At 38.4% G+C, this 288,358-nt stretch overlaps 3 protein-coding genes and 1 pseudogene across 4 annotated transcripts; 3 read left to right on the forward strand and 1 right to left on the reverse strand.

Annotated features, from left to right (window-relative positions):
* ITGAV (integrin subunit alpha V) lies at positions 1,955-107,669 on the forward strand. Of its 2 annotated transcripts, none has more exons than XM_018054400.1 (30): positions 1,955-2,395; positions 13,126-13,253; positions 51,160-51,251; positions 54,099-54,213; positions 58,937-58,998; positions 60,905-60,950; positions 63,847-63,972; positions 64,855-64,899; positions 65,633-65,676; positions 65,762-65,818; positions 68,294-68,346; positions 68,752-68,954; positions 72,475-72,666; positions 75,228-75,273; positions 76,661-76,768; positions 78,367-78,425; positions 79,917-80,071; positions 83,190-83,327; positions 86,937-87,004; positions 87,613-87,760; positions 88,291-88,383; positions 92,668-92,747; positions 93,119-93,199; positions 94,003-94,108; positions 94,675-94,833; positions 95,652-95,765; positions 102,343-102,456; positions 102,558-102,665; positions 103,261-103,383; positions 103,643-107,669. In XM_018054400.1, exons 1-30 carry the CDS (start codon positions 2,211-2,213, stop codon positions 103,736-103,738), a joined length of 3,144 nt encoding a protein of 1,047 aa, XP_017909889.1. In that variant the 5' UTR covers positions 1,955-2,210; the 3' UTR covers positions 103,739-107,669.
* On the forward strand, positions 112,744-195,355 carry FAM171B (family with sequence similarity 171 member B). The gene is made up of 8 exons (XM_018065470.1): positions 112,744-113,109; positions 167,890-168,123; positions 174,926-175,018; positions 178,301-178,459; positions 181,162-181,332; positions 185,774-185,890; positions 190,424-190,547; positions 190,801-195,355. Exons 1-8 carry the CDS (start codon positions 112,902-112,904, stop codon positions 192,146-192,148), a joined length of 2,454 nt encoding a protein of 817 aa, XP_017920959.1. The 5' UTR covers positions 112,744-112,901; the 3' UTR covers positions 192,149-195,355.
* Positions 208,028-210,267, forward strand: LOC106502646 (annotated as a pseudogene).
* On the reverse strand, positions 223,289-243,117 carry ZSWIM2 (zinc finger SWIM-type containing 2). The gene is made up of 9 exons (XM_005675876.2): positions 242,953-243,117; positions 241,397-241,473; positions 239,995-240,035; positions 233,559-233,769; positions 231,814-232,065; positions 228,360-228,444; positions 227,588-227,700; positions 224,902-225,055; positions 223,289-224,098 (listed from the first exon to the last, which is right to left on the reverse strand). The coding sequence occupies exons 1-9, from the start codon at positions 243,115-243,117 to the stop codon at positions 223,289-223,291; spliced, it is 1,908 nt and encodes a 635-aa protein (XP_005675933.1).

Consider the following 288,358-nt stretch of genomic DNA (forward strand, 5'->3'; position numbering starts at 1 on the left):
CATCAGTTCCTCCAATGAACACCAGGACTGATCTCCTTTAGGATGGACTGGTTGGATCTCCTTGAAGTCCACGCACCACCATCAATTCTTCGGCGCTCAGCTTTCTTTATAGTCCCAACTCTCACATCCATACATGACTACTGGAAAAACCACAGCCTTGACTAGACGGACCTTTGTTGGCAAACTAATGTCTCCGCTTTTTAATATGCTGTCTCGGTTGGTGATAATTTGCCTTCCAAGGAGCAAGGGTCTTTTAATTTCATGGCTGCAATCACCATCCGCGGCGATTTTTGGAGCCCAGAAAAATAAAGTCAGCCACTGTTTCCACTGTTTCCCCATCTATTTCCCATGAAGTGATGGGACCAGATGCCATGATCTTCGTTTTCTGAATGTTGAGCTTTAAGCCAACGTTTTCACTCTCCTCTTCACTTTCATCAAAAGGCTCTTTAGTTCTTCACTTACTGCCGTAAGGGTGGTGTCATCTGCATATCTGAGGTTATTGATATTTCTCCCGGCAATCTTGATTCCAGCTTGTGCTTCCTCCAGCCCAGCGTTTCTCATGATGTACTCTGCATATAAATTAAATAAGCAAGGTGACAATATACAGCCTTGCTGTACTCCTTTTCCTATTTGGCACCAGTCTGTTGTTCATGTCCAGTTCTAACTGTTGCTTCCTGACCTGCATACAGGGTTCTCAAGGTGGTCTGGTATTCCCATCTCTTTCAGAATTTTCCACAGTTTATTGTGATCCACACAGTCAAAGGCTTTGACATAGTCAATAAAGCAGAAATAGATGGTTTTTTTTGAACTCTCTTGCTTTTTCGATGATCCAGTGGATGTTGGCAATTTGATCTCTGGTTCCTCTGCCTTTTCTAAAACCAGCTTGAATATCTGGAAGTTCACGGTTCACGTATTGCTGAAGCCTGGCTTGGAGAATTTTAAGCATTACTTTACTAGCCTGTGAGATGAGTGCAACTGTGCGGTAGAGTGAGCATTCTTTGGCATTGCCTTTCTTTGGGATTGGAATGAAAACGGACCTTTTCCAGTCCTGTGGCCACTGCTGGGTTTTCCAAATTTGCTGGCATAATGAGTGCAGCACTTTCACAGCATCATCTTTTAGGATTTGAAACAGCTCAACTGGAATTCCATCACCTCCACTAGCTTTGTTCATAGTGATGCTTCCTAAGGCCCACCTGACTTCACATTCCAGGATGTCTGGCTCTAGGTGAGTGAGAGATCACACCTTCGTACTTCTACACTAATAAACTAGGAATAAGATTTTGACTAATCTGACGTAATTTAAAACGATTACTGCGGTTCTTTGCCCTGCCCATCCTTTCGTGGTCGGCTGAAGATCAGTTTTAATACGACTCGCCTGCAAGAGGCTGTGCTAGCATTCTGAAAGTTTATAATTAAGTTCAGCGTTTGAGTGTGGGCTAGAATTGGGGAGAACGACCATTAATTAGAGTTTCGTCTGTGAGTGCCTGAGGGCTTTAAAGTACCAGAAGCACGAGACACGGACACAGCTTTACTCATTTTTAAGTAAAAGTCGCACAAGAGTTGCCGGGGGAATCCGGCTGCCCTTGGCACTCCGTAGGGCGCGGGCGGGTTGGGACGCTCGAGCATCTCCTCCACCGACCATCGTTCACCCCCCACCCCCACTCCGGCTCTGGGTTTGAGGCCCTAGTCTAGGAGCGCTGCCGGTGACCCGGGCTCTGAGGGTCTGGGGCCTCGATCCTCGAGCCCCGTTCTTGGGACAGGGGGTGATAGCCAGCGCGCACGGAAGTATGCTCGGCTCGTCCCAGTCCGAGGCTGACTCTCCTCCCCCACTTCCTCCTGCGAATTGGCTCAGCCTCTAGGGCGGCTCCTCCTCCTGCTCTGCCTCCTCCCACTGGCCGAGGCAGGACCCGGGTCGGGGGTGCGGCGCCGGTCCCGGCAGTCCCGAGCCCGAGGCGCGACGCTGAGCGGCCGAGCGGGAGAGAGGCGGGGGCCGCCCGCGCTGCTGTCCCCGCCCCGCGCGCCCTGCGCCCCACTTCCCGGGCGGCCGCTCCGCAGCTCGGCCCTCCTTCCTCCCCCAGCGCTGTCCGGGACTCGCGGGGAAGCGAGCAGCTGGCAAGTTTCGGCGCGCGCAGGCGGCGGGCCTCGGGCTCCGTGCGCTCCGGGCGGGGTGGCCGCGGCTCCGGGCTCGGCGCCCCGCGCGCACTTCGACGATGGCTTCTCTGCCGCGGCTGCGACTGCGCCTTCGCCCCCGCCGCCTCCTGCTCCTTCTCCCCGGAATCCTGCTGCCTCTTTGCGGCGCCTTCAATCTAGATGTGGAGAGTCCTGCGGAGTACTCCGGCCCAGAGGGAAGTTACTTCGGCTTCGCGGTGGACTTCTTCGTGCCCAGCGTGTCTTCGTAAGTGGCCACACTTGGAAGGGGAGTTGGTCCCCTCCGCCATCAAGCGCACCCACCCTGTGATTTCCCACAGGGAGCGACCTCTGCAAAAGATCCCGGCGTCTATCCGTTCCTTCTAACCTTCCCTCCCCCTCACTGGGCGAGTTAGATTCTGGGTGGATGAAATACTTGGGGGAGGTGAACCCCCGCACTGCTCATCACCCAGTTCCCCCTGCCCCCTTCTTCATAGGGAGCGCTTTGAAGCAGACCTGTGCTTAAAATTAGGGGAAAGAGGGAAATCAACAAAGGCTAGTCCGGCGGAACACCGCGCAGCCTCTGCGGGCGCCCGGGATGTGGTCAGTTTCATCTCCGAACTTTTTTCTCTCCGATACCAGTTAGAGTTAGCCTTTCCTGTAGTCGTCTTTTTTGCTTCACAGCCTTACTTAAACACCCGTGTTTTTCGCTCTCCCCAAAGCCCTCTCTCATTCTTTACGCCTCTCAGTCTCATTCTGTCCCTCCTCGTCTGCTCCTTTTCCAGACATTCTGATGACTAAAATGACCATTCTGTTGTAGGAGATTCATTGTGTCTTCTCTCTGAGACTGTCAAACCTGTGCACGTTGGAGGCTGAACAGATGAATTGGATGTGTCATCTGTTCTTTTTATAGTGATCCATTATTTGGGTCATTGTTCAGAAAGAACAAGGGTGTTTGCTGAGTTTTCACTCACTACAGGTCGTTTCAGTTATGTTTCAAATTGCCAGCGTTTCGCGTTGCACAGGATTTGGAACAGAGTTATTGTCATTATTGGATTAAAAGTTGTCTCTCACGTCACCAAACGCTGACATCATTCTCACCACCTACCACCTTTTTTAGCGTTAGAAATACTGATTTAATCAGTGTTCACTGGCTGTCTTTTGATGTTTAAATCTTGTTTCCAACAGGGAGAGCTGTTCTTAGCTCTTATAAATCGTAGCAACATATTTTTGTGTTTTTTTTCCTGTATTTTAAAGTATTGCTTTTTGGGAAGGGGAGGGAGGATAATTTTAATGGTCAGTGCTTTTTAGAACCATTTTTTCCTATTCATACATACCTAATTTGAGGATGATTAAGTATTTTTCCTTGACTCTTAATAGTATTCATCAGGATTTATTCTTTCTGGGAGTTGTTGATTATCATTCATTTTAATGACAACCTTTGCAGCAGTAAATCTGTTGGAAGCAGTTGGTGGAAACTAGACCTCGATCTCTGTAGTGAACTCAATTTTGCTTTCTCCAGCGTCATTGCTTTTTATGAGACCTGAGCACAGATTTTCCAAAGTGATAAAAATAATCGTTAACTTCAGGAAGCATTTACTGCCTTCTCATTTGATGTAATCATATTTTCAGCCTTTTTTGTTATTTAAATTTCTTTTTGTCTCCAGATAGTTTTAAGTGTATGCCTTTATATTCCGGAGGATTTTAGTTGCTCTCAGAGTGCTCTTGATAATTCTAATAATTTTGAAAATGCATGTTGTCTTTTGTCAAGAGTTACAGAAACAAGAATTAGCATTTAAATGCTTTCACGTTGATGGAGTGTTTTGCAAATGTTGCTCTTAACTCTGTGGCAACCCTCTGAGCATAGTGGTGTGAAGATATGTGACAACGTGATAAACCTTAAGTGTTTTTACCATGGAAAGTGCAGTAATGTTGACTGTTGGCATGACATATTTCCTATTTTTTGGTTGCGAGGCTGGATGTCTACTTTGTGACTAGCCATTGTAGTTGTTGAATACACTGTGACCTCACGGGTTTACATGATCTCCCACTTGGGCCTTTAATGTAAGGTAAAATTGAAGTTGGTTTGGTTTCATATAACATTTTGAAACTTTCTTCACTAACTTTGTTACTAATAGACTAGTGAGCTCTAGAAATAGCCTAACTTAAAAAAAATATAAAATCATCTTTGAGATTTAAAAAAAACCCAAAATATATATAAACAAAGGTGTCTACTTCTGAGCATTTCAGATTTGAAAAAGATTGATGCAAACTTATGCTTCCCTGGTGGCTCAGTGGTAAAGAATCGGCTGCCAGTGCAGGAGATGGGGGTTCCATCCCTGGCTTGGAAAGATCTCCTGGAGAAGGGAATGGCAACCCGCTCCAGCATTCTTGCCTGGACAATCCCGTGGACAGAGGAACCTGGTGGCTACAGTCCATGGGGTTGCAAAGAGTCAGACAGGACTGAAATGACTAAACAACAACAATGTGCTTAATTTTGTAGAAAGGTACTTTTAAAGTTTAATAAGCATTGGAATCTCAGATGCATGAGAATGCCATTTACAGTATCAACAGCTGCATTTATTGTTGTCATTTGGTGTGATAATAAACATCTAAAGGGAAATAAAATTCATGTTAAAAAAAGTGCTAATTAAAAATTCCTTTCTTCTGAAGGAAGAGTGCCTGGATTAATGAGGAAGCAGTGAGGTCTCCTCCTGCTGCTTCTGGTTTCTGAAGGTGTCTAAATAACTTTGGCAGCTGAAGGACTGTTTTATGTCTCATTTTTCTTGTTACAGAAAATTGTTACCAAATTATATCCATACCCTAATGAAAACTAATGAATCAGTGTTCATAATAAGCAAAAATATTAAAGTGACTTCAGTACAATTTCTCCAGAAATGTCTTAGGTTTAAAGTGAAAAGTCAGAAAAATTGTGATTTGAAAATTATGAAAAATATAGAAAACAAACTTACGATTACCAAAGGGGAAAGATTGTAGGGGAGAAGGATAAACTAGGAGTTTGAGATTAGCAGATGCAAATTACTATATATAAAATAAAGCAACAAGGATTTACTATATAGAACAGGGAACTATAGTCAATGTCTTGTAGTAAGTTGTAATAAGCCATAATGGAAAAGAATAGATTACACACATACATATATAAAACTGAATCACTTTGCTGTACAGCAGAAACTAGCACGACATTGTAAATTAGCTATGATTCAGAAGAAAAGGAAAAGGAATTATGAAAAAATAAAACATTGGCACTCCCTATTTTTTTTCCTGCATGCATTAATTTATGGTGACTGTATTGCCAAACTTACTTTAAGTGTAAATAGTGTACACGGGCCAAGAAGCAAAGGCAGGTTTTTCTTATGGAGAGTAATCGAGGGAGTTAAAAATTACACCCTAGGCTTAGTTATAATAATGGTATTTTACATTGGTTGACCTATTTTATAATTTACAAAGCACTTTTGCTGTGATTTCTCATTTTGCTCTACACCACAGACCCCTAGGGGAAGAAGGGAAGCAGATAAACTCATTCTTACAGATGAGGGAACTGAGGCCAGAAGCATTTGCAGCCTTTAGTTGTTTGAGTGGGATGCTGTAGGGTAAAATGATGGGGACAAAAGGCAAAACAAATGAAATTCAAATTCCATTTAATTTTTGTGTTCAAATTTTAAGAAGAAAATGAACAGTCTTCTTATTCTTAAGGTATGTTATACAGTTCTCATTTTACATATATTTTGAAATAATGCTGTAATGAGCAACGCTAGATTATAAGGCTTGCTTTTCCCCCCATTAAACATGATTGGAGCCTTACAGTTACTTCTTGTCCTGTGACCCCAAAGACAAGGTTTGGGTGAGTGTGCCGTGGTCGCAGACCGTCCTGCAAAATGATTCTCCGTCCTGACTTCCTGTTTGCAACACCTGGAGAGCTTTTAAAACCATACTGCTTCCCTGTCTGCATCTTCTATCTCAAAGCAGAGCTCAAACTTTATATTCAACAGCCTCTGGATCATTTCTCCTTGACTAGACTGTCTTACCTCAATTTGACGAAAAAGAAAAGGCACTTTTTCACTAAGTGATGCCAGTAGCACCTGTTTCTATTATGGTACCTTCCTTCTCTCTGTCGCTCTGGAAATCATTTCATATTCCTCCCTCTCATTTTCTATTTTTCTTTATCTCTCCTACTGCACACCCCTAATATTAGTCAGTGATTAGTCACCAGGCAGAAGGTCCTAGAAGTTTTTCTTGCATCCGTCCCTGCTTTCCACTTGTACTTTGACGAGCTGTCACAAGCATGGTCTGTGGTACTCAGGTCATCACCCTTTTGCTCCTCATTTAGCTCTTAGACCTGCAAAACATCTTACGTGTTTCTAATAGTTTTCTCTTTCTGAAGCATCTTTTGATCCTGGTATTCTGCTGTTTAAATTTCCTCAGCAGTGTTCTCATGACCCGAGATGAAGTCCAGACTGCTTAACCTGGATGAAGGCCCCTTTCAGTCTGGCCCAGTCTGCATCTACATTTAAAAGCTTACATCCTATTTCTCCCTTCATCTTTGTAACCATCTTCACAATCTTTTTGGAGAAGGCGATCGCACCCCACTCCTGTACTATTCCCTGGAAAATCCCATGGACGAAGGAGCCTGGTAGTCCATTGCGTTGCTAGGAATCGGACACGACTGAGTGACTTCACAACCCTTTACCAAATAACACAGGTTATTTTCATGAACTGAATGTAGTGTGGCTCGGCTATATTGGTTCTTTTTTCTTATCATGAATAATATACATGCATAGATTCTGTCATTTTTATTTGGAAAGCAAGTCCTCTGTTGATTTCTCCTGATGAAGGCCCAAGGTTTATAGGATAGATATTATGAAGGAAAAGAGCAAATACATAGAATTTATAGTTAATGCATCTGTTTTACATCATATAAATGTTGACTGTAACTGCTTTTTTTTTTTTAAATGAAAAGCAAATGAGACTGGAATTATAGCTCTGAAATAACATTCAGACACTATTATACACATTTCTTTCTGTATATGTATACGATCATTTTTCGGAAGTTCCTTTTGGTGAAACCTCACTGGTCAGCCAGAGTCAGCCAAAATATATTCAACATGCTTTATCATGGAGAAGTCGATGCCGAAAGCAGCCAAATAACTTAGTTCATTTGGAGAGTTTGAAAAGTGTTCTTGTCATTGTTGGCTGGTTGTCTCTCGTGGGTGGTCAAGGTCCCAGTCCGGGAAGCAACTGCCCCTAAGGGACACTTTGGGTTAGAAGTGCACCCACAGGGCATCTTCCTGCTTGTCTGCTCACATCCTCTTGTCTCTCTCTCACATCCTCTTCCCCTCCCTCCCTCCTTCCCTTCCCTTTTTAAAATTTCCTTTTCCTCCCCCTCTTCTGCGCTCCCTCCTCTCTTCGCCTTCATCCTGTCCCTCCCTTTCTCCCTTCTTTCCTATCTGCTGGCCCTCCCTCTTTCTTCTTCACCTGCTTCCCCCAAACACACATTCTACCCTTTGTATTTTAGAATTTCTTGGCATGATATTAACAGCCTGCTCATATATGTAAACCTTAATTTTAAAGCCATTTAATGAAAATAAGTCATTGAGTGAAAATGGGGATTCTGATACTGTTTTGGGGCAAACTTTCTGGTGGGAGATGGATTCTGCCAGGAAACTGCAAGCACGTGAAACAGTTGCTCAAGTTCACATTTTTGCTGCTTATCAGAGAAATCTCTGTCAGCCTCAACTAACTCTGTGTATCTTCCCCAACTGTCCACCATTGTCAGGAAATGTTGCAAGCCAACTATTTTCTACCTTCTTTTTTACCTCTCTCCTGAGAGCTTGCCTTTGGGTTAATTAATGACCCTTCGAGAAAATTGAGGAAAGAAAAAGCTCTTTTAAAAAGAGATTTTAACTTTTTATTTCTTGTTTTATTAGGGAATAATTTTGTTAATAGTTGTTTTCAGTTCTGATGTCATCATCTTGTATTTTTATGAAGTGGTCACATTTTCTAAGTTTGCTTTTATCTGTACACATTCAGAAAATTGCGCTTTTAAGTAATTGTGCTGGGCATTACTATTTCCATACAATGGAAGTGGAAACTGAGGCTGAGAGATTTACAGTGACTGTCTTGAATGATTTATATGGTGATTAGAACCTTTAGTCCCAAACTGCCCATTAGACGGTGCTGCTTACATCACACTTTTTTTTTTTTTCCTGGTGTGTCACTTCTTTTACTTTAATTAAGCTGTTGTAGACATTCATTAGATATTCCTAGATGAACTTAAGTAAAAATGATTTAATTATTTATAAGGTGTTTTATTAACAGGCTGCTTTTTGTTACTGGGGCAGAAAGACACATGACATAAACTTGTCCTCCCAGCACACTAGCGGGCTTTTCCTCTCTGTGATATGTGTTGCTCTTATAGTCTTAATTTTCTCATATAGTATCTTTTGTCATGCTGTACTCTTTGTTCTCTACAAATGCGTAATTTTTTTCTCTCCCTTTTAGGACTTAACATTTGTCTAAGGCAGTCTTACTGTTTTTATCTCTCCATTTTTCTCTTTTAAAACTTTCTCTAACACTGTTACAAGTAACTTAAATATCATGTTGACACTTTGCACAAAGAACTGTATTTCTCAGCTCTTTTTCCCTCCCAGTCCTCCCGTTAACCTAGCACTTAGAAGCTGAGAATGCTCACGCATTCCTTTCACATTAGTCTACCGTTTCTGTGGCATTTCACCAGTGTGCAAGACTGCACATGAAGGTATGCTTAGGAAAACTTGATGAACACCCTGGTCAGCACATCTAATTACTGTCATTTCATGCCCATAATGTGCAAATGGTCTGATGAAAAGCAGCAGCCTTGTTTCTGGTCTTATCCAAGGAACTCGAGCTCTGTGCTACCAAGAGTGAGTGCAATTTCCATTCAGAACTCTCCTACAGTGCCCTTTTTTCTGTCTTTGCTGAAGCCTGTTTCCCCTACCAACTTCCCAGCCCTCAAGTATCTGAAATCCAAGATTAAGAAGTGATATGTTACAGAGAGAAATTATATGAGGATAACTTAAATAATCAGATGTTTATTGGAGGATGATTTCTGCATTCTGCAGGGGTTGGTGATAGTGGAGGTGGCTTTTTATGTATGGCTGTTAAAACTGAGACTTGTAACTATCAAATTACTTGCCACTCAGTTGTCAATTTAAAAAGCTTTTTAAAGTGCTTATTATGTGGCAGTACAAAGATGAATGAAGGTATCCTTCATTCATGGAAGCAGTTTATTATAAGGTAGGAAGAAGTGCTTTGCCAAAAAATTATTAAAGATACTGTAGTGTGCTGTGTGAGGACAGTTCAGAAATGAGTTTGCTTGTAGGTTTTTAGATAGATTCTGAGAACCGGCTCTTCTGTCCTGATGTCCTGGAACCTGTCCTTTATCCACAACACAAAAATCATAGCACACACCTGTGCTTGTATTACCCTTATTAGGGCTACTGCAGGAATGATCCTATGCTTTTTTAGGTACAGATCTGAAAAGTATACTTCTCAGAAATACTTTTTTTTTTTCCCCTATCTTGTACTCAAGAATCATTTAATTCAGATGAGGAGGGGCAATTTTATAATTTTGTAGCCAAACTTTTGACCTGTTGAAAGGCAGATTTCATATATATGTGTGTGTGTATGGATGTGTGTGTGTGTAATTTAACTGTTAACCAGCTTTGCTGTAGAAAAGGAGGGTAGGATGATAACTGAGCTGCTTTCTTATTCATGGGGATTAAAGGTTCTCTTACTCACCTTTTTTTTTTTTTTTCCTTGCTGAATGAAAACTTAGCTGGCTATGAGGACAAAGAGCCAGCATTGGTGTTCTACTGATGCCAAATATGACTGCATAAAACTTTATTCAGCAGGGTGTGGCTTGGTTGGGAATTTTGTCTTTTGAGTGTGGAGTTTTAAGATGAGTATCTGAAAGCAAGATTCAAGTAATTCATGCAGCCAGCTCTTGACTGGTCTAAATAGGATTTGGCAGATACCATCCAGAAGAAATGAAATTGATAAATAAAAGTTAAAATCAAAGCATTCCAGTTCTTCCACCAAATCAGTTTTATCACTTTTCCTTTGATGCCATGATTACCTTACAACCTTACAATAAAAATCTTTTAGCTTAAAAAAAAAAAAAGAAAGAAATTAGAGCATTCTATATTTAAGATGTAGTTTTGTTCTAATTTCACAAAAAAGTGAAAAGCAATTGTGAGTATTTTCTTTGCTGGAAGAAAGTTTAAATGGCTTAGTGTGTAATAAGGAGATGAAATGATAGCGGTGGTACCATTAATCGAGGGCCTTCTGTGCTTGACTCTGTCCTGCTCAGCCTCTTTTACCCTGTCCTCTTTCTCTGCCTCCTAAATGTTGTTGCTTCCTCTCTTTGGTCCTCCTCTCTGTGTGAAACTCCGCATTCCTAGTTGACATTCTCACCATGTCATCTCTAAGACAGGACTCTGCTTAGAGCCACAGATCACCAAGTAGGTGTCTCACAGGTGTTGCAGGCTAACATGTTGGGAACTGAATTCTTGGTTTTCCTGGAAAATACTCAGTCTGCCTTTTGCTTCCCTACTCTCTCTGCTTTTCCAGCACAGTGTATGGTTCTCCCACTCCTGCACTCCAGAAGGACACTGAGGTATTCTTTCATCTCATCTTCTCTTTCTACCTTAGTCAAGCCATGCGCTCTTCCTGTTCATTCTACTCCAGATATTTTCCAAATCTGCCCATCCGTCTCTTTCTCCATCTACGCTCTCAATCTCAGTTACTGTCACCTCCTCCCTGCACTGCTGAAAGTCTCTCACTTTTCTTGTTCCATTTTTGCCCCCCTCCCTCTTTATTTGTTTCCCCTAAGGCACCAAATTTCATATTCTTTATTAGATTATGTCTTTCTGTTGCTTTAAAAAGAAACATTCAGAAGCTTCACATGGACCTCAGGAGAAAATCCGGAAGTTTTGCTCTGGCTGAAGGACCCTGCGTGATTTAGCTTTGGCCAAGCGCCCTTCGCTTCACGCGCACCCTCGTTTTGTTCTGTGCTGTTCTCAGCTTGCTGTCCTTCAGCCGCTCCTCTTTCTAAGCTCTTTCCTGCCTTGCGTCTTTGTACCTCTGCCTGGGATGTTCCCTTCCACCTCTCCATTGTTGTTGTTCAGTCACAAAGTCGTGTCTCACTCTTGGTGACCTCGTGGACTGCAGCACTCCAGGCTACTCTGTCCTCCACTGTCTCCTAGAGTTTACTCAAATTCATGTCCATTGAGTTGGTCATGCTATCTAACCATCTCTTCTTATGCCGCCCCCTCCTCTTTTTGCCTTCAGTCTTTCCCAGCATCAGGGTCTTTTCTACTGAGTTGGCTGTTCAGCAGAGCCACTCATCAGGTGGCCAAAGTATTGGAGGTTCAGCTTCAGCATCAGTCCGTCCAGTGAATATTCAGGGTTGATTTCTTTTAGGACTGACTGACTTGTTCAACCTCTGCATCTCACTCCCTTATTCCCAATACACAAGACACTGGCAACTTCCTTCTCATCATGTACACTTCAGTGTACTTAGAGGTAAATCCATCTGTGACTTTACCTACAAGAAGTCTTTTCTCCTAGTTCTGTAAAGATAACTTCCTTAGATATCCCTTTATCTGAAGAAAATCTCTCCCCTGCATTCCTTAGAGATAACTTACCTTTATCTAAAAAGGTGTCCTCTCCCCATACCCAAATAATGTCTCTCAGCCAGTTGTTGGTTTCTTTCCTAGCACTTGTAACAGCTACTAATTTTCTTTGCTAGTTTCTTGATTTTCCCCCGAGGGAATGTAAGCTCCACTGAGAGCAGGAATCAGGATGGTTTTATTCACCCTGGTTTCTCTAGTGCCCAGATCTGTGCCTTAGTAGTGGAGACACTCAATCTATCTTTTTCTGAATGAATAGAAAAACAGCTAAAGAAAAGACCTCTTTTACTTAAAAATCTGATTCCTGATTATTTTTATCTTTTGCTAATTTTACCCTTTTAGGAAATTGAATAGTGGTTTTGTTCTTTGACCAGAGGTTGATTAGATTAATCCAGTGAAAAGAGAAATTTGTTAGTCGCTATAAAAAAAAATTGAAGTATGTAGTTTTAAGACAAGATAAGTTTTCCCAGTGGAGAAATGATAATATTTAGATTTACCATACGTTAGAAATCATTTATTTTTTTTGAACATTCAGGATATAGAATGTATAAAGTAAATCATTAAAAAAAACCCCAAAACCCACAAATTAAAACAAAATGTCCCTGTCTTCAGCCAGCATATATTTTTAACAAATTTATTGAGTTATAATTGACATGATAAACTGTACCTATCTAAAGTGACAGTTTGGCTGGCATAAATTTTTAGTTGATATAACTTTGCCGACAAAGGTCCTATAGTCAAAGCTGTGGTTTTTCTAGTAGTCATGTACAGATGTGAGCGCTGGACCATGAAGAAGGCTGAGCGCCAAAGAACTGATGCTGAAGCTGAAGCTCCAGTCCTTTGGCCACCTGAGGCAGGGTCGACTCATTGGAAAAGACCCTGCTGCTGGGAAAGATTGAGGGTAGGAGGGGAAGGGGCAGTAGAGGATGAGATGATTGAATGGCAACACCGACTCAGTGGACATGCGTTTGAGCAAGATCTGGGAGATCGTGAGGGACAGGGAGGCCTGGCATGTTGCAGTCCATGGCATCACAACAGAGTCTGATACGACTTAGTGACTGAACAACAGCGACAACAAGCCTGAAGTTGCCCTATAATGTGTTACTGGATTGAATAAACCATACTCAATAATGTATGTATGTAAAAGAGCACCGAATGAGTAAGGAAGATGGATTATGCTCTCAGTGAGTGGTTTTTTAAAAATATTTATGGATAAAATAAGGAGAATGATTGCTTTTCCTAAATCATAAGAGAGGGGTTATGCTTTGTGTAACTTAAAGTCTTTGTCTTCCCATTTGTATTTTAGCAGGATGTTTCTTCTGGTGGGAGCGCCCAAAGCAAACACTACCCAGCCTGGGATTGTGGAAGGAGGGCAAGTCCTTAAGTGTGACTGGTCTTCTCACCGCAGGTGCCAGCCAATTGAGTTTGATGCCACAGGTAAGCATTTATGTGGTGGCCCCTTTTCTTAATTTCTGTTATTTATATTTCCCTCTATCTTTTCCCCCTCTCCATTTGACATATTTTATTTTATTTTTTTAATTTTCCGTTCACATTTATTATTATTTTTTTATTATATATTTTTTTACTTTATTTTAATTTACAATACTGTATTGGTTTTGCCATACATTGACATGAATCCACCACAGGTGTACATGCGTTCCCAAACATGAACCCCCCTCCCACCTCCCTCCCCGTAACATCTCTCTGGGTCATCACTGTGCACCAGCCCCAAGCATGCTGTATCCTGCATCGGACGTAGACTGGCGATTCGATTCTTACATGATAGTATACATGTTTCAATGCCATTCTCCCAAATCATCCCACCCTCTCCCTCTCCCTCTGAGTCCAAAAGTCCGTTATACACATCTGTGTCTTTTTTGTTGCATTTGACATATTTTAAAACATTTAATTTTTGAAAATACTTGCATTAGCTTAAATGTAACAATTTAATGACGTATATAAGTACTTCAGATCCCCAGAGAGTTAAAGACAAATGACTTATTATATGATTTTTTTTTGTACAGTTTTGTGGCATGTAAAAGCCTTAATACATTATGTTTCTATTGCTTTAGATGTCTCCAACTTTTACTGATAATGTTAACCAGCTGTCTGGGGAAATCTATTAAAATTTTTTGCCAACAGAGAAAGGACAAAAAGCTTCCTCTGAAGAGGTGTAAAAAATTTTTATCAAAAACCAGTTGAGGAATCTTTTGTATTCAAGTAGATTTGGTTGACTTAAATTCTTTTCTAGAATTTATTGGGGAAATAATATGTTATGATTCTGATAACATTAAAGTTTTGTCTACAGGGACAATTGCACTGTGGTGGTAAGGAGAAAAATAGGATAAGATGAGAAATAAATAATTTTAAGTTTTTCACTTACATAGGTAAAATAAAATATGCGTGAAAGTGAAGTCGCTCAGTCGTGTTCGACTCTTTGTGACCCCACGGACTGTAGCCTATCAGGCTTCTCCATCCATGGGATTTTCCAGGCAAGAGTGCTGGTGTGGGGTGCTATTTCCTTCTCCAGGAGATCTTCCCGACCCAGGAATCGAACCCCGGTCTCCCGCATTGCGGGCAGACGCTTTACCGTCTGAGCCACCAGGGAAGCCCAAAATTTGCATAATCCTATATATATTTGTGTTGGTATATTTATCTACATTTTTGAAGGCTTAGAGAAATAGTTTGACATTCTTCAGGTACAATAGTTTGCATACTTTTTTTAACAGTGTTGATTTGTTGGCTTTGACAGAATATTTTAAGATAAGCCTGAAAAAAATTAATATTTTTTTCTATATTGTTATTTACTGCTAGTTCTAAAATATTCATTCTGGGAATTATACTATCAGTGAAACAGAAATCATGATATGGACTGTTCCTTTGATATCATGATCAGTGCCAAAATGAATGTCAGTAAGCCAGTTCTTCATAGGAATCAGGTCACGTTTGCTTTTTTCCATTTGAAACCATCTGCATTAAACCTTGTTTTTTCCCCATATATATGGCATTTGGAAAACTCTAGGAGTATGTAAAAGGTTCAGTGTTACCACAAATAGAGAAATATGTCTGAGATTCAGGGTAGTATTGGTCAGGGCTTCTGTGTCTTCTAACAAAATATGCATGTTAATGAATAAAACTTGAACTGTTCAGATATAGTTCTGTATTCAACACCATAGGTTTTGTGCAGTGCAAGGTAACTTATTAACTGGTCTTTATTGAAATTTGTTTATTGAAAAAATTTCAAACAGTTTAAAAGAGTAGACAGTGAAAAATAGATTTGCTCACATCAGCCTGCTTAGAGGCTACCACTTTAAACAATTTCTTTTATTTTCTTAGAATTTTCTTATTCTTACATATCTATATATCTTTAAAAAAAAAAGGCAACTCTCGAAATAGTCTTCTATATATTACTAAGGTACCTGGGTCAACCCCCTCCGCCTCCCAATATAATCTCTTATAGACATGTATAGATTTACCTCATTCTTTGCCAATCATGGCGATTATTCAGTTTTATGTACATACAGTCCATATTGTTTATCTCGTGCCAGCAGGCAGGGCGGTCCATGCCCCAGTCAGCATCCTAGGCATCCTCGGCACACAGTAGGGTGGGGAACGGTGGAGAGGAGGCCTGGAGGGGCAGATGGAAAAGAGCCAGCACCATCCTCCGCAGCTCTCCGCGCTTCTGCCCCTGGTACCTCCTGCTGTTTGTTCTCTAGAGCAGCCAGAGTGATTCTTTTAAAATAATATTCAGATTGTAACATTCCCATTCAGATTCCACTGAGTGGATAGATTCCACTTCCATCTGTCTCACAGTAGCTGAGAGGACTCTTGAGTATTCCAGCCCACCATTTTTGTCTTTACCTTCATGCTCTTCCAGCCTCATTGGGTCTCTTTGCAGAGGGTTGTAAACAGTAGGCACATTTTCACCTCATCTTTCCCTGGACTATTTCTACTGCCTGAAACATTGATTCCCCACATGTACATTGGGTTCCCCTCCATCACCTCCTCTAGGAATTCCTCAAATGTCATTTTCTCAGTTATGCGCTGACCTTCTTATTTAAAATTCCAATTCCCCCTTTCCCACTTTGTGCTCCCATCATCTTCTCTGCTTTATTTTTTTCCTTAGTACTCACATTGCTGTACAATTTATTTTTAGTTAATTTGTTTTAGTTATCCTTTCTTCAATTAGGATATGTATTCCATGGGGATTGTTTTTATCTGTTTTGTTCACTGCTGCAATCCCAGGGCCTAAATCAGTGCCTGGCACAAGTGGTACCCAATAAATTAAATAGAGAATGAATGAGTCATAAGAGCTTTTCCTATAGTGAGGAAATTGCTAAAGTCCTTCAGTTGTACATTGACATGTATGGACTTTTTCTATTCTTTTTGTCCTTGGTTATGATAGTTCTCTAATCATTTTGTATAGCCTCTTAGACTTCTCTTATGAAAAAAATATACAAATTGAATTTTTTCCATTACAGTTTTTATCCAAATAGTGTTTGAATTTAAGAAAACAGGACAATATGGTTTTCAGTAATCTAGTCATAAACATGTATATCTATCTGGAACTAGCAGAGTGTATCTTGACTACGGAAGAAATGCTTACAACTTACAGCATCCTCCTGAACTTTCCTCACACCTCTGTCCCATCCTAGCCCAAATACAGCACATCTCTGTACCATTGATGTGTTTTATCTTTTTCATTATCTCAAGAGAGATAGTGGCATTTCTGTTTCCCTCATCCTCAGTCTTGAGTCAGGAGAGATAGTAGCTGAGAGGATAAATGTGGTTTCTGGAAGCAAATCGCCTGGGGCTTAACCCAGCCCTGTCATTTACTGCTGTTCCACTTTTCAGAGTTTACTAACAGGTTACCACCCTCTCCCTGACACACTGCAGGAATGTGTTAAAAGGAATGAGTTGATTCCTATGGAGTTAAATGGAATGTTAAAACATGGGACCTGCTTAGTGCAGGGCCAGGCCCACTACAGTCACTCACTTAGTATCTGTTGTTGTTCTGTTGCTCAGCTGTTTCCAGCTCGGCGACTTGGTGGACTGCAGCACGCCAGGCTTCCTTGTCCTTCACCATCTCCTGGAGTTTGCTCAGACTCATGTCAGTTGAGTCGGTGATGCCATCTAACAGTCTTGTCCTCTGTCCTCCCCTTCAAGTTGCTTTATATTGTTAATACTTCTCCCTTCTCAGGGACCCTGCTTACTTTCATTTGTCTCTATGATCCTGCCCTTCCCCCGTACTCCTTTTTAAAAAGAAAACAACTTTCAAACATGCTTTACTTTTTCCTGCCTGAAAAATTAATCGAAACAGCTTTCCCTTGAGCTTGTGTCTTCTGTTAGCCATTTTCCTTTCTCCTTTTCTTCACAAGCAGGATATTGAACACTGTGCCTCCCTTTATCACCTGCCATGCTCAGCTACTTCAATCTGGTGGCTCCCTGAACCTAACCTAGCATTGCCCAAACTGAAATCGCTGGTGGCAGCTCTGCTTCAGTGGACACTTGATCCCTCGTCCACCACTGTCTTATTTAAAGTTTTCACTTTTTGCCTGTCTGAAACTATCTTGTCCTCTTATTCCTCCTGACCTTTAAAAAAAAATTACTGAAGTATAGTCGATTTATAATGTGTTAATTTCTTCTGTACGGCAGAGTGACTCAGTTATATATGTATTCTTTTCATTTCTTTTCTATCATGCTTTGTCATAGGACATTGAATATAGTTCCCTGCCTCCTAACCTTCTTGGTACTCTGGTGGAGTTTGCCCTTTGACTCTTCTTTCTTCACTCTCTCCATCTATATTTGCTGTGCATCGTCATGTCATGAAAAGGAAATAGACCGTGGAGTCACACAGACCTGCGTTCAAATCCAGGCTCTGCCATTTTTTCCCAGTGATGATGTTGTCTGGTTGCTCAGGCACGTCCGACTCTTTGTGACCCCATGTACTGTAGCCAGCCAGGCTCCTCTGTTCATGGGGTTCACCAGGCAAGAATATTGGAGTGGGTTGCCATTCCCTTTTCCAGGAGTTCCCATTGTTACTTTGGGAAGATTGCCTACCTTTCCACAGCTGTACTGTATTCCGGGGCTGATCATGAAACGTTTCAGTTACTTAATTTATTTTCTCTGCTTTATTGTGTTTCTGAGTCCAAAGGAGACTTCAGTGCTTTAAAGGGCTCCATCCTCATTTTTTTTGAATATTTGGGAAATAAAATTTATTGTTGTTCAGTCACTAAGTTGTGTCCAACTCTTTGCGACCCCGTGGACTGTAGTATACCAGGCTTCCCTGTCCTCCACTGTCTCCTGGAGTATGCTCAAATTCATGTCCGTTGAGTTTGTGGTAGTATCTAATCATTTCTTCTGCCGCCTTCTCCTTTTGCCTTCAATCTTTCCTAGCATCAAGGTCTTTCCCACTGAGTTGGCTCGTAGCATCAGGTGGCCAAATAATTGAAACTTCAACTTTAGCTTTAGTCCTTCCAGAGAATACTCAGGGTTGATTTCCTTTAGGATTGACTGACTTGATCTTCTTGCAGTCCAAGGGACTCTCAAGTGTCTTCTCAGTACCATAGTTTGAAAGCATCAGTTCTTTGGCGCTTAGCCTTCTTTATGGTCCAGCTCTCGTAGCTACACATGACTACTGGAAAAACCATAGCTTTGACTATATATACCTTTTTTTTTTTTTGAAGTGAAAAGAAATCATTCTAGTATACACACTTTCACTTCAGTTAACTCAACAATGATTTCTGGTAGGCATGTTTATCATTTAGTTTTGCTTCAAGTTTATTTTTCAACATAGAGCAACCTTCCTAATGAGATAGTTGAGTTGAACTATTTATTTTTAAAGAATACAATGTACCTTGTCTTCAAAGAGTTTTATCAACTTTAACATTTTCAAAGAGCCCTATGAGGCCGCTCATTATGGTGGTTTCCTCTGGAAACTTCCCATTTGGAAGACTGCAAAACAGACTAGGATCTTCCCCAGTCTATTGGTTGCTTATATTCATGGCACATCCCAGGTGGGTAAGAGGTAGAGATTGAATGATATATAGATCGCCTCCAATCCCAGCTGGGTGAGAAAGCTTCATTTTTAGAAAGGAAACCAAATCATGAAAACTTTCCTAATGGTGTGATTTATTCCAGGATTCTTTCGAACTTAAGAAGGGAATTCAATCCTTGTACACAGTACTACTCCTCTTTATGGCTTTCTCGCGTTTTCTTCTCCAGCCATCATTCTCTAGCCAGGTGACTGTTTATACTTGCCGTAGAACTGAAAGCGTGAAGTCTCTTTCTCCTTTCATGATTAAAGGTGGTGATAGTCTTCTCATCTCCCACCAAATGGATCCAACCACGCTTTCAGCCATGGTGGCTTCTTAAACAATACCAGTTCGATTTGTGGCTTGTTGCCTCTGTTACTCCTACAGTTGTGTTAGGATCTGGAAGTAGATGAGGTAGAGGGGGCCACCAATCAGGGAGATGAAGCTCCCGAAAGTGAGAGCAGTGTGCAGGTTCTGGGACACAGCTGTAGCTGGGGGCGGCCTGGATTTCTCTATAGACCTTTGTCAGCAAACAGTTTCTGCTGTTTAGTATGCTGTCTATGTTTATCATAGCTTTCCTTCCAAGGAGTAAGCATCTTTTAGTTTCATGGCTGCAGTCACCATCTGCAGTGATTTTGGAACCCAGGAAAATAAAGTCAGCCACTGCTTCCACTTTTTCCCCTCCTATATGCCATGAAGTGATGGGACTGGATGCCCTTATCTTAATTTTTTGAATGTTGAGTTTTAAGCCAGCTTTTCGCTCTCCTCTTTCACCCTCTTTAGTTCCTCTTCACTTTCTGCCGTTAGAGCGGTATCATCTGCATATCTGAGGTTGTTGATATTTTTCCCAGCTGTCTGGCTTCCAGCTTGTGCTTCATCCAGCCCGGCATTTCACATTATGTACTCTGCATAAAAGTTAGATAAGCAAGGTGACAGTATATAGCCTTGTTGTAGTCCTTTCCCAATTTGGAACCATTTTGCCTTCTTGCATTTCATTTTCTTTGGGATGTTTTGGTCACTGCCTCTTCTACAGTGTAGAACCTCTGTCCATAGTTCTTCAGGCACTCTGTCTACCAGATCTAATCCTTTGAATCTATTCATCACCTCTACTGTATAATCTTAGGGATTTTTTATTTAGGTCATGCCTGAATGGCCTAGTGGTTTTCCCTACTTCCTTCAGTTTAAGCCTGAATTTTGTAATAAGGAGCTCATGATCTGAGCCGCAGTCAGCTCCCGGTCTTTTTTTTGCAGACTGTATAGAGCTTCTTCATCTTTAGCTGCAAAGAATGTGATCAATCTGATTTCTGTATTGACCATCTGGTGATGTCCATGTGTAGAGCCATCTCTTGTGTTATTGGGAAAGGGTGTTTGCTATGACCAGTGTGTTCTCTTGACAAAACTCTGTTCAAGGCTGCTTCATTTTGTCCTTGGAGGCCAAACTTGCCTGTTACTCCAGGTATCTCTTGACTTCTACGTTTGTACTTCAATCCCCTGTGATGAAAAGGACATCTTTTCTTTTTTTCCCTTTGGTATTTAGTTCTAGAAAGTCTTGTAGGACCTTCATAGAACTGGTCAGCTTCAGCTTCTTCAACATCAGTGATTGGGGCATAGGCTTGGATTATTGTTATGTTAAATGGTTGAATTTATAAAATTACTATGATGTGGAATTTATAAAATTATTTTATTACATTAGCTCTTAGATGATATATAGTAGATATTACAACTAGTGATTAGTAACCTATTTCTAAAACTTCTAGGGATGCCCCTGCATTAGGTAAGCCCTTGTGACTTTTGCGAGCCAGTGAAACATGAGCAGCAGTGTAGGTGGAAGGGTTTAGGAGTTGGGACATTGTTCTGCTCCACCTCTTGCCAGATGGCACAGTGAGTGGTGATAGTTTAAATGATAGAGGCTCCCTCAGCGTAGGTTCCTGGGTGAGGATGATGTGAAGCTTAGGCTCTTACTGACCCACAATGTATGTATATAGAGTAATTTTTTGTTATTTTTGACTAATAGATATTGGGGATGCCCGAGTTCCTGTTAAGTTTTCTTGTTCTATTTTATTGGGTCCTGAGTAGCTAAGTAAATAGATGTTGTTGCTTTGCTAAGAATGGCCCCTGGTTGGTAAATTGAATTCAGTTTAGGAGAAACTATAGACTGTTAGTAGCTGATGGGGAAGCCATAGCGTCAGCGTTCCCTGAGTGCATTGACTCTCATAACTCGCATGTCCTTTGTGGGAAGTCTGAAAGTGCTGGCTGTGGGGTTTTTATAGGAGATACCATTCCCATGGGGCCTGAGACCTGACACGCTGGTAGCTGCTTTATCCACCAGATCTCGTTCATGTCTGAGCTGTCTCCTGGTGAGGCAAAGAGAAGGGCTCTGGACAGCTGTGTGTACTGCTGCGCAGGAAAGTTCATGTGAGGACTCTCTTAGGGAGGTATGTCCGGTTCTGTTCTAAAGCCTCGAAATAGACTGGTGCTGAGTGTGGCCTCTGGTGGTTTTGTGAGTCTGACCATTAAACTGAATCCTGAGAATCCCTCCTGATAGTTGTATCAACATTTGAAGTTTTAACTGTATGAAGTACTTACTTTAGGCTCATTTATTTCTTGGGCTGTTTCTCTTTAAAAACAGAATAGTGACTTATCCCTTTTTGTAATAAGAACAAACATCAGCTAGTTCCAGAATCACAATAGTGTTTTTACAGTAAGGTGCTTTTTGGAGATAATACAGATACTTGGTGTTAGTGTATTATCAGTGTCCTTTCCCAGTTCCCTATGTCTGCCTTTTAGATCAGCTTCTGCTATGCAGGCTGTCAGTGCAGTCAGTACAGCTCTTTTTCTTTATTTAGCTAAAATTTACACTTCTTTTCTTTCTGGTTGTCTTACGATGTGTTTGTTTTCCAGACTAGACTGTAAATTCTCCAGACAAATTTGTTTGTGCTCACCATTGCGTGCTAGTGAATAGAGAAGTGCTTGGCATATGGTAGGCTGTGTGTGTGTATTTATTGCCTGCAGGTGTTGGGTTCTTCATGTAAAGCAATAAAAATTGACTTTGGCTAAATTTTGGCAGAATATTGGTAACTCGATAGTTTTCTGAATAATGCGTAAGAGAAGCTAACAAGAACTAGTAGTGTAGGTAGGGTTTTATTGCTATTGGAATTGCTGTTACTGGCTATGGGACAACACCATGAGAATACTTTCTTACCCATCTCTGGCTTTTTGCATCACTTGCTAGAGATTCAAAGCTTTTATGGTAGTATCTGACTGAGTCTAAGACATATGCCTATGCCTATGTCGGAAAATCTGTCTAATCTGGCACAGCTAAGAAATGATAGATTATGAGCTTGTTTAGAGAACTAAAACTTACAGTTCTTCAACCTCAGAAAAAGAATAGCAGTAAGAGAGTACCTTTTTCTCTTTTGGGTTGGAAAACAAGGTCATAGTAAGAAAACATCCTTTACAAATCCAGTGTGTATCTGTGGTTGTTGTTCAGTTGCTAAGTCGTGTCCAACTCTTTGCAGCCCCATTGGCTGGAGCATGCCAGGCTTCCCTGTCCTCCACTATCTCCGGAGTTTGCTCAGGTTGTCGGTTTGTCGGGAAGATCCCCTGGAGAAGGAAATGGCAATCCACTCCAGCATTCTTGCCTGGAAAATCCCATGGACGGAGGAGCCTGATAGGTTACAATCCATGGGGTCGCAAAGAGTCGGACACGACTGAGCGACTTCACTTTCACTTTCACTTACTGATCAATAATTCATGAACCAATTTTATTTTCTGTTTACCAAAGATATACCTAGATATTAAACAGTGTATAACTTTGTAGGCCATTTTAGTGTGACTTGTCACGTGCATTAAGACATGTAGCAGTAGCTAAGAAAGAAAATCTGGAGTTTGGTATTAGAATAGCATAACACTTAGTTTCTTAGCTCTTAAAGAGGAAAGATGAATACTTGTAGTGTGCTTTTTTCTTATCCCAGGGCATGATTTTTGGTAGTGGAAGAGGAAGAAAGATTTTAAAAATTATGGTGGGAAGACCCATCTAAACTTATGTCACTTTATGTCTGAGCAGTAGACACAAGTAGATTTATACTGAAATAAAGGAGGCAGACCCAGAAAGTCTTAACTCTGCTTGAGGCCTTGGAGAAAAGCTTCCCAGATCAGTTTCTGGTATTTTAGGTAGCTAATAAGAGATAAGGTAGAATTCACCAGAGGCAAGAGACAGTTCCAGGGCAGAGGAAACAAAATATGCATAGATTGCTGCTAAGTCACTTCAGTCGTGTCCGACTCTGTGCGACCCCATAGACAGCAGCCCACCAGGCTCCGTCATCCCTGGGATTCTCCAGGCAAGGACACTGGAGTGGGTTGTCATTTCCTTCTCCAACGCATGAAAGTGAAAAGTGAAAGAAGTTGCTCAGTCGTGTCCAACTGTTAGTGACCCCATGGACTGCAGCCTACCAGGCTCCTCCATCCATGGGATTTTCCAGGCAAGAGTACTGGAGTGGGGTGCCATTGCCTTCTCCATGCATAGATTAGTAAAAGTGTATTTCAAGGAAAATCAAATAATTCTATGTGACCTGCATGTGTACATTTTTCTATAAGATTTATATGCATAAGGTGAGAGTGTTGAGGGCATGTTGAGAAATTAAGCTGGAAGTAAATGGAGGGAGGATCTAAATGAACTTTAAAAAGATACTTCAAGCCAGCAGTCTAACCAAATAAATTCACCGTTGAGCCTAACACACATAGAGCATTGTATGAAAAATAAAAGGATCTAGAACCCAGTGGGTAGAGCGCTTGGTTCTTTGCCATGCTAAGTAGATTTGATGTGAACTTTACAGAGAAAGTAATATTTTCAGTACCCATTCTATTAATTTTCTTAGTCATTATTTTTGGTAGAATTATACAGGTTACATGAAATGATGAATATTATATGGATAGCTCCAAAATATTGTAGACGTGTCTTTTAAACAAGGGACATGTAGGGTTCTGTGATGAAAAGTTTAATTTAGTAGAAAATTCAGTCTGAGATGGTAAGCTTATTTACTGCTTTGATTTTTGAATGATATTTGTGCATTACTGATCCTGCAGGAACAAAAAAAACCTCATTCTAAACTTTCTTATTTCATGGATTTGTGAAACTTAGTTCCTAAACATGCTGTCTTAATTTTCTTTTAAGCTTTTGACTTTTGCTTGTCTTCCTTGTTTTCTTTTGTTAACTTCTAAGCAAAACTTTATTATGTTTCTAGTTGTGTCCTTTTGTGTGATTTCTTCTTTTTCTTTTCCGTGCTGATTCCCTTGATGTAATATGTAAATAAAACCACAACTAGTATGTAAAAAGGAAAACCTCGTGTTTTATTTTACACACCTGTTCAGTGATTTCATCTACTTTGAAATGGTAGTTACCCACTTAGATTTTTAAACCCCTTCATCTAGTGACTCAGCAAAATTGGTAGGTTTTAACCAAGGTTTGCATAATGGTTGAAAACTGATTTTTCCCTAAATTGATAGAATAATCTGAACTTTGAGACATGGGTTGAATTACAATTTAAAAGGTCATTTTGGGGTATGATTTGTTTGTTTTCTACTAACATGATTTTTTAAAAAAATTTTGAGATATAATTGATTTACAATATTTTATACATTTCAGGTGTACAACACAGTGATTCACAATTTTTAAAGATTATACTCCATTTATAGTTATTATAAAATAGTGCCTATATTTTCTGGGCTATACAGTATACCCTTGGAGATTGTTTATTTATCCACAGTAGTTTGTTATCTCTTATTCCCCTACTTCTAAAAAAACAAAATGATTGTTATGTAGAAAACACAATTTATCTGAATGTAGTTGGCAACCCGCTTGTATTCTTGCCTGGAGAATCCCATGGACAGAGGAGCCTGGCGGGCTGTATAGTCCATGGGGCCCCAAAGAGTCTGACACGGCAGCACACCGCACACAGATGTGGAAAAGTAGAACTTAAGCAAGTCTGCTTTAGTGTAAGGACTAATGATCTGTGTGTTTTAAGAAGTAAAAATGTTCTAAAATTGTATTATGTTGGTATGCAAAACATTATCAAGAATATTTATGTAGCAGGATAGGGTTAATCTGTTATCTCAGTTTTGTCTTCATGCCTGATTAGTTTCTTATTTTTTTTTCATCACAAGTTACTATAAATACATTTGGAGGCTTAAAAACAGCTCAGATTTGTTATCTTCAGTTTCAAAGGTCTGATGTCTCATTGGGCCCAAATCAAGTGCTGTATTCCGCTTGGGGGCTCCAAGGAAGAAGCCATTTTCAGGCCTTTTCTAACTTGAAGAGGCCACTCATCTTCCCTGGCTTGTAGCCCCCTCCTCTGTTTTAAAAGCCAGGATTGACTGGTTGGGTCTTTCTCAGGCCACGTCACTGATACTGACTCTTCGGCCTCCCTGCTGTGACTACATCAGGCCTACTGAGATAATCCTGAGTAACTTTCCATTGCAAGGCCCTTAACTGAATCACAGCTGCTAGGTTCCTTTTGCTGTGTAATGTCCTATGTCCAGGTGTGACATTTCACCTGGTGTGAAGTTTCCAGGGATTAGGATTTGAATGCCTTTGGTGGTGGGGTGGGGTGGTGGGGATTATTCTGTTGTCATAGTGCCCTTTTAAATATTTTGTGTGATATTGGTTAGGGGCTTCCCTGGTGGCTCAGTGGTAAACAATCTGCCTGGAATGCAGGAGACATAGATTTGATCTCTGAGTCAAAGATCCAGACATGGCAAGACATGGCAACATACTCCAGGATTCTTTTCTGTAGAATCCCATGGGCTGAGGAGCCTGGTGGGCTACAGTCCATAGGGTTGCAACGAGTTGCACACGACTGAAGCAACTGAGCACGCATGCACACCCGTACTATAAGCTACTTTAAGGGCACAACCATGATTGTATAAGTCGGCCTTGTTTTCTCTTTCCTTGTTTTTGCTTTGGCTCTGTTGTTATGGAGAATGCAAACTAGAAGGTGAAAGCTCAAATTCCTGTCCTGACACTCACTAGATGTGACCTTGGGCAAGTGATTCAAGTTTGCCAGCCTCCAATTTTCCCATTTATCAAATAAGCCTAAGACCTACGCCTCAAACTTGTATGTGGATCAAATGAGATAATGTCTGTGAAGAATGTCTTCATCCTTCTTTGTAAATGATGAAGCAGTATACAAATGAAGAAAGAATAGTTGACATCATGCTCATACTGCAGCTGTGGGGAAGTGAGTGGTTATGGAAAAGGAATAAAATAAAGATAACTGGATATCCTTAACTGGATTATATCTTGGTCTGTGTTGTAATCTCTTACGATAACATTTAGGAAAATCTTTTCGCAACATACTTTCCTTTTTCAGGAAGCAGATGTTACTGACAGATTGACCATTGCCCAGTTTTCTTAATAGTAAATCTTTCCTGAGAAGTTAAACAGATGATGATCACTGACAGAGGAGAACATGTAGCACCTGGCACTGTTGAAGTCTCTGTTTAGAAATGTGGACTTGGCTGCATGATTTGTTAAATACATCTCTTATAAAGGAGAAGCACCTACATTTATGTCCCACATTCAGCGAATTGGTGGCACCTCTCACCAACAATGTCTGTCCTAGAGAACATCATAAGGTCATTGCCCTCCACCCAAGTGACTTGCTAAAACACTTACCACCTGTTCCCAGAAGGGCTTGGCTGTGTAGATTGTGGGCAAACCCTGGCTATGCCAATTTTCCAGTCAAGAAAACTGCTGTGGAGTTTTTCTGAAAATTACTATGCTTTGTATTTAATAGCAAATAGAAAACTGAGCTGCTCTCTGGCCTCTGTCATTCAGTTGCCAACTCACTGCAATTAAAACAATCAGGCTGACTCAGAAACGGCCTGAGTTTGCCTTTGTCCTCCTGGTGGATTTTCTGTCTCTCAGAGTGGTGTCTAGATACCTGTCCAGGTGCAAATTAGAAAGTTACAAAACACAGAGAAAATAGTCTCCCTTCTCTTGTTAATACAAAATAAGTTTATACTAAAGAATTACATATATGTGTGTTTTTTCACTTTTTATTTAGCGTGTCTGTGTTTATTCATATATGTTGTTTTTTAATGAAACTGTTTCTCCTAATATACTCTATTGTTCCCCAGTAGAGAATTACACAATTGAAGAACTGGCAGACAACCTAGAAATCAGTTAATCCAATTCTTTTATTACTAGTTAACTACCACTCATGCAGTTAGTTCGTATTTTAACACTTTAAATATTTTACTGAAGCTGAGCACATGTAGTCCTTTAAAGACCATCCTCTTCCCAGCCCGTTTGGACCTGACTCGTCCCCATTATTTTAAGACTTAACGGTGACTTTTTAAATCTTTTTAATCTTTTTTTTTAATCTTTGGTAAAGAGTTTTTGTTTTAAAATGTTAGACGCTTTCAGGATCATTTCCTTCTCATCTCTACGAGGAAACAAACCAGCATTGATAGAGCACTGGGTGTTTTCAAAGGGCCTGTATTCTTTGTGCTGGCTCCGTCAGAAGCATCAGAATTGCCCATGGAAGGAGAGGGAGATTTTGATTCTCTGTTCCCCGTGATGGTAATAAATCAGTCAGTAAATAAATACCAATCCCCAGTGAAATGAGCTTTATCATATTTTCTTCTGGCTCTATTTTTCTGACACTTGTTTGCTTTTGAAAAGCAGCTGTACCTAATATATATAAAAGATATTCTTGGATAACTCTGAGTAAATTAGTAACACTTGCTCATGTTCATAGACTATGATTTATTTTTACATTCATAAGTGATTAGTTTTTCAGTAGTCTGTGGCCAAACACTGGATTTAGAGATCTTTATCTCTTGTCATTTTAAAGTCAGTACAATTACACTTTTAGAGACATTTAAAGACACTTTAAAGTTTATAAAGCAAATCATTCTTTCACTAATACTAAAGTATAACCATTGCATGTTGTCTTCCAGAGTTTTTTATATTAAGAAACTGTGTTTTCTTTACTCAGTCAAAGAAGTTTATTAGCCTCCATTTCGGTCATCAGTAATATCTGGAATTTTGGTTTTTTTCAATGAATTATTTTTCACAGCATTCTACTCCAGTAGTTTGAGTACTAGGAAATATAATGTTTAATGACTATATGAAGAATAATGCTTATATAAAAATTGCTAGGAGAGCATGTACAACTTAAATATTCTTGAATTTCATGAGCTGAAACTCTGTGTGTGGAAGATGAAAATGTAAACCTTAAGTTAATTAAAAGGGGATATATAAGCTCTTAACAGAGCTTTTGTAAATGAAGGTTTTTGAATACATACCCATGCTACTTTTTATTTTCACTTTTTGAAACCTACAAACAATACACATTCATTGATTGAAAAAAATGAGAAAACTCCAAAGGGCAAAAAAGAAAAGAATAATCTCCCAAATCCCACCACTGAGGAAATCAATAGCTATAGGATATGTTTGGTTGTGTGTGTATAACATGTTTGTATATGTACCATGTGGCCTTTGTATATATACTGTGTGTGTGTGTGCGCGTGCGTGCGCAACTGTGTACATATAAATATGTAAAATTATAGTGCCGGGGTCCAGCCCCAGTGGATCCAGGGAATTCGAAGCAGAGATGGCGTTGGCGAGAAAAAACTTATTTATTTAGAAATATAAAGAGAGACTAGGAAAGAATAGTGTAATAGGAAAATCAGTGGAGAAAAGAGGCTGAATAACTTGGTTTCTGTGGAAAACCAATAAAGTTCCAAGACAAGGAACTTGCACTGTCTACGTAGGCCACCGGCACCTGCTTGAATAGCGGAGGGTGCCCCGCCTTGGGCTCCCTCTCATGTGGGTCTTAGAAGCCAGGGCAAATAAGTAGACTCGGTGAGCCTCCATGCTCCAAATGGGAATTCAGTCAGAAAAACGAGAAAAGAACGACATGGGGGAGCCAAGCATCGGTGCCAGACCCAAGACTTTATTTTCAAAAGCAGCTTATATACCCCAAGTTGTACATAAAGAAATAATGGAATATGCAGAGTTATGCAGGGGCAGCAGTCCTGACCCTTATTGAGACCAGGCTTTCTTTTTGCGTACCTTCTCGTATACAAAAGGTCTCAGGTAGCTTACATTATCTTCTGGCCAAGAGGCCTGTTAACATTTTTATGGCTGTCTTCCTAGATAAATGTCTATCAACCAGAAAACTCTTTTTCCCTTGAAGTGTTTTTTCTTTAATCTGCATCACCCTCAAAGTACTAAATAAAGTTACATTCCTGTAGAACAAAGGTACAGTGGGTTATAACAAAGAAAGTACTTAACCCAAAGATCTAATGTTGCTAATGCCAGGGCTACCACCTGTTTTTTCTATATACCAACTATATCAACAAAAGATATGAAAACTTGGCAGCAAGTATTGGCTCAACAAATGAAACCCTTAATCAGTCCCATTCTAATGATTTTGACTCCTCGGAAGCCCCTGCATTCCTAGGATGTTTTAAGCTTCCTGTGCCTCTCGTGGTCGGGAGGCCACAAACAATCATATGCGCAGCTGTAAGAGTCCGGCAGGCAGGCTAGAAAGCCATCAGAGGGGTTTTTGAATTGAAACACTCTTATTATGCCCAGGAGATTTATTATCTAAAAGCTCTAAATTAACTTTTTCCAGAAAAAGGTGGTGGGGGGACAGCCCCCTGTTAATGTCAGAAGAGTAGGTGGAAAGCATAACACAGTAAAGCAGGCAGACTCTGGTTTTTGGGGGTAGATGATCAGGAACCAGGAGGGGGTGGGGTCTCCTGAGGCTCGAACCGCCTTTGCGTATGCCGAGCCTCCTTCCTCATGACCTTTGCCACGGGCAGAGTTCCTCACGCTGGCTCCTGGCATTAGAGCTTACTCAATTTACTCCTATTGTAGATGGATTTTTTAGCTTTTTGTAAACTATTATAACAATGCTTTGAACATGTTTATTATGTTTTTGTTCTTTTAAATTATTTATTTTGGGCTAATTTCTAAAAATGAAATTTGGAAATCAGAGGGATGTGTGTTTTTAACACTTGTTGTTATTTAGTCGCTAAGTCATGTCCAACTCTTTTGTGACCCCATGGACTGTAGCCCGCCAGGCTCCTCTGTCCATGGGATTTCCCAGGCAAGAAAACTGGAGTGGGTGGCCATTTCCTTCTGCAGGAGGACTTTCCCGAACCGGTGATTGAATCCATGTTTCCTGCTTGGCAGACGGGTTCTTTACCAGGGAGCCACCAGGGAAGCTCCCTTTAACACATAACTTGATACATATTTGTGAAGTAGGAAAACATTCATAAAACTTATCTCTAAACCAAATCTTTCTTAGTCTGGCAGATGAAGCAAGTTGTTTTAATTAGCGTTTCTTGTTTCTAGGGAGGTTACATCTTTTCTCATGAAAAGAGGTTAGGTGAGGTTAGCTTCTAGTGAGGGTAAGGCTTTTCTCACTTTTCTAGTGAGATGGCAGCAAACAAAACCATCCCAAAGAGAAAGAAATGAAAGAGGGCAAAGTGGTTGTCTGAGGATGCTTTACAAAGAGCTGAGGAAAGAAGACTGTCTTTTCCCCTTGCTTATAATTTTAATTAGATCCCATTTGTTTATTTTTGCTTTCATTTCCAGTATTCTGGGAGGTGGATCATAGAGGATTCTGCTGTGATTTATGTTGGAGAGTGTTTTGCCTGAGTTCTTCTCTAGGAGTTTTACGGTTTCTGGTCTTACGTTTAGATCTTTAATCCATTTTGAGTTTATTTTTGTGTATGGTGTTAGAAAGTGTTCTAGTTTCATTCTTTTACAAGTGGTTGACCAGTTTTCCCAACACAACTAATCTCAAAAATATACAAGCAACTTATGCACCTCAATTCCAGAAAAATAAATGACCCAATCAAAAAATGGGCCAAAGAACTAAGTAGACATTTCTCCAAAGAAGACATGCAGATGGCTAACAAACACATGAAAAGATGCTCAACATCACTCATTATCAGAGAAATGCAAACCAAGACCACAATGAGATACCATTTCACACTAGTCAGAATGGCTGCAATCCAAAAGTCTACAAGCAATAAATGCTGGAGAGGGTGTGGAGAAGAGGGAACCAACCCTCTTACACTGTTGGTGGGAATGCAAACTAGTACAGCCACTATGGAGAACAGTGTGGAGATTCCTTAAAAAACTGGAAATTGAACTGCCTTATAACCCAGCAATCCCACTGCTGGGCATACACACCGAGGAAACCAGAATTGAAAGAGACACATGTGCCCCAGTGTTCATCACAGCATTGTTTATAATAGCCAGGGCATGGAAGCAACCTAGATGTCCATCAGCAGGTGAATGGATAAGAAAGCTGTGGTACATATACACAATATACTCAGCCATTAAAAAGAATACATTTGAATCCATTCTAATGAGGTGGATAAAACTGGAGCCAATTATACAGAGTGAAATAAGCCAGAAAGAAAAACACCAATACAGTATACTAACACATATATATGGAATTTTGAAAGATGGCAATGATGACCCTGTATGCAAGACAGCAAAGGAGACACAGATGTATAGAACAGATTTTTGGACTCTGTGGGAGAGGGAGAGGGTGGGATGATTTGGGAGAATGGCATTGAAACATGTATACTATCATGTAAGAAATGAATCACCAGTCTAGGTTCGATACAGGATACAGGATGCTTGGGGCTGGTGCACTGGGATGACCCAGAGTTATGATATGGGGAGAGAGGAGGGAGGGGGGGGGTTCAGGATTGGGAACTCAAGTACACCCATCATGGATTCATGTCAATGTATGGCAAAACCAATACAGTGTTGTAAAGTAAAATTAAATAAATAAAAAAAAGAGAGAAGTGCAAAGCAAGGGAGAAAGGGAAAGGCACAGTCAACTTCCCAGGTGGTGACAGTGGTAAAGAACTCACCTGCAGTAAAGGAGACTTACGAGACTCGGATTCAATCCCTGGGTTGGGGAGATCTCCTGGAGATGGGCATTGCAACCCACTCTAGTATTCTTGCCTGGAGAATCTCATGGACAGAGGAGCCTGGCAGGCTGCATATCCATAGGGTCACAGAGCGTTGGACATGACTGAAGCAGCTTAGCACAGCACACACCCAACTAAATGCAGAGTTCCAGAGGATAGCAAGGAGAGATAAGAAGGCCTTCTTCCATGAACAGTGCAAAGAAATAGAGGAAAACAACAGAAAGGCTAAGACTAGAGATCTCTTCAAGTAAATTTGAAATATCAAAGGAATATTTCATTCAAAGATGGGCACAATAAAGGACAGAAATGGTAAAGACCTTATACAAGCAGGCAAGATCAAGAAGAGATGGAAAGAATACACAGAAGGACTATACAAAAAATATCCTTAATGACCCAGATAACCACGATGGTGTAGGTTCTAACTCAGAGCCAGACATTCTGGACTGTGAAGTCAAGTGGGCCTTAGGAAGCACTGCTTCCAGTTAAGCTAGTGGAGGTGATGGAATTCTAGCAGAGCTATTTAAAATCCTGAAAGATGATGCTACTAAAGTGCTGTACTCAATATGTCAGCAAATCTGGAAAACCCAGCAGCGGCCACAGGACTGGAAAAGGCCAGTCATCATCCCAGTTGCCAAGAAGGGCAGTACTAAAGAATGTTCAAACCACCAGACAATGGCGCTCATCTCCCGTGCTAGTAAGGCTTTGCTCAAAACCCTCCAAGCTAGGCTTCAACATTGCATGAACTGAGAATGTCCAGATGTTTAAGCTAGGTTTAGAAAGGCAGGAGAAGCAGAGATCAAATTGCCAACATTCGTTGGTTCATAGACAAAGCAAAGGAATTCCAGGAAAACATCTACCTCTGTTTCATTGACTGTGCTAAAGCCTTTGACTGTGTGGATCATAACAAACTGTGGAAAACTCTTAAAGAGATGGAAATACCAGACCATCTTACGTGTCTCCAGAGAAACCTGTATGTAGATTAAGAGCCAAAAGTTAGAACACTGTATGGAACAACTGATGGGTTCAGGATTGAGAAAGGAGTACAAGACTGTTTATTGTCACCTTGTTTATTTAACTTATACACAGAGCACACCGTGAGAAATGCCAGGCTGGATGAGTTACAAGCTGGAATCAAGATTGCCAGGAGAAATATCAACCACCTCAGATATGCAGATGATACTACTTTAAAGCAGTATGGCAGAAAGCAAAGAGAAATTAAAGAGTCTTGATGAGGGTGAAGGAGGAGAGTGAAAAAGCCAGCTTAAAACTCATTGTTAAAAAAACTATGATCATGGCATCTGGTCCCATCACTTCATGGCAAATAGAAGGGGAAAAGGTGGAAGCAGTGACAGATTTCCTCTTCTTGGGCTCTAAAATCACTGTGGATGGTGACTGCAGCCATGAAATTAGAAGGCAATTGCTTCTTGGCAGGAAAGCTGTGACAAACCTAGACAGTGTGTTAGAAAGCAAAGGCATCACTTGGCTGACAAAGGTCCATATAGTCAAGACTATGATCTTTCCAGTAGTCATGTACGGATGTGAGAGCTAGACAAGAAATAAAGCAGAGTGCTGAAGAATTGATGCTTTCAAATTGTGGTGCTGAAGAAGACTCTTGAGAGTCCCTTGAAAAGCAAGGAGATCAGACCAGTCAGTCTTAAAGGAAATCAACCCTGAATACTCTTTGGAAGGAATGATGCTGAAGCTCCAGTACTTTGGCCACTGATATGAACAGCTGACTCATTGGAAATGACTCTGAAGCTGGTTAAGATTGAAAGCAGGAGGAGAAGAGGGTGACAGAGATTGAGATGGTTGGATGGCATCACTGATTCAATGGACATGAACTTGAGCAAACTCCGGGAGATGGTGAGGGACAGGGACACCTGATAGGCTGCAGTCCATGGGGTGGCAAAGAGTTGGACACGACTTGGCGACTGAACAACACCAACAGTTTGCGTTTCTGATTTCTAGCAAGGTTGTCATATTAGGTGAAGCTAATGTGTTTATTAGCTCTTTCTGTGTTTTTGTTTTGTATTGTCTATTTGTACTCTTGGTCTGTTTCCCTACTGATACATCTGTTTTTTTTTATTGATTTTGAAAAGTCTTTATTACACATACACATTTCTGTTGTATGGCAGCTACTTTTCTGCCTGACAAGTTTGTCATTTTTTAGGAACAATATTGAGATATAATTTTACATATTTATAGTGTTTTGCAGATATTATTAAAATTGAATTCCAGAGAATTTCTATCACCCTTTATAAAGAAATGTCATGTTCATTATCAGTCACTGCCCATTTGCACCCCCTTGATATTAAAATGTGCTCATTAGGTACTATTAAAAAATGCTGCTGATTATGTCACCATTGACTGTAATATGCATTCATATTTCAAAGATGTTGATATCTGAATATTTGCAACTCTGAATCAATAAAATACATTATTTCCCAATAGTATTATCTTACTTATACAATATACAGTCAGTCAGCAGCGGTCTGATTACTTCATTTTCTTTCATATTCTTTTATAGTATTTGTAACTGCCTGAAAATATCTTATGTAATTGGTTATTATTTCTCTCCTTTGAAAGCAGGGATCTTATCTGCTCATTTAACTGTTACACTCCATGCATTTAGATGTAGGAATTGCCCATGATTTATTTATTTAACTGAATGATCAAAGAGATTTCTTTCTCTATCCTGTTGATTTTCACATAAATAAGCAAGCCATATTGGGAGATTTTTCTTTCAGGTAGATTTGTTACAGGAAACATGACTGAACAAAAGTAATATTTGAGGTAAAAAGCTACTTAAGGAAGACTCCAAATTGTCTCATTAAACAGTGAATATGAAGTGGCATTATTGTTTTTAATTGAGGAATAATTGACATATTAGTTTCAGGTGTACAATATAATGATTTGATATTTGTGTATATTGCAAAATGTTGACCATAATGTCTAATTAACATCCATTATCATATACAGTTACAAAATATTTTTTTCTTGCAGTGAGAACTTTTGAGATTTACCCTTTTAGCAACTTTCAAATATGCAGTATGTTACTATTGACTGTAATAAAGTCACTATGCTGTACATTATATTGCTTTAATAGCCACTTTTTAAGGGCAAAATGTAAACTCTGAGGACCCACATCATTTCATTATTTGTAAAGTAATGGAAACTAAATGACTAAATACACAGGTAACTTCTAAATAGGACTTCATTGGTTGGCTTTTCTAATGCTTTGGCATTCTTCTTGCCTTTGGCCTTTTCAGAAAAGGTGACATAATCTTTTTGTTCCCAAGGATATTCTTTAGGCATGAAAAGAAGAAACAAAATGTAGTTTCAGGGTGATAAGGTGACTTTGTCTTAAAAATAATCCTGATTCTCCTGAAAGTTGAACAGTGTCTTTTCAAACACTTCGAGGAAATGAGAAAAAAAAACTGTTGGTTACTATAATCAGCAGGCCAACTCTAAAACTATGATAGTTTGTGGTGTTCAGTATGCTTCTGTGCTGAAGTCCTCAATCATGGAAGTCTGATAAAGTGCAATGGCAAGTTAAAAAGCCAACCAAAATAGACAGTAAATTTTCAAGTCTTAGGGGATGTACTTGCTAATTAACTTCAGGACTCTCTAGCAACATTTTCCTCTATGCATTTTTGAAAGTGACAGTGTAGAGTCTTAATTTACATAATATGGGACAGTTTTTTCTCACTTTTGCCATTGCATGAGATTTTCGTTTTCCTTTTAGTTTACTTGGGAGATCAGAGCTAATATTCCAAGGGGTTTTACAGAACTGTGGACAGAAATCGTTGTTCTTTCTTGACTGTTGCCTGAGGTAGCATTCCCTCCAGCACTGGAATTTCTGCAGTTGGTCTGTATTAGACTTCCCTTTCAAGGTTGGTGGCATGGTCCAAGCAGCCTGGGGAGTTCCGGCATCACTCGAAATGGTGACTCAGGACCATGACTCAAAATATTTACTTCCCTCATGCGCCCTGGATTAGCTGCCAATTTCAGCCAGGTCATGAATGAACTTCTTGTCAGTGAGTTTAGAGAGCAGGCTTTCCTTTTCTTTCTCCCCACCCAATTCTATTCACTCTTCATCTGAGTTAAACTTCTGCCTGAGATTGAATTGGGTATTTTAAGAATTCGTCTCTGAAAAAAAAAAAAAAAGTTCTGATTGGTAAAGACCTACTTCCCATTGAGCAAACTTCTTAAAGAAATGGTAATTTGAGGTTGTGAACCTGTTGAAGCTGGAGGCATTCAAAGCAATGTGTGACATTAATACATATTTTTTGGAAAACTGTTGACTTAAGTTTTAGATGTTAATGCATGCTGATACATTATAGCCAAATATACTTGATTTCCTTTTTTGTGGTAATATGATTGAAAACACAGTTGATAACTTGATGCCTTAAGATGTAATTATTGTCTTGGGGGAATATCTAAGTTTTAAATAAGCTCCAGGCTTTTCAAATGTGCTTTTTAATTTAAAAAATAAAAAGCCATATTGCCTGATGCTTTTTTACCTTTGACTAGTGTTTCTTATTTTTTTTTAAATCCTGTGGGCAAATTGCTTGCCAAATTGTAAAAAAATGTGGATTTTTGTGTAGCATAATATTTGATGATAGAAATAAAATTGAAGTATATGTACTACTTATTTTCTTGGACATTTTTTAGCTTAAGCTTACTTAATCTGGTGTCCACAAAAGCAGATATCCATAATCATAATGGTAGGGGTGCTATAGGAACATTTTTTAAAAAAAAACAGGACACAGAACATGGTAGCAATGAGAAGTACATATTACTTAACAGTGCATTGCAGTGTCCTATGCTACCACTTATAAATTAAGAGAAAAGTCCATTGTTTAGGGAAAAATATATATATGGAGGCAGTTTTTCAAAGTAGTAGGAAAAGAATTGGTATCATTTTACAAAGAAAACTTCTCTTCTATCTTTCAGGAGTATAATTGAAGAAAACTTGCTTAGCACTGAGCGCAAGTGAAAAACGCCGTGCTCATTCTTCGCATTGTGTGAAAGCTCTTGACCACCTAGAGACCCTTTTCTCTAGTCACAGTGAACAACTTATGAGTCTCTAAAAATTCAAGAATACCCATTGCTCTCTTTCTTTGCACAGGGTTTTCTCTTGACCCAGAAAGCATACCCTTCCCCTGTGCGCTGCACCCTTTCCCCAGTGCTCTTTCTACGCCTCTGCCATCCCTCCACCGTAATTACTTGTTCCCATGGCTGGGCCTTGTGTGTCAGATATTTCCTGCAGCAAAGACTACCATTTCATCATATGTTAGAGTCATGGACAGTTTCAGCTGAATTTTCAGTTAGGGTTAGGATCAAGCATGGAAGGAGTAAGGTATTCCAGGTCAGAGGGCCTTGGGTAAAAAGGCCTACGGGTGGGAATGAGTGGAGTTTGTATAAGGGACTAGAGGCTCGGAGTAAGGGAACTCTTACGTATAAGAATAAGTTTATCTGGGAAACTTAATAAAAATTTATCCATTAGAATAATATTCTATATTACATTCCATTTTCCAGAAGGATTCAGTTCAGTTCAGTTCAGTTCAGTTCAGTTCAGTCGCTCATTCGTGTCTGACTCTTTGCGACCCCATGAATCGCAGCACGCCAGGCCTCCCTGTCCATCACCATATCCCGGAGTTCACTCAGACTCACGTCCATCGAGTCGATGATGCCATCCAGCCATCTCATCCTCTGTTGTCCCCTTTTCCTCCTGTCCCCAATCCCACCCAGCATCAGAGTCTTTTCCAATGAGTCAACTCTTTGCATGAGGTGGCCAAAGTGCTGGAGTTTCAGCTTTAGCATCATTCCTTCCAAAGAACACCCAGGGCTGATCTCCTTTAGAATGGACTGGTTGGATCTCCTTGCAGGAACCTTCATTTAGGAATGATCTTCACATAGGAATGAGGTCATGGTCAGTTAGCTTATGCTGAGCTTCTTGAAATTCAAGAGGAAGTGGATGTGACTTTGAGAGAATGTGTAAGTCTCTTAAAATACAAATGTTACTGAACATGAAGCTAAAGGAGATGTAGGGGGTGGATTAAATAAACTGCTGTGCAGCTGTATGATGTATTACACAACAATGAAAATGGTGCTATAGGTCTACTTTTATTGACATGTTGTGACATGGAAAAAAGTATATACATTTATATAGAATAATAGAATGTTTTTTCTTAACCTTTTATTTTTTTAATTGAAGGATAATTGCTTTACAGAGTTTTGCTGTTTTCTGTCAAACCTCAACATGAATCAGCCATCAGTTCAGTTCAGTCACTCAGTCGTGTCCGACTCTTTGCGACCCCATGAATCGCAGCACGCCAGGCCTCCCTGTCCATCACCAACTCCCGGAGTTCACTCAGATTCGTGTCCATCGAGTCAGTGATGCCATCCAGCCATCTCATCCTCTGTCGTTGCCTTTTCCTCCTCCCCCCCAATCCCTCCCAACATCAGAGTCTTTTTCTAATAAGTCAACTCTTCGCATGAGGTAGCCAAAGTACTGGAGTTTCAGCTTAAGCATCATTCCTTCCAAAGAAATTCCAGGGTTGATCTCCTTCAGAATGGACTGGTTGGATCTCCTTGCAGTCCAAAGGACTCTCAAGAGGCTTCTCCAACACCACAGTTCAAAAGCATCAATTCTTCGGCGCTCAGCCTTCTTCACAGTTCAACTCTCACATCCATACATGACTACTGGAAAATCCATAGCCTTGACTAGATGGACCTTAGTTGGCAAAGTAATGTCTCTGCTTTTGAATATGCTATCTAGGTTGGTCATAACTTTTCTTCCAAGGAGTAAGCGTCTTTTAATTTCATGGCTGCAATCACCATCTGCAGTGATTTTGGAGCCCCCAAAAATAAAGTCTGACACTGTTTCCACTGTTTCCCCATCTATTTCCCATATACATATATCCCCTCCCTTTTGAACCTCCCTCCCATCTCCTGCCCCATCCCACCCCTCCAGGTTGATAACAGAATCTTGTTTGAGTTTCCTGAGCCACACAGCAAATTCCCGTTGGCTATCTGTTTTACATATGGTAATGTAAGTTTCCATGTTACTCTTTCCATACGTCTCATTCTCTCCTCCCCTCACCCCATGTCCTAAGTCTGTTCTGTTTCTCTATTGCTGCCCTGTAAATAAATTCTTCAGTACCATTTTTCTAGATTCCGTATATGTGCATTAGAACACGATATTTATCTTTCTCTTTCTGCGTTACTTCACTCTGTATAATAGATTCTAGGTTCATCCACCTCATCAGAACTGACTCAAATGTGTTCCTTTTTATGGCTGAGTAATATTCCATTGTGTATATGTACCACAGCTTCTTTATCCATTCATCTGTCAATGGATACCTAGGTTGCTTTCATGTTCTAGCTATTGTAAATAGTGCTGGCGTGAACAATGGGATACATGTGTCTTTTTCAATTTTTATTTCCTCAGGGTATATGCCTAGGAGTGGGATTGCTGGGTCATATGGTGGTTTTATTCCTAGTTTTTAAAGGAATATCCATACCATCTTTCATAGGGGCTGTACTCTATCAGTTTACATTCCCACCAACAGTGCAAGAGTGTTCCCTTTTTTTCACACCCTCTCCAGCATTTATTGTTTCTAGACTTTTTGATGATGGCTATTCTGACTGGTGTGAGGTGATACCTCATTGTAGTTTTGACTTGCATTTTTCTAATAATGAGCAATGTTGAGCATCTTTTCATGTGTTTGTTAGCCATCTGTATGTCTTCTTTGAAGAAATGTCTGTTTAGGTCTCTTTTCTACTTTTTGATTGGGTTTGTTTTTCTGGTGTTGGGTTGTATGAGTTGCTTGTATATTTTGGAAATTAATCTTTTGTCAGTTGTTTCATTTGCTGTTATTTTCTCCCATTTCGAGGGTTGTCTTTTCACCTTGCTTTATAGTTTTCCTTTGTTGTGCAAAAGCTTTTAAGTTTAATCAGATCCCACTTGTTTAGTTTTGTTTTTATTTCTGTTACTCTAGGACATGGGGCATAGAGGATCTTGCTTTGATTTATGTCATTGAGTATTCTGCCTATGTTTTCCTCCAAGAGTTTTATAGTTTCTGGTCTTATATTTAGGTCTTTAATCCATTTTGAGTTTATCTTTGTGTATGGTGTTAGAAAGTGTTCTAATTTCATTCTTTTACACATAGCCGTCCAGTTTTCCCAGCACCGTTTATTGAAGAGGCTGTCTTTGCCCCATTGTATATTCTTGCCTCCTTTGTCAAAAATAAGGTACCCATAGGTGCATGGGTTTATTTCTGGGCTTTCTGTCTTGTTCCATTGGTCTATATTTCTGTTTTTGTGCTGGTACCATATCGTCTTGATGACTGTAGCTTTGTAGTATAATCTGAAATCCCGAAGGTTGATTCCGCCAGCTCCATTCTTCTTTCTCAAGAGTGCTTTGGCTATTCGGGGTCCTTTGTGTTTCCATATGAATTGTGAATTTTTTTATTCTAGTTCTGTGAAAAATGCTATTGGTAACTTGATAGGGATCACATTGAATTTGTAGATTGCATTTGGTAGTATAGTCATTTTCACAGTATTGATTCTTCCTACCCAGGAACATGGCATATGTCTCCATCAGTTTATGTTGTCTTTGATTTCTTTCATTAGTGTCTTATAATTTTCTGGGTAGAGTTCTTTTGTCTGCTTAGGTAAGTTTATTCCTAGATATTTAATTCTGTTTGTTGCAGTGGTTAATGGGATTGATTCCTTAATTTCTCTTCTGATTTTTCATTATTAGCATATAGAAATGCAAGTGATTTCTGTGTAATGATTTTGTATCCTGCAACTTTGCTAAATTCACTGATTAGCTCTAGTAATTTTCTGATACAGTCTTCAGGGTTTTCTATGTACAGTATCATGTCATCTACAAACAGTGAGAGCTTTACTTCTTTTCCAGTCTGGATTCCTTTTATTTCTTTTTCTTCTCTGATTGGTGTAGTTAGGACTTCCAGAACTATGTTGAATAATAGTGGTGAAAGTGGACACCCTTGCTTTGTTCCTGATCTTAGGGGGAATGCTTTCGGTTTTTCACCATTGAGAATAATGTTTGCTGTAGGCTCATCATATATAGCCTTTACTATGTTGAGGTAGGTTCCTTCTATGCACGTTTTTTGAAGAGTTTTGGTCATAAATGGGTGCTGAATTTTGTCAAAGGCTTTTTCTGCATCTATTGAGATTATCATATGGTTTTTATCTTTCAGTTTGTTAATATGGTATATCACCTTGGTTGATTTGCATATATTGAAGAATCATTGTATCCCAGGAATAAACCCAACTTGATCATGGTGTATGAGCTTTTTGATGTGTTGTTGAATTCTGTTTGCTAAAATTTTGTTGAGGATTTATGCATCTTTGTTCATCAGTGATATTGGCCTGTAGTTTTCTTTTTTTGTGTTGTCTTTGTCTGGTTTTGGTATCACCCTGATAGAATGAGGCCTCGTAGAATGAATTTGGAAGTGTTCCTTCCTCTGCAATGTTTTGAAAGAGTTTTGGAAGGATAAGCATTAGCTCTTCTCTAAATGTTTCGTAGAATACTCCTATGACGCCATCTGGTCCTGGGCTTTTTTTTGGGGGGGAGATTTTTGATCACAGCTTCAATTTCAGTGCTTGTAATTGGGTTGTTCATAATTTCTGTTTCTTCCTGGTTCAGTCATGAAAGATTGAACTTTAAGAATATGTCTCTTTCTTCCAGGTTATCCATTTTATTGGCATATAGTTGTTCATAATAGTCTCTTATAATCCCTTGTATTTCTGCATTGTCTGCTGTAACCTCTCCTTTTTTATTTCTAATTTTGTTGATTTGATTCTCCTCTCTTTTTTTCTTGATGAGTCTGGCTAAATGCTTGTCAATTTTATTTTCTCAAAGAACCAGCTTTTTGTTTTATTAATCTTTACTATTGTTTCTTTCATTTCTTTTTCATTTATTTCTGCTTGGATCTTTGTGATTTCTTCCCTTCTACAAATTTTGGGGTTTTTTTGTTCTTTTTATAGTTGTTTCAAGTGTAAAGTTAGGTTGTCTATTTGATGTTTTTGTTTCTTGAGGTAGGGTTGTATTGCTGTAAACTGTCCACATAGAACCGCTTTTGCTGCATCCCATAGGTTTTGAGTTGTTGTATTTTCATTGTCATTTGTTTCTAGAGATTTTTTGATTTGCCCTTTAATGTCTTCAGTAACCTGTTGGTTATTTAGAAGTGTGTCTTTTAATCTGCATGTGTTTGTGTTTCTTGCAGTTTTTTTCTTATAGTTGATATCTAGTTGTGGTCAGAGAAGATGCTTGATATGATCTCAATTTTCTTATATTTACTGAGATTTGATTTGTGACCCAAGATGTGGCTTATCCTGGAGAATGTTCCATGTGCACTTGAGAAGAAGGTGTTTTCTTCTGCATTTGAATGGAAATGTCCTGAAGATGTCAATGAGATCCATCTCATCTAATGTATCATTTAAGACTTGTGTTTCCTTATTAATTTTCTGTTTTGATGATCTGTCCATTGTGAGAGTGGAGTGTTAAAGTCTCCTACCATTAATGTGTTACTGTCAATTTCTCCTTTTATGTCTTGTGTGTCTTATATGTTTGTCTTATGTATTGAGGTGCTCCAGTGTTGGATGCATAGATATTTACAGTTGTTATGTCTTCCTCTTGGATTGATCCCTTCATCATTATGTAGTGTCCTTCCTTATCTCTTGTAATCTTCTTTATTTTAAGGTCTGTTTTGTCTGATATGAGGATTGCTACTCCAGCTTTTTTTTGCTTCCCATTTGTATGGAATATATTTTTCCATCCTCTCACTTTCAGTCTATATGTGTCTTTAGGTCTGAAGTGAGTTTCTTGTAGACAGCACATATATGGGTCTTGTTTTTTGTATCCAATGAGCCAGTCTGTGTCTGTTGGAACATTTAATCCATTTACATTTAAAGTAAGTATTGATATATATGTTCCTATTGTCATTTTCTTAATTATTTGGGGTTGGATTTGTAGATCTTTTTTCTTCTCTTGTATTTCTTGACTGTATAAGTCCCTTTAACATTTGTTGTAAAGCTGGTTTTGTGGTATTGAACTCTCTTAACTTTTGCTGGTCTGAAAAGCTTTTGATTTCTCCATCAATTTTGAATGAGATCCTTGCCGGGTAGAGTGATCTTGGTTGTAGATTTTTCCCTTTCAGTGCTTTAAGTATATCCTGCCATTCCCTTTTGGCCTGCAGAGTTTCTGCTGAAAGATCAGCCATTAAGCGTATGCAGTTTCCCTTGTATGTTACTTGTCACTTTTCCCTTGCTGCTCTTAATATTCTTTTTCTGTGTTTAGTCTTTGTTAGTTTGATTAGTATGTGTCTTGGCATGTTTCTCCTTGGGTTTAACCTGTATGGGACTATTTGCACCTCTTGGACTTGATTAACTATTTCCTTTTCCATGTTGGGGAAATTTTCACCTCTTCAAAAATTTTCTCATACCTTTTCTTTTTCTCTTCTTCTTCTGGGACCCCTATAATTCGAATGTTGGTGCGTTTGATATTGTCCCAGAGGTCTCTGAGACTATCCTCAGTTATTTTCCTTCTTTTTACTTTATTCTGCTCTTCAGAAGTTATTTCTACCATTTTATCTTCCAGCTCACTTATTAATTCTTCTGCTTCAGATATTCTGATTTTGATTCCTTCTAGAGTATTTTTAATTTCAATAATTGTGTTGTCTCTAAATGTTTATTTTTTTGTTTGTTTTTCCTCTGATGGGCAAGACTGAGTGAGTTGGTAATCCTGTCTGCTGATGATTGGGTTTGTATTTTTGTTCTGTTTGTTTAGATGAGGCGTCCTGCACAGGGTCCTACTGGTGGGTGGGTGATGCCGGGTGTTGTATTCAAGTGGCTTCCTTTGTGTGAGTTCTTAACTATTTGATACTCCCTAGCGTTTGCAGTTCTCTGGTAGTCTAGGGTCTTGGAGTCAGTGCTCCCACTCCAAAAGCTCAAAGCTTGATCTCTGGTCAGGAACAAAGATTCCACAAGTGGTTTGTTACATCATTGAGTGAGATTAAAACAAATACCCCAAATGAGAAACCAAAGATGAACCCAGACAAATGGCAGTTATAAAATCAGGCAAATAATAATTAAAATAATGAGATATACACATATACATATACACCCATGAGCAAAGTCAAAACAGCCCAACAAAAATGAAGTACAGTTGATTGCTCCAGCAAACAAAGGAAATAAGAAATTATGTTTACCAGTTAAGAACAAAACTAGCTAAAGCACAAAGTGGAAAGCAAAATTAAAGTAAGGTGCCAAGTGGGGAATAAAGCAATGAAAAAAACCTAACAAATATGTTGAGAGGAACTTAAAGAGAAGAAAGAATATATATGCAAAGTTAAATAGAGGTATATGAAGAAGATTTATATACATTAAAGATTAACTGCAAGGGGAAGAGAACAGTAGATAGGGAAACAAAGAAATAAATGTAGAAAGAAGAAAATAAGTTAAAAAATTTAAAATTACAAAAAAGAGAAAAAAAAAAAAACTGAAGAAGAAAGGCAAAAAAAAAAAGGAAAACTCCACAGAACTGCAAAAGCCCAACACAGAGGTAGACGTTTATAACAATAATAACAAATGTGACTGAATATATACATATACATATCCACCCATAAGCAAAATCAAAACAGTCCAACAAAAATAAAGTACAGTAGATTGACCTGGTGAACAAAAAGTTTATTTACCAGGACAAAATTAACTGAAAAGCATAAATTGGATAACAAAACTAAAGCAAGGTGCCAACGGGGAAATAAAGCAATGAAAATAAAACTAACAAATATGTCGAGAGGAAAAGAAAAAAAGAAAAGAAAGAAAGAATAGATATGCAAAGTAAAGAAGATTTATTTACATTAAAGATTAAGTGCAAGGGGAAAAGAAGAGTAGGAAAAGCAAACAAGAGAATAAATTTAGAAAAAGTGTACTGGAGTGGGTTGCCATTTCCTTCTCCAGAATAATAGGTTTAAAAAATTAAAAATTAAAATTAAAAAGAAAAGAAAAATTTGACTGACCTGATATCTGATTATCTTGAACTAGCAAGCAGAGCTTTGAGGTTAGTAACATGACTTTTTGCAACACATTTGAGAGCAAACATTGGCATTTATATTGCTGATGTTAGAAAAAAAAAAGAAACTGCATCTTTCAACTACCAACTAGGTCAAGCTTTGGCAATTTAACTTCTGCGAAACAGCATCTTTTATAACAGTGTATTAGTGTTCTAAATTTAAATTCTATTTTTCCTAATGTTTAATTTGTGCATTTATTGAGTTTTATAGCCATAAGAACTATAGTTTTATTGCATAGTTAAATAATGTTATAATGAAAGTAGAGGCTTCCCCAGTGCTCAGTGCTAAAGGATCCTCCTATAATGCAGGAACCACACAGACCTGAGTTCAATCCCTGGGTTGAAAAGATGTCCTGGAGGAGGGCATGGCAACCCACTCCAGTATTCTTGCCTGGAATTAAAATAGGTTTAATTAAAAAAAAAAGAGAGAGAGAGAGAGAAAAGAAAAAAAGGGAAACCCCCCCAGAACCACAAAACCCCAATGCAAAGGCAGAGGCTTATCACAACAATAAAAAATGTGACTGACGGGAAAAAAAGCTCAAAAGCTTAATTTCATAGTGCCAGTAAAGTTGACAAGTACAAAAGAGGGAGGGAAAAAAAGGAAAAAAAAATATTCAAAACAGTCTATAGAACAAGTCAAAACATAAGAATAATAAATGTTTTTCTTGAGTCACTGCTGTCAGAGTCCTTTCCCTCGCTGGGAGTCACAGTCCACCTTACTTCCCTAGGATGCCCTCGAACACTGTGCTGATCTCTGGAGCTGTTGTAGGGGCAGCTCAGATTCTAATCTGGTCCTCATCCTCTGTGTTCTTGCCCCCAGTGTCCACAGCTATCAGAACTAGTGCATTTTCTTTTGTGGGAGCTCTCAAATGACCTTTTATATATTGCATAGACACAGAGCCTGCTTAGTTGATTGAGTCGATTTAATCTGCAACTTGTACAGCTGGTGGGAGGGTTTTGGGTCTTCTTCCTCAGTCACACTGCCCCTGGGTTTCAATTGTGGTTTTATTTCCACCTCTGCATGTGGGTGGTCCATTGGGACTTGCTCCTGCGGCTGCCCTGGAAGGTCTTGGATTTGCCCCTGTGAGGGCCAGGTGTGGAGGTGGTGCAGCTGCTTGGGTGTCGAGTTCTGGCATCACCAAGTACTCAGGGGAGTTGGTGGCGAGGGCAGCTGGAAATATGGTGCTCTAGAAGGGTATGGCAACCAGTTTTGGCCAATATGCTCCAATATTCTTGCCTGGAGGACCCCCCTCCCTGACAGAGAAGCCTGGCACGCTGCAGTCCACAGGGTCACAAAGAGTCGGACAATACCAGAGTGACCCTGTGAGCATAGATGCAAGACTTTTTTCCTGTGGCAGCTCTGCCCCAGTGAGAGTTGAGTGAGAAGGTGGCGTAGCTGCTTGGCTTGCAGGGACCCTGGTGGTACCAAGTGTGCAGGGACAGGGACTGCCTCTACTGCAGGAGTTATGGCCCTGTCAGAGTCTTTTTTTCAAGCCTCTTGTAGCTGGCAATCAGAAGTCCTCTTTGGCCAGTTTTTTCCCTTGCTCTGCCTGTGCAGGCAAGGCTCCCTTGCCTGGGGTCCTCTGTTGTTCTGCACGTCAGGCACGTAGAAGGGCCCCCCCTGACTGGGGTCCTACCCTGTAGATCCATGGGTCAGGCACTTAAAGGGGCACCCCGGGTGGGGTCCTGTGCTGTAGTTCTGTTTATCAGGCGTTTGATGGGCCAGTCTCTGTATTGTTTATTGTTCAGCTGCTCATGCTGGTGTGTGTGAGGGGAGAGAGGCTATGGTGATGGCTCCATTCCCTACATGTGACTCAGCAGTATCACCTTGCTTCCATGGCTGCCTGGCTTTCTTCCACAGGCATTTCCCACCACGATCTCCTCCCTAACATCTCCTCAATCCATCTCTCTGCAGTCAATGACAGCCCTTGCCCTGGGATTGCTCTGCAATCCCTAAACTCCAGCTGCCAGCCACTGCACCTTCGAGGGGATATCTGTCCTTGTCCGGGGTATGTATGGCTGTGGCAAGGACTGTCTGATGCTCATTCCATTTAAGCTGCAGCGGATGAGCTGTTTCACTCTCAGCCGTAAATGTTTCTCCTCTGACTTAGACAATTGCCATGATGTGGGGATCAGAGCCCTGCTTCCTTTCCCCTCCCCGCCGAGGGCAGGTCCAGTCCTACTAACCCTCCTGTTTCCCCCTAGTTCCTTCACCCTCCTGAGTTTTGCCTGGGTCTGTGTATTCTTTTCCACTGGTCAGGCACTCCTGTCCGCTCTCAGCTGATGTTCTGCATACACTTCTGTGTCTGAATGTGTATCCTGATGTATCCATGGAGAGAGGTGTACTCAATGTCCACCTACTCCTCTGCCATCTTGTTCTCTGAGTGTTTCTTTTAATACTGGCTTAAAATATCCATTTTACATAAAAGAATATGCATGTATTCCTAAAACAGATGTTTAGGAAAGATATCAAAATGTGCGCAGAGGCTGTTTTGTTTCTTCATGGTAGGATTGTAGTCTTTAGATTGGTCTTTGCATATGGCTTTATTTCGTATTTATTTTTTTCATGTTTTATGATACTTTTAATGGTATTATTATAGTAAATGTGTGTGTCTGTTTGTGTGTGTGTGTGTATGTGTCTGCTCGGTCATGTCCAATTCTTTGCGAGTTCATGAACTGTAGCCTATCAGGCTCTTCTGTCCATGGAGTTTTCCAGGCAAGAACGCTGGAGTGGGTTGCCATTTCCTCCTGCAGGGGATATTCATTCAGAGATTGAACCTGCATCTCCCATATTGGCATGTGGATTCCTTACCATTAGCACCACCTGGGAAGCCCAGAGTAAATATGATAAAGAGAGGAAATAAAGAGAAATAAAAGATATTGTTGTTGGCCTATAGTACAAACAATTTTGTATTTGCTAACTGCTGTACTTTTATTTTGCAAAATTTTAAACTTACAGAAAATTTGAAACTGTAATGTAATGAACGGTATCCCCTTCACCTAGATTCAAGTATTCTTGCAGACATTGTGAAACTTTATCCCCAGAATACTTCCCATAGCAGCTAGTTCCCCATAACTAGGGCCTTCCCTTATATAACCAAAGCACTGTCATCATCACAGACTAGAAATGTGTCATTATTACAATATGGTTATCTAATAAAGTCCTATGTAACTAGAAAAATTTCTTCACACAAAAGAGTCAGTCAAGGATCATATCTTGCATTGGGTTGCCATGTCTCGTTGTTCTCTTTTAATCTTGAATCTTACTGTTTTTCTTTTGTTTTTTATGATATTGACATTTTTGAGGAAGCTATACCAGATGTCTTTAGGCAGGAATACTTGTATTTGCAAGAATATAGTGATGTTGGGTCTGCATTTTTTTTTAATTGAAGTTTTATTAAGGTGTGAGGAACTATATAGAGCCATAATTTGAATTAATTTGAGTTCTACCTCTCCAATGTGGTACTTTCGTTCATGATAGAACAAAATACAGAAATACAGAAAAGTTGTGCTTCTGCTTGGATATCTTTAGGGTCTTGCTGAAAAGGCTATTTTAAATGAAAGCAGAAGTAGAAGGCAGCAATTGTGATAATGCTGTACCTTCTGTTCAGATACATAAGTTCATAAAGTCAGTTCCCTCAGGCTAAGCTTACCTGAGTTGATCGTGATTCTTTTGGTGTCAAGTGATAGTGACTGGAAGTGTATCCCTCCAAGCACCAGCTGTTTCAGGTTCATACTGTATTTCTCATTAATGTTAGGGAAGGGGCGATACCTTTATTTCCTTCGCAGAAAAGAATAGAAAGCCAGTGAGAGAACTCAGCTTGCAGTGGAATTTTTAAAAATCCTATTATATAGCTTGTAATCATACATTTTATGGCTAAAATCCTAGAAAAAACTATTAATTGAATCCAATTCTTCCAAGGGCAAAGCCTCTTTGCAGTTGTAGGTCAGGCCATTTTTAGCATTTTGTTTTTAAAATATATGTTGCTCGAACTGTGGTAGGCTCTACTGCAGTAACAACATTTTTTTTTTCCCTTAAAACAAATACCCAGATCTTACTCACTTAAAAAAGGATAATTTCTTGCTCATGTCATCAACTTGTATTGATCATTTGGCTGTTTTTAATGGTTTGGAAACTTGAACTACAGCATCTTTTGTTAAGGAATTCCACACCATTTATTCTTTTCAGCTTCATAAATGGGACAGAGAAAACATGGAGAATTTATATGCACTGTTTTTGTTTTGCTTTGTTTTTTAAGATGAAATGACAATTTGAGATTTCACATATAAGTGATACAATGAAGCATTTGTTTTTGTGTGTCTGGCTTATTTCTCTTAAGATAATGCCTTCTAGATCCAACCATATTGGTGGACATGGCAGGATTTTTTTTTCTTAAGGTTGAATAATATTCCATTTTAATTATAGACTGTATTTTCTTTTTTTTTAAATTCATTCAACCATAGACATTTAAGTTGCTTCTGTGTCTTGACTGTTGTTAATGATACTTCAGTGAACAAGGGAGTACAGATATTGCCTTAAGATAGTGATATATTTCCTTCAGGTATATGCCTAGAGTGGAATTGCCAGATCATACAATAATAGTCCTATCTTTAATTTCTTATGTAGCCTCCATACCATTTTCCATAATGGCTGCACCAATTTACATTGCCAGCCAGCAGTGTATCAGGGTTCCCTTTTCTCCACATCTGATAATGACAACCTTCTTAACTGGTGTGAGATGACACCTTATTGTAGTTTTGATTTGCATTTACTTGATAACTACTGAACTCATATCCACTCTTAACTGACTTGAGCTAGAAGGAACACATGCCACTTCTGCACTTAACTTATTGATTAAAATGAGTTGTATGGATTTAACCTAACTGGGAGGATGGGAAATGTAAGGGAGCACATGGACTGTTGGGGGACCTTTAGGTCACTGATGTGTCTTGTTCCCAGTGAGGTCGGCATGTGAACATCGGCATCAAAGGCAAGCCAACCTCTGTTGGGAAACCTTGATTTACTTGGTAAAAGGCATATATTGGTTAGTTCATTCATCCTTCCTCCCTCCCTTTACCAATAAAAAGGTGCTTTGTGATCACTGACAAAAGTGAGTGGTGTTTAGACTACAGATAGAGGACTTTGGAGAGTGGCAATTCAAATTATTTATTGATTTATTTTTTGCAAAAACAACAAAAAAGTTCAAAGAATTATACAGCTAATATGTCCTTCATCTTGCCTATGAAATGTCTGGCATTATTGAAATGATCATTTATTTATAATTCTTCAGTTGATCTTAGAAGTCCTCAGAATGGAATTGAATAACCATAAGCACTGTCTTAGAAGGTTGAGATTTAGAGAATAGATTTAATCAAACCTTTTGATGATATTTACATATTGGCTGGCATTCTTAAAGCTGACACTGGTCTGATATATTGCTCCAGTATAGTTATTTAAATATATGTTTATAAGGAATGATTATTATAAGTAGATTTTAAGAGGAACAAACTGGTCTTTAAGAATAGTCTCTCTTGATACTTTATGCATTTATTTCTGTAATTTTTTTTTCATTGAGCCAATCAAGAACTTTCTTGTAGAAAAGATTTTTATCTTTTTCTTTTAAAATCTATAGTGCTTTACGAGTACTTGGTATACTGGAAATAATTTTTTCAATAATGTAGGCTGAAAAATAAATGTTTGCATATAGTGTGCCAAATCTAATTCCTTTTCCTACCAGCCAAATAATGTCTCCTGGATTCCGACTCGTGGTATAACGTCATTCGCAGGATCTTAGTCTTTTACTTTAGTCTTTAACTGCTGGTGTTCTGTAGAGGAGTTTCATAGCCTTCTATTTTCAGAAATATCTTTATGCTACAGAAAGAACTTTGGGGAATACAGAAAGTATTTAATAGTTAATTATCTTATAATTTAGTAGCTGGAAAATTTCACTGATTGTGACTTTTACACATCTATATTATGATCATTGATAAGGCAAGTAACAAATCTGAGACACTTTCAAGTCATTTTGCATTTTATTTTTCTGATCAGTTGAGAGTATAAAGTATATAATGTTTTAAAGTATATGAAATAAGTAGCCAAATTTGATTAATCAGAGGCATGCTATTTATAAACCTGTGTTGAAATAAACTCTGTTATACAAAGAAAGCATATTTTGATTCTCACCCTCATGCTTTTAAAAAATGTTTTAAATTTTATTTTATTTTATTTTAGGCAACAGAGATTATGCCAAAGATGATCCATTGGAGTTTAAGTCTCATCAGTGGTTTGGAGCATCTGTGAGGTCAAAACAGGATAAAATTTTGGTAAGTTTTGCATATTTACTCACAGGTTAAATTTAGTCAATTTATGTGAAAACACAGGAAGTTTTCTCTTGGAAAGCTGATAGTAAAATTCAGTGTGCTCAGGGGCACAGAGTATTCCGATAACATAGCTCTAATTACTTTGTCCACAAAGGTCCGTCTAGTCAAGGCTATGGTTTTTCCAGTAATGTATGGATGTGAGAGTTGGACTATAAAGAAAGCTGAGCACTGAAGAATTGATGCTTTTGAACTGTGGTGTTGGAGAAGACTCTTGAGAGTCCCTTGGACTGCAAGGAGATCCAGCCAGTCCATCCTAAAGGAGATCAGTCCTGGGTGTTCCTTGGAAGGACTGATGTTGAAGCTAAAACTCCAATACTTTGGCCACCTGATGTGAAGAACTGACTCATTGGAAAAGACCCTGATTCTGGGAAAGATTGAGGGCAAGAGGCAAAGGGGTCAACAGAGGGTGAGATGGCTGGATGGCATCACTGACTTGATGGACATGGGTTTGGGTGGACTTTGAGTGAACTCTGGGAGTTGGTGATGGACAGGGAGGCCTGGCGTGCTGCGGTTCATGTGGTTGCAGAGTCGGACATGACTGAGCGACTGAACTGAACTGAAGCCCTTCTAAGGATTCCTTCTTTTTCGCCCTTCTTAGATTGGGCTTTTGCTACTTTCACTGTCATTCCTACAACTTGGTAGTTCCCCGGGAGTTTATTTCTCTCCAGCAAGGCTTAGGAATAGTGTGGCTTTGATTACTCGAATGCCCTAGTACCTTTTTCCTTAGAATAAAACACCCTCACCTTTGCCTCATCTTCTGCTTTGCTGCAGTCTCCTTCCTTTGCTCATCTTTTCGAAGACTTGTTGAAATGTTTTCTGTAGTAACTGTCTCCACTCTCTCACTTTCCTTCCTCTTCCCAGCCCTTCCTGTCTGGCCCAGGTAGGCATGGGCAAGGTCACTTTTGACTTTCAGGTCAAGAATATTTTTCTTGGCCCCTCAACACTATTCAGCAAGGTCCCTTGAGCCATACTTTTCTGAAATACTTCTTTCCTTGGCTCCTGGGACTGTACTCTTCCAGTTTCCCCTCTCACCGCTTGCTCCTTTGCCATCACCTTTAGTAACTCTACTGCTCATTTTCTAAATGTTGGGGTGTCTGAGCTTTGGTCTGGGCTCCTGTTTTCTTGAACTGTACCTTTTATCTAGCAGTTCGTAACCTATCCTGTGACTATGAATACGATCTGTGTATCATAATCCGCAAATCTACATCTCTAGCTCTTAACTGTTCTTGTATCTTTCAAGTTGTATTTCCAAACTGCCAATTTGGCGTTTTCATTTGGATATCTCATTATTACTCAAAATAAATGTGAACCGAAATAGAACTGTTACCCTCCGTCATAAAGGAAAAACCAGGAAAGTAACTATTTCCATATAAAACATCCTCATCTTAAAAGCATGACTCTACCCCATTCCCCAGCAACCCCAGTCAGTTCTGCCTTCATCTTCCAGGATTCCACTCCTCAATAAATCATCATCTCCACTATTTCTGTCCTGTGCCAAGCCACCATCATTACTCTCCTGGGCCAGTGTAGTAGCACCTCTCACTTCTCTGCTTCGTCTCTTGCCCTAGCTACAACGCATTCTTTATAGAGGGACCAGATGAACCAGAGCATTTCACTTTCCTGATTCAAACAATTAAGCAGCTTTTCATCACTCTCAGAAAAAATATCTCCTGTTCATCCTGGCTTTCATCAGCATCTTCATAGTCCAGTCACTGGCTGCTGTCTCTTTGCTATCATCTCACTCCGTCTTACGTGTGCAGCTACACTAATTTTTTGATGCCTTCCACACCAAGTCATTTCAGTTAGTTCCTTAGTGTTTGTTCCCTCCGCTTATGTGTAACTTACTGCTTTTCGCTTGAGCTGGCTCCTTGTCAGTCTGATTTCAGCTCTACTTTCATTTCCTCAGAGAGCCCTTCCCTGTTTTAATTGGCGGTGTAGTATTTATTGGTTTCTTTCTTTCCCATTGGATTGTGGGGCATCCAGGAAGGGTTTATTTAGGAAGTAATAGTTCAGTGGCACTTAGGAATGTGTCAAATCACAGTTAGAGGTGAGGGGAGGAGTTGAGAGTAGTGGCATTCTAGGCAGAAAGAGGTAGAGGGAAGCAAAAGTACGCAGAAGTGGCAAATACTCCACCCTGGAAATCAGATACATGTAGAGAAGTAGTAGCAGTTGCTTACTTTCAGTTTTTTGGGTAAATATAGCCCAGTATTGTTTGCGGTGTTTGTTTTCAAATGTTTTGCTTCAAAGGATACAGCAAATTTATTGATTTTTTTTTTCCAGCAAATTGAATTGTTATACTTTGGTAGATTACTATGCTATTAAAACATGCATTCTACCACTTTACATAGTGTTGAAATCTATAGCCCTGAAAGCAAAAAGGTTGTAGTTTATTTGAAAAGTAAATAAAATAAGTGCTTCAAATTCTTTTACTCCCTTCTTATTTGATAAATTATTTGTTTCATAGCTTAGAGATATGTTATTTAGTTTAAGTATTGAATTGGTCTGTGACCTTCAGTTTAGTACCTAAAATCAAAAAAATACTGCATGAAATAATGATGTTGCTAACTATATTGGAAAAAAAACCCCACAAAACCTAGACTACATATACGGCCTTTAGAAGCATGTGAGAAGAGTACTTATAAAAATCTTTATCCACTACTTTGATAAGGAATTTAAGAGTATAGGTTTGATTAATTTTTGTTAATGCTTATAAAAGAATGTTATATATTGTCTGAAACACTAATTTTTTTCAGAAAATGTTTATGCATGGACTCCCCTATTTGATTCCAGGCCTGTGCCCCACTGTATCACTGGAGGACTGAAATGAAGCAGGAAAGAGAGCCCGTGGGAACATGCTTCCTTCAGGATGGAACAAAGACTGTTGAGTATGCTCCATGCAGATCAAGTATGTGTTGGAAGTTGTACTAGCTTTTACCGAGAGGATTGGGAAGCCTAGGCTGTTAAAAATGTGTGTGTGTGTATGTGTTAAAATTTGTAGACATACCATGACGTTTGAGAGGGCAAAATGAAAGCAGTTTTATTAATGTAAAGAAATGTCAAATATACAGTCAACAGGCTTATCTTTTCTTCCTAAGAACTGTTGTTTTGCTTTTCTTTGGTCGGTAACAATTAACGTTTGATTTTGGAAACCTGCATTTTTAGTCACTATTAGTGAAAAGGTGCTCCCTTAAACTTCTCTGTCAGAGATGCAGGCCCCACAGCTACCAATTCTGATTCAGCAGGTCTAGATCAGGCCTGGCTACCTGCATTTTTAACAAACTCTACGAGGTAATTCTGATGGAAACCAAAGTTTGAGAACTTACAGCTTTATATTAATAATGATGTTAAAATTGAAAAAAAAAATTATATCTTAAGAAGCCAGATTTTTTATAGGAAGATAGAACATTGGGCTCAAGAGTCAGAGTCTGAATGCCCTTGCTTTAATCAGTCTCTCTGTCAGTCTGTTAACTAGACTCACTCCTCTTGATGATCTAAAAGATCTCACCCTGTTCTCTAATATTATTTGAAATTTCCAGTGAAATTTATATTGTGACTAAAGATGAGTTTGAGCATTTATAATTTTAATGATGCTTTCCAAACACTGTATGTTTTTTCCTTCTTGGAGATTGCAATGCTTTTGGTTCTTCACCATCATTGAGTTGGCCACCACCCCAGATCTTCATATCAGAAACATAAAAATATCTTACTGAAATGCAGTATGGTGTTTATACCTGGAGCACTTTTTAGGCCTTTACTCTTTCTGCTTCACTGGTGGCTAGGTAGTGTAGTAGAGAGAATTAATAACAAAAGCACATGTAAGATTCTTACTGCTAGACTCCTTTTTTCCCTTGTCAGGCGATTTCTGACATCTGGTCAAAGGATCAACTTAGTCTTCAAAATTCTAAGCAGTTGAACCTCTGAGAAGCTGCAAATAATTTTACTAAATGCTTGTTTTCTTGGCCTACTGCCTTGGTCCCACTTTTGTAAGTGGGAGGTAAACATGAGAAGAATGATATGTATCCAGAGCCACGCTGTTTATTATGGGAGGGCAGGAGGCACACAGTGCGTGGGATGGAGGGAATGGGCAGCTTTATCCTCACCTCCTGACACCATCTGCGTCACCACCTTTTGTTGGTGTTTTGGTTACGGTGCTGATTCTCTGGTGGTGTGTGGAAAATGTGAGGACTAAATTTGTGTTTTTAATTTTTGTATTGCAAAAATATTCCTATTATGAAAAGATAATTTTGTTGCTCTCAAAGATGAACTAACCATTGTGTGCCATACTTGTAACTTACTGTTTATGTGGTGAGCGCACCTGTAAAATCATCCTTATTCTCCTCTGATACATGTGGAAACTGAGATCTAGACAATTGAAGTCACAGTTTTTTCCTGCATGTTATGATGCTGAGTGATCTAATGAGGATATAAACCCAGGTCCATCTTATTCCAAAGGAACCTTTTCCCTGTATTATTAGCAATAGGAAATGTTTTCCATTTCAATTGCCTTTGTACGAAGCACAGCTGTTCTATAGAGAGTACATTCTGCTTTCACAAGTGTAAGTTTGGATTAATTCCTGATGTAAGAGGACAAGAAACCTTCTGAAAACAAGCATTCTAATGATGATGGTCCCTTGAGGATATACTGCGATGTTTGGCTAGTATTTTTCGTCATTTTGCCTCTTCGCTAATGACCAGTTCTTTTCTTAACATGTATTTAAAGGATTAAGACTGTTTGCATGATGTAGCTGCTGCATAGTGCCTTCACTTATTTGGTTTAAGCACAGACATTTTAAACTTATTTTCCAAAGCATTTAACATCCAAATCAGCTCGGCAAACTATGACTTGTGAGCCTGTTTTTGTAAATAAAGTTTGACTAGAACATAACCACACCCATTTGTTCACATGCTATTAATATCTACAATGGGAGAGTTGAATTCTTGCCACAGAGGCTGTCTAGCCCCTAAGCTAGACATTTATTACCTGGCCCTTTACCGATAATAATACCTTAAGTATGAGAAAAAGCAGAGAAAAATCTCAAAAAAAAAAAAAAAATCAAACTGAATGCCTTCTTCCTAGTAAGTCTGGCTTTCAGTATCTCTTGATCATTGTATGTACTTTTGGGCTCAACCTTTAAGTATTAAGCTACATGCAGGCCTAAAGTACAAAAGGCAAGCTGCCCAGAGGAACACACTCAAGAGTGGGAATCTGAGAACTTGGGTTGTATTCTTATCTGCTTATCTACAGTCGTGGGTAATTGATCATTGATAAAACACTGATTTAGACAAAAGACTTCAGAGGCAATTTTTGTAGTTTATGGCTTCTTCATACTTCAATAAATTATGTCACCTAGCCCCATGACTGATTTTATATGGGAATGCCAGTTTTGTAAGGCTACACTGCCAACTTCTTGATAACTGCTTGTCTTGGTGTGGTGGTAGTTTGTGGGTTTGTTGTTGTTGTTGGTCATTTGTTTGTTTATTTACTTTCGTTTTTATTGTGACCTATGTGAATTTATGGAACCTTACTCTCTGTAAAAATTTACCTTATTACTGATTATGTTTGCTTTTGGCTTTTCATTATTATGTCTATGACCATTCTTGGGCATTGCACAAAAGGCTGAATGTCTTTCTGATCTAAAAGTGCCTGAACCACAAATCATATGATTTAAATAGTCTTTCAGCTTCATGCTCAGACTGAGTCTTTGTTCTTTCTACTTTCTGATGATAATATTTGCACATAGATTTTTCTCAGGTATCATTTCTAGTTTTCTTTTTCTTCCCCTTGATGGTTGCTCGGGAACACTGCTGGTTCGAGATACTGTAGCCTAATGGTATAGACACTCTTCACCTCAGATCCACTCTCTTTTATTTACTAGCAGGTTTGCCATGGTTGAATTCCTTAATTTCTGTGAGCCTTAGTTTCCTTAGATGTAAGTTGTGAATAATAATAGTATCTCTCATAGAATAGGGCTACTGTTATTCTCATAGAATTTTGCTGTGTAAATTCGAAAAGAATTTAAGTGCTTTAGTACAGTACTGGACTCACACTAAGGGCTTAATAAACATTAGCTGCTCTTACTACCATGATCAGTAACATTAAATATAATATTGTCAGGCTTAACAATTAGGAAAAATATTAACTGTCCATACAAATAAAAACAAAAGCCTTCCCTGAAATAGATTATAGTCAACAGAAAATTCTTTACATTTGCACTATTTAACATGTACCTGTTAAATTTTTAAAGGACAGTAATGTTTTCTAGTTGGATGTTCTGGGAAACCAAATAAAGTAGATAACTGTACAGTAAGATAATCGAAAAAGGATGTCTTTATAAATAGCTTTAAAGAGTTCCCCAGATGCAACTCGAATAAAGGAAATAAAAGGCTGACTTGAGGTCAGAGCAGAATTCCTTACTATGATTCACTAGACGCTGGAAACCCCAGCCCTACATTTTCCCATTCCCTCCTGGTTAGAAAAATTTACATTGGGGGAGCATTATACTCTTGAGGCTATTTTCTGAAAAAATTTCTAAATTTAGATAGTAAGTGTGTAATCTTAGGGCAGTTCCCAGGTTTTAAAAATGGGTTCAAAAATTTTGATGGGAGTATTTGACAAAAATTCTTGCAAGCTGTCCTTATGACTAAAAGTAGATATTTTTGGTTACTGTATTTGGGTGGCAAATACAGGAATATTATATCATAATTATTTAGATATTGTGGCATTGACTACAGTAATTCCTTGATGACTAAAGAGTAGCTGTATTTCATTGCTCTTACTATCCTCAAAATAAAACAAGGAAAAGACTTGCTCACTGTTACCTCTGTTCTAGGTACAGTATTAGTCGTGATTGGAACTAATTTAAATTAATTGGCTAATTGTTCCTTTTTGTGAGAACTATAGGAAAAGGGGTAATTGTAAGAGAGTAAAACAGTTGAGTCTGTCATCATTTGGAAAATACTTGAAAGTGTCATGTTTTTAAAAGTTGGCTTTCTAAATGTGTTTTAAGGGTATATTTTGCTCTTTGCAGAAAATTCAACTAGGTCGTCTCCCACAATTCTGAACTATGTTTTTTTCAGATTTGTTGTTGGCTATAAATGTATTGGAATGCAGGTATCTGCTTATTAGTCTTCATAATAACTTAGCAAAGACCTAGCAACTGTAGGGGAATAATAGTAAGAATTAGAAATTTCAGATTGGAGTTTTTAACTCAAGGATCATGACTCATCATTGTTAAATGAAATCAAAGGATGGGTCATAACCAGTTTTTTAAAAGATGGAATGAAATACAATGTGTGTATGTTGGGTTGTGTGAGCTATGGTATAAACTATAATCTTTCTGTATAAAAATAAAGTTTGAAATCCACTATCTTAGGTGATCTTCCTGCCCCTTGCTGACTGGTCTAGTTACTTTCATCTCTCTGTGTTGCCATTTCTGATGAATGGATGTTGATAAACATGAATACTAACTTTTAAAGAATGTGTTAATAACCCATTAAGAGCCTGAATGAATGAACACTCTCAGAGACTAGTACATTATCTTACAGTGATATCAGATTTTTCTCATGTTTTGTTTTGTGTTATTTGTTTGTTTTTGGGTTTGTGTATATTTCCAATCTTTTTATTTTAGAAAATATTGATGCTGATGGACAGGGATTTTGTCAAGGAGGATTCAGCATTGATTTTACTAAAGTAAGTTCTCATTTAAGACTGAATGAGATTCAGATCTACCCTGTTATCTAAACCATGGTTAAAAATTAATGGATAATACTTCACATTCTTTGTAACTGTTTTATGGAAACATCTAATAAAAATTACCCATGCATTTGATATCCTTTGCTTGATACTGTTCTCTCCCTAGGAGACATTGCTTATTTGAAATATTCATCAAAATGGGAATGGAAAATAATAGAAAATCTCTGTAGCAGAAGACAGCTATTATGACTTAATATTAAAATTTCCAGTTGGATAGATTTACAGACGGTTTTTTTAAAGCTTTATATTTTTGCCTGAAATTGAGTTTTCATAAAAGCTATGAATGGGCACTTTTTACAAATCAGGGTTTAGTTACAAAAAAAGTTGAAAGACATGCATGTTTGTCATCTATTATATGCCTATGGGCTATAAATAAAGATGAAGCAGTTTAATTACTGTAAGAAATCGCATATATAGGGCTTTATGTATTTTTAACTAAGTTGATATGCTCTCTAGAGTTGATAATTTTTCATCATTTTTTTAGAAATAAGAATTCTATGTATATTTTCAAAGGAAATTTTTCTTAAATATTTTATATAATTTACTTTTGTCTTTGTGTGTTTTTTTGTGGGATCTATGAACATTTTGAATAACAAATTGAGAAAATCTAATTACTCCTAGAGAAGTCTCAAAAACTCATTGCTTGATTAAAAGTAGAGCTTTCTTAGAAAACTTAATATGACTTAGAAAATGCAAGCAAAAGTGCCTTAAATTTACTAAAAGCACAGAAACTAAAATCATGATTCAGAGAAACTAATAAAGCATTTTCTTATTTTTGTAAATTTATATTTTTAATCTTAAAATTAGGTACTAATAATTTTAGTTAACTCTCCTTATCAAGCAGTTAATTTTAATTCACTCAATTTGAAATTCATAATTCAAAATTTATTCTTAATTACTCATAATTTAAAATTTAAGGAAGCAGAATAAAGAGAGGTAAAGTATATTAACACATAAAAGGTTTCAGCTTGGATGATGTATTTTTAAATAAATGTATTAAAAACAAGAAGTGTTCATATTTTCTGTACTTAACCGATACAACTATAACCCCAGAAATATTCCCATACCATGAATAGTCATTGCTAAATTAATTGATCTCTTCAACTCATTTCTGAAAAGTGGTGTCATTTTAAAGCAGACAACTTAGAAATATCTTTCACATAGCCAAGGCAGGAGATTGTTGAAAGCTTCAAAGCTGTATGTGTATTTGGAGAGAGAGAGTTTTTCTCTTTTCTCCAGTGAGAAGAAATTTTAAAAATATGCTCAAAACACTAACTACCTTGAATTAGATACTTATAATTTGTTACAGATATAAGAAATGCTAGTCAAGTGTAATTTGTATACATAAGATACCTGAAAAATATACCCTCAAACCTCACTCCTGTTTAGATCTACATGACACTAAAAATTTTGCTTTAGCTTGAAAAGAATTTAATGATTATTAGAAAGGAAATTTGTCAGTGTAGTCACAAATGTAATAAAATTAAGGAGTGACTTTTCTTCTTACTGTAACTAATAATACTTTGCTGACAGTACTTCATACCAAGTGTGTGAAGCAGCCAAGATCTATAGAATCTGTATGTGTGTGTATATATATATATTTTTTTCATATATTAAATGAATATAGGCTTCCTTTTTGATACTTATTGTATTGTGTTTTAGAAAAGGTACAGTTAAAAATATGGAATCAGCTGGGTTTCAGATTTATGATTTTGTTTGCTTTAATGTATACACATGTATGTCATACATACATGAATACGTAGCTTTTACGTTTATTACATTGTTCTCAGTTTTTAAAGCTATCTGTTTTAAAATATATATCTTTTTGTTTGATTTAATCTAGGCTGACAGAGTACTTCTTGGTGGTCCTGGTAGTTTTTATTGGCAAGGTAGGTTAATCTTTTTAAAATTACCCAATAATGACTTCAGACTCATCTGGCTTATCATGTACCTTTGAGACTTTTCAAATTATTTAAAAGAAAGAAATGAAAAAATTAAATTTAAATGTATAACCACGGGACTGTAGCATCATATATAATAAGGTATATGTAAAGTATATAACATAATATATAACATATGCATTTCTAGTAGAAAATAAACTAAATATTTTAAAAGTAAATTATAAAGTAATTTAAAGTAATTAATTTTTATTGCTTAATACTTCATCTCTGTACTTTAGAGGAAATGATATAATTAATCATTAGGAAGTATGAGGAGCTGTAGGTAAATTGTGACCTTCCAAAAGCTCATGGTTTTTTGCACATTAGAATATTGATGTGGTTATTTTCTCATTAATCACTGACATCAAGAATGATTTCTTTGTATTTAGGAAGCTGTAAAAATAGAGGATCTTATTAAGTTTCAAAAGAATATATTAAATTAGCATCAGTGATTGAAGTAAAAATCTGCATTTAGTCATTTCCAGAGGATTAATAAAATTACCATTTGAACAAATGTATAACAGATCATTTTCTTATACTTTGAAAATTGGTAACTATATCTGCTTATTTGATTTACGTTTCATTTATAATTAGAAACATAATTATTTATTTAGTCAATATATTCATATGTTTATCTTCTGCTAGAAAGTACCATTTACCAAATCAAAGCTTTTTTGTTTATTGCTATTCTGTTATTCAAGCATTCAGTATTTGGAAGATCTGGAAAATCTCTGACTATTTTGATTTGCAAGTACTTTCTGATTCTGAATTTTACTTCTGTATTCTGCACTGTGCTTTCTTTACTTGTTTCCTTGTGGGAAAACCTGTGCTTTTGCTTTATAGAAAAGGAACTAAAGAAAGAGATTTGCTGAAGAAAAACAAGGTGGAAGGAAAATAAGGAATGAAAAGTGGGAATAAGTGAGAAATTGGAAGGGATGGCAAAGGAGAAAAAGAAAAATCAGGCAAAGAGGATCAGTATGAGACATATTAACTAAAACTGAAAAATTTGAATTTCTGTGAATTATACCTCTATTGGAAGATGAAATGATGTAGGAAAATTATACTTGAGTTTTGCAGCCTTACAATAAAAATGAAAATAGCAGTTCTAATTATATGTAAGAAAATATATATTAATGCTTTCTAGTTAGCTATAAAACATGGGTTTATTTTCCTCTTTGCTGCTAGGTATATCATTCAGTGGAAGAGAAGGAAGTATCTCGTGGGCATGTGTGGGAACCAAAGATGGATTTTGTGATTCTCAGTCAGGACTCTTTAACTCTGCCTTTTTAAGAGACACAATTGTGAACATATTTAAATTACTTGTTCTTTTAATACTTGGAGTATTGCATAATGTAGGCATTCTTGTTTACTATAAATTAGCACAGATACAGATACTATTGATTTATTATAAATGGTATATAATATGTTACTAAAAACTCAGTGACTGGGCAGAGAATATTTTGTTTTAGTAAGATTAAAATCAACATGTTTCACTGGGGATACATAAGATGTTAGGATGAATTTTCCCATAAATCTCAGAATTGTCTCTGTAAGAATAGAGAAAATGATAATGATGTTTTATTCCAAAGACATGATAAATTTTCCTGTGTTCTTTGATTCAACAAATATTTAAGGAATCCCTCCTATGTGTTAGATACCATTTAGGCAAGTGACTTCCCTGGTGGCTCAGACAGTAAAGCGTCTGTCTCAAGTGCGGGAAACCCGGGTTAGAACCCTGGTTTGGGAAGATCCCCTGGAGAAGGAACTGGCAATCCACTCCAGTACTATTGCCTGAAAAATTCCATGGACAGAGGAGCCTGGCAGGCTGCAGTCTGTGGGGTCTCAAAGAATCGGACACGACTGAGCGACTTCACTTCAGGCAAGACGATAGGATTCCCCAGTTGCTCAAGCAGTAAAGAATCCGCCTGCAATGCAGGAGATGTGGGTTTGATTCCTGGGTTGAGAATATTCCCTGGAGAAGGAAATGGCAACCCACTCGAGTGTTCTTGCCTGGAAAACCCCGTGGATAGAGGAGTCTGGTGGGCTGCAGTCCATGGGGTCACAGAGTCAAGAAGCAACTCAGCACACACTCACGCAGTCAAAGATAATAAATTAGTGATCCAGACAGAAAGTGTTCTGCCCTACAAATTCTGCGTATGTGACGGGAAAAATTGGAACCAGATTGATAATCTTTAGCTATTATGATTTTCTTTCTGAAATAGCAGAAATGAAGAGATTGTTTTCCATATGTTACAGAGATGGCATTTGATAAATCAAACAGCCTTTCTTGGGGACAAGGAGGCAGTCTGATTTTTACGTAGGTATCTGGTTTTCTTGTGTACTTGATAACTTAAGGTCTTGAAGAAAATGCAATCGCTCATTCAGGCTGCTTCATAAAGGTGTCCAAATAGCTCATTAAGAAAAATTAGTTTAACCAATTATTATTAGAGTAAAAATAATTTCAGTAGATTTTTCAAGTTCTAATTTGAAATTTGGTTGGGAAACAATCCTTGGTTTTATGATTCTATTTATTTAATATTGACTTGTTAGTGAATTAAAACAAATTCTGCATTAATAATCTTTGCTTTTTAGCAGAGACTAACTAAGTACTAGCCTTGAATAGAAATAATTGTGACTTAAAAATAATCAAATTTCAGATTTAGGATTATGAAGAGTTATTTAAGGCTAATAAGCAGAAAGATTTATGTCTAATCTATTTTCTTTCATGCAGGTGCTATCCATCATTTGCATCATAAGGTTCTGCTAGAAAATTGTCAATCATTTTATGTATTGTTTTCAAGGCAGCTCATTTTAAATTATAATTTATTTTATGTATTTCTTTCAGGTCAACTCATTTCCGATCAAGTAGCAGAAATTGTATCTAAATATGACCCCAAAGTTTACAGCATCAAGTATAATAACCAGTTAGCAACTCGGACTGCACAAGCTATTTTTGATGACAGTTATTTGGGTAGGTAAAATCAAAATATGGATTCACTTTCTGGTATTGCGGTAGATTTGTCCTATATTTGCATATGCTGCTTTTAGTAGAAAAATCTTTTATGTGAAACAGATTAAGATTTTCTTAAAATATAAGGAACATATAATTTCAGATTGTTATTGAGTACCTAGATTATGTTGTATTTCAGTAGCTGAAATGTAAGAGCATGATTATTTACACAGTGATATTAATAATGGAAAGTCTTTTAAGATGTACTTGCTGCATTCTGGATGTTGTTCTTAGAGCTTTATCTGTAATAACTCATTTAATCCTCACAAGTCTCTGACAGTGTACTGTTATTACTCCCATTTTATAGATAAAGATACTGAGGCACAGAGAGGCAAAATAAAGTCTGAAGTCTTTGCCTAAAGTCCTTCACTTACAACTTTGCTTTTCTCAGATTCCATCCCAAGCAGTCTGGTTACTGAACTTCTGTTCACTATGTTAAACTACAGTTTTGGTTTAGGATTTATTAACTTTTGTTCTAAGTTTCTCTTATTCATTAAACCAAGTATACATGACAGAAATAGTATTTTGCTGATTGACAAAATCTGTTGTTTGTTACTCCTTTACGACAAATTGCAAATTTGCCCTGTTTTTAACTGACTCCTTTGTAAAGTCGATAAAACTGTCTTATATTTCTAACAGAGATATACTATTTGAGTGTTTAGCGCCATTATTTTCTTCAAGTTTCATGTATCATACACATGTGAACCCATTTCTCCTAGAGGACAAAATATTACATAATTAAAGGAATTAGTTGAAGGTATTTTCCAGGAAAGCTTAGTCTGCAAATAAGTTGAAGATAATCAGTTCTGCCCTGATGGCATTTTACCTTTGGTTCCTCTTTAGGTTACTCAGTGGCCGTCGGAGATTTCAACGGTGATGGCATAGATGGTACGATGTGCTTGAACTAGATTTAATCCTCTTTAAAAGATTTAGACTAAGCATTTGAAACAAGTGGTACGGAAAAATTTCAGCAATTAAAGAGTTTTGAAACTGAACTTGGTCCATGGTAAACTTCTTTTAGCCAGCCGAGGGAGCTGAGAGCCTCAGCGACCTCTGTCTGCTCTCACTTCCAGCTGTTTCTTCACCTCTTTCCTTCTTATGTGCAGTGGGTTCAGTTCTCTTGGGGAGGCACAGTTTAATAGTTTCTGCTTTCTTTGGACACATCATCTGCAACTTTCTGAGCTCTGTCTATAGCCCATCTTTTCCTTGTCTGTCTTCAGAGCTCAGTCTTGGGAGCCTAGACTAGGCCTGATTTGATCATGTTTCTGAATCATTGCAGCCTCAGCCCTGTTTCACTTGGCTCTGGATTTTTTTTATTACAGTATATACAGCTTTTCTTCATCCTTAAGCCGTTTTCTCTTGCCTGCTCTCTTTTACAAGATTATAAATACCTTGAGGGCACACATGCATTTATTTGAAGTCTTCAAGAATCTTTCCATATTTTGTAAAGATTTGATTTTGTGGTTAAAATCAGTGCTTGGGTCATTTATTATGGAATCCCAAGTTTTTAAGATCTCATACTGTCTACTGAAATAACAAAACTTAAAGCTGTTTGACATAGCCACTTACTGTTGGAGTTGCCAGTATTGGTCTTAAAAATAAGTAATTTTTTTCTTTTCAGACTTTGTTTCAGGAGTTCCAAGAGCAGCGAGGACTTTGGGAATGGTAGGAAACTTAAAAGGTGTTTTCTAAAAAATCTCCGGGTTATTTCATATTTTACTCTATTTCATATGCTTTTTTTCTTGCACAGGTTTACATTTATGATGGGAAAAACATGTCCTCCTTACACAATTTTACTGGTGAACAGGTATGCTTTGAAGTGTTGTGGGTTTTTTTTTTCTTCCACTTAACATTTTGACACCAACACTTCCCACTATCTTTAACAACTTTTCTTGGTAATATTCTGATGGTTTAATATTCAATATACAGTAACTATTGGTTTAATAGTGGATATTATAAATATATGAAATAGGCTTTAAATATTTCACCTTTGTTTTAACCGGAGTAATTTATTTAAGCAAAGCCTTTTGTAATTGTTATAATAGTTTTTTAAAAAAGGAAATACAAAATCAAATTGAACACATACAGAACTAAAAAATTTCCTTTTTATTTGCTAATAACATTAAATTCTCTTTTAAAGAATGATCTATGCTTCTTTTTTAAAGAATGATCCCTCTAAAGAATGACCTTTTAATTTTATTAGATGTAAAACAAAGCATGGCCAAGATGTGTTTACTATAGAAATTACAAGTAAACTTCATTTGTACTACGTGAACTACATTTTTCAATTACTAATTAGTACTTTTAAGTACTAGACATTCTCTATAATTATGAGCATTTTACAATATTCTGTATTATTGTACATCTCAAAGAATGAAATGGTAAGTTAGTATAGGTATACCATGTTTTACTGCATTTCGTTATTAATACATTTCATAGTTTCTGCTTGTTTTTTTACACACTGAAAGTTTGTGACAACCCTGAGTTGTCAGGTGATGGTTAGTATTTTTTAGTGATAGAGTATTTTAAAATGAAGATATATACATTGTTTTTTTTAGACATAATGATATTGCACACTTACAGACTATAGTAAGGTATAAATGTTATATGTACGGGAAACCAAAAAATTTGTGTGACTCACTTTATTGTGCTCTTCAATCTGCTGCAGTGATCTGGTCTGGAACTGAACTTGCAGCATCTCCGAGGTGTACCTGTAATGATAAAGGAAAACCTAATCAGTAGTAGAAAAAAGCATCTCCTAGTTTGCACATCTAGGATTCAAGCTCACTTGTTGTTCAGTTGAGACTGTTTGGCTTTGCGAGAGGATTGATAGGCTGGGAAACTAGACTCGAGGTCCCCAGGAACGTTCCGTTTGTGTGGCCGTCAGGGTTGACATGTGCGGTTGTCAGCTGTTAGGGCTGTGGCAGGGGCACCCCTCTGTGCTATCGTGGCTTCTTGTCCTCAAGCAGCTTCTGCTGTTGGGTGCCCGTGTGTGTCTCTGGGTCTTGTACTTGGTCCTTGATGCTTTCTCTTTGTCCTCAGCTCTTTTGTGGAGAAAAGCAGGGTTTGCATTAGGACTGACCTGGGCTCTCACTGCTCAGTCTTATTGCATTGGATCTGGTGTTTACCATTGTCAATCTGACGGCTTATGTATAAAAATAAGGATCCTGGTAGCTTCCTTATGGGGACGTGGTGAAAATCCAAGGGAAACACTTCAGTGATAATAACGTAGGACAAGACTTTTCTCAGTCAGTGACATCCTTTCTTTGCAGTTTCAGGCCCAGTAACCTGAGAGACCACAATCCAAGAGTAGTATTCTGTTAAATTCCAGCCAGCACTTTGTCACGGTACCCCTAATACAGTGCACTTTATTACACATGTTCTGACCTTGTGATTCAACACAGACTTTGTCTTTCATTTTCTCAGTTACACTGTATAAATTCGAAATAGATTAACCTGGGAATCTCCCATACTGTTCCCTCCTGATAGCTTAGCTAATCGAATTTTGGAAGATTTACTAACTTTACGGTTTTTGGTTTGTTGACTCATCTTTCACTTTGGTTCATCTTTAGTCTGTCACCACTCCTAGTTTTGTTTTGTATGTTGGACTCTCTTTAGAACTTCTTTTTTCACATGTATTTCCAGCCAGACTGCTCTGTCTGTGATGGCCAGCAGTCTCCTGTGGTGAGGAGAAGCCATTCCTTCTCTGCAAAACAAGCCCATGATAAACCCAAGCACATTTGTACTATGTGCAATTTAAAAGCAAAACCACTGGCACATAATTGATTGAGATGTGAAACAAAAAGGAACTCCATTCTGTGTCTTTCTTTCGAGTTGTAGTGGTTTCACATAGGAAGAACCATGTATGACCTATTAAAAAGTAGTATTTATTATTTCTACTGCGTCGGCATCATTTATAACTTCTTGTGGACAGTTGAAATGTCTTGCCTGTCTTTCTGGTAGTGTGTCTGGTGTCTTTGGGTAAGTAGAGAGGGCAGGAGATAGGAGGTGGAGCCTCAGGAGGAGCCTTGATTGTACTTGTGAATGGCATGTGCTGAAGACACTGAAATGTCTTGCAAGACACATTGCTGTCTTGCCAGTAAATCTAGAAAAGGACTGACGGTTATTGTTTTGGTAGAATAAACAAAAGAAGAAACTTAGGTTGAAGCACTATATGCAGAGAAAAAAGTAATCCTTTCTATTTGGTAAATACACAACAACTATTAATTTTCTAAATTAGTTGGATGAAATGTAAACATTTCATTTTCATCTCATTATCCAGATGGCTGCATATTTTGGATTTTCTGTCGCTGCCACTGACATTAATGGGGATGAGTAAGTTTTAAAAAATGTTTCCAGAAACAGTTTTCCTCTCGTGTTTATGAATGCTTTACTAAAAGTAAACGTTTTTCCTTCTGTTTCTCTGTCTCCTTCCCGCTAATCTTCCTATTTAAGGAACCAATTTGATGCAACCTTAATCACGAATACTAGAAAACGTTTATGTTGTTAATAATTCCTTTCAATAGCTTTTATGGTATGAAGAAATAAAATAATCTTATGAATTACTCATAGTTTCTTAAAAGAACTGAAGGAAGGTTTGAATTAGAAATGGTCATTTCAAATGTGGCCTTAAGAGAGGCAGAAAGAGGAAAACTTGAGTTTCGACTAATAAAGAAAACGAGTATTAATAGCCACATGCTGTTTGATCTTGCTCTTCGTGAGAACGATTCTGCTCTTTAGTTATGCAGATGTCTTTATCGGCGCGCCTCTCTTCATGGATCGCGGTTCTGATGGCAAACTCCAGGAGGTGGGGCAGGTCTCGGTGGCTCTGCAGAAAGCTTCGGGAGACTTCCAGACCATCAAGCTGAATGGTTTTGAGGTCTTTGCAAGGTTCGGCAGCGCCATAGCCCCTTTGGGAGATCTAGACCAGGATGGCTTCAATGGTAAGGAGTGTGAGGAGCCGAAGGTCCCTGATTTTCTGTGGCCACCTGAAAAAGTCCTATACCCTATTTATAGAAGCTCACACGAGCAAACCTCCTTCCTGGAAGGAAAGATTTGAGTGACACACTAGGTTCAGCGACAGGTTATTCATTTCCCTTAAAAATCAGAGGGGAATTTTCAAAAACTGACTCTCATGAGTTATTACACATGCAGCTCAAATTAGAGCATCAGAGTGGTTAATTTTTGAAAGGCACTTGCATTCCCAGGGAGCCCAGTGTGAGCTGGTGATCTTTTGCATCTATGTCCTGCTTAGCGGCAGTGCCCTCTGCTGTCCATTTGGATACAAGTGTAAAAAATGCTCCCAGACCTATTGTCAAGGCAGTGCTGACTCTAATGCCTCCTTCAAAGGTATGATTTGATACTAATATTTTTAAAGCCATAATTTTGTTATAGCTATCCAGAATATTCTGAGGGAGGTTGTATCTCCCTTCACAGGGACAGATAAAAAGATATACATTCACTTTTATAACAGTCCTACTTAATAATTTAATTAATAGCTAGCTGTAGATATCTTTAAAAATCAAAGTTGGCTTCTGCTATAGAGTGAAATGTAGATTACAGATTACCAAGAATTTTTTAAAAATGGAATGATACTAACAATCTTCCTAGAGGTCACAAAATGGAGAGTTGAACTATGGGTTTGTTGGTATAATCAGCAGCATAGAGGGATATCCCCCTGAAAATGACAAGAAAGTTATAAATTAAGATGAAAACCTCAAAAAAGACAGATGACTCTCAAATCTCCCAGTTAGTAGTGGAAAAGGAAAATGTTTGGCCTCAAGACTCCATTCCTGCCACGTGCGTAGTGTTATGTCATGTGCTGACAGTGTCATCTCTCACCCTAGAAGTTTTCATTGTTAGTGGAAAAACTACTCAAGGGCACATTTTGCCTCCTAAAATAGTCTTAAAGGTTATTTTTTACTACCAGGAGAACATAAGTAGAATTCTAGTATAAAATTCAATATAGAACTTGAGAAGAATACTATAGAACAGATCAAATCACTACTTTTTGATAACAGAAACTACCTAGAAAACAGGGCCAGATTCGAAGTTCTGCCCTGAGTGAATTTAACAGGTTCTTTGCTGTGGATGGGCCTGTCTCCAGGCATTTTGGGAAAACCTGGACAGGTTTGTCTTCACCTTGTTTTGAGAATATTCCAGCCACTTTAAAGAACGTTTCCTTAATATCATAATCCAGATAGCGTCTCATCCTGCTTTTCCTATTCCTATTAAAATATACTTACTGTGAACACAAAAATTATAAGCAGTGATACCTAAAAAATATCAAAGTTTTATAACAGTTTTATAAGGAGATTTTACTTTTAGAGCTAGATACCATTGAGGATGATTTTTTTTTTTTTTTTTTGCTCCCAAAGTATCTCCTGAGGTCTTATTGTCCCATATAGTCTGTATGTGTATGTGTGTATTAGTTATAAGCTAGATCTTCTCCTTATTCAGACCTGATGACACTGACTCTTTTTTTATGTCTTTGCTCCTATTTTCCTCCCTTTCCACTTAACACCCACTGGGAAAACCCTAGGTATGATCAAGAGGGATACTGAAAACAAAATAGTAAAATTATGTTCCACAATTACGTGGAGTTTTTGTCAATACTTCCCCAGAAAGGCAGAGAGGGAAAGGCACAGAAAAAGAAACTAGAATGATCAAAGGAGTAGATTGATTGCATGAAAAAGGAGGGCTCTCCAGACTAGACAGATACCAGCTAAGAGAAGATGTGATTAGAATATATAAAATAACAAAGGTTTAGGAAGGGTAAGGAGAATTTTTTTAAAACCATCTTTCATCTTCTGTTGGAAAATTGTATTTTAATAAAACTTCCTTAGTGCATATGTCAATTTAGAAGTTATATTTATCCATTAAAACTTAAAGAAGGATTAAGAAGAACTTTTACCTAATTTAAAAACTACTTTTCATTTAAGGATAACAAATTCTTAGTTGGTGCTTACTGCAGGCTAAGCACTGTTGTAAGTGCTGAAAATGAGAGGATGAATTAGAGCCCATCCATGTCCTTAAGGAATTTAGCATCAATAGGAGCAAGTTTAATGTGAACAAGTAAACCCTAGAAAGTAGTCATCACAGTGTTTGAGATATTCCTGGGTATAACCATCTTAAAAAATGAGTGACGAGGTGTCTTTGATGTCTCGGGAGGTTACGTTGAGGGGGGTGAAACCACTTTAGGTATATTAAGAAAATTGAGGCAGTTTGAAATGGCTAGTATTTAAGGCTGTTATAAGCAAGATGAACACATCTTTGTTCTTAGGAAATTTATGTTTTGTAGAGGAGCAATAGAGTAAACACATAAAGGGGAATTCAGGCAGTGAGAAAGGCTGTGGGTTTAGACAAACAAAAGGCAAGGTGATTTGATAGAAAGTTCCTAGATAGGGGAAGGAGAGGGTATTACTCCACAGAAGGGCTAGGGAAGAACGCTCTGACAGTTTGGACAGTCAGAAAAGCTCTGGAGCAAGAGCCTATAAAGCAGAGGGCACAGCAAGTGTAAATCCAGAGATGGGGGCTAACCTGGTGAGTTTAAGAAACAGAAAAGGCCAGGATTGGTAGGAAGATTTGGGGTTGGGTTAGAGGTGGAGTGATGCATGGACAAACTAGGTGGCATTTGAATACTTTGGGAAATAATTGAAGGATTTTTAGGAAGGAAGGTGACATGATACTAACATTTGGCAGTCTTGAGGAGAATGGATTATAGGGACAAGAGTAGAAGTGGGAGGCACTTAGACTCCTTTAGGGGTCCAGGCAAAGGATGAGAATGGCTTGTCCAGCGTGGGGCCAGCAAAGATAGAGGGAAGTGGACATAGTATTCATAATATATTCTGGAGTTAAGAAAGGTTATAGTGACCATTTGGTTGTTTTTTGTTGTTGTTGTTGTTGTTGTTCTATTTTAAGAATTTCAAAGTTTCAAAAAATTTCGGTATAAATTAAGATAGAGATGAAATCGTAGCGTTCATGTCTCTGAACCAGATTGACTTCTCAAAAAAACAAAACAAAAAGCAACCTCCAAACCATGCCCAATTAAATTAACAAGAATTTTGAGAGCTAGAATGAACCTTAGATGAATATTTGGACATGTCCCCTCCTCTCTGTTTTAAGGATGAGTCATTTGAGGTCAAGAAAGGTTAAATGATCTGTCCAAGGTCAGACCAAGAATATATGGCTCCAAGTTAATGTCACTTCCATACTGTTTGCTTGAATCTCCTTGAATTTGGTTTTTGTTTTTGAGTTAAGAGTACCCTACTGAAGTTTGATATTTATCGTGGTATTAATACATGGATTCTAAAGATGTTAGGATTTTCTCCACAGAAATAATGATGAGTACTATGACTTATTTTCTCCATCTGTTTCCGCCTCCCTCCCACTCTCATTTTCTCTTCACCTTCCCCACACCCCTTTCCCGCCTCCTTACTCTCCCATCTTCCTTTTCCCCCTCAGATATTGCAATTGCTGCTCCATATGGGGGTGAAGATAAAAAAGGAATTGTTTATATTTTCAATGGAAGACCCACAGGCTTGAATGCAGTACCGTCTCAGATCCTTGAAGGGAAGTGGGCGGCTCGGAGCATGCCACCAAGCTTCGGCTATTCCATGAAAGGAGCCACGGATATAGACAAGAATGGATATCCAGGTGCTTCCTAGAAATAAATAGTGCATCTTAGATTTTTCAGTCCTAACAGCCAGTAGTAGTATGTTGGTGCAAATGTAATTGCAGTTTCAAACCGTGGACTTTAAATCATTATAACTAGGCTCAAACACATCTTTGTTAATCAAAATCGGAACCATTACAATAAACACATTTTTGCCAGTGAGAAATAAGTTTGTTTAATCCTGTAGTGTAAAAATCTGTGCTTCAGGATTTGATGAAGCTCTCGGAAAGCATTTTCTGCCTCCTGCTGGTTGTGGAAGCATTTCGCTGCATTAAGTAGTCAAGATGCTTGAAGAAGTGGTAGTCAGTTGCTCAGGTGAATGTGGAAGATGAGGGAAAACTTGAAGCCCAATTTGTTCAACTTTAGAAGCGTTGATTGTGTAACATACAGTCAGGGGTTGTTGTGAAGAAGAGTGGGGCCCTTTCTGTTGAGCAGTGCCTGCTGCAGGCGATGTAGTTCTCCATGCATCTCATTGATTTGCTGAGCATGCTTCTCAGATATAATGGTTTCACTGGGATTTAGAAAGCTATAGTGGATCAGACCAGCAGCAGACCACCAAATAGTGACCGTAATCTTTTTTGGTGCAAATTTGGCTTTGGAAAGTGATTTGACGTTTCTTCTTAGTCTAACCACGGAGCTGGTCGTCACCAGTTTTGTATAAAATCCACTTTCTATCACAGGTCACAATATGATTAAGCAATGGTTCATTGTTGTTGCATAGAATAAGAGAAGATGATGCTTCAAAAGGACTATTATTTTGATTTTTGGTCAGTTCATGAGGCACGTACTTACCTAGCTTTTTCACCTTTCCAGTTTGCTTCAAATGCCAGACAGGTATAGAATGGTCAGCGTTGAGTTCTTCAACTTCTTGTGTGGTTGTAAGAGGATCCACTTTGATGATCCTTTCAGTTGGTGGTTGTCAACTTCTGATGGCCGGCCACTACGCTCCTCATCTTTAAGGCTCTCATCTCATTTTCAAAACTTCTTGAATTACCAACGGCCTGTATGTTCATCAACAGTTCCTTGGCCAAATGCTTTGTTGATGCTGTGAATTGTCTCTGCTGCTGTCTGTGACCTACTTTGAACTTGAATAAGAAAGTCACTCAGTTTTGCTTTTTGTCTAACATGATTTCCATAGTCTAAAATAAATATAAAATACACAGCAAGTATTAAGTCATTAGCAAAAAAAACGTAAAGCGAGAAATGCACGTTGAAATGATGTATAACATAACTCCATTTATTTAAGGATGTATTCCAATATCAAATGGCACCACCCTAATATTAATTACTTTTATACCAACCTAATATTAATTACTGCTCTATTGATTTTATGTTATAAGTCAGTTTAATTCAGTATTTCAGCTGCTGTTCAAGCCCTGCCATTGTTCAAGGCAGGTGGTCATCACTGAGGGGATACAAAGCACAGACAGCCCTGTTCCCTGTCATGTTTTCTTTGAGGGCATAAAAAAGTTCCTAATTCTTTTGTGATCCATTGTACCTGTCTGTATCGTTTCTCATGTAATTTTCTGCTTAGAAAGAGCTTTGTCAAATTAAGCCTGGGTAAGCCTATTGGGCTACAGTCCATGGGATCACAAAGTCAGACACAACTGAAGTGACTTAGCACAAACGCACGCATATAATATGAGATAGAGTTCTGATTTCATTTTTCCTGATTGTGAACCAGTGGTACCAGCTACCTGTGAAGACTAATGCATTCTGTTCTTGTTGATTTGGATGCTATCTGCTGTCATTCTAAGAATTCTAGGTACAGTTGATCCTTGGACAGTATATTAAGAGTGCTGACCCTCTGCACACTCAAAAGTTCATCTGTAACTAATTACGCTTGACCTCTGTATCAACAGTTGTGGTTGTGAACCAACCTCAGGTTGTGTAGTGCTGTAGTACTTTCTGTGGGGAAAAAAAAATCCATGTATAAGTAGATTTGCACGGTTCAAACCCATGTTGTTCAAGAGTCAACTGTGTTTGTATTTTGGTTTTGTTTCAAAAACAGAAAAAAGTTTTTTTTTTTGTTTCAGAGCACAAAATTCAAAAATTTTTTTGTTTCAGAAAAAGAGAAATTTAAAGGTCCACAGGCAACTGTATCCCTATGGCTGATTCATGTTGATATATGGCAGAAACCAACACAGTATTATAGTTATCCTTCAATGAAAAATAAATAAATTTTAGAAAACTAAATAAAATCCATAGGCATCTATAAAGCTTTTACCTTTGGGAATGTGTGTTTGGGTGGTATAGCCTTCTTCATTGGGGCTGATTTTTACTCAGTATTCATTCAGAAGATTCTTATCTACCTGGATGGATGAAAAAATTAGTGTTATGAAAGTGTTTGTCATTGATAATAGGGTAAAGTTTTCATATAAATTTTAGCCTTTTAGATGTTGTCTTAAAATCACTGATGAAGAAGAACTTTGAGTCTATGTCTAAATCTAATCCTTATTGTGTACATGGAGAGCTTTATAGAACGGTATTTGAATTTTAAAAAACTATTACTATTAACATAGTTTTTCTATTCTCTTTTAAGACTTAATTGTAGGAGCTTTTGGTGTCGATAGAGCTGTATTATACAGGTAAGACTTTCCATATCTGTTAATACAGGAGTGTTATGAATTATATGAAAGTTTTATAGTTAAGTACCAGTGCTTAAATTTCATTTTAATTTTCTTGAAGTAATGATAAAATTTGTTCTTTCTATTCAAGATTCACTTCAGGCAAGGAGTAGTGATACAAGGAGATCCCCAGAATAGAGAAAGCAGTAGATTTTTTTTTTTATTAGAAAAGCATTAAGAATTTTCCATCTTTGTTCTTTAAATTTGTTCAAAGATGTTCTCCTATGTTTTCGATTTTATGAATTTAAAAGTATACGAGTTACATTTAAAAGTATAAAAGTTACATTTTCCCCTAAGGGACAAGAAATTAACTTGGTATTTGTGCCACAGTATTCTGAGACCACCGGGGAAGGATGTAATGACTCCCAAAATAAACGTTTTTATCAGAGTAATGTGTGTAAATCTACATATCTCTAGTTCCCAGCTTCATACGTATTTCCAATAATTCTCTGTGTTTCATCAGTTCCCCATGCCTTACGGTATCATCTGGCATCACAAGTAGATTAAGATGTTTACACTTCTATGGACTGTGTTTATACATGGTAGGAAAACTAATGCTCTTGCAAAGTATAGGTCAACTTGATTGTGCCTCTCAGAGCAGCTTGGGACCATACAGATTCTAGGATTTGTCATGATTAGAAAAGCACACTGACCTGAGCCTGCTATATATTTTTACAGAGCATAAACATGTACATCTGAACTTTGGAACACTATATTTATTTTAATTTATTGTTTAGTTTTAAAAATTGCTATTATAGTAATAGCAGTAATACAGGCATATGGTAAAATGTCAAGCAATATAAAAAGGGCATACAATAAAAAATACATACTTCCTCTCACACCAGTTACTAGTTCATTAGTATATCCTACCAGAAACATTCTGTGCATTACAAAATTGTGTGTGTGTGTATGTGTGCATGCATCCTTTCACGTTTTTTTTTTTTTTTTCTATCATACTAAAATTCTCTCCTGGCTCATATCATCCCATATTAGTGCAGATGGCTTTACAGCACTCATCTCCCTCTTGTATTGCAGCTGCATTAGGTAGCTATCCCCCAACTTGTATAACCATCCTGCTTTAATGGGCTGTGTTTAGACAGGTTGTGACCAGTGGTCCTGCTTTGCTTGGAATTGAGGGGGCTTTACCAGGTCATGGAACTTTCACTGATAAAATCAAGACAGTCCGGGGATATTTGGTCTTTCTAAGTTTGATCGTTTCTGTTCTTTTTTCTGTTACAAACACTGCTTTAGTGAACATTGCACTGTGTACACCATGAATGTGAACCTAAAGTACTTAGATCAGTGTAACATTGTAAATAACGTTTTTCTTTTTTTTTTTGAAAACCAGGGCCAGACCAGTTATCACTGTAAATGCTGGCCTTGAAGTGTACCCTAGCATTTTAAATCAAGAAAATAAAACCTGCCCTCTGCCTGGGACAGATCTCAAAGTTTCCTGGTAAGGGTTTTTGTTTAATAATAGTTATAATTATTGGTTCAATCATCATAAAAATAATTGAAAATGGGGGAGTGGGCTGAAATATTGCTAAAACAGTTTCTATGGATATACTCTATTTTCTTGTCATAGATTGAATTTACAAATATTGTTCCAAAGAGGGTACATATAAGCCTCTAGAAATATTCTGTGAACTAGTATAAAACTAATTTTTGAAAAATGAATATATCAAAAGTAAAAAAGCCAGTGAACATTTTGATTTTGATTTTTAAAAGCTAATGATGTTTTTCAGATTTAGTATCTGTGACTAATTGTATGAAAATAATTATTTTGCTTGAAGGTATTGGTCTTCTGTTCTTTTACTAATTTCTGAAGAAAAATGTAACTTTTTTGGTAAGCTTAATGTCTGAAATTTTTCTCTATTTCTCAAGTTTCCATTTTTTATTACTTTTCACTATATTGTGATTTTTTTTTGCTATTTTTTATTCTATTTGTATTTATAATTTTCTTAAGATTTTTTCCTTTAAACTGACTGATATTTTACTTTAAAACATATTAAAATAAAATGGAGAAACCAGTCTTTCTCATACATGTCAACATAAATATAAAATTAATAATGAAAAGTCCTGATCCATATAAACTGACTGTAAGTACCAAACTTTGGGAAACAATGCTCATGTTTCTTACTTACACAGAAAAATCAAAGAGAACTTATATATGAAGGGTAGAATGATTGGAAGCTGGGAAGATTTTACTTCAGATGATCTAATGGAAAGATATTTTTCCTGATTTTGTTTTTGAAGTATTTATTGTTGTTATTAAAATCATTTTTCAAAATTTTGTTTATAATATATATATTAAACAAACATGTAGATAATAAAAATTTTATTTCTTTCATCAGAGTGCATTAAAATTTCAATAATATTTGGTCTTCATTTTCATTGATTGGCAGTGACATTTTCAAGGTTTTTGCTTATTCTGGTAACAATGTGAAGGCTTTGAATATGTTAACTAGAGCAGTAGCTTTCATGTGTTTTTGATTATAGGATGAAATACATTTTACATCATAATCCAGTAAACATACATTTTTAAAACTTAAGTTTCATGAAATCTTACCCTTGAAACTTACGTCAATTTTACACATATATTATTTTAAAGATGCTGGCCACAACCCAGTAAACTGATGTCATGACCTAGTAATAAGCTGTGAAAAATGCTGTTCTAGAGGAGCTCACTAATTAAAGGGAGCTTTGCGGGGCTTTTAAATAAGTGAGATATTTATTTTAAATTTGGACTGTCATTTTCCTCATTTAGATTTATCAAAGAGATTCTATAAACTTGAGAGGTGGTTAGGGATTTTTTTTTCTTTTTTGTCTCATTAAAGTATCATGAGTGCCTAAACTACTTAAGAATAAGTTAGAATATTCTGTTTAGTTTCATATATAATAGTAATATTGATATAAAGAAAAATATAAGGCTTCATAATATAAGCCAAGTATTAGAAATGTAAGATTTAAAAAAGAAGAAATGTGAGATTTAGGTTATATTAAAAAATATTAAAATGATTATAGGATTTGTATGTATTTTTTATTTTTTTACAGTTTTAATGTCAGGTTTTGCTTAAAGGCTGATGGCAAAGGAGCACTTCCTACGAAGCTTGGTAAGTATTCTATGGATAAATTATATATAATGGTGCTGCATATGCAGCTCTTAATTAACGTTTTAGGATGTTTGAATAACTATTCAGATGTTATTTTTTTTTTATTTGAATGTTTATGTTAAAGACATTTAAAATTACAACAAAATTATTTTGTTTGGCAGCTGTTAAGCCAGTTCAGAGATAATACATTTACTTATTGGCATTCTGAAAAATCAGTGATAAGGCCTTGAGAAAGTTAAAGTTACCCATGTGAGAAAAATGAACTTCAGGAAAAATTAATCTCATTGTTTATAAAGTCAGTTACCTACTGAGAAGTTTATATTTTATGTGTTGGAGAAACCCTGGTAATTTCAGGAGTAGAGGTGATTTAGAAAGAGAGAAGGAGAAAAAGTTTTGACCACTAAATTTAACCCACAGAGAAAATACTAACTTCACTCTTTTTTTCCAAAAAATTGTGTATGTGATTCTGAAAGCAAGGTAGGAGAATTCAGTAACTGTTGGGAGATTTGTCGGTGTAAATGCCAAGAAAGAACAGTGAAGCTTTTACTAGAGGACTGAGTCTGTTGGGAGGTGTGTTTGTGTCTGAAGTTCACACAGGGTAGCAAGGAAGGTAATTTTTCAGTTAAGACCTGAAGGAAATGAAGGAGCTACGGGATACCTGGACAAGAATTTTGCAGAGGAAATGGCAGTTTCAAGAGGCTAGAGGCAGGCGCTTGCTGTCTCTCAAAGAGTGGATGGAACAGAACTAGAAGCAAAATAATCCTGGGTTTTCACTCAGATTTGTTATGAAGTTCAGCATTTAGGGGAACTTGAAAGGAGACTTGTGGTTTTAAAGATCTGCATTCTTGTCTCCTTTGAAGAAACTATTTAAGAAGAACTGAATCTTAAAAGCTAGTAATCTAGCAACTGTGCTTGATTCTTGGCTGCGCATTCTTTTTAAGACGATTCCTGACCTAGTCAGCTTTGTTTAGGCATTTGCTTCATGAGAGATATATTTACCTGATAGTTTGATATGGGAGCTTCATTAGAAATAGGAGTTGCAATTGATACAAACTGCTCATTCATCACAGTAGTGAATGTATGGGTGCAGATTAGTAAACATTTCTTACTCACAATCAGCAGGAGTGCTGCTACCTGCATTAGTGGTGGAAGTCTTAATTATTCACATATCTCATTTCTGAACTTCCTCCTCTCAGCTTAAGTTAAAAGAAAAAAAATTTCCTTCTGTCTGCTAGTTGTTTTATCATTATCTAGTGTCTGAATTATTAGATGATATTAAGTTGGGAATGGTTGGATTAATTAATTATTAAATATTCAGAATTAATATGTTGTGGTCTCACTATACCGTATAGACTTTTTCAGAATGAATTAGAAGCAAGTTACTTCTTAAGAAATGTCTGTGTATCTGTCTTTACATGAAAACTTGAGATATTTAGGACAGGTAGGTGTCCATAAAGATTATGTTGGTTATAAATCCTTTGGTTTGTATAGACTTCCAGGTGGAGCTTCTTTTGGATAAACTCAAGCAGAAAGGAGCAATTCGACGAGCACTCTTTCTCCATAACAGGTCCCCGGGTCACTCCAAGAACATGACCATCTCAAGGGGGGGACAGATGCAGTGTGAGGAGCTGATCGCATATCTGCGGGTAAGACATACTTTTATGTTCCTTATCTTTCTATGTATTATTTTTTCATCTGAATGATTTTTCCTTTCTGTAAAATGTTTTTGGTGGTGAATAAACAAGAAAACAGAAAAATGCAGTTGAGGAAACTGGGCTTTTTAAAGAGTCAGACTTGAGTAATGGACAGCGACTCTTGTCAGACTGGATATCACACGTGGCCTTATTAAATTATGACATACGTATTACTGGACTCTCAAGACCATAAAAGAAATCCACCCCTACCCAATTAATCAATTAAAAACTCCATTGGCTAAACCTGACTTGTGAGTTGTAAGCAAGTGTGTGAGTCAGGGTAGCTAGGTGGGGAGGGATGGAACCTGGGCAGAGTGGGAGCAGTACTTGCAGACACCAGTATGGGGTTTCAGACTCACCCGGGGCCTGCTGCAAGCTAGGGGTCTGACCTGAACCTCCTATTAGGTCTAGATTTTCCCACAGGGCTAAAGTGTCCCCAAAACAAAGATGACCCTGACTCTTGCAAGAGTAAGTGCAAGTTTTCACCAGAACAATCTAGTACAGGTCGCACAGATTAAGTTCAAATCAAATAGGAATTTATTTCTAAAGTACTAAAGAAACAGAAAGTAAGCCATTAGAAGAAACAGCAAACAAATCTTAGTCCTAGAAAAGTGAAGTCAAAGTCGCTCATTTGTGTCTGCCGCTTTGCCACCCCATGGAAAGACTTGAGATTTAGAATTATCAGTTACAAAGTATAAATGTATATAAAATATTGAAAGAAATAAAGGGTGAAATTTGATTTAAAAGATAAAGGTATCACTAAATATATAGAAGACTCAACATAATTAATAAACTCTATATAGAACTTGGCATCCAACATTTAGAGAATATAAAAGTTCCCAATATACATATAGGAAGTCTGAACAAATTTGAGAAAATTGAAATCATAGAATATATTCTATTTGATTATAGTGCAATTTTAAGAAATCAGTAACAAATTTAAATTGAGAATTAGGAATTGTGATTTTTAAGCAACTTATAGAAAAAAAATCATACTAGAAATTTACTTAGAAGTGAATTATAATGAAAATATCAATATATGTAGGATATCCCAAAAGCATAATGTAGAGGTAAATGTATGTAGCCTTAAATACTATTTTAATTTAAATGAAAGCTTGAGGGAAAAAGTGAAGGGGAAAATAAACCCAAAAAACCTCCACAAAATTAAAAATTTAAAAAGGACATTCCTGGTGACTCAGCAGTAAAGAATCTACCTAGAGTGTGGGAGACCCCAGGTTCAATCCCTGGGTTGGGAAGATGCTCAGGAGAAGAGAATGGCTACCCACTCTGGTATTCTTGCCTGGGAAATCCCATGAACAGAGGAATCTGGAGAGGTAGCAAATGCGGTAGCAAAGAGTTGGACATGACTGAAGCAACTTCGCTCGCAGGCACATAGATAATGGAGGAATTAAAATAATAGAATATTATGAATAACCTTGTACCAAGAAAACAAAAACATTCTTAGAAAAATATAACACAGTTGTTACTTGAAGAAATAGAAAACCCAAACAATCCACTTAACTATATAAACCATTCTGAAAATTGAACTGGCAGTTTAAAACTCTTTACAACAAACAGATCACAAGACCTAAATAATTTTATAGGCAATATTGTCTAAGCTGTCAGGAATGAGACGTTGCAATATTAAGCTCTTTAGAAAAACAAGATGCATTTCCAGTTTATCCTCTGAAGCTAGTGTAATTGATACCTAGACTGGCCAAGGATAGTATAAACAAGAAGAATTCATGAGTCTTACACAAAGACATTGATATAGAATTACTAACCAAATATAAGCAAACTCAATCCAAGCTGTTTATAAAGAAGATTAAAAAACAGACCAACTTGCATGTATCCTAGAGTGGGTTAACATTAAAAGTATAGTGTAACTTCACACATAAGTAGACTGAAAACATGGCCATCTTACTTGAAGTGCAAGACAGGTTTTTGATTAGATAACTGTTCATGATATTTGCAAACAAGACAAATACCTCAAGCTTCAACTATGAAGAAATACCATTTTATACTCAAAGTCTACCAGTACCTCTTGCTTGGGCCAGATGTGAATTAATGAGAATTCTTATGTGTTGCTGAGGGCAGTGTAAATGCTGTAAAGATTTTGGAAGATAATACAGTATTATCTTAGCTGACAAATCTCCTTTCCACTGTGTAGAATGATACATTTTTTTTTTTGTAATAGCAAAAATAAACCAAAACCCCAAAGAAATCCAAAAAAGAATTGATAAACTGTGGATTTATTATAAATATTACTCAACATGGGCTTCCCTAATAGCTCAGTTGGTAAAGAATCTGCCTGCAACGTAGGAGACCCTAGTTCAGTTCCTGGGTTGGGAAGATCCCCTGAGGAAGGGATGGGCCACCCCACTCCAGTATTCTTGGGCTTCCCTTGTGGCTCAGCTGGTAAAGAACCCTGCTGCAATGTGGGAGATCTGGGTTTGATCCCTGGGTTGGGAAAATCCCTTTGAGAAGGGAAGGGCTACCCACTCCAGTTACTCAGCAGTAAAAATTAACCTTGCTACATGCAATAATGCGAATGAATCTTCTAAAAAAGTGTTGAAGCAAATAACAGAAGAATACATATGATCTCATTTTAAAATAAACAGGGAAAGCAATCTGAAGAACATGCTGTTGTAGAGACATATACACTAGCGTAAAACCACTGTGAGCAAGCTAATGGAATGATTACCTCTGGAAGACAAAGGGATGAAAAGAGCATGTAGCTAGCTTAAGCAATATAGGTAATGTCCTGGTTATTATTTATATTGGGTGTATGTTGGAGTCCTCATTTTATTAACAGGTCTCATATATTTTTGTGTGAATCAAATATTACATTGCAAAACAAAGTTGGTTAAGGATTCTGAGTGGATAATGATAGTCTTCTTTATGGATATCCTACTCTTATGTAAGTGTAGTTTTACAGAGAGTTTTGGTAGAATTGGATCAAGGGGTGAGTACAGCTGGCTTTGTATTGTGTGCTTACGGATTTCTATAGATAGCTTGATGTCTTACTTAGGTTGATGTCATAATTAATTCAAAGCTTTTCCATTTTTAGGATGAATCTGAATTTAGAGATAAACTCACTCCAATTACTATTTTTATGGAGTATTGGTTGGATTATCGAACAGCTGCTGATGCAACAGGGTTGCAACCTATTCTTAACCAATTTACCCCTGCCAATGTTAGTCGACAGGTACTGTACTTTATTTTGTTCTGTTATCTTTTTTTTTTTTTTTTACTTTACAATACTGTATTGGTTTTGCCATACATCAACATGAATCAGCCACGGGTGTACGTAAGTTCCCACTCCTGAATCCTCCTCCCACCTCCCTCTCCATACCATCCCTCTGGGTTATCCCAGTGCACCAACCCCAAGCATCCTGTATCCTGCATCAAACCTAGACTGGCGATTCGTTTCTTATATGATATTATACATGTTTCAATGCCATTCTCCCAAATCATCCTGCCCTCTCCCTCTCACACAGAGTCAAAAAGTCTGTTCTGTAATTCATCTTTTAATTAGCATAAAGGATTGCTTTTATTTTATATTTTTAATCTTTTCTACATTGGAGTATAGCAGATTAACAATATTGAGATAGTTTCAGGTGCACAGCAAAGGGACTCAGCCGTACAAGGATTGCTTCTATAATGTTGCATTTTTAGTCAGAGAAGTCAGAGGGGAAGAGACATTCAAAGCCACTCAACTTATACGCAGAGGAAGACAGGTCGCATTTTGAATACATAAAACAACAAAGTAATTCAAGGAAAACAACAAAATGCCAAGTAATATATAGTATTTTAGTATTTTGCTAAACAAGTTTATGTTATCTTTGATTTATATTTTAAAAACTAGTGTATATACACACATATGCATATATAGTATATAAATCATTCTTTAGATAAAATCAAATACAGCAACACAGAATTTTATAAGGAATATATTTTATATGTTAGCTATATTTTACAGTTTTAATTTTATAATTTATAACTATCTTATATTTATTTTGCATGTAAATAGTATAGATGGTGCTTTCCACTACCCATTCGTATAGAACTTACAAACATTGTTCTTAGTTCATATTTTTTATAATTTATATTTTTAGGGGATGCACAGTCTTACTTTGATTAATAATGAACATATGAGCCTCTTATAGTCTGTTGTTCAGTTTTACAGTTTTTTAAAAAGTTAATTGTTACTTTTACATTACACATTTTGATATAGGACTTATGATTATTTTCTGTTTATAATTCTGGAATTTTTTGGAGACCATTTATTAGTGTTAACATTAGTTTACTGGGATGACCAATCTCTTCAAAACCAATATAATTTAAAGGCAGCTTATCAAATTGGCTAACTTTGGAAACTGATTTGAGGGGAATAATAACTTTAACATTTGGCTTTCTTCCCTTTCTCCACCTACCCTTCTTCATTATTTGAATCTTTGTTTCCTTTGTGTCCTACTTTTGTTTCAACAAGGACATTGTCTGCTCTTAGGCATCTTTCTTTCTGTATTCTTAGTTTTATTATGAACTCTCATTTCTGTGTTAATTATCTACCCTAACATGCTTATTTACTTGTCTCTAAAATGGCACTTTATTTCCCTGGTCATATTACTCACTTTTTTTTACTGTACACTCTTTAAAGTATTGCTTTCTAATAGAAATATAATGTGAGACACATTCATAATTTAAATTTACTGATCAGTAACATTAAAAAAAATAGAAAACTGGTGACTGTAACTTTAATAATATATCTGTATTAGTTTGCTAGGACTGCTATTACAAAGTGCCGCAGAATGGGTGGTGAAATAATAGAAATTTATTTTCTCACAATTCTGGAGGCTTAAAGTCGGAGATCAAAGTGTGGGCAGTATTGGTTTTCTCTGAAGCTTTTCCCGCTGGCTTGTAGTGGTCACTTTCTCCCTGTGTCTTTATGTGATCTCCCCTCTGCGTCTGTGTTCTAATCTCCTTATAAAGCACCAGTCATATTGGATTAGGGCTTCCCTCATAGCTCAGTCGGTAAAGAATCTGCTTGCAATGCAGGAGACCTGGGTTCGATCCTGGATTGGGAAGATCCCATGGAGAAGGCAATGGCACCCCACTCCAGTACTCTTGCCTGGAAAATCCCATGGATGGAGGAGCCTAGTAGGCTGCAGTCCATGGGGTCACAAAGAGTCGGACACGACTGAGCGACTTCACTTTCACTTTCATGCATTGGAGAAGGAAATGGCAACCCACTCCAGTGTTCTTGCCTGCAGAATCCCAGGGATGGGGGAGCCTGGTGGGCTGCCGTCTACGGGGTCGCACAGAGTCGGACACGACCGAAGTGACTTAGCAGCAGCAGCAGCCTGCCCCACCCCCGCCTCCTGGTTGTTCATTGAAATGTGTATTAAGTTCTTACTCTGCGTAAGATACTAAGTATATAACTGTAGAGATTTAGTTCTCTGTGAATGAAAGATAGTGCTATTTGTCCATTTCTGAAGCTGTTCTTTCCTGAGAGTGTATTTTAATGCTGTAGTTGCACCAATGCCAGCTTAATCCTTTTTCTTCAGTGTAGAGTGGTAGTTAGTCAAATATCCCTTTATTGTAGTTTATTAATCTTCATAATACTTCTCATTTCAAACTTCAGATACTCATCATTCTAGCTGGGACTTTTAATACACACCATATCACATATCATTAAATCCACTCTTAGTTCATGAACTAAGTTGGTAGTTGATTGTCTTTGGTATGACTTGTATAGTTACGTCAAAGTTCTTCTAATAATCCTGACCTTTTCCCCCCAACTTCTTGAAGCACATAGCAGCTGTTTACATCTAGGTCAGTGAATTAGTTAACGTGTATTGTTGGGTTTCATCCCAATTACATTGTCAGTTCAGATCTCTATCATATAATTTTATTCTGGGAAGCCATATATCCCTGTAACTTGAAAGTACACAGTTTTGTTATTATTGTTTTCAAGAAAGCCTGTCACTATTTTTCCCCTTTGAATCTTTTTCTTTTCTGTTTGCCTTAGGACCTGAATCCCTTTGGATGTTAACAATAGACAAACGAATAATGGCTTAATCATTTTTTTCTTTCCTCTTTTATTAATTTTTAGGTTTCTTATTTCATATCCTGCCCAACTTCTGCTTCCTCCACTATGTCTTTCTGTTGGATTTTCCACAGTGTTCCGGCTGACACATCATATGGTTATATCTAGAGGGAGAAAGTGTTGAGGTCTTGCTTATTGTATCTGTCTTGGATCTGCTGACCTAATGCTTCTGGTTCCTTTTTCTTTCTCTCTTTCCAGATGGCCATGCCAATGCGGAACTCCTTTCATCCAATTTCTGTTCCGTTTGGTCTGTCTGTCTGAATTGCTGCTATGTATCCACAGGTCCTTATTCTGTGCTTCAGAGGCATAGTCTGTAATGAGAAATTCTGTAAAGGAGCTTCTTTGGCCCAAGATCACACAACTTAGCAGTAGCAGATTAAAGCCGAACTCTAATTTCAATTTTATTTTCTATTCTACACTTCATTCCAAAGTGGTAACAGCTTAATTCGAGATAGACCTAAAAGGTTCCATCTAATTGTATTATATCCTATGAATCTTTTCCTTCCTTTTCATTCTTACTAGCTAACACTGACCTGTTTAAAAATAGGCGGCCATGATCCCTTTTGCATTCAGGTATATATATAAGTTGAGTGTACATAAATATATACATGTATATTCATATACATCCATATATATATTAATATACACTGTATGTGTGACCTGTATTGGTATCTATTCATGTAGAAAAAAATAAAAACTTTTTTCTAGGCTCATATTCTACTTGACTGTGGTGAAGACAATGTCTGTAAACCCAAATTGGAGGTTTCTGTAGATAGGTAAGTTTTGCTCCAAATAATAGACTGTATAATAAGAAATTGAAATGAAAGAGCACATTTTTCTATTAAAGTAATAGCAATGAGAATTAGTTAAGTTGGAGGATAATGCATGATTTTCAGTAAAGGAGTGAATATTGAGCTTTAGAAAAATAGGCTGTATGTTTCACCAGCTGCCTAGGTTAACAGATCTGTTTTCATCAGTATGGAGTAGTGTCACAAAGTAGCATTGTATTCTCTTAAAGATTGTCTCTTAACTAAAGGACGTATTACCATTTTGTATGATGTATAAATTATAGCAAATATTGGAAGTATCATGACCAGGGGATTAGTTCAACTTTTAGAAAAAATCAGGAAATTAATAAGTACAAAGGGATATAAAATTATTTCCATAATAGATTTGAGTGATAGTGATATGAGAAAGGCATCGGTATTTTCTTTTATTGGGAGAAATGTTGAGTTTGCACCCAGTGTGCTATTTCCAGTTCGGTGTTGATCTGTGCAGTGATCTCAAAATATCCTGAGACGCTGTTGAACATGTCAGTGCTTTGAACAGTCATGCTCTTGCTGTGCAGTCTTTCTTCATTGACTAGATTTGTATTAACTTGTAGTGATCAAAAGAAGATCTATATTGGGGACGACAACCCTCTGACCTTGATTGTTAAAGCTCAGAATCAGGGAGAAGGTGCCTATGAAGCCGAGCTCATCGTTTCCATCCCGCTGCAGGCTGATTTCATCGGTGTTGTCCGTAACAGTGAAGTAAGCAAGCTGCCTCTTTAAAAATCGAAATGCGCTCGTGGTTCACATTAACATTAATGAGCAGCTACCCTATTTATTATACTACAGCTTAGCTGTTCTACCTAAGGCTAAATTGCTAGACAATAGAGTGCCTGTCTTACATAATTCTTTTCAAGCCTAGTACTTTGCATAATGCATTGATATGACGTTTTAAAAATTGCTAGCTAAGTGCCTGACACAAGGTCAGATGGATAAAGTGTCTAAGCCTGGCCATCCAGTAATTTGTCAGAAATAATATGGTTATGTTTCTAAGTCCTCTAGGGATCATTCAGAAACAATTTTGCATTTATTTGTGGCAACTGAACACAGTTCTGGTTCCCCCATATCCCTCATTACTCAAATAGATCTGTTTGCTTTGTAAAGCAAGAAACCCAAACATCCAACTGTATGATATTGTCTAGAAACTTTACAGTTTTAGTATGGCTTCTGCTTTTTTGTGTGTGTGTGATTAATTTATTTTCACTTCAATCCTCTTTCTTCATTTATCAAAGGCCTTAGCAAGACTTTCGTGTGCGTTTAAGACAGAAAACCAAACCCGCCAGGTGGTTTGTGACCTTGGAAACCCAATGAAGGCTGGAACTCAAGTAAGACATTTTAATTAAATGGGTCTCTTTTGTTCTTTCATAGAGATTAGCATATTTTTCTGTGGGTTTGTCCACAGTCATTTGTTTGATTATTTTTAATTTATGTTTTGATTATGGTGGGTCTCTATTGCTGCACGTGGGCCCTCTCCAGTTGTGAACAGAGGCCACTCCTTTCTGTGGTGCTCGGACCTCTGGCTGTGGTGGCTTCTCCTGTCATGGACACGGGCTCCAGTAGTTGCAGTACGTGGGAGAAATAGTTGTGGCTCGTGGGCTCTGGAGCATGGGCTCAGCAGGTGGTGCATAGGTCTAGCTTTGTAGCATATGGGATCTTTGGGGCCTGGGATTGAACCGGTATCCCCTGCATTGCAAGGCAGATTCTCAACCACTGGACCACCAGGGAAGTCCCATAGTAATTTTTTTTTTTAATAAAAACTTCAAAATAGTTTTCCAGTTGCTTTTGATTTAGAATGTAACGATTATTAGAGCTTAGTTTTGATTAAGATACCAAAGTAGTGAGTTTTGCTATTACCTGTATTCAGTAAGCTGCTCTTTGTCTTCAGTTTGGTGAATGAGGACTGAGATCGTAACTTTGATATTTTAAACTGATGCTTTAAAGCTCAAAGCTACTCTGACAAATACCGAGACTGTTGTTATTAGGTGAGTTAGAGTGATCTCATTAATTGGGGTTCCCTGGTGGCTCAGACTATAAAGAATCTGCCTGCAATGCATGTAGGCCCAAGTCCTATCCCTGGGTTGGGAAGATCCCTTGGAGAAGGGAATGGCTACCCACTCTAATATTCTTGCTTGCAGAATTCCATGGACAGAGGAGCCTGGTGAGCTACAGTACGTAGGGTTGCAAAGAGTCAGACACGACTGAATGACTAACACTTTCACTTCACACTTTATTAATGTGAAACCTGTAAGGTCATCCCATTAGGATCAAACTGCACATTGGTTGGATCAGACTCTTGTTTAGGTGGTGGAGAAGGGAGCTCAGAAGCTTGAGAAGAAGCACTCAGTGGATTGCTTCCCAAGTCTTCTAAAAACGGAGACAAAATATATCTTTTTGAATTGCTAGTATCAAGGGGGAAAAAAGCAGCAGTATATTTCTTGTTACCTTTTCAATAGAATTTAATTTATTAATAATGACACATCAGTTCAGTTCAGTTGCTTAGTCGTGTCCGACTCTTTGCGACCCCATGAATCACAGCACGCCAGGCCTCCCTGTCCATCACCAACTCACGGAGTTCACCCAAACTCATGTGTATCGAGTTGGTGATGCCATCCAGCCATCTCATCCTCTGTCATCCCCTTCTCTCCCTGCCCCCAATTCCTCCCAGGATCAGAGTCTTTTCCAATGAGTCAACTCTTCGCATGAGGTGGCCAAAGTATTGGAGTTTCAGCCTCAGCATCAGTCCTTCCAATGAACACCCAGGACTGATGTCCTTTAGGATGGACTGATTGGACCTCCTTGCAGTTCAAGGGACTCTGAAGAGTCTTCTCCAACACCACAGTTCAAAAGAATCAATTCTTTGGTGCTCAGCTTTCTTCACAGTCCAACTCTCACATCCATACATGACCACTGCAAAAACCATAGCCTTAACTAGACAGACCTCTGTTGGCAAAGTAATATCTCTGCTTTTTAATATGCAATCTAGGTTCATCATAACTTTCCTTCCAAGGAGCAAGAGTCTTTTAATTTCGTGGCTGCAGTCATCATCTGCAGTGATTTTGGAGCCCAAAAAAATAAAGTCTGACACTGTTTCCACTGTTTCCCCATCTATTTCCCATGAAGTGATGGGACCAGATGCCATGACCTTAGTTTTCTGGATGTTTCATCAAGAGCCTTTTGAGTTCCTCTTCACTTACTGCCCTAAGGGTGGTGTCATCTGCATATCTGAGGTTATTGATGTTTCTCCCGGCAATCTTGATTCCAGCTTGTGCTTCATCCAGCCCAGCGTTTCTCATAATGTACTCTGCATATAAGTTAAATAAGCAGGGTGACAATATACAGCCTTGACGTACTCCTTTTCCTATTTGAACCAGTCTGTTGTTCCATGTCCAGTTCTAACTGTTGCTTCCTGACCTGCATATAGGTTTCTCAAGAGGCAGGTCAGGTGGTCTGGTATGCCCATCTCTTTCGTAATTTTCTACAGTTTATTGTGATCCACACAGTCAAAGGCTTTGGCATAGTCAATAAAGCAGAAATAGATGTTTTTCTGGAACTCTCTTAGAAGATCTGTGATAATTGTTACTCAGTCACTCAGTCGTATCTGACTCTCTGCTCCCCCATGGACTGCAGCATGCCGGGCTTCCCTGTCCTTTGCTATCTCGTGGAGTTTACTCAAACTCATGTCCATTGAGTCACTGATGCCATCCAACCATCTTGTCCTCTGTCATCCCCTTTTTCTCCTGCCTTAAGCCTTTCCCAGCATCATGGTCTTTTCCAGTGAGTTGGCCCTTCACATCAGGTGGCCAAAGTATTAGAGCTTTAGCTTCAGCATCAGTCCTTCCAATGAATATTCAGGGTTGATTTCCTTTAGGATTAACTGGTTTGGTCTCCTTGCTGTCCAGGGGACTCTCGAATCTTCTCCAGCACCACAGTTCAAAAGTAGCAATTCTTAGGTGCTCAGCCGCCTTCATGGCCCAACTCTCGCATCCGTACACGACTCCTGGAAAAACTATAGCTTTGACAATAGGGACCTTTGTCGGCAAAGTGATGTCTCTGCTTTTTTAACATGCTTTCTAGGTTTGTCATAGATTTTTTTCCAAGAAGCAAGTGTCTTAATTTCATGGTTACAGTCATTGTCTGAGTTGATTTGGGCACCCAAGGAAATAAAGTCTGTTACTGTTTCCATTTTTTTCTCATCTGTTTGCCGTGAAGTGGTAGGACTGGATGCGATCTTGATTCCTATTTGAGCTTCATCCAGCCTGGCATTATCTGTGAAAATATGGGCCTATAAATTCCATATCTACCCTTATAGATAGTGTCCTATTAGATGTTATTTAAGGGTACAGACTTTCAATGACTAGTGAATAAGTCCTAGAGATCTAATGTGCAGTGTAATGATTACAGACAACAGTATGTGACATCGTTGCCGTTATTGCTGCAGTGGTAATCACGTAATGTATGAAATCAACATGTTGTAATACCTTAACTTTACACAGTGTTGTGTGTGAAATATTAATATATTTCAATAAAAAATAAATATTCCATATTTCTTTAAATATATCTCCCCTTAAAAGTCATAATTATTTCTAGATATATGGTCTCTTGGGGAAGATGGCTTGAACAGAGTCCTCAGAGTTACATTTGTCACTTGTATTTAATGCAGTGTTTTATTAAGGAGTGAACGTGCCTTTTATTTTCTCACACACTCATTCTGTCTAACTTTCTTACTCACTGTGTATTCAGGACAGATAATTCCAGGTTAATTCTTACGGCTGGCTCCAGGCTTTGTAAAGTTAGAGGTGGTTTGATGAAGTCCCCTGGAAGGGCCATTTTTAGATGTCTTTTATATGACTTCCAAGAAGCCTGCTTTCTCTAACTTTGTAGCTCATTTGTTTTCTTTAAAATAATTTTCTGCCTGCAGAAGTTAAGCTGTTTGTTATTGATGGACTTGTGGGTGGCGCAGAGAAATTCTGCTTCTGGCCCTTCGTCTGTTTCTTCCTGCTCTATTAACACAGGTTCAGGTGTTAGCTTCCTGTCAGTAAATCTTGTGCATAACTACTGTACTTTCATTGGATCAGTGGTTTCTCTTGCATTTTTCAGAAAGTTAATATTAGTTGACATTATAAGGAGATAATAAGTTAATTTTATAAGTAGATATGATAATCACTGTTGTTAAACAGGCTCCATTATGGATTGGCCTGAGTATCTTAATTAATAGGGATTTGATAGAAGATCAGACTTAGGGCCTCCCTGGTGGCTCACTGGTAAAGAATCTGCCTGCAATGCAGGAGACACAGACGCGGGTTCGATTCCTGGGTCAAGAAGATCCTATGGAGAAGGGCATGGCAACTCACTCCAGTATTCTTGCCTGGAGAATTCCACGGACATAGGACCCTGGCATGCTACAGTCCATGGGGTCGCAAAGGGTCGGACATGACTGACGTGACTGAATAGCAGCAGCAGCAGCAGGCTTTGTTATTTTTGCTAGAGTACTTTCAGTTTTAAGTTCAGAAATACCCTGTTTTAGATCATTCTTTTTTCTTTGGAGATTGCATTTGAAATTTCACTTGTTTGACATGTTTCTAACTAACATTAACCTTTTTCTCCTTTAGCTCTTAGCTGGTCTCCGTTTCAGTGTGCACCAGCAATCAGAGATGGATACATCTGTGAAATTTGATTTACAAATTCAAAGGTGTGAAGACAACTTTTTTTCTGTCTATAATAACTTTCGAGGAAATAGGGTTTGTTATAAATATATTTTGCAGTATACTTAAGTATTATGGAATAGGATAGACTAAAATTTTAGTACTTAGTTATCAAATTTTAAGACCAATATTTACATGATAAGAATAATTTTATTTTTGAATTTTAAGACAAAAATAAAAGTTAAGTAAAAATCATCTTAGAATTAAATGCTAATGAAATAATTATTTTGTGCAGTTTGTCATTTCTTTATTGCTTTTCATTTGTTCACTTTTAGTTTCACTGCATTTGCTTCTGTATGATTTTGATGATAATTGTGCTCATCAAATTCAGTCCTAAATTTATTTTTTTCTTTTTCAGCTCCAATCTTTTTGATAAAGTAAGCCCGGTTGTGTCTTACAAAGTTGACCTTGCTGTTTTAGCTGCTGTTGAGATAAGAGGGTCAGTATGATTACCCAGTTGAGTATCTTATTTTCATGATTTAAACTACTTTAAAAAGTAGTTACTTTTCTTTTTACATTAAAAAAAGTTTATTTATTTTTTAATTGAAGGATAATTACTTTACAGAATTTTGTGGTTTTCTGCCAAATATCAATATGAATCAGCCATAGGCATAGATATGTCCAGGGCTTCCCTGGTGGCTCAGACAGTAAAGAATCCGTCTGCAATACGGGAGACCTGGGTTCAATCCCTGGGTTGGGAAGGATTCCCAGGAGGAGGACATGGCAACCCACTCTAGTATTCTTGCCTGGAGAATCCCCATGGACAGAGGAGCCTGGCAGGTTACAGTGGGTCAGACATGACTGAGCGACTAAGCACAGCACATAACATATGTCTAAGTCTTAGGCCCCTAACTTCTTTTGGATAGTATATGTTTCATGGTGATTTTACCAGAACTATAGCTTCTGTAGGAATAAGAAGGCTCTGGGTGTATTCCAAAGCCCCAAATATTTATTTGCTAATTCTCTGGTAATAAACCAGACATGGCAAAAGCAGCATAAAATAAATTTATTGAACTCTTAGCAGAAATGTTTGCCTATTACCAATTCATCTGTTACACTGGATTCAGTAAAGAAGAGTTTGTATGTCCAGCTATGCGTGTACACATACAAGTATAATTTTTTTTGTCTTTGGTGCTTTTTTAAAAATTCTGATTTTATTCATTTGGATACTAGATACTTTTGAAAAGGAACTGACCATATCATTTTGATATTCATGGTAGGTTTTCTTTGCTCATTGTTTAGAGTCTCAAGTCCTGATCATATCTTTCTTCCGATTCCAAATTGGAAGTACAAAGAGAACCCTGAGACTGAAGAAGATGTTGGGCCAGTTGTTCAGCACATCTATGAGGTTTGCAGTTGGATTTAATTGATACCTGGTAGAGAGACAACAGAGGGAGGAACAGATAGGCTGCTTTTAAAAAACAAGTCCAAAAAACAAAAAGAAAACAAATCTATGTAACCTGTATGTAAACTTTGCATAGTTTAATTTTGTACCAGAGATTTCTTAGAATTTTTTCCCCATTCTTAAGCTCATTTCCATTAGACGACTAACTTCAAGTGGTAAAAGAAAGCTGTTTATGCAAACTGTTGTTTAAGACCAATTAGTTATACTTGGATAAAAGGAATAGGTCATTGAGTAAAATTTTGGTTCTGTAGGAAGAAAATTTTCTATGCCACTTATCAGTAACTGTTGCATATTTTCCTCTTTTGTTTATATTTTCACCCTGACACACACTGCCCTATTCGGAGGCATATGTTGAGTTTGATTCTTTTGCATACTAATGATCATGATTAGAGTCACTATGGAAACTCCACTGTTATTCAAATGCTGTTGCTTCAGGATTCCTAAAGATGATGTAGGGGACGGATTATAGATTTTTGCCCAAAGTATTTACATTTTCTTTTCCTCGTTAGCTGAGAAACAATGGTCCGAGTTCATTCAGCAAGGCAATGCTACATCTTCAGTGGCCTTACAAATATAACAATAACACCTTGTTGTACATCCTTCAATATGATATTGATGGACCAATGAACTGCACTTCAGATATGGAGATTAACCCTTTGAGAATTAAGGTAATATGCTTCATAGCAGCTGTTTATTATGCTGATGTTTTATTGCTTTTCTTTCTAAATCTATAAAAGAAATGCATAAAATAAAGCAATTGTTTTAGTAATAAATCCATTCTGCAAAAATATTTTAGTTCATAACCAGTATGCAATGGATTAGATTCTTTATTTGTGTAATGAGTAAGGATGAATTCTATGACGTTCTGCTGAACCATTTATTTATGTAGCATTTAGTAAGCCTCTGGAGATATTCTTAAGTGATCCAGTTTGACTTTGGTTTCATCGCATAGTGGTTTTATCCACGTGTGATATTATATCAAGAGTGTTTGGATGTCCAAATTTTTGTCTTTGGGGTAAGATGTAACATTTTACTCTTGACTTTTTTGACTTGACCTAGAAAATATCACTTTATGGAATTCTATTTACTTTTAGATATAGTCCTCTCCATCCTAGCCTGTATCTGTGGATAAGAAGCTGTTGCAGTTTAGAAAAAAGGACGGTTAAGAAAACAAAAAATGTATACTCATGACACACATCACAAATGTACACTATGAAATTTCAGACTGTTTTGTATATTTTATCAATTTCTCCTCTCACTATGCAAGGGGAGAAAATGATGGCTAGGCAGAGGTAATTTTTTCCCATATATCAAGGACTCATCTTTATTTTCTGTGCTTAGTTTTAGCCATAGAGTAAGTGGTGAATTTTCTATCATACCACATTTTTAGTGGCTGTATTTTAATTACGTATAACAGATTATGCCAAAATGTTTATGCAAAATGTTTTCCATTGTTATTTACCATCAGTTATTAATGTAATCCTAGATCTCAAATTCACAAACAAGTGAAAAGAATGATACAATTGGTGGTCAAGGTGACCGGAACCATCTCATCACGAAGCGGGATCTCACCCTCAGTGAAGGAGATGTTCACACTTTGGTAAGTGCCATTCCAACAACAAGCACTTTAAATGTTTTAAAATATGTGATTATAGAACTGATGCCAAAGAACATTTCAAAAATAACAACAGCTGTGCTGGAAAGAGCTATATATTTTAATATCATTCACTCCTCTTACTTTCCTCTTCCTAACTGGATTAATACCACGTTTTATTCAAAGGATCTATCTTTATAGATTGCTAATAAAAATGTTTTATATTCTAACTTGTTTTTCTGACTGTGCTTATTTAACTGACCTCTTTCTTGGTCTCACTCTAATCTTTGCAACTTATGTGCAGTACTATAGAAAAAACCCGGAAGGCCTCAACAAAAAATGTGAGAATAATTAACATTATGATCATCTTTTGTTGAGTCAGCCTGTCTAATGACTATAATATTATTAGAGAGGTTTGTCACTCCAGTTCTTAAAATTTAACATGTTAAAAGATGTTAAAATGTAACATCTGCAAACCACAGCTAGCAGAGTACCTGGTGTAGTGTTTCTGTTCACTAGCAGTCACCAGTTCCCTTCATATCTCCTTCCGTGGTTCTTCTTAGCTCTCTTTCAGTTTAAGTGCTCAGTGACTTTGGGCACATTAAGCACTTCTCCGTAATGAAACATTCCCGTCTTACTTCTAGAACACTGCTCACTTGGTTGTCCTCGTACCACAACTCTCGACTGCTTACTCTCCATTTCTAGGCTTTTAAGCTCCAGAGAGGATTTTCAGGGCTCAGATTTCTTGCTGCTCCACTTCCAGTCATTCATTAGATCTGTGTGGTCCAGTTTTGTAAATAGCAGCCGCATTTCAGGTATTCATTAGCCACGTGTGGCTCGTGGCTACCACTTAGAGAGTGCAGGTATATCCACACTGATGATTTCTGTCACTGTAGAGGTTATATCCCACAGTTCCGTGTGAGATGACCTTAATCATTATCAGGGCTGGTAAGTACTGTTTCTGTGTAGATGACTTTGATTTATATTTCTAACCCAATCCTCTGCATTGAACTCCAGACTCTTATTATCCAGCTATCTACTGGAACTCCTCTTAAATAGGAATCTTACACTTAATGCTAAGAACATACCCTTGAGTTTTCCTGATGCTAATCTTTCTGTGGTGTCCCATATTGTAGTAAATACCAACCCGTTTTTCTGTCCAAAACATGGGTGTTGTGCTTGACTCTTCTCAAACTTCATATCCAACATATCAGCAGATTCTGTCATTATCTACTTTCACAACACACAGAAAGTGACCCCTTGTTGCCATCTGTATCACTGCCACAATCTAACCCGGGCCACCTTCCTCTTGCACTTGAACTATTGCCAAACCTCCAGTTAGACTCCATGGTTCTGCCCTTGTCCCCATGACAGTGTATTTCCCACATAGAAGCCATAGTGACTCTTTTTAAAAAGCGGTCAAGTCATATCACTCCTATAGCTCAAGACAGTAAAAAAATCTCCCTGCAGTGCAGGAGACCCAGGTTTGATCCCTGGGAATCCACTCCAGTGTCCTTGCCTGGAGAATGCCATGGACAGAGGAGCCTGGTGGGCTACAGGCTGTGGGATCGCAAAGAGACACGACTGAGCAATGAACACTGCTACTGTGTCACTCCCGTGTCTTCCCATCTAACTCAGGAGAAAACCAGAGCCTAAAAAGCCTTCGAGGCAAACAGGATCTGGGCCCTTCTGCCTTGCTGTCTGCGTTTCCTCTCCTTACTCTGCTCGTCCCATTTTGGTCACCTTGCTTTTCATTGAACAGACAGCCCTAAGCCTGTTTCTATCTCCTAATTTTGAAAATTGCTCTCCCCCTAAAATGCTCTTTGCCCAACTATCCCTGTGGCTTACCCCCCCATCTCCTTCTGCTGTTCTTAAGTGGCAGATTGGACTTCCCTGACCAACCCATGTGAATACGAAGTTACTGTCTACCTTCATCCCGGTTTTGATCCTGTTCTTTCTGGCCTCATACAGAATCACATTTTTAAAATATTTGAGATAAAAGTTACATAAAATTTGCCATTTTACCCATTTTAAAATACACGATTTAGTAATCTCTAGTATATTCACAACATTGTACATTATCTAACTCCGAAACGTTTTCATCACTTCAAAAAGCAGCACTGCATTAAGCAGCCACTGCCTTCTGCCTACCACCTGTCTCTGGAGACCACTAATCTGCTTTCTGGCTCTAAGGATTCATCTGTTTTGAACATTTCCTATCAACGAAATCATATAAAATGTGGCCTTTTGTGTTTGGCTTCTTTGACTCAGCATAGTGTTTTTGAGGTTCATCATGAAGCATGCATTAGTACCTCATTTTGTGGCTGGATAATATTCCATTCTGTGGATAATACCACATTTTGTTTATGCATTCATCAGTTAGTGAGTGTTTGTGTTGTTTCTGCTTTTTGCCTATTTTGAATAGTGCCACTGTAAACGTGTGTGGGAACATATATTTTAATTTTTTTGAGAATAAATCTAGGGGTCCAATTGCTGTGTCATATGGTCATACGGCCAAACTTGATTTAACTTTTGAAGAACTGCAAAATTGTTTTCCAAAGTGATTGTACCATTTTACATTCCCAACCAGCAGTATAAGAGGGTCCCAATTTTTCCGCAGTCTTGCTTTCACTTGCTATTTGCCATCAAAGAAATTTTTTTTTGTAGTCATCCTTATTGGAGTGAAGTAGTACCTCATTGTGGTTTTATTTGGATTTCCCTAATGCCTAATGGTCTGGTGGTTTTCTCTACTTTTTTCAATTTAAGTCTGAATTTGGCAATAAGGAGTTCATGATCTGAGCCACAGTCAGCTCCTGGTCTTGTTTTTGCTGACTGTATAGAGCTTTTCCATCTTTGGCTGCAAAGAATATAATCAGTCTGATTTCAGTATTGACCATCTGGTGATATCCATGTGTAGAGTCTTCTCTTGTGTTATTGGAGAAGGGTGTTTGCTATGACCAGTGCATTTTCTTGGCAAAACTCTATTAGTCTTTGCCCTGCTTTATTCCATATTCCAAGGCCAAATTTGCCTGTTACTCCAGGTGTTTCTTGACTTCCTACTTTTGCATTCCAGTCCCCTATAATGAAAAGGACATCTTTTGTGGATATTAGTTCTAAAAGGTCTTGTAGGTCTTCATAGAACCATTCAACTTCAGCTTCTTCAGTGTTACTGGTTGGGGCATAGACTTGGATTACCGTGATATTGAATGGTTTGCCTTCAGTTGAATCAGATGTTCAAGCTGATTTTAGAAAAGGCAGAGGAACCAGAGATCAAATTGCCAACATCTGCTGGATCATGGAAAAAGCAAGAGAGTTCCAGAAAAACATCTATTTCTGCTTTATTGATTATGCCAAAGCCTTTGACGGTGTGGATCACAATAAACTGTGGAAAATTCTGAAAGAGATGGGAATACCAGACCACCTGACCTACCTCTTGAGAAACCTATATGCAGGTCAGGAAGCAACAGTTAGAACTGGACATGGAACAACAGACTGGTTCCAAATAGGAAAAGGAGTACGTCAAGGCTGTATATTGTCACCCTGTTTATTTAACTTATATGCAGAGTACATCATGAGAAACGCTGGGCTGGAAGAAGCACAAGCTGGAATCAAGATAGCTGGGAAAAATATCAATAACCTCAGATATGCAGATGACACCACCCTTATGGCAGAAAGTGAAGAGGAGAGTGAAAAAGTTGGCTTAAAGCTCAACATTCAGAAAACGAAGATCATGGCATCTGGTCCCATCACTTCATGGGAAATAGATGGGGAAACAGTGGAAGCAGTGTCAGACTTTATTTTGGGGGGCTCCAAAATCACTGTAGATGGTGCCTGCAGCCATGAAATTAAAAGATGCTTTCTCCTTGGAAGAAAAGTTGTGACCAACCTAGATAGCATATTGAAAAGCAGAGACATTACTTTGCCAACAAAGGCCTGTCTAGTCAAGGCTATGGTTTTCCTAGTGGTCATGTATGGATGTGAGAGTTGGACTGTGAAGAAGGCTGAGCACCGAAGAATTGATGCTTTAAAACTGTGGTTTGGAGAAGACTCTTGAGAGTCCCTTGGACTGCAAGGAGATCCAACCAGTCCATTCTGAAGGAGATCAGCCCTGGGATTTCTTTGGAGGGAATGATCCTAAAGCTGAAGCTCCAGTACTTTGGTCACCTCATGCGAAGAGTTGACTCATTGGAAAAGACTCTGATACTGGGAGGGATTAGGGACAGGAGGAGAAGGGGACGACAGAGGATGAGATGGCTGGATGGCATCACTGACTCGATAGACGTGAATTAGAGTGAACTCCGGGAGTTGGTGATGGACAGGGAGGCCTGGCGTGCTGTGATTCATGGGGTCGCAAAGAGTCAGACACGACTGAGCGACTGAACTGAATGCCTAATGGTGCTGAGCATTTTTTCATTTCTGTATCTTCTTTCAAGGAATCTCTATTCAAACCGCTTGCCCATATTTAAATTGGTTTGTTTGCTTTTTGTTGTTGAGTCGTGAAGTGTTCTAGATGCTACCCTGCACATGTTTTCTCTCATTCTGTAAGTTGTCTTTTTACTTTCTTGATAGTATCCTTTAATGCAAAAAAGCTTTTAAATTTGAAGAAGTCCAAATTTCTCAAGTATATATTTTTTTGTGTTGCTTATATTTTTACTGTCATATTTTAAAAACCATTGTCTACCCCAGAGTCCTGGAGATTTACACCTAATTTTTCTGAGTTTTATAATCTTAGCTCTTACTTTCATATCTCTGATCCATACAGAGTTAATTTTTGTATATGGTGTGAAATAGAAGCCCAGGTTCATTCTTTTGCATGTGGTTTTCCGGTTCTTGCAACATCATTTGTTGGAAAGACCTAGCTCTTCCCTTTAAATGGGCCTGACTCCCTTGTTGAAAATGAATTGACTGTGAATATATGGGTTTACTTCTTGACTCTTAATTTTGTCCCATTGATCTATGCATGTATCCTAATTCCAGTATCAAAATTTATTGATTATTGTTTTTCTGCAGTAAGTTTTGAAGTTGAGGGGTGTGAGCACCCCCTGCCCAGTGTTTCTTCTTTTTCAAGAGTGTTGTGGCTGGTTGTTGGTGGTTGGTGGTGGTGGTGTAGTCGCTAAATCATGTCCGACTCTTGCGACCCCATGGACTATAGCCTGCCAGGCTTCTCTGTCCATGGGATTCTCCAGGCAAGAATACTAGAGTGGGTTGCCATTTCTTCCTCCAGGGATTCTTCTCAACCCAGGAATTGAGCTCAGGTCTCCTGCATTGCAGGCAGATTCTTTACTGACTGAGCTACAAGGAAAGCCCTGGCTAGCTGAGGTTCCTGGCAATTCCATGTGAATTCTAGGACCAGCTTGTCCATTTCTACAAAAATTCTTGTTGATATTTTGATAGCAGTTTTATTAGCTCTATCACTTTGAGAGCATTGCTATTTTGATGTTAAGTCTTTCAGTTCTTGAATATGAGCTGTTTTCTTTATTTAAGTCTTCTTTATTCCAAAAATATTTTGTAGTTTTCAGTGTACAAGTCTTACACTTCCTTGGCTAAGTAACTTCTATATATTTTATTCTTTTTGAATTCTGTTTAAAATAGAATTAAAAAAAATTTTCATTTTCTTGTTTTTCATTTACAGTTTATATAAAAATAATTCACATTTGTATACTGATCTGTGTGTATACTGTACCTTTTCTATACTTGTTTATTAGCTTTAGTAGTTTTATTTTGGATTCTTTAAAGTTTTCTGTAAGTATTCTATCCTCTGAATAGAGATAGTTTTACTTTTTTCTTTCTGATCTGGATACCTTTTATTTCCTTTTTTTTTTCTTGCTTAATTGCACTGGCGAGAACCTTCTGAACAGTGTAGAGTAGAAGTATCATGAATGGACATTGTCATACAGTTCCTAGTCTTATGGGAAAAGCATCCATTGTTTCACCAGTAAGTATGGTATTGGCTGTGCGCTCTCCATAGATGCCTTTTGTCAGGTCAGAGGGGTTTGCTTCTATTTCTAGTCATCAACTGGAGGTGTCAGTTACTGGGTAGCCCTGTTGTGAGGGTTATGCATATGACGTTGCAGTTTATGTCTAATGCAGGTTGACCAGCATATAAAAGGTGGTGGATGTTTGTTACTTCTGTCTGCCTTCAAGTTACCATTAAAAACACTGAATGTGGCAAAGACCTTCAGCATGCCACTTGATTCCGACAGGTCTGACATGGAATAACTATTAAAGACTCACTTCGTTTCTCTTTCTTTTCCACAGGCATATTGTGATCTGATTTTCATGTCTTACTAAAATCACCATGCTCTGGGTTTGCCTCAAGAATGTTAAATTCTAGCTATAAAAGTAAATGTTTTAATATTATAAAGTTTATCCTTCTGTAACAAATCACAGTAAAACCAATCCCTTCATAACAAGAAACATTCATAGGTTCAGCTGTTAGCCTACTCATTTTAAATGTTATTGCTGTAAGGCAAAAAATATAGAGCTCTTTAGCTTTCATATAAAACAAGTCAAATGTCTCACTTTCATATGTTGAAGAGATGATAGAGTGATCTTTTCTTTTAAGTAAGTAATTTTTTGGCAGGGTTGTGGAATTGCTGAATGCTTGAAGATTGTCTGCCAGGTGGGGCGACTAGACAGAGGAAAGAGTGCAATCCTGTATGTAAGGTCTCTCCTATGGACCGAGACCTTTATGAATGTAAGTGGGGAGAGGCGGCATTCAGCAAATTTATCCGCTTTTTCAAAGAAATAACAAAGGCCTGACATCTGGAAAATCATCTTCTTGTTATTCCCATATAGAAGGAAAACCAGAATCATTCATATTCTTTGAAGTCGTCTGCTTCATTTAATGTCATAGAGTTTCCTTATAAAAACCTTCCAATTGAGGACATCTTCAACTCCACATTGGTAAGTCACTGACTTTGGGAAATGAAATAAGTGCATTCAGTTAAATACTGTAGTTGTTCTTATTTTAAATATTAGCAGTTAACTATTTTCATAATTTAAAGTAATTTAGTTACTTGAATGGATTATAACCTAGTTTAATACTATTTTACTCCCCCATCTCAGAATTATTAAAGGTAGACCTTTTACTTTAGCATCTTATTTGTGGGTAATATACTTAGCATATACTGAATTTCATGTGGGAAAATTTGGGGAATCTCTCCCCACAAAGTTAGAAAGTTGGAAATTAACTGCAGTAAGTGAGGGCATTTTATAAACCTTTAATTTGAGGATTAAAATGAAACCAATGAAACCTGAAACCAATAAAGTGGGTGGTCAGATTATTTAAAAAATCATTTCAGAGACCGTCAGAAGTTAACCTGAAGTTGAGAGTTTCGTGTGTGTATATGCTATTGATGCCAGGTGTGTAATGATAACTTGTCATATACTAGAAAATAATGTCAGTAACATTAACTTGAAATACAGTATATATTCAGATATTTGTTGAATAACTCAGTGAACTATTTTTAAGACTCAAGAACTTTTTTCTCCCCAACAGGTTACCACAAATGTCACCTGGGGCATTCAGCCAGCACCCATGCCTGTCCCTGTGTGGGTGATCATTTTAGCAGTTCTAGCAGGATTGTTGTTACTGGCTGTTTTAGTTTTCGTAATGTACAGGGTAAGTGATGGACTTAGGAAGAGAGGGAGGAAGGGGAAGCAGAAGAAAAGAAGAGGGAGAGAAGAAAAAAGGGAGGGACAGAGGAGTTGGACCTTTAATGATGATATATGATGAGCACTGCTTATCATTCGAAGGAAGAAAAGTTGAACTTGGTACCATTTTGAATTTTCTTGGCCTTATTATGGTCACTCAGAATACTTTCTGTATTCTTCATTGATGTAGCAGTGATGTTAGTTTTATTTTTTTTTTCAACTGACAGATGGGCTTTTTTAAGCGTGTACGGCCACCTCAAGAAGAACAAGAAAGGGAACAGCTTCAGCCTCATGAAAATGGTGAAGGAAACTCAGAAACTTAACTGTAATTTTTAGGTTACGCTACATCCTGATCCATTAGAAGTTCCAACTTTAGTTGAGATTTTAATTTCCTTCCTGAGGAATAAAATTCCAAGACTGTACTGCTGATGGTGCCCATTGGTGTTAACCACAAAGTGAGAGCAATATTTGTCATCCTTTTCATCCTGATTAAGTTCAGACATACATTTAATACACCTACTGACTTGTGTTTTTAGGTATTTAAATAATAACATTTCAAGTGATAGGTCTTCTTCAGTGTACATAAGATAGTGCCTGAGTTACCACTTTATCTAAAATAGTACCTCCTACAATTACTGTTTCTGATTTTGTATGTTGGATTTTGTTTGTCGTTGTTTTTGTTGTCTTAAAGCAATCCAAATTTGGACCTTAGGATCCACATCTTTTGTGCAGATACATAATGTTAATACACGTTACACTACACTTGAGTTTTCAAGCTTACTTCATAGCTGTATAAACTTGGATTTTAATATTACCTATGTGGTAGGACTTTAAAAAAAGAAAGAAAGCATGATCCCATCAAAACTCTTTCTTGTAACTGCAAAGGTACAGATTTTTGTTTTAATGTGAAAATTGAGTACATGCTATTAAACTTCTATTTATATTTTTATCCACAGTCCTTTTGATTACATTTTATTTTGTGTAAGTTTAAATTCTATTTCAAATCCTTTAAGTCAACTTATACTAAAAAATTAGTTTTTCCTGGTAGCTCAGCAGTAAAGAATCTACCTGCAATGCAGGAGATGTGGGTTCCAACCCTGGGTCAAGATTCCCTGGAGAAGGGCATGGCAACCCACTCCAGTATTGGAGTTCTCTTGCCTGAAAAATTCCATGGATAGAGGAGTCTGGCAGGCTACAGTCCATGGCGTCACATAGAGTTGGACTTAACTGAGCGACTAATAAACACACAAGTTATATTTCAAATCCTTTAAGTCAACTTATACTAAAAATTAGTTTTATAATAAAAATTGCCTCTTTTGTGTGATTGTTTAATTTCTGCTAAACATCATGATGCTTGAAGCTATATGGAATTGGAAATTGTTTCCAAAGTATATTCTATTGCATTAGTCTGGCTGTAGACAATACCAGAAAAAAAAAGCATTTAAATTAAAAAACTATGTAGTTCTTTGACAGAGTTGCTTATTGAATAGTTTGTTCTTAGATTAGGGCAAGAGTTTTTAGTTGGGATTAATTTATTTTCCTCCTATATATGTATTTTTCCTTATATTTTCAAAACTGTTATTGAGAATGTGTCAAGATCAATGAGAAAACTTTACAATTTATAAGAATGTGCGCTCAACCTCCGAATCCCCTGAGAGATGCATGGAATTGAAATTCTTAAGGTAGCTCACTGGTTTACTTCTAGCAATAGCATGATGCTACTCACATGGATATTACCTCAGTTGAAACCAGGTATAACATGTAAAACCAGTCTCAGCTATCATAATAACTTCTTAGAGGTTATTTTATAGGCAATTCAAGTTATTGGAAACCTTTTAAAATTTTTTTAGTTTTATTAATATAAACTACTTTTCTAGGATTTTTAAATAAAAGCTGTACAGGTGGCAAGTTGTAGTTTTTTAAGTCTGTAGGGTGATGAATCTTCTATAAGATTATGTGAATTATTCACAGTTCCTCTAGGCCTGGGGATAACTGTTAATTATACCTATTTTTGTGTAATTACATCATGTTGTGCATTAGAAATTGAGAGTTCAATAGCTTTTTAACTACTGCCTTCATTAGGCGATGATAAATATTTCCCTTAGATAATTGAATATTTTTCCATGTTTTAAAAATAATTGAAATTTTCTTACCATGGCTTGTGTTATAACTCCCTACACAAGTGGCTAAACTAGAATACATTCATAAAATAGAGGCATATGTAGGTGAGTTGTACAAGTTAGAACATTGACAAGACCCTATATTTAGCTTTAGTGATTTTGAAAATTAATCGGTGTTGTAATATAGATTTTACTAGTAGCTTAAAACATCGTAGGTAGTCATACACAATAAGTATTTTTGTTACCAATAAATTTGAAGTTTTTTAAGTAAAACATTTTTTATCCTAGTACCTGCCCCAAGACAGTTGCTAAGTTGGTCTAGAACAGCATTTCCCTCCCCTTTTTCCCATCTAATAGCGGTGATTCCTGAAAATACCTGTTGGATAGAAAGTCAGTCTTGCGAAAAGTTAAATGTTCCTGTTTGCTTTTGCACAATCTGTTCCTTTTATGGCCTCTTCTCTCAAGATAGAATCTTTTATGAGATTGAAGGAGGAGCCAAGAGAGCTCAGTTGGGAGAGCATTAGACTGGAGGAGACTGAAGGGTCTTGTCATGAAAATTAACATGTTGTTTTAAATTGTTCTTGTGAACTGTAGTTTAAAGCAATAGTGTTTTCTTTTAAAAAAATTATCTCTACAAAAATATGGTAGTCTAGTCTTTGAAGACTAAAAACCTAGCCTTTGAAGAAAATATTTGGCAAAATGTTGGGATTAAAGTAACGTAAATGTTTTGGTTAAAATGTCAAGAAATAATCACTGCTGTATTTGTGATTTATTGAGAACTGAAAGCTACTTTGACTGTAAAATTCTTATAATCTGATTCAGTTTAAGAAATCACATATCGTTGGAGTTGGGAATATCATAAAACATTTGATATTGGTAAGAAATTGATTATGTTGTTGATTTCTTATGTAGGCATTTATTTCAGACTTAATATTTTGAGAAACATTTGTGTGAGGGGTGCTCTTCCCTTTTCTTCCCTTTACCCTTCTGTTGTAATTAGTGATTATTGTAATTCTGATTAAGTTCTTAATACTGAGTTGTAAAACAGTTAATCAAAATATTACTGCCACAATTCTACCTGTTTTGAAACTAATTATTCATAGTAAATTTTCATTAATACTTTATATAAAGAGAAAATTCAAGTGTTAGAGGCTATACTGACTTCTTTAAGAGGATGTGAAAGATTTCTGATAGTAAATCATAACCCTAAGAGAGATTTATGTGGCAAAAGTATAGCGTATAATAAGATCAGCAGGTTTTTTATAAAGGATACAGTCTGTAAATTGATAGATGTTCCTGTGTTACAGAATGTAGTGTTGAGCTTGCAAAGAATAAGCCATTCTTGGAATATTTGTGTACAACTGTTGCTTATCTCAGTATCACTGTGTTACTGCTCTTGGATAGCTTATATATGTGATAGTTGGATTAATAAGAAAAATGCAAAATTTGAAAATTGAATATAAGATCAAAAATAGAGAATGAAATGATGTATTGCTTAGTGTTGTAGAGAATATTTCTTTTAACTTGTTGGTAGGCTAGTTTGGACAGTGAACGTATCATGTAGCATGCATGTATGCTTGTATTTCATTGTAATTTCTCATACATAATGAACTTCTTGGCAGAGGTACTGAATCTTTGATTTTTTTGCTGTCGTTCTTCTCAAGTGCAATATAACAATGTAACCAAACCTAGATATTTCAAAGTCTAATTTAGTAAACCTAATCTAAAAGAATTTATTAGTATTTTTGTTAGCAGGAAGGAGGGATTCTGAGATGGATATATGAATGAAGTTATTTGCCCCTAAAAGGTCCTTCTACCCTTTATTCATTTTACAATTTATTTCAGGCTGGACATGAACTGTTCCCTGGTAGTTTTGAAACACTTTGCAGTATCTTAAAGTTACTTGGAAGTTGTGTATATCAATTAATTTCCTACCTAGGTAACATAGAAAGTCATTTTCTTTCTTTAGCTCTCTTGTGATCACCCACATTGGGTGAGGCATAAAATGAGTGTGTTCTAAAATTTGTGATTTGCTAACTTGATTTGAGTTAGTGAAAACTGGTACAGTGTTCTTCTTATTAGTTTCCAAGTGTGTAACTTGTGTCTGTTCAATAAACTTGAGCATGTGGTGCCACTTTTGTGCGTGGATGTTATATTTTCCTTCTGTGATGTTGTTTTTTTAATCACGGGAGCCAGCAACAATGCACTAAACGGATGACCTCAAAGAGGTGGCGCATCCTTTAAAAGTCCCAGTTCTTAGGAGTGTTAGTTGGGAGGTGGAGGTTGACATATACACACTATTGACACTATGTATAAAATAGATCACTAATGAGAACCTACTGTATAGCTTAGAGAACTCTAACTCAGTGCCCTGTGGTGACGTAAATGGGAAGGAAATCCAAAAAAAGAGGGGTATATGTAACAGGTTTCTGTACCATAGAAACTAACACAACATTGTAAAGTAACTATATTCCAATAAAAATTCATAAAAAATTGAAATCTATCTATGTGCCTATCAACTTTCTGTAATAAACATAGATGCTCAAGTAAGAAAAATTTTGATTTATTGATTTAATCAACCAAGTTATCAAACAATCGGTGTTGGGCCTTGTGGCAGGAGCTGGAGATAAAGCTGTAAACATGATGGCCCTGGTCTTTGTGGAACCTACACTAGTGAGGATACAGGCAAGAAAATATCCATTTTATGTAATAAGAGTCCTAAGGGGAAAGAAGAGGTGTTGTGAAAGTTCATAGCAGGGGTTCCTAATCAAAGCTAAGGATATTAGGCAAAGTAGCCTCAGGAAGGTAATATATAAGCTAACCTTCAGTGTCTGTGGGGGCTTGTCATTTAAAGACATGAGGGAGTAGAGGTCCAGGCAGAGGAAATAAGTATCTGCAACCCAAATAATTCAGTTCTAGCTCAAGGGAATAAAATACACCCTTCCCTTCCCTTCTCTCTTCTCAAGAACCCCCATCTCTGTATTTATATAGGAAATAATCAAAAGATGAGCCTGCATAGTCAAAGGATATATTGTAAAGGGCTTTGTCAGTTTGTTGGGGATTTTGGATGTTTTGCTAAGAGCAATAGTGAAGTACCAGGAGATCTTAAGCAGGGAAGAATTATTATATAGATACATATGGTATTATACTCTGCTTTCTGACGGCTCCTGCAGTATATTAATAAAAACAAAGTTCTAACATTAGTGATTACATTATATGTGAGAGTTGGACCATAAAGAAGGCTGAGCACTGGAGAAGTGATGCTTTTGAATTGTACTGGAGAAGACTCCTGAGAGTCTCTTGGACTGCAGGGAGATCAAACCAGTCAATCCTAAAGGAAATCAGTCCTGAATATTCATTGAAGGACTGTTGCTGAAGCTCCAATACTTTGGCCACCTGATGCAAAGAGCCAACTCTGGAAAAGACCCTGATGCTGGGAAAGATTGAAGGCAAAGGAAGAAGGGGGTGGCAGAGGATGAGCTGGTTAGATAGCATCACTGACTCAACAGACATGAATTTGAGCAAACTCTGAGAGAAAGGAAGACACAGGAGCCTGGTGTGCTGTGGTCTATGGGGTCGCAGAGTCGGACATGACTTAGCAACTGAATAACACCATAAACTTGAATGGTATTATGGATTAAGAACTGAAAATAATTTCCTAGATTAACTAGCATCTTCCATTCCTTTGTAAAACACACTGGCTGACAGGTAAAGTACATGCAGTTGGCAGGACACCCCTTCGTCAACATCCACTTGGTTTTGTCTCCATCAGTTGGCCTGTATCTATGATGAAGGTCAGTTATGTTTGTTTACACAATTGTTTTTTTGGCAGTTCTATGTGTTAGAAGGAATGGATGAAATATAAATTTAAATAAAATATATTTTTCTATAAAAAAAAGTGGGTGAGGAAATTGTAAAATTGGAGAGAAATTACAAATAGAAGAAGTTGCCATTCAAATTGCTTGACAAGAGTTTTTAAGAACCTCCACTTTACCGAAAACTTCAAGTAATAGCCATGCATTGTAATTGTGGTTTACTACTTCAAACCCTTGGGGTTTGGTTAAAAAACAATTATTAACCCTACATCAAAAGGTTGATAAGTGAATATATATCTGCTTCTTTTAAAATATGTTTATATTGATTTTGTCCCTTGACCTACTTTTTTGATTCACCAACTACTAGCCCTGATTGCATCAAATAATATGGCTTTTGTATATTGCACAAAAATAAAGCATAAGCTATGCATAATGGAGCATTTAAAAGTCATTTAAAAACCATCTTGATTAATCTTATTTCTTCAAATAGTCTGTATTATTGAAGGGTTTCACACCCATCCTCCTCCATTGGTAGCTGTGAAATCAGCAACTTTGCCTCTGCAAGGTCAGTCTCTAATATATTAAAGATGACTTGGCCACCATAAGGCAGGATGACAGAAAATTCTGGCAATATTCCTTTCCTTCTGATGTGCTAGTCAGGATTCTGGAGCCATTTCCATTTTCTCCCTTTTTTCTCTCCAAGAGCAGAGGTAAGTTGGGAAGAAAATGCAACACAAACAGCTTGATTAATTAAAGACTGCATTCAAGCCGCACCTCACCCCCCCAACAGCTCCTGCTTTTACAGGTGAGGCAAAGCCATGATGAAATAGTGGTATTTAGTGTGAGGGCCCTCATTTTGGCATTTTTCTTCCAAAAATTGTAGGCCATCGAGTTTATTTTTGTCTAAAAATCACTAAGAAACAATGTAAGCTCATTTGAAGTTTCAATCATTGTGGAAAGGTAAAGGCACATATTAGTATAGCCTTGGGCAAGACAGTTGCTGCTCTGATCTTCAGTGTTTCCATTTACTAAACAGGATGCTGTTCATCACTAAGTTATGTCCGACTTTTTGCAACCTCATGGACTGCAGCATGCCAGGCTCCTCTGACCTCCACCGTTTCCTGGAGTTTGCTCAAACGAGTCCATTGAGTCGCTGATACCATCCAACTGTCTAATCTTCGGTCACCCCCTTCTCTCCTTGCCCTCCATCCTTCCCAGCATCAGTCTTTTCCAAAAGAAAAGGAAAACGAGAGCTAATTTGTAGAATACGATAACGTGTGTACAATGCCTATTATTTTTTATGGAACCAGTTTCATATCTTTGACCAAATAATTTTCCACTAGTGAGAAATTTGTTCTTTTCCAGCATGTTGGGAAAATTGGGAGGAACACAAAAGAGTGGTGAGTGTGGAAAGGGACTGTCCAGTCAGCCAGATCAGCTGAATCTAGTATGAAGGTAAAGGAAGTGATGTCATAGATCACATTCACATTATATGATGAGATGTCCCAGAGGTACTCCAAATAGAGACTACAGCTGACCAAGCCATGGTTTACCACGATTCTGTAGTCAGTAGTACCAGCTAATCTTGAAAATGTCTTAAGCAGCCAAAATCTGTTTGGCCATTTGAATCATACTGCACATACCTCACTTCTGCATACCAATAAACCATGTCTGCTGATTCTAGCCCTACGTACTGAATCTCCCACTCTTTTCTACGCCTTTCCTCTCCTTTCCAATCTCGCTAGCCTGGTATTTTCTCACTGGCTTTCACAAACACCACTATACCAGCCTCCTCTCCGCCAATCTACCCCTCTAAAATCCATCTTCCATACTGATAGCATAGTGATCCTTTGAAAGAGACTGGCAGCAAGTCTCTTCCCTGATTAATTTCTTTCACTATTTCATAATCACTTGCAGTGTAAATTTTAGTTTCCTTAAGTAACATTCAAGGTTAATGTTGTTCAGTCACTAAGTCATGTCTGACTCTGTGACCCCATGAACTGCACACACCAGGCTTCACTACCTCTGAGTTTGCTCAAACTCACGTCCTTTGAGTTAGTGATGGCCATTCAGCCATCTCATCTTCTGTAGCCCCCTTCTCCACTTGCCCTCAATTTTCCCCAGCATCACAGTCTTTGCAGAGTTGACTTTGCATCAGGTGGCCAAGGTATTGGAGCTTCAACTTCAGCATCAGTCCTTCCAGTGAATCCATGGTTGATTTCCTTTGGGATTGACTAGTTTGACTTCCTTGCTGTGCAAAGGACTCAAGAGTCTTCACCAGTACCGCAGTTCAAAAGCATCAATTCATCGTGTTCAGCCTTCTTTAAGGTTAATGTAAAGAGTTAATGTGTATAAGGTGCCTGAACAGTGCCTCCACACTATGTATTATACAAGTTTGCTTTTTTTTTAGTGACCTGATCTCCACTGTCCTTTTTCAATCTAAAACACTGTCACTCTATGACAATCATTGTTTACAATTTTCCAAGCACACTGCACTGTTACCTCTAGGTGTATGTGCACACTCTCGCACACACACACACACACATCTCCACCTTTAGGATGACCTGGTTGCCCCCACCTATGTGTGGAACTCGTAATCTTTAAACCCCACCTCTCCTATTGTTTCATAGCCCCCTTCCATATACCACATTGTTAATTTCTTCCAATTTGATGTAATTTCTGCGTGTTGTATGTAGTGTTTCTTCATCACCTTGGGTTATAATTTGCTTTTATATTCCTCTGCCCTAACAGCTAGTGAGCTCATAGAACGCAGGGATTCTATCTTGCTTATTCAAATCCTGATCAAAATACTGGAACGCACGCAGTAAGCACCTCGTAAGCATTTAGAAAAACATAGAGCAAATGAAAACTGTAGACTATAACCAGACAAAATGTAATTAAGGACATTTTATGATACGGAAAGAAAATTCAACTTGGGAAGAAAAAGTAAGTTTAATCAAAATCTGGAGAACTGTAGTTTAATTTCGAGCTAACCAATGATGGCCGCGGTGCCCCAAAGCCCATATGGTTAAGAGACCTGGCTTTTGGATTCGTTGGTGCAGCCTTGCGTGTTGTAGGAGGGTAATCAGTATGTTAATATCACCTGCTCTTCTTTGCGGTCAGGTGAAGGGAATTTTATTCCACTTTCTGCAAAATTTCTGTGTCTCGGCAGGGGCTGGAGGACCTGGTCTGCCAGTCCCCTGAAAGGCTCTCCTTTTCCGTTTACCCTCGGAGGCCACCAGTCGCACGGAGCCCCAGCACCCCGCCGCGTGCGCGCCCTCGGAGCAGCCCAGCCCCGGGTTGACCGCGGAGACGCGGTCCCTGGCGCCGGGTTCGTCCCGCCTCCCGCATCACGTGCGCGAGGATGCTAACTTCCCCCTCCTCCTCCCGCGGCGTCCCCTCCGCCTCTGCGGCCTCCTTCTGCTGAGCGTGTGCGAGGCAGACTGCGCGAGGGGGCGCGAGCGGGCGGGCGCAGCCGGAGCCCGCAGCCCTGGCGCCCGCTGCCGCCCGCAGCTCCGCAATATGCCGCCGCGGCCCTCTGGCTCTCGGCCATGGCGAGGCTCAGCCGGCGCGTCCCCTGCACCCTGCTCCTCGGCCTGGCCGCGGTGCTGCTGAAGGCGAGGCTGGTCCCCGCGGCCGCCAGAGCCGAGCTCAGCCGCTCCGACCTCAGCCTCATCCAGCAGCAGCAACGGCAGCGGGAGGAAGCTGAGGAAGAGAGGCCGGAGGTGCCCGGGGCATCCTCTACAGCCGCTGCTCCAGGTAGGTCCCGGGAGCCCGGCCTTGCCTTTCCATCTCCGCCGGCGACTCTTCTGATTTCGCTGGCCGCCTCGCGCAATCCCTAGCCAGATGGTTTTCCATCGCCTGTCTCTACCCACCCCCCATCTCCCCAGCCTGCCTGCCCCAGGACTGAGGCTTTGCTTTGGTTTCGGGAATCTGCCCTTTGGGTGATGAGCTTTTTGGTAAGCGCAGAGCACTGCAGTGGGGTGGGGAGGGGTCGGGAGGGATGGGATTGAGAGACTGCCTCGATTGATCCTTTTCTTCTCCCTTCCTGAATTTTCCCTCTGCCCTGGGGATGATTGTGTGTACACACACACACACACACACACACATGGTTCTCAAATCCTTTTAGCCTGGGAATGAGTTACACACACACACACACACACACACACACACGGTTCTCAAATCCTTTTAGCCTGGGAATGAGTTACACACACACACACACACACACACACACACACACACACACGGTTCTCACATCCCTTTAGCCTTCTGTTCTGTAACGTTTTCTCTCCTGGAGACTGAAAAATTTTGCGATAGACACCCACACACCCCTTTTCATCATCTGGCTCTGCCTGTATATTTAAATTTGGCTCTAGAGAAAAATCTTGATTTAGTTTATTATTTATTTCTATCTCTTCTTATGCTGGGAATGGTTTTAAGGCAGTTTGCAAGAACGTCTTCTGTTTAATAAAAATGAAACAAACCAAAAATGAAATAGGAGTTTGTGATTGAAGGTAAGGGAAAAGGAGAGAGGGGGTGGTTGAGATCAAGTCTGTAGTGGATGTTGGTATAGCAAAGCCTGCCCCCAGAGAGGGGAATCTCCTTCCTTGTTAGTAGGAGGTAATGAGGCAGATTCTCCGCACTATTCAGTGAGGGTGAGGAAGTCCCTTTCAGTATCTGTAGCTGTAACAGTCCCTCCGTTCCTGCCTGGTTCCCCTCCATTAAGTCTCCACCGGTAAGCAAAAAGCGGGATTGTCCGTTTTAATAGCTTCTCCCCACCCCCCAACCCCAGTTCCCTTTCCTACTGTAGAAGCTGCCTGCTATTTGGAAAGAAAAAAGGCCATCAGTTTTTTTGGCAAGTGGACTTAGGTTTCTGCAAAACCAAAGTGAATTGTAACATTTAATTTTGCTTTAAAATCCTGACTAGTAACATCATACAAGATGCTGAAAATGAGATTTTTGAAGAGTAGGATTCAGTATCTTATTTTTTACTGCTTGTTCATCCTCAAAGAGCAGTACTCTGGCAACACCAGCTGCGCTTCCTGATACAGCCAGGATGATTTAATTTAACAGAGTGCTCTGAGCAAAGGATGAAATCACCACAGTGTGGAGGAAAGCATGTATTCCTGACACCCTTTTAAACCAATTAATAACACTTGAGCATGGCTGAGAGTCCTGAAAGGTGTGCGGAGGGTGGTGGTTTTCCTTCCTGGCTTTTTATAACTGACATTGCTAACCACAGGGCTTCAGTGAGGCAGCTGTTAGACACAATGTTTGCTGAATTTAAGGAAATGAGAGATAGGAGAGTGACTGAGAGCCTGTCTTCATGATTGCATAAATTACGGAACAGAAGTCTGAGAGTAGAGATGAACTATGGTTTACAGTATATTTTTATTTGGATTTATCTTTCAGAAATATTTGTAACATGGGTTTTGACTACTGCCGTTGTGAAATAATATGAGAAACTTCTGTATTCTGCATGCATGTGAAAATATTTGCTTTCTGATATTTGGGATAGAATATTTTTGAAAAGGATTATTTGGGGGGAAATGCAGTTTAGGAGCATATTTACCTATTAGACTAATGGAGATAAAGGAACCACTAGCCAACAGATCAGACTAGAGCCTGAAAAGTAATATGACTCTTGCATTTCCCTCAAAAACTCTACCTCTCTAAGGCAGTGCCAACTAGGAGAGCAATTCAGTTGATTGCTGTTTTAGTTAGAGATATTGGGTTGCATCTCTGGAGAAGGGAACGGCAATCCACGCCAGTATTCTTGCCTGGAGAATCTCAGGGACAGAGAAGCCTGGCGGGCTACAGTCCGTGGGGTCGCAGGGAGTCGGACAGAACTGAGTGACTAACACACACATTGGGCTGCCGAATGAAATACAACTTGTACACAAAGAAGGTAAAATATTCCTCTGAGCACATTGTGATCTAGATTGAACTGGTCTTCCTGCTTCAACCTTTGTTCCTCTGCTCTCTGTTCTCCTCACACAGTAATCTTTTAAAAAATATTAAATAGGACCATTTCAGCTCACAGTCCCACAGTGGCTTCCCATGGCTCTCAGACTAGATGCCCAGACCCTGAACATGGCCTTCAAAGGCCTGCATCCTCTATGTCCGCCTCCTTCCTGTGTCCCTTGGCTGTCTCCCTAACTGAGTGCTGGGGCCACACTCTCTCTCTGCTTCTTCCTTTGGCGAGTGGGCTCTGGTGTGGGACCTTTGTGCTTTTCATTTTCTCTGCCTGGAATTCTGGACCTTCACATCATCAGATTTGCTCAGATATCACTAGAACAGAGGAGCTTTTCTGACCGTTATATTAAATAGCAATCTGCATGGTCTTTTCCGAATGATTCTCCTCCACAGCATTTAATATCCTCAGCCCTTCTTGTAAACCTGTCTCCTCTTACTAGAATGTAAGCTCTCTGAGGGCATGAACTTTGCTTTGTTCATTATTACATAGAATTATTACATATCTTTCTAGCACCTAGAAGAGCATATGTGACTCATAAGCACACATTAAGTTTTTTGAATGAATAAACTAATGTTGGCATTGGGCATCTCTTTTACTTTGAGTTTATGTTATTTAACATCTTGTGAAATTCTTCACTGAAATTTAGCAGGGGCATATAAAAATAAATGGTAGGTAGAAATATTTATAGGAGGAGGTTATAAAGTACATTTATCTTGGACTTTTAATTTTAGCTAATTTCACTGTTTATCTTGACTGCAGACAACTTCTAGAACAATACTTAAGTCCACTTTTTAGGTTCTGTCAAGATTCTTTACCCCAGTGCACTTATAATTCTCTTATGACCTAGGAGGGTATTATATACCTTTAAATAGCTCTGACTGAGCCTGGCAGTTTTTTCTTTGACTCTGTATGGCGCTTCTGATTTTTCAGACATTTGTCCTTCTCAGGCAAAATGTAGAAAACTAATAAGACGTGTTTAGTGACTCGTATATGATTGAGCTTCATAAGTCCATACAGAAAAACTGACTGTTGACTTTTACTTCAGATTTTATTATTTTCAAAAGTTTTGTCTCTTTATATAGCTGAGAAATAAGAAAGTGACGTTAAAGAAGTTGAATATGAGATTTATAAAATCAAGGTATAAAAACAAATCTGTTATCTCATTAACTTCTAAAACATCATCCTCAGAGTAGCAAGAAAAAAGACAAAAGTTGAGATCTATTTTCTCTAGTGTCTACAGAAGCTCTGATTTCTCCATCTCCACCAGTAATTGTTAGAAATAAATATTTGAGGGATGAGGGAAGAATTAATTTGAGGGTTGGTAGTAACTGAAACAATAATATCATATCCAGTCTGGTGGCCTATTAGATGGGAGGCATACTGGAGGTTGGGGTGAGCAGAGCTGGAGAAAATGGGGAGCTCCATTTCAGATTCTCCACGTGAAGTGCGACCACAGGGAACCTCCACGGATTTTTATAAAAGTCTTCTACATACAATGAAAGCTTGTTGAGGGGTATGTTGTCACAGTATAAATGTGTCTTTATACTAATATACTGTTTATATCAGTGATTGTGTGTTTCACTGATTCAGTTCATTCGCGCAGTCATGTCCGACTCTTTGCAACCCCATGGACTGCAGCACACTAGGCCTCCCTGTCCATCACCATCTCCCAGAGCTTGCTCAAACTCATGTCCCTTGAGTCAGTGATGCCATCCAACCATCTTATCCTCTGTCATCCCCTTCTCTTCTCACCTTCACCCTCTCCCAGCATCAGAGTCTTTTCTAATGAGTTGACTCTTTGCATCAGGTGGCCAAAGTATTGGAGCTTCAGCATCAGTCCTTCAATGAATATTCAGGACTGATTTCCTTTAGGATTGACTGGTTTGATTTCCTTGCAGTCCAAGGGACTCTCAAGAGTCTCCTCCAATGTCGCGGTTCAAAAATATCAATTTGTTGGTGCTCACCTTTCTTTATGGTCCTACTCTCATATCCGTACATGATTACTAGAAAAACCATAGCTTTGACTATATGGTTCTTTGTTGGCAAAGTAATGTCTCTGCTTTTGAATATGCTGTCTAGGTTGGTCATAGCTTTTCTTCCAAGGAGCAAGTGTCTTTTAATTTCATGGCTGCAGTCAGCATCTGCAGTGGTTTTGGACCCCAAGAAAATAAAGTCTGTCACTGTTTCCATTGTTTCCCCATCTGTTTGCCATCATATGATTGGACTGGAGGCCATGATCTTTGTTTTTTCAATGTTGAGTTTTAAGTTAACTTTTTCACTCTTCTCTTTAACTTCCATCAAGAGGCTGTTTAGTTCCTCTTCATTTTCTGCCATAAGGGTGGTGTCATCTGCATATCTGAGGTTATTGATATTTCTCCTCGCAATCTTGGTTCCAGCTTGTGCTTCCTCCAGCCCAGCATTTCTCATGATGTACTCTGCATAGAAGTTAAATAAGCAGGGTGACAATATATAGTCTTGACGTACTCCTTTCCCGATTTGGAACCAGTCTAGTTTTATGTCCAGTTCTAACTATTGCTTCTTGATGTGCATACAGATTTCTCAGGAGGCAGGTCAGGTGGTCTGGTATTCGCATCTCTTGAAGAATTTTCCAAAGTTTGTTGTGATCCACACAGTCAAAGGCTTTAGCATAGTCAGTGAAGCAGATGTTTTTCTGGAACTCTCTAGCTTTTTCCATGATCCACCAGATGTTGGCAGTTTGCTCTTTGGTTCCTCTGCCTTTTCTAAATCCAGCTTGAACATCTGAAGTTCTCAATTCATGCACTGTTGAAGCCTTGCTTGGAGAATTTTGAGCATTGCTTTGCTAGTGTGTGAGATGAGTGCAGTTGTGCAGTAGTTTCAACATTCTTTGGCATTGCCTTTCTTTGAGATTGGAATGAAAACTGATCTTTTCCAGTCCTGTGGCCACTGCTGAGATTTCCAAATTTGCTGGCCTTTTGAGCATAGCACTTTAACAGCATCATCTTTTAGGACTTGAAATAGCTCAGCTGGAATTCCATCACCTCCATTAGCTTTGTTCATAGTGATGCTTCCTAAGGCCCACTTCACTTTGCACTCCAGGATATCTGGCTGTAGGTCAGTGATCACACCATCATGGTTCTCTATGTCATTAAGATCTTTATTGTATAGTTCGTCTGTGTATTCTTGCCACCTCTTCTTAGTATCTTCTGCTTCTCTTAAATCCATACCATTTCACTGATAAGTAGTTTTAAACCTTTTAGCTTGGAAAATGTCAAATGCATAGAAAGTAAACAGGATAGTATTCATAAAGCCATACCCGTCACCCAGCTTTAACAGTGATCAAATTCTGCTGTCCCTGTTTCCTTCACAGTTCCTTTCATTTCTACTATGTGGGATTTGGGGGAAGTAGAGAGGTAAAATGTATTTATGTTAAAATGGACATATCTAAACTGTACACTTTTTAAACAATAAGCTAGTTTATTAGGTGGGGAAAGTGGTGCTTGATTTAGAGTTGCAACATTTTATATATATGTATATATATAACGCTGGGCTGGAAGAAACACAAGCTGGAATCAAGATTGCCGGGAGAAATATCAATAACCTCAGATATATACCATCCTTATGGCAGAAAGTGAAGAGGAGCTAAAAAGCCTCTTGATGAAAGTGAAAGAGGAGAGTGAAAAAGTTGGCTTGAAGCTCAACATTCAGAAAACGAAGATCATGGCATCTGGTCCCATCACTTCATGGGAAATAGATGGGGAAACAGTGGAAACAGTGTCAGACTTTATGTTTTTGGGCTCCAAAATCACTGTAGATGGTGACTGCAGCCATGAAATTAAAAGACGCTTACTCCTTGGAAGAAAAGTTAGGACCAACCTAGATAGCATATTCAAAAGCAGAGACATTACTTTGCCGACTAAGGTCCGTCTAGTCAAGGCTATGGTTTTTCCTGTGGTCATGTATGGATGTGAGAGTTGAACTGTGAAGAAGGCTGAGCGCTGAAGAATTGATGCTTTTGAACTGTGGTGTTGGAGAAGACTCTTGAGAGTTCCTTGGACTGCAAGGGGATCCAACCAGTCCATTCTGAAAGAGATCAGCCCTGGGATTTCTTTGGAAGGAATAATGCTAAAGATGAAACTCCAGTACTTTGGCCACCTCATGTGAATAGTTGACTCATTGGAAAAGACTCTGATGCTGGGAGGGATTGGGGGCAGGAGGAGAAGGGGATGACCAAGGATGAGATGGCTGGATGGCATCACTGACTCGATGGACATGAGTCTGAGTGAATTCCCGGAGATGGTGATGGACAGGGAGGCCTGGCGTGCTGCGATTCATGGGGTCGCAAAGAGTCGGACACGACTGACCGACTGAACTGAACTGAAACTGACATTAAAATTTTATTATCACTCTAGTTTTGTCTTGCAAAAAATTCAGAAGTCATTTTCACGTTAGCTTATGATTATATATTTTGTAAATATTAGTTTAAAAATATCAAAAGTCATAAAATGACTTAAAAAATGACATGAAAAAGAAAAGAACTATAGGAGCTACTTAATGGACCTCCATACTTCAGATTCAGGTAGTTGCATAAACTGTAGTCTCTTGACAAATGGATACATCCCTGTATTACCCCTATTAAGACAGAAAATATTTATATCGCCTTAGAAAGTTCCCTCATGCCCCCTTCTCAGGCAGTCTTTGACCGTGACCCGTTGACAACTGTTTTGATTGTTTTTGTCATTTTGTGTTTTCTAGACCATAAAATAGAAGCAGATATCGTGTACTTCTTTGTCTAGCTTCTTTAGCTAAGTCTAATTTCCAACGGTTTCATCCATGTTGTTGCTTGTTCAGTAGTTTATTCCTTTATACTGCTGAGTAGTATTCCATGGTATGAATTATTGCAGTTTGATATATCACTTCTATTGAAGGAGGTTTGGGTTATTTCAGTTTTAGCCGTTGTAAATGAAGCTGCTACATTCTTGTACTTTTGAAGTTAAAACCTTTTTTATATTCTGTATAGATGAGACCTATTTAACTTAATAAAATTTGAAAATAGTGAAATTCAGTATAGAATATTACTGTATACTTTTTATTACGTTCAAAAAACTTGATTAAACTTCTTGATTTAAGCAAACCTGTTTGAAATCTCCCATCCATGAAGGCATTGGCTTAGTTTTTGTTTTTTTTTTCTGTTCAAGGAATTTGAAAATCAGTAGAAGTAGGACTAGACATTGACTGTTTTAGCTAAAGTACTCATGCTTTGAAGGCCATAATCCCAGATGGAGTAATTATGATTTCTTTCCAGGATTTTAATCACCAAAGGGAGCTGTTTCTTGGTGTTGATTACAGGTTGAAAAACTCATGCCATTGTGTTGAATTTCAGTCCAGTTTGTTTCAGTGGTGGTTTTTCATTGTTCTTAATGTGCCTGAACAGAAACTATGAAATATTTTTTGGAAACAAAACTCTTCCACCTAACTATATAAATGTTGAACTTGAGTCTCGTGCCTCGGTCTGTTTGACTAGGTTAGTGGCAGTATTGTCATTCATTGACTTGGTTTAATGTAATGTGTCCTAATTTTTTTTTCCTAGCCAAGTTGCCTTCGCTAGGAAATCAATACAAGATTTTCCATCTGCTGCTGGTAAAAAAAAAAAGTATGCTTTGGAGTAGTTACCTGGAAAATTTTAAAACTATGAAAGCTGTGCGCATTTTAGTGAAATATATAATAATCTTAAGAAAACAGCTTCTGTTTGCTTTGAAGATTCTGTTTGGAGATGTCTCTGTAATTGCCCTTTTGTGTAAGCACAACGTGTCCAAGACATACCAGATTCTCTGCCTCTTACTTTTTTGTGGCTGGGTTATAAGGACTAGGCAGCATTCTCAACTACTTGTTGATGTCTGTGAGTGTAAAGGCCAGTTCCTTTGGACCTGAAATGAGAAGTGATTTTTGGGTGCCGTTTCATGTACAGTAGAGGGTGTCAGTGAAGTGAAGCGAAAGTGGCTCAGTCCTGTCCTGACTCTTTGTGCCAGGCTCCTCTGTCCATGGAATACTCTAGGCAAGGATACTGGAGAGGGTAGCCGTTCCCTTCTCCAGGGCATCTTCCTGACCCAGGGATTGAACCCAGGTCTCCCTCACTGCAGGCAGATTCTTTTCCAGCTGAGCCACCGAGGAAGCCCAGAGGGTGTCAAAGAAATAGCAATGCTTGTTTCAGATCTGCCTCAGTAACCTCATGCATCGCGACTGCAGAGTGTCTCGGCAGTGCCTTGGGCTTCTCTGAAGCCTTGAGTTGATAATACCTGTTAATCTCTCCATGTTAAGCTTCTCTGTCTTGCTTGGAAACTAAGATTTTAAATTAATTTTATTTATATGTGACCGAGATTTCAATTGCTATTTACTGTGCTTTTTTTTTTTTTTTCCTCAACTAGGTTTCTATATCATAATGCTTGAGGGGCTAATTTAAAATTAAACATTTGCCAGTTATCATCAGTTATTGTACCTAACAAAAGTTTACTTTTGTTTCTGTTCAGTAGAGAAATAGCATTTATAAATTATAGCTTTTAATTCACTCGTTAGCTGTGCTGAAATTTAGAACACTCATATAGCTAAGCCAATGGCAGTTCTTATTTGTGGACTAGTTGGGCTTTCATTGACCACTTGACTAGTTGGAAGCTGGTTGAAATATCCAGCTTCAACCCAAGGCTTGTACCGTGAGGCCTTTGGGTTACCTTGGTGGTAAGTGCCCCAGGGATGTTGTAGAATTTCATATCCATTCTCTTAATGCCAGTGTCCTTGGTTTTATTCATACCTACCTATTCCAGTTCTTTTTTGTAACAGAAATATGATACAACAGAAACAGAATGGGAGATGGATGATTTGTTTTTTCTGATGGGTTAACTATAACCAGGAATTGAAGCTACAGGGGTCCTGGATTTTGTGACCCACTCCACCCTTGCCTGTCTCCCCACCCTGCCCCCCACCAGCAGTATTTTTAGAAATGATAGAAATTAATCTGCCTGCAGTATGGGAGACCCAGGTTTATCCATGGATCAGGAAGATCCCCTGGAGAAGGGAATGGCTACCCATTCCAGTATTCTTTCCTAAAAAATTCCATGGCGGGCTACAATCCATGGGATCGCAGAGAGTCAGACATGACTGAGTGACTAACCCTAGGTTAAAGCTGTCAAAATATGGCTGTATATAGTTAAAACTTAAGTCTTGGAATTGTTGGCTCTTAAAACTGAGATGAGGTAGAAATGGCCTTCTCTTAAGTGCTTTGCTTTAGCTGTGTTTGAAAAGTATATGACATAAGCTGGAACACTTTAAAAGAAAAATCTGGTAATCTGTAAATCTTTTTTTAAAAAAGACAGTTATTTTTTAATTGAAATATCATTGATTTACAATATTATATGTTTCAGGTGTACAACTATAGTGATTCACAATTCTTAAAGGTTAATACTCCATTTATAGTTATTATATTCTCTGTGCTGTATAATACATCCTTCTAGCTTATTTATCTAATACACAGTAGTTTTTGCCTCTTAAATCCCTACCCCTCTCTTCCCTCTGCTCCTGTAACGATTAGTTTCTTCTCTGTATCTGAAATACTGTTTGTTTTTATTTATTCTTATTTTTAAATTTTTATTGACGTATAGCTGCTTTATAACATTGTTAGTTTTTGGTGTACAGCAAAGTGATTCAGTTTTATATATACATATATCTGTACACACACATGGGGCTCAGACAGTAAAGAATCTGCAATGTGGGGGACCCAGGTTCAATTCCTAGGTCAGGAAGATCCCCCAGAAAATGGTGTGGCTACTCACGCCAGTATTCTTGCCTGGAGAATTCCATGGATAGAGAGGAGTCTGGCCGACTACAGTCCATGGGGTTGCAAATAGTCGGACACGACTGAGCACCTAACTCTTTCACATACATACAAATATCCATATCCATATATATATATACATATATATATAGTTACGTGTGTGTGTGCTAAGTCACTCCAGTAGTGTCTGACTCTTTGCGACCCTGTGGACTGTAGTCTGCCAGTCTCCTCTGTCCATGGGATTCTCCAGGCAAGAATACTAGAGTAGGTTGCCATTTCCTCCTCCAGGGGATCTTCCTGACCCAGGGATCAAACCGCATGACCTGCGGCTTCTTCATTGCAGGTGGATTCTATACCATCTGAGCCACCAGGGAAGGCTGTATATACACACACACATATATTATATGTTCTTTTTCAGATTTTTTTACATTATAGGTCATTAGCAAGATATTGAATATGGTTCTTGTGCTATGCAGTAGGTCCTTATGTTTATCTGTTTTATATATAATAGTGTGTATATGTTACTCCCAAATTCTTATTTTATCCCTTCTCACTGTCTTTCCCCTTTTTAACTATGTTTTTTTTTCCTATATCTGTTTCTGTTTTATAAATAGGTTCATTTGTATCATTCTTTTCAGAGTCCACATATAAGTGATCCCATGATATTTCTCTTTCTCTGATTTACTTCACTTCATATGATAATCTCCAGGTCCCACATCCACATCTTAAAAGAAATTGTAGTACCACCTAGCAGATACAAAACCTGATAAAACTGATACCTAAGGATAATTTGATTTTCTTTACAGCAAATATGACTAAGATAAGTGAGCTCTTTCCCTACCAATGAATTCAGTTTTGTGAATCAAGAGTCAAAAAAATGTATTTTTAAATTGCTTCTATGCCATGGTATTTCAAATAGGAAAAAGTTGTGTGAATCAGTAAAGCTTGGTGAATCATCTTCTCCCCTGGTCTGTGTAGAGGGACTCACTGTCCCTTGTACTTATATGGCAGAGGTTCTAGGGAACCAGTGCAGCGTCTAATGAGCACCCTGCAATTAATTACACAGTCAGCAGTTACCTAGTGTTGAGATCAGCTGTAAGATTTTCAAAGGAATCCTTGACCCCCAAAAGGTTAAGAAAACCTGCCTTGGTTAATTACGCCTTTGCAAGTGGACTCAATAAGAACAAAGGTAACATTCAGACTCAGCTAACATTTTTCTGTTTCTTTTTGAATATGTAAAGTTCCTGTTATTGTGTGTCTGTAATGGGTAAAACTAGCGTTTCAGTGACATAACCAATCCTGCCAGAAGGCCTTAACCCTTAAAGGAACTGACTGCTTGGGATGCATGTACCTTGGCTGATTCTTTCAACCTTTGGCTTTTCCTTTCTGTTTATAGAATGGCTACCAAAATGCAGCAGTTATCTTTTTAAAAAATTTTAATTTATTTTTGGTTACACTGAGTCTTCACCCCTCTGCTCAGGCTTTGTCTCACTGCAGTGAGTGGGAGCTCCTCGCTAGTTGTGGCGCACAGGCTTATCAGACAGCGGCTTCCTTTGTTGCACAGCACAGGTTCTAGGCAGGGGGGCTTCAGAAGTCGTGGTGCATGGGCTCAGTTGCTCCGCAGCGTGTGGAGTCTTCCCGGACCAGGGATCGAACCCATGTCTCCTACACTGGCAGGCAGATGTACCGATACAGTGGCAGTATCCACTGTACCACCAGGGAAATCCCAGGTTTATCTTTTGATAAAGCATGTGACTTTGAATTGTTTTGCATCCAGGTTTCATTATATAATAACCTGGTGGGATATCTTATACCTGAAAAAAAGCCCTCTGTTCAGAATTTTTTGGCAGTCAACCCAGAAACTCTGCATTTTGGCTCTTGGCTCTTGCACTGAAGGATAGAGTCACAAAGGTTAAGTTAATAGTCTTAACAAGGGCTCTGATGACTTTGTGATTCATCCAATCCCTCAGGCCTGATTAAAACTTCAATCAGTTTTAGCAGATGAGGGCCTGCCCTGGTTGTTATTAGTTTACAGAGAAGGCGTTTATAAAAACGTAAACTCTTTCCCACCTGCTGAAATAAGTATTAATCTTTGGTTTTAAAACAGTTTCTGGGTCAAAATAGTAATTTCAGCCTAGTGTGATTTACGTTTGTGGTTTGAACTTGCTCTTTTTATCATCAGTGCTGTTCTAGGCTTTCAGAATTAATATCATCTCTAAACTTATTGAGACTCATTTTTTTTTACTGTTTTTGATTTACACCTCTCCTAGTTTCAGTAATAACTGACTGCATTGGAAAAGCTAGATGCTACAAAGAGTGATTCCTTGTTTTGAGAAGTGGCTTAATATTGCAGATTTTTTCTTTCATTTGAAAGTCCAAATGGAAAAATTTATGTTACAACACATTCTGCTGTTCCAAAGATAAATAATAGCATGTGTTGCGACTTGGAAAGCTGAAGCTTCAGAAAACAGTATGAGTGCACAGGCAGGGAGGTAAAAACAATGTAAGCTCCCCTGACAAATCTGGGATTTTCTGTGGCCATTGTGTATCCTGTATGTAAGGACTGGCTCACAGACTAGAGCTCCATGCAGGGTCTACGTGTGGGACCCTTTATGGATCCAGCAGCTTAGAGCTCTGACAAAGAAAGAGGAAAATATGGTGACCCGAATTTACCCCCCTTTCTTTGTATCAGTATTCTTTGCAGTGAAGTCTGAAGTTTGTAACTTTTGAATAATTTGCTATGTAGTAGTTACAGGATATTTTAGAGTTATACTTAAGTATCATTGCTGCTGCTGCTGCTGCTAAGTCGCTTCAGTCGTGTCCGCCTCTGTGTGACCTCATAGATGGCAGCCCACCAGGCTCCCCCATCCCTGGGATTCTCCAGGCAAGAAGACTGGAGTGGGTTGCCATTTCCTTCTTCAATGCATGAAAGTGAGACGTGAAGTCGCTCAGTCGTGTCCGACTTCTCCTGCACCCCCTCCAGTGGACGGAGGATCCTGGTGGGCTGCAGTCCATGGGGTCACTGAGGGTTGGACACGACTGAGCGACTTCACTTTCACTTTTCTCTTTCATGCATTGGAGAAGGAAATGGCAACCCACTCCAGTGTTCTTGCCTGGAGAATCCCAGGGACGGGGGAGCCTGGTGGGCTGCCGTCTATGGGGTTGCACAGAGTCGGACACGACTGAAGTGACTTAGCCATAAAATATTTGATACTGTAACATGTAGATAATTAAAATGTCTTTATGTTCTAAAACGTAAAAGTAGAAAAAGATTTTTTCCATTTAACATTCTCTCTTCTCACTCTCCCTTCTCACAAGGTGCTTTAAATACCATCTATAGGGTAAGACTCCCCAGAGTGTACTTCTGAATATATCCACCAATTATTTTGACATCTTTATCTGGATAGATTTCAAGATTTTCTGTTAAACCGTGCCTAAGTCTGGATTCTTCATTTCTTACACCGTCCAGAATAAAAAAAAATCCTCTCCTGGCTTTTTTTTTTTTTTTTAAACTGCAGTCCTCATGCTATACAGTACCTTCCAGAACTTACATTGTTAACTAGCAGTTTTCACCTTTCAACTATCTTCATCAGTTGTCCTTGTTGTTAACTAAAAACTCCACTGTTACTAAAGTGCCCCTGTGACCAATAAGGAGAATTGAGGATGCTGTCCTTGCCACTTCCTTCTTCTCCTGGCCCATCACCAACCCATCAAGGCTGTTTCCTAAGTATTTCTCATCTGTTAACTTCTCTCATCTTCACTGCCCCTCCGCCAGCCCAAGTTACTCATAAGGCTCTAGTTGGGCTCGCATATTGACTGGCCTCCCTCTGTCCATTCTTGGTGCTGTGAAATCCATGCCCCAGAGCAACGATGGAGACCATCCACCCACACCCTGACAATAGCGGTTATTTTAAGTACAGACCTGATTGGGCTTCCAAGACATTGAGAACCAATGATCTGTGCGTATGAGTCTGCGTGCTTTCTTACCCAGTCTCAGCTCCAGCTTCTCTCCCGCTTCATCACTACACTCCTGCTCTCTGTGCCTTGAGTGTGACAGGTTTTGTTCCTCGGCACCTTTGCAGGTTGTTTCTCTGCTTGCAGTACTTCCCTGCTTCAGCGTGCACACACATTCTCCCCCCGCCCCTCCCTCCCCCGGCTAATTTCATCCAAACTTCCAGTATTAGCTTAAGTGCTACTTCGTTGGATTTTCTTTGGCTTTCCAGTCTGAACTAGGTTCCTCTGCTATTCTGTCCTCTCATAAGCATTTTGTAATTGCTCAGGGTCTGTAGTTGAGCTGTAACTAGGCACCTTAATTCCTAGCTAGGCATCTTGTTCCATAATTCCATATTTGTCTTCACCTCTATATTGGAAGCCAGGTGAGGCCAGCTGTAATAATTGTTTTGGTTGGGGCCATATCTTGTATAAATAGTCATTGAGTGAAAAAAATAATAACTCCATGTGGATAAATATGTGCAGTTGAGTATCTTCTTTCATTCCCTAGCTTGAGTGGGCTTCTCTAGAGAGTATAAATATATATGAAAAGAACATTATATAGAGAAAAGGCTGTAGTCTTGCAGAATGAAGTGGCCAAAGTATGCAGGTTTTGGATCAAGAGCAATGTTGGCTTTGAAAAAAAATATTGAAAGAGGAACTGATACTTATTTGGATTTAAGTCAGCATATGTTAGTTTATATATGGTGCTACAGATCACATAGGAGAAGGCAGTGGCACCCCACTCCAGTACTCTTGCCTGGAAAATCCCATGGATGGAGGAGCCTGGTAGGCTGCAGTCCGTGGGGTTGCTGAGAGTTGGACACGACTGAGTGACTTCACTTCCACTTTTCACTTTCATGCATTGGAGAAGGAAATGGCAACCCACTCCAGTGTTCTTGCCTGGAGAATCCCAGGGATGGCGGAGCCTAGTGGGCTGCCGTCTATGGGGTCGCACAGAGTCAGACACGACTGAAGCAACTTAGCAGCAGTAGCACAGATAACATACAAGATTCCTACAGGAACTGATTTCATTCATTTTTTTGTTTTCCTTTCTTAAACAAAACTCTCATTGCAGAAAACACTTGGTGGGGACATAGAAAGACCGCAAACGCTAAGAGTATGATTAGTGCTGTATTAGAGGGATATATAGGAGACTGTGGGAACGCAGGTTTGGGGGAAATGATTTGGCCTGTTTCCTGGAAGAAAGAACACTTAAGTGAATCCAAAGTGATAAAAGCAGAAAGAAATATTTTTTAAGTCATTTTATTGATTTATTTTCAGCTATCCTGGCTCTTTGTTGCTACACGGGCTTTTCTCTAGTTGCGGCGAGCACAGGCTCCTCTCGAGATGCGGTGCAAAAGGCTTCTCACTGCTGTAGCTTCTCTTGCTGCAGAGCACGGGCTCTAGGGCACGCAGGCTTCAGTATCTGCAGCACGCGGGCTCAGGAGTTGTGGTTCCTCGGCTCAGGAGCACAGACTCAATAGTTGTGGTGCACGGGCTTAGTTGTTCCACATATATGGGATCCTCCCATGTCAGGGATCAATACTCGTGCCTCCTGCATTGACAGGCAGGTTCTTTACCACTGAGCCACTAGGGAAACCCAGAAATAATTTATTTTTGATTTATGTCTATTTTTTCATTTCTTTGTGAGTAACAGTATGATAATTCTGTTTCCTTTAATATCTTATAGTCTCTTGAATTCTTTTTCTTTCCTTTAATTCCTCTTTATTTCGTATTCCCAATGGGCTCACCATTCCATAGTGTTACGACGAAAAAGACCATAGTTCTTCCACTGTGCACACATTTCTTGAAGGCCAGACTGATGTGCACACTTCTTTGTAAATAAAGGAATTGAATTCAGGATTCAAACATAAGCCCCATTTCTATCAGTTTCGGTCTGCTGTAACCTAGCAGAGACTTCATCTTGCCTCTGCACTGATATATAGCCGAAATGCCTTCCCCTGCAGTTAGCAGTGAGCTATCGCCTCCTTTCTCCACATGAGCACACCACCGAGAGCTGTGTCTTGACGTCTCTTGTAACTTCCCTCTCCCATCTGGGCCCAAACTGTTGGCTGTTTCCCCAGTGTGTCTCGGAAACAGCCTGGCTTCTCTTCTTTTCTCTTCGGTGACCCCAAATTTCATTTCCACCCCGCACCACAAGGCAGTGAAAGTGAAGTCGCTCAGTTGTGTCCGACTCTGCGACCCCGTGGACTGTGGCTCTCCAGGCTCCTCCGTCCATGGGATTCTCCAGGCAAGAATACTGGAGTGGGTTTCCATTTCCTTCTCCAGGGGATCTTCCCGACCCAGGGATCGAACCCAGGTCTCCCGCATTACAGGCAGACGCTTTAACCTCTGAGCCACCAGGGAAGCGGTTTTGAGTGATTCAAAATTTGTTAATGATTGTGGTTGTACCATCTGAACTGTACTTGCAGTTGCCTGGTTTTTTCCTAATGAGAACGTTTAAGAAAAACTAGTAGATAGGAGTTTTATGTATTCATGAACTTTTTCTCCATTAAGATACTCTAGAGGTGTCTTCATAGCAAGAGGCCATTTAACTGACATTATCTAAGGATGAGAAAAGTTCTCACACTTGTGTGTAAGTCACTTCACTTGTGTCCAACTCTTTGCAACCCTATGGACTGTAGCCCACTCATGGGGTTCCTCTGTCCCTAGGATTCTCCAGACAAGATTACTGGAGTGGGTTGCCATGCCTTCCTCCAGGGGGTCTTCCCCACCCAGCGATTGAACCCATGTCTCTTCCATCTCCTGCATTAGCTGGCAGGTTCCTAGGAAGCCCTCTCACATTTACGTGAAGCTATATGCTTCGATGTATTTTTGTGGATCAAGTTCAGGTTTGTTCTTACGCTTTAAAGCACCCTATCATGCAGTTTTTGCATTTTTAAAAACCCCTTAAATTTTGTACATCTTCCCGGCTAGGGGAGCTGAGACACTGAGACAGGTGGCTTGCCGGGGGGAGCATATGGGCTGACGCACGCTGTTCCCCCTCGGGCTCCAGCCCACTGTGTCTGCTGCTCTTGCTCTGAGGGTGATGGTGTGCTGTGCTGTCTTTTGGGCTTTCAGAGACTGAGGAGGAGATAATATCACATACACCACCATTCAGCATGGTGCTTACATGATTCACGTGGAAGAGGCAATATATTAATTGTGCTTATATGATTCTCATGGAAGAGGCAATATATTAACCTATTTAATGAAAGACATTGTCTTAGCCCAACTGATCTGCTCCCTGCTTTAGATCTGTTTCTCTCCCCTCTCTATTTATTTGACCTTGGGAAGCAGGATTCATCGATTCTGTCCTCTCCCCCACACTCACCTAGCACTCACTGGTTTCTGTTAAGTATTCATCACAGTGTCCTTCCGGTTCATTCCTTCTGTGTCATTCTCTCGGCCACTCGCTCATCTAGCCCATCCCCCTCTCCATCTGCTTGGACGCTGACAGTAATCTCTTAGGTCTCCCTATTTTTTTCTTGCTTCTCACTCAAACCATACCCTTACTCCATGCGTCTTCCTGAAACACCATTTTCATTTTTAAGCTTTCATTGTGTTTTCATTTAAAATGTGAAGCTGTCTGTCAAGCTTCTACTTCTCTTCAAATTTTTATAATGAATACTTTAAGGTACTGTATACCAAAAAATTGAATTATTGTAACAGGTATCCATATATCCTCCAAGATGCAACAGTTACTATAAATTTTGGCATTTTTATTTTGTCTCTTTTATTATCTACATGCACACACACACACACACGCACGCACACGCACGCACGGTATAGCAGAACCAGTTGAAACTTAGATTTATATATCCTGACTTCTCATGTCTAAAACCTTTAGCATGCCTCTTTTAAGATCTGGGGAAACATTCAGTGGGTAGGTAATACATTTTTTTGAAATGATAATTTTTTGAAATGGTAAAACAATTATTAAAAAATTTTAATTGAACTGTATAAAAATGATCGAAGGAAAGGTATAGAGCTTCAAGTAAAGGATGAATGAATAAATGAATCTTACAGATGGTGCAATATAGGTTTCACTTTGATTGGTTTGTCAATATTTGTACAAATAACATGTTACAAATCCACTTTCAGTTCAGTTCAGTCGCTCAGTCGTGTCCGACTCCTTGTGACCCCATGAACCGCAGTGCAGCAGGCCTCCCTGTCCATCACCAACTCCCGGAGAAAAGATCCACTAGGTTGTGATAAGACCAAGTTTTGTATTGTTGTTCTTACTAAGTCATGTCCGACTCTCTGCTATACCATGGACTGCATAAAGGTAGCATTTTAGCTTCATTATGCTCCAAAATGGGAGGTTCTGCCAGGCTTTCAATTTATTTTGTCTTTTGGTCATTTCCTCCCAGTCTTAAGATCAATTCCCATTAATCAGCTTTTTAAGTGTATCTCTGATGGTGGACATATATAGAACCATGTCTGTCTGGTACCTCTCTTCTCCTTTCTTCTGCTGACGCTGCCCTCATCCATCCACATTTGATGGTCAAAATGGTAAGATGTAAAACCTGAGAGTTGTCATCAGGCATGTTCCCCACCATGTGGAGAAAGCGAGTCAGCCTGTGGATGGAAAGGATGAAGCCGATATACAGAGATGGAGCTCCTGGTTACAGTCATTCTTCAGATTAACCGGATAATTGCCATCCCTGTGGTTTGCTTGTAATTTTTCTTGCATCCATCAATTGATAAGTTTCCCTTTTGCCTCAGGAAATTCTGGTTGATTTCTGTAACTTTAATCCAAAACGTTATAACTAGATTAATATGTTATTTCCAGGCGTAAGTCCTAACTCCAAGCAGATTTTAAATTCAGTGATTGTTCCCTCCTTCCCTATTGTATGTGCTCCGTCATGCCTGACTCTTCGTGACCCTATAGACTGTAGCCCACCAAGCTGCTCTGTCCATGGATTTCCCAGGCAAGAATACTGGAGTGGGTTGCCATTCCCTTCTTCAGGGGATCTTCCTGACCCGGGGATCAAACCCACGTCTCATATGTCTCCTGCGCTGGCAGGAGGGTTCTTTACTATTAGTACCACCTGGGAAGCCCCTCTCCGTTGGCATTGCCCTAACTCTGTTTTATCCCTGACTCCATCAGAAACCAACTTAACTCTAAACTTTTCATGAAGGTTTTTCAGTTCTCAATTATTTTTCTCTTGCTGCATCACTTGGCGATCTCTCTTTGGTGATTCAGTACTTGATAACATGCTATTTTGAATTAGTCCCTAATTGCTTCTGGTGTGTGTGTCTCTTCTGAATTCCTTTAGAGCATAGATATACTTTTTAGTCCATTTTTACCTTCCAGAATGCCTGACACTCAGTAAGTGCTTAATAAAAGCATGGCATGGTGATTGCTAACATGCTGTGATACTGTATATTAAGACAGATAGCTAAGGTCTTTTGTTAGGCACGTTATTCATTTACTCTTCATGCCTCCTACAGTGCTAGAAAAATGGTAGGTGTGCCTAAATTCATGTTAATTATAATATTCTTATATTTATGAGTTTGTAGTAAATACTGATATTAAATGAATTTGAAGATGATGAATATTGTATGATGCTCTAAGGTTGAGAGCTGTCCGTTGTGTGCAGTTCTTACACCTGGACTATTTTGTCAGAGAGACAGTTTTTTCCCTTTTCTATAGTTTTGTTCCCTTTTATTTCTACTTTTATTTTTTTTTTCTCTCATTAGCACTCAGTTTTATCACTTTTTGGTCCGTGATGAAAGCCTCATGCCTCTCACTCCCTCTCCCTCTTTTTTCTCACTCACTTTCCCCCCACTTCACTTCACAGGACCAATTTAGATGTCCTCAGGATTCCAGACTGAAATCTTTTTTTCTCCTCCAAATACTGCTAGAGCCTCTGACTTACATAAACAGATCTCAAAATCTACATTGCAAACAAGTGCATTTAGTTAATCGGTTCTCAATTATCAAATAAAAGTTCTTTTTCACAAAACTCATAACAAATGAGGGCAGTCATAAAAGACTTCATGGCACTTTTAAAAACTGCCTGACTAGCTGTTTATGGTTCTTGATTGTAATGCTGAAGCCACAGAAGAAGGCCCATGTGGCGTGGCTGCCCTGAGGGGAGTGAGGTGAGAAGGTGGTGGGATGGGTGGTGAAGGCAAGCAGGACTCGGGTGTGGTTATGGCAGCTCATTGGGTTCTGTGCGCTCACTTGCTCCCGTGTCTTTGTCAGAAGAGGAAGTATTCTTGGCCTCTGCAGTTTGGTGGCTGTTCCATGGGCTTTGGAACTTGGACAGCTAGAATTCAAAATCTGCTCTGCTCCTTCTTAGGCCTGCTTTTGGACCAACTAAACTTCCTCTGAGATAAAGACTTAATGTTGAAGCATGGTCAAGTATTGGAGTTGTTGTGAAACACCTAGAACTAATAACTGCTGTTATGAGAGATGAGTTTTAGTAAATTAAGTATTTCAGAACTATGAGTGTTCTGTCTTGATGTCTGATGGTAAGGATTGAATAAGTAGACAGAAATGATAATGTGTCGATTTTTACCACTTTCTAGTAAATGAGGCTGGATTTCTTTTCATTGCTGTAATGCGTTTCCTATAAGTTGGTTCTAAAGAGAATGTTTCGTTAATAAGAAGTTTTAAAGCATATTGTGGAATAAAGTTTCTGTTTCTCTTTTCAGACAACCTAGAAATGACATTGTCTTTGGAACCTTACCTCAAGCAAGCATGCAAAATATATTTGAAAGCCAAAAATTCATCTGTGAGCTTCATGCTTTCACTATTATAGTGATTCCTTTTGTTTTGCTGAAAAGAACAACTTGGTTCTTAAGAAAGGCTGAATTCAAACAATAGTTTTTATTATTCTTTTTTTTTCTGTCCAGAAAATCTTAAAACAATCTAGAATATTCTCAGCATACAAATAAGCCGATGAATACTGGCTGTGGTCCTTGGAAAACTATGTATTGAAAAGATAATGTTGCTTTGTGGAACAAACAGGAATATTTTGCAATTCAACTCCTGTCTTTTTGCTAGCCTTGGATTGTGCTGGGGAGAAGGATCTGTCCATGAAAATGATGTGTCTGGAAGCATTCTTGTTAGAAAAGAATTCTGCAAAGCAGATGAAATCTTATTTTATTTTTGAATACAACATATCTCAGAGGAGTAGTAAATTATGTTTCTCTCTAGTATTGTGGTTCCTACCACAGCAGAGAAGGACATTAACATCCTAATGGAGGCAGCTGATTGATTAACATATTGATTAGATCTAGAAGGTTGTGTTCTGTGAATTTGGCAGGGCAGTTGCATCTGACTAATTTAAAATTTTCTAATGTGAACAATATTCACAAGTAAAAAAAATTCTAACGTGTTTTCATTAAAAGATGAGATGGAAGAATGAAATAGAATTATTATAAACTACACATGAAGTAGGAAGCCAGAGGAAGTCATGAATTGTAAAGGCCAAATAAGATTCATCAGGAGTTAACTGAAAATTCCTAGTCATGATGATATAGTTGTGTTCAAATTAAAATAATAAACAAGATGAAGGTTTATAAAGCTAGTAGGACAGAAATAAATGAGAGCTCATAGTTTAGGAGTTATTTTTAGTCCACTTTGAATGTACACAGAAACAAAGGATTCAGTGTTAGTGATTTGTTTTTTTTTTTTTTTTTTTTGCTCTGTACTTACAGAGCCTGGCAGTTGGCAGGAAGGAAATTATCAACCCTGAACTTGTGTTGGGTTCACAGTAACAACTTCCTGGGTGGTTGGTTCAGTGGATATATGTTTGCTTCTTGATTGGTTAGGTGGAATTGATTGACAGGTTGGCAGAGGCTAATAAGTCCGCTGTGTCTAAATTGATGGCTGGCTAAATATAAGATTTGATCTTGTTCAATTCTTAGCATAAAGCAGCTTATGCTGTCCTCTCAGGTTTTGTCTTAAGAGAACGAACTAGAAACACTTAGTTAAAAGGTGGTAGCTTCCTATGGCTGATTCATGTTGATGTTTGGCAGAAACCAACACGAGACTGTAAAGCCATTATCCTTTAATTAAAAATAAATAAATTTTAAAAATTTATCTCTATTTTTAAAAAGGTGATAGTTTCTTAGTCTGTTAAACCCAACAATTAAAAATTAAATGTGATACACTGATATTCTAAGATGGAAAATAATCCAGTGAAATAGAGAGATGGACATAGACAGTAACACTCAAATTCAGTATAGCAACATTTACAACATTTACAAACTCTGACTTTTTGAAGGAGCAAGTTTTTTGCTCTCACGATACTTAACATTAAATTGATTGAGAGGGCTTAAACAGATGTAAATATAATTTAATGTGAGATGCCATAATATGCCCCCTTAGAGTTTAAAAGTGCTGTGGGAACCTGAGGGAAGGAGAAACAGACTTTCAGTTTTTAAGGGATTAATTTCCCAACTGCTATGGCTTAATTACCTGCTTTATTGTTACCACAGTTTTAGAGCCTACATTAAAGGGAGTGGCTGGAAATGAGTAAGGAGAATTTTTTTTTTAAATTGTCTCTCATTAGAAGGTTAGCTGTTAGAAGGAGAGAATAGAAACTAAGATTTTGGTTTGTGTTTTTATATTCACTCACCTATTCACTGTAGGAATTCATTTTCCCACTTCTGTTTTTATTTCAAAAATTTCATGTTATTATGAAAGATTCCAAACAATTAGAAATGTAGTGTGTATGTCTACATAGTTTCATCAGTGAAATTAGTCAAATATTAGCTTTTTGCTATTTGCTTGAGATTTCTTCAAGAAGCAAAAATTAAACTTAGACTCAAGCTCCACTCTCCACTCTGAATTAATCACTGTCCTGAAATTGGTGTTAATCTTTCTGTTTAAAAAACTGTAATATATATATATATATATAGGTGTGTGTTGGTGGTGGTCTGCCGCAGGGACAGGGGCTTGGGGTGCAGCAGACTTGGGTGTGGCATAAGCCCTCTTGGAGAACAGACTGAGTTCTGACAAAATGTGGTCCACTGGAGAAGGAAATGGCAAACCACTCCAGTATTCTTGCCTTGAGAACCCCATGAACAGTATGAAAAGGCAAAATGATAGGATACTGAAACATGAACTCCCCAGGTCGGTAGGTGCCCAATATGCTAGTGGAGAAATAACTCCAGAAAGAATGAGGAGATGGAGCCAAAGCAAAAACAATACCCAGTTGTGGATATGACTGGTGATGGAAGCAAGGTCTGATGCTGTAAAGAGCGATATTGCATAGGAACCTGGAATGCTAGGTCCATGAATCAAGGCAAAGTGGAAGTAGTCAAACAGGAGATGGCAAGAGTGAGCGTTGACATTTTAGGAATCAGCAAACTAAAATGGACTGGAATGGGTGAATTTAACTCAGATGACCATTATATCTACTACTGTGGGCAAGAATCCTCTAGAAGAAATGGAGTAGCCATCATAGTCAACAAAAGAGCCCAAAATGCAGTACTTGGATGCAATCTCAAAAACGGAAAAGAATGATCTCTCTTTGTTTCCAAGGCAAACCATTCAATATCAGGGTAATCCAAGTCTATTCCCTGACGAGTAATGCTGAAGAAGCTGAAGTTCAAAGGTTCTGTGAAGACCTACAAGACCTTCTGGAGAAGGCAATGGCAAGACAGTCCAGTAATCTTGCCTGGAAAATCCCATGGACGGAGGAGCCTGGTAGGCTGCAGTCCATGGGGTCGCTAAGAGTCAGATACGAATGAGTGTCTTCACTTTCATTTTTCACTTTCATGCATTGGAGGAGGAAATGGCAATACACTCCATTGTCCTTGCCTGGAGAATATCAGGGATGGGAGAGCCTGGTTGGCTGCCATCTATGGGGTCGCACAGAGTCAGACACGACTGAAGCAACTTAGCAGCAGCAGCAAGACCTTCTAGAACTAACACCCCAAAAAGATGCCCTTTCATTATAGGGGACTCAAATGCAAAAGTAGGAAGTCAAGAAACACCTGGAGTAATAGGCAAATTTGGCCTTGGAGTATAGAATGAAGCAGGGCAAAAGCTAATTAGGTTTTGCCAAGAGAATGCACTGGTCATAGCAAACACTCTCTTCCAGCAACACAAGAGAAGACTCTACACATGGACATTACCAGATGGTCAACACCAAAATCAAATTGATTATATTCTTTGCAGCCAAAGATGGAGAAGTTCTATAGAGTCAGCAAAAACAAGACAGGGAGCTGACTGTGGCTCAGATCATGAACTCCTTATTGCCAAATTCAGACTTAAATTGAAGAAAAGCAGCGAAAATCACTAGACTATTCAGGCATGACTGAAATCAAATCCTTAACAATTGTACAGTGGAAGTGAGAAATAGATTTAAGGGACTAGATCTGATAGACAGAGTGCCTGATGAACTATGGACAGAGGTTTGTGACACTGTACAGGAGACAGGGATTAAGACATGTCAATGTATGGCAGAAACCACTACAATATTGTAATAAGCCTCCAATTAAAATAAATTTAAAAAAGAAATGCAAAAAAGCAAAATGGCTGTTTGAAGAGGCCTTACAAATAACTGTGAAAAGAAGAGAAGTGAAAAGCAAAGGAGAAAAGGAAAGATATACCCATTAGAATGCAGAGTTCCAAAGAACAGCAAGGAGAGATAAGAAAGCCTTCCTCGGTGGTCAGTGCAAAGAAATAGAGGAAAACAGTAGAATGGGAAAGACTAGAGATCTCTTCAAGAAAATTAGAGATACCAAGGGAACATTTCATGCAAAGATGGGGTCAATAAAGGAGAGAAATGATATGGACCTAACAAAAGCAGAAGATATTAAGAAGAAGTGGCAAGAATAGACAGAAGAACTATACAAAAAAGATCTTTACAACCAAGATAATCACGATGGTGGGATCACTCACCTAGAGCCAGACATCCTGGAATGTGAAGTCAGGTGGGCCTTAGGAAGCATCACTATGAATAAAGCTAGTGCTGCTGCTGCTAAGTTGCTTCAGTCGAGTCTGAGCCCTAGACAGCAGCCCACCAGCCTTGCGCGTCCCTGGGATTCTCCAGGCAAGAAGACTGGAATGGGTTGCAATTTCCTTCTCCAATGCGTGAAAGTGAAAAATGAAAGTGAAGTCACTCAGTCGTGTCTGATTTGTAGCAACCCCATGGACTGCAGCCCACCAGGCTCCTCCATCCATGGGATTTTTCAGGCAAGAGTATGGGAGTTGGTTGCCATTTACTTCTCCGAAAGCTAGTGGAAGTGATGGAATTCCAGTTCAGTTCAGTTCAGTCGCTCAGTCGTGTCCGACTATTTGCGACCGCATGAATTGCAGCACGCCAGGCCTCCCTGTCCATCACCAACTCCCGGAGTTCACTCAGACTCACGTCCATCGAGTCCGTGATGCCATCCAGCCATCTCATCCTCTGTCGTCCTCTTCTCCTCCTGCCCCCAATCCCTCCCAGCATCAGAGTCTTTTCCAATGAGTCAACTCTTTGCATGAGTTGGCCAAAGTACTGGAGCTTCAGCTTTAGCATCATTCCTTCCAAAGAAATCCCAGGGCTGATGATCTCCTTTAGAATGGACTGGTTGGATCTCCTTGCAATCCAAGGGACCCTCAAGAGTCTTCTCCAACACCACAGTTCAAAAGCATCAATTCTTCAGCGCTCAGCCTTCTTCACAGTCCAACTCTCACATCCATACATGACCACTGCAAAAACCATAGCCTTGACTAGACGGACCTTAGTCGGCAAAGTAATGTCTCTGCTTTTTAATATGCTATCTAGGTTGGTCCTAACTTTGCTTCCAAGGAGTAAGCGTCTTTTAATTTCATGGCTTCAGTCACCATCTGCAGTGATTTTGGAGCCCCCAAAAATAAAGTCTGACACTGTTTCCACTGTTTCCCCATCTATTTCCCATGAAGTGATGGGACCGGATGTCATGATCTTCGTTTTCTGAATGTTGAGCTTTGAGCCAACTTTTTCACTCTCCACTTTCACTTTCATCAAGAGGCTTTTTAGTTCCTCTTCACTTTCTGCCATAAGGGTGGTGACATCTGCATATCTGAGGTTATTGATATTTCTTCCGGCAATCTTGATATCAGCTTGTTACTTCCAGTCCAGTGTTTCTCATGATGTACTCTGCATATAAGTTAAATAAGCAGGGTGACAATATACAGCCTTGACGTACTCCTTTTCCTATTTGAACCAGTCTGTTTTTCCAAATCCAGTTCTAAATGTTGATTTCTGACTGCATACAGATTTCTCAAGAGGCAAGTCAGGTGGTCTGGGATTCCCATCTCTCTCAGAATCTTCCACAGTTTACTGTGATCCACACAGTCAAAGGCTTTGGCATAGTCAATAAAGCAGAACTAGATGATTTTCTGGAACTCTCTTGCTTTTTCCATGATCCAGCAGATGTTGGCAATTTGATTTCTGGTTCCTCTGCCTTTTCTAAAACCAACTTGAACATCAGGGAGTTCACGGTTCATGTACTGCTGAAGCCTGGCTTGGAGAATTTTGAGCATTCCTTTACTAGCGTGTGAGATGAGTGCAATTGTGCGGTAGTTTGAGCATTCTTTGGCATTACCTTTCTTTGGAATTGGAATGAAAACTGACCTTTTCCAGTCTTATTGCCACTGCTGAGTTTTCCAAATTTGCTGGCATATTGAGTGCAGCACTTTCACAGCATCATCTTTCAGGATTTGAAACAGCTCCACTGGAATTCCATCACCTCCACTAGCTTTGTGAGTAGTGATGCTTTCCAAGGCCCACTTGACTTCACATTCCAGGATGTCAGGCTCTAGATGAGTGATCACACCATCATGATTATCTGGGTCGTCAAGATCTTTTTTGTACAGTTCTTCTGTGTATTCTTGCCACCTTTTTAAAAATATCTTCTGCTTCTGTTAGGTCCATACCATTTCTGTCCTTTATCGAGCCCATCTTTGCATGAAATGTTCCCTTGGTATCTCTGATTTTCTTAAAGAGCTCTCTAGTCTTTCCCATTCTGTTCTTTTCCTCTATTTCTTTGCGTTGATCACTGAAGGCTTTCTTATCTCTTCTTGCTATTCTCTGGAACTCTTCATTCAGATGCTTATATCTTTCCTTTTCTCCTTTGCTTTTTGCCTCTCTTCTTTTCACAGCTATTTATAAGGCCTCCCCAGACAGCCATTTTGCTTTTTTGCATTTCTTTTCCATGGGGATGGTCTTGATCCCTGTCTCCTGTACAATGTCACGAACCTCATTCCATAGTTCATCAGGCACTCTATCTATCAGATCTACGCCCTTAAATCTATTTCTCACTTCCACTGTATAATCATAAGGGATTTGATTTAGGTCACACCTGAATGGTCTAGAGGTTTTCCCTACTTTCTTCAATTTGAGTCTGAATTTGGCAATAAAGAGTTCATGATCTGAGCCACAGTCAGCTCCTGGTCTTGTTTTTGTTGACTGTATAGAGCTTCTCCATCTTTGGCTGCAAAGAATATAATCAATCTGATTTTGGTGTTGACCATCTGGTGACGTCCATGTGTAGAGTCTTCTCTTGTGTTGTTGGAAGAGGGTATTTGCTATGACCAGTGCATTTTCTTGGCATAACTCTATTAGTCTTTGCCCTGCTTCATTCCACGTCCAAGGCCAAATTTGCCTATTACTCCAGGTATTTCTTGACTTCCTACTTTCGCATTCTAGTCCCCTATAACGAAAAGGACATCTTTTTTGTGACTGTTGATAGCAGCATGGTCCGATGTTGTAAAGAGCAGTATTGTGTACTAACCTGGAATGTCAGGTCCATGAATCAAGGCAAATTGGAAGTGGTCAAACAAGAGATGGCAAGAGTGAACGTCGACATTCTAGGAATCAGCGAACTAAAATGGACTGCAATGGGTGAATTTAACTCAGATGACCATTATATCTACTACTGCGGGCAGGAATACCTCAGAAGAAATGGAGTAGCCATCATGGTCAACAAAAGAGTCTGAAATGCAGTACTTGGATGCAATCTCAAAAACGACAGAATGAACCTTTTGAGCTATTTCAAATCCTAAAATATGATGCTTTGAAAGTGCTGCACTCAATATGCCAGCAAATTTGGAAAACCCAGCAGTGGCCATAGGACTGGAAAAGATCGGTTTTCATTCTAACCCCTAATAAGGCAGTTCCAAAGAATGCTCCAACTACCACGCAATTGCACTCCTATCACATGCTAGTAAAGTAATGCTCAGAATTCTCCAAGCCAGCCTTCAACAATACGTGAACTGTGAAATTCCAGATGTTCAAGCTGCATTCAGGAAAGGCAGAGGAACTAGAGATCAAATTGCCAACATTCTCTGGATCATGGAAAAAGCAAAAGAGTTCCAGAGAAACATCTATTTCTGCTTTATTGACTATGCCAAAGCCTTTTACTGTGTGGATCACAGTAAACTTTGGAAAATTGTAAAGAGATGTGAATACCAGACCATCTGACCTGCCTCTTGAGAAATCTGTGTGCAGGTCAGGAAGCAACAGTCAGAACTGGAAATGGAACAACAGATTGGTTCCAAACAGGAAAAGGAGTACGTCAAGGCTGTATATTGTCACCCTCCTTATTTAACTTATATGCAGAGTACATCAAGAGCCTCTTGATGAAAGTGAAAGAGGAGAATGAAAAAGTTGACTTAAAGCTCAACATTCACAAAAGAAAGATCATGGCATCTGGTCCCATCACTTCATGGCAAATAGATGGGGAAACTGTGGAAACAGTGTCAGACTTTATTTTTTTGGGCTCCAAAATCACTGCAGATGGTGACTGCAGCCATGAAATTAAAAGATGCATGCTCCTTGAAAGAAAAGTTATGACCAACCTAGACAGTTTATTCAAAGGCAGAGACATTACTTTGCCAATAGAGATCCATCTAGTCAAGGCTATGGTTTTTCCAGTAGTCATGTATGGATGTGAGAGTTGCACTATAAAGAAAACTGAATGCTGAAGAACTCTTGAGAGTCCCTTGGACTGCAAGGAGATCCAACTAGTCCATCCTAAAGGAAATCAGTCCTGAATATTCATCGGAAGGACTGATGTTGAAGCTGAAAGTCTAATACTTTGGCCACCTGATGCGAACAGCTGACTCATTGGAAAAGACCCTGATGCTGGGAAGGATTGAAGACGGGAGGAGAAGAGGATGACAGAGGATGCGATGATTGGATGGCATCACCAACTCAATGGACATGCTGCAGCTAAGTCACTTCCGTCATGTCCGAGTCTGTGCGACCCTATAGTTGGCAGACCACCAGACTCCTCTGTCCCTGGATTCTCAGTGAAGATTATGAAGTGGGTTGCCATTTCCTTCTCCATCAATGGACATGAGTTTGGGTAATCTCAGGGACTTGGTGATGAACAGGGAGGCCTGGTGTGCTTCAGTCCATGGAGTCGCAAAGGGTCAGACACGACTGAGTGACTGAACTAAATATATATATACATATTATACATATCTTTTAGCATTTTATTTTTCACTCAGTATCCTGTTTGGGGAACTTTCATTCTTGATAGCTTAACATGTCATTACTTCAGTTTAATTGCTACATAGTAGCCCATCGTATAAAAAAACCTCACTGGGCAGTTAGATTTTATCTAGTGCTTTTTCAGTTCAGAAGCTTTGAGAAATATGAGAATTTTAAAAGAAGCTATACGTTATATTCCGGAGAAGGCAATGGCAACCCACTTCAGTGCTCTTGCCTGGAAAATCCCATTGATGGTGGAGCCTGGTGAGCTGCAGTCCATGGGGTCCCGAAGAGTCGGAGACGACCGAGTGCCTTCAGTTTTACTTTTCACTTTCAAACGTTGGAGAAGGAAACAGCAACCCACTCCAGTGTTCTTGCTGGAGAATCCCAGGGATGGGGAAACCTGGTGGGCTGCCGTCTATGGGGTTGCACAGAGTGGGATATGACTGAAGTGACTTAGCAGCAGCAGCAGCAGCATACGTTATATTCAGTATATATAGTTATTTGTATTTGTATCATATTTATTTAATATAAATAAAGAGAATTCTTTAGGAAATAATAATTCTCTTTATTTATGAAGTAATACTGCTTTCAAAGCACTCAAAATGAAAGCAGTTCATAAGAAATGATTCATGTTGGACCCAGTGCTGTTGTGAAGAATGTGATACTAGGCTTTGAAGGGTGTTAGCAAAATTATTTTTTAATGTGAAAAGTATTGTTTTCAGTGTCTGTTTAGGCCTGAAATAGCATGCTTTATGTCAAAGGACGAAACTACCAGTTGATACCTGAAGCAAAAGCAAAATGCTGAATTTGTTGCATACTTGATGGAGAGAGCGATATGGTCAGGCAGTTTTTCTCAGCAGAGCAGGAAACTGGCCTTACGTGAAGGTGTTTGAGTAGTGTTGAGTTCTGGGATTGGCGGACTTCCAGGAGTGCTAGTGGGAAGACAGTGGCAGTGGAAACTGGCTTCTCAGGTGAAGCTTTTGCTGTCTGGATGGCAGGACAGAGGCACCGTCCATGAGTATTTCTGCTCGCGATTGGCTGATGCTCAGGACTGTTGGTCACTGATTGGTTGCCTTATAGAGGCGCCTTCCCTGTAGCAACTTGTCAATCATTGGCTAAAGGAGTTTCAAACCAATTCTCTGGTTTAAAGGCGGTATAGAGCTGTGATATAAGCATTAAAGTATGTTTAAAGCCTGTTCTTGTGCCTACCTATTGCCATGGTTACAGAAGAGTCTTTTTTAGGAGTGTGGAACTTTTATTCTTGCATGAATAATTTATTTTCAGAGTTGACTGCTTCAGAAATTGGATTATTATATAACTTCTTCGGAGAAACTTCTATTCAGATTTGAAGGTAGAAAAAAGCAACTTATCTCGTTTTGTAGTAAATTTGCCTTTGCACCAATTTTGGTATTGCTTGAGATTGGGAAAGGAATTGTGTACAAGTCCAGCTGATGCTGTGGAATCTTCCATATAATGGCTGATGTCACACTACTGGATGCTTCAGTTTTCTTCTTGGGGAAGAATAATGTCTGTAATTGAGCAGTATACTGTCTTCAGTCTTCCTTGAGTACTTCACTACTCAAGCAATGAGACCCTGAGCAGTTCTTTTTTGAATCCTGTTTCCTAACTTTTAAAGTGTGAAGGGTAATGCTTAAAATGGGTTAGTGAGACTTGAGATGAGTTCATGTATACAAGATACTAAGAACACTGTAACTCAGAAGGCAAAACTGTTGTTATCCATCCTGGTCTCACTGTTTTTTGCTTAGTAAATGTTTGTTGAATACATGAAGTTTCTTATTTGAACTAGACTTCCTTTTCTATACAGTTTATTCCAGATCAGTTAAATGAAAGCTACAATGTACGATTAATATCTTTGCCTAACAGAAATAATAAAAACAATATTTTCTAATTGGTAACTCATCTATGTGGATCATTTGTCAAGATTTGCCCCAAGACTTTTTAGTAATTTAAGTATCCATATATATATATATATATACATATATATATATATAAATTGTTTCATAAAAGAATATTTTATTGAAGTTAATAATTTTCAAAGAAATAAACAGCCCCCCCTTTTTTAGCAGCCTTTTTTTCTTTTCTTTTCTTAACCACACTGCTCAGCATGCAAGATCTTAGTTCCCTGACTGGGGATGAAACTTGTGCCCCTGCGCTGGAATCGCTGAGACACCAGGGAAGTCCCAACAGCCTTCTTATACAAATATTAAAGTGAAGAAAAAAGTTCCAGAAAGGCCAAATTATACAAACTGAAATGTGTATTAAATCTGTGCTGGTTTTTCTGAGGAAGATCTTGGTAAAGTGAGAGTGATTCTTCAAAAATAACAGAGGAGACTTATGTTCAGAAGCTAAGGAAATATTTACAAATATGAAATAATAGTGCCAAATGCTAGGAATACTCAGGGCCAGGAGCTGTTCTGAGCATTGTTTAATGTTTCATTTAATCCCCCATTAACTTTATGATATATAGCTATTACCTGGGTCCTGTTAGTCTCATTTTATAGATGAAATTCAGGCACAGGTTAGCTATGTAACTTGCCACAGTCACATAAATAGTAAGAGATAGAGCTGGAATTGAACTGTGGCTGTTTGGCTCTTAAAATAGACTGTATCAGCCTCTTGGAAAATGACCCATGTTTATCTATAAAATGGCACATTTTTGAAATTAAGATAATGGTAGTTAAAATAATCTTGATTTTAAAAAATGTGAAGCAGGGAATATGCTGATATCCTCAGCAATTTAGAAACCCTAGTTTATGGGAATGTCTGAGCCCAGTGAAATTACATGCAAAATTGTTGAGCACTTTCTTGTGGGGTGGAGATGGAGAGAGACCATGGACCTTCTCAGATTCTTGAAGGGATTGAAGTATCTCTGGCATGAAGGGGGCAGACCTTTTCCATGGAGTTATACCATAGAGTCACTAGGCTGGGCAACCTATGAAAGTTCATTCACATTTCTTTCCAGAAGGACAGTAGCTGAATCTACTATAATGGGTGCTTCTGTTCAGATGCCTCTTGCTCGTCAGTCTTCTCCCTGACATTCTGGGCTCTAGGCAGGCTTTCCTATCTCCTGCCTTATACTGCCTCAGCATTTTGCTTCACTCTTCTGTCTAGATCACTGTCTGGAGAGCGTCTTCTCATTAAGGTGGAAGAGCTTCCTAGTGTCAGCTTACCTGTCACCTTATTAGGGGCTATTCTGGCTCCTCCAGGTCTGGCTTGGTGTCCCTGCTTGGGGTTCCATGTCATTTGACATCTTGAAGCACTCTTGGTTCTCCGTTGAAATGGCCTTTGATTTGTCTGTGTCTTCCCATTAGACGTTTCTGTCCACAGAGTATGGAGTATCTTGTTCTGTTCGGCTGACCATCAGTTCAGGTCAGTTCAGTCACTCAGCCATGTCCGACTGTTTGCGACCCCATGAATCGCAGCACGCCAGGCCTCCCTGTCGATCACCAACTCCCAGAGTTTACTCAAACTCATGTCCATTGAGTCGATGATGCCATCCAGCCGTCTCATCCTCTGTCGTCCCCTTCTCCTCCTGCCCTCAATCCCTCCCAGCATCAGTCTTTTCCAATGAGTCAACTTTTCGCTTGAGGTAGCCAAAGCATTGGAATTTCAGCTTCAGCATCAGTCCTTCCAATGAACACCCAGGACTGATCTCCTTTAGGATAGACTGGTTGGATCTCCTTGCAGTCCAAGGAACTCTCAAGAGTATTCTCCAACGCCACAGTTCAAAAGCATCAATTCTTCTGTCCTCAGCTTTCTTCACAGTCCAACTCTCACATCCATACATGACCACTGGAAAAACCATAGCCTTGACTAGACAGACCTTTATTGGCAAAGTATGTCTCAAAAAGCTACTCTTAAGCATGTATCTGGCAAGTTCTAAATAAGTTCTATTTTTTTTTTTTAATTGAAACATACTTCGCATGTAGAAAGAACAAGGAGAGAACAAAAAGAGAGCCTTTGGAAAATGGGAAAATAGATGTTTTAAATTTGGAAAACTCAGCAGTGGCCACAGGACTGGAAATGGTCAGGTTTCATTCCAATCCCAAAGAAAGGCAATGCCAAAGAATGCTCAAACTACCGCACAATTGCACTCATCTCACATGCTAGTAAAGGAATGCTCAAAATTCTCCAAGCCAGGCTTCAGCAGTACGTGAACCGTGAACTTCCTGATGTTCAAGCTGGTTTTAGAAAAGGCAGAGGAACCAGAGATCAAATTGCCAACATCCGCTGGATCATGGAAAAAGCAAGAGCGTTCCAGAAAAACATTTAGTTCTGCTTTATTGACTATGCCAAAGCCTTTGACTGTGTGGATCACAGTAAACTGTGGAAAATTCTGAAAGAGATGGGAATACCAGACCACCTGACCTGCCTCTTGAGAAATCTGTATGCAGGCCAGGAAGCAATAGTTAGAACTGGACATGGAACAACAGACTGGTTCCAAATAGGAAAAGGAGTATGTCAAGGTTGTATATTGTCACCCTGCTTATTTAACTTCTATGCAGAGGACATCATGAGAAACGCTGGGCTGGAGGAGGCACAAGCTGGAATCAAGATTGCCAGGAGAAATATCAATAACCTCAGATATGCAGATGACACCACCCTTATGGCAGAAAGTGAAGAGGAACTAAAAAGCCTCTTGATGAAAGTAAAAGAGGAGAGTGAAAAAGTTGGCTCAAAGCTCAACATTCAGAAAATGAAGATCATGACATCCGGTCCCATCACTCCATGGGAAATAGATGGGGAAACAGTGGAAACAGTGTCAGATTTTAATTTTTTGGGCTCCAAAATCACTGCAGATGGTGATTGCAGCCATGAAATTATTATTATTTTTTCTTTTTTAAATTTTATTTTTTTTATTTTTTAAATTTTAAAATCTTTAAGACGCTTACTCCTTGGAAGAAAAGTTATGACCAACCTAGATAGTATATTCAAAAGCAGAGGCATTATTTTGCCGACTAAGGTCCGTCTAGTCAAGGCTATGGTTTTTCCAGTAGTCGTGTATAGATGTGAGAGTTTGACTGTGAAGAAGGCTGAGCGCCGAAGAATTGATGCTTTTGAACTGTGTTGTTGGAGAAGACTCTTGAAGGTCCCTTGGACTGCAAGGAGATCCAACCAGTACATTCTGAAGGAGATCAGCCCTGGGATTTCTTTGGAAGGAATGATGCTGAAGCTGAAACTCCAATACTTTGGCCACCTCATGCGAAGAGTTGACTCATTGGAAAAGACTCTGATGCTGAGAGGGATTGGGGGCAGGAGGAGAAGGGGCCGACCGAGGATGAGATGGCTGGATGGCATCACGGACTCGATGGACGTGAATCTGAGTGAACTCCAGGAGTTGGTGATGGACAGGGTGGCCTGGCGTGCTTCGATTCATGGGGTCGCAAAGAGTCGGACACGACTGAGCGACTGAACTGAACTGAAGTCCTTTCCATCTCGTTTTACTGTGAATTAAGTCTATAAGTTCAACAGTGCCATCCCCAAACAACAACATAGGCAGCACATGTTGGCTCTTTGTCAGGCTATTTCTTATTTAATTTTGTTTATAAGAAGGCTGCTCTCAGCCTCTCAGGAGGGTATGAAAAGAAAAATAACAATAAACATAAAATGAATAAAAGGTAAAGTAAAAGGAAATTAGAAAAAAAGTAGAATAAATAATTTCAAAACTTTAGTATTTTTCATGGTAAATCCCTGGAGAGACAGAAGCAGGCACATTGATATACTGACTACAACAAAATAAAGTATGAATACTCTTCTGTTCCAAATTCGTATCACATTCTGGAAAGCAATTGAATAATTGCATATCAAGACTCTTTTTTTAAAAAACAGGAACCTTTAAAACTTTATACCTTTGGGCCTATTATTTTTACTCCCCGCAAAATAGTTAAGATTCAGATGAAGATATTTGTACATGGATTTTAATTAAAGCATTGTTTGCAAATGTAAAAAGTTAGAAATTACTAAACATAGACTAATGAGAGAAGTATTAGGTGTATAAACAACCCATAGAATATTCTTCACTGATGAAATATGATAATTTTGAAAAATACTTAATAGCATAGATACGCGTTCACAGTATAATCTTAACAAAAAACACAACGTATAATATCCTTTATTTTTTATTTTTATTCTTCCCACCTCTAATGCATTCTCACTGTAGTAAGTCACATCACATGATAGCAAGTCAAATGGTATCTTCTCGTGGCCCAAATAATATAGTCAATATTAACAGTTTGGTCAGTTTTTTTACACCTTATCTCATGTTTACATAAACATATACACAATTATATATATGTATGCAATATGCTTTTAATTTTGTTAGTCTGTTTTTTTAGTATGCTTTAAAAAGTACTGGATGGAAGCCAAATTATTTCTGAGAAATTGGATTAGGAAATTTTATTTTTCCATATTCCAAATTATCTATATAGAACATTTATAAGACATTGTGTGGAGCCGTATCTGAGTTAACCAGGTGTTTTTAATGTGAGAAGGACACAGAAATAAATGATTAGAAAATAGGAAATATCAGATTAAAAAGAAAGAACACAGCTAACAATAACTATTAGCAGACAGCCACCAAGGTTAGCTTTCTTTCGTGTCAGCATCCTACATCGCTGATTCTCTGAGGCACTTGTGCAAGCCTTGGAATAAATAAATCTCATTTCAAAGATAAGTTTGTATTTTTTTATAGTAAAAGAAACCAAACAATTGAAGAGGCTGACTTTAGGTCATGTCCCTATCCCCTAGGAATATCCTATTTTTCATGTCAGTCATTCTCAACCGTGGCTGTACTTTTGAAAGCTTGGTTCCCTGGACCCCATCTGCAGTGATGCTGACTTAACTGGAGTGAGATTGGGCCTGGGAATATAGTAAAGGCTTCCAGGCAATTTTGATGTCTACACAGGGTTGAGAACTGCTGTCCTAGGCCAAGAGAGTTGTACATACTAGAAAAGGTAACAGTAGTAAACACATCATTTACAAGTTGATAATTTTGAGATTTTGTAAGACTTTCATTTAATATATCATGTACTTTTTATTCAGTCAATCACACATTCAGAAAATAATTGAGTAAATACATGTGTTTATAATTCTAAATGTGTTTTTTCCCCCAAAGAACAGTTGTTTCCTGAAATGTTCTTACTAACACAAAGTGAACTGGCACTTTTAAAAAGATAGATGCTATGAGTTCACATGTTACTCATTTCTTGTTTTAGTACTGCTAACCAGAATAATTTAATCATACAATTCTCTTAACTCTTAAATATCTTGTGTGTGCTTTTTTGGGACTATTACTCTTTTTATTTGACTCTGTCATGTGCATATTTGAAGGCAGCTGACTCAGTGATGAAGAATCGCCTGTGATGCAGCAGCCTCAGGAGACATAGCTTCGACCCCTGGGTCAGGATCATCCCCTGGAGAAGGAGATGGTTACCCACTCCAGTATTCTTGCCTGGAAAATCCCATGGACAGAGGAGTCTGGTGGGCTACAGTCATGGAGTCCAATGAGTAGGACACGACTGAAATGACATAGCACACAATTTCTTTGTGTCTCTCACAGTGACTAGTACAGATCATGCATATAGTAGGTGCTTAATAAAAGTGTGTAGCATAAAATGACTGCTCAGACCCAGACTCTGAAACTTTCTTGGTTCACGCTCGCTTTAGTAGCTCAGTAATTTTTCTTGTGGCCACACAGCAACTTCTAACAAAGTAGAAGTCATTTGAAGATAATAATACATATTTGCTATTTACTTAGTGGAATGTATTTGTCTGTTAGACACTGTACAACTTCTCAGACCTTGGAGTGAAACTAAATACTGCCGTACTTATTTCCTGTTCAGCATTGGTTTTCATGCAGTGTTTACTTTTTAACAGAATAATCACTGAAGATTCAGCTACACAAAGATCTCATGTCATTCCTTTGAGTATAGAATGTTGAATTATGAACTCTCTGGAGTTGGTTTGCTTTCATGAAAGTTTAAAATATCTTCTGGCACCCCTGTGAGATTGTTGTATAACCTTTGGTGGCTTCAAGCATAGTTTAGGAACTGTGGCCCCAGATCTCTGGCTTTGGTGTTTTTCTGTTTGGGGCACGACAGAGGATTTGTCTGTTAAGGGTTTGTTGATTGTTTTGTTAGCTTTTGATATCCAGTTGCTAAGCCTAACTAATTTATTTGTATCATTGAGATGTGGGACCACTAAAAATGATTACTTTAAAAAAAAAAGCACTTCACTGAATTCAAGGCACTGTACTAATAACTACTTTATAGTACCGTATTCTTTGATGTTTTTGAAATTGGAACACATCTCACAAACAGTGGTAAAGAAAACCATCCTGCTTCACAAGAAAGAGTAGGAGATTGTTTTGTAGCATGGGGCTTGGAGGTGGCAGTCACTAGGCAAGCGAGTGGTGGAAGCTGCTGGCCATTCCAGTTGGTATGGACTGTGACCCTAGCTCATTATGGAGAAACGTGCTAATGTGGGCTCCAGGGATGAGTTCTGTCTTGTACTAGGTCCCCTGGCTGAGAGTTGCACAGCTCAAAATAGTGATTGCACTTTATAGTTAATTTACTCTTTGAGTGTTACATCCTTAGTGGAGGCTTGGTGGGGAATATTTTGGGGAGATCATTTAGGGAAGAAAGTTTAGTAAACTAAATCCTTTTCAGGATATTAATTGTATAAATAGCAGTCGCTTAATTCTTTTGGCCTGGATGACATAGTCCTTTCCAAACTTCATCCATCAATTATACTAAATTAGGAATGCTTAGTCAAAGCTATGGTTTTTCCCATAGTCATGTATGGATGTGAGAGTTGGACTATAAAGAAAGGTGAGAGCCAAAAAATTAATGCTTTTGAACTGTGGTGTTGGAGTAGACTCTTGAGAGTCCCTTGGATTGCAAGGAGAGCCAACCAGTCAATCCTAAAGGAAATCAGTCCTGAATAATTGAAAGGACTGATGCTGAAACTGAAATTCCAGTCCTTTGGCCAACTGATGCAAAAAGCTGACTCATTGGAAAAGACCCTGATGCTGGGAATGATTGAAGGCAGGAGAAGGGGACGACAGGATGAAATAATTGGATGCATCACTGACTTCATGCACATGAGTTTGAGGAAACTCTGGGAGTTGGTAATGGACAGGGAAGCCTGGCGTGCTGCAGTCCACGGGGTCGCAAAGAGTCAGACACAACTGAGCAACTGAACTGAAGAACATTGACTCGTTAAGTTTCAAAGGAGGCTAGAGTACCCTGTGTTCAAGTAGTTCATACTTAATTCTTCCCCAAGCAGATATTGTACCTCAGCCAACACATCTAACCTGATTTCCATTGTTACATTCATGGGAGGGAGCAGTCAGTGATTGTTGGTTCTCTAAAGGTCTTCTCTCCTCTATACCATCATTAATACATCTGAAATACCTAGGGGAAAAACATTTACTACTCAACCGATTTCTAATGGATTGTTCCTATTAAGTAGCAGTTTACTAAGAAACCTAAATCTATGTGAAATAGATTTTGTAACAACTTTTTATTTTAAAATTCTTTAATTATTTTCCCAGATGAGGGTTCCCCACCCCTTATAGCAGTCTCTTGTTTTCACTCATATTACTTGTTTCCATTTTTATTGCCAACTTCAATTTTGGTTCCTTGATGATATCCTAAAGAGATTTTTTTCCAATTAATTATTCAGAATTGGGTAATAATCGGTAGAACTTAATCTTCATTTAATTGCTTTTCTAAGGAAAAGCCACAATGGTTGCCCTAATCTTGTTTTTAAAAGTTCTTTCTCAACATCACAAGAATGAACATAACTGTTGAAGAAATTATTAAAGGAAGAACTGGTAAGGAATCAGAGAATCTGTACTTTGCTTAAAGTATATAACTTAACGAATATTCTATGCACAGAAGTGGTTGCTTACACATTATCTCCTTGTCCCAGATGCCACCGCAAGGCTTATTTACCTCATTTCACATGTTTGCATCCTCCCTCGTAGTTACTGCTTCCCTGGCGGCTCAGATGGTCAAGAATCTGCCTGCAATGCAGGAGACCTGGGTTCAGTCCCTGGGTTGGGAAGATCCCGTGGAGGAGGGCATGGTAACCCACTCCAGTATTCTTAGCTGGAGAATCCCCATGGACGGAGGAGCCTGGCGGGCTATAGTCAACGGGATTGTAGAGTTGTACGCAACTGAGTGACTAAGCACAGCACACTTGCAGAAGTGGTTCGGAGCCCGTAGTCTCACTTCGTGATTTCAGAGTAAGGAAATCATTCATTAATTTGATCATTTATTTGATCATTAATTCAAAAATAAGGATTGATAGTTTAGGATACAGCAATAAATAAAATGAAAAATCTCAACATCTCATAGAGCTAATAGGGAAAACAGAAAATGAACCTTGTGAGTAAATTAAACAGTATGTAAAGATGGTAGTATGGAAAAAATAGGGTGTAAGAAAAGTGATAACACAGCAGGTGTAGTTGCTCAACCCTTGCATGTCTCCAGCAGAGCCTGGAACCATGGCTGTTTCTTGGCCAGTTCCTGAGCCTAGGCTCTTGGAATGTTCTTTCTGTTACTAACGGATGATGATGTTTTATGTGCACAGAGCAATGGGGTGTACTATTCCAGCTTGTCAAGACTTCTCAGGATTATTTAGTAGGTTAACCATATACACCTGGTATCTTTGCTCGGGTTCTGTGTTTCAGCATCCATAAATGTGGCTACATGACCCGTGTCCCCATGGCAGGCTCTGACCCTAAGATTCCACGCAGGGAAGCCCACTGCAGACACATTGCATGTGTGCCTGCAGTCCACAGCTAGAGAAGAATTGTGTCTTGTGTAAACTGAGCAGGAGAAGGACTTGAAAGCCCATGCCTGACCTCTCTGGGCGTGGCTGATGTGTTTACTTTTCCTGTTGTTTTTACTTTTTATCCTTGACTGTTAGAAGTCTTAATTTTGAGTATGACCTCCTGTTAAGTGGTGTGAGTCCTTCTGATAAGTCACTGAACTGGAAGTGGTCTTGGGACTCCTGAAACGTAGAGTAAGAAGGACTGGGAGAGTATGGAGTCATGAGAAGTGTAATTTTGACAAAGACCTTAAGGAGGTGAGAGTAAGCTGTTCATTTATGGGGGTAGGGTGGGAGGTAGGGAGAGAATTCTAGGCGGAAGGGACAGCCTGTGCAAAGACCCAGAGGTGGGAACTAGCCTGGTTCAAGAAAGTGCTAGAGCCCAGGTGGATCAGAGGAGTGAGGATGGAGCAGGGAGGATTAAGCTCAGAGACTCAGGGGCACATGTTTAGGCAAGGACCTTCTTGAGGGAAGAGGGTGATGTCTCTCAGTGCATGTTTGTGGGGTAGGTCACTAAATTCCCATCTTTCCGCTGAGGAAGAATATCTGCTTCTCACATTTTCTTAGCTCAGTCGTTTCTGCTTTTGGCAGTTCAATACAGTTCAGTTAAGTTCAGTCTCTCAGTCGTGTCCGACTCTTCGCGACCCCATGAATCGCAGCACGCCAGGCCTCCCTGTCCATCACCAACTCCCAGAGTTCACTCAGACTCACAGCCATCGAGTCCATGATGCCATCCAGCCATCTCATCCTCAGTCGTCCCCTTCTCCTCCTGCCACCAATCCCTCCCAGCATCAGAGTCTTTTCCAATGAGTCAACTCTTCACATGAGGTGGCCAAAGTACTGGAGCTTCAGCTTTAGCATCATTCCTTCCAAAGAAATCCCAGGGCTGATCTCCTTTAGAATGGACTGGTTGGATCTCCTTGCAGTCCAAGGGACCCTCAAGAGTCTTCTCCAACACCACAGTTCAAAAGCATCAATTCTTCGGCACTGAGCCTTCTTTCAGTCAATCTCTCACATCCATACATGACCACAGGAAAAACCATATCCTTGACTAGATGGACCTTAGTCGGCAAAGTAATGTCTCTGCTTTTGAATATACTATCTAGGTTGATCATAACTTTCTTCCAAGGAGTAAGCGTCTTTTAATTTCATGGCTGCAGTCACCATCTACAGTGATTTTGGAGCCCAAAAACATAAAGTCTGACGCTGTTTCCACTGTTTCCCCATCTATTTCCCATGAAGTGATGGGACCGGATGCCATGATCTTTGTTTTCTGAATGTTGAGCTTTAAGCCAACTTTTTCACTCTCCCCTTTCACTTTCATCAAGAGGCCTTTTAGCGCCTCTTCACTTTCTGCCATAAGGGTGGTGTCATCTGCATATCTGAGGTTATTGATATTTCTCCCGGCAATCTTGATTCCAGCTTGTGTTTCTTCTAGTCCAGCGTTCCTCATAATGTATTCTGCATAGAAGTTAAATAAGCAGGGTGACAATATACAGCCTTGACGTACTCCTTTTCCTATTTGGAACCAGTCTGTTATTCCATGTCCAATTCTAACTGTTGCTTCCTGACCTGCATACAGATTTCTCAACAGGCAGGTCAGGTGGTCTGGTATTCCCATCTCTTTCAGAATTTTCCACAGTTTATTGTGATCCACAAAGTCAAAGGCTTTGGCATAGTCAATAAAGCAGAACTAGGTGTTTTTCTGGAACGCTCTTGCTTTTTCCATGATGCAGCGGATGTTGGTAATTTGATCTCTGGTTCCTCTGCCTTTTCTAAAACCAGCTTGAACATCAGGGAGTTCACGGTTCACGTATTGCTGAAGCCTGGCTTGGAGAATTTTAAGCGTTACTTTACCAGCATGTGAGATGAGTGCAATTGTGTGGTAGTTTGAGCATTCTTTGGCGTTGCCTTTCTTTGGGATTGGAAAGAAAACTGACCATTTCCAGTCCTGTGGCCACTGCTGAGTTTTCCAAATTTGCTGGCATATTGAGTGCAGCACTTTCACAGCATCATCTTTCCAGACTTGAAATAGCTCAACTGGAATTCCATCACCTCCACTAGCTTTGTTCGTAGTGATGCTTTGTAAGGCTCCCTTGACTTCACATTCCAGGATGTCTGGCTCTAGATTAGTGATCACATCATCATGATTATCTGGGTTGTGAAGATCTTTTTTGTACAGTTCTTCCAGGTATTCTTGCCACCTCTTCTCAATATCTTCTGCTTCTGTTAGGTCCATACCATTTCTGTCCTTTGTCGAGCCCATCTTTGCAGGAAATGTTCCCTTGGTATCTCTAATTTTCTTGAAGAGCTCTCTAGTCTCTCCCATTCTGTTGTTTTCCTCTCTTTCTTTGCATTGATCACTGAAGAAGGCTTTCTTATCTCTTCTTGCTATTCTTTGGAACTCTGCATTCAGATGCTTATATCTTTCCTTTTCTCCTTTGCTTTTTGCCTCTCTTCTTTTCACAGCTATTTGTAAGGCCTCCCAGACAGCCATTTTGCTTTTCTGCATTTCTTTTCCATGGGGATGGTCTTGATCCCTGTCTCCTGTACAGTGTCACGAACCTCAGTCCATAGTTCATCAGGCACTCTATCTATCAGATCTAGGCCCTTAAAATCTATTTCTCACTTCCGCTGTATAATCATAAGGGATTTGATTTAGGTCATACCTGAATGGTCTAGTGGTTTTCCCTACTTCCTTCAATTGGAGTCTGAATTTGGTAATAAGGAGTTCATGATCTGAGCCACAGTCAGCTCCTGGTCTTGTTTTTGTTGACTGTATAGAGCTTCTCCATCTTTGGCTGCAAAGAATATAATCAATCTGATTTTGGTGTTGACCATCTGGTGATGTCCATGTGTAGAGTCTTCTCTTGTGTTGTTGGAAGAGGGTGTTTGCTATGACCAGTGCATTTTCTTGGCAAAACTCTATTAGTCTTTGCCCTGCTTCATTCCGCATTCCAAGGCCAAATTTGCCTGTTACTTCAGGTGTTTCTTGACTTCCTACTTTTGCATTCCAGTCCCCTATAATGAAAAGGACATCTTTTTTAGGTGTTAGTTCTAAAAGGTCTTGTAGGTCTTCATAAAACCATTCAACTTCAGTTTCTTCAGTGTTACTGGTTGAGGCATAGACTTGGATAACTGTGATATTGAATGGTTTGCCTTGGAGACGAACAGAGACCCTTCTGTCGTTTTTGAGATTGCATCCAAGTACTGCATTTTGGACTCTTTTTGTTGACCATGATGGCTACTCCATTTCTTCTGAGGGATTCCTGCCCGCAGTAGTAGATATAATGGTCATCTGAGTTAAATTCACCCATTCCAGTCCATTTTAGTTCGCTGAGTCCTAGAATGTCGACGTTCAGCCTTGCCATCTCTTGTTTTACCTCTTCCAATTTGCCTTGATTCATGGACCTGACATTCCAGGTTCCTGTGCAATAGTGCTCTTTACAGCATCGGATCTTGCTTCTATCACCAGTCACATCCACAGCTGGGTAAGTATTTGCTTTGGCTTCATCCCTTCATTCTTTCTGGAGTTGATTTCTCCACTGATCTCCAGTAGCATATTGGGCATCTAATGACCTGGGGAGTTCCTCTTTCAGTATCCTATCATTTTGCCTTTTCATACTGTTCATGGGGTTCTCAAGGCAAGAATACTGAAGTGGTTTGCCATTCCCTTCTCCAGTGGACCACATTCTGTCAGTACTCTCCACCATGACCCACTCGTCTTGGGTGGCCCCATGGACATGGCTTGGTTTCATTGAGTTAGACAAGGCGGTGGTCCTAGTGTGATTAGATTGACTAGTTTTCTGTGATTATGGTTTCAGTATGTCTGCCCTCTGATGCCCTCTTGCAACACCTACCATCTTACTTAGGTTTCTCTTACCTTGGGCGTGCGGTATCTCTTCATGCCTGCTCCAGCAAAGCACAGCCGCTGCTCCTTACCTTGGACAAGGGGTATCCCCTTACTGCTGCCGTTCCTGACCTTCAGCGTGGGATTGCTCCTCTAGGCTCTCCTGTGCCTGCTCAGCCACCGCTCCTCGGGTTGCTCCTCCTGGCCACCGGCCCTGTCCTCGGTTTTGGCAGAGACTTAACATATTCTTTTTAACCTCATTTTTTCTTTCCTCGGTCCTTAACTTTTTTTTTTCCCTGATTTTTAACAGGAAAATAAGTCTCACCTGTTTTTTTCTTTCAGCCTTTTCATCTGTGATGCCACTGGGCTATTGGTTCTTCCATCACTCCATACTTGGTGCCGCCATATATAGTGAACCCAATTCATGTGTGTTGGGTGAATGTGTGAGTGAGTGAATGATTGTGATCCTGAGGCAGGATGAAAAATTACCAAGAAAAAAAGAGAAATGCCTGTGGAGTTTGATTTATTTATCAGACTGAATTATTTCCACTGAGGGAAAGGGCCCTTTGGGTAGGCAAGAATGAACTGAGTCCCACTGCAAATGGCTCACTTTCTTGCTGATTCCCTGTTGAGTCCTCTGCAATGTGCTTGTTCTTAAGTTATAAGGACTCTTTTATGTTACTCATCTCATTAATTTTGGCAAATCACACTCAAGTTTCTGGTCCTAATGAAGACAACGTGCATTTTACTTGCTTCATACCATTTTTCACTTTTGGAGATCGTGTCCTCATTCCAGCTCCATAATTTCTTCTGCAATTTAACATTTTCTCTGTAATAAATATTAGTGCAGTAAATTTGTTTTTGCTTCAAACAGGTACAGATTTTTTTTTTCCCTTTAACTCTAAAGCCTGTAAGAATTTTGGATCCAATATGGTGTTTAAGCAATGAAGAGAAGGCTTTTCTGATTTGTTGAACTCTTTCTTTAATTCAGCTCCCTTTTGTTCCTTTAAAAGAAGGAGGCTGTGTGTCCATGTTTGAAATGCTGTAAAGCTTAGACTGTTGAAATCCTTTCCATTCTGCTTTATAGAATGTGGAATAATATGGTCCTTTCTCTCATAAACTCCTTCATTGTCCTTGTTCTTTCCTAAACTTTCAGTCCTCCTTCCAATTAAGTAAGGAAATTGGGCTGGGACCCCGGGAGAAAGAATTGTAAACCTACTTTGTTGGTGTTATTTTGTAATAGTGAAAGTAACTTAGATTTAATCTAGTTGCATTATATTTACTTAGCAAATTTTGCTACTTATGGGTTTTTTTTTAGTAAAAATTTCCAAGTTAAATTTTCTTATAAGAAGGAAACATTAATTTCCAAAAAGAATGGACTCTTAATATTTGTTTTTGTAATTATTGTTCAGTTCAGTTGTTCAGTCGTGTCCGACTCTTTGCGACCCCATGAATCGAAGCACGCCAGGCCTCCCTGTCCATCACCATCTCCCGGAGTTCACTCAGACTCACGTCCATCGAGTCCGTGATGCCATCCAGCCATCTCATCCTCGGTCGTCCCCTTCTCCTCCTGCCCCCAATCTCTCCCAGCATCAGAGTCTTTTCCAATGAGTCAACTCTTCGCATGAGGTGGCCAAAGTACTAGAGCTTCAGCTTTAGCATCATTCCTTCCAAAGAAATCCCAGGGTTGATCTCCTTCAGGATGGACTGGTTGGATCTCCTTGCAGTCCAAGGGACCCTCAAGAGTCTTCTCCAACACCACAGTTCAAATACATCAATTCTTTGGCGCTCAGCTTTCTTCACAGTCCAACTCTCACATCCATACATGACCACTGCAAAAACCATAGCCTTGACTAGATGGACCTTAGTCGGCAAAGTAATGTCTCTGCTTTTGAATATACTATCTAGGTTGGCCCTAACTTTTCTTCCAAGGAGTAAGCGTCTTTTAATTTCATGGCTGCAGTCACCATCTACAGTGATTTTGGAGCCCCCCAAAATAAAGTCTGACACTGTTTCCACTGTTTCCCCATTTATTTCCCATGAAGTGATGGGACCAGATGTCATGATCTTCGTTTTCTGAATGTTGAGCTTTAAGCCAACTTTTTCACTCTCCTCTTTCACTTTCATCAAGAAGCTTTTTAGCTCCTCTTCACTTTCTGCCATAAGGGTGGTGTCATCTGCATATCTGAGGTTATTGATATTTCTCCCGGCAATCTTGATTCCAGCTTGTGTTTCTTCCAGTCCAGCATTTCTCATGATGTACTCTGCATATAAGTTATAATAATGTGAAATATTTGCCACCAGCAACTATGGGATCAAGCTCAAAACTTCACCAATCCTAGGACTGGAAAGCTGGCTATAATTTCAAGTGACTTCTGTGGATATCCAACAATCATCATTCTTTACCCTGGTGCTTGGTCACTTCTGATTGTCTCTATCTTCCTTCCTTTTCGTCTTCATTTCTTTCCTTTGTCCTACTTTTCTCATCTTTCGGCTCTTCCTTCCTCTCCCTGTTCCATTCATCTAGAAGCTACGTGCTAACTACCCTTAGTAAACCCTGGCAAAACACTAGGCTGAGTTTGAAACAGCACTGACTGTCAAGAAGCTTGTTCTCACAGAGGTCAATTCACAGAGAATAAAAACATGCACCACAATATATCATGTGCCATCAGATGAGTCAGTACAGGAGAGGTGGGCCCATCTAACTGGGATAAGTACAAATTTATCCCAGCACAAATTTATGAAGAGGGTTGTTTGTCCTAAACATTGAAGGACAGGTTAGGGGTTTTGATGGGTAGAGATTAAGATTTTTTTCAGATAGAAGAAAGGAAGGATGTAGCGGTAGAGGGGGTTGGTCTGGGATAGTGACTAGTGACCCATTTATGTCATGGTCATTGGAAAAGACCCTGATGCTGGGAAAGATTGACAGCAGGAGGAGGAGGGGACGACAGAGGATGAGATGGTTGGATGACATCACCGCCTCAAGGGACATGAGTTTGAGTAAACTCTGGGAGTTGGTGATGGACAGGGAGGCCTGGTGTGCTGTAGTCCATGGGGTCACAGAGTCGGACACAACTGAGCAACTGAACTGAACTGATAGAGCAGACTTCTGCAGACGTTTTCTGTAAAGTGCCAGAGAGTAAATAATTTCTTTGCAGACCATGTGGCCTTTGCTGTTGAAGGAGAAGCAACCATAGGCAATCCATAAATGAATACACTGGCAGTGTTCCAGTAAAACTTTATTTACAAAATGGGCTGCAGGTCTGAGTTTGCCCGGGGGCTATTGTCTGCTAATCCCTGATAAAACAGTGGTTAGTGGGAAATAAATATGCTGTGCTTAGTAGTCAGTTGTGTGCAACTCATTGCAGACCTTTGTACTGTAGCCCACCAGGCTCCCCATCCATGGGGATTTTCCAGGCAAGAATACTGGAGTGGATTGCCATTTCCTTCTCCAGTGGGAAATAAGGCTAGAATGGGAGGTGATGGCCAGATGTCAGCTTTTGAATGCTAAGCTAAAGATGTGGAAATTAATTGTACTCTCTTTAGTAAAACCATGACCATGTCTCTACTAAAGACTTTAAATACCTTGACATTTAAATATGGAACCAGATGTTTTCTATTTACATCCTTTAGATATCTGTATAGCTAGCTCGATACTAAGATTTTTCTGACTAATATTTAGTATAAAAATAGTGGGTGGAGAACAAACTAGGCCTTTGAATGCCCCCCAGTAAAGTTTGAGTCATAGCATCTTTGGGCTTCTCACCATAAAGTCTCCACTGAAATGGACCAAAAAAATCAGAGCTCAGAAAGTGGGAGAGAATGAATGGGTGGGCCCTTTGGAGATCTGAACTCAAAATGTCCACATTCTTCCCTGTTCAAAAACTGATAGTGTGAACTTGATTCCAAAGTAGATGTAAGATCCACATTTTTTGATACTTACTCTTTAAAAGCCATTTTTTGGGCAAGATTGACATGTAAAGGCTATAGATATGTCACATATATAACTTAATGAGTTCGGGGATAAATGTACACCTGTGAAACCATCACTACCATCAAAGCCATAGACATACGCATCACCTCCCAAAGTTTCTTCCTGCTCCTATTATTATTATCTTACGGTAAGAACACTGAAAGTAAGATCAGCCCTCTTAGGAAGTATGGAATATGCAGTGTTGTTGGCAGTAGGCACTGTTGTACGCTAAATCTCTAGTACTTATTTATCTTGTGTAACTGAAACTTCACACCCTTTTACCACGTCTCCTCCTTCTTTGCCCCATTAGAATGGAAACTCCATTCTTTTCTTTGATTGTTTTGTGTTATTGTTCAGTCACTAAGTCATGTCCAACTCTTTGCAACCCCATGGACTGCACCCTGCCAGGCTTCCCCATCCTTCTCTGTCTCCCAGAGTTTGCTCAAATTCATGTCAATTGAGTTAATTCTTTTAGATTCCACGTATAAATGAGAGCATACATTATTATCTTTGTGCATCTGGCTTATTTGACTTAACATAATCTTCTAGCTCTATCCATCTTGTTGCAAATGGCAAATTTCTTTTTTTTTTTATTTTTTAAGACTGAATCATATTCCATTGTACGTATATACCAGTTTCCTTTATTCATCTGGTGATGGACATTTCATTTTATCCGTGTCTTGGCTGTTGGGAATAATGTTGCACTGAACATGGGAGTACAAGCCTCTCTCTTCGAGACTGATACTTACACGAATAGTTACACGTGTTGATTCTAAAATTCTACATAATTTCGTAGAAGATTGTATTAGGTACTATAGACAGTTCTTCTCTTGTCTCTGGTTCATTTCCTTTTTAAAACTTCCTCTACGGTAATATCAGATAATTCTGTAGTACTATTTCTCATGTCTTTCCTCAGAATCTTCCTCAAGGTAAGGATGTATACCTTATTAATGTTTTCAGCCCTATTATCTCCTGGTGCAGATCTGGCCAAAGCAGACTATCAGTAAACATTTGTTAACTGAATGAATGTAGGTAAACATTTCTAATTGTTCCCAACAAGTTATTTCACTATATTTGGTGTTTTTCATTTTTTAGTAGTTCTTATTTAGAATGCATAAACCTCAAAGTTTAAAAGTCTTCATTGTTAAAATACTAAATTTCATCTGTGATCTGTTTACAGAAACTTTGTATATTTAGTGTATTTTTAGCATTATATTCCGAGAGAGAAAAAAAATTGTATATTAAATGAAATTATTGTAGATGCTTTATACATAGTTGAAAAGAAGTAGCTAGTTTTTGTACCATAGAAATCTGAAAATAAAGTTTCTCCATAGGTACATTTGTAACCTACATAATAGTAACAACATAATAAGATGTCAGATTCTCTTGGAAAGAAGTGGGGTTGTAATTTCTCAGCCCACCCTACTCCAGATGTTGCCAGATAAATGGCTAGCAGTACCTTTTGTTTTAGTCCTTTCTGGATTTTGAGTTTTACCTGTCTATACCCTATAGTCGGAGAAGGCAATGGCACCCCACTCCAGTACTCTTGCCTGGAAAATCCCATGGACAGAGGAGCCTGGTGGGCTGCAGTCCATGGGGTCACTAAGAGTCGGACATGATTGAGCGACTTCACTTTCACTTTTCACTTTCATGCATTGGAGAAGGAAAAGGCAACCCACCCCAGTGTTCTTACCTGGAGAATCCCAGGGATGGGGAAGCCTGGTGGGCTGCCGTCTATGGGGTCACACAGAGTCAGACACGACTAAAGCGACTTAGCAGCATACCCTCTAGCAAAACCATAATACAGTGTTGATTCTAATAAGCTTTTTCAAGACCGTTTCTTTATACCTACTTAGCAGTCTTTTGAATTTTAGTGTTTCTCATTACTTAATGCTTCTAATCACGTGCTAAATGGTTAAATCTTTGCCAGCAAGCTTAGGGTCTTGCTCATGCGTGTATATTTTTATTTTTACTTGTTTCTTTCAGTGTTTAGATTATATGTTTTCTAAGGGTGCAGTTGAAATCATTTGATATTGAAGCATTTTTAAACCAATGCTGACATATTGAAAAGAAGATTGTGTGGGCAAGACATAATGGTTATAATTAAGTGACAGAGAAAATAATATGGGCATGGAGAGCTGAAAAATACAATGGAGAACAGTAGGTAGATTATCGGAGAAGCTCTGGTGGAAAATCATATATTTAACCACACAATCTGCCCAGTCTAAATGCCAAAGTGTTTTTGTTGGAGGAGAAAGCTAGTGAGGGGGATTATTATGGCTATATATATATTACTTCTGGCGGCCAGTGCCATTTGCCTGATCAAACTGTTGACATCACAGAAGTCAGAAGCATCCTGTTTTTTAAGTCATGGCAGACAATTCTTTGTAATTTTTTATTTGAAGGAAAAAGAGTTGTTTGTGCCTCTTTAGCTTCTAGAACTAGGCTTTCAGCCAATATTTTGTTTTAGGTTTTTTTTTGTTTTTGTTTTTTTTTTAATGCTGTTTTTTGCCACTGCTTATGCTGGGGCCAGAAAAACCAAGCTGAAGGAGGCGGTGGGCGGCTCAGAGGGTCAGCAGATGAGGACTTCCTTCTCTGGTTGGGAGGAAATAAGCTAGTGAATATTCTGTTGTTGTTCAGTTGCCAAGTCATGGCTGACTCTTTGCAACCCCATGCACTACAGCACTCCAGGCCTCCTGGTCTTTGCCCAAGTTTGCCCAAGTTCATGTCTATTGAATTGGTGATGCCATCCAACCATCTCATCCTCTGTCACCCTCTTCTCCTTCTGCCTTCACTCTTTCTCAGAGAGCATCAAAGGGTTTTCCAGTGAGTCGGCTCTTCCCATCAGGTAGCCAAAATGCTGAAGCTTTAGTTTGTGCATCAGTCCTTCCAGTGAGTATTCAGGGTTGATTTCCTTTAGGATTGACTGGTTTGATCTCTTTGACGTCCAAGGGACTCTGAAAGCAGGAACTAGTAAATATGGTGGAAACCAAATTCCTAAGGCTTTTTGGTGAGAGAGAAAGGACAGTCAAACACGTGGAACTTGGAGGAAAATGAACCTGTTAATCCGGCCTGTGCTATGTTAGCTCCTCAGTGTTTGCCTCAGTTTTCTTGACGTGAAATGGGGGAGTCTTGAGATGAAATTGGATGACGTATATAAAGTTTCTAGTACCGGGCCTGGGGGAAGAGGGTGTGTGTGTGTGTGTGTGTCTGTGTGTGTGTGTGTCTGTGTGTCTGTGTGTGTGTGTTACGCAAATGTGTGTGTCTGTGTGTGTGTGTTACGCAAATGTGTGTCTGTGTGTGTGTGTGTTACGCAAATGTGTGTGTCTGTGTGTCTGTGTCTGTGTCTGTGTGTGTGTGTGTGTGTGTGTGTCTGTGTCTGTGTGTGTGTGTGTCTGTGTGTGTGTGTGTGTTACGCAAATCTGTGTGTCTGTGTGTCTGTGTGTGTGTGTGTGTGTGTTACGCAAATACTAATTTTTTCCCATTTGAGCTAGAAAGACACTTTTGGTCAGGCCTACATTATATCCTAAGTCTGTCAGGCAAACTAAGCTATAGATGTAGGAGATTTCCTCAGAGAGGGAGGCTGTGATTTTGATAGCAAAGATTTGACCTTTGCAAGTTGTTTTTTTTTTTTTTAATTTGATACTCATTTCTCATCAGATTTATTAACATTATTAGTACGTGTGAAAAAAATAAAATCATCCATTCTGGATTGGAAGACATTTTGTGAATCAAACCCAGTTTCAGAACGCCAGGAGGTTTTTGGATGTCTTATTTTGGCAACTGTACTTTTACAAAGATGGAACAGATGGAATATGCAGAGTTTTTAATTAATTTAGTTTAGAATCTTACTACACTTGGACTTTGCCTGTAAATCCAAAGGCTCTGAGAATTTCTGAAACTAATCTTTGGAGCAAACAAATTAATAAAAATTACCTATTTAGTCCCATTCCTGAAAACGCTGTTGAAGGAACCATTGTAGTACATTTGGTTTGACTAAGGCCCATCACCAAATTTTAAAAGCTTTTAAAATTATTAGTTTCCTTATCTTCTAGTTCAGTTCAGTTGCTCAGTCGTGTCCAACTCTTTGCAACCCCATGAACCGCAGCATGCCAGGCCTCTCTGTCCATCACTAACTCCCAGAGTCCACCCAAACCCATGTCCATTGAGTCAGTGAGGCCATCCAGCCATCTCATCCTCTGCTGTCCCCTTCTTCTGCCCTCAATGTTTCCCAGAATCACGGTCTTTTCAATGAGTTAGTTCTTCACATCAGGTGGCCAAAGTATTGGAGTTTCAGCTTCAGCATCAGTCCCTCCAATGAACACCCAGGACTGATTTCCTTTAGGATGGACTGGTTGGATCTCCTTGCAGTCCAAGGGACTCTCAAGAGTCTTCTCCAACACCACAGCATCAATTCTTTGGCGCTTAGCTTTCTTTCCAGTCCGACTCTCACATCCATACATGACCACTGGAAAAACCATAGTAATGTGCAGTATTCTTCTTATATGGTTTATCTGATTTTGGTACATTATCCTTCCCTCCTTCTCTTTCTCTTATGGAAGATAGGGTGAAAAGTGAAAAAAGTGAAAGGGTTAGTTGCTCAGTCATGTCTGACTCTTTGTGACCCCATGGACTGTAGTCTGCCATGCTCCTCTGTCCATGGAATTCTCCAGGTAAGAATATTTGAGCAGGTAGCCATTCCCTTTTCCTAGGGATCTTCCCGACCCAGGGATTGAACCCAGGTCTCTTGCATTACAGTCAGATTCTTTACCATCTGAGGAATAAAATATTCTGTACTTACAGTTGTGCCCTATGTCATTTAAGCTACTTGCTTTGGAAACAAGTAATAAAACCCAACTCGTGCTATAAGATTTGGGGGAGTTTGATACAGCTCACAGATCATCAGGAGGGGCTGTACAACCCATCTTCTTGAAGGAGAGGGAAGCACAGAGTGGGGGAGCTTATAGACTCCCAGAGCTGATTCAGCTTCAGCAACTGTTAGCCTCTGTGTATCTTCAATCAACATTTCAAGGGCCTGACAGACTGTCTGGCCTGCGGTTTTGTTGTTGTTCGGTCACTAAGTTGTGTTTGACTCTTTGTGAGCCCATAGACTGCAGCCTACCAGGCTCCTCTGTCCTCCTCTGTCTCCTGGAGTTTGCATTAGTTCGATGCTTTATGCCAGCTGCTCAGTCAATTTTGTCTCAGGGTTTAGGGGCAGGTGGCTGGGGTATTTACTTTAGATTGCGCAGCAGCTACTTGTCCTTTATGCCTAGTTTATGGTACTAGGTGCACCTATACAAAGACATCTGGTTCAGAAGCTCGTCGTGCCATTTTTATTGCAGCCTTTTATTATTTTGCCAAGAGTTGTATTTCCCACTTGAATTTGCAGCATTGGTCTGGCACCAGCATGTGTTTGTGATTACCTTTTTATTTTTAATTAACGTTATATAAGAATTTAATGATTCTATTTTTAACGATTCTATTTAGATCTAAATGCCTTAGTTATGGTCCAAAAGCAATTTAAAGTCTCGATTATTTTAACAAAGAATAAATAAGTAAAATTTTTTGTAACTTAAGGTGGAGCTAGGGGTAAGTGCCCCTGCTAGTGCAGGAGAATTCAGAGATATGGGTTAGATCCTTGGGTCAGGAATACCTCCTGGAGGAGGGCACGACAGCTCACTCCGGTATTCTTGCCTGGGGAATCCTGTGGACAGAGGAGCCTGATGGGCTACAGTCCGTAGGGTCGCAAAGAGTTGGCCATGACTGAAGCAACTTAGCACACCCACATAGTTGATCTACAGTATTAGTTTCAGCAATATAGCCTAGTGATTCAGTATTTTTGTAGATTTTATTCCATTATAGGTTATTACAAGATAATGGCTGTAATTCCTTGTGCAATACAACACATTCTGGTTGCTTATCTATTTTATGAACAGTAGTTTGTTAACCCCATACCTCTAATTTGTACCCTCAGCTTCCCTCTCACCGTTGGTTACCTTATTTTCTGTGTCTGTGAGTTTGCATGTTTGGGGTATATGTTCATTTGTATTATTTTTTAGATTTTATGTATAAGTAATATGATAATATTTATCTTTCACTGACTTATTTCACTAAACATAATATTCTCTAGGTCCATTTGAGATTTTGTTTTGATATTTTGTAATTTGGAACTAAAACACATCCTCTGCTTTCCAGACAACAGAGCAAAATAAAAGAGCTATCCATGCACTAAAGGGTTTGGTGAATAGCATTTTATTCTAAGACTTTTGACTGTATTTTATTAGTACTAAATCTGTGTAACTTGATAATATTAGAAATTAGTCATAAAAAGTAAAAATTTTCCTAAAGCCAGAAGCTGTCTTTGCATTATTTACTATTCTCACTTTCCATTATTCACTATTGTCCCTTCTTTTCCTTTTAACTGGCAGAGAAAATAGTGATAATACTATACCGTATTAATAATATTCAGTTTAATCAGTTTTAGGAAGAATGAATTTGGTGGAATGTTTAACACCTTTCTATCCATCCATATGTATGTATCTTCTAAGTTTTTCAGCAGTTTTGTATTGGTCAGCTGTTTTAAATGACATTTTACAGTATAGTGACATGCTTTCTAGGATTTAATGTGCTGTGATTTTCTGTCTTTTCTAGTGTCTGTATTTATGCTGAAAGTCCAGGTGAATGACATCATCAGTCGTCAGTACCTGAGTCAAGCAGTTGTAGAAGTGTTTGTAAACTACACAAAGACAAATTCCACAGTAACGAGAAACAATGGAGCAGTGTTGATAAGAGTACCCTACAAGTTAGGACTCAGCTTAACCATTATTGCTTACAAAGATGGCTACGTGTTGACGCCTCTACCTTGGAAGACCAGAAGAATGCCAAGTAAGCACTTAAATAGTGTTTTGCCTTCACTAAATGTAAATGATTTTTTACTCTTTGAAAATTGCTTGTTCTGGTAAACTGAAAATATGACTGTCTATGTGAAGCCAGTATAAGGAGATTAGAAAGGCGTGCCAGTTTGAAGAAAATACGAAGGCCTTTTTCCTTCTGCAGAGGCCTGAAGGAATCCTGAGAAACAGCTCTGCTCTGGTACAAAACTTGTCTGCAGGTGTGTGTGGGGGTAGAGGGTGTGGCATGCCTACAGGATTAGGAAGGGCCAAAGTATTGATGAAGGGACCTTCTCAAAAGGTAGATGAACAGTTTAGATTTACATGATGACTAATAAAGCCATTCGTATAGATTCTTGAACACATTAAGTTGTTTAGAAACTGAGTTTACAGTGTATAGGGAATAGGTCAACAGCAGGGCTAAAATAGATTCAGGGTTATCTGGCTATGAAACTGGCTGTGCTGGGGGACTGTAAGGGTAGCCTGATGTAAGAAAGGAGATGAAAGGAGAGGTAAGCGTATAAGAGGCATACTAGAGAAAGAATCAGTATTTATTATGGTAATCACTTTATAATATATACACATACCATATCATTGTATACCTTAAGGTTCTATGATGTTAGGTGTCAGTTATGTCTCAATAAAGCTGGAAAAAATTGGTAGGACTTAGTATCACTAATTTGGAGAAGGAAATGGCAGCCCACTCCAGTATTCTTGCTTGGAGAATCCCATGGACAGAGGAGCCTGGTGGGCTACAGTCCATGGGTCGCAAAGAGTCGGACACTACTGAGTGACTACCACAGTATAACTAACTGCATATTGGGGGGGAAATGGTCAACCAGTTTCCAGAATACAAGTCTGATTGGAAGGATGATCCATTAGGCAATCAGTCTTTTCAAAAATTTTATATTTTAATGTTCTTGTTAAATTTTAGATATGATAGTTTCGTATTGGAAACATTTGAATTATTGAACTGTTTAAAATTAGATTGAGAAAGAGATGAAAAATTAGATAATTTAATAAGATTCACATGAGTAAAATTCTAGAAAATGACTAGAAAATCTGCATAGGGATATGGTTGAGATAAATTCATGGTCTCAAATGATTTAATTTTTTTTAAGCACAACTATTCATTCAGCAAAAGTGAGGAAAACAATGAAAGGAGAAACCAACTATTGGGAAAAGGAAATAATAAAGATAGAAGTATATTGGCATATGATAGAAAAATATAAAGAGTTGACAAAAATACATAAAAGCTTTAAAAATCATAAAAGTTATCAATAACAAGTTTAATGGCAAATATCTTAAAAATCCAATAAAATGAACAATTTTGTTATAATGTAAATGATTATTGCTTTTAGATGAGGTAAATTAATCATGTGTAAAATGTCCCAGATGAAAATAACTTCTAAGGCTATAAGGAAAAGTACCGCAGGTCATTCTACCATATCAATCAGTACAGCCTTGATCAGTACAGCCTTTGTTAGGATCCTTGATCCTAACAAAGGTAATGCAAAATTAAATGCCCTCTTGTGAGCATACTCTTTCTCATTTACACACCCCTCTATAGATCAATCTTACCTGTAGCTTGAAATGCAAAAATCCTGAGCAGAATAGTGAAAAAGAATTTCACCATTATTTAAATATAGCATACTGTCCAGACCAAGTAGAATTTTTCTTCTTTGCAGGACTATACAGATGTCAGACTTTATTAACTTTATATATCATACTATTAGAACAAGCTGGAATCAAGATTGCCAGGAGAACTATCAATAACCTCAGATGTGCAGATGACACCACTGTTACGGCAGAAAGTGAAGAGGAACTAAAGAGCCTCTTGATGAAGGTGAAAGAGGAGAGTAAAAGTCAAGTGTTAGTTGCTCAGTTGTGTCCAACTCTTTGTGACCCCATGGACTTAGCCCCGGAGAAGGCAATGGCACCCCACTCCAGTACTCTTGCCTGGAAAATCCCATGGGTGGAGAAGCCTGGTAGGCTGCAGTCAATGGGGTCGCTAAGAGTTGGACATGACTGAGCAACTTCACTTTCACTTTTCACTTTCATGCATTGGAGAAGGAAATGGCAACCCACTCCAGTGTTCTTGCCTGGAGAATCCCAGGAACGGGGGAGCCTGGTGGGCTGCCATCTATGGGGTCACACAGAGTCGGACACGACTGAAGTGACTTAGCAGCAGCAGCAGGACTTAGCCCACCAGGCTCCTCTGTCCATGGAATTCTCCAGGCAAGAATACTGGATTGGATTACCGTTCCTTTCTCCAGGGGATCTTCCCAACCCAGGGATCAAATGTATATCTTCTGCATTACAGACAGATTCTTTTATTGTATGAACCACCAGGGAACATTAAAAAAACATAAAGATCATGGCATCTAGTCCCATCACTTCATGGCAAATAGATGGGGAAACAATGGAAACAGACAGATTTTATTTTCTTGGGCTCCAAAATCACTGTGGATGGTGACTACAGCCATGAAATTAAAAGACGCTTGCTCCTTGGAAGAAAAGCTATGAAAAACCTAGAGAGCATGTTAAAAAGCAGAGTCAGCAATGGTTTTTCTAGTAGTTGTGTATGGATGTGAGAGTTGGACCATGAAGAAGGCTGAGTGCTGAAGAATTCATACTTTTGAACTGTGGTGTTGGAGAAGACTCTTGAGAGTCCCTTGGACAACAAGGAGATCATGCCAGTCCATCCTAAAGGAAATCAATCCTGAATTTTCACTGGAGGGACTGATGCTGAAACTGAAGCTCCAGTATTTTGGCCACCTGATGCAAAGAGCCGACTCATTAGGAAAGACGCTGATGCTGGGAAAGATTGAGGGCAGGAGGAGAAGGGGACAACAGAGAGTGAGATGGTTGGATGGCATCACTGGCTTAATGGACACGAGTCTGAGCAAGCTCTGGGAGATGATGAAGGACAGGAGAGCCTGGTGTGCTGCAGTCCATTGGGTCTCAAAGAGTCAGACATGACTGAGCGACTGAACAACAACAATTAGAAGAAATTAGAACACGTATGTGATAATATCAACAAATGCCTGAAATGTATTTTGTAAGTTCACCATTCATGCGTAACCAAGAATAAACTCTTTAAAAACTAGGACCACAAAGATATACTTAGATATCTTAAAGTCATACTAAGCATAAAATATTAGAGGTGATCCTACTAAAGTAAGAAACTAAATACAGATATCTATATTATTTTACATTGTAGTAGAAGTTCTGATCAGAACAAAAAGATATTAACAGATAAAAAAGAGGAGAGCTATTAGGAAGAATCAAAGCCATTATTTGTGGTTATGATCATATCCTTGGAAAACTGAAAGTTAGCACTGGTAAAGATCGATAGATGTTCTGGTATGTTTAACATACTAGAGGTGATAACCAATTAGGAAAAAGGAAAATAAATGCTTCTCAGAACAATATGAGAAGGGAAACCTACAAAAAAAGTGAAGTAACTGTGGGGAGGAAAATTACCAAATGTTACTGATAGAACTAGAAAAAAAAAAATCAACTAAAACACCAGATAACTGGAAAAATATTTTTCTTACCCTGGATATTGTGAAGATTTTAATTCTTCCCATATTAATTTACAGATTTAATGCATTAGCAAAATACTTGGCAAAATAATTCTTGAAGAATAAATGTGTAAAAATACCTGAAGTTTTAAGAGATTTACTAGAGGCAGTTTGAAATTCCAGATAACTAAAATATCTAGCTACAGATTTACTGTGATATTTTACTATGATTTGTACTATAATACAAATCAGATACTAGTAGGTATAAAAAATATAATCTACGGTAGTTCAGTTCAGTTGCTCAGTTGTGTCCGACTCTTTGCGACCCCATGAATCGCAGCACGCCAGGCCTCCCTGTCCATCACCATCTCCCGGAGTTCACTCAGACTCACGTCCATCGCGTTCGTGATGCCATCCAGCCATCTCATCCTCGGTCATCCGCTTCTCCTCCCGCCCCTAATCCCTCCCAGCATCAGAGTCTTTTCCAATGAGGCAACTATTCACATGAGGTGGCCAAAGTACTGGAGCTTCAGCTTTAGCATCATTCCTTCCAAAGAAATCCCAGGGTTGATCTCCTTCAGGATGGACTGGTTGGATCTCCTTGCAGTCCAAGGGACTCTCAAGAGTCTTCCCCAACACCACAGTTCAAAAGCATCAATTCTTCAGCACTCAGCCTTCTTCACAGTCCAACTCTCACATCCATACATGACCACAGGAAAAACCATAGCCTTGACTAGACGGACCTTAGTCGGCAAAGTAATGTCTCTGCTTTTGAATATATAATCTATGGTAAGGAACCATTATAAATCATTGAGGAAAAAGCTGCATATTCAATAAGTAATACTGGAATATTTTGCTAACCATTTGCAGTAAATTAATTTGAATCCATATTCCAAAATATATTGTTCAAAGAGTTCAAATGTGGAAAATTATATTTAATATAATAAACTAAACTTCTTTTAGGATGGTCTTTTTAAACTGAAAAGCAATGAATGATGTCGTAAAAGATAAATTTCACCATAATTTTTAAAAGTAGGAAAAATATGTAAAGTAATAAGGAATGATACCTTTTATGTGCTAAGAATTCATTCATGTCAGTAAAAGACACCAGGGCTTTTACTGAAAAAGCTGTCAGGGTAGCCCCTTTCAACACCTGGGACTAAGAAAGCATCCATGTCTGGGATCCAGTCATCTCAAGGTCCAAGCTATTATCCTACCACCTCCTCTCCAATCTTGGAACTCCAACAATCTGTCTAAATATTAATAATTTCTGAATTAAAATTACTTTCATTGGTAGTCTTCCTTTTCTATTTAAGAAAAAAAATTTGCTTTATATCCACCCATAATTTTTGTATATAAAATATAAATGGACAGAATCATCACTTAGCAGTTTTCAAACAGGAAATACAAGTTGGAGAATGCGATAAAATATTTACCTTTCTAATAATCTAAGTACACCCCCCAAAACATGCATTTGTTAGATTTTTCACCGCAGGAGAGTTTTTATAGAGTGAACATCCTCAGTACTGACAGGATGGGCCTCCTCAAACACTGCTGGTGGGAGAAGGCAGTATTATCTGGATGACAGTTTTGAAATATATCTGTCAGAGTCTTTAAAATCTTTGTCTTTGCTGGGAATCTTTTCTAAAAATGAACATACAAATAAAGTGGACAGATATTTGTGCACAAGGATAATGAGGCGAATATCCTGTAATCGTGAAAATGGAAACAGTCTACAGTATTATACAGTTTAAGTGAATCTTGATACTTTAAGAAGTGTGACCTTGAAAATGTTATGAAAAGTTTCTACCGAGGGACAGAAATGCTTACAACGTCTTAAGTGAAAATGCAGGGTGAAAGTACTCTGTGTACGATATCATACTCCCTCTTTTTTAAACCACAGGAAAAATCCAGGAAGAGCTGCAGTGAAATACTAATAGTGGTGGTCTCTGTGGTGGTACTGTGATGACCATCATTTTCTTCCTTTTCTGTATTTCTCAGCTTTTCCAGAGAAGATACACATCCCTTTTAAAATCAGAAACTTTTTTGTAAATCGAAGGGAAGTCTGAATGCACATTTTAATGAGATTCAGAAAGATTCTCCTCAGGCTTAATAGAAAAAGCTGTCACGGTAGCCCCTTTCAACACCTGGGAGTAAGAAAGCATCCATGTGTGGGATCCAGTCATCTCAAGGTCCAAGCTATTATCCTACCACCTCCTCTCCAATCTTGGAACTCCAACAATCTGTCTAAATATTAATAATTTCTGAATTAAAATTGCTTTCATTGGTAGTCTTCCTTTTCTATTTAAGAAAAAAAAAATTTGCTTTACATCCACCCATAATTTTTGTATAGTTTTATATTTTATCCTCTTTTTCATATTTCCTTTAGGAGTAAGCTGTAATTAAAAGTATTCCCAGGCAAGTGTATTTTATCTTTTCTTAAGTGATTTAGGGGTATTGTATAGTTTCTGTTGATATTTAAATACATTGCTTGGAGGAGAGAGATCAATGAGAACTTGTACTTTAGGTAATGCCTCAAAACATTTTTCTTTTGCAGGATTGGTAAGCTTATCTGACTTGTTCTTGCTTATAAAATGATGGTCTTTTATCCCTGCCTCTTGCTCCTCATCTGGAAAGAATTGTTACCTTTCAGGGATCTGCACTTACTCATCCCACCAATCATTTCAGATAGCTACTCTTGTAGACAGGTTCGGCCTCATCCTGCCTGCTACCAAAGGTTGCCTGTGGATCACGTGTATGTTAAACTGTTTCATCCTTTGCCAACTCAGTCTGTTTGGTGAACCACACGGTGAAGAAGAACATTGAACCTTTGTGTGGGAAGTTAAAAAAGAATGGATGTACTCCCCTTAAAGAACCTAAAATCATGGAGGCAGGAAAAAAGGTTTTAAAAGTTATAAGAAGGAATAAGTAATGATTGTATAGAGAAAAGAGCAGAGGGCTGGTTAAGCATTTAGCTTGACCACACACATATATACATATATATGGGGTTAGAGAACATCATTAGTCATCTTGGTACAAAGTATTGTATGAAATTTAAAAAAAATTAGTAGTGATGCCCAATCGTCTCACTTTATTATGTTCCTTTTTCCCCTCTATATTTTACATTCATTCTTCCTTTGTTTTGAATTGCTTTTCCCATCACACAGTTTGTTTTTCCTACATTTTTAGGGCCTGCTGGAGCAGAACTATCTTTGTCCCTGTTTTACCTCCATGTCTAATAAAATATTCTAATTGTGCTATATTTCACAGTATATTCATCAGTTACACTTTCATTGTTCCCACAAAACCAAGCAAATATATGGCTATTTGAAGACACTATTTTAATTACTGGAAAATTAGCTGGTAAGTACTCGACTTCTTCTTAACTAGTAAGGAAACAATTGAAAGTGACTGTATTGTATAACTGTACTACTTCACCAATGGATCAGTGTTGATTATAAGGTGGGGAAAATTTAAATTGAACTGGGATGACTGGTATTGACTCTAAGTTGATCTGAACTGATTCTTATTTCACTATCAAGCTATAGCAGGCGTATTTTTTTGTGTGTAGTCGGAATCATTCTCTTTTATCATTTTAGCCACCCTCAATAGAACATTTGACTTTCGGAAATACTGGAAAGAGTCTCTGAACTTCTTCCCAAATCACGGCTCTTGCTGGGCTTTGGTGGTTGGTAAAATTGGGGAAAGGACTCAGGCCTTTGGGGCATTCTTGTCGGCAGGTCCCTTTCATTCTTGCCTCTGACGTTAATCTTGCTGCCTGCAAGGGAAAGGGCTGAGGCTGGGAAATCCAGTATCTACTGAGCAGACATGATTTGCCCCACTCACATGTCCCAAGGGCAGGAATACAAGAAGCCTGATTTGGGGTGTGATTCAAACTGTGTTTTCCAACTCTGCTTAGCAACCTCGAAGATGCTAGCTTTCATCCTCACCTGCCTCCTCCCCTCCCTTAACTAGTCCTTAGGGGAAATCCCAGCATTTTGCAACTCTTACTGCATATTATGTAAAACCTCTGTAAATGACAATAATCCACTTATTTCTTTTGGGAAATCAATGTTTAGAACCAAAGCATAATAGGAATGACTGGTAAAGGCAGAAAACCTTAGAGTCCAAGACAAGAGTCATGGTAAAAAAAACCAGTTTTTGAAATTCTTCATTTTTAGAAGCTATCTTATTTAGTCCTAATGTATTAAAGAAAACCTAATACTATCATTTGGAAAAAACTGGGGCTTGATTAATCTTGGAGAAATTTACTGAACAAGGTAGTAGAATCTCTCTCTCTTGACTGATTTTGCTGGTGCACAGCAGGATGGATGCAGAGCTGTGTATGAAGGGTAAAAAGTAAATGGGACCTGCATGTGTGCAGAGAAAGGCCGTTATCTTGACATAGTCCTGCTCCTTACTGGCCTCTTCAAACTCTTTCCATTTTTCAGCTTTCCGCCCCTTATTGTCTATTTTCAAATGAGTTCTCATTTCTGGTCACAAAATGGCTTTTGCGACTCCTGGACATACCTGCTCACATTAAATCCAGTAGGGAAGAGCATGTCTTTGCCCCTAGAAGTCCAAGCAAAACTCACATTGTCTGTGCTCAGACGCTTAGTTGTGTCCTACTCTTTGTGATCCCATAGACTGTAGCCCACCAGGCTCCTCTGTCCATGGGAATCTCCTGGCAAGATTACTGGAGTGGGTTGCCATTTCCTACTCCAGGGGATCTTCCCAACCCAAGGATCGAACCCATTCTCTTGCATCTTCTGCATTGGCAGGTGGATTCTTTATACTGTTGCTGCCTGGGAAGCCCAAAATCCACGTTGCATCTCATTAACTGTGGTTGGCACAGGTTCCGTCACTCAGCAAGTCACTGTGGTCAAGAGGACAATGAGATGCTGTTGATTGCTTTCAGCCCACTCCAGCATGCTCCAGTACCTCTACTCTTGTTGCAGAAATGAAACCCCAGATGTGCCACATGGGTCAGCGTGTGGTTCCCCAGAGTGAAACTCAGAGGTGAATAAATTCTGGGCAGAAGAATCAAGCTCAAGCAGGCTCTAGGCTAAAGGTGCCTTGTGTGATCTAAGTTCAGTTGCTCAGTCGTGTCCGACTCTTTGCTCATGGACTGCAGCACTCCAGGCTTCCCTGTCTATCACCAACTCCCGGAGCTTACTTAAACTCATGTCTATCGAGTCGGTGATGCCATCCAACCATCTCATCCTCTGTCATCCCCTTCTCCTCCCACCTTCAATATTTCCCAACATCAGAGTCTTTTCAGTGAGTCAGTTCTTCACATCAGGTGGACAAAGTATTGGAGTTGCAGCTTCAGGATCAGTCCTTCCAATGAATTTTCAGGACTGATTTCCTTTAGGATTGACTGGTTTGATCTCCTTGCAGCCCAAGGGACTCTCAAGAGTCTTCTCCAACACCACAGTTTCAAAGCATCAATTCTTCAGCGCTCAGCTTTCTTTATAGTCCAACTCTCACATCCATACATGACTACTGGAAAAACCATAGCTTTGACTAGAAGGACGTTTGTTGGCAGAGTTATGTCTCTGCTTTTTAATATGCTGTCTAGGTGGTCATAACTTTTCTTCCAGGGAGCAAAGGTATTAATTTCATGGCTTCAGTAACCATCTGCAGTGATTTTGGAGGCCCCCAAAATAAAGTCAGCCACCATTTCCACTGTTTCCCCATCTATTTGCCATGAAGTGATGAGACCAGATGCTGTGATCTTGGTTTTCTGAATGTTGAGTGTTAAGCCAACTTTTTCACTCTCCCCTTTCACATCAAGAGGCTCTTTAGTTCTTCTTCACTTTCTGCCATAAGGGTGGTGCCATCTGCATATCTGAGATTATTGATATTTGTCCCAGCAATCTTGATTCCAGCTTGTGCTTCTTCCAGCCCAGCATTTCTCATGATGTACTCTGCATAGAAGTTAAATAAGCAGGGTGACAATATACAGCCTTGACGTTCTCCTTTCCCGATTTGCAACCAGTCTGTTGTTCCATGTCCTGTTCTAACTGTTGCTTCCTGACCTGCATACAGATTTCTCAGAAGGCAGGTCAGGTGGTCTGGTATCCCATCTATTGAAGAATTTTCCACAGTTTGTGATCCACATGGTCAAAGGCTTTGGCATAGTCAGTAAAGCAGAAATAGATGTTTTTCTGTAACTCTCTTGCTTTTCTGATGATCCAGCGGATGTAGGCAATTTGATCTCTGGTTCCTCTGCCTTTTCTAAACTAGCTTGAACATCTGGAAGTTCACAGTTCATGTACTGTTGAAGCCTGGCCTGGAGAGTTTTGAGCATTACTTTGCTATCGTGTGAGTGTAATGCAATTGTGCGGTACTTTGAACATCTTTGGCATTGCCTTTCTTTGGGATTGGAATGAAAGCTGACCTTTTCCAGTCCTGTGGCCACTGCTGAGTTTTCCAAATGTGCTGGCATATTGAGTGCAGGACTTTGAGTTAAAGAAAAGGGCATTTCTTGTTTATTCAGATCTGAATATAAAATAATCATTATAATAAGATGTTAGTAATGTTTTAGAAATAGCTGGTTCACTTAGAGTAACATGTCCTGACCAGCAGTGCTGTGCTTACTGTGCATTTGTTTTATTTGCTAATAAGGTTTTCTTTTTCCAGATGCCAAATCTCAACCAAGTGTTCAGTTTTCAAAAGCCTTAATTAAACTACCCAACAACCATCAGATTAGCAATGTTACAGGCTACCTTACAGTTCTACAACAGTTTTTGAAAGTGGATAATTTTCTCTATACAACCGGCATTACTCTCAATAAGTCAGGTATTTCCTAATTTTTATATAATCTCTTTATAAAAACAGTACATATTCAAATTCTATTTATTTAGATGTTTGATATTAATTTACACTTTGGAGGAGATATCACTTGAAACATAAACATAGTTATTAAAGTGTTTATAGGCAGTCCTTTTATTCTAGTACATTATGAAAGAGATTATATCAGAACCTTATGCATAAATTACAAGTTAATGGGGAATGTAATTTACAGGGTATTTTTATTCAAAGGAGGTAAACAAGCTATAGAAAATAATAATGTTTACTGTAAAATTTTGCAACTTAAAAAAATGCATTTAAAAGTGGAAATTTGATTAAGAAGTTTAGACATATGATTTGACCAATCATTCTCAAACTGATCAGAAGTGTCAATAATTGTTGGAAACAAAAAAAGTTTGTAGATTGGAGTGAGCAATTGGAAATTTTGAAATATTTGAAAAACTTTGAGTAAAAGAGTAAATATTGAAAAAATATATTTTTCAGATTCAACAGTAGTAATATATAAGGCTGTCATGACCTAAGTTAAGGAGGTGATAGGATTTTACATTTTATTTAATAATTTACTTATGAATGACCCCTGTAAAAGCTGTATCTTTCCTCTGTACATCCACGCTTGTTCCACCATTTCTACCACTTGTTGCCAGTACGAAACGCCACAGTTTTTAAAATCACCTCAGACAATCTGTAATTTTTATGGTTTCATGTGAGTCAAATTTTTTGGTCCATATCATTTGGGGACTAGTCAGAAATTAGAGTAGTCAGCAAATAGGTGTTATGGTTAGATAGGCATTTTTTCTACCTGCTGTAGCTGATGTTATTGATACCCCAGGCAGATGACCCTCTCTTCTGTTACAAGCCTAAATATTTCCTACTGCATGTATCTGTGACTCTGCATAAGGGCATTCCCTGGCCCAGGAAGCAGACGTGGCCCTCACAAGAGGCAGGCTCTCAACCAGTGACAGAAAAGAGTACGTAAAGTGTACGCACCTCTTCATGAACACATCCTGTGTTGGCTTCCTTCCTTCTTCTGTGTCCTCCTCCATTCCCTCAGTGGAGGGTGCTTCCTTCCTTCCAAAGTGTTATTTCAGGGTCTGCTTCTTGAGGAAGCCAAGCTCAGACACCTGCCAAATTTTTCCAGGTATAAATTATAGGATGCTCAAAGTATTACAAGCGTGGTAACCAATATACACTATCACAAATGAAGCTCATATTGCCCTGGAGGGTTTTTATGAACAAGACTCATTAGATTCAGTGGGAAGAAGTTATGTTCTGCCCGTCATCATTTCTCTACCACCTCCTTTTGAGATTGTTCATTAGATGTTTCAATTGTCCTGACGCTGCTAACATTTTAAAAGTCCTAGAGCCATGGTGTCAGATGAGAATGTTCTGTCCTGCCCAGTATGGTAGCAGTTAGCCACAGGTGGCAGTTGAACTCTTGAAATATACCCAGTGCACTGAGGAACTAAATTGATAATTTCATTTTAAACTGAAATTGCCACATGTTGCTCATGGCTAATATACTGATTACACAGTTCTAGAGTTCTGTGAATATGAAAATGCTTTTTAAAAGTCTCCTCATTGTCTTTCAGACTCTTTTTTCCTTTTCTTCTAGTTGGCCTCATCCCAAATGATGGGGTGTTGACCTCATCAGTTTCAGATGCATTCAGTAGGTGAAGCCACTTACTTCACAGAACCGAGGGGTGGAGTTAAAGCCAGCTGGTTTTACAGTTTGATATGAGATATTATAATTACTTACATAGTACTTTTTATAGTACATTACTTACCAGTGCAACTAGTCTACAGAATATATATGGCACTATTTTGCTTATCTTATGATAGAATTTTAGGATGTTTACAAAGGTTAAATCTCTTGTATTTAACAGAAGATCTCCGATAAGCCAGTGGTTGCCCTGTCTGATAACTGGAGATATATTACCAGGTTCGGTGGTAGCGATAATTAGAATTCGTTTCCATGGCCTGATGCTGTTTCCATCTCGCTCTGCGCTCTCATCTTCCTTCTTACACATGCCAAGATCACTTCTGATGTGGGGTTTGTCCTGGTTTCTTCTGCCTGGAAGGCTCTTCTCTGAGGTCCCTGCATGGATGGCACCTGTCATTTGGCCACTGCTCAAATGTCTCCTTCTCAGAGAAGCAGCCTTCCTGATGGTTTTGTAGGTTTTTAAAAACATCAAATTATTGAAATGGATAACCAACAAAGGCCCTACTGGATAGCACAGGGATCCTGCTCAATATTAGATAACAACCTAAATGGGAAAAGAATTAGAAAATTAATAGATACATGTATATGTATAACTGAATCACTTTGCTGTACACCTGAAACTATCAGCATTTTTAACCAACTATACTCCAGTGTAAAATAGAAAGTTAAAAACAACAACAAAAATTGCCTTTTAGATTCCAGTGACATTAAATCAGAGGAGTCTGAGAGAATTAGATCATTAGGCTCATAACATGATGTCTCAGTATTACTTAAGTATAGCATTTACTTATGATATATTTTGTAGTTTAAAAATCTTTAAATAGAACCTAGTATCTATTTGGTATTACACTGGATAACTCTGGTTGAAATACAGGAACTAGATATTTTAGGCCAATATTAGTTTGTTGTTAATATATAACTAGAGTCTGTGCTTTACATATGATTTTAATGAACTGTCTTCTGTTTTTAGGTTTTGAAAGCATTGAGTTAACTCCTCTTGCTGCAATATGTGTGAAAATATATTCTGGAGGAAAAGAAGTAAAGGTGGATGGCTCTATTCAAATTTCTCTTCCTCTTCTACATACAAATGATGTAAGTGCAGGGGATCACATACCTGCCTGGACATTTGATATGAACACAGGTATGTGAACTATGGGAAAAGGTTCTGAATACTTTGACATTTTTGAATATTTGAATGTTTATCTTATACAGTATTGTAAAGTAAAATAAAGTAAAAATAAAAATTAAAAAAATAAAAATAAAATTAAAAAAAAGAAATAGGTTGCTATTGTTATTAAAAAATTTCAGCTTTATTAAGGTATAATTGACAAATTTCTATTTTGCATAGAATATTAAATTTTAATATACCTTATTATTTAAACATTAATATTTATATATGAATGTTTTATCTTTAGTAGAGCACTAAATCAGTAATATTATGATTTTAAGCACTTTATCAGTGACCAAAAGTGGCCCCACTTTGATTAATATAATAAAATTGTAGGGAAAATGATATCACTATTATTTTAAAATAGCATTATTTACTCACATTCCCATGTTTTATATTTTGAGGCTCTTATGGGTTTTTGTTATGATAGTGCTAATGCTTAGTGGCTTAGTTGTGTGCAATTCTTTGTGACCCCATGGACTGTAGCATGCCAGGCTCCTCTGTCCATGGGGATTCTCCTGGCAAGAATATTGGAGTGGGTTGCTGTGCTTTCCACCAGGGGATGGTCCCCACACCAGTGATCATACCCAGGCCTCCCCATATTGCAGGTGGATTCTTTACCATCTGAGCCACCAGCGAAGCCCAAGAATACTGAGCTTATCCCTTTTCCAGGGGATCTTCCTGACCCATGAAGCAAATTGGGGTCTCCTGCATTGCAGGTGGATTCATAGGCAATATAAACTTATATCTAAAAGCTTGGCTAAAGCAATTAATAAACTATGCAAATTTCATGAAAATAAATAACATGGTATTCTCTGTATGTGTCTCTCTATATATATATATAAATGTAGAAAGAGTGATTGATTATTTTCCAAAAAAAATATTTTGGTACCAATTTTGTTTCTTGAGATTAGCCTCCTAAATAGCAACTGGATGCATTTTTCTCTTCTGCTTCTCTTGGTTTTGTTTTTCCATGTAAATAAAGTGAGAGTCCTTATCAAAAAACAAAAAAAGATGATCAGTCCCCGACAACTGAAAAGCCCAGGGGTAGAACTGTGTTGGATTAAGTCACAATGCACAGACTAGACTGGTTTGTAGGACTTGATTTCTCTCTCATCTGTTTCCTGTGTTAATAACCTTTCTGAAATAGGATTTCCCTTTGGAGTGGCAGGAAGGCTGTAGGTGCTTTCACTTTATACTAGCCAGGTTAAAGTCCAAAAGGTAGAGAAATTCTTTTCCTAGTAGCTAGTACACAAGCCCTTAACTGCATTTCTAGGAGGAGGTTTGCATGCCTATCTCAGAACAAATGTCTGTGGCCTGCAAATAGATTTCATAGATTTATTTAGGCTTCGTCATGTGTTGGCGCTGGGACTGGAGCCCTAAACTAATCACGCAGACTAAGAAGAGGGAGCAGTGTATTCTCAAAGAGGCTTTTAATTGAAGTTTCATTGTAACTGAAAAGGTAGGTAGTGAGGCACAAACACGTTCACTACAGAAGATAAAAACAGATATATTATTTAAAAAAGACTGGAAATTATGTACATAACAAAGGTAGTTGTAAGGGACAAACTCTTCTTTCAACTCTATTCTGCACTCAAAAGTTTCATTTCTGGTCACCAAATGTGAGGGTATTTTTCTCGTACCCTCCAACATGAGCTAAGTGTCCGAAAATTGCCTTCAGTGGTCCGTCTAGTCAAAGCTGTGGTTTTTCCAGTAGTCATGTATGGATGTGAGAGTTGGACCATAAAGAACGCTGAGTGCCAAAGAATTGATGCTTCTGAACTATGGTGTTGGAGAAGATTCTTGAGAGTCCCTTGGACTGCAAGGAGATCCAACCAGTCCATCCTAAAGGAGATCAGTCCTGGGTGTTCATTGGAAGGACTGATGCTGAAGCTGAAACACCAGTACTTTGGCCACCCAATGTGAAGAACTGACTCATTTAAAAAGACCCTGATGCTGGGAAAGATTGAAGGTGGGAGGAGAAGGGGATGTCAGAGGACGAGATGGTTGGATGGCATCACCGACTCAATGGACATGAGTTTGAGTAAATTTGGGGAGCTGGTCATGGACAGGGAGGCCTGGTGTGCTGCAGTTCATGGGGTCACAAAGAGTTGGACTGCAGATGGTGATTGCAGCCATGAAATTAAAAGACATTTACTCCTTGGAAGGAAAGTTATGACCAACCTAGATAGCATATTGAAAAGCAGAGATATTACTTTCCCAACAAAGATCCGTCTAGTCAAGGCTATGGTTTTTCCAGTGGTCATGTATGGATGTGAGAGTTGGACTGTGAAGAAGGCTGAGTGCCTAAGAATTGATGCTTCTGAACTGTGGTGTTGGAGAAGACTCTTGAGAGTCCCTTGGACTGCAAGGAGATCCAACCAGTCCATCCTAAAGGATCAGTCCTGGGTGTTCATTGGAAGGATTGATGCTGAGGCTGAAACTCCAATACTTTGGCCACCTCATGCGAAGAGTTGACTCATTGGAAAAGACTCTGATGCTGGGAAGGATTGGGGGCAGGAGGAGAAGGGGATGGCAGAGGATGAGATGGCTGGATGGCATCACCAACTCGATGGACATGAGTTTGAGTAAACTCCAGGAGTTGGTGATGGACAGGGAGGCCTGGAGTACTATGATTCATGGGGTCGCAAAGAGTCAGACACGACTGAGTGACTCTGACCTGACTGAGTGACTGAAGTGAACTGAGTGAGACCCTATCTACCTGGAGTTAGTGTCAGATCCCACAGGTTAAAGGCTTGGTCCCACAGCCTGCAACTCAAGAGGCCAACTGCAAGTCCAGCTTATCAGCCATGCTCCTGCTGTGATTGGCTATAAAGTGGAGGCTTCCGTGACCCTCTCTTCATTTGGTAACTTGCTAGAACAGCTCACAGGAAGACAGTTTACTAGCTAGGTTATCGGTTTCCTATAGAAGGATACACTTTGGTAACAGCCAGATGAAAGAGATACACAGCGTAAGGGGTTTGGAGCTTCAGTGCTCTCTCCTTGGGTGAATCACCTTCCTAGCACCTCCACGTGTTCACCAGCTCTGCTCTTTGAACGCTGCAGTTTAGGGGCTTTTGTGGAGGCCACAGTATGTAGCCACGCTTGATTAAATCTTTGAACACTGACGATTGAATTCAAGCTCCAGCACCTCTCCCTTCTCCAGAGGGGTATGTGGGGGTGGGGATGAAAGGTACATGCAGTTGGATCCCCTGGCAACTAGCCCCCATCCACTGGGACTTTCCAAAATTCACCTCATTTACATAAACTCAGACATGGTTGAAATTGGCTTGTTGTCAACAAGAAAAGACACTCTTTCCACCTTTATGGATCTTATCACATAGGGAATTACAAGGTTTTTAGGAGCTCTATGCCAGGACTGGGGATTTAAGACCATATATTTAAATTTCTTATTGTAAGTCACAGTGTTGCAGTGGTATAGTTCTGTAAAACATTGGATTAAAAGCTGTAAGACCTGGATTCTGGTCCATTTACCAGCAATATGATGTTGAACAAGTCACTTGACTTATTCTGGCCTCAATCCCCTGACTTGTTGAATGAGAGAATTGTTTCAAGACACTTTAAAGAAGAATATCTGCTTTGAGTTCTGCTTTCTGTTTCTCCTGAAAAAAGCCTGTGTTTCTCATGTACCTTCCAGTGGCAAAATTTTTGAATTGATTCATCACATGTACTGCTTAAGTATAACATGACTATTCAAAAAGCAGGTTGACTCACTCCCATAATTTCAAGTTTGTCTATATACATCATTACAATGAATCAGTAAACCAAATACATAGACCAAACTTATAAACAAGCTTTGTAATGCTGGGCTTCATAAAAGATATTGGTTTTACTGAATTCTTTCTTCTGTGGTTGATATTTAAATGAATCAGAATAGTACTTTTTTAAATTTTAAGACATTTAGTTCTAAAAGAACCATGCCAGCAGTACTAGAACAAAACAGCATTTAATAAAAATATTAATAAGGTCATAAAACACATACTGTAAGCATTTAATCAGAACCCCAGAGTAGTTAACAACCATCTGTTGATAAATTTGGATTTAATTACATTCTTACTAAGACATATCTCAATATACACAATTTAGACATTATTTGGAAAGTATGATTTCCCTAAGTAGATACCCTTTTTATATTTATATAAAATTTATATTGATTTTATATATGATATAAAGTTTATTTATATTGATTTTATATCCTTTGGTCATAACAAATCAAATTATTTAATATAATATATATTATGATATATATTATCCCATGAAAATATGTTGTCACAGTTTTCATCTTTGAAAATATCCTACAAAGTATTCTGTACATGACTATCAACAAACTCCTGTTAGCATTCAAGATATATAAGATAACTGATTATTACTTTTTATTTGCCTTGCTTTTTAGGTGCGTGGGTAAATCATGGCCAGGGAATGGTCAAGGAATATAACAGTCATTTAATATGGACATATGATGCACCACATTTGGGCTACTGGATAGCAGCTCCGCTTCCAGGAACTAGAGGTATGGTAAAAATGAAACAAAATATAAACTTTAAAAAATCCAAATAGTCATGCTAAAACTGATATTAGTTTCCCATTTTATTCTAAGCATTGCTACTTACTGTATTATACTGGAAAAAGCTTCTAGTCTCTTAATCTCAGCTTTATTTTACTTTTTCCAGATATATAGGGAAAGATTAAGTTCCATGAACTCTAGGGTCATTTACAACTGTTATACCTGATGAATCTGAAGTGCAAAGTTTATTCAAATCAAGAATTTTCTTAGTTTGCTTTTTATGAATGAATTCTACCCAGATCAGTTAAGAGCTTTTGACTGCGAACACCACGAGCAGATTTTGGATAATTAGAAACACATAGTAGGATCTCAGGAGTTTGCAGGATCCTAGGGAAAGCTGAAAGAGCAGACTATAAAAGGCAGGAATCCTAGAGGACCCAGTTAGCAGACCTGCTCCACTGTCTTTGGAAGATTGCTGCTTCAAGACAGCTGATCCTAACCCTTTGCAGTCTTTTCCTCACACTGTTCCTGATCTTTCTAGGGATGAAAAATTTTCAGACTTAGGTCATCATTGGTGGGGGTGTGGTGGGGATGAGGGACTGTTGAATAATAGTGTTTGTCCCCAGTGTTCGTAGGATAAGACAGGCCCAAATGAAGATTGGCTTGACATGTGAACAGAAGGTGGGCAAAAACCAAGAGCTGTGTGCTAGGAATGGTCTTATTCATATTTTAGGAGAAATAAGTGTTTCATTTTTCCTGATTTAACTGGTATCAAATTAACATGGTATCAATCTAGCTATATACTTTGTACTTAGAAATCCTACATCTTGAGTTGTGTAAGTATCTCAAAATTCTCAAACATTGCATATCTCATCCATTAAGTCATCTTAAAAAAAGAAATACTCTTAACCAGCTATCATGTAGACTGGCTGCACCGTGGGCCGGCAACCACTCATTAGGCCTCCTGGGTGTTCGCTGGTATAAGTTGAGTTGCTTCTTGGTTTTCCCTGCTGCGCGCTCTGAGTCAGCTTTCCACCTATCAGCATCTTGTTGCTCCGGTCTTTGATCTCATTCTCCTTTAACCTGTGGACATGTGTATTTATAAAAACAAGATAGAGCAAAACTTTCAGTGTCATTTTTGTAAAGTTTAGGGAAAGTGTAAAAGCTGAATGCATATATCCCTCCTTCATCTTTAATCATGTCAGAAGTAATTCTTTTGGTTTAGCTAGTGTCTTGGCTTCCAGCTGAAAGGCAGCTGCAACCTGGCTATTTCATGCTGTTCAGGAATAGTCCTGGTGCATCCCCTGATCCAGGATACGGATAACATTTTACATTCATTTCTCAGTAGCAGTGTATCAGCTAACCTTGTTATGGCTGCCTAGTTTTTTCGAAACTATTTATATAGTTTATTTTCATTTTGCATTTGACAGCCTTCCATTTTTAAACCATGCAAGGTAATAAGACTTTGTTTCAAAAATGAAGCTAAGAGTATTTCAGTAGAAGAAATATGAGCTATTAACCATTATAATCGTGAGGAATGTTCTGTTTTTGTTTCAATGTAGTGCTTATGAGTTCATTTATCCAGAAACCAGAGGGTGATTGCTTTTGTTGTTTATGGTGCAAAATATCTTGCAGTCTTGCCAGCTGTCTGATCTTGTCCTATTCTAAATTTGCAACTATAAAATATTGATGAAAAAGAATAATGAATATTTAATACTTCAACTCAACTAAATCCAAGTTATTTCATTTCTGATAAAAATGACCACAGGAGCACTTGAGTTTTACAGAGAAATGTGGTTTCCACTAAAAATATACCATTTATGCAAGATGACTGAATTATAAAAGCTGAAATAATTTTCTAAAATAGAAGTTTTGTTTTGGCTTTTATGTTGGGAACAATTTTGTGTGAATCAGAGTACTAACAGAAATGTAGGATTATTAGATAATTTCTAGTTATGCTTTTGAAAGGTCCATATGAGAAATATGGATAACTTTAATTTGATTATAGTTCTGGCTCTGACAGTAATTAACAGGGTGAGCTTGAAATAGGTACTTACCCATCTGAGTATTAGTTTTCCTTTTTCTAAATTGCAGGAGTTGAATATGAGGATCACTCATGTCCCTAAACAGTTTAGGATGAAAATGTTACTGTACAATCAAACTGGTTTTGTGATGGGCTAGTATCTGGTGTGCTGAAGCTATAATTTGGTTAATAATATTACTAAATATGTTTTTTAAATAAATCTTAAGCCAATTTCTAGAAAAAATATTAAGTGCAAAAAATTAAAATCAATTAGTTTTTCATATATTATTATAGGTAAGTACGTAGCTGAGTATAGAATTAAAGAAGTACCATTTATTTTCAAATGTCACAATGAAAATTTATTGTAATTTTCTAACTTTCTAACCTCTCTTGGGCATGTGCATACACACTAACACACACACACATGCAGTTGTATGCTTTTCTGCTGTTGTCATACACTTAAGATTTGGGACAGATGTAACAATGTCAGCCTCTTAATTCCAAAGGTGAGTTCTGTTGGAATTCTGTGGAGTGAAAATTGCTTACCTTACTCAATTGTGAAAACATATATTCAGATATTCTTTGGAGAAGAATTTGAATTTCACCCAATTATAGTCTAACTATTTCCTCTGTTGCAGCTCTGGATCATAAATAGTTATCTACAGATAGAGTTGTTACTCTTATCTTTTTTCTTTGAAGAAATTTCATATTGTGTAATGCTGTGCTTGGTTGCCTACTCAATATGATCAACATTTTATTATCAGTTATCAGTTAAAAGAGTATTCAGTACTGGAATGCCCATTCTTCTATAATCTTGACATTTCATTTAACAACAGTGGTATAATATAGCCAGCACTTACTGAGTGCTTATCATGTGCTAAACACTGTTCTCAATGTTTTATTTAATCATTGTAACAGGTATGACAGCTGTGCAGTGAGACATAAGTGAATGAAGCTTGCCCAACACCACACAGAAAGGGTGAAGCCAGGATTCCAGTTCAGGCACTCTGGCTTCGAAGTCTGAATGCATCAACAAAACACTGCTTCTCCAAATCCTTTAATGTCACTCTACCTTGGTCAACTTAGATGATGTAGAAGTTAAAGGGTCTGAGTCTTTATGTGTCCTTAGTCTTTCCAGCGTCCTTGGTGAAGTTGAAAGCCTCATGCTGGACTTTTTCTTATGGTTGAGATGAGTGGGAAATCAGGCGTCTCATCACCCCCAATACACATTAGAATCCAGTTGATACTGATCACTAGACTTGTACACATTTCTGAGCAAAATTAAGTCCTAGTGATGCTGAAACATCACCTCAAGGTGAGTCGCGTCTGCTTTCATGCAGGATACTCAGAACCTCCACTGATCACCCCACGCTTAGTCTGCTTTTCCTGCAGTTAAGCTGATTCCAGGGGCTTCCTTGGCGGCTCCACGGTAAACAGTCTGCTTGGCAGTGGAGGAGATGCAGCTGTGATCCCGGGGTCAGGAAGATCCTCTGGAGAAGGAAATGGCAACTGGCTCAAGTATTCTTGCCTGGAGTATCCCATGGACAGAGGAGCCTGGCGGGCTACAGTCCATGGGGTTGCAAAAGAGTCAGGCATGGCTTAGCAACTGTACAAAAACAACAAAGCAATTACCACAGCATTGTATATATGTGTTCTCATAAAGAGTAATGGGTCACTGTCTTCTGCTGGGCTTAGCTTATGGGGATCATGGCGCCATGTTATTCTAGAGTCCTGTCTGAAGGAGTTACAACTTTTGATTCTTCAGGCCCCCCAATTTTTGCATTGTCATTGGTCTTTTCATCCCTGTTTACTGTAGCAAATTCTTTTTAAAGAATTTTAAAGACTTCTATCTTTGCATTTTCTTTTTAAATTGAATGCAGCTAATATCAACGCTCACTATATTCTATCTCAAAACCTCTTTGCACAAAGCTCTCATTAGAAATACTTTTTGTTCCAGCAAACAATTTGCTACCGCATAACTTCGGTCACTATTTTTACTACCTCCTGCAACAATTTCCTTACTGCTTGACTTGGAAGCCAGTGTCACATATTTTAAGTTTTGTAACAGCAGGACTTTAGCATCTTGGTCCATTTTCTGTAACATTCAGCCATCAGTAACAAATAAGCCTGCTCTCTATTTGTTGCTTTCATTTTGTGACTGTTGGGCTTGACTTGGTTCAGTTTTAAGATTTTTTTCCTCATTCCAGAACCTAGATTAAAAGAATAGCAAAACTTTAGGATATACTTTTCACTTAGTAGAAGACCTTAGCAGAGGACAGGCAATTTATACAGCCTCATTTAAGGTGCTCATATTTCACTGGGCACAGCAAATCAACTGATTAAGCCTAACGGGGGTAGGGAAAATATTTTCCATCCCCAGAGAAGCCTGCCATGGGAGGGGAACAAATTAATAGACCTGTGTACACATCTTTAATCTGCCTCACCCAGGATAGGACACAGTTGAAAGTCTGACCTAAAGTAATATATTTTCTCTTTGTTTATTTTGAACTATTTAGGGTCAGGTATGAATGGAGATTCCAAGGACATAACTGCCTACCACACAGTATTTCTTACCGCCATATTAGGAGGAACAATAGTCATTGTCATTGGGTTTTTTGCTGTACTTCTTTGTTATTGCAGGTAAGAACAATAGTAATGTGTGTGAACACAAACTGTCTAATTTTAGTGTCATGTAAATTCTATGTATTACAAAGTTTGTAGAAAGTAATGGTTTGATGTTTAAAATATAGATTAAAATAAAAACGGATATATTCTAACAGTAGCATTTTATATATACATATATTTATAAAATAAACATGAGATTTTTTTGGTTAATGAAACCTTCTAGATAAGTTCAAAACATTTTTTTTTTTTGCCTTCTCTTCTACTCTAGGGATAAGTGTGGTACTCCACAGAAAAGAGAAAGAAATACCACTAAACTTGAGGTCCTCAAGAGAGACCAGACAACTTCAACAACTCACATAAATCACATCAGTTCAGTCAAAGTTGCATTAAAAACCGAGGACAAATCACAGTTATTCAATGCCAAAAGCTCCTCATACAGCCCTCAGAAAAAGGAATCATCCAAGGTGGAAGTAGAAGAAAGAGTTTCCATGGTAAAAACTCGGGACAATTTGAAAATCTACAATGAAGAAGTTTCGTTTCTGTCAGTCAATCAAAATAATTACTCCAGAAACCCAGCACAGTCTTTGGAGCCCAATGTAGGGTCCAAACAACTTAAACATGTTAACAACAATATGTCTTCATCTCTAGGTGATACGCAAGAGGAAAAGAGGTATCTCACAGGTAAGGAAGAGGCATATGGCCATTCCCACATTCCAGAACAGATCATGCACATATACAGCCAGCCCATAGCCATCCTTCAGACATCTGACCTCTTCCCCACTCCAGAGCAGTTGCATCCTGCTAAGTCGGCTACTCTGCCAAGAAAGGGACAGTTAGTCTATGGCCAACTGATGGAGCCAGTAAATAGAGAGAACTTTACACAGACATTACCGAAAATGCCAATGCATTCTCATGCCCAGCCCCCAGATGCCAGGGAAGAGAACATCCCCCTGGAAGGTCAACAGAGTTTACCCTCCCAAACTTCAGATTGGAGCCGGTATTCAAATAGCCTCCTGGAATCTGTTTCTGTTCCTGGAACACTAAATGAAGCTGTTGTAATGACTCCCTTTTCATCGGAGCTTCAAGGAATTTCAGAACAGACCCTCCTAGAACTGTCCAAAGGAAAGCCATCCCCCCACCCCAGAGCCTGGTTTGTGTCTCTTGATGGGAAGCCGGTTGCACAGGTGAGGCACTCCTTCATAGACCTGAAAAAGGGCAAGAGAGCCCAGAGCAATGACACGAGTCTGGACTCTGGGGTGGACATGAATGAGCACCACTCAAGTAGAAAACTGGAGAGGGAGAAAACGTTCATCAAAAGCATGCATCAGCCTAAGATGCTTTACTTAGAAGACTTAGACCTGAGCAGCAGTGAGAGCGGAACCACTGTCTGCTCTCCAGAGGACCCAGCTTTAAGGCACATCCTAGATGGAGGCAGTGGGGCCATCATGGAGCACCCTGGGGAAGAGTCACCAGGAAGAAGAAGCACCGCTGAAGATTTTGAAGCCAATATATCCCCCACTAAGAAAAGGGGCAGAGCACCACCACTAGCCAAGAGAGACAGCAAAACTAACATCTGGAAGAAGCGAGAGGAACGCCCACTGATTCCCATAAACTAATACCAAGAGTGGTTGTGTCTCTGTCGTCTCGTGCTCTTTATTCTTGCTTTGTATTGTAAATTGCTGTGTGAACTTCTGAAGAAGCTGAGACTGAGCAATCTCATGGTCCCTGGACATGTCTCAAGCAGAGTAAATAGTCAAATGGTAATTCAGTAGTGAGAAAGCGACCAAGAAATGCTTTTTTCTGGCCTATGCTTTTTATTTATTTTTGGGTGATGAATTTGAAGTATCTGAGGGTGCAGAATGTAAAATAGTATCTGAAATTGTTGCTCAGTCATCAAGTTGAGCCCTGACTCTGAAGAATAACAGTGAAAAGTATACTCCTAAAGTTGCTTTCAAAAATATTGCTTCTGCTTTGATGACCCCTGTAAAACATTTAGAAACGAAACTGTATTACTCTTGTGAAATGTTACTATTATATTCTCCACTGCATATACTTGAAAATAACTGGATAAATGTTCTGGCTTGATGTTATTCTAGAGTTCAAAGGCCAAACCACATTTTCTTTCATTTTTAAACAGCATGTATATTGTATCAACCCAAAATAAATTCCATACTCACCTAAGATGGGCAAGAAGCTACTTGGTTGTTAGGGAAATGCCAGCTCTTTGGTTGTTTTTGAATAAAACTTCACAGAATAAACAGGTGTTAGTTTATCTAGAAATCTGAGAAATGAATGTTCTGATACTGAATTTTTATTTAAAAATTTCTTGCCCCCTTCCCCATCACCAAAAGGGGAAGTGAGCTTAGCTGTCAAGAAAATTTTTTACTAGTCTTTAAAAAAAAAGTCATTCCTCCCACTCCCCAATCTTTAAGGCTCACTGATACATAGAGACTGAAATCAGTTTTAAGATATTTCTTCTATTCAAAAAAGTCACTTAAACTATTAAACTTGATTTTTAAAAATCAATGAATTGAAAGTTTCTTATAAACATCCAAACTTAAAATATGTGGAGCTAAAGGAAATAAACATTTCAATTCTTTTCTGAAATGTCAACCAGAAAAAACGTGCCATTTCTCTTGAGATTCAAGAATACCTTTAGGATCCCAGGTATACATCCAGATTTTTTTGTTGCTGACATTCTAAAAAATGTTTGGGAACAACAGTTTCAATTTCACAGGAAAAGTAAAAGATTTTTATTAAATCACGTAAATGCTTTTAAGTTACATAACACTTTTTTCCAGGTTTGGAAGTAATATATTCTTTTCATCATAGCAGAGAATTAGTGTGAACACATTCAACACCCGTTTTTAATTTTAAGTGCTTTCAACTCTGAATTATCATTCATGTCCTAAAAATGAAGCTTTAATTAAAATCAACTCATCTCATTTTTCTTAAAATTTCCATAAAGGCAAATGTCTGAAGCAGCTTACCCTTTTCCTTGGGGCGGGGAGTGGGGAGGAATGAAACTAATTGCTTTATTTCTCATGCACTGCTAATTCAGATGGGAGCAACACAGAGACCCAAGGCACATAAACAAGTTGTAAGAACTAAAATTAACCACTTTAGCTTCAAACTGTAGATAGATATACAACAAAAGAAAACAGCTTTTCCCCCCAAGACAGTAGACTTCAGCCAGGTTTTTCCTGTAACCATTTCTGAAGCATATAACCTGTCAGATAACATTCCTTTCTGTATTAACCCAAAGAATTTAAAGATCTAGGTAAAAGTTTGCTATATTCTACCCCAATCCATAGAAGAGAGAAATGTTTTGGTTAATACCTGCATTTACTTTTTTGAGGGAGGGGTGATAAGGTCCAAAATTAGAGGCAGTTTCTTACTGGTTTTACACAGAAAGATGTATTTAAGGTGACATAAATGAAAATGATTTGGAAAAGGTTAAGGAGTTAGTGCTCTGCTGAAGTGCCTTTGATATAGACTTGCTTTATTAGAAGGATATGGTAACATCTTTCTTAAATGTGCATTTTCTTTCTGTTAGCCAAATTAAACAGATGTGCAGTTTTTATTAAAAATATAGACCTAGTGTTTCACGTTGGAACAATGAATTTTGCATGCCAGTAACATCTCTCTGTGTATTTAATTCTTTTTTCAGTCTAGTTTATATTGATAACATTATGTTGGAATGAAGTTAGAAACTATATAGTAATATACTGACTTTGACATTTTAAGTGTATATTTTTCCCACCCTTAAAAAATGTTCAATCTATCATCTTGGTAATGGAATACACACTTTGATATAAGGGTATGCCATTAAGGTATGCCACTCACTCATTCTTGTGTAAAGGAAATGAGAAGATGTATCCCCAAGGGCTTTTCTAGAAATACTTTTGTTGGTTTCAGAATAAAATCTTATTTTTTTATACACTGCACATTCTGTTCTCAATTGGGAAGTATAGGTAATTTATCTTTTTCTAATGATCCAAAATGTGTAACTTCTCATTTGTGAGTAGTTCACAAATTTCCTGTTAAAGAGCTGAAGCCATCTACTTTTTCTTAACCCAAGTGATAATAAACTGGGAATATTCACAACTTTCTTAAAATTTTTAAATTGAAAACCACCACAGTTTTTTGCAAATGAAAACCTTGAGAATTTTAGTCACAAATTGTTAACATTTGTGGATCCTTTGTATATACTTTGGATATAACTTAAAAGCAAAATTATCCCTCAAGGAACTGATGGATTCATTTACTAAAGCACAGCTATATGTATTTTTGAATACATATGATATTGAATTTGTAAAATCCATTTGTATGACATTTATGCAATTGTATAGGGATTACGCCCTTTTATAATACACAGTATACCACGAAGGTCACAAATGTTGAGGAATAAAAACACTGCTTTGCTTTGGCAGTCATTTTCAGATTACTTTCTGTATGTTTAAATCCTCTGGCATCAATACATAGTATAAAGTTTTGGGGATCTTTGGATCAAATGATGTCCCTCAAAACTTCCAGGAAGGTGAAGCTCAAAGTTACGTATTCATTTATAGGGAATGAGTTACTCATTTCTCCGTGTACTAGAATTGTAAAGAATTTAACTATGTTAATTTCCGTGTCAGAACTAGAGTTGACATTTTGCCCTCTGTTTCCAGGTGTTTCTATCTTTTGTATTCTCTCAGAGGGATCTCACATTTCAGTGTATTTATGCCATCACTACTATATTTACTGCTGGAAACTTAAAAATCTGATGATTTGTAAAAATGTTAAACAGTTCATTAAAGATAATAAAATCTAAAAATGTATCTGATGCATTGTTTTATTTTGGGTAAACTATGAAACATTACTTCCTAAATTGTTATTTAATCTGGTAGATGAATATTCAATTATTTTCTTGATTACACTCCCTATACTAAAATAAATATTTGAATACCCTATGTTTATATAACGAACTTGATTTCTCTTTGTATTTCATGTTCTCCAAAGTTCACATTTTGACTGTTAAAGCTGAATATAGGCAAATCATTTTCCGTTCAATGAGAAGACTTTACAAGACAATGAAAATGAAACTGTTAGTCTCTCAGTCATATCCAACTCTGTAATCCCATGAATTGCAGCCTACCACACCCCACTCCAGTACTCTGGCCTGGAAAATCCCATGGATGGAGGAGCCTGGTGGGCTGCAGTCCATGGGGTCTCGAAGAGTCGGACACGACTGAGCGACTTCCCTTTCAGTTTTCACTTTCATACATTGGAGAAGGAAATGGCAACCCACTCCAGTGTTCTTGCCTGGAGAATCCCAGGGACAGGGAGCCTGGTGGGCTGCCGTCTATGGGCAGAGTCGGACACGACTGAAGTGACTTAGCAGCAGCAGCAGCAGGAGCAGACTCCTCTTTCCATGGGATTCTCCAGACAAGAATACCGGAGTGGGCAGCCATTCCTTTCTCCAGGGGATCTTCCTGAATTACAGATTGAACCCTGGTCTCCTGTACTGCAGGCAGATTCTTTACCATCTGAGCCACCAGGGAAGCCCAGAAAATATGACAAATATTTTGGGAGTCACAGTTTTTATATTCTGAGTAAGAAACAATAGAGTACACCCTCCCATATCCCCTGTTTAAAAAAAAAAATTCTTTTAGCTTTAAACCTAAGACTAATGATAACACTAAGGCTGTTTGCTCAGTTAATTGAACAGTGCTTAGGTTCATGTATTGGGTTGGCCAAAAAGTTCATTTGGGTCTTTCCAGATCATAGAAAAAAACAAGAGGATTCCAGAAGAACATCTACATTAGCTTCATTGACTAGGCTAAAACCTTTGACTATGTGGATCACAACAAACTATAGAAAATTCTTAAAGAGATGAGAGTATCAGACCACCTTACCTGCCTCCTGAGAAATCTATATGCAGGACAAAAAGCACCAGTTAGAACTGGACATGGAACAATGGACTGGTTCAGCATTGGGGAAAGTGTACATCAAGGCTGTATATCATCATCCTCTTATTTAATTTAAATGCAGAGTTCAGTCGCTCAGTCATCTCCGACTCTTTGTGACCCCATGAATCGCACCACGCCAGGCCAGGCCAGGCCTCCCTGTCCATCACCAACTCCTGGAGTTCAGTCAGACTCCCATCCATCAAGTCAGTGATGCTATCCAGCCATCTCATCCTCTGTCATCCCCTTCTCCTCCTGCCCCCAATCCCTCCCGGCATCAGAGTCTTTTCCAATGAGTCAACTCTTCGCATGAGGTGGCCAAAGTACTGGAGTTTCAGCTTCAGCATCATTCCCTCCAAAGAAATCCCAGGGCTGATCTTCAGAATGGATTGGTTGGATCTCCTTTCAGTCCAAGGAACTCTCAAGAGGCTTCTCCAACATCACAGTTTAAAAGCATCAATTCTTCGGCGCTCAGCCTTCTTCACAGTCCAACACTCACATCCATACATGACCACTGGAAAAACCATAGCCTTGACTAGATGGACCTTTGTTGGCAAAGTAGTATCTCTGCTTTTCACTATCCTATCTAGGTTGGTCATAACTTTTCTTCCAAGGAGTAAGCATCTTTTAATTTCATGGCTGCAGTCACCATCTACAGTGATTTTGGAGCCCCCAAAAATAAAGTCTGACACTGTTTCCACTGTTTCCCCATCTATTTCCCATGAAGTGATGGGACCAGATGCCATGATCTTAGTTTTCTGAATGTTGAGCTTTAAGCCAACTTATTCACTCTCCACTTTCACTTTCATCAAGAGGCTTTTTAGTTCCTTTTCACTTTTTGGCATAAGGGTGGTGTCATCTGCATGTCTGAGGTTACTGATATTTCTCCTGGCAGTCTTGATTCCAGCTTGTGCTTCCTCCAGCCCAGCGTTTCTCATGATGTATTCTGCATAGAAGTTAAATAAGCAGGGTGACAATATACAGCCTTGACGTACTCCTTTTCCTATTTGGAACCAGTCTGTTGTTCCACGTCCAGTTCTAACTGTTGCTTCCTGACCTGCATTTAGGTTTCTCAAGAGGCAGGTCAGGTGGTCTGATATTCCCATCTCTTTCAGAATTTTCCACAGTTTATTGTGATCCACACAGTCAAAGGCTTTGGCATAGTCACAATAAAGCAGAAATAGATGTTTTTCTGAAACTCTCTTGCTTTTTCCATGCAAAGTACATCATGTGAAATGCTGGGCTGGATGAAGCTCAAGCTGGAATCGAGATTACAAGGAGAAATATCAACAACCTCACATGTGGCAGAAAGTAAAGAGGAACTAAAGAGCCTCTTGGTGAGGGTAAAAGAGTGAAAAATCTGGCTTGAAAGTCAACATTCAGAAAACTAAAATCATGGCATCCAGTTCCATCACTTCGTGGCAAATAGATGGGGAGAAAAGTGGAAGCAGTCACAGATTTTTTTCTTCGGGCTCCAAAATCACTGCAGATGGTGACTGAAGCCATGAAATTAAAAGAGACTTGCACCTTAGAAGAAAAGCTATGACTAACCTAGACAGCATATTAAAAAGCAGAGACATTACTTTGTCGAAAAAGTCCCTCTAGTCAAAGCTATGTTTTTTCCAATAGTCATGTATGGATGTGAGAGTTGGACCATAAGGCTGCGTGCTGAAGAATTGACACTTTTGAATTGTGGTGTTGGAGAAGACTCTTGAGAGTCCCTTGGACAGCAAAGAGATCAAACCTAAAGGAAGTCAGTTAAGGAGTCAATCCTAAAGGAAATCAACCCTGAATATTCATTGGAAGGACTTGATGCTTAAATACCATTGACCACCCGATACGAAGAGCTGACTCATTAGAAAAGACCCTGATGCTGGGAAAGATTGAGGGCAGGAGGAGAAGGGGACAACAGAGGATGAGATCATTAGATGGCATCATCGACTCAATGAGTCTGAGCAAACTCCGGGAGACGGTGAAGGACAGGGAAACCTGGCGTGCTGCAGTCCATGGGGTCGCAAAAAGTTGGACACGACTGAGCAACCGAATAACAACAAAACCTGACTTCCATGATTTTAGGCATTTTGTACAACTTATATAAATAAATATGGTACCAGAAATAACTTTGGTCAATTCTAATGGGAATTGTACTCTGAACCCTCTCACAAATGCAATGGCTATTATAACCCTCAACACTGGAGTTGAAATAGACACTTCAGTTTGGACCCCTCCCAAGGGCAAGCCAGGCCATAGCCACCTTTGTCAGGGCCTGGTCCCCATCTAGGAGAGTATGGAGTCTTAACAGAAATGATGCAGCCCCTGGAAGAGTCATGCAAAACTCAAACTCACATGGAATTGGTTGTAATAGAAAATAAGATTTCATAAATCATAATGAGAAATTTAGCTGCCAAAGAGATTGACGTTCACATTCTCAAGGGAAATTAATGTGTAGGCACTATAGGAAAGGAAAGGGATGGAGTTAGGAGGTATTTGACAGCTCATCAGGGATCCTTCTGGAGAAGGCAATGACACCCCACTCCAGTACTCTTGCCTGGAGGATCCCATGGGTGGAGGAGCCTGGTGGGCTGCAGTCCATGGGGTCGCTGGGAGTTGGGCATGACTGAGTGACTTCACTTTCACTTTTCACTTTCATGCATTGGAGAAGGAAACGGCAACCCACTCCTGTATTCTTGCCTGGAGAGTCCCAGGGACAGAGGAGCCTGGTGGGCTGCCGTCTATGGGGTCACACAGAGTCGGACACGCCTGAAGTGACTTAGCAGCAGAAGCAGCAGCAGGGATCCTTCAACTACATGCTGGAAAAATGTTAAACTATATGGCAGTGCTTCTTTATCTACACTTCATAAAATCACCCTTTAGCTTTCTTTTTATAGATGGATTTCTTTATCCTAATATATATGCAGTGAAACAGCTTAATTCCAACAGTAAGCTCTCTAAACCAATTGTGGGGTTAATTTCTTTTGTCTTTGGTTTTGATGTTATCTCTATCAAAATAAATATTTTTCCTTTGACTTGTTTTCTTTTTCCCTTTATTTTGAGCCTCTGTTTAATTTGGAACTGTGGACCTGGAACTGGACTCTGTCCAGTGAGTTTACTTTTTTTTGATAAAAGCATTCTCAGTTTGACTAGAGAAAAACTGATTTCTAGACAATCACAATTTATAATGTTAAGTACCAAAAAGTTAGTATTAATAAAACCAATTATAAATGATGGAGAAACTATCATTAGATACACATGGAAAGTTTCTTAGGGGAAAAGTAACTATTCTCTTTCTAAGATAGCTAAGCTTAAAGATCACATTTTAAAATTATCTGCGGTGTTTATCAAAACATTGTAATACAATTTTTCTCCACATTGCTATAGTAGATGACTATCTGTCTATTTCTGTTGGGAAAGTTTACATGTTGAGAAGTAAATGGTATTTTTTAAACCTTTGGTGGCAAAATCTTTCTTGATTGCACCCTATATTTCCTGTTTTTCAAACCTACATTTGCTATGGTTGTAAATATTCTACAGTCCTGTAGGGATATTCAAATTTCCCACATGATTTAGTCTTTATTTTTCCTTCTTATGTTCTTCTGGTTGACTAGAAGTTTCATAATTCATATATTTACTAGTTCTAACCCCTGTGGACCTTATTAAAATACTAGACTAACTCCAGACAGTTTGATTCAAAACAAACCAGATAATTACATTCCCAGGAGTCTCTGGGCTTATTATATTTGAACATCTTAGTTACGAACATTTCCTAAATACTGTAATGAAAGGTAGAATTGTAGCTATTAAACAATGTACATTGCATATCAAAATAATTTTTATTTATATATCCCAGTCTGAAAATATATATATTTATATATTTTTTATTTATATATCCCAGTCTGAAAATATATATATATATATTTTTTTTTCATATATATATATATAGTTTTTTTTCAGTCTGGAAAATAAAGATTTGTTTTATGTAGAAAATATTTTAAAGTGAATTTATTCAGTTTAAATTTATCTCTAATATCCAGCATTTTGAAATAAATACTACCTTGAAACCCTGATGTCTAACTTCAGTCAGTTCAGTTGCTCAGTTGTGTCTGACTCTTTGTGACCCCATGAACTGCAGCACACCAGGCCTCCCTGTCCATCACCAACTCCCAGAGTTCACTCATACTCATGTCCATTGAGTCTGTGATGCCATCCAATCATCTCATTTTCTGTCACCCTCCTCTCCTCCTGCCCTCAATCTTTCCCAACATCAGGTTCTTTTCCAATGAAACAGCCCTTTGCATCAGGTGGGCAAAGTATTGGAGTTTCAGCTTCAGCATCAATCCTTCCAATGAACACTCAGGACCAATGACCTTTAAGATGGACTGGTTGGATCTCCTTGCAGTCCAAGGGACTCTCAAGAGTCTTCTCCAACACCGCAGTTCAAAAGCATCAATTCTTTAGTGCTCAGCTTTCTTTATAGTCCAACTCTTACATCCATACATGGCTACTGGAAAAACCATAGCCTTGACTACACTGACCTTTGTTGACAAAGTAATGTCTCTGCTTTTCAATATGCTGTCTAGGTTGGTCATAACTTTCCTTCCAAGGAGTAAGCATCTTTTAATTTCATGGCTTCAGCCACCATCCACAGTGATTTTGTAGCCCCCCCAAATAAAGTCAACCACTGTTTCCACTGTTTCCTCATCTGTTTGCCATGAAGTGATGGGACTGGATGCTGTGATCTTAGTTTTCTGGATGTTGAGTGTTAAGCCAACTTTTTCACTCTCCTCTTTCCCTTTCGTCAAGAGGCTATTTAGTTCTTCTTCACTTCCTACCATAAGGGTGGGAGATGGAAATGGCAACCTACTCCAGTATTCTTGCCTGGAGAACCCCATGGACAGACGAGCCTGGTAGGCTGCTTGCTGTCCATGGAGTCGCACAGAGTCGGACAAAACTGAAGCAACTTAGCAGCAGCATCTGCATATTTGAAGTTATTGATATTTCTCCCGGCAATCTTCATTCCAGCTTGTGCTTCATCCAGCTCAGCATTTCTGATGATATACTCTGCATCTAACTTAAATAAGCAGGGTGACAATATACAGCCTTGATGTACTCCTTTCCTGATTTGGAACAAGTCTTGTTCCATGTCTGGTTCTAACTGTTGCTTCTTGAACTGCATACTGATTTCTCAGGAGGCAGGCCAGATGGTCTGGTATTCCCATCTCTTGGAGAATTTTCCAGTTTGTGTGATCCACACAGTCAAAGGCTTTGGCATAGTAAATAAAGCAGAAATATATGTTTTTCTGGAACTCTCTTGCTTTTTGATGATCCAGTGGATGTTGGCAATTTGATCTCTGGTTCCTCTCCCTTTTCTAAAACCAGCTTGAACATCTGGGAGTTCACAGTTCACACATTGCTGAAGCCTGGCTTGGAGAATTTTGAGCACTGTTTTACTAGCATGTGAGTGCAACTGTGCAGTAGTTTGAGCATTCTTTGGCATTGCCTTTCTTAGGGATTGGAATGAAAACTGATCTTTTCCAGTCCTGTGGCGACTACTGAGTTTCCCAAATTTTCTGGCATATTGAGTGCAGCCCTTTCACAGCATCATCTTTTAGGATTCGAAATAGCTCAACTGAAATTCCATCACCTCCACTAGCTTTGTTCATAGTGACGCTTCCTTAGGCCCATTTGACTTCATATTCCAGAATGTCTGGCTCTAGGTGAGTGATCACACCATCGTGATTATCTGGGTCATGAAGATCTTTTTTGTATAGTTCTGTGTACTCTTGCCACCTCTTCTTAATATCTTCTGTTTCTGTTAGGTCTATACCATTTCTGTCCTTTATTGACCCCTTCTTTGCATGAAATGTTCCCTTGGTTACTCTAATTTTCTTGAAGAGATCTCTAGTCTTTCCCATTCTATTGTTTACCTCTATTTCTTGGCACTGATCACTGAGGAAGGCTTTCTTATCTCTCCTTGCTATTCTTTAGAAATCTGCATTCAAATGGGTATCAGTTCAGTTCAGTCGCTCAGTCGTGTCCGACTCTTTGTGACCCCATGAATCGCACCACGCCAGGCCTCCCTGTCCATCACCAACTCCCGGAGTTCACTCAGACTCACGTCCATCGAGTCAGTGATGCCATCCAGCAATCATCCTCGGTTGTCCCCTTCTCCTCCTGCCCCCAATCTCTCCCAGCATCAAAGTCTTTTCCAATCACTCAACGCTTCGCATGAGGTGGCCAAAGTACTGGAGCTTCAGCTTTAGCATCATTCCTTCCAAAGAAATCCCAGGGCTGATCTCCTTCAGAATGGACAGGTTGGATCTCCTTGCAGTCCAAGGGACCCTCAAGAGTCTTCTCCAACACCACAGTTCAAAAGCATCAATTCTTCGGTGCTCAGCCTCCTTCACAGTCCAACTCTCACATCCATACATGACCACAGGAAAAACCACAGCCTTGACTAGACGGACCTTAGTTGGCAAAGTAATGTCTCTGCTTTTGAATATACTATCTTGGTTGGTCATAACTTTTCTTCCAAGGAGTAAGCGTCTTTTAATTTCATGGCTGCAGTTACCATCTCAGTGATTTTGGAGCCCCAAAAAATAAAGTCTGACACTGTTTGCACTGTTTCCCCATCTATTTCCCATGAAGTGATGGGACCGGATGTCATGATCTTCATTTTCTGAATGTTGAGCTTTAAGCCAACTTTTTCACTCTCCTCTTTCACTTTCATCAAGAGGCTTTTTAGTTCCTCTTCACTTTCTGCCATAAGGGTGGTGACATCTGCATATCTGAGGTTATTGATATTTCTCCTGTCAATCTTGATTTCAGCTTGTGTTTCTTCCAGCCCAGCGTTTCTCATGATGTACTCTGCATATGGGTTAAATAAGCAGGGTGACAATATACAGCCTTGACGTACTCCTTTTCCTATTTGGAACCAGTCTGTTATTCCATGTCCAGTTCTAACTGTTGCTCCCTGACCTGCAAGCAGATTTCTCAAGAGGCAGGTTAGGTTTTCTGGTATTCCCATCTCTTTCAGAATTTTCCACAGTGTATTGTGATCCACACAGTCAAAGGCTTTGGCATAGTCCATAAAGCAGAAATAGATGTTTTTCTGGAATTCTCTTGCTTTTTCCATGATCCAGCAGATGTTGGCAATTTGATCACTGGTTCCTCTGCCTTTTCTAAAACCAGCTTTCCAGAAGGGAAAGGGAAAAATATTAATGACACAAAAATTGACCAATGATAAAAAGGAAATTCTACAGGATTTGGATGGGGATGACCTGACCCCTCCTCCATACTGGATAATGATGCGCCTGCCTCCCAGTGCCCGACCAAGACCGGAGACCCCCTTACTGCCCAATCCAGGGCTGGATGAAGTCCTTCAGTAGCCGCTGCTTCTCTGCCAGCTCTCGCCAAGGTTGTAGAGCTGCCACCTCGGCAGGCTCTGATCCCGGTGACAGAGGCCTCTGGCCAGCACTTCCAGGATCTGGCTCCAGCCGAACCTCCCAAGGTATACCTACCTCTCCCAGTGAGTACTGACAAGAAGGGGAGGGAGATATAGGGGACTGGAATGCAAAAGTAGGAAGTCAAGAAACACTTGGAGTAACAGGCAAATTTGGCCTTGGAGTGCGGAATGAAGCAGGGCAAAGACTAATAGAGTTTTGCCAAGAAAATGCACTGGTCATAGCAAACACCCTCTTCCAACAACACAAGAGAAGACTCTACACATGGACATCACCAGATGGTCAACATCAAAATCAGATTGATTATATTCTTTGCAGCTAAAGATGGAGAAGCTCTATACAGTCAACAAAAACAAGACCAGGAGCTGACTGTGGCTCAGATCATGAACTCCTTATTACCAAATTCAGACTCCAATTGAAAAAAGTAGGGAAAACCACTAGACCATTCAGGTATGACCTAAATCAAATCCCGTATGATTATACAGTGGAAGTGAGAAATAGATTTTAAGGGCCTAGATCTGATAGACAGAGTGCCTGATGAACTATGGACTGAGGTTTGTGACATTGTACAGGAGACAGGGATCAAGACCATCCCCATGGAAAAGAAATGCAAAAAACAAAATGGCTGTCTGGGGAGGCCTTACAAATAGCTGTGAAAAGAAGAGAGGTGAAAAGCAAAGGAGAAAAGGAAAGATAGAAGCATCTGAATGCAGAGTTCCAAAGAATAGCTAGAAGAGATAAGAAAGCCTTCTTCAGCGATCAATGCAAGGAAATAGTGGAAAACAACAGAATGGGAAAAACTAGAGATCTCTTCAAGAAAATTAGAGATACCAAGGGAACATTTCATGCAAAGATGGGCTCGATAAAGGACAGAAATGGTATGGACCTAACAGAAGCAGAAGATATTAAGAAGAGGTGGCAAGAATACACAGAAGAACTGTACAAAAAAGATCTTCATGACCCAGATAATCACGATGGTGTGATCACTCACCTAGAGCCAGACATCCTGGAATATGAAGTCAAGTAGGCCTTAGAAAGCATCACTACGAGCAAAGCTAGTGGAGGTGATGGAATTCCAGTTGAGCTATTTCAAATCCTGAAAGATGATGCTGTGAAAGTACTGCACTCAATATGCCAGCAAATTTGGAAAACTCCGCAGTGGCCCCAGGACTGGAAATGGTCAGTTTTCATTCCAATTCCAAAGAAAGGCAATGCCAAAGAATGCTCAAACTACCGCACAATTGCACTCATCTCACATGCTAGTAAAGCAATGCTCAAAATTCTCCAAGCCAGGCTTCAGCAATACGTGAACCGGGAACTTCCTGATGTCCAAGCTGGTTTTAGAAAAGGCAGAGGAACCAGAGATCAAATTGTCAACTTCTGCTGGATCATGGAAAAAGCAAGAGAGTTCCAGAAAAACATATATATCTGCTTTATTGATTATGCCAAAGCCTTTAACTGTGTGGATTGCAATAAACTGTGGAAGATTCTGAAAGAGATGGGAATATCAGACCACCTGACCTGCCTCTTGAGAAATCTGTATGCAGGTCAGGAAGCAGCAGTTAGAATTGGACATGGAATAACAGACTGGTTCCAAATAGGAAAAGGAGTACATCAAGGCTGTATATTGTCACCCTGCTTATTTAACCTATATGCAGAGTACATCATGAGAAATGCTGGACTGGAAGAAACACAAGCTGGAATCAAGATTGTCTGGAGAAATATCAATAACCTCAGATATGCAGATGTCACCACCCTTATGGCAGAAAGTGAAGAGGAACTAAAACGCCTCTTGATGAAAGTGAAAGAGGAGAGTGAAAAAGTTGGCTTAAAGCTCAACATTCAGAAAATGAAGATCATGACATCCGGTCCCATCACTTCATGGGAAATAGATGGGGAAACAGTGGAAACAGTGTCAGACTTTATTTTGGGGGGCTCCAAAATCACTGCAGATGGTGACTGCAGCCATGAAATTAAAAGACGCTTACTCCTTGGAAGAAAGGTTATGACCAACCTAGATAGCATATTCAAAAGCAGAGACATTACTTTGCCAACTAAGTTCCGTCTAGTCAAGGGTATGGTTTTTCCTGTGGTCATGTATGGATGTGAGAGTTGGACTGTGAAGGAGGCTGAGCACCGAAGAATTGATGCTTTTGAACTGTGGTGTTGGAGAAGACTCTTGAGGGTCCCTTGGACTGCAAGGAGATCCAACCTGTCCATTCTGAAGGAGATCAGCCCTGGGATTTCTTTGGAAGGAATGATGCTAAAGGTGCAACTCCAGTACTTTGGCCCCCTCGTGTGAAGCGTTGAGTCATTGGAAAAGACTCTGATGCTGGGAGGGATTGGGGGCAGGAGGAGGAGAGGATGACAGAGGATGAGATTGTTGGATGGCATCACTGACTCAATGGACGTGAGTCTGAGTGAACTCCGGGAATTGGTGATGGACAGGGAGGCCTGGCGTGGTGCGATTCATGGGGTCACAAAGAGTCGGACATGACTGAGCGATTGAACTGAACTGTACTCTGCCAGAGAGCCTGAGGGAATGAAAGAGATCAGAGAAGAGATTTGCAGTGCTAGCTACTACTCTGGGAAAGTCTATCTCGGGCTCTCCGGAAAACCTCCTCTGCCCCAGGGACAGGACAGTCCTTCAACCAGTCCCAACGGAGGCCCCGGGCCCCGTTACAGCCAAACCAGTGTGCCTGGTGCCAAGCTTTTTTTTCTTTTTTCTTTTTTTTTCCTTTATTTTAATTTACAATACTGTAATGGTTTTGCCATACATTGACATGAATCCACCACGGGTGTATATGCGTTCCCAAACATGAACCCCCCACCCACCTCCCTCCCCATAACGTCTCTCTGGGTCATCACCATTGGTGCCAAGCTTTTGGCCACTGGAAGAATGAATGCCCTAAGGCAAGGAAGGAAGAGTAAGCTCCCGCAGTTGTGGGTTTGCTGACTTGGAAATTAAATAGGGCTGTGAGGAGCCTGGTGGGCTGCCATCTATGGGGTTGCACAGAGTGGGACACAACTGAAGTGACTTAGCAGCAGCAGCAGCCTGGGCTCAGAGATATCAGATCCCAGAGAACCCATGTTAACCTTAAAAGTGGGGGACCAAAACATTGACCTCATGGTGGATACAGGAGCAGAACTGTTGGCAGTAACAAATCCTATGGCACCACTGTCCAAAAAGACTACCGCTGTAACTGAGGTATCGGGAGAGGAGATGATTAAATCGTTTTGCCAGCCCAGAAAATGTCGGATGGGAGGGTACCAAGAGATTCATGAATTCCTCTACATTCCTGAGTACCTAGTACCCCTGTTGGGAAGAGACTTGCTCTCCAAACTAGGAGCACAAGTGACTTTCCCCCCTGGGGAGAGGCCCACCTTCCGGATGGACACTATGACTTATTTGCTCTCTCTCTCAAGACCCCCCCAAGATCAGTGGAGATTGCATGAGCCTCTGAAGGCAGAACCGGGTGGGCTGGAAGAGTTAACTCAATTATTCCCTGAGGTCTGGGCGGAAGACAACCCTCCCTTCCCCCAGGCTGGCTAAACATCAAGCCCCAGTGATAATAGAACTCAAACCAGGCACCATCCCGGTTAGAAAGCCTCACATCAATAGATTGAAACAAGCGGGCATTCTAGTAGAGTGCCAGTCGGCTTGGAATACGCCAATCCTGCCAGTCAAAAAGGAAGGAAGACAGGACTAAAGGCCTGTACAGGATCTCAGGCTAGTCAACCAGGCTATTGTGACTTTACACCCCACTTTTCCAAACCCCTATACCTTACTTAGCCTCCTCCTGCCCAGGACCAAAGTTTATACTCGCCTAGATATCAAAGATGCCTTCTTCTGCGTACGCCTCGCCCCAGCGTCACAGCCCATGTTTGCCTTTGAATGGGAAGATCCAGTCGGGGGCACCAAGCAACAGCTCATCTGGACTCCCCCACAAGGGTTTAAGAACTCCCCAGCCATCTCTGGGGAAGCCTTGGCTTCTGACCTGAACTCACTCCATCTGGAAGAGTACGGATGTTGGCTCCTACAATATGTGGATGACCTGCTGCTGGCCGCTGAGACCAAAGAAAAATGCTGGAAAGGGACAAAAGCACTCCTCTAGCTGCTGATGGAAGCAGGTTACCGGGTGTTGAAGAAGAAGGCACAGATCTGCAAGGAGGCGGTAAGGTATCTGGGGTTTGTTTTAAAGAAGGACACAAGGTTCCAAACCCTAGTTGGGTCCTATATACTGATGGCACCAGCCTGATAAAACAAGGACAACGGCTGTCAGGTTAGCCAAAGCGGAAGGGGCCATCAAGACTGAAAAGGATGGTGGGAATTGCCAAGTGGCAAATGATTGGTACCAGAGGAGCTGGCACACGATCTGGTAAGCCAAACACACCAAACGACACACCTAGGCCATGCTGCCTGCTCACAGGTTAATGCTGCCTCTAGGTATTCAGACAAAAACCTCTGGGTATTCAGCTGAAAGGCACGCTGCCCTTTGAACACCTGGGAGTGGACTTCACTGAAATGAAACCTCACCGACACCACCCTTACCTGCTGATTATGGTATGTACGTTCTCGGGATGGGTAGAAGCTTTTCCTGCCTGAACTGAAAGAGCATCAGAAGTAGCCCGGTGCTTGCTTAGGAAATAGTTCCCAGATTTGGACTTCCTACCAGCATTGGTTCAGACAATGACCCGGCTTTTGTAGCTGATTTAGTACAACAAGTAAGCAAAACTTTAAACATCAAAAGAAAACTGCAAACTGCATATAGGCCCAGAGTTCTGAGATGGTGGAATGAACCAACCGGACATTAAAGAGACTCTCCAAGCGCTCCTCAGTGGACTTGCTTCCGATGGTTCTGCTCAGACTCAGGATGACCCCACAGTCCCAAGGCTATTCTCCATACGAAATTGTGTATGGGAGGCCCCTTCCCATAATAAACCAGGTGTCAACAAATTTGCCTCAGGTCAGGGGGAATAGGATTTCACAGCAGATGGAACTGGGTAAGGTAACAAATTGGGTAACTAAGTTTGTACAAGAAAGGGTGCCATTCCCCCTTGGGGAACAGATTCATGATTTTATGCTTGGTGACCAAGTATGGGTCAAAGATTGGACACATGATTTGATAGCCCCTTGGTGAAAGGGCCCTTTTGTTATTCTAACTACCCCTACTGCAGTTAAAGTGGCAGGTATTGTCCCTTGGATCCATCATACGAGGGTGAAGAGAACATATCATGCAGACCCAAAAAACGCTGAGTGGACTGCACAGAGGGATGCCGCTGACCCTCGAGAGACTAAGACCACCCTTAAGAAGAAGGAAAAGAAGATCCTGGACGAGCCCCTTCAGGATGAAGCTGCACAATCAACTCCTGCTGCTTGGCCTCATCAATGTGATTTTGAATTTAACTTCTGTTTCAACTCAGGACAATGTTTTCATCTCATGGGCACATTCCTATGCAGACTTCCACAACACTTCCAGCTGCTGGGTGTGTAGGGCTGTGCCTCTGTCAGTGACGGACGGACTTCCTTGGTGGGTGTCATCACTCTGCCAAGGAGAGTTTAAACCACTCTGCTCTTTTCTGGGATGAAAAAAAGAGACTTTCCTCTCTCTTGCCAATCATAACCTCTCCTTGCTCTCTTGGTGTAAGACCTACAGTCAATAGACTCAGGTCATGGGTTTACATTTGATAAAAATGCCAGTGTAACAAAAGCCTAACCTTTACCTAAGCCCCAGTAAATCTACCTTATTTACATGCGAGGTGGACAAGATCTGTGTGTCAATGGTATGCGTATATTGCTGCCTTATTCGTACCCTTTATAGGGACAACAGATATCATGATTAAAGTAGAGGCCTTGACTAATTTCACAAAACAGGCCCTCCTAGATAGAACAAAAGCCATCCAAGCCTTAAATGAAGAGCAAATCCAAATGAGAAAAGCGGGAATTCACAACAAAATGGCTTTGGACATACAGCTGCTCAAGGAGGGACCTGTGCTATAATTAAGGTTGAATGTTGTGTATACATTCCTGACTTATCTGGCAATCTATCGACTGCTTTAGATGACACGAAAAGCCAGGTAAAAGCAATGTCAAATGAAAACATTCCTTTCTGGACTTCAGTCCTATCTTGGGTGAAGGGTGATTGGTGGAAAACTATATTTATCACTGTTATAGTTGCCTTGATAGTTCTGCTTTGTGGAACCTGAATTTTACAATGTATTATGAACTTTGTAACCCGAAGGTTGTTGTCATTCTCCCAAATTGGTGGTCGGAGAGCCATGGTGCAATATATCCCTATGAGTGATGCTCATAATATGAGTTAAAAGCATTAAGTGGGGGGAATGAAGAAGAAATTCATAGGGCGTGGACTCCATCTTAGGCCTGTTCGTGCTGATCATGCTCAGCCACCTTTCCAATGGACTCTGAACTCTGTGTTTAGTGCCTATGAAAACAACAACAGAAGGATATGACCCCCTCCAGACAGCAGAACTTGAAGATCATATCTAGGTTACTCATCGCCTAAGAGAAAACATACACTAATCACCCCTTCCTCCAGACAGGCCATAAATTTTTCTGTATCTATCGGAGTATAACCTTGGGTTTATTGATTATTGGCTAATTGTTTGACTGAGCACATGAGCACACAGTACATGAATGATGGGGTTATTGGGATTGTATTTTCCTAGGTTTCTGTAAGTCTCAACGAATTTAGAGTGGTGGGCTCAGACATGTACACATGGGGTATAAAAGATTTTCACAAATGCTGGTCGGGGTCCTTGGCTAAGAGGAGACTCTGCCTTGGGCCCACCGGTGTAATAAACTGCGCTCCACTATCTGCATTGTCCTTCTGAGTGAGTTTGTTTCCTGGAATGCATGGCTACAATACTAACCAAGGCTACCTACAAATTCAATGCAATCTCTATCAAATTACCAAGATTATTTTTCACAGGATTAGAACAAAAAGTTTACAATTTGTATGGAAACCAAAAGACCACAAATAGCCAAAGCAATCTTGAAAAGAAAAATGGAGCTGGAGGAACCAGGCTCCCTGACTTCAGACTATACTATGAAGCTACAGTTGTCAAAACAGTATGAAACACCATGTTACTTGCACAAAACCAGACATTTTGATTAATGGAACAGGATAGGAAGTCCAGAGATAAACCCACACATTTATGGTCACCTCAGTCAGTCAATTCAGTTGCTCAGTCATGTCTGCCTCTTTGTGACCCCATGGACTGCAGCACGCCAGGCCTCCCTGTCCATCACCAATTCCAGGAGCTTACTCAAACTCATGTCCATTGAGTCAGTGATGCCATCCAACTATCTCATCCTTTGTCGTCCCCTTCTCCTCCTGCCTTCAATCTTTCCCAGCATCAGGGTCTTTTGAAATGAGTCAGTTCTTCCCATCAGGTGGCCAAAGTATTGGAGTTTCAGCTTCAGCATCAGTCCTTCCAATGATTATTCAGGACTGATTTCCTTTAGGATGGACTGATTGGATTTCCTTGCTGTCCAAGGGACTCCCAAGAGTCTTTTCCAACACCATAGTTCAAAAGCATCAATTCTTCAGCGCTCAGTTTTCTTTATAGTCCAACTCTCACATCCATACATGGTCACCTAATCTATGATAAAAGAGGCAAGAATGGACAATGGAGAAAAGGCAGCATCTTCAACAAGTGGTGCTGGGAAAACTTGACAGCCACATGTAAATGGATGAAATTACAACACACCTTAACACCATACACAAAAGTAAACTCAAAATGGATTAAAAACCTAAATATAAGGTTGATAGAATAAAAATTATTAGAGGAAAACATAGAACACTCTAAGATAAACTGCAGCAAGAATTTTTTCAATCTACCCCTAATGAAAATAAAAACAAAAATAAACATATGGGACCTAATTAAATTTAAGAGCTTTTGCATACTAAAGGAAACCATAAACAAAAGAAAAGACAACTCACAGAATGGGAGAAAATATTCACAAATGAAGGGACTGACAAAGGAGTAATCTCCAAAATTTACAAACAACTTATGCAGCTCTATATAAAAAACAACCCAATCAAGAAATGGGCAGAACATCTAAACAGACATTTCTCCAAAGACATACAAATGGCCAAAAACACATGAAGAGATGCTCAATGCTCAACATCACTAATTCTTAGAGAAATACAAACCAAAACTAAAATGAGTATCACCTCACTGTTCTGAATAGCCATCATCAAAATGTCTACAAACCATAAGTGCTGGGCAGGGTATGGAGAAAAGGGAAGCTTCCTATTGGAAGATGAAGTAAAAGAAGTATATATATTTACATACATTTGTATAACTTTACATCTGAAACACATTGTAAATCAACTGTATTTCAATAAAAATTAAGAGCTTGCATGGCACCGGAAATCACTGACAAAAGGAAGAGACAAACTTTTGAATGGGAGAAAAGATTTGAAAATTATATGATGATAAAGGGTTAATATCCATGATATATTAACAGCGTACCCAACTCAATACCAAAAGAATGAAAAAAAATAGGCAGAAGACCCAACTAGACATTCTTCCAAAGAAGACATGTAGATGGCTAACCAGCACACGAAAAGATGCTCAACACTGCTGATCAGAGAAACGCAAATCAAACCCCAGTGAGATATCACTTCACACTTGTTAGAATGACTATCATTAAGAAGAATGCAAATAACGAATGTTGGCAAGGATGTGGAGCAAAGGGAAATCTAGTACTTTGTTGGTGGGAATGCAAATTGGTGTGGCCACTGTGGAAAATGTTACGGAGATTCCTCAAAATACGTAAACAGAGAACCACAATATAACCCATAAATTTTTCTCCTGGTGTATAAAAATATAAACATGAAAACACTAGTTTGAAAAGATACATCCCAATGTTCATAGCAGCATTATTTATAATAGCCAAGCTAAAACAATGGAAACAACCTCAGTGTCCATCAATAGACACATGGATATAGATAAAAACGCATGTGCACACGTGCACACACACATACTTGTACATACACATGCATACAATGGAATACAACTCAGCCATAAAAAAAAAATAAAATTTTGCCGTCTGCAACATGATTGGACCTGGAGATTATCGTGCTTAGTGAAATAAGTCAGACAGAGAAAGACAAAAAAAAAAAAATGCTGTGTGTTATCACTTACATGCGGAATCTAAAAGACAAAACAAATGAATGAAAATAATGAAACAGGAACAAACAGACAGAATAAGCTAGTAGCTACCAGTAGGGAGGGGAAGGGGTGGACAGGCATGATAAAGGCAGGGGATTAAGAAATACAAATTACTATGTATAAAATAAACAAGATACAAGGATATCACAGGGAATATAGTCAATATTTTATAGTAAGTTTAAAAGGTTTATAATCTGTAAAAATATTGAGTCACTCTGTTGTACACATGAAACTAATATATTGGTAATATTGTACTAAATCAATCAACTATACTCAAAAAAAGTAATACATTTTAAAACTTCTTGCTGCCAAAATAATCAATTGAAGTTTAAAAATAATACATTTGAGAATTATCAAGATCATAGTCCTTTTTTAAATGCAATATTCCTTAGTGCATATACAGTATATAGAAAAATTAGGAACTGAGATTCTTTAAATTGTACTTTTGGAAAGTTTTCTCATAAAAAGTGTACAAATTAGTGCTGTTGCTATATTTTATTTTCAAAATCCATGTTACTTGTATAATGGTTTTATTATTTTATTTAAAGTAACTATATAGTTAGTACTACAAAGAGAAATAGTCAGAATCTAATTATTAAAAATCCTTCAAGCTAGGCTTCAGCAGAACGTGAACCGAGAACTTCCAGATGTACCAGCTGGATTTAGAAACGACAGAGGAACCAGAGATCAAATACCCAAATTCTGCTGGATCATAGAAAAAGCAAGGGAATTAAAATCTACTCTGCTTCATTGACTACGCTACAGCCTATTACAGTGTGGATCACAACAAACTATGGAAACCTCTTAAAGAGATGGGAATACCAGACCATGTTACCTGTCTCTTGAGAAACTTGTATGCAGGTCAAGAAGCAATAGTTAGAACCAGACATGGGACAACAGACTGATTCAAAATTGGGAAAAGAGTACGTCAAGGATGCATTGTTACCCTGCTTAATTAACTTACATGCAGAGTACATCATGGGAAATGCCAGGCTGGATGACTCACAAGCTGGAATTTAGATTGCTGGGAGAAATAAACAATCTCAGATATGCAGATGATACCACTTGAGAAAGTGAAGAGGAATTGAAGAGCCTCTTAAATGAAAGGTGAAGTCGCTCAGTTGTGTCCGACTCTTTGCGACCCCATGGACTGTAGCCTATCAGGCTTCTCCGTCCATTGGATTTTCCAGGCAAGAGTGCTGGAATGGATTGCCATTTCCTTCTCCAGGGGATCTTCCGATCCAGGGGATTGAACCCGGGTCTTCCGCATTGCAGGCAGACGCTTTACAGTCTGAGCCACAAGGGAAGCCAGAAGGGTAAAAGACAAGAGTGAAAAAGCTTGCTTAAAATTCAACATTAAAAAAAACTAAGATCATGGCATCCAGTCCCATCACTTCATGCAATTAGATGAGGAAAAAGTAGAAACAGTGACATATTTTATTTTGGGGGGCTCCAAAACCACTGTGGATGGTGACTATGGCCACCAAATTAAAAGATGCTTGCTCCTTGGGAAAAAAGCCATTACAAACCTAGAGAGTGTATTAAAAAGCAGAGACTTTGCCAACAAAGGTCCCTATGGTCAAAGCTATGGTTTTTCCAGTAATCATGTATGGATGTGAAAATTGGACCCTAAAGAATGCTGAGCACTGAAGAACTGATGCGTTTGAATTGTGACGCTGAAGAAGACTCTTGAGAGTCCCATGGGCAGTAAGGAGATCAAATCAGTCAATCTTATAGGAAATCAAGCCTGAATATTCATTGGAAGGACTGATGCTGAAGCTCCAATCCTTTGGCCACCTGATTCGAAGAGCCGACTCATTGGAAAAAACCCTGGTGCTAGAAAGATTGAGGGCAAAAGGAGAAGGGGGTAACAGAGGATGAGAGATGGTTGGACAGCATCACCAACTCAGTGGACATGAGTGTGAGCAAACTCCAGGAGATAGTGAAGGACAGGGAAGCATGGTGTGCTGCAGTTCATGGGGTCACAGAGTCAGATACGAGTTAGTGTCGGAACAGTGAAAAATCATTTTAATAATTTTCATCTGATCAAAAGTGATTTTTATGAAATTTTGCATTTGAAAGCTTATTAGATTCTTACTCTATTTTTCTTCTGCAAGGTATAGTTAGAATTTTAGTACTTAACAGTTATTAATTTTTCATGAGAAAAATTAGTAAACAATTGTTTTTATTTTAATTAATCAATGACAGGCATGTGGATTTTTGGAAAATTAACATTATATTCTAGTGGTTTTTTAAAATATAAAAGGATATTATTTCTAGCTTGAACATGTTTCTTTTAAATTTATAACTCACCTGGTGGTTTTTTTTGGTGAGAGGAATTTTTGTTAGTATACCTTAATTGTTTTATTCAGATATTATTGACGTATCATTGAAACATACCTCTAGTTTGTGGTTGGCATTTTTTCAAATGATAGCAACTACTTACAAATATTTGTATTTTCTTTCTTACCTTGCTTCTTTATACTATAATATTAATATACTAGTATATTACTTCATTAAAGATGCATTTGAAGCACAGTTTGCTCTTTAGTATTATGTCTTCTATTTCTCATTCTCAGGATTTTCATGTTTGAACATACTTCTCAAAAATGTATTTTAATTGTGAAACAGATGGCTGTGAAACAGTACAATTTACTTAGAAACTGAAATCCAACTTTTAAACACTAGAGCCTTTCCAGTGATTTAAACCTCTGTGGTATGCCAAATTGTTTTTTTGTATGAATCAATGTTTTCTATTCCAGCTTGAAAGATGCTTCCTCTACTTAAGAGAGATCAGTCACTCACCCAGTAATAATGACATTTTACCTTGAAAGAAACTGGTCATTCTCTTCAAAGAGCACATTAAAAGTAGAATTTGTTTCATAGGGAGTCATCACTTTGAAAAAAGCAGTTCCATCAGTTTTGAATTCTCTAATTGCTTTTGGAAATGTTCCTGCAATCATGTGTCACTAAATATTTCATTATAACGGCTAATCTGAATAAAATATTTATTACCATATGCACAAGCAACATGGTTTACATATGCAGTTATTAATCATGATAATACTCATGAAGGTATTTATTCAGTATAATATTGACTCTATATGAGTTAACTACATCCCACTGTTAAAATTTTGCCTTTACAAGCTTCAAAAAACATTTTCTACCCATGATAAGAAAGATTAGTTTAAAATGGGATAATACCACATTCCCTCAATTAAATGCTGAGAGGGACTGAAAGAGGAAGAAGGAAGGAGACATAGAAAGAGAGAAAATCAAACTAAGAGCGAAAAAAAAAATGTGGATTTTTTTTAACATAGCTTTGACTCCTTATCTTGGGTGAAACATGAAAGTCCATTAAACATCATTTTCTTCATAAAGAAAGTAGGATCCCCCAAAATTCTTTCAGGTCCTAAGCTCTGCATGAAAGGCTGAGAGAAATTAGGAGACCACAGAAAAGGGTTTGAGCCAGTCGCTGGCCTCGAGTCTGCTTTCACCCGCGTCCACCACTGTGATCCTCTCTCAGGCCTGGCTCATTTTGTTACCCTTGAACAGCCCTGCTGACCACCAGCCCCCTGTTGACTTTAGCTCCTTCTGCCTCACTATATGCTTTTCTGCCACAACCCTTGGCAACATGACTGGGCCTCAGATTTGCTGCCAACAGATTGACCCAGTTATTGCTGTTGCTGCTGAGTTTCCTTGTGTTTTCACCCTTGCAGCCCTCTCTCCACCATCTCCGCCAGGGCACGGCCACACCTGGGACCTCACTCAAACCTGCCCCACCTCTGAAATCTCTTCTTCAGGCATGATCTCGGATTCAAACTTCCTGTTTTTGCAGTTTGCCTGCGTAAGCACTTTTTTTGACCACTCTTTGTCTTTTGATTCATTTACTCATTTATTTTACCTACAGGAGAGCCTTCTCCTCTCTTCTCTTCTAATCCAGTTTAGATTTTGAGTCTCTCTCTTCAATAAGGCCCCAAATCTGTTCATTTTCTTGTAATTCTTACTGCCTACCAAAACTGCAACCATGAATGAATCCAGCTCTTCAGCTTTAGCTTGCCCATAGACTGCTTTGTGCAGCTAAAAATCATCCAGACAAGTCAGATTGGTAACAGTCTATAAATTCATAGCCAACAAACTTAAAAGGACCTTAAAATTGCCTGAATTTCTGTCATGTGTCAGAAGTCAGCTCCATTTCTTTCTCTCTCAGAAAAATAAAAGGTTCTTTAATCTTCAATGACTGCAAACCTTTTGATTCTTTATTCACTCTCTGTTGATCTATCAATAATTGTTGATAGACAATTTCACTATCTCCTGCCAGCAAGTATTCACATCTGCCTACATCTCTAATACCCCCCACCCCTTTTCGTCCCTCTGTTATAGTGGCTATGTGCCTGCATCCTGCCATAGGCTCTTCCATCGTCTGTGCTCTCGATCCTTGTTACTCTATTACCACCAGCTATATCTCAATGAGACTTAAACATGTTTGAGTCTTAGCTTTAAAAAAATCCCTGAAACAAACACCTTTTTCCAGCTACTTTAATATTTTTCATAAACTTCTCATAATGAGAGTTATGTATACAGCCTGTTTCTATATCTTCACTCATCATTCTTTCTACACCCCAACACCATCTGGACTTTGCTCCCATAACTCCACTAAATGATTCCTAGCCATCGTCAGGATTGCCCTCCTCATGGCTAATGCAAAATTGCCTCCCTCAATCCTGTTCTTACTTGACCAGTCCCTGCTAGTTGACTACACTTTCTTTCTTTGGTTTCCTAATAACATATTTTTTTTCTTTCCCTTCCACTCCCTAGCTGGTCATTTTCCTTTATAGTTCAATAAATTCAACAAATATTACAGAATATCCGTGTATGTCAAGGACTGTATGCTGAGCATGTTAACAGTGAACAAACAACAAGATCCTTGCTCCTAAGTACTTTACATTTTAAGGGAGGAGGGATTAAGTAATTTCACATAATTCTCAAAAGTGCTATGAAAATAGTAGAATAGTTATATTAGAACCCAATTTAAAGTGCTTCTCACTCGTCCTCAACCTCTTTTGTCAGAGTCTTCTGAGATTTAAATGGTAGAGCTTTCCAGAGCTCCGTCCAAAGCTCTCTTATTTACTCTGTATTCACTCTTTACTCAAACAATTTTCGTCTATGTGCCTATAACCCCTACATTTAAAATCTCACTCCTCACTTTAAGTGCTTACCTCAAGGCCACAGGCTGCTGGAGGACCCACGGTGTCGCTGTGCCACCTGGAGTAAGTGGCTTCCCAAATACTGTAGCTGGGGAAGTCAGGCTTGGTGGTGAGGGAGCTTTCAACTGTCTCTGTCTGGCAGTGATAAAATTTAATTTTTCCCACATTCCGTTCACCCTGAGCTAGCCACAGAGCTTTACTACAAGGGTGCAGGGGCTTCCCTGGTGGCTCAGATGGCAAAGCCTCTGCCTGCAATGCAGGAGACCTGGTTTCGATCCCTGGGTTGGGAAGATCCCCTGGAGAAGGAAATGGCAACCCATTCCAGTACTCTTGCTTGGAAAATTCCATGGATGCCTGGTGGGCTACAGTCCACGGGATTGCGAAGAGTCGGACACGACTGAGGAACTTCACTGGTTCACTGGGGAATGCAGTTTCCCAGATGCTGATTAGCTTGAGCAATATCTACCACAAAAAGATTTATTTTAGACTTCTTTTTCTCCTTCCCCTTACCAAATACGCACTTTGCTTATGGCAAACAAAGGATGCATCACCTATGAATGGGCCTTTACAGAAAGACGTGTTGCTGGGGTTGCTGGGATCGCACTTAGAAGGCATCCTGCAGTTGTCAGCTTCTCTGGAGCCTGCCTTAGCTGGCGATCGCTACCTAGGCCAAGATCACGCCCTTCCTGCGATGGCAACACCCCCGAATTGACTGTAACTGGAGGAGGACCAAGGCTTTATAGTTCCATTTTTCTCTCTGACAAACTTGGTTTTCTTTCTCCAGGAAAGGGACTAGAGTGAGGAAAGATGAACAAAACATAAGTATTTTAAATGAAAACAGAATCGGGCACCTTCTTTCCATAGGTGTTTATACATCAAATTCTATTTGTGTGCTCAGGTGCATCTGACTCTTTGAAACCCCATGGAGCATGCCAGGCTCCTCTGTCCATGGAATTTTCCATGTAAGAATACTGGAGTGGGTTGCCATTCCCTACTTCAGGGGATTTTCCCGACCCAGGGATGGATCATGCGTCTATTGCATTGGCAGACAGATTCTTTACCACTAGCACCACCTGGGAAGCCCCCAAATTCTATGTAAGCATTGTTTTTGGAATAAATAACTTATGCCAGTTGGTAGTGAGAGGCATCTGAAAACTGAGATAAGATGTTACTTGGGACTAGGATCACTTTCAGTCCAACTGGTAAGGGGAACACAGATGTGCCTGGACATAAAGTGGGCGTCCAATTATTAAACCTTACTCCACTGGTGAATGATGAAGGATACCACTGCAGGAGCTATGCTTAAGCTAGTGGAAAGTATCAGACCTCTGAGAAGAACTGGGAAACAAATTTTAAAAATAATGGGAATGAATGGCTATTGTTAAGCCCATTACGCCCCAGAAAAAGATCATGGAAAGGTGTGGGCAATTGATCACCACGCATGAAAATCTACAGACCTTCTGAGAGCTTACAAAAACAGTCTCAGGCAACAGGAAGACAGAAGAAACTGATGACTAGTAGTTAATGGAGTGTAGAGCTCCAGATAAGATTAAATGCCCAATCAAGGGAGGTTAGATAAGACAAGATCAGGGCCTAGTTGGGATAAAATGGGATCTTGACATTTGCAAAGAGAATATCTGGGTGAATGACCCTGGACATTTTGAACCTCTAGGCTCTTCTGACATCTGTGATACCCTGGTGTTAATGATGCCTAGCATTCTAAAGAGAAAACGAGACTAGCCATTGTGTATTGACAGGTGCTGGAGGAGAACCTGTGGGTCTGAATTCTAAGAGTGCTTAATTAAGGGGACTAGAAAATAAGATTGGGCAGGAGAGCTTATTTATTGGGTTGGCTAAAAAGTTCATTTGGGGTATTAATGGATTCAATGGGCCTGAGTTTGAGCAAACTCAGGGAGATAGCGATGGAGAGAGAAGCCTGACATGCTGCAGTTCATGGGGTCGGAAAGAGTTGGACATGACTTAGCAACAGAACAAGGAGAAGAAATGAACAAATTTCTAGGAAAAGACAGCCTTCCAAGACTGAGTCTAGAAGAAACAGACAAGTTGAACAGACCAATCACTAGAAGTGGAATTTAATTTCTAATAAAAACTCCCAGAAAACAAAAGTCTAGGTCTGGACAGCTTCACAGTGGATATTGCCAAGCATATAAAGAACAACTCTTATCTATCTTCTCAAACTATTTCAAAAAAACTGTAGGGGGAGAACACTCCCAGATTCATTCTATGAGGCCACCATTACCCTGTTAACACACAAAGACACTACAAAAAAGAAAACTACAGACCAATAGCTCAGATGAATACGGATGAAAAAATCTTCAACAAAATTAAACCTAATTCAACAATGGGATTATACACCACGATCAAGTTGGATTTATTCCAGTGTCACAAGGGATGATTCAATAAACTCAAATCAAATATATATATATATATATGACTATAATCTATTATATATATGAAGCTCAAGCTTGTATATATATAAGCTCATCTATATATCTATAGATGAAGCCCAAGCTGGAATGAAGATTGCTAGGAGAAATATAATAACCTCAGATATGCAGATGTCACCACCCTTATGGCAGAAATGGAAAAAGAACTAAAGAACTTCTTGATGAAAGTGAAAGAGGAGAGTGAAAAAGTTGGCTTAACACTCAACATTTAAAAAACTAAGATAATGGCATCTGGTCCCATCACTTCATGGCAAATAGATGGAGAAACAATGAAAATAATGAGAAACTTCATTTTCTTGGGCTCCCAAATCGCTGCAGATGGTGACTACAGCCATGAAATTAAAATGCACTTGCTCCTTTGAAGGAAAGTTATGCCCAACCTAGACAGCATATTAAAAAGCAGAGACATTACTTTGCCAACAAAGGTCCATCTCGTCAAAGCTATGGTTTTTCCAGTAGTCATGTATGGATGTGAGAGGTGGACTATAAAGAAAGCTGAGCACCGAAGAATTGATGCTTATGAACTGTGGTATTGGAGAAGACTCTTGAGAGCTCCTTGGACTGCAAGGAGATCCACCTGGTCCATCCTAAAGGAAATCAGTCCTGAATCATTGGAGTGACTGACACTGAAGCTAAAACTCCAATACTTTGGCCACCTGATGTGAAGAAACTGACTCTTTGGAAAAGACCCTGATGCTGAGACAGATTGAAGGCAGGAGGAGAAGGGGATGACAGAGGATAAGATGGTTGGATGGTATCACAGACTCAATGGACATGAGTTTGAACAAGCTTCAGGAGTTGGTGATGGACAGGGAAGCCTGGTGTGCTGGAGTCCATGGGATTACAAAGAGTTGGACACTACTGAGTTACTGAATCGAGCTGTTTCTACAATAAAAGACGGAATTTGGTAGTACTTATATATTCCTTGATGAAAAAAAAAAAACCCAGTAAACTCACTGTAAATGTGGCATAGTTTATAGCATTATAAGAATATAATTATATAATAATTATTTTATTTCATTTTCTGTACATGAAAACTCCTTTAAGGACATAAAGTAGAAAATAAAACCACCATCTGGAAAATAATAGCAATGAAACAACTGACAAAGGATTAATTTCCAAAAGATACAAGCAGCTCATTCAACTTAATACCAGAAAAATAAACAACTCAATCAAAAAGTGGGCAAAAGACCTAAACAAACATTTCTCCAAAGAAGACACACAGATGGCTAATACACGAAAACATGCCAGAACTGTTCATTATTAGAGAACTGCAAATCAAAACTAGAGTGGGATCTCACTCATACCAGTTAGAATGGCAATCATCAAAAACCTTTTGAATAATAGATGCAGGAGAGGATGTGGAGTAAAGGAACCCTCTGCACTGATGCTGAAGCTGAAACTCCAGTACTTTGGCCACCTGATGTGAAGAACTGACTCATTGAAAAAGACCCTCATGCTGGCAAAGACTGAAGGCAGGAGGAGAAGGGGACAACAGAGAATGAGATGGTTGGATCCATCACTGATCTGATGGACATGAGTTTAAGCAGACTCTGGGAGTTGGTGGTGAACAGGGAGGCCAGGCGTGCTGCAGTCCATGGGGTCACAAAGGGTCAGACACGACTGAGTGACTGAATTGAACTGAACTGAACTGAGAAAGATGGTACTGATGAACCAATTTTTAGGGCAGATGTAGAGAACAGACTTATGGACAGAAGGTGGGGAGGAGAGGATGGGATGAGCAAAGAGAGTAGCATGGAAACATTTACATTACCATATGTAAAACAGATAGCCAGTGGGATTTGCCACATGACTCAGGGACCTCAACCTGGGCTCTGTGACAACAGAGGGGTGGGATGGATTGGGAAGTTGAGGGAGGTTCAAGAGGGAGGCTGATTCATATATACCTATGGCTGATTCATGTTGATGTTTGGCAGAAACCAACAGAATATTGTAAAGCAATTATCCTTTAATTAAAAATAAAGAAAAAAAGAAAACCACCATCTGGATTTTCCTAAAAGGTTGTGGTGATCATTAGTTCGCAAAATGTAAAAAATAACTAGAAAGAATCCCTGTATGTTACATGTCATCAAATGAAATGTTTGAAAACAGTAACTCAATGCAAGGAAAATCTATTTCCTTAATTAAAAATAATTAATTTAATCAATGTAAAGTCATAGGTAAAATTTCTAAAAATTATTTATAATTCAAAAGACCTTGAAACATACTTATCAATACTTTAAGTCTTATAAGAAATGAGGTCATTTCCTTAGGTTGTTATTCATAGACAATAGGCAAAATAAAAACAGAGAATTTTGTATATATATATATATATAGGTCATTATTCATAGACAAGTAGGCAAAATAATAGCAGAGAATTTTATATATTTTTTTATATAGCATTTATTATGTTTTATAAAAATTTTACATTTGATATTCAAATATTTTCTGATTTTAATAAATTAATTTTTATAAATGAACACCTTTCAATATTAAAGATAACTCAGGACTTTTTGTATTTAAAGGGTGAGATATAGGCCTTCTGGATAAATGACTACATTTTGGTCTAATCTTCCCCATACAATTATTATACCTGTTAGACAAACTAAGTTTTGTTGTACCCCAATTGACAATAAGATTTAAATCTGGAAGCAAAGTATTCGATCTCGTGTTGTCCTCTCTTACTTTATTACCAAGAATCTTCTTTGAATTGTGGTTAGTTCCTTTACAACTTTTGTTCATCTTCTGGCTTTGACGAGTATGGTGTTTTTTATTTATACATGGGTTTTTCATTTCAGTTGGATGTATTATGTTCTTGTGATCAATAGAAGGAAAAAGTGTTTGAGATGATGTTTTTCCAAAGGATCCAGTGGGTAAATCTTGGCAATAGCTGGAAAAATGTTGGTTAATTTTACATTCATAGATAGATTTTCTTGAATTTGAATTATCTAGTTTGATAGAATATAGATTGTCTATTGTTATATTCTGATAAGTATCATTTGGACTCTGAGGTGTATTCAATTTTTCAGAATTACGTTGAGGTAAGATAGGTAAAATTCCAGGTTTGTTTTGTTTTAAGACTAATCCAGTACCAGGAATAAAAAGTTCTGGTTCTTCCCTTTTTGGCAGATGAGTGATGTCTGTGTTTGAAACAGAATGATGTACATGTCCATTCACCGCTCTATCTTTCCAGATTAAAGGGTTATATATGACTTGTCCATCAATAGGGCATGAATTGCACTTGTGGAGTAACCAACTGTCAATACATTTCCTATGAAACTTAAAAAAAAGTTATGCTAATGAGAGATGCAATATCTTATTTATAATATATAGTATTCATATGAATTTTCCCATATCATTACTGTTACTTTTAAAACTTTCATAAAATTGGAAGGTAATACAATTTATCATGTTTTATGGAAATATTTTGAAGAAGTTCTCTTAAAAATGTAGTTGGTTATAGACTGATTGCTATTTTCCACATTAAAATGAAAAGCCCTCTATGGATACCATTTCACTGTTACTTTCTAATGAATATTATTAAATAACAAAAATGTCATAGCCAACTTGTGTTGAAAACTTATATGATGATGGTAAGACATAATATCATAAATCCTAAAAGTTAATTTATTAAAACAACTTTATCTCAGAAAAAACCTGGTTACCACCACATAGTGATTCAGCAGTATTAAGAGTTTGATTCCAGTGAGTCCATTTGAAATAATAGTAAACTATGTCAAATGAAGCATTTCTGTTTCATCTGAAGAATCATAAGTTAGTATAGGCTATAAGCTTTTTCTTTTTATCAGTAAACAAAGAGACAAAAGTATTTAACTTGAAGTGTCATTTTATGTTTCCTCAGTAATATATACAGAAATGAATCTTAATTCATAAGAATCCATTCTTGGGTGGCAGAGCCACCTTCTCAATAGTCTCTGCTCTAGCTTTTTACGCACACTGCTCAATCTGAACATCTCTGCTCATATCCAACTAAAAAAGTAAAAGAAGAGACTTTAATTGCCATTCCATTTGTGAAAACTGGCCCTACAGGGAAAGTCAGACTAAAATGCTGTGACTTCTACCTTGTGAGTGCACGGTAGCAGTCTCGTATGTTGGCCACGACGAAATGCCTTCAAACAAAGTCGACACTGGTATCCCGGAGCAAGCAGTTTACTCTTCTTTGTGATCAGAAAGAGAGGCAGTGACTTTACCACGTGTTTTGGTGTATAAATGTGGCTAAGTGAAAATAAGCAGAGAGATATGAATGGTCATATGTGATTATAGATCAGGAAGCAATCAATAGTACAGGTAATAACCTCCATATAAATAATGCAACTGAACCCAATACTTTTTAGAACTGAAGATAATAAGTCTCATGCATTATAAAGCTTAAAAATCTATCGTCTTGATCTTGAACAAGATGGATCCAATTTCAACATCAACTTCATAAAGAACAAAATGTAGTCATTTCAAACAAAAATACTAACTTGAAACTTTTTGAGTTGAGCTTTTTCACATCAATGAAACCAGAACAGAATTTTGATGAAAACTATATACTTTCATATATATGAGCTGAGCTAACACAAAGGCTGGTGTTTAGAAAAATACAACCCAATTCACTTTGTCATCTGGTAGGAAGTAAGGTGGATGGTAGGCCATAATAAATATTTCAGGCTACTATGATAAATTGGCAGGTCATAGACTATGAAGAAACTTATTTCACATGGGGCATATGCTTACTACTTCAGTATTGTGAGACTATGCAAATGTATTGTAAATATACCAATCCCATTTTTGTACCCAAAGTACCAGCAAACATAACTTAGATTATGCAATGTAAATTTGATGCCACTAGCAGCTGATAAAACAGATGAATATTTAAAAACAAAAGCTTGGTTTAAAGGTTAGATGCATTCTTGTTATTCAAAGGCTATTCAGTATAAAGTTAAAATATATTCTTAGAAAACTATACTTTTCATTACTCTATAGATACACTTCTCATTAACTCTGCAGATAAACTACAAAAATTGCCTTTACCAAGGTTACTTAATTATCAACTAAAAAAAAAATTGTGTGTTTCTATTATTTCAGGTTTTTAATCAGTTTTTTCATTTTGAAACTCTTTTATTTATTCCATTTTCTCTGCCTAGAATGTCCTTCTATCCCTGATGTTCTCTTGCCTACCTCCACAATATTTCTTAAACCATTAGTTATACAATTTATCATTCTAATAGGTTGAGGTGTGATATCCAGACAGGGCCAAGGAAAATGAAGATGGAGAGCCTTTGTATAGGCTCATTTCACACCCACAAAGCATTTTATAGTCCACAAGAGCTATGGTCTCTGAAGTGTGCGGAGCACCCACAGGGCACGGGCTAGGTATCTACTGTCTACTGGGTTGGACAGAATTCTATCAATTATCTGTCTATCTATATACATTATATATATATATGTAGGATAGAAATTGGAGAAGGTGATGGCACCCCACTCTAGTACTCTTGCCTGGAAAATCCCATGGACGAAGGAACCTGGTAGGCTGCAGTCCATAGGGTCGCGAAGAGTCGGACACGACTGAGCGACTTCACTTTCACTTTTCACTTTCATGCATTGGAGAAGGAAATGGCAACCCACTTCAGTGTTCCTGCCTGGAGAATCCCAAGGACGGGGAGCCTGGTGGGCTGCCGTCTATGGGGTCACACAGAGTCAGACACGACTGAAGCAACTTAGCAGCAGTAGCAGCAGGATAGAAATATATATACATAGGATAAAATTTTAAATATATATTATAATGAACAAGCACAAGTTTTGTTTGGTTAATTCATTGAAATTGTCTTTTAAAAAATATTTCAATTTTATCCCATTCTTTTAAAACGAACTTTGTTAATGTTTTATAGTGTACCTAATATAGTAATTATACACAGTAGGCTTAACTTTCTTTCATTAATAAGAAGTATGACAAAAAGTGTTCTCTAGTAAAGAGGCTGAGTCAGGGTTTTGAAATACAACCAATCCCTTCAACACTCTTCCATGGGGGTGGAGTAGAGGGGCAATGAGAAAAGAAAGACTTGCTAAGGATGACTTTGCAACCCCATGGACTGTAGCCGGCCAGGCTCCTCTGTTTATTGGATTTCTCAGTAAGAATACTGGAGTGGGTTGCCTTTTCCTTCTCCAGGGGATCTCCGCGACCCAGGGATTGAACCCATGTCTCCTGTATTGACAGGTGAATGCTTTACCACTGAGCCATCTGGGAAATTCCAGTGGCTGATTACTTCAAAGCAAATCTCATAGCTAACTGTATTTTTTCTTTATATTAACTCCTATCCATTTTAATTTTATATTTATTTTAATGATCATTACTAAGGAAACTACTGTAACTAATATATCCCTAATATAACCTTTGGTAGAATTAATATTAATAATATAATAGTAGACAGCAATTTTGAATATTTACTATATTAATTTCACATGCACAAAATTTCTATAAGACTGGTTTCTATAACTGTCCCCATTTTAAAGATAAAGAAAAATGTTGCAGGGAGCAGTGAAATAACTAGCCCAAAAGTTGTATAGCCAACCTGCGGCTGTATTAGGACTGGATTTAAGCATTCTGACTCCAGAGCTTTGCTCTTCACTTGAATACTATATCATCTAGTCCATAATAGTATTTCATAAATACATATTTATTGAATAGAGAAATGAATAAAACTTATCCAAACTGAAAAATTATTTAAATATACCCCCAAATACAAATTTCACTGAGAATCTTACTCTTGCTTTTCTTGAAAATGTGGCATCTTTTCCTCTATCTCATTTTTAATATCGACATATTTTACAGTTTCATCTGACCTTTTCCTCAGCGATCTCCATTTTTGATTTCTCTTCTGTAATACATAAAAAGTGAATGTTACTTGGTAATTTGTGGAAACTTTTTACCTTGTGCATTAAAATCAGTAGGATGCATATCAGTAAAATAATAATGTAACGACTCATCATTTTAAAATATAGCTTTTTAACACATTAAAGAAATTGCAAATTATTAGTCATTCTTATATACTGTTGGACAGCTACTCTAACATTACTTTTAAAGGTAAAATTTTAACCTATTAATCAATAATGGTAATTGTGGATGTTTTATCTTGTGTAGTAAGTTCAGCACCAGGAGACACTTACTTACTTGTTCAATTCAAGTGATGTAAGAAATTTTAAAACCATAAATCATCGTTAGTAATAAGTCATTTGGTGTGTTGAGATCTTTTATTTCAAAATGAATTTTCAAGCTTGATGGCCATTAATTTCTGTCCTTAAGATTTATATATGATATCATCACATATTTGTTATTGTGTTGAATTTTATAAATTACTGCTGTAAGAACCAATTGCCTAGAAAACCTTATGAAAAAGTTATCCAAAATATCATGGTCTTTGGTTTTTATTCAGACATAGTCAGCTCTGTTCCAGAGTGTTATCTATTCTTAGATTTTACTTAGGTTTACAATGGGACAAATACAAACACTATATGAAATTCAAGAAGGATACTGTACCTCACGAAACATAAATGAGTGAGAAAGATGGCAGCAGCTATCAAAACAATCCTGGCATAAGTGATATTCTATACATGTGGTACACCTAAAAACGCAAAACACCAAAACATACAGGAAAAAAAAATCCAGTTATTTTGATGGTTTTTGGTGAAAAACTCTGGTCAACATTTCCTGGGAACTATGCAGATAATGACAAGGCCCATCTTAAGTCTCACCTGTATTAGTTTCCTGTTGCTACTGTAACAACTTACAAATTTAGCAGCTTAAACAACACTTTATTATCTTACAGTTTTGTAGGTTGGAAGTTGGACATGGGTCTCAATGGGTTTCAAATTAAGGGCTCCACAAAAATTGCATTCCTTTTTGGAGGCTATAGGGGAGATCTGCTTTTCTGTCCTTTCTTTTAGAGGCTGCCCTCCTTCCTTAGCTTAGTGTGTCCCTTTCCTCCTCAAAGCAAGCAATGCAGCATCTCTCCGTGCTTTCCTTCCATAGTCACGTGTCCCTTTTGATTGTCTTCTTTGCCACCCTCTTCCACTTTTAAGAACCCCTGCGATTATACACTGAGCCCAGGCAGTGCAGGATCATCTCCTTGTTTCAAGATCAGATGATTAGCAGTCTGAATTTCACCAGACCTTAATTCTCCTACAACATGTAACCCAACATACAGGTTCTGCGCATGAAGATGTGGATATATTGGGGAGGGTATTATTTTGCCTAACACACACCCACCATGATGTCTTCCTGGAATCTTATCCTGAGTCTTTCTCTGAGTTCCTTAGGTCCAACAGCCTATTAGATATTCTATCATTTGATTACTCAGTGTTTTCCTACGATTTCATGAATGCTAGAGTTATACTTAGTAGAAAGTTTCTTGAAAATAGAAGTGTACTATTTTCCCTCTCTTCCCTCACAAATTGGAAAAACCTATATGTATAAAAAAATTTGCAATAAAAACTATGGATATGATAAAAATTTTCATTTTCTGTCAAATTCAATCTAAACATATGTTACTTACATAAAATTTTGGCACAAGCAGAGAATTCTAATTTACTTGCAGCAATATTCACCAAAAATAACATTTCAAGCAATATAATAATGTTATTTTCTTACTCAAGTTATCAAAGAATGAGAAGGTTATTTCCAAGAGAAATGTGGGAAAATATATCCTTCAGACATCTTAGAAACAGCAAGTATTAATTTATTCATTATTATTATTTATATACACAAGAAAGATTCTTAATAACATCTGAGCAATTTGCCTGGAAAATCCCATGGACGGAGGAGCCTGGAAGGCTGCAGTCCATGGGGTCGCTGAGGCTCGGCACAACTGAGGACTTCACTTTCACTTTTCACTTGCATGCATTGGAGAAGGAAATGGCAACCCACTCCAGTGTTCTTGCCTGGAAAATCCCAGGGACGGGGGAGCCTGGAGAATCCCAGGGACGGGGGAGCCTGGTGGGCTGCCGTCTATGGGGTCGCACAGCGTTGGACACAACTGAAGTGACTTACCATCAATGGTGTAATTTATTCAATACATCAGATTATGCTGGGCTAGAAAAAGCCAAGCATCTCTGTATTGATATATATATGATATTTTGGAAATTAAAAGATAATAAATATTAATAGCTATATTATGAACTTTAATGAAGAAAGAACTTAAAAGGTTTCTAGTTTATCTTATCTCTTATTCAAACCATTACTAAACTACTGGAAATAGTTCTTTCAGGCTAAGGGATTAAATCTTAGTATTTGAGGGAGTGGAATAGTGCATTCTTTAATTTGTAAAAGAAAATTGATATGGATATGAATAATTGTGAATCAAATGCACACAGAAGTTATTCTGAGAGTGTGGAACAGCAGGCAGGGAGCAGAACAGTGGAGAATGCCTGAATTGAGGGGTAGTAGGAAGAATCACCCATGGGGACAGAAAGTGCAGTCAGAGGGACAGAGAGAACAGTCATTAACAAAAACAAGATAATTTACCAAACCCATTCACACATTAACCATTTGAGGAACACATCACTATAAAGACTGAAATTTTTACAGTGACGTTCACCTGTCCTTATTCCCCACCCGAGCTATTTCTCCCAACTTACTTTTCCACGCGTTATCTTAGTCCCTTATTTTTCTTACTCACCCCTCCTGAAAAAATTCAGATTGCCCAAACAATGGGTGCTAGTGCCAAATATCAAGTCTTTCTTTTTTCTAGAATTTCTTTAACCAACATTCCAGAGACTGTCCGAACACTTCCTGCTAAACCTTATAAAAATTCTGCCCTTCTTCCTCAAGTGAAAAGGCTCCTTTGGAGCTTTCTCAGGCTAGCTATTTTCCAATAAAGACTTTTGCGAACAGTGCTCTAGCTGATTTGTTTTTCTGTGACACATTGAGAGAACAAAGTATTAGAACAGTTCCAAGAGGGAGGTATCATTCACTGTTGGGGTGATAAAAACAGGTCTATAGTTTTATGAGAGAGTTTTAAAAATTTATTAATTGGACTCATCATAATGTAACTCCAGGAAGACTGACTGCATTTTAGAAAATTTTTAACAAAGGTTGAAACAAGATATTTTCTTCTTCATACAGTTAACTTTTAAGATTTTAACTATTAAAGAACAATTTTCCAAGCATGGCAATTATTGTGGGACTTGTGGGAAAGTTTGAGGATTACTTAAAAAGTAATGACAATTTCTTTCTCTCCTAAGTATCTTGTTGTGGTGGTTTAAGATATAAAAGAAAACAAAACATGCATCATTGCAGTTTGGAGTTGAGGGGAAATTAACTTCAGTTGATCTAGTCAATATCCCTCTGGCTCAGTTCTAGAAGTTTTCGGCAATGACTTCATAGGCGGTTCAAAGAAAATACAGGGGATGAGAGGTCTCTCTAGCAGGGCTCTGAGCTTGCAAACTGATTTAAGCCAAATTATAAAGTGTCTGCCTGCAATGCGGGAGACCTGGGTTCGATCCCTGGGTTGGGAAGATCTCTTGGAGAAGGAAATGGCAACCCACTCCAGTATTCTTGCCTGGAGAATCTCATGGGCAGAGGAGCCTGGTGGGCTACAGTCCATGGGGTCGCAAAGAGTTGGACACGACTGAGCGACTTCACTTTCACTTTCATAAATCCTGTGTTCAGAGCTTCCAAGAAAGAATGCTAGTTCAGACTCACAATCTAGACCAGAATGCAAAGTTAATACTCTGCGTGAGTAAAGGAAATAAAACAACTGAAATTCCTGAGGTACAGGGCTGACATAGATTACTAGTCTGAAAATCCTGAATAAGCAGCCTAATCTTATATAAGGCAAACACAAAAACAAAACAAAACAAAACCCAACCCCCCAAACAAAACAAAAACAAAAAATAAAGGAAGAAAAGAAGTTTAAACGACCAATAGTCTAATGTTCAAAGTTTTCTAAATTAAAAAAAAAAGAGCACAAACTTATAATTTTACTGATACTTACTTATAACACTTCCCCTCAAGTGGAAATTGTTGACAGTTATTACAAGGAATTCCAAGATGCTTGTCTAATCGTTCTTTCTCAGATGCAGTCACAAGTTTGTTAGAGTTTTTGAATTCCTCTAAAATAAGATTTAATGGTCCAAAGTCTTTCCTACACAGAGGACATTTCAACATGGAAGAGTTCAATGCTACATCCTGATAATTAGCTAAGATCTTCATACATTTTATATGAACACTATTGCCACAGCCAAACCTGTTAGAAATAAAATCCATGTTTACCATTTGTATGCAGCAAAGTTTATTTACATAAATAAGTTTTCTGTGCTACCATTTTTATTTCCCATAAAAATAGATTCGGAACTGATCATTTATAGCTTGATTACAGACATAAACGGGGCTTCCCTGATGGCTCAGTGGTAAAGAATTCACCAGCAATTCAGGAGGCATGAGACACAAGTTTGATCTCTGGGTAAGGAAGATCCCCTGGAGGAGGAAATAGCAACCCTCTCCATCATTCTTGCCTAAAAAATCCCATGGACAGAGGAGTCTGGTGAGCTATAGTCCAGAGTCACGAGGGACTGGACACAACTGAGGAACTGAGCACACACACACACGTAAATACTATCTTATCTATCTAATCTAATCCATCATATTTAATTTAGTATATCAGAATTCCAGACAAAATGTTCCCCATTTCAATGAAATTGGCAGTAAAAGATTTTGCATCATTATGTTTTTCATTTTTAAATTGAGAATGAATACAGTCTTAGCAGAGGAAAATTACAATAATAATTATTATTTTTAAATAAAAATTGTTACTGAGAGCAGAGGTGTCACCTTATTTTCTAGAAATTACACTAACACGAATGTGGTAGCACCCAGTTAATATCTGCTGAGAGAAATATTATTTGGGGAAATAGTTAATAATTTCAAAATATGCAAAGGAAGCAGCTATGTGAAAAAATACAACGTGGATGAAAATTTTAGTAAATAACCAAGGAAAAAAAAGAGTTAAAAAGTTAAATACCAAGTGGTTGCTCAAATTTTCCAAGTCCAACTTTATAGTGCCTTTAAGAATAGTTGAGTACAAAACTCTTAATAAACATTTATGTATAAGTGGAATTTTGAATTATTTAGGTTTAAAGATAAAATTTAGAAAAGCTTAAGAAAATTTTTTATCATTTTAAACTAAAATAATCATTACTTTCAGAAAACTCTTTGTAACCACTCTAAGCAATGGCATTTGTTCATGCTAAGCCATTTCAGTCGTGTCCGAATCTTTGCGACCCCATGGACTTGTAGCCCACCAGGCTCTTCTGTCCATGGGATTCTCCAGGCAAGAATAATGGAGTGGGCTGCCACGTGTTCCTCCAGGGCATCTTTGGGGCCCAGGGATCAAACCTGCATCTCACATCTCCTGCATTAACAGGCGGCTTATAAGCCATGGCATTTGTTCATGTGTATAATACAAAAACATGAAAATTATCTACTGTAATAATTTAAAGTGAAAAGGGAAATAAAGTAGAATTTATTTTTTAATTTTCACCCTTTAAATGTAGCCGGAAATATTTAGAATAAGAACAGGACATCTTTAAACATATATGTTAGGAAATAAAAGGCCAATTAAATATGATTGCTTAAATATGTATTATTTTTCTATCAACATGTTTCATAACAATATATTATAAACACATTAAATTAGGATTTTTTCATAAGTTTGTAGAATCTAAGGAAAACTCACATCACCTGCAAAAGGTGACAGGAAGCTTTTTCTCTAAAAGTACTTCTTGACAAATAGAGCAGATATCATCTGAACTGATCTCTTTCTGTTTAATGTAACCATCTTCTTCAGTCTGTGGATTTTCATTGTTCATTTCTCGTTGGGGAGTTTGAACTCGATGTATTCCCTGAAGCAAATCGTTGATTTCTCTTTCCACAAGACCTAACTGCAAAGCAGCTAGTGATAAATTCCAAAGTATTAAAATTTGATGGCAAATTGAAGATACAGAAACAGCTTAAGCTGAAAGTTAGCATTTTTTATTCCAAATATCAGAAAGACAGACTTGGTTGAATTATTACACTGACATTTACTATTTTTTGTATTCCTTTCAGAGCCAAAAGGTCAGAAGAGGGTTATTTATAAAAAGAATGGAAGTTATCTCTTATTTTATTATTACTGTAAAAAGTTGGTACAAGCAGTACCTTATAAACATTTCAGATTAATTATATGACAGTGTTCATCCTTGGACTGGTACTGTAATCAACTCTTACATTTTTATCTCTTATTCAAAAACAAATACTTTATCAACATACAAGAGTATTAAAAGAATGGGTGCAAATTCAGAAAGGGGAAGAGATATTTGAGTAGTTAGTATAATTAATATTTGCTAGATGACTAAATTAGTAAGTAGATTATGAGAGAGCAAGACTCCATGGTGCCTATTTTCCTTTCTCAGTTTTACGCCCCTACAAGAGCATCTGGGTAGCCACATCCTTCACAGCTTTGGTCAGTATTCCTCGGGACAACCTATGAGGAACTGTATTATCTACACCCTGGGATGTGCAGTTTCTGAATTCTGTCCGACCTGGCGCTCTCAGGGCGTGTAGTTTTTGATCAAGGCATCCTAGCTTCCTTTTTCCTCTGGCCCATTCCCATGTTCTTTTCTCTTCCTCTCTCCTTAACACGCCATAATTAAAATGCCAGCTGTTATTGGCCCCCCCTGAGTTCTAGTCATTTTATACATTCTTTAATACATACAGATTAAAAATCACTTGCAAGATAACGAAAAACTTCATTTTCCCCTAAAAAAATTACTACTTACACACTAAAAATACTGAAAACATCACGGTTACATTTGACTATAGAGATCTCTGTTCCTTGTCTAAGGTGGGGTGGCAGGTGGAATGTGGGAGGTTATTATACTTTAATTAACCATTACTTTGGAGGATGAGGGCTATTTGTCACAGAGACAGAGCAACATCTGCTCCTTAAAAAAATGAGGAGGAAAATGAAGAACAAAAGATTTCTCCCCAGTAGCAGAAATATTGAATAATAAAATTTCGTAAGATGAGCTGGCTACAAAATATTCTCTGTGGTATAACACGAATCAGAGAATAAAAGGGAGAAACAAACTCTTCTGAAATTAATTTGGAAACATTAATGTAAGAGACTATGAAAGAATCCTCTTTAATAGAGAAGAGAAAGACAGTTAACCTTATCAGATATCACAATTTATTATAAATACAATAAAGTATATACAAAACTCATTAAAGAATAAAAATTATGAAACAAGGCTGAAAAGAAGCACTATTTATTAGCTGTTACTGAGATAACTATGTAAAAATATGGAGAAAATTAAATTAAGTAAAAAAAATACCAATCTCCAATTTATACCAACACAACTACACATGGATGCCATAAGGAAAAATAAAAATAAAACGAAAAAGTTAGCAGAAAAAAATCTCTAAAATACTATGGAAGGACAACTTTCAAAGTATCAAAACAATATACACAAAAAATAAAAATAAGATTAGTAACACACAAAAGCCCACATATATATAACAAAACAATAAAACCATATAAAAAAGAATTATGTCATTAGGAAAACATTTGCAAAGAGGGGTAAACCTTGTATTTAGGAAGAGCTTATAGTTTTACTCCAATAAATATAGCCAAAGTACTATTTACACATGTAGTACAAATAAGTCAATAGAAGATGTTCAATTTCATTAATATCAAAGAACAGTGGGTTAAAATCAAAATGAGTCGCAGATATAGAATGAAACCTAAATAAAAGGTAATAAATAAATAAGGCTATGTTTCATTTGCCCTATATTATATCAGGGCATTTTGGATTCTAAAGGTATGTCAGATGTATGAAATAATGAAAACTATTTTCTTAATTTACTGGGAATGAATAGATTACTATGAACTTTGTATCTTTTCTTACTTTGTGTGACTTAGTCTTTTTTTTTTCTAGTATTATAGAAATATCTCAGTTTTTCAAAATTTTCCATATATCTTTATTTACTTTGGAGACTTAAAATATGCTGTTAAATATATGTAGTATATTAAATATGACTAAAACATGAATCCAGTGTATCAGTTTCCAGCAGAAAACTGATATACTGCTGAAATCATAAATCAGCAAAAGCATTGCTATAAAGCTATACTTATGGGTGACAGACATAAAATATTAATACTTAAAAAAGGAAAAAACCCTCAAACTCACGGATATGGAGAACAGATTGGTGGTTGCCTGAAGGTGTGTAGGAGGGTGGCTAGGAGGTAAGAGAAATGGCTGAAGGTGGTCACAATGTGCAAACTTCCATTTGTAAAATAAATTAGTCATGGGAGCATAAAGCACAGCATGGTGACTGCAGTTAATAATACAGTTAATAGTACTGTGTTGCGTATTTGAAAGTTGCTAAGAGAAAAATCTTAAAAATATTCATCACAAGAAAAAAGTTATAATTGTGTGGTTTTGTGATCATTTTGCAATATACATATACAATGAATCATTATGTCATACACCTGAAATTTATATGTTTTATGTCAATTATATCTACATAACAGCAATAGTACTTTTACTCCAAGATCCAATTAATGAGACGTTAGGCTAAAGAAATAACTGAGAGAAGAAAAAGTTTCATATACAAGGAATATAACAGGAACAACTATACTCCAATAAAATTAATTAAAAAATCAATAGAAATGAGTCATGATAAAAAAGACTATAACAGGTATTTAGAAATAAACGCCAAACAGGAGAATGTTAAATAAATTATGACATATAATACTCTGAGTATATCATAATTCATTAAACATTCACTGACAACTTAGAGAGACTATATAGCATTGAAAGTGTTTATAAAATAACAGTGTGTGATAAAAGCAGAACACAGAATTCCCACATTTACATTTATTATCTGTATAAATACAAATTCAAAAAAGAAAATAGAAAATAAATATTCATTATATCTTTGTGGTTGGAATTAAAAATTTTTTCATTAAGCGTGGTTTTCATTTTATCCATAAATATTTAACTGAAAAAAGGAATAGATGGGATTTACTAGACATTGCATTTAGAAAAAACTCATTAGGCAATAAAGTTAGGTTTTGCTGGGAAATATTTGTGGGGTGATGGGAAAAATATTCAGTGTTCAAAAACTGGTATTTTTATGAAAAATTCCTATGTGACCATCTTTGTGCTCAGTTCACAAGTCGTGTCTGACTCTTTGTGACCAACCAGGCTCCTTTGTCCATGGGATTTTTTAGTCAAAGATACTGGAGTGGGTTGTCATTTCCTTCTTCAACCATCTTTGTAGGTCTTCAAAAATAAAAGCAAGTCTCAGGTTTCTGGAATGCAACACTAAGGCACAAATAATTGTTTCCAGATTTGTTTTAGGAAAGAATCTATGAATAATGTTCAAAATGTTTCTGCTTCATTATTAGTAACCTTCTTCTCTACATTTATATACTTTACATAATATTAATGAATAGCTGTTTCTAGCTTTCTTTGGATTACTTTAATTTTCATGCATGTTTGTTCTAGCTTTCATTTAAATGATACATTTCAACATTATTGAGACATACTTTCTTTGAATATTTATACACAAAGGATTTTCTCAATGTTGAATAGCTAAAACATATTTTAAATATTATATGAAATATTTTTAGTAGGACATATAATTTTTCAAAATTCATATATAGGATCAAATTTAAGCATTTACAAACTTTCCTACTACAGGGATACTTAATAATAAAAAGAATAAGACACGATTTCTGCCTTCAAGAATACAAAGGATAATATGATACAAAATATTAAAGTTATCCATATGAAATTACTATTTTCATAGATAAAAAATATTGGCAATTCATGTGATTCAATTTATTAAAAAATAACCTAGCAGAGCTCTCAACTAAAATGCAGTACAATAAATATTTGTTGAATATAATTGGGTAGAGTTGTACTGTGCAATTCAATAGCCATTGGTTACTGAGCACTTGAAATGTGGATAGTGTGACTGAAAAATTGAATTTTAAATGTTGTTTTATTTAAATTTAAATGGAAGGCTAATAATCTACAATTTTTGGAAATTTAGAAGTATGTTTACAACAATTTATGTGTTATCTGAATCTATTTTTCAACTTAATATTTTATGATATCTAAACGCAGATCAAGCTTTTCTAATGAAAATACACTCAACTCAGTGTCTGAGTTGAGATGTGTCTGAGTTGAGATGTACTGTAAGTGTAAAAGACATACTAGATTTTGAAGACAAAGGGAAAAACATCACACTATCTCATAATTTTTATATTGATCACATGCTGACATATTTTTATGTATTGGGTTAAAATAAAATATATTATTAAGACTAATTTTCCTATTTCTTTTTACTTTTTATAATATGGTTACTAGAAAATTATACATGTGCTTCACATTATATTTCTAATGGGCAGTGTAGTATAGAAGACGCTTGTGACATGATATGGAAAACAGTGTAGAGGATGTGAACATTTAACTGTAAGTAGCTAGAACAGAGAAATAGAGAAGAAAACAATATGCCTGTGTATGAAGGACTGGGAGAGGATGAAGTGAAGAGTAAGTGACATTTCAGAACCTTTTGTCTACAATGTGAAGGAGTCAGCAGCAAAGTGCAGGTGCTGGAAACAAGGAGGCTACTGAGAATAGTACTAAAGGCTGAAGAAGTTTGACCGAAAGTGAGAATGAGGAGAGGTGAGAGCACAGTTGAGAAGTAGGGACGATGTAACATAGACAGGATTTGTACCAGAGAAGAGGATGAGAAATGAAAAACCAAGGATGCCGCAGCGTCTAGCTTTGAGACTACAGAAAAGGGAAAGTCAGTCTGTGAGCTGGGGAATGCGACAGGGGAACACATATGGGGGAACGGAGTACTCGAAATGCCCGTGCGACCTCCAGAACTGCGCTGCTCAGAAGGCAGGTGGAAGCGCCGGCCTCCTGATGAGATGGAGAAATCACTGTTGCAGGGCTAACAAGGGGAGACAGGCAACGTGAGACATTTTAAAGAAAATATGTGGTGGCGGTGGTTTGGTTGCCAAGTGTGTCCAGCTCTTTTGCGGCTCCATGCACTGTAGTTCGCCAGGCTCCTCTGTCCATGCGATTTTTCCAGGCAAGAATACTGGAGTGGGTTGCCACTTCCTTCTCCAGGAAATGCAATTTCTGGGCCCATGGATCAAATCTATGTCTCCTGCTTGGCAGGTGGTCTCCTAAATTGCTGGCAGTTTCTTTTACTGCTGAGCCACCAGGGAATGTATATGTGGAGAGAAGAATATGAAGGAAAAATGACTGTGAAACACTAATATTAATTTATTGTCTATTAGAAAATATAAATGTCTACTGTTATTGTACTTATAAAATACTTTGAGGGGAATGAACTTGCCTAAATAGAATCTATACCCTGAATTGGAAAAAAAACTAATTATTACTTTAATTGTTATGAATATTATAGACATTAATAAATTTTAAAATGCTTTTGTAGTTCTTGGATGAATCTAGTATAGATTAAATAAATCTTTGCAGGAAACACTTTGATAATGATAGCATCTTTATTATAAAGTGTACAAATCTAATTAACTTGTAATGGAATTATTTTTCTTTCTCTTTTATTTTTGAGGATTCTAGAATTTATTTTTAAGTTGAAAATTATAAAAATTTTCATATGCCTGACTTTAAACTCGATTTACTGAGTTTACTGTCATTAGAGTTATTTTACTCTAAAAAATATACATTTTTGCATAAAAACTTGTCAGTAAATAATTTTAAAAGAAATTATGTATCATGTCAACTGTCTATTTCTGGGATCTGAACAATTTTTTATTTTTCTCACAATTGAAATAAAATTAGATAGAGACTACTGTGAATTCTTCCTTAGAATACATAAGGAAAGTCTACTGAAAATCTGGCAATTATTTCATCTCATTTATTATTAAGTGCTTTTAAATTTGAAATGTCATATAAAGTTACATTTTTTTGTTATACAGAAAAATGTTCCAATTGTCTTAAATGTAACAAACTGCATTACAGACAGCTGTCAGATCACCTAGAAAAATAACTGCCTAAATTTAGATATGTCTAAATAAAAAATTCTTAAATTTGTTAAATTTAAATTAGTAAACACACACACAAACACAACTTACATTCATGATTCCTTGGGAGCCTGAATTTTTTCAACAAGACCCTAATATCCAAAAGTAGAAAACCAAAATGAAACATTTATTTTTGACATAAGCTCAAAAGGTATTATTAATTTTAGAACAGGAATGGCATTACAGAATTTACATTGCTGAACACATTAGGTATAAATCTAAAATTCTCATCATTTTCTGTTACAAGACATTAAATTTATGTTTTAAAATAAGTGAAAAACATATTAAAAACATATGATCCATGGAAACAAAAGGCATATGCAATAAAGAGATTTGTCAGAGAGAATCCATATATTTCTTTATGACATAGAGTAGTTCACAAAGAAAGGTTAGTGAGGGAATCTAAGTATTCATAGCCCTCCTTTTAAACTGCCCTGGAAGCTTCCTTCAAGTAGGAAATGGCAGTCTACTCCAGTATTCTTGACTGGAGAATCTAATGGACAGAGGAGCCTGGTGGGCTACAGTGCATGGGGTCACAAATCGGATACAACTGAGCAACTTACACAAAAGCTTCCTACTTCTGGAAATGGAGGAATTTTCTAGATAATTCCTGTTTTCCTGTACATATCACTTTTAATGTATGACAGAAAAATACTTTCAAATATTATCAACTAAAATGGAATATGACTTAAAAAGTGGGAAGCATATTTTATATTATTACTTAAATATCTTAAATATACATTAGTATATTAAACACTTGGATTATATTTCCACTAAATTTATGGTTAATATACTTCAAAAAATGTTACATTACATAAAAATCAGAACAGAACACCCTTGTCCTAAGGAAACTGGCATAAAATAAAAACAGAAAAAATCTATTTTATGTAAAATAATAAAACCAAATTGCAAGCTTTGAAAGGTCCATAGGTGAAGGGAATGTTTTTTGTTTTTCATTTCTGGGATCCCCTACAAACAGGTTCTGACTCTAGCGGAAAAATTCTAGATTTGACATAGGTAATCTAAGAGTCCTACTTCAGTTTTGAAAATTCATAGTCAAATGCTTACTGAAAAGGATGTAATAAAATTTTTAAAAATCATAATGAACTATGTAATTATCATCACTGATGTGAATCAGGAGATTGTTTTATTGTTAGATTTCACCTTTGTACATAATAAAAATCTAAACATTGATTTTTTTCTTATTAAAAACAATAAAATTACAAACATGTAGAGGTGGTAGTATGTTTCTCAATTTAAATCTTACTTAATTTTTGGGTTGAAATAAAATACCTCGAACTATATTGACTATATTGACAAGTTATGATCATTTTACCTTTACATTTTCTCAACACCAAATTTCTTTACTCTTACGGAACTCAAACCATGAAAAAGGCAAAATATGTTATAAACCATGATTTTTTTTGTGGAAGATCATTACAACATCACTTACCAGCATATGTGCTTACAAAGTTCCCCTCCTTTCAGAAATGTGGAACAATTACAAACATGAGGATTTCCTAGAGAAACCTTCAAAAGAAAAACGCATACTTATAAAAAAAAAACCCGTCAATTTTTATAGAGTAAAATTAAGTTAATAACGGGATTAACAGAGATTTCAGCTCATAGTTTAGTTGACTCCAAAAGGCTAAGTACAGTCTACTTGCTGCTGCTAAAACGCTTCAGTCGTGTCCGATCTGAGCCACCCCGAGCGACCCCATAGACCGCAGCCCACGAGGCTTCCCAGTCCCTGGGATTCTCCAGGCAAGAACAATGGAGTGGGTTACCATTTCCTTCTCCAGTGCATGAAAGTGAAAAGTGAAAGTGAAGTCACTCAGTCCAGTCCGACTCTCACCGACCGCATGGACTGCAGCCCACCAGGCTCCTCCGTCCATGGGATTGTCCAGGCAAAAGTACTGGAGTGGGGTGCCATTGCCTTCTCCCACAGTCTACTTGGGACATCTTAATTCTTGACACCAGTCTAATTTTCCACTTCCATATTCTTTGCCTTGCTCAACAAATTGTATTGTCAGCTAAGACTTTTTAAAAGTCCTATGTTTAGGCAAGTGAAAAGAAATCTGATTTTAAAAGCTTGAAAGAAAAATCTATCAAATTTTAACTGGAAGGAATTTCTACTTTGCAGTGTAGCTAAAGACTGTTAGTAATTGAGTACTTCCCGGGTTTTTGTTTTGTGCATATATTTCAATTAGTGAGTGTATTTAATTTTACTTACTAAGTCTATACTGGCTTAAACTATTAAACGCCCTAAGTGTTGTAAGTGGGAAAAGGACGTCTGAGATAAGCATAGATTAGTAATCTGTACTCAGTACTTAAAATGCATGACAACTTAATAATTAAATTTATTATTAAAATTAATTTAAAATTAATTTAATTTAATTTAATAACATAAAATTAAAAGATTCCAGGTCAACTTCTGGGAGGTAGAGCTCGTGGCTGATTTTTGACTGATGAGAGCAGGATATGTGAAAATTAAATATCTGTAGTTTTCAGCAAAATTAAAAAGAATTTTTATTCATCAAGACCTTTCCAAGGAATCGCCATTTAAGCCACACTTTCAAAGTGTCTCGTTATAGCCTTCGAGAGACAAAAAAGTAAAGAAAATCCAATTTTATTTATCCAGCAAATATATACGGCTTGTATACAGATTGGTCGGTTTTCATTTCATCTGCGTTACAGGGCTAATGACTGCTAATGGATCCGAGAATTTACATAAAAGCAAACCATATACTCAAAGAAAACCTGCTGTGTTTCCAAGCCCGAAGATCAAGGGCCATCATCTTAGAAGAGCTGGATACGATTTCGAGCCTTAACCTCCAATAACGGAACTTTTCTAACAAATACTATTTTGCTCGGCAATGCGCACGTCTTTAAAGTCTGGAACACTCGCGGGTGAGGGTCCGCAGCGAGTAGCTACACACAAGGTGGGTCTGGGGGGAATGGGCGGGTCCGCCTGGCTAGAAGCCGAGACGAGTTGGGGGCGGTAGTTACTCGGAAATCCCTGTTTTCCGGTTCCTCCTCTCTCAGCAGAAAGGCGGTGGGGCCCATCTCTCGCAGAAGGTAGATGGTGCTGCTCAGCGCTTGGTCTTGTTGCCAGCTGAGGCGGTCGATCAAGTGTTTTCGCCTCTCAGAGGCTTTACAGCCCCCGCGAAGCATCTTGCCCCGGTTAGGGCGAAGGCAGCAGCAGTTCAGCCAGGCTGTAGGAGTCGCCAGCCGGTCTCCATGACAACCGCGTGCCGGTCGGTTGCATGGTGACGGTATTTAGGCTCCCCGGTATCCCGGCGTGCCTTGCGCTGAGGTGTCGCTTTGCGAGATTACACCCGCCTCCACTCCTTGGAGAAGAAAAGATTTTAACCGCGGAGTGTTTCTAATCTCCAACGCTGGCGGTCGAAGACATCACTGTCTAATCTCTCGCGTTCCTTCTGCTGGTTCCTCACAGGCGGGGCTCGTGAATTCTGTTAGGACAGCCGCACAACCCGGTTGCAGTTAGGTTTCTGGATGCTAACATTATCTTGTAATGATTCATTGTTTTTATCCGAAAGACGATCCACAAACATTTCCCGATTGCTCACTAGGTGCATAATCAGAATTAATCGCTGGAGGAAGATCAATGATGTGGAACACAGCATTCTAACCTGGAAGCTAGACCCTTTAAATAGGGATGTATGTGTTGGTGTGCTCAGCATGTTTATATTGAATGTTTGGGTAGGGATGGATGTTAGAGGGAGGGGTGGGTGCAGAATCCATTGCCTCCATGCCCTCTAAATTTACAAATACCTCTTTAAGGAATAAGGTATGTAGTGTTCATCGGATAGTTCAAATAGACTATGAGCTCTGTTACTACGTTCAGGAGGACAGCAATAATAAAGTGTGAGTCAAGTGAAGAAGCCATATTACTGGAATCTGTCTTTAAAAGTGAAATCAGGAAATGGCCAGTTTTGACCCAGTAACATAAAGTTGAGGGATATTTGTCCTATTTTATCATGGAAGTGAGTGAAGTCGCTCAGTTGTGTCCAACTCTTTGCAACCCCATGGACACCAGGCTCCTCCATCCATGGGATTTTCTAGGCAAGAGTACTGGAGTGGGTTGCCATTTCCTTCTCCAGGGAACTTCCCAACCCAGGGATCGAACCCAGGTCTCCCACATTGTAGACAGACGCTTTCCGTCTGAGCCACCAGGGAAGTTTATTATTTTATCATGGAAGGAACTCACAACTCGGTATGTGAAGAGCAGGAGGAGAAAATGGTCAAAGGCCCTGATATGAAAGAAGATGATAGAAATGGCAGCTTTCACATGTGAGACAACTGAATAAACAGCATCCAATCCTAGGTCTAAGATTTTAACTTAATTTTATCTCTACTCTCCTATTCTGACTAACAACAACTAGCATACATGCTACCATACTCCCAACTTTACCATCAATTTAATGGTGCTAGATGTTAAAGTATTATATTAATACATTAAGAAAAAAATCTCATATCCAAACCAAAAGAAATTATAAAGTGAATTCATAATTTATTTATTAATACTTATAATTAAAAGGACTCAAAAGACAATCTGAACTTTATGATGAGTAAGTTTTCAGAGTGAAGGCACTTTATTCAATCACCATTTTTTTCCTCTCTCCATATAGGTTACATATATATTATGTATATAGCTATTTAAGAATTACTCTGAAGAAACTTAAAAAATAGCAAATAATTGTTAAAGTTATTTTGTAAATAAGTAAAATTGTTTATTATCATAATTAGGTAATAATACTTGTTACATGTGTAAGTGAAACACACCATTCTCAAAAGATCGTGTCCTTAAGACACAACTGTCATGTCAACTGAATATAGGTTCATAAATTCTATTGGGGGAGATGACAGTAACAGTATTCACACTTTTATTGAAATTAAAAAGGGAAAGCACAGATTGCTAAACAGAACTTTAGTCTAGCTGTAAGACATTTGTTTTTGTATCTGTCAGTTAAGACGTCAAAAACATTTTTATAGCCAGGTTACTATCCCATATGTTTGCTTCATCTCTTAAGAGTATTTTACAGGGGTAATATTTTGCAAATACTAAATAAGGGAATTGTTCCCCTCCAAATTACATTTTGAAGCATATTTCCCAGGAAAGAGGGAAGTGGTTAGTGCTAGAAAGTCACTGATAAGTCATTTGAATAACATGAGCTAAGTTTTAGGCTCTTTAGCAATACAATTTGATTATAAAAGATAGGAATTAAAAATTATTATAACTTCAGATTAAGATATAAAAAACTGGGCCTAGAATATTAGGCCTGGGGACTGTATGAAAGAGAATGCCCTGAGTGGGTAGGAAGAAGAATAACAGAAGTCAGTGGAAAGTCAGCTACCAGTCTCAACAGAGTGGGTGTGTACCTTGGGGTAAGTATGTGGAGTGGGTGGAGGGATGGATTCAAACAATGAGCTGGGTTTATGAACTAAGAACACCTGGTTGTGTGTGTGTGTGTGTGTGTGTGTGTGTGTGTGTGTGTGTGTAGTATGCTTGCTTCTGGAATAATGTTAGGGAGGTACAGGCTAGTAGGAAACTTAGGCTTCTGGCTTAGGGCCCTAACACATGATAAGCAATATGCAGAGGTGCCGGTGGAAGACAGGTAAATAACTGGATTAATGCCCTGATTCTCAAGGGGGTAAAGGTATACAATGAACATAGGAATCTGTGTTTACCTCTAGAGAATGGGCACAAAATAAAGATAATATTAATGAATGCAGGAATCAATGACCTCAAGAATGGAAGGAAACAGAACCAAGAACTCTTGTGGGAAGCACAACATGATACCTTCTATTAAAATAAATCAATAGGTCCAGCACACCTCAGTGGTTCTCAACAGGTGATCAGCAGTGGCCACACTGCAGAAATGACCAGCAAGAGTCCAGGAGACACTGTATGGATTCAAGGTCTCTATCTTTTGTCATCAGACACAAGGTCATATAAGCTTCACTTTCCTCAACACTCATATAATTTGTGGAGAGAGATAGGAGATGGGTAGAAAACTGAATTGCTAAGCATTTTACCCTTAATAATGACCAAGGTACTTTAACATTCCTCTTAGTTTGACTAAACATAAGTCAGATTTCTTCCAGACTTTAGAGCATTTACTTTAGAAAATATTCAGTTGTAAATTTTTCAACTGCCTTTTGAGATACAGATTTTCTCACAGTTTTACATCCTAGTAATATCTTTCTCAAGAACCTGCTAGCCATCCCTTTGAAATAGAATCAAGAAAGATATTGCTCCTATCTCCCAGTTTTTGAGGCAATGTGGAGCTGAATTTTGATAATAAATGCTGCTGCTGCTGCTAAGTCGCTTCAGTCGTGTCTGACTCTGTGCAACCCCATAGACGGCAGCCCACCAGGCTCCTTTGTCCCTGGGATTCTCCAGGCAGGAATACTGGAGTGGGTTCTCATTTCCTTCTCCAATGCATCCATGCATGCTAAGTCGCTTCAGTTGTTTCGGACTCTGTGCGACCCCATAGACAGCAGCCCACCAGGCTCCTCTGTCCACAGGATTCTTTAGGCAAGAATACTGGAGTGGGTTGCCATTTAATTCTCCATGATAATAAATGGCCTAATCACATTAACCAATCTCATCTGAAGTACCTCTGGTACTTTCCTTCTGTTTCACTTAAGTCTCACCTTTGTTGCAGTATAGTTGTGGTCAGATTCTCTCCCTTGTCTGTTTTGAATAGACTTATTTGCCTGTTTACTCTGCCAGTACAATTTTATTTTTTGGTGATAGATACCGTTTATCTAAAAACCTTTATTAAAAGAGACTAAATGAGTTTACTAAGTCCTGCTCCCTTCTCCAACCCCAATCCAGTGACTAGGGGAATAGTGGCTAGCAAAGATGATTGGATCATTTATAGAGAAAACATACCTTGATATTCTGCACATCCAACTCTAATATAAATAAATTTGCAACCAACTGTGAGTGGGATTGATACTTTTAGTTTAAGATAATGCCAAATCCTTTTCAGTCTGAAAAGATTATAAAATTAATAAAAAAAATTAAAAAGGTTTCCATTTCTGACATTAAAACAAACCAGACAGGGATGACCAGATATAGAACAACAGGCTGGTTCAGAATTGGGAAAGGAGTACATCAAGGATGTATATTGTCACCCTACTTATTTAACATATATGCAGAGTACATCATGCAAAATGCTGGGCTGGGTGAAGCAGAAGCTGGAGTCAAGACTGCTGGAAGAAATGCCAACAACCTCAGATATACAGATGAGACCACTCTAATGGCAGAAAGCAAAGAGTAGCTAAAAAACCTCTTGATGAAGGTGAAAGAGGAGAGTGAAAAAGCTGGCTTAAAACTCAACATTCAAAATCTAAGATCAGGTCCCATCACTTCATGGCAAATAGATGGGGAAACAATGGAAACAGAGAAACTTTATTTTCTTGGGCTCCAGAATCAATGTGGATGGTGACTGTGCCCATGAAATTAAAAGATGCTTGCTCCTTGGAAGTAAACCTATGACCAACCTAGACAGCATGTTAAAAAACAAAGATATCACTTTGTTGACAAAGGTCCATATAGTCAAAGCTATGGTTTTTCCAGTAGTCATGTATGGACATGAGAGTTGGACCATAAAGAAGGCTGGGTGCTGAAGAATTGATTTCAAACTCTGGTGCTGGAGAAGACTCTTGAGAGTCCCTTGGACAGAAAAGAGATCAGTCAATCTTAAAGGAAATCAACTCTGGATAGTCACAGTTAGGACTGATGCTGAAGCTGAAGCTCCAATGCTTTGGTCACCTGGTGTGAAGAGAGACTCATTGGAAAAGACCTTGATGCTGGGAAAGATAGAGGGCAGGAGGAGAAGGTGATGATAGAGGATGAGATGGTTGGATGGCATCACTGACTCAGTGGACATGAGTTCACCTCAATGGGCACTGAGAGGTGAAGGACAGGGAAGCCTGGGTTGATTCAGTCCATGGAGTCACAAAGAGTCAGACATGACTTAACGTCTCAACAACAAGAGAGGGATGAGATAGGCAGAATTCTAAGAATGGCCCCTACGACCTTTGCCCTTGCATAATTCCCTCTTGTGAATATGTCATATTATATGGCAAAAGAGATTTTGCATATGTAATTAAGGTTACTAACCAGTTGATTAAGTTAATAAAAAGGAGATAATTTGGGTTATTCTAATCTAATCACACAAGTCCTTTAAAAGCAGAATTTTCTTTGGCTAGTGGCAGAAGGAGAGGCTAGAATTGAAAGATGATTCTGTTGCTGATCTTGGAGACGAAGAGGCCCTCGTGATAAGGCTGGGGTGGAGACAGCTCTAGAAAAAAACAGCAACCTCTGACTGATAGCCAGACAAGAAATGGGGTCCTCAGATCTATAGCAAAGAGAAGCTGGATTTTGCCAGCAACCTTAATGAGGGTGAAATCAGATTCTTTCCCAGAGTTTCCAGATAAGACCACAGCCTAGCTGATACCTTGATTTTGGCCTTGTAATATCCTGAGCAGAGAACCTAAGTCAGCCCTGCCTTGACTTACGATTTATAGACCTGTAAACTAACAAATGGGTGTTGGTTTAAGCCACTGAGTTTGTGGCAATTTTTTTACATAGCAATAGAAAATGAATTGGAAAATTTCAAAAAACTACTAGGACACTTACGGATGAAAACTGCTGACTGAGGAAAGGGGGTTAAGTTTACTCCTTATCTGCCACCATTGGGTTGGACAACAGAATCACTGATTCTAGGCATAAATATTTTTATCATAGCATATAAATTAGCTTATAGAATATTTAGAAAGGCTACAGAATCAAAGTTTGATCCCACACTAAAGTGAGACACTCAGGAAAGCTGTTTACTCCATGAGATTTCGCCAGTGGAAATCCTTCCCAGTCACTCTAGAAGCTATGGATTAGATATTAGTACCCTCATTGTTATTGCTACAGAAAAACTAAAGGACTTTTAAACTGTGATTGCTAGTTGGGTTGTGTGGTCTCAAAAACTTCACATCTGCCTTTCAAGTCTAGGCAGAAGCTAGCCATGTTAGAGACGAAAAGGAAAAAAAAAAATCTCAGAAATACAAAAAGAGGATATTACCAAAATGGACCGCTACCAAAATGGGTAAGAGGGAAGAGATTAAAATGGTTTAGTCAGTCAAAAGGAGCAATCAGAGAATAAGAAAGAGCTTTTGTTTTAACTCGATGGACGCGAGTCTGAGTGAACTCCGGGAGTTGGTGATGGACAGGGAGGCCTGGCATGCTGCAATTCATGGGGTCAGAAAGAGTCGGACACGACTGAGCGACTAAACTGAACTGAGTAACAGCAGTAATGGAGACTATGGTAGCAAACTTAACCAGTAATTCTTTTCACCAAAACTTTCTTGTAGAAAATAAGAAAACTGATAATCAGGTTTGGTTTAAAACATCCAGAATGACACATTAAAAATCCTTATCTGTCCTTAATAACCAAAATGGAAAAAAATATGAAAAAGAATATATTTATACACATGTATAAGTGAATCACTCTGCTGTACAGAACAAATTAACATTATAAATCAAATATCCTTAAATAAAATAAGTTTAAAAAAAATAAAAAAAATGACTGTCAAATTAAAAAATTCAATAGAATTTTTGAAAGATGAAGTCAATGATCCAGAATATAAAGAAAAAAGGAAGCAACTGATAAATATTAAAAAGAAAGAAGATTAAGATGGATAAATTCAGACTACTGAGATTTCCAAAGAGAAGAATGAAAGTGAGGAAATTATCAAAGATATAATAAATATAATAAAAGATATTTCCTAAAACAAAGGGGGATAATTTACCTTCAAGTGGAAAGAGCTTATCAAGTGCTGAGTCAGATGAGTGAATGACCTAGATATGTGGTTAATAAATTTCAGAACATTGGAGAGAATGGGAAAAAATCTGTCCACATAATGGGAAAAATTGGTTCAAAGAGGCAAATATTAGATAAGCATCAAATTTTTCATTTACATCAGGTGATGCTAAAAGACAGAAGTTCTGAAGGAAATGTCACCAACACAATAATTTTATATCTAGCTACATTATCAAAGTAATGTAAAGACACATAGATAATTAATGAATAAGGCATTAGAAGATATATACCAGAGAAAGCAGGATTGCTTAAATTTGTATTTATGTATTATTATTATTGTTATTTTTGCTTAATTTTATGCTTAAATGGTTTTGTTAATCAACACTTGTCCTTTTATATCCTAGGTTATTGTGTGATTCACCAGTTACTTGGGACAACAAACTCTCTTGCTTGAATTAGCTTGAGTGAGTCTCTGCTTTTTTGTTACAAATGAAGTAACTTTTTTAATAACTAAAATGAGACTCTTTAATAGCTTCATGTTTATGGGGATATAGAAGAAAGAATGGATCTCAGGCATATAATCAAAATGCCTTAGATATCAGAGATAAATGGATGCTAGGAAGAGGGAAGAGTCAAAGATGAGTCTCAAACCCTTGTGACAAGTAACACAGAAGAAAGAATAGATTTGGGCAGAAAGATCTTGAGTCCCAAATTAAACTTGTCAATTACAGGTTAAGAGCGCAGTGTTTGTGAGACGTTTGATGAATATGCATATTAAAAAGTTGGATACATTAGTTTGGACTCATCTTAATGCAGTATTCTCTCACCCCACAGAAATAAGACTTAATTGTCACGAAAATTTTTTATTTTGAATTATTTATAACAGGATTTTGACAATGATTTGATTGGCAAATTGACTTAATAAGAGTACATCAAACTAATACAGCAAAATGCCATTATAACTTAAGCTTTCATTGTTTTGAAATAATTACATTATTTTAATACTCTTGAGAAACCTGTATGCAGGTCAGGAAGCAATAGTTAGAACTGGACATGGAACAACAGACTGGTTCCAAATAGGAAAAGGAGTACGTTGAGGCTGTATATTGTCACCCTGCTTATTTAACTTATATGTAGAGTACATCATGAGAAACGCTGGGCTGGAGGAAGCACAGGCTGGAATCAAGATTGCCGGGAGAAATATCAATAACCTCAGATATGCAGATGACACCACCCTTATGGCAGAAAGTAAAGAAGAACTAAAGAGCCTCTGAATGAAGGTAAAAAGGGGAGGGAAAAAGTTGGCTTAAAGCACAACATTCAAAAAACGAAGATCATGGCATCTGGTCCCATCACTTCATGGCAAATAGGGAAATGCCAGAGTCCAGCTCCAGCAGCCAGAGAATCAGCCTGAAGGGGTGAGCGGTGTCGGTGGACAACGATGTAGCCTCTGACTCATAGTACGGAACTACATGTTTATTTCAAGGTTCAGGTTTTCTTTTATACTTTGACAAAAGCATTAGGTCAGAGGTTTGACATTTTTAGTTTCCCCACCTAGATTTATTGTCTCCAGAAATCACTGTTGTCCTTCAAACAGAGTTCCTACTTCAGTGATACTCTCAGAATCGAGTTTACTATTATTTACTTCCTCTTATGTGTCCTATACTTAACTTGTGATTACACTGTAACTCATGCTACATTCCTCAGTTTATTTCTTATCTTTCTAAATCCTGTTTGCCCCTAGCATCTTAAGATCACTATCTTCTAAAAAGGCTTCGAGCTATTAATAATTATTCCTAAACCCTAAGCTCAGCAAACTTCTTTTACCATAAACATTTCCCTCACAAGCAGGTCTCAGATAACAATCCTTCCCATGGCTTCAAGCTGCAGCCTACATGCTCATCTTGGGACATTCTTTGTAAAGATCCTTGAACAAGTGTCAATGGTTACTTTATAGATTATTTTCTGGGCACAACTGCAGAAGGCTTTGTGCTTTCTCATGCTTCTCTCAAGCACCTTAACATTCTTTCCAGCCAACTCAACCGAAGAAAGCAAAGAACAAGTCAGAATCACAAGGCCTAACTCCTTCATCCTGGGGCCATGCCTGCGAGATGAGGAGAGGGGGTGGGGACCATGCCTCCATTTTGTCAGTGATGCCTAATGCGGCTCCCGGCAGGGCAACAGTGGAACCAGTGGCTGACTTTATTTTTTCTGGGCTCCAAAATCACTGCAGATGGTGATTGCAGCCGTGAAAGTAAAAGACACTTACTCCTTGAAAGGAAAGTTATGACCAACCTAGATAGCATATTGAAAAGCAGAGACATTACTTTGTCAACAAAGGTCCATCTAGTCAAGGCTATGGTTTTTCCAGTGTTCATGTATGGATGTGAGAGTTGGACTATAAAGAAAGCTGAGCACCAAAGAATTAATGCTTTTGAACTGTGGTGTTGGAGAAGACTCTTGAGAATCCCTTGGACTGCAAGGAGATCCAACCAGTCCATCCTAAAGGAAATCAGTCTTGAATATTCATTGGAAGGATTGATGCTGAAGCTGAAATTCCAATATTTGGCCACCTAATGCGAAGAGCTGACTCATTTGAAAAGACCCTGATGCTGTGAAAGATTGAGGGCAGGAGGAGAAGGGGACGACAGAGGATGAGATGGCTGGATGGCATCACCGACTCAATGGACATGGGTTTGGGTAAACTCTGGGAGTTGGTGATGGACAGGGAGGCCTGGCATGCTGCAGTTCATGGGGTTGCAAAGAGTCGGACACGACTGAGCGACTGAACTGAACTGAATACTATTTGGCTTTCTTCTTTGAGCACAGAATTGTAATTCATAAAACTTGAATATTTTATTCATTTGATAATATATATTTCTTACTGTAAGTCAATAAATCATAATCCTTTTAAATAGAGAAGTCCTTTGTGAATTTTATGGGTTAATATTAGCTAGTTGCCAAAGGACTGAGCAATTTTGAGCCATCAAAAAATTAAGTTTCTGGAGGCACAAACTTGAGGAACCAGTCATGAGCTTATGATGTCTCCAAGGTGATTTATTAACAGGTGTGGATGTGGACAGCTGGACTCTGTAGATATCATTTTCAGTCTGGGTTCACTGAAATATTTATAAACTGATATCTGAGTATATTTTGGCTTTCCTTCTCAGTGCCCCAAGTGGTTAAAAAAACGATTAGCTGAAGAGAATGTAAGGTTGCTGCTTTGTAAAAGAAACATATGACTCTAATTAAGCTACCTTCCAAAACTCCAGTGAAGTTATAGCATAGGAATGTTTTAAAAGGAATGAACCCGCAAGTACAAAAGGATGACAGCGGACACAAAAACAACATAATTTTGGAAAATGGTAGGTGTCATAACAAACTGGTGATAGATGTATATTGAACCTCTGTTGCAAAAGGTGACAACCAGTCTAGTTTACTTTGAATTCCAAAAGAGCCTAAGGATAAATGAGATCAAGTACCTCTGGCAGTTGGAAGGAACAGTGAAATGATGTTTTAAAATACAGGAAACTGATTAAAAGCTGCTTAGGAAGAAGTGATATCCCTAGGTCCTCTTCCTCATACTGAACAATTAGACTACTTCCTCCACTCAGGTAAATCAGCAGAGATTTATTTTCCGCAGGAGGTAAAAACAGAAGGGCTGTGCATTGGGAGAACCAAATAATCAAATTGGTAGTATCGTACTGAAAACAGAGGTATTAAGTAAACATATTTGTATTAGAGGCTGAATTTCAGCCCCTTACTCTAACCACAATTCAATCACTGTTGTTGGACATTTTCATTCCAAGAAGAAGGAAGGAAGTGTCTTAAAAATCTTCCCCCAAATGACAGACCTAAACATAGACAATAGGGCTTCCCCATTGACAATGACATAGCCTGGCCAGATCACTTGAAGTACTCATTACAGTCAGCAAATTCCACCTGCATACTCAGCATTTCAAGAGTCTTCTCCAGCACCAGAGTTCAAAAGCATCAATTCTTCAGTGTTCAGCCTACTTTATGGTCCAACACTTATATCCATACATGACTACTGGAAAAGCCATAACTTTGACTATATGGACCTTTGTCCAAAGTGATGGCTCTGCTTTTTAATACACTGTCTAGGTTTCAGAGTTGGTTTCCTTTAGGATTGACTGGTTTGATCTCCCTGCCTTCCAAGGGACTCTCTAGAGTCTTCTCCAGCATCACAGTTCGAAAGCATCGATTCTTTGGCACTCAACCTTCTTTATAGTCCAACTCTCACATCTGTACACAACTACTGGAAAAACCATTGCTTTGACAAAGTGATGTCTCTGCTTTTTAACATGCTGTTTAGGTTTTTCATAGCTTTACTTGCAAAAGCAAGAGTCATTTAATTTCATGGCTGCAGTCACCACCCTCAGTGATTTTGGAGCCCAAGAATATAAAGTCTGTCACTGTTTCCATTTTTCCCCCATCTACTTGCCATAAAGTGATGGGACTGGATGCCATGATTTTCATTTTTTGAATGCTGAGTTTTAAGCCAGCTTTTTCACTCTCCTCGCTCATCTTCATCAACAGGCTCTTTAGTTCCTCTTTGTTTTCTGCCATAGGGTGGTGTCATCTGCATATCTGAAGTTGTTGATATTTCTTCTTGCAATCTTGATTCCTGCTTGTGGTCGATCAAGCCCAGCATTTTGCATGATGTACTCTGCATATAAATTAAATAAACAGGTTGACAATACACAAAGGAGTGAGGTACTCCTTTCCCAATTTTGAACCATTCCATGGATCTATGTCTGGTTCTAACTGCCTTGACCTGCATACAGGTTTTGCAGGAGGCAGGTAAGGTGGTTGGTTATTCCTATCTTTCTAAGGATTTCCCACAGTTTGTTCTGATCCACATAGTCAAAGGCTTTAGCATAGTCAATGAAGCAGAAGAAGATGTTTTCTGGAAGTCTTTTACCTTTTCTATAATATGATGGATGTTGGCAATTTGATCTCTAGTTCCTCTGTCTTTTCTAAATCCCGCTTGTACAACTGGAAGTTCTCAGTTCACATACTGCTGATGCCTAGCTTGAAGGATTTTGAGCATTGCCTTGCTAGCATGTAAAATTAGTGCAATTGTGTGGTAGTTTGCACATTCTTTGGCATTGGCATTCTTTGGGATTGGAATGAAAACTGACCTTTTCCAGTCCTGTGGCCACTGCTGAGTTTTCCATATTTGCTGACATATTGAGTGCAGCATGATTATAGCATCATCTTTTAGGATATAAAATAGCTTGGCTGGAACTACATCACCTCCATTTGCTCTGTTTGAAGTGATGCTTCCTAAGGCCCACTTGACTCTGCATTCCAGGATGTCTGAGGGATCACACCATCATGATTATCTGGGTCATGAAGATCGTTTTGTGTAGTTCTTTGTATTCTTGCCACCTTTTTTTAAATATCTTCTACTTCTGTTAGGTCCATACGGTTTCTGTCCTTTTTTGTGCCTACATTTGCATGAAATGTTCCCTTGATATCTCTAATTTTCTTGAAGAGTCTTTCCCATTCTACTGTTTTCCTCTATTTCTTTGCATTGATCACTTGGGAAGGCTTTCTTATCTGTCCTTGCTAGTCTTTGGAACTCTGCATTCAGATGGGTTTATCTTTCCTCTTCTCCTTTGCTTTTTGCTTCTTTTCTTTTCTAGCTATTTGTAAGGCCTCCTCAGACAATCTTTTTGCCTTTCTTTTTCTTGGGGGTGGTTTTGATCACCACCTCCTGTACAATGTTATGAACCTCTGTCCGTAGTTCTTCAGGGATTCTATCTGCCAGGTCTAATCCCTTGAATCTGTTTGTCACTTCCACTGTATAATCATAAGGGATTTGACTTAGGTCATACCTGAATGGCCTAGTGGTTTTCTCTACTTTCTTCAATTTAAGTCTGAATTTTGCAATAAGTAGTTCATGATCTGAGCTACAGTCACCTCCCTGTCTTGTTTTTGCTGACTGTATAGAGCTTCTTCGTTTTTGGCTGCAAAGAATATGATCAATTTGATTTTGGTATTGACCATCTGGTGAAGTCCATGTGTAGAGTCTTCTCTTGTGTTGTTGGAGGAGGGTGTTTGCTATGACCAGTGTATTCTCTTGACAAAAATATGTTAGCCTTTGCCCTGCTTCATTTTGTACTCCAAGAACAAACTTGCCTGTTACTCCAGATATCTCTTGACTTTCTATTTGTGCATTTTATTCCCCTATGATTTTATTCCTCCCCCAAAAAGGAGGTCTTTTTTGGTATTAGTTCTAGCGTGTCTTGTAGGTCTTCATAGAACCGTTCAGCTCTTTGGCATTTGTGGTTGGGCAGAGACTTGGATTACCATATTGAATGGTTTGCACTGGAAATGAACCAAGATCATTCTGTTGTTTTTGAGATTACATCCAAGCACTGCATTTTAGACTCTTGTTGATTATCAGGGGTACTCCATTTCTTCTAAGGATTTGGTGAGGTATTATTATCTGAGATCAAACAGCATCTGCTTTTAATTCCTGTCAAGTAATTTCTTACTGAATTAGCTCCTAAGGCCATATTGTCTTTTGGAATATATTTATATGTGTATTGGATGTTTGTGTGTGTGTGTGTGCTATTTACTCCATAAAGTGTGAAAAATTTAAAAACAGTATTTTTTTTTTTTTTGCAGCCCTGGATTCCTGTTCTTATTCCACTAGGTGTCACTTTCGCACCGTGAAATTGAATGTTTCTGGGTGAACATATTAAATCTTTGCTTGCTCATAAACACATTTCTTTTAATCCTTAAAAAATCATGATATGAAATGTATATTTAATAAAGTAGTCAGTTTGTATGTATAATAATTATTGTCTACCCAAATGTCTATTTTTGTTTCATCGATTTGAATTAATGTCAGCTGTTGGTGTGGTAGTCTACATCAAGGCAACGGAAAAAGAAAGCAATCGCACATAGGAATGACAGTAATGAGTACATTTCCTGCATCAGTATTTTGGGTTTTCAGTTAGTGATTTGTTCCTTTAACAGCTTCACTATTTGGCCAATAGTGAAGATCCAAAGTATAGCATTTATGATTTAAAGAATATGAACAATAATTGAATAACTTAGTGTCATGCTGACTGATTTACTTTCTTGTTAAGAGGACAAGTTGGTTAATTCATCACTTAGATATTTTCAGCTTATTTTTTTCCCCATGACCACTCAATATAACATCTCTGATTTTGGCTTTATGTCAACCTGACCTGAATTCATCTGAATGTCAGCTTCATCTTACATTAAATAGTGAAGACATGCCTTAGGTCATATCTTCAAAGGACAGAAAGAGTTTTATATTTGTGAAAATTATTTCATATTGAGTTCTGTTTTCCTTAGCATGCAATAACTTTGTCATTTTGCTTAATACAGCTGTTGCTACATTTTCAAGGGGAAAAGTGACATGCTGAATTATTTTTCAAATTCAGTACATAAAAAAGCATTAAAGTGCACTGTTTTGGGCACTTGTATTTAATATGGTCAATACCGTAATGAGTTTTCAGCAACAGAGGGCAGGAAGTTCCTGTAGCAATGTATTCTGATTTTAATAAATATCATAAATCTTATTAATTTTGGATTATAATCTTGTCATTTTCTTTGAAAAATTTCCTTAGAATTCACAGGAATTTTCACTTCTTCATGCTAGTCTTTCATAGTAAAAGGCTTATTTTCAGTGTTAATTTACTTACAGGATTAATCAAATTGCATAATAAAAGGCAATATCAAACAATATAAACTATAGAAATTTTAGGATACTAAATTATTCCATACAGCAGGGAAGGAATATAAAGAAATTGATACCTCTAAAGGCAAAACAACCTTTGAGAAACTTAAGTTGAATAAAATTTAATTTATTTTATTGTAGAGATACAACTCTAAAATGGAGGGTATATATACACACATATATATGGATATGTATATATAGACACACATATATACATCTAGAAGTACATCTAGAAGGAACATGTCTATCTTTTCCTTCTGTTAATTATGATTAGAACAGTACCTGCAACATAATAGGTGTGTAATAAATACTTGTTAAAGGATAAATTAATAAACATGAATAGAGATGATACATGTGTAAGAAATTTGATCAATAAAGCATGGTCACATATGGAAGCAGAAGATTGAGAAATTGAGAAAGAACAATGGGGATTTTCTCTTTTAGAAGTCTTTACAGTGGCATTCATTAAAATTTGAGACTCCGGAAAGAGAATCTTTCGTTGGCAGGAAAGATTTTGAGTTAGTTTTGCCATTTTGAGCCAATTATACTGTTTATAGTATGATTGAGGAATATGTGAAAAGTGAGAAAGTGTAGATACTGAGTATGTACTGTAGACTACATTCTGATGTAATATGGATATTCCAAGAAAGGGAGAAAGAGAACATGGCATTCAATGTTGTTAAAGCCGGCTGACCTAAGAGTGGGATTTAATGGGACAGTGACCAGCAATCTTTCAATTGAGATATGTGTACTTCTTGAACTCCACAAAGAATTTACAAAGTACATGGGCTTAGAATAATTTTAAGAGATTTAATGTCCTTATCCTCAACTCACATATCCACTCTTTCTTAATATTAATAAGCCTGAGAACTTGAATTAAGACATCATGCTTTGCGTTCTTTTTTCACCTCCTTTTGCAACCATACTTCTCTCACTTTAGAAAACAAAATCATATCTTAGATCCAATCTGGTGTTAATCACCCCAGGGTGTGAAAATCACTGCAACATCAAATAAAAGGAAAATCTGTACTGATGGTAAGAAAATGAATGTCACTAAGGACTCAGAAACAAAGCTTTTTGAACATTAAGGCATTTCTAATTTTCACTTTCAAAACAATTGAAGGAGCTAATAGATCACTGAAATATACTTTTTGATGATAAACCACTGTGATATTTGGCAAATAACTTGAAAGCAGTTCAACAGTTGAGTTAGATTGCTAATACCAACATTTTCACTCCCATCTGTCTCATTCCATGTTCTTATGTACTTATGTAAACAATTTTGCTCTTTATAAAAACAATAAGATTGGCATTAAGTCCACATTTAACACTGCCTTCTACATGAGTGATATTTATTTATTGTTATAAACACTAATTAAAAAACAACAAAATGATGAAAAAGAACTTTATAAAAAGAACTTTGTGACCCCATGGACTGTAGCCCGCCAGGCTCCTCTGTCCATGGAATTCTCCAGGCAGGAATACTGGAGTGGGTTTCCATTTCCTTCTCCAGGGGATCTTCCCGACCCAAGGATCAAACCCAGGTCTCCTGCACTGCAGGCAGATTCTTTACTATCTGAGCCACCAGAGCCACCAGGGAAGCCCCAATTAGAAAACAACAAAATAATGAATAAGAACTCTGGAACATACAGAGGAAAATGTTGGGAAAGAGAAGAGTACTGGAAAGAGGGTTGAAGAAGCACTGAGTGGTGCAGGAATGAGATAATCTGAAAGGAGAAGTTAGTAAAGGGCTTGAATTTTGTACTGGACTTATTAATAGCCACGGGCTTCCCTGGTGGCTCAGACGGTAAAGCGTCTGCCTGCAATGCAGGAGACTCGGGTTCGATTCCTGGGTCGGGAAGATCCCCTGGAGAAGGAAATGGCAATCCACTCCAGCACTCTTGCCTGGAAAATCCCATGGACGGAGGAGCCTGAGAGGCGACAGTCCATGGGGTCGCAAAGAGTCGGACACGACTGAGCGACTTCACTTATTAATAGCCACAGAATGAGATGAATGCCTCCAGGTTTGAAAGTTCTAAGTAGATGTAGATGGAAGTTTTAGGTGATGTCAGCTGTCCAGTGAGGTCAACTATCTGTGACTTTAGCTTTTCTTCAGGATTCCTGACGTTTAGAAATGTATTCAAGACAAAAATGACTGTGATTGGATGGATCCTGAAGAGAACCCTCCCATCCGGTGGTATGAAGAGATTCAATAGCCCCAAGAAAAGTCACCTCTTACGGAATAAGACCTTGAGCATTTTCTTCAATACAGTATTCTCAATACTTAGACCCGTGCTTGGCCTAGGGTGCTGAAGTATTTTCTGCTGAGTGAGTTGGCAGTGACGGAAGGTACCCGAGACATAGGGTTGTAAAGAGTTGGACCCGACTGAAGCGACTAAGAAGGCATGCACATGCAAGCAAGACTCCTGAGTCTTAACTTAGTGGAACTAATTTGAATTGCCCATCTGCAATAATGCCTATTTGAATTTATGTACTATTTGTTCAATCCATATAGAATGGAACAAAAAGTTTCTAGTTATATACTTAGGCTTATATAATCCATTTTGAAAGTTCTCTTGTAAATAAATCTTATATCTCTTTCATTACCTGAAATAAAGGATGGTGATGTCACCAATTAGCGGGAAAAAGTATAATTCAAATGATAATGTCATTAAATTACATTCTAATATATCATAATTGAAGCATTTGTTTATGGAATCATGTATTAAGGAGTATTTATATGTTCAGATTCTGGCACATAAGTAATAGCCTAAAACTGCTAATCAGATTTGGTGTCACAGAGTTAAAAATGTCATGGATTTAGCTTTTAATGAGCCAGAATGATGACGTAAAATAAGAATCTCCAGATGATATTCTTGGGAACATGGGGATGACTTTGAAGTTAAGAACTATTTTTAGATTAAAAGTCCTGAAATTTTCTGTCAATTTAAATGACTATAATTAGCAGCTATTTTAGTCGAGTTATTTAATGGCAAATTATAGAAGTCCAACTTTAATTAGTTTTAACAAAAGTGGGAAATTATTGGCTCAGAAAAGTCATAAGCCCGGGATGCATGTAGCTTTAGCACAGCTGGAGGCAGAAACTTAAATAATATCATCAAGACCTCCCTCTTTCTTTTCTTTGTTTTCTTTTTTGCTGCATTTATTTCTGGGCAGATTTTCTCCACTTAGTGAGAGAACCTCAAGAATCCAAGCTTGCTTGTTATTCAGTGCCTTTAAGTTCTGAAGGAGATGAATCTTTTTGCTGAAACTGGGAAATATGGCATCTAGCTGGGTAATGATATGTTCAGGGGGACTCTACTACTAAATGAAATAAGGTCAGAGTGTATCATGGGAAAAGTAGTTGACTTTGTAACACTTTTTTTAAGTTTTAGATGTACAAACTTAAATAGAGTAAATTAAAAAAAACTACTTTTACTATGGAAAACATTGCTAAAATGTGCCTTTATTTACATGGGAAAAGAGAAAAGGGGATTTATGCTTCTACATTAAAAGTTGCAGTGTAGGAATTCAGTACATTTTAAAGTCCTTCACAAATAGTGGTCCTCCTGAGGGTGTTTTAATTTCTGATATTACTATGTATATTATAGACATAATAGTTGCACATATTTTTCATTAAAATGGATACTGATAATCTCAAAAGGATTATAAATATTTTGTTCTTGAACTAATTTTTACATCATTAGCTGGTATATCTACATTTTTAGAAAGCATGGCGTTTACTCTCTTACTTCTGTAAAGAACCAGATTGTTGTAATATTTACTGTAAAGGAGTAGATTACAATTCAAATCAAATGGAATTGCAAGATTTTATCTCTTTCTCATGCTAAAAACTTACTGAACTGGAAAAAGTAAGATGCCTAGCTTGGATTTCATCCAGGAAGACATCTGTTTGCCTGGAACTGATAATAGTACAGACCTAATGATGTGCCAAACAAGTTATTTTAATAGGAATGCTTTGCTTTGAGAGGTACTCTGGTTACTCAGCAGAACTACTCATTTATGAGGGTGTTATGCTTGAATATTCAACTAATAAGCTTGAGAAATTTGGGGGGAGCTGCTGCACATTTTAAAGCTAATGCAAGAGAATACTTTTGATCCCTAAGTGACCTCTCAAGTTAACCGCATTAAGATAATTGGTGTAAGATAGTAGCAAATCACCATTCACATTTTAGAGCAGATATTAGAGGCCATCCATTGTTTTAAATGACACAAATATTCATTCAAATGCCTATCAACTCTTTCACAAAATTTACTCAAAATAAAAATTTTACTTAGTTCATTTCGCTTCCACAGTTTCTCATTCTTAATTTTCCTCTAAATTATCAAAACATTTCAATAAAGTGAAGAATATTCAAATATTTGATTGGCCTATGTGATTTTTAAATAGCTGGATTTTTAAAATCATAGGAATATTAAAATAATCATAGAAAAATTTCTCAGATTTTATTCAAACTTGCTATTGTGTATATTTGGTATGTCAGTAACTTCCTAAAAAATACTGCCATATGAACCAAATCAAGAGGAATCGTACTGCAGAGAAAGTCATTCATAAGTCTTTTAGGCCTGCTGCCTAGTTTTAGTGACTGTCTTGCTAAATTATGATTGTTCTTACACTGTTTTTATTTAAACATTAGACCAAAGGTTAATACTCAATAGAAATACATCTAGAATTTTATCCAATATAATTTGGTTGTTAATTTAGAGGCACCATATGAACCAAATGTGAGAAGCTAAACTGTCTATTTTTTTTTTTCATTTATTTATTTTTTTTTTAAATTTTTTTATTTTTTTTTAAATTTTAAAATCTTTAATTTTTACATGCGTTCCCAAACATGAACCCCCCTCCCACCTCCCTCCCCACAACATCTCTCTGGGTCATCCCCATGCACCTGCCCCAAGCAAGCAAACTGTCTATTTTAACAAGATTAAGTACTGGGGCTTAATTATTGTAAGAAAATATTTAACCATTTTATATTTTACTTCCTTTACCTTGATATTAACAGTATAATTGAAGAAGAAAGAGGCTGAAAATAAGTTTTCTATGTCAGAAATTTCTTTGCAAATAAATTCTGTAAGATCATTTTCTAAATTTTTTTTAACACTGAACTATGCTATTATGTATATCTGATTACATGTTTATGTTGATTACCTATCCTCGAAAGGCACACAACTTTCTGTGTACAAAGAAAGCAGCCAGAGGAGTATATTCTGGCTAAGTTTGGCTCCACATGTTGTTGCTGACCTTGGGAAAGAGATTTTGGTCGAAACAACTGCTAAGGATTATTGCAGGAGGTTTGTGACATACCTGATTTTTTTTTTTTTTTTTCCTTAAGTAGTCTCTATTGAAATGATTTTTCAGGTGTACGCTAGTTTTGGGGTAGGGTTTTTAAAATATTGATTTAATTCTAGATCTCCACATGAGATTTCAAAATATGCTAAGGGTCTCAGGGAGAAATAGCAATAGCAGGAGCTGTAATATACACTGCTAATTACCTTTGTAGGAGAAACCTCTAACTTTTGTTTATTCAAGTATAATTTACAAGTAAAAGTAACTGTGTTTAGGCATATAGTTTTATGAAAATTGACAAATTTAAATAGTAATTTATCATGGCAATCAAGATAGAAAAGATTTCCATTGTCTGAAAAACCTCTGTGCTTCTTGGTAGTAAATTTCCTTTCTCACTTCTGGAAGCCACTTATCTGATTTCTATCAAAAACAGTTTTGCTTTTTTTGGAATGTCATAAATTGAATCACACAGTATGTAGTCTTTTGATTCTGGCTTCTTTCACTTAGTATAATGCTTTTGAGATTCATCCATGCTATTGCATGGGTCAGTAGTTTATTCCTTTTTTTTCCCCCTGAGACTCGCCCCCTTTAAAACTAATGGAATCTCAAATTTGCCTGTGCAGACACAAAAGTGGTTTGAGCCAATCATGGCAATCATATTTACCTTAGCCAAGTAGTTCCCTTCCCACAATTCTTTGCACCCAGGAATGGGCATATGAAATTGTTTAGACAAATGAGAATAAAGGAAACATCTGTTATAGAACATTTAGGAAAGATTTTTCCCTCTCTTAAAAAGGAGGGAGGAATACAAATTTATCATACTTTAGTCCCACTGGTTGCTCCCTTCCAGAATCCTGCTTTAGAAAAATGATGTCTGAAACTATGGCAACTATCTTGCAAGCACGAAGGAAAGGCCAAAAGAATTGCGGAGACAAAATTCCAGACTTCGTCATCATTAGTTTGTCAACAAACCTTAAAATTGCCCACCTTCAAAGTTTTTATTATGTGAGATAATAATATGTTTGTTATTTAAGCCATTAGGACTGGAAAAAGTCAGTTTGCATTCCAATCTCAAAGCAGGGTAATGCCAAAGAATGTTCAAACTACTATACAGTTGCCCTCATTTCACATGCTAGTAAGGTAATGCTCAAAATCCTTCAAACTAGGTTTCAATAGTATGTGAACCAAGAATTTCCAGATGTACAAGCTGGATTTAGAAAAGAGAGGAACCAGAAATTAAATTACCAACATCTGTTGGATCATAGAAAAGCAACAGAATTACAGGAAAAAATTATCTACTTCTGCTTCATTGGCTATGCTAAAGCCTTTGCCTGTGTGGATTACAACAAACTTTGGAAAATTCTTAAAGGAATGAGAATACATGACCACCTTACCTGCCTCTTGAGAAACCTGTATGTAGGTCAAGAAGCAACAATTATAACTGGATATGGAACAACAAACTAGTTCAAAATTGGGAAAGGAGTACATCAAGGCTGTATATTGTCACCCTACTTATTTAATTTACATACAGAGTACATCATGCAAAATGCTGGGCTGGATGAATGAATTACAAGCTGGAATCAAGACTGCTGGGAAAAATACCAACAACTTCAGATATGCAGATGATACCACTCTAATGGCAGAAAGTTAAGAAAACTAAAGGGCTCTTGAAGGTAAAAGAGGACAATGAAAAAGCTGGTTTAAAACTCAACATTTAAAAAACTAAGATCATGGCATCTGGTCCCATCACTTCATGGCAAATAGATGGGGAGAAAATGGAAACAGTGGTAGATTTTATTTTCTTGGGGTCCAAAATCACTATAGACAGTGATTGAAGCTATGAAATTAAAGGACACTTGCTTCTTGGAAAAACTATGGCAAACTTTGACAGCATATAAAAAGCGGAGACGTCGCTTTGCTGACAAAGGTGCTTATAGTCAAAGCTATGTTTTTTCCAATAGTCACATATGGATGTGAGAGTTGGACCCAAAAGAAGGCTGAGAACCACAGACTTGATATTTTAGGACTGTGGTGTTGGAGAAGAATCTTGAGTGTCCCTCGGAGTGCAAGGAGATCCAACCAGTCCATCCTAAAGGAAATCAGTCCTGAATATTCATTGGAAGGACTGATGCTGAAGCTGAAGCTCCAATATTTCAGCCACTTAATGGGAACAGCCAACTCATTGGAAAAGACCCTGACGCTGAGAAAGACTGAAGACAGGAGGAGAAGGGGACGACAGAGGATGAGACAGTTGGATGAAACTCCTTGACTCAATGGCCATGAATTTGAGCAAACTCTGGGAGATGATGAAGGACAGAGAAGCCTGGTGTGCTGCAGTCCTTGGGGTTGCAGAGTCGGATATGACTTAGCAACTCAACAGTAACAACAACATTTATGTTATTTGCAGTCAATGACATTCCTTGATGAGATAGTATCATCTAGTTTAGAAACCAGCTTAGGGTAAATTTGAGGCTCAGTTTCAGAATGCTGATTACTATAGTTTGAAAATGTCCACTACTGTTTTCTACAGTAACTTCATGCTATACATAAAATGGTCTGGCACCTGAAGATTTTCCTGGAGAATTCCAACCTCTCAGTTCACTTAAATAATTACAATCCTACACCATTATGATTTGTCATGAGATCTTACTAGGCTCATTCCAATATTTTCTGGAATGGTTGCAGAACTGTGAAAACTATATTGTTCACTGATTCCAATATTGCAATTCTCTTCTAAAGTCAAATTTAAGCATGATTTTCAGATTATTCTCTAGAAAGAGAAGAGAATCAGAAAATATAGTGATTCTTGATAGGAATGCCCTGGCCATGCTATCCACCATTGTAGTCTCATAACTGTTAATATAATGTTGTTTAACTGGTACATTTTGTTATCTTAAATTAGACATGTATAATCTTTTTTTTAAATTTTTATTTTTACTTTATTTTACTTTACAATACTGTATTGGTTTTGCCACACATTGACATGAATCCACCATGGGTGTACATGCGTTCCCAAACATGAACCCCCTTCCCACCTCCCTCCCCATAACATCTCTCTGGGTCATCCCCGTGCACCAGCCTCAAGCATGCTGTATCCTGCATCGGACATAGACTGGCGATTCGTTTCTTACATGATAGTATACACATTTCATAAATAATCTTAAAAAATGTGCGTGTGCTCAGTCACTGGGTCATGTCTGACTCTTTGCGACCCCATGGCCTGTAGCCAGTCCATGGGATTTCCCAGGCAAGAATACTGGAGTGTATTGCCATTTCCTTCTCCAGGGGGTCTTTCTGACTCAGGGATATGCCTTTGCAGGCGTATTCTTTACCACTGAGTCACCAAGGAAGCCCCAAATAAAGAATAGAACATATCATTTGCTTTGGAAAATTGATGGAATATAAGTTAATGTCTTTAAGACAAGATAGAAAATGAATAAAAAGTATTTTTGTAGGTAGACCCACATTTTTGTCTGGGGACTGTCATATATACTATTATTACTTACTATTAAATATTTGGCTCAGAGTTATTCCAAACCTAGATCCTTGCAGTTTTGCAGACACTGAACTGGAAATCTTATGCTTAAAGAATTGTTCTCTCTGCCATTAATGTAGGGTGCACTCACTGGGAATAGCTTCAGAGAGCCTAGCACCATAGAAATATTGGACTAAGATAATATAAAACTAAGAAATGTTTTTTGTTAATAAAACATCCTAATAATTTAGAAGGAAGATAATTCTAGATTTGTTTATTTTCTGTCAAACTCTTTTACAAAGAGGGTTAATGTGTTTGACTGAAGGAACTTAATTATAAGTAATATTTAATGATGAACCAAAAATATACTTGAAAGATACTAGAAATGAATTATCCTTTTGTATATGAGGCATTCCATGAATTATTTCTTGAAATAGTGCTAAGAATAATAAAGTAAGCTGTGTTTGGGATTGAATAGTAAACTCCATATGTCTTTCTCAATATTTCATAACAAAATTCTGCAAGTGTTAATAGGCAGGAATAATTCTTTGAATTTATTAGCCATTCAACAATCTAAGGGATGACCACTTTCCTTTTTTCCAGTACATATAAAACACTCATTCTTGAGAATGCTTACCCAAATCTTTGTTAATTTAATATAAAAAGGCTACTAGATGACTGGAGAATTGTAGTAAATTCATGCTACATAGATTACCTAAAACAACTTTGAATTTGTCTTTAACTATCTTAGAATTAGAACTTAGAATGGAAGAGGTTTTAGAGATTATCTAGTTAGGTTAAGTGCCTTGATTTACCAACTGATTTGCATACAATTTTGAGTTGCAGGAAAAGGGCTAAAGTTACAGAGAAAGTGCCAGGAATGACCCGTTGTCCATCTCATTATTGCAAGACTGCTGTGCCTGTGAGCTGCCATGTGCCATAGCTGCATGGAGATAATTTGAAAGATAGTGATTTATATAAATTACTACATATGGGAATTCCCTTGTGATCCAGTGGTTAAGCCTTGGTGTTTTTACTGCCATGGTGCAGGTTCAGTCCCTGGTCTGGAAATTAGGATTCTGCAAGCAATGTGATGCAGCAAAAAAAAAAAAAAAAAAAAAAAAAAAAAAAAAATCACATTATATAGTTGAGAAACTAAGTGATCAGAGAGGTGAAATTACTTACTCAGTATAAAATATCTATTTAGAGGTATGGAGTAAAGAAAAAAACCCTCAAGTAAAAATCAGTCCACTTTGGATCTGGCCCAATAAGTAAGCAAGTATTAGTTGCCCAGTCATGCCTGACTCTTTGTGACCCCATGGACTGCAGCCTCTCAGGCTCTTCTGTCCATGAGATTTTCCAAGCAAGGATACTGGAATGGGTTGCCATTTTCTTCTCCAGGGGATCTTCCCAACCCAGGGATCGAACCCAGGTCTCCTGCGCTGCAGGCAGATTCTTTACCGACTGAGCTACAAGGGAAGCCCTCTGGCCCTATATGTGCCACTAATTTGTTGGGAAGAGCAACAGAAAAATGACTGTGATAGTGACTAATAAGTTACCTAGAGTGTGCAGTTTCCAGACTCAGGACACAGTACCTAAGACATGCTCCACTGTCATGTGATACCCTGCGTGCCTGATACCCTGACAGGGATACCCTGCATGCCTCAAATTATTTAAGCAATAGAGGACAGCGGACCCAATATTAGTCAAATTATTGTGTTTTAATTCAGTGCTCAAATAGGATGATGAATCAGTTGGGGAGAAGGACTAGGTGGTTATGACTTTAGAATTTGGCAACAGCTATGTTGAACTTGAGTGATTCAGTGTAGACAATGAAAGAAGCAGAGATAATTATAAGGGAATTTACAACTACAGGTATTATTCTAAGAACTTTACATCTCTGATGTCACCATATTTTCATTAGAGAGGTACTTTTTTGTTCCCATGTGTTTTTAGATGGGGAAAATAAGGCTTATATGTATTAAACAAACTTCCCAGGTGGCTCAATGGTAACGAATCCACCGGCAATGCAGGAGACTCGGAGATGTGGGTTTTATCCCCGGGTCAGGAATCCCTTCTCTTCCCCTGGAGAAGGAAATGGCAACCCACTCCAGTATTCTTGCCTGGAAAATCCCATGGACAAAGGAGCCGGGTGGGGTACAGCCTATGGGTTGCAAAGAGTTGGACACGACCAACCGACTAAACAATGACAACGAGAACAACAATGCTAACAACTATAAGCACAATATTGCACAGAAAATCTCTAAAACCATTTGATCTTCTAAAATTGAAACTATACCCATCAAACAGCAGCTCCACATTTCTCCCTCTCCCCAGCTTCTGGAAATCACCATTCTACTTTGTGCTTTGAGGAGTGTGACTACTTGGGTATCTCCTGTAAGTTGAACTGTACATTATTTCTTCTTCTATGACTGGCTTGTTTCACTTAGCATCAAGTCTTCAAAGTTAATCTATGCTGTAGCATATGACAGGATTGCCTTCTTTGTTTATGAGTGAATAATTTTTTCTCGTGTTAAAAGAAGGTGTATTTGTTTTCGGCTGTGCTGGGTCTTCATTGCTGCTTGCAGGCCTTCTCTACTGTGGAGAGTGGGGGTACCTCCCAGCTGTGGTGTGCGCTCTTCTCACTGTGGCGGCTTCTCTTGTTGCAGAGCACAGGCTCTAGGGCACGGGGCTTCGGGAGTTGCAGTGCGTGAGCTCAGCAGCTGTGGCACACAGACTTAGTCTCCCCACAGCATGTGGGATCTTCCTGGAGCGGGGACTGAACCCATGTCCCCTGTGCTGGCAGGTGGACTCTCAACCACTGGACCACTAGGGAAACACTTTATGGCTGAATAATTTTCTACTGTATGTATATATGACATTTTCTTTCTCTATTAATCTACTGATGGACATTCAGGTTGTTTCTACATTAGGTATTACGAGCAATGCTATAATGAACACAGAGATACGGATGCCTTTTTGAGATCCACGTTTCAAATCTTGGAGATAAATACTGTACACAGAAGTAGGATTGCTGGAGCATATGGTAACTCTACTTGTAATTTTTTGAAGAACTTTTAAACTGTCTTCCATTTTACATTTCCACCAACTGTGCACAAATCTTTCAATCTCCCCATATTCTCATCAACATTTTTTATTTTCTGGGTTTCTTTACTTTTCTTTTTTTTTTGATAATACCCATTCTGTCAGATGTGAGGCGATATCTCATTGTGGTTTTGATTTTAATTTCCCTGACGATGAGCGACTTCACTTTCACTTTTCACTTTCATGAACTGGAGAAGGAAATGGCGACCCACTCCAGTGTTCTTGCCTGGAGAATCCCAGGGACGGGGGAGCCTGGTGGGCTGCCGTCTATGGGGTCGCACAGAGTCGGACACGACGGACGCGACTCAGCAGCAGCAGCAAGTGATATTGAACACTTGTTGACCATTTGTGTGTCTGCTTTGGAGAAATAGCTATTTAAATCTTTTGCCCATTTTCAAAATCAGGTTTCTGATTTTATTTTTTGCTATTGAGCTGCAGGAGTTCCTCACATAGCTTAGCAACCAACCCTTTATAAGATAGATGGTCTGCAAGTATTTTCTCCCATTCCATAGCCTGTGTTTTCATTTCGCTCTTGGCTTCTTTGTTGTGAAGAAGCTTTTCAGTCTGACGTAGTCCCACTTGTGTACTTTGTGTCTTGTTGCCTGTGCTTTTGGTGTCATATTCAAGAAATCATTGCCGAGACCAATGTCACAGACTTTGCCTGATGTCTTCTAGGAGCTTTACAGTTTTAGGTATAACGTTTAAGTCTTTAATTTGCTTTGAGTTGGTTTTTGTATATCATGTATGATAAGGGTCTAATTTTATTCTTTCACATGTGGAGATCTAATTTTCCCACACCATTTGTTGAAAACGGTTGTGTACTCTTGGCACTTTTGTTGACGATTAGTTGAATGTATATGCCTGGGTTTATTTCTGGGCTCTCTGTTCTTTCCTGTTGATCTATATGTCTGTCTTTATACCAGTACCATGCTATTTTGATTACTGTAGCTTTGTAATATGTTTTGAAATCTTGAGGTTGGAAGCATCCAGATTTGTTCTTTCTCAAGATTATTCTGGTTATTTGGGGTCCTTTGTGGTTCCATATGAATTTAGGGATTGTTTTCTCTATTTCTGTAAAAATACCATTTGGATTTTGATAGGTATTGGATTGATTCTATAGATAATTTTGGGTAGTATGGAAATTTTAGCAAGGTATGTCATCTGATCCACAAATATGGAATCTTTTTCTATTTATTTGTGTCTAATTTCTTTCAGCAGTGTGTTGTAGCTTTCAGTACACAAGTTTTTTTTTTTTAAATCTCCTTAGTTAAGTTTATTCCTAAATATTTTATTCTTTTTTGATGCTATTAGAAAAATGATTGTTTTCTTAATTGCCTTTAAGACTGCTTGCTATTAGTATACAGAAACACAACTGATTTTTATGTGTTGATTTTTCTATCCTACAACTTTGTTGACTTTGTTTATTAGGACTAACAATTTTCTTGTGTATGTGAAGATAGAAACTGGGGAGAGGGCAAGGAGATTTGAATATTCAACCATCAATACTCTGCCTAACAGAATATCCTAAGAGCCTAAATAAACATAGTTGGGAATAAAACAACTGCAACTTAAATACAAGTAAAATTATATAATTATATTTTATAAACAAGTTTATAAAAATTTGCCTTAGTTCTTAACTTTTAAACACAATGGATTTCAGACTCAATTTCTAATAGTCATAGTGACTTAATTCTTTTGGTAAAGAGCATTTGCCATAATGATTGCAAGAGAATAATTTATTGCCTGTCATGCTTTTCTTGTTACTTTTTTCAGTTTATCCTCGTATAATTTCATTGTCTGGAAGGACTGAAGTTTGTAGGAGTAATTTTCTAGTGCCCAAACAAAAAAGATTAGCAGCGACAGTTTTCTAAAATATGTGTTTCCTAACAGAGGCAACCTTCATAGCCCATTTCCTTTAATGATATCTGGGGAGGATCTGATAAGCTTTATTCTACTTTGCACAGGTTAAAGGGCATTGTCTTCCCTTTCACTTCAGCAGCCAACAACAAAGCCAGGCATATGCTATCACCATCACACAGGAAGCGTTGTGCTTGCTTGTGTTAAATGGAGCACAAATACAGGAAAAGTGTCAGGGAGGTTAAAAGCTCGTGAAGCTGTGTAAGAGAATATTATGCCAATAACATTACAGAAAGAGCTGGAGATATATGATTAGCCTTCAGCATAAAATGCTTAGAAACCCTTAAACATTAAAAACTTTATAAAAAGTAGCCATTTTATTTTCTCCACTTTGGACTAATAACTCCTACTTTTTAAAAATAGGAACGTAATAGTTAAATCGAAGAGATGTCAGGAAATAACACAATTCTCAAGCATACAATTAAGCATTTCTTAATAATTTTAAAATTGTTCCCATTTGCATTGTATGTTAAAAAATTCCAATTATATGCTCTTACTTCAGAAGAAAAGGGGATTTCCATTTTGTGGCTAAACTTTTGTCATGAATAAAGAATTTGTGCCTTTTGGAAACTAAAGAACTCATTTCATTCAGGAATTTTATTTTGTATATTTTACTTGGGGGTATACATCTGTTTTTAAAGTTACTTGAATCATGATGGATATATTCTAAAGATCTCTACGAATGTGGTAAAACCTATTATATAAGCCACACTAGATTTGTTTTTTTTTTTTTTTTTGGGTGGGGGGTTGATATTGCAGATCTTTTTCTTCTCTTGTATTTCTTGACTTCATAAGTCCTTTTCTCTCTCTCTCTCTCTTTTTTTTTTTTTTAAGTTTTACTTTACCATACTGTATTGGTTTTGCCATACACTGACATGAATCCACCACGGGTGTACATGAGTTCCCAATCCTGAACCCCCCTCCCACCACCCTCCCCATATCTGGGTCATCCCAGTGCACCAGCCCCAAACACTTCTGTTCTTAAGGACAGTTCTTTGGTTTTTCTTCTCCCTTGCATCAAGAATTTCTTTTCTTTTTTAATCATATTATATTCTTCTGCTTTACTGACTTACATTTCTTTCCTTTTTTTTTTTTTTTTTTTTTACTTTACAATACTGTATTGGTTCTGCCATACATTGACATGAATCCACCAAAGGTGTACATGAGTTCCCAACCCTGAACCCCCCTCCCACCTCCCTCCCCATATCATCTCTCTGGGTCATCCCAGTGCACCAGCCCCAAGCATCCTGTATCCTGTATCGAACCTAGACTAGCAATTCGCTTCTTACAAAAAAAAAATTCTTAGAAGTTTTCCAGAATGACTTCCACATCTTTTTTCTTTTACCAAAAAGGTTAAAAACAAAATGAATGATCAGACTTCCCTGATGGTCCAGTGGTAAAGAATCTGCCTGCCAATGCAGGGGACAGGGGTTCCATCCTTGGTCCAGGAAAATTCCACGTGTCATGGAGCAACTAACTCCATGCACTGCAGCTACTGAGCCTGTGCTCTCAAGCCTGTGCTCTGCAATGAGAGAAGCCACCTCAATAAGAAGCCAGCACATTGCAACAAAGAGTAGCCCCTGCTCACCACAACTAGAGATAGCCTGCACACAGCTATGAAGACCCAAAGAAGCCCAAAATAAAAATAAGTAAATATTTGAAAAAATGAATTATAAAATCTTCTAGAGAGAACAAAAATAATAGTACATAATCTTCAACTCTGACACAGAAATTGTGAACATTTTGATTCATTTTCTCTCCAGGTATATTTTTCAATATATTTTCAAGACTGTGGTCAAATGTATATACAAGTCTGTGGCCAAATGTGTGTACATGCACATATACAATGTATCCCCAGTGGCTCAGTGGTAAAGAATTCACCTGTAATGCAGGAGATGTGGGTTCATTCCCTGGGTGGAGAAGATCCTCTGAAGAGGGCATCCCACTCCAGTATTCTTGCCTAGAGAATCCTACGGACAGAAAAGCCTGGTGGGCTGCAGCCCATGGGGTCGCAAAGAGTTGGATGTGACTGAAGCCACTAAGCACAAGCATATAATATTGAATATAACTTTTTCTTAAAAATTAATACATAGAATATACATTTTCATGGTTTTTGTACATTTTATAATCTTCATTTTCAGTGGCTGCATAAAGTTTCATTGATTGAACAAGTCACAATTTATTTATTAGTGAACAATTGTATAGAATGCTGAATATCTTTCTTTATTGGACTCCTTCAAATCTTCTGCTACCTTAGAGACACTGTCTCCCTTTATCTTGTATTTTCTTATAGCCATGATCAGAAAGGCCCATGTCATGTGGATCAACTAATGGACTTAGTGAATCTATTGTAATGCACATGTCCTTAGCATAAAGTAATTAAATGTTAAAACAGTAAGTTAACTGTTTCCAGGGAAAAGTTAATTGTGCTAAATAGGAAGTGTTGAGGTTCTATACAGTTTGAATTCCAGTAGACAGAGGTTGCTGAAGAAGCTTAAAATATCTATCATCCAGGCATCAGTTAGATGGTTTTGCTGGTTCCCTGCCAAAGTTATAGAGAGAACTCACATGTAACATAATAAAAGGGTTAATAAGTAAAAACAGTACTGGAAAGTCAGTGTCTTAAAGTGCATTTTTGTTTTATAAACCACACCACGGCCATATAGGACATCTTTTATGTGATAGCTATGCGATGTGGCTTGTGGGATCTTAGTTCCCTGACCAACAAATGAACTCGGGCCCTCAGCAGTGAAAGCACGGAGGCCTAACCCCTTGACCACTAGGGAATGCCCACATGTGATATCTAGATACCTATTTGTGTTAGAAAAACTATGTTGGTTGTGAATTTTTTCTCTTAGGACCCTAGGACATTTCTGACAGTCATACATTGTCTTTTCTATTGCTTATGAAGAAATAAATACAAAAGTCCTAAAGCACACCATACTTTATCAAACTGCTTGCCATCATCCCCAGGAGCTTTACTGCAAGCCCTTTGATATATTTTTTCATCTGAACTTCGTATTTTGTATCGGGGCATAGCCGATTAACAATGTTGTGATAGTTTCTGGTGAACAGCAAAGGGATGTACAAATACATGTATTTCTCCCCCAAACTCCCCTCCCATCCAGGCAGCCACATAACACTGAGCAGAGTTGTAAGCCCTCTGATACTAAAGAAGGGAAATCTTTTTATTGTTTTACACCTTCTTTCTTCATTTTCTGTCTTTCTTTCTTTTTTTTTTTTTTTGGTTTCTTTTCTCTCCTTCACACCTACTTTCTTTGTTTAGAAGAGAGGACTTCACAACCAGATTTTAAAAAATCAAATATACTGAAGCTATTAAGTATCTTCTGTGTGTGTGCTTAGTCGCTCAGTTGTGTCCAGCTCTTTGCAACTCCAAGGACTATAGCCTTCCAGGCTCCTCTCTTCATGGGGATTCTCCAGGCAAGAATATTGGAGTGGGTTGCCATGCCCTTCTCCAGGGGATCTTCCCAACCCAGGGATCAAACCCAGGTCTCCCAAGTATCTTTTGAAATAGAGAATATAACATAGAATAAAGGGTTATTTTTATCTTCACAGGAATAATAATGCTTTTAAGAATTATATTTCTACCTCTAAAAAAAAAAAGAATTATATTTCTACCTCTAACTTACTGTTGATCTTATCAGGTTTTACCATTGAAGAATTTGATTTTTTTAATTTATGGCAATGTTTAACTAGTTTACCACTGAATAAGTATATTTAATGTTTCTTAAAAAACACATTATAATGGGAAGTCTACTACTACAACTTGATTAAAAAACAAACTCTGCCCTAGTTTTATTTAGGACAATCACACATGGATATATAAAAAGGCAGACAGAATATTATTTAGTTAGTTTAGTTTTGCACTGTGCTGATGTTGGACGCAAGAACAAAGAGAAGGATCCTTCTCTGCTGTAGCCCAGATGTTACAAGGCTGTTGAACTTGGGTCTAACTGACCCAAGAGAATCAGCTGGCTGCTATAGCAGCCTTGCTTCTGGCTTTGTGGAGATCAAGGAAAGCCCTTTCAGCATGTCTGAGAGCCAGATCCAGGGTGTCTCAGGCAAGCTGGGGAGCACTTTGGCAAAAGTCTCCTGAATTGTGCAATCTCTGACTGTTTTTTCCCAACGTTTTCCTCTCAAAATCACATGCTTAAATTGGGCCATGCAGCTGTGTGTGGGTGGAGTGCTTATCCTCAGAGCTCTTAGGTCTGTTGGTGCCGAGTCAGTGGTACACTATTTCTTACTCCACCTTCATCCTGAGAAACTTCAAAAATAATCCCTCGAGGTAAATTGGTTAACCTGATTTGTTCACCCTGCATGTTCCTCCTTGCCTCTTCTGGGTAGTACACACATGTGGTTTGTAGTCGTCAGACAGTTTCAAAATGTTTCCTTTGCTTTTAGAAATCTGGTGACAAATGTTATATATCAGGAGTTTTATTTCAGAGAAGAATTTCAAACTTAGTTATCAGTTTAAAGAAGTCTACGTTGCTACAATATTAATTTTTAAATTTAAAGTTTTACAGATGCTACATTGTAGTACTGACTATTGTAATAAAAAAAAACCCCTCATATTTTTATTTAAAACACATTTTGAGACACCCTTAATTATACTTTCCACTGACTTTTTTTGAAGTATGGAGCAGATATTTCTACACACATAAAGAAGGACTTGGTCCTTAGGACAAAGTTAATCTTTCAAGTCCAAGGAATAAGTTGTTACAGAGTAGTTATCATGGTCCCTAGGAATGTGTCCTCTTGGATGCAAAGACATTATATTTTATTATTGCTAAGTCTACTAGCTGCTTCTGCCTCCACTACCACCTCCTCCTCTTTCTCATCCTCCTTGTCCTCCTCATCCTCTGGCCCTCTTCCCAGTTAAGAAGAGACTTGACAATTGGATGAAAAATTTTATGTGCAATGATGCTATTGAATTTCCAATGTCTTTTTCCAGGAAGAATAGAATATAGCTCTAAGAATAATGCAAGAAGTTAGAGTAATATCAATGATATTTATGAAAATACTATAGTGGGTATGATTTAACCTGATAGAATTCTAATTTTACAAATAGAGTCAAACTTTAGGAGAATGACTTCACCAAGATGATTATATGGGTTGTTTCTGACTTTACTCCCCTCACAAGAGGAACAACTAACAATTATTCAAGAGCAAGTTACCACCAAGAGAATCCTAGAACACAGTGGTAAGGCCGAAGCAACCCCCAGACCACAGAGATGAAGACAGAGTACATTAGAAGGCAAGAGAAACACGTACAAGTTGACCACATTTTTCAGGCCGGCATGGTACCGGGAGAGGTCTCCTTGAGCCTCTGTTCCTCCAGTGGTGAAAGAGAGCCCAGCGGAACAACTAGCCACCTCCTCCCAGCATCATGGGTCTTTTTGTTTTTGTTGGAACCCCTACTCTGATCTCACCCCTTAGGAATTATAGTGGAATCTTCAGGGGCTCAACCACTGGTAATCTGACTGTGATGGAGAAGAGGGGAGGGACTTGCTATTACCAGCACAGGAATCTTGGTAGAAACTGAGTTCATACCTGCAGTGCCCAAGTAGTAATCCCAACCAGTGGCCTGATTTGAGCCTGATTTGCTCAAGCTCAGGCAAGGAGTTGAGCCTCACCTTCTCTGGAGTCTCCTGGGCCCACATAAGAATGCTGTTGAGAACCCCTGGAATCTGTATAGCCCAGCAATCAGAAGCACTTGTACTGAAGTAGAACCTCCATGACTGGAGGGAGGAAGAATATTGGGAAAGAAGCAGATAAGAATCTGTGCATAGGATTCTATATGCTGAGATAACCTCATGCAGATGACACCACCCTTATGGCAGAAAGGAACTAAAAAGCCTCTTGATGAAAATGAAAGAGGAGAGTGAAAAAGTTGGCTTAAAGCTCAACATTCAGAAAATGAAGATCATGGCATAGGGTCCCATCACTTCATGGCAAATAGATGGGGAAATAGTGGAAACAGTGTCAGACTTCATTTTTTGGGCTCCAAAATCACTGCAGATGGTGATTGCAGCCATGAAATTAAAAGACACTTACTCCTTGGAAGGAAAGTTATGACCAACCTAGACAGCATATTCTAAAGCAGAGACATTACTTTGCCAATAAAGGTCCGTCTAGTCAAGGCTATGGTTTTTCGAGTGGTCATGTATGGATATGAGAGTTGGACTGTGAAGAAAGCTGAGTGCCAAAGAATTGACACTTTTGAACTGTAGTGTTGGAGAAGACTCTTGAGAGTCCCTTGGACTGCAAGGAGATCCAACCAGTCCATCCTAAAGGAGATCAGTCCTGGGTGTTCATGGAAGGACTGATGCTAAAGCTGAAACTCCAATACTTTCACCACCTGATGCGAAGAGTTGACTCATTGGAAAAGACTCTGATGCTGGGAGGGATTGGAGGCAGGAGGAGAAGGGGACGACAGAGGATGAGATGGCTGGATGGCATCACTGACTCGATGGACATGAGTTTGAGTAAACTCCAGGAGTTGGTGATGGACAGGGAGGCTTGGCATGCTGCTATTCATGGGGTCGCAAAGAGTCAGACACAACTAAGCGACTGAACCGAACTGAACTGATGCTGAGAAATCTAGCATATGGGGTTTCTCAGCAGAAATCTTATATCTAGGAGAGTAGAATGGCGTACTCAGAGTGTTAAAAGAAAAATTGCCAGCCAAGAATATCAATCTGGCAATTTTTTTTCTCCAAATATCAAGGAGAAATAAGAATTTTCCCAGATCAGAAGAAAAGAAAAACTGAAGTTCATTCCCCCAGATCTGCCTTGCAAGAACTGTTGAAAGGAGTTCTTCAAGCTGAAATGAAAATATTCTAACCAGTGTCATGAAAACATGTGAAAGTATACAACTTGCTCATAAAGGTAAATATATAGTCAGACTTAGGAAACTCTAATCTGTAGTAGAATGGTGTGTTTAACTATAGTTCAAATATGTATAGACTATGTCACTACACTGTAAAAAGTACAGATTCTGATTTGGTAGATTTGGGGTGGGGCTGAGAGTCTGCATTTTTAATGAGCTCCCAAATGATGCTGCTGCTGTTTCCATACCATATTTTGAGTGGCAAAGCTCTGAGTCTTAATTTTGTCATATTCACATCATTTGAGTACACAGTAGATTCATATGGCTGGTATCCTATTGGATAGTGCAGACAGAATATTTCCATCACTGAAGAAAGTTCTATTGGATGTCAGTAGTCAAGATTCTTGAATACATTGGTAACCATTAATCTTGCCATACCCATTAATTATCTCTCCACAATGACCTGTCTTTGTTTCCACCCTCAGGCTGAAGGTCTTCCCTGAATAAAGCGTGGCTGAAATCTCATTCTATGTATCACTTACATTTGATTTTATCATGTTTTTCATTCTGACTTGCATTAGATTTGGAGTCAATTTAAAAGAATAGAAAGTTCAAACTGGAGGTAGATGTTAGCTCAGTTTAAGGAGGAGCGACCTGTCTAAAAACCTCATTTTCTAATAGACTCCTTCACCATCCAGAACATTCATGTTTCAGGGCTCCTGTGCCTGTACTCAGGATTACGCACAGGTTCTAGGAAGTTCCAGCGTGGCTTCAACCACTACGAGGTATGACTCGAGGTAAATAAGAACTTCTCTAGGAATAAATTTTTTCCTCTAAAATGAGAGAGTTGAACAAGATTGTTATTTCTTCTGATTCTTACATTTCATATTCTTCTGCTTATTTCAGAATAAAGATGGCATGAAGCCAGAAAGAGCTTTAGCGTCTTAGCACTGGATAAAGAATGGGTCTGACTATGTGTCCAGAGTTACTAGGAAAGTTTTTGGCATTTAACGAAAAGTTTGACAATTCCTGGTATAAACTGTGCAAGTGAAAGTCATTCAGTCATATCCAACTCTTTGCAACCCCAAAGACTGTATGTAGCCCACCAGGCTCCTCTGTCCATGGAATTTTCCAGGCAGCAAAGGCTGGCACTAACATAAGGCTACTTTGAACAATTACACACGAACAAATTGTAAAACTAGAAGAAATGGATAAATTCCCAGATGCATACAAGATACCAAAGACTGGACAAGGAAGAGAGAGAATATCTGAACAGATAAATAATAAGTAAAGTTAGATTAAGTGTAGATTAAAAGAATAATGAAACACCTCCCAACACAGAAAACCCAGGGACCAAATGGCTTCACAGGTGAATTCTACCAAACATTTAAGGAATAATCAATACCAATTCTTCTCAAACTCTTCCAAAAAAACTGAAGAGGACACAATACTTTCAAACTCATTTGACAAGGTCAGTGTCACCCTGATACCAAAGCCAAATAAAGACACAATAAGAAAACTACAGGCCAATATCCCCAAAGAATATCAATATAAACACTCTCAACAAAATATTAGAAACTGAATTCAAAAGCATATTAAAAGAATTATATATATATTAATCATTTGGGATTTACCCCTGGCATGCAAGAATGACTCAACATGTGCAAATCAATAAATGTGATATACCACATGAAGAGAACAGGAGATGAATTTTATATGATCCTCTCAATAGATGCAGAAAAAGATTTTGACAAAATTCTTTCAAATATTCTCTGAGGAATAAAAACCCTCAACAAATTAAGCATAGAAGGAAAATACCTCAACATAATAAAAGTAATATAGGACAAACCCACAGATAATGTTATACTCAAGGGTGAAAAATTGAAAGCTTTACTTCTAAGTCCAGAAACAAGAAAAGGGTGCTCACTTTCACCACTCTTAATATAACATTGGAAGTCCTTGCTACAGTAATCAGTTAATAAGAAGAAGCATAAAGGATCCAAATCATAAAGGAAGAAATAAAATTGTTATTTCCAGGTGATGTAATATTAAATATAGAAAATCCTAAAGATTCACTCTAAAGCTGAATTGTTTAGAAGTAAATTTAAAAGTGAATTTACTTAAATTCACTTTAAAGCTGAGTCCTAAAGATTCACCTTGAAGCTGATTCACTTTTAAAGCTGAAGCTGAAGCAACAATAATTTGGCCACCTGATGTGAAGAGCTGACATTTTGGAAAAGACCCTGATGCTGTGAAAGACTGAAGGTAAAAAGAGAAGGGGGAAGCAGAGGACGAGATGGTCAGATAGCATTACCGACTCAGTGGGCATGAATTTGAGCAAATTCCAGGAGATAGTGGAGGACAGAGGAACCTCTGTCCGTGGGTCTGCAAAGAGTCAGACACAGCAGGGCAACTGAACAACAACCAAAAATTCAACCCAAAACTCTTCATTGTAGTTGCAGTTTCATTGCACTCATACAAAGAAATTCAAGTCTCTTTATTGATCCCTTACAGATCCCAGAAAAGGGGTGGATGCAGTGAACCGGGGGAGGCAGTGCTCCATCACAGATCATGAGCAAGCAGAAGACAGAGCACAGTAGCAAGCACCTGTTACTTATAAGGTGGTTGGGGTAGCCATCACTAACTTTTCTCAGGCTTAACTTTAAGTGGTTATTTTAAAAGGCGCCCCGAGAAAAGCAAAATGAGAATTTTGGTTAGGAATCCTTAAGTTGAGTCCTTTTCTAAATGTGCAGACTCTAGGTGTGAGCAGGACTGCCATACTGGAAAGAGCCTAGGCAGGAACTCAAAATAGCTGCTTTCTTATTGCAGAATCCTATACATGATCAACTAGGATTTAGTCTAGGTATGTGAGCATTGTTCAATGCCCACAAATCAATCAATGCTATACACCAATTAACAAAATAAGGGATAAACATCACATGATAATCTCAATAGCTGCAGAAAAAGCATTTGAAAAAATTCAACATCCACTTATGATAAAAATTCCCAACAAAGTGGGTATGGAGGGAATATATCTCAACATGATATTGGCAGTATACAAGAAGCCCACAGCTAACATCACACTAAAGGGTGAAAAGCTGAAAGCTTTTCCTCTAAGACTGAGAACAAGACAAGGATGCCCACTCTTGCTCCTTTTATTCAACACAGTTTTGGACATCCTAACCAGAGCATAAAAGCCGCAAAGGAAGCATCCAAAATGAAAAGGAAGAAGTAAACTATAAAACTATCACTATTTTCAGATGACATGATGTAATATACAGAGAACTCTAAACACTCAACCCCCCCAAAACTGTTAGAACTAACAAATGTATTCATTAAGGATATAAAAATCAATTTGCTGTAATTCTATATACTAAAAATGAACTATCAAAAAGAGAAATTAAGAAAACAATCTCATTTACAATTGCACCATTAAAAAAAATACTTAGGAATAAATTTAACCAAAGAAGTGAAAAGCCTGTACATTGAAAAATGTAAGACACTGATGAAAGAAAGTGAAGAAGACACAAATGGAAAGATATCCTGTGCTCATGGATTGGAAGAATTGATACTGTTAAATATCCAAACTATCCAAAGTAATCTACAGATTCAGTACAGTCCCTATGAAAATTCCAATGGGATTTTTCACAGAAATAGAACAAAGAATCCTAAAATTTGTATGGAACCATGAACCCCAAATAGCAAATCAAGCTTCAAACAGAAGGAAAAAGCTGGAGGCATCATGTTTCCTGATCATATGGTATTACTAAGCTATATAACTTTCAAAATACTTTGGTATTGGTATAAAAACAGACACATTGATCAGTGGGACAGAATAGAAAGATTAGAATAAATACACATTTATGGTCAAATAATACACACAACAGAGAATATACAAAGAGGAAAGGAAAGTCTCTTGAATAAAGACTGGCGCTGGGAAAACTGGACCACCATCTGTAAAAGAATGAAGCAGGACAACTTTTACATCATACATGTGAATCAACTCAAATATATTCAATACTTATACATAAGACCTGAAACCATAAAACTCCTAATGCAGAGTTTTAGGCCATGGCCTAAAATTTTAGTCTTCATGGCCAACAGGCACATGAAAAGATGCTAAATATCACTAATAATTAGACAAGTGAAAGGTAAAACTACAATGAGGTATTACTTCACATTGGTTAGAGTCAGTTCAGTTCAGTTCAGTTCAGTCACTCAGTCGTGTCCGACTCTTTGAGATCCCATGAATTGCAGCACGCCAGGCCTCCCGGTCCATCACTAACTCCCGGAGATCACTCAGATTCACGTCCATCGAGTCAGTGATACCATCTAGCCATATCATCCTCTGTCGTCCCCTTCTTCTCCTGCCCTCAATCCCTCCCAGCATTAAAGTCTTTTCCAATGAGTCAGCTCTTCCCATGAGGTGGCCAAAGTGCTGGAGTTTCAGCTTTAGCATCATTCCTTGAAAATAAATCCCAGGGCTGATCTCCTTCAGAATGGACTGGTTGGATCTCCTTGCAGTCCAAGGGACCCTCAAGAGTCTTCTCAAACAACACAGTTCAAAAGCATCAATTCTTTGGCACTCAGCCTTCTTCACAGTCCAACTTTCACATCCATACATGACCATCGGAAAAACCATAGCCTTGACTAGACAGACCTTTGTTGGCAAAGTAATGTCACTGCTTTTGAATATGCTACCTAGGTTGCTCATAACTTTTCTTCCAAGGAGTAAGCGCCTTTTAATTTCATGGCTTCAGTCATCATCTGCAGTGATTTTGGAGCCCCCCAAAATAAAGTCTGACACTGTTTCCACTGTTTCCCCATCTATTTCCCATGAAGTGATGGGACCGGATGCCATGATCTTTGTTTTCTGAATGTTGAGCTTTAAGCCAACTTTTTCACTCTCTTCTTTCACTTTCATCAAGAGGCTTTTTAGTTCCTCTTCACTTTCTGCCATAAGGGTGGTGTCATCTGCATATCTGAGGTTATTGATGTTTCTCCCAGCAGTCTTGATTCAGCCTGTGTTTCTTCCAGTCCAGCGTTTCTCATGATGTACTCTGCATATAAGTTAAATAAGCAGGGTGACAGTATACAGCCTTGATGTACTCCTTTTCCTATTTGGAACCAGTCTGTTGTTCCATGTCCAGTTCTAACTGTTGCTTCCTGACCTGCATACAGATTTCTCAAGAGGCAGGTCAGGTGGTCTGGTATTCCCATCTCTCTCAGAATCTTCCACAGTTTATTGTGATCCACATAGTCAAAGGCTTTGGCATAGTCAATAAGCAGAACTAGATGTTTTTCTGGAACTCTCTTGCTTTTTCCATGATTCAGCAGATGTTGGCAATTTGATCTCTGGTTCCTTTGCCTTTTCTAAAACCAGCTTGAACATCAGGAAGTTCACGGTTTACGTATTGCTGAAGCCTGGCTTGGAGAATTTTGAGCATTACTTTGCTAGTGTGTGAGATGAGTGCAATTGTGCGGTAGTTTGAGCATTCTTTGGCTTTGCCTTTCTTTGGGATTGGAATGAAAACTGACCTTTTCCAGTCCTGTGGTCCCTGCTGAGTTTTCCAAATTTGCTGGCATATTGAGTGCAGCACTTTCACAGCATCATCTTTCAGGATTTGAAATAGCTCAACTGGAATTCCATCACTTCCACTAGCTTTGTTAGTAGTGATGCTTTCTAAGGCTTGACTTGACATTCCAGGATGTCTAGCTCTAGATCAGTGATCACACCATCGTGATTATCCGGGTGGTGAAAATCTACAAACAATAAATGGAAGATGATGTGGAGAAAAGGACATCCTCTTAAACTGCTGGTGGTAATGTAAATTGGTATAGCCACTATGGAGAATAGTATGGAGAATTCTTAAAAAACTAATAATAGAGCTACATATGATCCAGGAATCCCACTCCTGGGCATACATCCGGAGGAAAAAAAGCATAATCCAGAAGGATACCTGCACCCCAATGTTCACTGCAGCACTGTTTACAATAGCCAAGACATGGAAGCAACCTAAATGTCCATCAACAGAGGAATGCATAAGGAAGATGTAGTATATATATACGATGAAATATTACCCAGTCATTAAAAAGAATGAAATAATGCCATTTGCAGCAGCATGAGTAGACCTAGAGAGTGTCATACTGAGTGAAGTAAGTGAGACAGAGAAGGAGAAATATTGCATAATATTGCTTATATGTGGAATCTAAAAAATGGTACAAATGAACCTGTATATTTACAAAACAAAAATTGAGTCACCAATGCAGGAAACAAACTTATGGTTTCCAAGGAGGAAAGGATGAACTGGGAGATTGGGATTGACATATACATAATACTGTATATAAGAAAGATAACTAACAAGAACCTACTTTATTGCACAGGGAACTCTATTCAGTACTCTGTAATGACCATTATGGGAACAGAATCTAAAAAGACTTGATATATGTGTAACTGATTTACTTTGCTGTGCAGTATAAACTAACACAACATTGCAAATCAGCTATACTTCAATAGAAATTTAATTTAAAATAAAAATATGTAGTAAGCTCCTTTATGGAAGTGCAAAAATGATTTTTTGGATTTGACACCAAAAGCAAAAGCAACAATATAAAAATCAACAAGTGGGACTACATCAAATTGAAAAGCTTTTATGCAGTGAAAGAAACAATTAAAAAAAGGCAGCTGACTGAATGAGAGAAACTAGTTGCAAATCATATAACTATTCACGGTTAACATAAAAATATATAAAGTACTCATACAGCTTGATAGCAAAAAAACCAAATAATCCGATTAAACAATGGGTAGAGAATCTGAATAGACCTTTTTCCAACAAAGACATACAAATGGCCAACAGGTTTAAGAAAAGGTGTTTTATATCACTAACCACCAGGGAAATGCAAATGAAAGCCACAATGAGTGCGGAGTTCTAACCACTAGACAACCAGGGACGGTGAAAACTACAATGAGATATCACAACATGTGTTAAAATGGCTATTATAAAAAAAGACAAGAAATAAGTGTTTGTGAGGATGTGGAGAAAAGGGAAAACTTTCACACTGCTGGTGGTCTTAGAAATTGGTGCAGCTACTATGGAAAAAGTACAATGGTTCCTCAAAAAATTAAAACTAGAGCTACTATTGGAGAAGGCAATGGCACCCCACTCCAGCACTCTTGCCTGAAAAATCCGTGGACGGAGGAGCCTGGTGGGCAGTCCATGGGGTCGCTAAGAGTCGGACACAACTGAGCGATCTCACTTTTACTTTTCACTTTTCACTTTCATGCCTTGGAGAAGGAAATGGCAACCCACTCCAGTGTTCTTGCCTGGAGAATCCCAGAGACGGGGTAGCCTCATGGGCTGCTGTCTATGGGGTCGCACGGAGTCGGACACGACTGAAGCGACTTAGCAGCAGCAGCAGCAGCAGCAGCAGCAGCAGCAGCAGCAGCAGCAAAGCTACTTTATGATCAAGCAATTCTACTTCTTTGGGTACTTATCCCAAAGAAAACCAGATAACATATCATTTATCTTTAAATATTTGCACCCCTCATTTTCACTGAAGCATTATTTACAAGAGTCAAGACATGGAAGATGATTGCCAGAACTAGGTCATGAGGAATGGGTAAAATAGGTGAGTGTGGTCAATGGGCAAAACAGTTGAGTGTGGTCAAAAGTTACAAACTTCCATTTAGAAGATTAAGTCCTGGGTGTAATGTACAACCTGGTGGCTATTGTTAACAATAGTGTGTTGTATATTTGAAAGTTGCTTGGAGATTAAATCTTAAAAATTCTCATCATAAGAAAAAAATGTAATGATGTATGGTTTATACACACATAAACTCATAACCATAAAACAAATACATACATAAAACAAATATAGCAAGCTTGAAAACTTATTGTGATAATTATTCTGTAATATATCAAATCACTAAGCTGTACATCTAAAACTAATACAATGCTTTGTGTCAATTATACCTAATTTCAATAAAAACAAAAAAGCATTAAAATATTTAGAGATAAATTTAACCAAGGAAGTAAGAGATTTGTACAGTAGAAACTAAAAGGCCTTGATGAAAGAAATTGAAGACACAAATTAAAAGATATTCCATGTTCCTTGACTGGAAGAATTAATATTATAAAAATATCTATAATACCCAAAGCTATCTATAGACTTCATGCAATCCCTATCAAGATTCAAATGCCACTTTTCACAGAAATAGAGAAAACAACTGTAAATTTTATATGGAACCATAAAATAGTCTGAATAGCCAAATAAATCATTAGTAAGCATAACAAAGTCAGATGCACCTACTTTCTGATTTCAAGCTATACTACAAAGCTACAGTAATCAAAATAGTATGATACTGGCATAATAGACACATGGGCCAATGGAATGGAAAAGAGAGCCCAGAAATACACCCTCATATATATGCTCAACTAATATTTGATAAGGGATCCAAAACTACTCAATGGGCAAAGAATAGTCTCTTCAACAAATAGTCCTTGGAAAACTAGATAACTACATACCGAAATATGAAATTTGACCCCTATCTTACTCTGCTCACAAAAATTAACTTGAAATGGATTGAGGACTTAAACATAAGACCTACATAAAACATAATACTGTAATACTCCTATGAGTAAACATATGAAACAAGCTCCTTGACACTGGTCTGGGCAATGATCTTTTTTTTTTTTCTCAAGCAGCAACAAAACCAGAAATCAACAAGAGGGACTATGTCAAATAAAAAACACAGCAAAAGAAACAATCAACAAAATAAAAATACAGTGTCTGGAATGGGAGAAAATGCTTGCAAACCTTATATTAGATAAATGGTTAATATCTAAAATAAATAAAGAGCCCATACAACTCATTCAAATAGCCAACAGGTGTGTGAAAAGCATTTTTCGCAGTAGACAAATATGAGAACGATCTAAGTCTTTGGCAACAAATGAATGAATGAAAGATGGGCATATATATAAATGCAATGGAATATTATTTCATCATAAGAAAGAAGGAAACCCTGCCATTTGCAATAACATAGATAGACCTTGAGAGTATTATGCTAAGTAAAATAAATTAGACAGAGAAGGACAAATACTGTATGATATCACTTACATGTGGAATCCTCAAAAGCCAAACATAAAAACAGAGCGGAACAACGGTTACCAGGGGTTGTCGGGTGGTGGTTTTGGGGTATGTTATTTAGGGGTACAAGCTTGCAGTTCATAGATAAATAAGTTCTGGAGAGCTACTGTATAGAATAGTGATTATAGACAACAATATTTTGTTGTAAACTTCAAAGTTACTGGGAGATTAGAATATAAGTATTCCCACCATGAAAAAGAGACATTAATTAGCTAACGTGATATAGGTGTTAATTTACACTATCAGTTCAGTCGCTCAGTCGTGTCTGACTCTGCGACCCCATGAATCGCAGCACGCCAGGCCTCCCTGTCCATCACCAACTCCTGGAGTTCACTTAGACTCGCGTCCATGGAGTCAGTGATGCCATCCAGCCATCTCATCCTCTGTCGTCCCCTTCTCCTCCTGCCCTCAATCCCTCCCAGCATCAAAGTCTTTTCCAATGAGTCAGCTCTTCATATGAGGTGGCCAAAGTACTGGAGCTTCAGCTTTAGGATAGTGGTAATCATATTGCAATATATAAATGGATCAAATCAACATTTTGTATACTGTAAACTTACACAATGTTATATGTCAGTTATATCTCAATAAAAATAAAATGTCATTTGCAGCAACTTGGATGGATCTAGAGATTATCATATTAAGTGAAGTAAGTCAGACAAAGACAAATATCACATGATATCACTTATATGTGGAATCTAATTTAAAAAGATACAAATGAACTTATTTACAAAAAAGAGACCGATATCAAAAACAAACTTATGGTTACTAAAGGGAAAATGTAATGTGGTAGAGGGGAAGGATAAATCTATATATAAGATAGATAACCAACAAGAACCTACTATGTAGCCCAGAGAACTCTACTCAATATTCTGTGATAACTTACATGAGAAAATAATCTAAAAAAGAATGACTATATATATGTGTATATATATGTATAACTGAATCATTTTGCTGTACATCTGAAACAAATACAATATTGCAAAACAACTATACTCCAATAAAATTAAAATATTAA

The sequence above is a fragment of the Capra hircus genome, chromosome 2 (genome assembly GCF_001704415.2).
Source record: "Capra hircus breed San Clemente chromosome 2, ASM170441v1, whole genome shotgun sequence".
Taxonomy (NCBI): Eukaryota; Metazoa; Chordata; class Mammalia; order Artiodactyla; family Bovidae; genus Capra; species Capra hircus.

Bases quoted from the DNA above. Each gene is read 5' to 3' on its own strand.
- FAM171B (XM_018065470.1), top strand. From the start codon at position 112,902: ATGGCGAGGCTCAGCCGGCGCGTCCCCTGCACCCTGCTCCTCGGCCTG. The intron at 113,110-167,889 runs GTAGGTCCCGGG...TGTCTTTTCTAG, and splicing joins CTCTACAGCCGCTGCTCCAG to TGTCTGTATTTATGCTGAAA. The intron at 178,460-181,161 runs GTATTTCCTAAT...TTCTGTTTTTAG, and splicing joins CATTACTCTCAATAAGTCAG to GTTTTGAAAGCATTGAGTTA.
- ZSWIM2 (XM_005675876.2), bottom strand. From the start codon at position 243,117: ATGCTTCGCGGGGGCTGTAAAGCCTCTGAGAGGCGAAAACACTTGATC. The intron at 233,770-239,994 runs GTAAGTTGTGTT...ATTTATCACTAG, and splicing joins GCTCCCAAGGAATCATGAAT to CTGCTTTGCAGTTAGGTCTT. The intron at 227,701-228,359 runs GTACAGTATCCT...TATGTATTACAG, and splicing joins ACTCATTTATGTTTCGTGAG to AAGAGAAATCAAAAATGGAG.
- ITGAV (XM_018054400.1), top strand. From the start codon at position 2,211: ATGGCTTCTCTGCCGCGGCTGCGACTGCGCCTTCGCCCCCGCCGCCTC. The intron at 65,819-68,293 runs GTATGCTTTGAA...CTCATTATCCAG, and splicing joins ACAATTTTACTGGTGAACAG to ATGGCTGCATATTTTGGATT. The intron at 68,955-72,474 runs GTAAGGAGTGTG...TTTCCCCCTCAG, and splicing joins AGACCAGGATGGCTTCAATG to ATATTGCAATTGCTGCTCCA.